The following is a 288,358-nucleotide window of genomic DNA, read 5'->3' on the forward strand; positions in this document are numbered from 1 at the left end:
ACAATCTGATCCTCATTTTACAATCTCAGAAAAATGGAAGACTAAGTCAACCTTGAGCCTGATGAGATTAGAAGTGCCAAGCTGAAAGCAGTCTGCAGTCAGCAGGAGTAGTCTACAGTAGTGCATTCTAACCACTGCTTCACCATAATTCATATCTGGCAAATATAGTGTTGTGTCCAGAGGACAATTAGGCCTTGTAACCGCCCCATATTCCTTGGCCGGGAAAATACTGCAAGGTGATTGGTTGGCTCAGCCTGGCAGCCCGGGATATATATAGCTGCCATGCACGGCCATGTTGTTGTTGTCTTGTTTCCATTCTGTGAACCGTTACCTTCTGCTCTAATAAAAAGAACCGTTACTTACTCAGAGAGTCTGCAGTTGATTCTTGTAAGGATCTAACATATAGCTTATAGAAAGAAATGGAAATTTGAAATAATATTTTCATCCTCAAAGTAAATGAGTAGCCCACCACCCACTTTTGCTCTCTCCCCTCCATTTCTCCTCCCCTGGTATAGGGGACAAGATGTCAATGTCTGGCACTCCAAAAGATAGCCAAGTCCAATTTAATGACAGTTTTAATCAGAAAGCAGAACACCGAACTACAGTATATCATTTAATAAAATAGTGTGAAAAAATGCAAATGACTGTAACCTTTATGGCTCTGTAAAGCTTTCATTTAAAAGCCAATTGAATCCCATATTCCACTGATTTTCTGAATTGCTTTAATGATTTAGAATGAATCATGCTAATTGATTCAGAAAATTCTGCCTACTCCATTTGCTCTATCTATTCAAAATGAATAATTGAACAACATAAATGATCTAATTGAATCCCTGATTTATATTGGATTGGATTGTGTTAGTGAACTTAAGACAATGAGAATGGAATTCAGTTCCTGGGCAAAATGGTTCTCATGAAGAGCTCTAGTTTGTTAAACTTGAGATCTACATGGCTCCTGCCTTGATCATATTCAGGAAACTGTCAAAGACCTTAATATCCCCAGGATTTATGGCATGCATAGTTATTTCTAATATGTCCAGAGGTACTAGGAATTCAGTGGTCTCTAAACTGTATAAATAAATTTATGCTGCATAATAATAATAATAATAATAATAATAATAATAATAATAATAATAATAGAGAGAGAGAGATTTTGTTCAAGGTCATATAGCTGGCTTTCATACCTAAAAGCACTAGAATTCATCATCTCCTGATATTTAGGCTACTGCCTAAAATTTTTAGGCTACTTAACCATTAGATTCAATACTCCCAGTATTATTACACAGAAACAAAATGGTATAAGCCATACTGTGAGCTTTATAGTTTGAATGTAGTATTATTCGGAACTGCCCTTACTATGGTTTGACCCAGGGCCTCTAAATTCTATACTGCTACCTCAGGGTTGTTTAGGCTCACTGTTATCTATCTCTTTCCCCTTTCAATGTTATCATCTTCAATTATTCTGTTAATATACATTCCAGAACCATAAATATAGAACAGAATATTACTTGCCCTGAACACCTGATCACAAAGAGCACCCTAATTTGCAACTTGCCAATCATTGTATCTATGACTCAGCTTAATTCCTGATTTATTTTATTGAGGAATGGATTTTTATAGTGTTTGTTTCATGTGTTCTTTGGTCGCAAATCCCACAGCACCATCATCTGTCTGAGAATGGAGCAATGGAGAAACAGAGAGAGAATGAAGTCTATTTCTGAACCAATAGCTAGAATTAAAATCACTTAGACATCCTGCCTCATTTTGGATAGATTTTTATCCTGAATAACAGTATTCTGTGTTCTGATCAATGCTAATATACTCTCAGTAATTGCTTAGTATCTATGATCAAGTGATACTCCAAAATTTGCAATAAAGTAAATATCTTTTTCTGATTGATGATGGAAAATTCTAAGATCACATAGTTACAGTGTTATGATGCAGGAGATAACCATAATCTTAACATTAATTTCATTCAACACCATGAACAAAATCTATCACTTTCAGCCACATTGTTACCCATTCAAATTGGTTCTATTTTTCTTAATTTCCTCCCATGGGGATATTAGGACCAAGAGTGCAAAACCCTTTTCAGTTTTCCTCTGGGTACAGATATGTTGCCCTTTTCAGTACCTTAAATCTTATTACTATTATTGCATCTTCAAAGCCCTTCCTTTGTAGAATTACAATCCTTTCAAAGAAGCTGAAGTTTGGTTTACTCTGTAAAATAATGATATAATCAAAACACTTCACCTGGCTTGTTTCTTGTCACTGCCAGATAAAAACATCAGACAGGATGGGATCTAATTGGATTTTGTTAGGTATCCTGTCTTCTGGTCTGAAATAACCAAACACAAATCAGCACACATGTCTTATTATTTCTTGCCTCCAGGTAAAACCTAGCCTATGTATTTTGTTTTTCTGCGTCTGATTAAGGCAGAAATTATATGATAAGTGTCAATTGGTCTTGATGAACATACTAGAGATCATTGCTCTTAATAGTTCACTCATTTTCATAGAAGAAAATAATACATGATTGTTATCCTTTATATTAAAACTAGGATTTATTTGGATGGGAGTGACATTTTTCCCCAAGTTTCTTCTGGATAAAGATATATATGCTTTAGGATCTTCTGCCAATAATAGCAACAGAACTACAGTTTTACAGAATCAGCCTATTGCCTGCAACAAACTGGGTCCTCATTTTATGGCCTTGGTAGGATGAATGGCTGAGTCAACCTAATAATAATAACAGAGAAATCACATAGGAAGGACCTGTATGTTCTAAAACATCTTTTATAGGCTGTTTTTTTAATAGCACAATATTTTAGACATAGAGAACTAGTGTTTTTATGGTATATCCAGGTTTTTCATTTCCTCAGAGAACAATAGATTGCTAACAATTCAAACTTTATTTGGCATAACACCAAATGAATAGGTAATTTAGTATGCTGCTTCTCTTTAAAGGTTTCAAATCCCTACTATGTACTTATTAAAATCCTATTTATTTCTCCAAATACATTCTTCTGGAGTCCCCATTTCTTATCCTAGATACTAGTTATTTTCTTTTCCTTTCCATGTTGTCCAAAAGGCTATGGCTTTTTTTCTCTTTTTCCTACTTTTTATATGTAACCTGGCTTCTTTCCTGATGAGAAAGTGGCTAGTTAATCTCTCCCCCCCCCCCCATTCTAATAGAACAATTACAGTTCTGTTATAGCCTAATTTTCAAAGTAATGTCCATCTGTGATATTAGACTAAAGTTTTATACAAACATGACTATTCTCTTCCTTCCTTCTCCTCCCCTCCTCCTCTTCCTGTCACGCTGAATATTGCCAGCCCCAGAGACATTTAGTAATTAAAGAGTTAACTTTGTGTGCCTTACTAAGTTCCTCCTATTATGATGTAATATCCTGCCAAATCTAACATCACTTCCTTCTTCTTCATCCTAAAATTTCTTCTTCTTTCTATCCACCATCATGTAAGACGTATTTGTTATGTTGTCCATCGAGACATGTTTTATTTTTATTTTTATAATAAAAGAAATCTTGTTTTGAACAAATGACTAAAAGCTTCTAACTATCGCCTCCGTGGTAATTAAGGTTCTAACGGACTTTAATCATTTACATACCGTGACACTTCCTACTCCTCCTTCTTGAATAGGAATACTGATAAGGGTATGGCTAGCTGATGAGAGCAAAATAGCTTGAAATAGATCTATACTAACTCCAGAACACCTTGAGCAATTTCAAACAAAACTGGCACACATTTGACTTATTATCTGGAGACAAATATTGTGGGAGTAAGAAACCATAGTACCCTAGGGGTGGCCTTTCAGTAGAACGGTTGTGTTCTGTACTCTAAGCCTAGCTTAGAGTTAGGCGGTAGTGTGCTCAAAGACCTCTGTATTGGCCTAATCAGGCTCCTTTTGCTTCATAGGCCTATTGTGTGAGGGAAGCCTAGGAGTGAGTTGGGGCGAAGGATGATCCTGGGATCATAGGCAGAAACTGTTCCCTGTGAGGGATTCTTTATTGGCCAGGTATGATTGGACACACAAGGAATTTGTCTTTGATGCATATGCTCTCGGTGTACATAAAAGAAAACATACATTTGTCAAGAATCATGAGGTACAACACTTAATGATTGTCATAGAGATCAAATAAGCAATGAGGAAACAATCAATTTTATTTATTTATTTGTTTGTTTATTTGTTTATTTATTTATTTATTCATTTATTTGACTTATATGTTGCCCCACTCCGTGGACTCGAGCTGGCTCACAACATTCCGATAAAAAGATACAATATAAAACATTCCTAAGCCAATTAATAGAATAATTACTTTTAAAAATTGTCTTAAAAACTAGTCATTTAAAAATGAACAATCACATCCATACTGTCACATTTAATACATTTAGTGGGCAGAGGCTGGGGTCTAGTGTCCCTAGGCCTGCCACATAGGTGCGTTTTCGAGTTCTTATGGAAGGCAAGGAGGGTGGGGGCAGTGCGAACCTCTGGGGAGAGTTGATTCCAGAGGGCCAAGACCCCCATAGAGAAGGCTCTATCCCTAGGACCTGCCAAACAACATTGTTTAGTTGACGGGACCTGGAGAAGGCCAACTCTGTGGGACTTGACCGGGCACTGAGATTCGTGTGGCAGAAGGTGGTCCCGCAGGTAATCTGGCCCTATGCCATGTAGGGCTTTATAGGCCATAACCAACACTTTGAATTGGGTCTGGAAACCAATTGGCATCCAATGTAGTCCGCAGAGTGCTGAAGAGACATGGGTATATCTTGGTAGGCCCATGATAGTTTGTGCGGCTGCATTTTGTACAATTTGTAGTTTCTGAACACTTTTCAAAGGTAGCCCCATGTAGAGAGCATTGCAGTAGTCAAACCTCGAGGTGATAAGGGCATGAGCGACTGTGAGCAAAGACTCCCTGTCCAGATAGGGCTGCAACTGGTGTACCAGGCGAACCTGGGCAAATGCCCCCCTTGCCACAGCCGAAAGATGGTGTTCTAAGGTCAGATTATTATTTATTAAAGATTAATAAAAATCTTTAGGATACAAGCAACAAGTTACCTTCATAGATGAGATCATCCAGGGGCATGGGATGAAGTATCATCAGTATGCTGATGATACCCAGTTATACATCTCCACCCCATGTCCAGTCAATGAAGTGATGGAAGTGATGTGCCAGTGCTTGGAGGCTGTTGGGATCTGGATGGGTGTCAACAAGCTCAAACTCAATCCCGACAAGCCGGAGTGGCTGTGGGTATTGACTCCCAAGAACAATTCCATCTGTCCGTCCATTACCCTAGGGGGGAAATTATTGCCCCCCTCGGAGAGGGTCCGCAACTTGGGCGACCTCCTCGATCGACAGCTAACATTGGAACAACATCTTTTGGGTATGGCAAGGAGGGCGTTTGCACAGGTTTGCCTGGTGCATCAGTTGCAGCCGTATTTGGACAGGGAGTCGTTGCTCACAGTCGCTCATGCCCTCATCACCTCGAGGTTCGACTACTACAACGCTCTCTACATGGGGCTACCTTTGAAAAGTGTTCGGAAACTTCAGTTCGTGCAGAATGAGGCCGCGAGAGCTATTGTGGGATTACCTAGGTTCGCTCACGTCTCTCCAACACTCCGTGGCCTGCACTGGCTGCCAATCAGTTTCTAGTCACAATTCAAAGTTTTGGTAATGACCTTTAAATCCCTACATGGCATCGGACCAGAATACCTCCGAGACCGTCATCTGCCCCACGAATCACAGCAGCCGATAAGATCCCACAGAGTTGGCCTTCTCCGGGTCTTGTTGACTAAACAATGTCATCTAGCGGGCCCCAGGGGAAGAGTCTTCTCTGTGGCGGCCCCGGCCCTCTGAAATCAACTCCCCTCAGAGATCAGAACTGCCCCCACCCTCCTTGTCTTTCGTAAATTGCTTAAGACCCACCTAATTGAGACGTCTCGCCCAGGATTATATAGTTTTATGTATGGTATGCTTGTGTTGTATTTTTTTTAAATAATGGGTTTTTAGATATTTTCTTTTAAATATTAGATTTGTTCATTGTACACTGTTTTATTATTGTTGTGAGCCGCCCCAATTCTGAGGAGAGGGGCGGCATACAAATCTAATAAATATAAGCTAATAAATATATAATATAAGTGGGCAAATGGGTGATAGCAATGATGAGAAAAAACTAGTAATAGTAGTGCAGACTTAATAATTTGTTTGACAGTGTTGAGGGAATTATTTGTTTAGCAGAGTGATGGCGTTCAGGAAAAAAATTGTTCTTGTATCTACTTGTCTTGGTGTGCAGTGCTCTGTAGTGATTTTTTTGAAGGTAGGAGTTGAAACAGTTTATGTCCAGGATGTGAGGGGTCAGTAAATCTTTTCACAGCCCTCTTCTTGACTCGTGCAGTATATAGGTCCTCAGTGGAAGGCAGGTTGTCTGCAATTGTTTTTTCTGCAGTTCTGATTATCCTCTGAAGTCTGTGTCAGTCTTGTTGGGTTGCAGAACCAAGCCAGACAATTATAGAGGTGCAGATGATTCCTCTCGATGACTCCTCATCGAGTGTATATACTTAAGAAGTACAGTGATACCTCTACTTAAGAACTTAATTCATTCCATGACCAGGTTCTTAAGTAGAAAAGTTTGTAAGTAGAAGCAATTTTCCCCATACAAATCAATGTAAAAGCAAACTGTATCAGCAGCTCCTTGGGCAGCTTTCTTATAATCAATCCAAGCTATATTCAAGTTGGTCATCTTTGTCTTTGCAGTTTTCCAAAAACATGCTGTTAACTAGGAGCTGATTTTTTTCTATTCCTCTACTGTTTGGACAGTTTCTTTTCTGTTTAGAGGGAAAGAACTTGATTTCAATGACTTGCTGTTGGACAATAACTCCAACAAGCATTAGTAAGCAGGTAATCTGCCTGTAGTTACCTTTTGTTGGAACTTTCATTATCATGTAGGTTTTATTATTATTTTATTCTCACTTTTATGTTTCATCACTGTTGTGGTTAGCTCTCGCCCAGCTCATGCCCTAAGGAATGTGCAGGTGGATGTGGGGGAAACATCCACATGCCTCAGGCCTGTTTTGCTCCCGATGGAATCTGCCGACGAAGCCTCCTCTGACCAAGGAAGCGTGAGTGACAGGGAAAAGGGGAGTTTTGCAGACAGCCCAGGAGGAGATCAATCATCTGTATCATCCCTGGATTCTGAACAAGAATTAATGACACATCCACGCATGCATAGAGTAATGCATAGGAGACAACAACTGAAGGATTATTACAAGAGAAAATGAGGCCACCTGTGGTTGGGTGGGGCTGTAATTAGTTCTACAGATAAAAAGTGCAGCTTGGTGTTTTAGCCTCATGGCAGTTTATCTGATTCATTGTTTTGTCAAGATCCTGGTTTTTGTGCTGTTCACGATTGTGTGGGGACTCTCTGGACTTTAGAATTGGACTCAATTTCCCAGTTATTGGGTGAGCAATTGGATTGCATTTAACCTGTGCCTTGTGTGTACCAGAAAATCCCTTTGACATTTAAAAAGGAAGTTGTTTCTGTTTTTCTGTTTATAAAAACCTTTGGGTTTTCCTTTTATTGTGTGGTGTATGTCTTCCTGGACTAATTACCCTGTAATTACGGGCGGTTGAAACACGCCAGCAGAACAATCACCCAGTACCTTAATTAATGAATATTATAACATACAGACATAGTGGTGCTAATATAACAGGACTAAAGAAATCTCATCATTACAAATGGTATACAACAGTGCATCCGTATTGTATTCCAAATCTTCTGCTTCCTAAAACATTTTTTTTAATTTGTATTTTTAGTTTTCTTGGCTGGATGACTGTCAAACCCATTTGTTTTAGAGGATTTGCAAATCTGATTTTCCTTGACAGTCTTGGATTTAATGTGTGTCTTACAGGAGTTGTTTTCTATTAAGTAATGGCAAGTGGGAGAAAAAAATGTATGAAATAAATGTTTTGTTCAGAGGCCTTCAGCTGTATGACATCAATCGACCTTTGTTTTCAAGAGAATTAACCCACTGGTAGAAATGTGCCTTCAGCTGGGGGAAAATAACAACCTTGTAATATGTAGACGTGCATAAAATAGACAGTTATCACGTCCCTTAATAATTGTAAAATCCTTCCCTCAGAAATTTGTAACTTGTAAATATAGTTAAGGTTGTGCCACCATATGAATAAAGACCATATGAAGAAAAAACATCTCAAAAAATAAAGAGATGTTACTGCTGGATCCTTACTGGATGAAGGACTACACGCTCATGGTTAGTAACGGTGTGCTTTATTAACAACAAGTAACAGGTTACAGAATCAGCAAAAGACAACATGGCCGTGCCCGGGCTGCCAACCAATCACATTATAGCATTTTCCCGCCCAAGGAATATGGGGCGGATACAATGCCTAACTGTCTTCTGGACACAACGGTTACAAAATGAAGATATTTCTGCCTCACCCATAACTGAAAGTGCATGTTTTAGATATTTACCTATAGAGAAAAAAATATGTTCCAAAACAATTACTTCTTTGCATTGGACAATCAGAAAGATACATCCTGTTCATTCCTTTCTCTGGTCTTCTTTCTGCAGTCAGAAAAGTGATACAGTGCTCACCCTAATGTTCTGCTTACTGCATCAGGGGAATCACCTTGATAACATTTCCTGAGGACTTAATCTCATGTAGACACCTCTGTCTCATTTCCATCCTACTGAAGACACAACACAGAATTTTATTTTGTTCTTTTGATGTGAAAGTGGTCCTTTCCTTCTTCATCTGAAACCAATTTACTCTAGTGAATTAAACTGTCAGGGGCAATGATCCACCCAGTGCCCAAGAGAAGAAAAAAACATCTCATATTGCCTAACCTCTATCCAAGAGTGTTGAATCAGAAATGATGCTATAGAGCACTGCACACCAGAACAACTAGACACAAGAACAGATTTTTTTTCTCGAAATTCCCTCAACATTGTCGAACTATTTACTAAGTCTGCACTGTTATTGGTCTCATCGTTCCCATCACTCATCTCCTCCCACAAATGACTGTATGACTGTAACTTTGTTGCTTGTATCTTTACAATTTATATTGACTGCTTCCTAATATGATTTGATTGTTATTTGTACCTGAATTATCATTAAGCATTGTATCTTATGATTCTTGATGAACCTATCTTTTATTTTATGTACACTAAGAGCACATGCACGAAGACAAATTCCTTGTGTGTCCAATCACACTTGGCCAATAAAAATCCATTCTGTTCTGTTCTGTTCTATTCTATTCTGCTCTGCTCTACTCTACTCTAATCTACTCAATTCTATTCTGCTCCTTAACACCTAACAGATACAAATGTTACTTTACCATGATATATGATATGGACCTTTGTGAAAAAGAGAATAAAAGAGGGAGAAAAGAGGGAAGAGCCACTTGTATAAATGTAACTTCACGAAGTATCAGTCCCCAGGCCTGGAGGTGATAAACATCCCCATTAAGAAGAAAATAAAAAATAGAAGCATACATCAGAAGTTATTCCTCTTATATATCAAGACAAAATGGCAGTCAGTGACTTTGATCTATCTTATAGGAAGAGTATACAGTCATACCTCGTCTTACGAACCTAATTGGTTCCAGGGGGAGGTTCGTAAGACGAAAGGTTTGTAAGACGAAACATTGTTTCCCATAGGAAACAATGTAAAGTCAATTAATCCGTGCAACCAAAAAAAAAACCTGCAAAAAAACCGCTGCCGCCTGGCTGTCACCTTTTAAAACAGCCTGGGGGCTTCTCAGCGACCTCCCAAATTTCGAACGCCAAACCCGAACTTCCGGGTTCGGCATTCGGGAGGCCGCCAAGAAGCCCCCAGGCTGTTTTAAAAGGTGACAGCCAGGCGGCGGGGCTTCCCAGCAGCCTCCGAACGCCGAACTTTTGCCGAACTTCCGGGTTCAGGGTTCAGGGGGTTGCTGGGAAGCCCCCCAGCCCGGCTGTCACCTTTTAAAACAGCCGCGCAGCTTCCCAGCAGCCTCCGAACGCCAAACGCAGAAGTTCGAGTTTGGCATTCGGCTTTCGGAGGCAGCTGGGAAGCCGCGTGGCTGTTTTAAAAGGTCACAGCCGGGCTGGGAGGCTTCCCAGCACCACTCCGAACCCCGAACCCGGAAGTTCGGCAAAAGTTTGGGGTTCGGGTGGCTGCTGGGAAGCCCCCCAGCCCAGCTGTGACCTTTTAAAACAGCCGCGCGGCTTCCCAGCTGTCTCCCGAAGCCGAACGCCAAACCCGAACTTCCGCATTTGGCGTTCAGAGACAGCTGGGAAGCCACACGGCTGTTTTAAAAGGTCACAGCCGGGCTGGGGGGCTTCCCAGCACACCCCGAACCCCGAACCCAGAAGTTCGGCAAAAGTTCAGGGTTCGGGGGGGTGCTGGGAAGCCCCGCCGCCCGGCTGTCACCTTTTAAAACAGCCGGGGGGCTTCCCAGCAGCCTTCCGAACGCCGGTTCATAACTCGAAAAAAGTTCTTAAGAAGAGGCAAAATTTTTCTGAATCCCGGGTTCATATCACGAGTTGTTCGTAAGTTGTTCGTATCTTGAGGTAGCACTGTATAGTTAAGAAGTACAGTGGTACCTCTACTTAAGAACTTAATTCATTCCATGACCAGGTTCTTAAGTAGAAAGGTTTGTAAGTAGAAGCAATTTTTCCCATAGAAATCAATGTAAAAGCAAATAATGCATGCAAACCCATTAGGAAAGAAATGAAAGCTCAGAATTTGGGTGAGAGGAGGAGGATAAAGAAGAGGAGGAGGACAGTCGCTGCCGAAGGAAGAAGGTGAGGTGAGGTGAATTAAAAAATCCAAAACTTTAAGGGACTCTGAGGTGGCGAGGAGGAGCACGCATACAACTGGTGCATACAACTGGTGCAAGGCTGCCTCCCATACACTGTGCCAGAGAGTGAAACCTAGGTGGGCAAAAGGGGAGAACTTCCCATTACTTTGACCAAAAGGCGGCTGCTGCTGCTGCTGCTACCTGCTTCCTCTTCCTTCCCATGCTGAAGGGCTCTCCTCTTGCTTGCTCACTTTGTATCCGGCGCCTTTCCTTCACTGTGGTGACTCCTTGGTTTGGTTGAAGTCGAGTTGATCTGGCCAGGGCAAAGCATGCCCTTTTGCTTTTCCATGCCCAGACACTTCAGGAGGCAACCTTATGCCGGGTGTATGGGAGGCAGTGCAAGGGAGTCACCAGAGCGAACTGATATATTCCCTCTCCAAGCACCCAGAGAAAGGAAATGCTCCATTTGCTCTGGGCTGCCCAGAGCAAAGGGAGTGTTTCTTTTTTCTGGGAGCTGGCAGAGGTTTATTCCATCTCCAAGCACCCAGAGAAAGGAAAATGCTTCATTCACTTCGGACTGTCAAAGCCTCCTTAAGCATCACCGAAAGGCTCCTCTGGCAGCCCAGAAAAGCCTGAGATGGCCAGGATTAAAGGGGGAATGGCAGGAAACTGGCCGGGCCTTTATGCCGCTCTCAAATTTCCTGGTAATTTTTCTGGGCTTGGGTTCTTAAGTAGAAAATGGTTCTTAAGGACCATTTTTTCTCAAAACTCTAAGGTAGTATATACAGTGATTCCTCCCTGTTCATGTTTATATTAGTAACAGTTAAATATAGGAGTAGCCATTGACAATGCCATGTAGATGTATTTGTCACCAAGCTGAAAGTCAAAGAATTTCCTTTAGCTTGATTTGGAAAGGCAAATCCACCCAACTGTAAGCACAGTATCAATTTCACCTCTCTGTTTAGTTTTTGTGTTGCCTTTATAGCTCATTCAATGAATTCTGTGCTGAGGAATCCTGTCAAACATCAGATGTTAATCAATGGTCAACAAGACAGTGGAATTCAAGAATTGCTTAGAGTACTCTGGGAATTTTTTCTCCTCAAGTCATCTGTGAGCATCTAAAGATTGCATAAATCTATGGTTATGTGTACATGTATTTTGATGAAACAGTTGCAGCACCAAATGTGAACTTAAAAATTCAATTTGAGATTATGCACTGAATCAAAACAATGAAATGGGTTATGTTTGCATAAACATGCACCTTCTTCTCCTAACTTTATCTAAGATAAATCTACTTCACAAATTGTTACGAGGAGAAAATGTGAAAGAAAGGGAAAATAATGTTTCCATGAGTCTTCAGCCAAGGGTTGTGATGCCTGCCAAGCTGCTTGATGCTTTTCATTTTTCCATTAAAAAATAAATAAAAGAGAGGGAAACTAAATGTGCTATACTAAAAAGTGAGCTTTTGCTGCCCAAGGAGCCTTCACTTTCAAGAATTATGTTTAGACCCAAATAGGACTTAAAATTGTAGCTGCCATATAATGTTAGGATAGGATTTGATATCTGGACTTCTGACATAAATGCCTCATACACTCCGACTTCGTTAGCCAGAATAGGACTGAACGTAACAACCACATAAGATAAGTCTGCATTTCTGGTGAACTCTGCTTGAGGAAGTGACTGGCCATAAAGCGGTTCATGGCAGCCCCCCTTAAATAACAAGAATGTGTCAGCAGGATGAGAACTGTGTGATAAAAGGGTGCATATTTATATTTCCTGGGATAAACAGGACGAAGGCAGCAATAAAAGACCTTGCTTTGAGGTAAACAGGAGATAGCCATTCTAACAACAAAGGTCCCAGGAAATTGGCCATGAGAGACATTTGTTCAGTAAAAACTAGTTACATGCCATATGTAGATAGGAAGGACTCGGAAGTTGTGTCATATCTTAGAGTTATGTTATTGGATGTTTGTATACCACTTGACATATACGTATAACCTTACCCAATTTGCATATTCCCCCCAATAAAAGGAAGTGCACGGTCCAAAACTGTGTCATTTCACCCAGAGAGAAATGTGTCCAAGTTTTCTTTCTAGGATTTGCTTTCGTGAGTGACCCCACATGTCTGGGTCGTCCTGAGTCCCTCTGAAGACCTCGATCCCCTCAGGGACTTTGCGGCGTCGCAGCAGAGTACTTTTGAAGAAAAAAAATATGTATCTTTCGGACTGTGAAAATCTGCTCCCAAAAAGAAAAGAACACCCCCCCCCCCCAACAAAATCCCAACCTTTATCTACTAGCTGCCTTGTTGTAGGGGTAGTGGAATGTCATCCATTATGCCATCAAATTTATTCATGATATATTGTATTTTGACATGCAGGAAGCATTTTTTAATTCTTTCTTTTAAATGGTTACGAAGAAGAGGGGGAGGAATTCAAACTGAAGCAGGAGGAAAAAGGATTAAACATTTCCAACAGTAATGCACCAGACTGAAACCCATGTAGAAGAAAAAGAGAAGAAAATCTACAGATTTATCAGCCTGACTTCAATACCAGGGAAGAATTTGGAAAAGATAATCAAGCAATGAGTCAGCAAACACCTAGAAGCAAACAAAGTAATAACCAAAAGCCAACATGGGTTTGTCAAAAACAGATAATACCAGATTAATCTTATAGCATTTTTGACAAAGTGACAAAATTAGTAGACCAGGCAATGCTGTTGATGTGGTTTACTTGGACTTCAGTAAGACTTTTGAAAAAGTAGGCCATAACCTACTACTAAATAAACTAGAAAAATATGGGATGGACAGCAACACCTCAAGATGGATTCAAAATTGGCTAACTAATGGCACTCAACGTGCAGTGCTCAATGTAACTACATCTACATGGAGAGATGTATGCAGTAGAATACCCCAAGGCTCTGTTTTAGCCCAGTACTCTTCAACATCTTCATCAATGACTTGGACGAGGGGATAGATGACACCAAACTGGCAGGAATAGCCAACACTCCAGAAGATAGGCGCAAAATATAGAAGGATCTTGACAAACTTGAACAATGGGCGCTATCTAATAAAAGGAAATTCAGTGGTGAAAAAAGTAAGGTTCTACATTTAGGCAAGAAAAACAAAATGCACAAATACAGTATATGTGGTACATTGTGAGAGGTATCTTGGAGCCCTAGTGAACAACCACTTAAATATGAGCCAGCAGTGTGCAGCAGCTGCCAAAAAACCCAACACAGTTGGGATAGAATCAAGACCACGTGAAACGTTAGTATCACTTCATAAGGCCTTGGTAAGGCCACACTTGGAATACTGCATTCAGTTTTGGTTGCCCTGCTGCAAACAGGATATTGAGACTAGAAAAAGTGCAGAGAAGAGTGACAAAGATGATTAGGAGATTGGAGGCTAAAACATATGAAGAACAGTTGCAGGAACTGGGCATGGCTAGTTTAATGAAAAGAAGGACTGGTGGAGACATGAAAACAGTCTTCCAGTATCTCGGGGTTGCCACAAAGAAGAAGGAGTCAACCTATTCTCCAAAACCTCTTAGGGTAGAACAAGAAGCAATGGGTGGAAGCTGAACAAGGAGAGAAACAACTTAGATCTAAGGAGAAATTTCCTGACAGTTAGAACAATTAATCAGTGCAACAGCTTGCCTCCAGAAGTTGTGAATGCACCAACACTGAAAATTTTTAAGCAGATGTTGGATAACCATCTGACTGAAGTAGTGTAGGGTTTCCTGCCTAAGGATTGGACTAGAAGACCTCCAAGGTCCCTTCCAACACTCTGTTAATTATTATTATTATTATTATTATTATTATTATTATTATTATTGTTGTTGTTGTTGTTGTTATTATTATTACAACATTTTTTACAACAATTAAAATGCATGCATAAAAATATTTTTTAAAAATGAATCAAAACTGTTGGACAGTCACAATCAGTTTCTTTAGACCTGTACGTCAGGTAGGAATTTCTGCAACATCCTTGATAAATCTAAAAATTGGTCACTTAAAAGAAAAACAGTGATCACATTGTGAGGGAAATTGAATTGATAATTGAATTATCAATTCTAGCCACCATTGTAAACATTGTGGACATCTTAATATGAAATGAAAGATAGATTCAAACCGGCATGGGGTTTTTTGGGTTTTTTTTAACAAATGATGTTTTCTAGTTGTCATTGTCCTGATAAGTAATGCACCTATTTGGAATTAGAGGAAAATTCTCCTGTGCATAGCAAAATATATCTGTTTTGAAGTTCATGGTGTTTTTACTGTAATAAGGATGGAAAGTTTTAGCCCTGAATATTTAAGTCTCATACCTCCTGATTAAATTTTAATCAGGTTTTATTGGGCCTAGGGTAATCTTGGAATATAAAATTAAAGTCACATAGAATCACATACTAGCTATTTAAGTCAAATCAGTAAAAAAATATCTAAAGAACCAGTCTATCAGGTTAAGGTTTTCAAGCATCTGTTTCCAATTTTGCATTCACTGGAATAACCAAGTGAACTGTCTATCAGACATTAGAAACTTTAGAAGCTGTTCACTCTAAGTTTCTGGAAGACATATTATGGGTCAACTCACACTTAACTTCAAATCCCCTTCTTGGCTGCCTTTCTTTATGACCTGAAGAAACCAGGTGACATTATTTTTTCAGGTTTGTTTTTTCCTTGTATTTTAACATTTATATTTATGTTATATTTGTGCCTCTGTATTTTAAATTTTGTATTTGTCTGGTCCTTACGTTTAAGACTAATTGAAAGCAATATAGAAATGACCTTGTAGGGTTTCACTTTCATCTTACCAGTTTAGAGTACATCCCTAGTATTATTTGGAAGAATCCCATCCAAGTACTATATAAAGCAATTACAACATAGTCTGAAATTGTTGCTGGTAATATCTTGTTAAACCCTTTTAAAGTTCCCTAGTTATAGTGTTTATAAATTTGTTATAATGAAGGCTTTGAATGAAAATTGCCCAAATTTATTTTTTTCTGGCCCAAGTTTTCTGGCAATGAACTGGGACCTAGCTAGAAGGAATTTACTATATTAATAATATTGGCTTAACAATTTTATCTTTTCTCGTACACTCAACATAGCAACTTCCTATCTTCTAATAGGAATCAACCTTCCCTGCTCCAATTTCTAGTTTCATGACTTACTTAAGACTATTTCAGCCTAACTAGATGGCCTCTGACCAATTTTTGCCCATCCGTCCATCCATCCATCCATCCAGTTTAGCAAATGATTTTTTTTAACAAGATACTATTTACATTTGGCAGAAATAAGGCTATGGTATACAACATTTTATAATTCATTGGAATTGTTTACAGTTGGTCTACAACAGATAATAGCGCCGGTGGTCTTCATCCACCGGCGCCTTTTGCTGGAGGCCTGGGAGATACGGAGACATGGCGAAGCCACCATCTTGGTTCTCGGCCGAGATCTCGCGAGGCTTCGCGAGATCTCGGCCGAAGATCAGACCAGAGTGGTCTGATCGATGACGTGTCCGGGCGGAGCCTGCCAGCCCTACATAAGGGCTGGCAGGCTCGGAATCGGCCTTTTCGCCCGGACATCGTCGCAGCAGACACCCGCCCACTCTCCCTATCTTGCAGTGTGCTTCTGGGGGTCGCCCTATGGGGCCGAATAAGAATTTTTTGCGGTCCCGGCGTTTAGACGGGACCGTTTTTTCGCCTATTCCACACTGTGGAGACGGATAAGCGGTTAGGGGGTGCTTGCACCTGTTTTAGGTTAATTGGCTTACCTTTGGTCATTTGGGTAGGCAGGTTAGGGGCGGAAAACTGGGTGGTGGTTTAGCAACTGCATGTTCTCCGTTGGGCATCTTTGGGGATGATTGACAGGTTCTCTCCAAAGGCTTGTGGTTTTGGCGACCTGAGCAGTTGGGGGAAACCTGTCTTTGGGTCCCGCCCATGTAATTCCCCTGTAGGGGTTAGCCGGCGGGACCTCCCACTTGCAAGTGCATGGCAAAGTCTCAGGTGAGGGAGTGGTCCCTCACCTGGATTAGCATGGAGCTACGCCCATAAGTTGCCCCGGAAGTTTATTATACGTCATTTTCTGCCCCGGAAGTAATTGTTTCACCCTGCGGGTCCTTGTTAGGGTTATAGTTAATTATGCTAATTATGCTAATTTGTTTAAAATAAATTATGCAAATTTATTTTAATAAAAATGACCCAGTTTTAAATCCAGCTCTTGTGTCCGTGTCGTTACTCCACCTCTCCTGCAATTGGCCATTCTAGGCCAATCTCAAAAATTTAAGAGTTTTGGAAATGATTAATACATGCAAGAAAGATAATCCAGAGAGAATTTCCAGGTTTGTAGACTACAAAGGATGTTTTTTTAAATAGCAATGATAAAAAGTTTCATACTGTTTCTAATAAGATTACAAACCCCAATCAATGTTGTCACTAGGAACTGATTTCAAGGGAGATTTTATTGGTTAAATCAATTTCTGCAGAGATGGTTGCTAACTAAATATTAGCATTAGCATGTTGGTGAGTCTGTTGGATATATCTTTTTATAGTCACCTCCGAGCAATTTTGGTAGTTAATAGTATATAAAACGTAATAATATGAACTATCAAAAGTTAAGCAAAAATCCATGAATAATAAGAAATATATGCTGTGCCACTTTTACACATGGCTCAGATATAAAGGAAATAGAGGTGTCCATTCATAATAGTAGCAATTCACAATAATAGGATCACTCTAATTTCACTATCATATTATAACACTTGTTATTGGAATAAAACACATTGATCCCAGCTGACTCTTAAATTGAAGGAAATTTACCCAGCTATTCTTGTTCAACATTTTTAACTTGGTTCATTATATTAGCAGAAAAATATTGTGAATGAGACTGGTTTCTCAAATTTGTAATTTATTTACATTTTATTCATTATAAATTTGAGTTGATTTAATAAATAAGAGGTAATGTTTTATTACCTTAATTTTTGGATCTATTCCTGTTTATCAGGGGAGTCCTCAACTTAAAACAGTTCATTTAGTGACTGTTCAAAGTTACGACATCACTGGAAAAAGTGACTTATGTTTTCACACTTACGACCATTGCAGAATTCTCACAATCAGATTATTCAAATTCTGATGCTTGGCAACTGACTTGTATTTATGACAGTTGCATTGTCCAGGAATCATGTTATCCTCTTTTGTGACCTTCTGGCAAGCAAAGTCAGTAGAGAAAATGGATTCACTTAACAACCATGTTACTAATTTACCAACTGCAGCAATTCACTTAACAACTGTGACAAGATGGTTATAAAATGGGGCAAAAGTCACTTAACAAATGTCACACTTAGCAAAATAAATTTTGGGCTCAGTTGTGGTCGTAAATTGAGAATTATCTGCATAGACCTCATAACTCTATGGAAACCTCTGGTTTTATATCTCATATTTTTTTTTGTGATTCATGGAGACTCTTTAAATATTACTTGTGCAGTATATTTTTCTTCTGTAAAAATATAATTATTAAATACTACAGTGAGTTCATCATAGTTAATACAGGTGTACAGTTTGGCCATGATCTAATTTGAACAATCAGTTCAACTTGGATTATCAATTCATCAAATTAATTCTAATCAAATTATCCAAGTAGATCAAATTGATTCAAACTGATTTAGAATATGAAAGTACATATTCACAGGCATGAAAAGTCCAATTCAATTTAATGGTAATAAAGTTAGCGATGTGATTGGAAACCTTGATTTGTTGTTCTAGCAAACTAATTTGAAATCTAATCTCTTGGTGCGTGTGTTTACACATCCCTAGTAAGTCCGTTCTCCTCATTTTTTAAAAACCTATTTCCATCTATGTTTTGATATGTCGGCCAGGTCACCATTCAAAAGTCAAATTTCAGTCTTGACTTACAGAGATTGTTCAGTCTTTCTATAGATAATGCCTTGCATGATATATTCTGGATCCAGAATATATCATGCAAACCATTATCTATAGAAAGACTGAACAGTCTCTGTAAGTCAAGACTGAAATTTGACTTTTGAATGGTGACCTGCCCGACATATCAAAACATAGATGGAAATAGGTTTAAAAGCATGTTGACATATAGAATATGTTATCAAGGCTTTTTGTGTTTCCCCCCAGAATATGGTTGATGACATCTCTATGTCACATGTTGGTGTCAGGAAGACACCAACCAAATTGTTTTAACTAATCCAGGATCAGATTGATTTTGAAAATTGAAAATTGATGAAATGTTAATTGAATTTTTCATCTTCCTAGTGATTGATATCCATTTATATTTATCTCTGAAAACAGCAGGAATAAAATTTCCATTTCCTGAACTGCATTAGCTCCTTAGGCAGTTAGAATTCAAACATTTCAACTCAGCATGTCTCCATTCTGAGTATTTATTCCTGTGGAATTTAAGGCAAACTGTGAATTATCAAATACGTGTCATGACATTACATTGCGGACTCTGCTCCTATTATACCTGCATTTCTCATGTCACCCATATAAGAGCAAAATTTGATGCGTAATAACTTGACACTGCTGCATCAAAGGGATAGCAACTTCTGGTTCAGCTAAGTTTGCTTTTAGCTGTAGAATTGTAAAATAATTTTAAAATGTGTCAGTGTAAGAAGGATACAGTTGGGTCAAAGATCCATTTAGGTTAATGTTTCATTTTCTGGGCTTGTCAACCAGATGCCTGGAAGAAATTTTAGCAAGTATGGCAAATATGTTAGATGTTGCCTTGCTGTATTTGTTATATTCAGCTAAGCTATCATGACCCCCCAAAAAATTTACCAAGGCTTACTAGGCTTTGTTATATGAGTAAAACAAACTAAACATGATGGCCCTGACTTCTACATTTTGACTTGTAACTTTAGTTTTATAATAGAACTGTTCATCAAATAGATAAAAAGGCTTGATTCAGAGATAAGCCCTGGTGGATTTGTTTATTATTCTAGATTTCTTTTCTTCTTTTTGGACTTTTCTTTTGCTCAAGTGCAATCACAATACAATGTTATGTTCTGTTTAAGACCTGGAGGCTGATTTAAAAGAGCAAATGTTAAATCCGTACAACTTATTTGGCATAGATATTTCTTCCTAAAAATCTAGGTTTCAATAGAACCACTGACCATGTATGCAGGAAAAAGTTACTGTTGGTAATTAAATTGCATTAATCAATAAAATCTGCCTTCCTTCAGTGAGATTTTTGCTCCTTGACCTGAATATTGGAAAACACGCCAATACCAAGATGAGTTAGCAGGGCAAAGATCTTATGTTGGCCAATCTATAGGAGCTTGATTTTTTTTTTTTGGATGCTTGAGGCAGTGACCTCTCCTATCAGTTATTCATGTGCTAGCAAAAATACAGAAAAAATATTGCTAAGACAGAACAGAAAATGTTCTAATCCAGTGCCTTTGGTCAACCACATTTACTTGATACCTAGGAGCAATAGACCTGTGCCACAAAGTCTTACATGCCCCTCTTGAACTCTTTTCCCTTATCTGTTAACCTTACTTGGATTGAACTTACATTTGAACTCAGAAATTATTTTTTGCTACTTTGGTCAAGCCAAATTGTCTATTTCCTAATACTTGGCTTGATGGCTTGGAACAAATCCCAGGAGAGAATATTCTAGCAGGATCAAAATTGTTGATGTATATCAACTAATCAGCATACCTCAGTTACATCAACAACCCCAGGTGTTACCCCACTGACTCACCAGGAAGTTTCAACACAGCATGCAGCTGCTGAGCCATTAAACCACACCCACCCACCAATATTTATAGAGGGAAGGCAGCTCAGGTCTCACTGTGTTTGCCCAAGAACAAGGACAGAAACACCAGCCTGAAGATGATGAAATGTCGCCAGAAATCTCTGAATCCCACATGGGAAGAAACCTGAATATGCCAAGACCGTCATATATATATATATTTCCCTTAATTTTAAATATTCAGCAAAAATATGTTTATATTATGTGTGTGTGTGTGTGTGTGTATGTGTGTGTATGTGTGTGTGCAAAAAGGAAATCCACAAATCTGCAATAATCGTAGACGAATATCACTGCTTTCCATCACAGGCAGGATTCTTGCACGAGTATTGCTGACTGACCACCTGGAACAGGGTTTATTACTTGAGATATAGTGACATTTTGGCAAACAGCATGGCACTTGCAACCCTCTTGGGCACTGAATCTTCTGGCCTGTCACATTTTTAGTGATGTGGGAACCTGGGAGAGAGGGATTGTATGCAGCTGAGGAGATATACTGTCATAATAACATTCCTTTTTCCAGGAGTCAAGGTCACTCTGCTCGACACCTGGAGGGTTGTGACTGGGAGGGATTTCCAGTTGGTATGGTGCACTGATTGGACTATGTGATGGACATGTGGGTGCAGGGGAAGAGTCTTGGACATTCTTTTGGGGGTTATTTAGTTAGTTAGTTAGTTAGTTAGTTAGTTAGTTAGTTAGTTAGTTAGTTAGTTAGTCCAATATACAACAATACACAATGAAGGTTATAGAGGTTATACTTGAGTAAAATATATTAGAGAAAGAATAGAAGTGAAAATTTAGGAACAGAATATATCAAATAGAGAATAGAAGGATAATTTGAGAGTAGTATAAGAAGATTAGAATAGAAGAATAGTAGATATGATATATGAGATATAGGAGAGACAATAGGACAGGGGACAGGAGGCACACTAGTGCACTTATGCACACTCCTTACTGACCTCTTAGGAATCTGGAGAGGTCAAATGTGGATAGTCTGAGGGTAATATGTTGTGGGTTAGGGGAAGATACTACAGAGTCCGGTAAAGAGTTCCATGCTTCGACAACTCGATTACTAAAGTCGTATTTTTTACAGTCTAATTTGGAGCGCTTGTATCTGTTATGTGCTCTTGTGTTGTTGTGGCTGAAGCTGAAGTAGTCTTTGACAGTCAGGACGTTGCAGCATATGATCTTGTGGGCAATACTTAGATCATGTTTAAAGTGTCGTAGTTGTAAGCTTTCTAGACCCAGGATAGTGAGTCTAGTTTCGTAGGGTATTCTGTTTCGAGCGGAGGAGTGAAGGGCTCTTCTGGTGAAGTATCTTTGGACATTTTCACATTCAGTATACAGTATTAAATAAAACAGATCAATGAGATCCTTGGCAAGCGCCGTGAAGCACTTGTGAAATGATAAATTCTCTCATCTACCCCCAATTTAGCTTCTCTCATCCTTTCCTGTCAAACAGTTGATCAGTAAAATTAAGATTTTCAAGACTGAATTTCCTCAGAAAATCTAGTTGTGGTGCATTGGAATGTGATATTGCAGAGTTAATATTTTTTATTGCCTTTCATTGAAATCCAAAGATCATAAACTCATCTAAACCAGTTTAAGATTCGCTACAAATACTCTGAGCATTCAGCAATAATAAAAAATGGGTACATCACACAGATGCATCGGAAATTAAAACTGCAATTTGTCAGTGTGTGTCTGTCAGTTTCCAAGTGTGTTGGTACTAAATAATTCATATTAATTCATTAATCTCTCACCCCCCTTCTTAAACAACAGTAAAATGATTTAATGACAGGGAGTGGGGAGGAATGAATAAAATACTATGCTTTGAAGCCTTTTATTGTAGGCTGACATCACAGCTCACCAAAGTTATTACTTTTCTTGACTCTGACATTTGGCTGGAAAAAAAACAAACACTTGATAATCTTGGAGTCTGTCAAATCAGAAAAAGAAAAGATTGGGTCGCAGCTTGTCATTCACACCTCAATAATCATCACGAGGTACATGTATAAAAGCCATAGAATAACTATAATTGTAACTTGTGAATAAACCTTAAGTCTAGCTGGAATGAGCATATTACCATATTTTTGGTGTATAAGATGCACCGATGTATAAGACACACCTAGATTTTAGAGGAGGAAAACAAGGAAAAAAGCATCCTGAACCAAATGGTGTAGTATTATATTGTTTAATAAAATACCAGTGTAGCAGAATACTTTTAATAACCATGTGTACTTTTTAAAACCATGTACACTTTTTACAAACTTTAAACTTGACAGCTTCAAGACTTGTGGACTTCAACTCCCAGAATTCCTCTCTCAGTCATGCCAGACTCAGCTCTCCTCCTGGTTCTCTCCCCACCACCACCCCACGGTTCAAATTTAAACCCCTTTAGGAGGGAGAAGAAGAGCTTGTTCTCTAAATATAACATAAGACTTCCTTCCTCCCTCCCTCCCTTCCTTCCTCAGATACTTCTAAAATTTTATGTCACCTTACGTAGCATAACCATCAAGAAGTATCAGCTAATACTCAATGAAAAAAGTAAAAATAGAAATATTTTGAACAAATGCACTGAATTCTGTCTATACAAAGTAACTTGTAGTGGAAATTCCTACTTTTTATTCAAAGTAATACTCATTTTTCAGGCCAGACATATGTCAAACCAACCTAAATTTACTAATACTATGAAAGGAACTTTAAAACATATGCATACCAAGTTCTCCTTTGATAATTAGGGGCAACTTACTTTAGCATATTTCATTATATTGTGCTACAATCTTCATACTACTTCAGGGGTATGTCTTCTTATTGTCAAAATGATTTAACAGTTTATATAAGTCCACAATCATGCTAGTATAGACCACACTTAGTAGAGCAGTCATGAAGCCGTTAGAAAAAAAACATTCAAATGTCAATATGTGTCTATATCTACAAAGATCAGGATTGTTTGGCCAATATTGCAGACAACCAAGAAAATAAACAAATTAATCATTTATCCAATCAATCTAGAATTCCATTCAAGTCACAAATGACCAGCTTTAAATTATCCCATTTAATTATGTAAAAAAACCTAATTATCTGTATAACGGGAAAGGTGGAAAGAAAATGAAGAAGACAACCAGCAGCAAGGTTGATAGACTCATTCACAGTGGCAATTATCATGGAGAAACTATGGTTGCTAAGAACTGACATTGACTTGATGGCACAAGATTCAAATGAAGGTTCATGTGTTTATAATTTTATGTATGAACTTTTTCATCCCCGACTTTCATGCTTGTGGAAAGAAGCCTGCCCAGTTTATTACAGTTTTGGTACAGTTTTCTCTTTTGTTCCCTCTGCATTATTGATTAAACCAATCAATTAATGGTTTTTAAAATATCTGTTTAAAAGAAAGTGACATTTTGAGAAACTCCAGGTTTGTTTCTCCAACTACCTTCTTGTCAACTACCTTTATGTTTTCTGAATGTTTAAGAGCCATTTCTGATCATTTCAATGATCAGAATTACACATTGCATCACTAGCTCTAACAATAGTTTGACTCCAAGCCTTATAAGAATTGGCCCTTAGGTCACATGATGTATACATGCAATGTTTCATCATGGATTATATTATTTTTTTACCCGACGTTTCTTTCTATTCACATTTGGTCACATGCAGATTAAATCACTCAAAATCCAAGTCATATAGCATTACATTCCTCATTCCTCCTGAATCTATAAGGAAAGGGATGGCCTATAAATTAAACAAACAAACAAACAAAGTATTATTCTATAATATAATATAATATAATATGATATGATATGATATGATATAATATGATATAATATGATATAATATAATAATATAATAATATAATAATATAATATAATAATATAATAATATAATAATAATATAATAATAATATAATATAATATAATATAATAATATCACATCACATCACAATATATATATTTTCTACAGCTAAGCTAATATAGACATTTTTGCAAGCAATCATCATGTAGAGGACTTAGAGCTTTAAAGGATAGAAGCTGCTACTCAGACATTGGTTATGTAAGCAGTTTTTATAAACTTGCACCTGGGCCAAGGAAATAACTTTAAAATGTTGGAAATAAGTTTCTCTGTAGTTCGTATAAGAATAAAGAAGAGGAGAGAAATACACTCAGAATTATAAGATTTTGTTACTATGTCTTGTAGTGCTGATAATGCAGAAATGTTATTTCTGAATCCATTCTTTCCCAATATGTTCCTCAACTGTATGAGAATAGGACAGAGATAATTAGACCTCATTACAACCCCTCCAGGATATTTCAAAGACTATTTTGAGAGTTCACACCAATGCTTTCTGCTGAATTCCACTTCTGTTTTGTTTTCATGTCTTGTTAATAAACACTTGCTTTTTTATGAGATAGTTACGGAGTTCAGTTCTAAAGGGCTAATTAAATATAGTATAGAGAATATTAGTCTCCACAGTAGCAGCATATAATTGGTCTTTGTTCGATCAAGGATGCTAAGCAAGTTGAGGATGGGTTACCATTTATATGGAATTTCCAGAAGTGTTCCTAGTTTCCTAATATTTCCAGAAAATATTAGTTGTAGACAAGGACATTGGGGAAAAATTCTTAGATGTTGATGATAAACCACTTCCATATTATTCCCAGAGAATTCATTCATTCATTCTCTATAAGGCTTCTGAGATTAGAAGAGGCAATGCTTTCTCATTATTAAGGCTTAAGCTCGCTGATTTAACAAAAGCAGTATTTCTTTGTTCCATACTCTATAACACCTGGGAAATCTTTGCTGTTGATTTTTGATTTAGCAGCAAAGTCAGCAGGTAAAAATATGACTGCTTGCAGTTCATATGTATAGTTCTTTGAAATCAAATATCTTTGCTATGTTGTTCTTACCTGAGTTACTAGCTTTATACAGTATATAGTATAGCCTTTATTGTCACTGTACATCAGTATACAACAAAATATGCTTATAGTATCCTTTTTTATACTTGTGGCAGTATGTAACATGAATTATGTTTCTCTAGTGAAATGTTATTGTAGTCCCATGCTTAAAAGCAAATAAATTAGTTAATATGTTAGTTCAGTGAAGTTGGGTTACGAAATGTTTTCTCCAAGCTCAATGGAGGCTGCAAATGTATTGCCTTAAAGACCATGGGATAGAAATAAAAAATAAAAGCAATGGAGTCAAAAGATCTGCCCTCATATCACAATTCTTGAAATAAGGGAAGATCTCCTTGACCCAAAATTCTTTAATCCACTCATTTTATCCTATGATGAAAAAAATCTAGGGCTTACAGGCTATGCACAATTTTATCATTTGCTCCATGTGATTCTGCCTTGCTGTTCACATTAGTTATTAGTTCATATTCTAATTAGTTCTGCAATGTTCTTTTGGAGCTCTAATTAGTTAGCCTAGCCTAGTCTGAAGACAGTAATTGCCTCACACTTTCATCCCTCAAATGTCTATTAGTTGGGTCCACTGTATTGTGGAAAGAAAGAATTGCTTTTAAAAAATACCACTTCCTTTTGCACACAACTTCAGAGAACATTTCCAAATGAAGATCTGCTGGTTCAAAATTAGATGCAGAACACTGGGATCTCAGGATATCAGTTGGACTTTGGCAGCTGAACTAATGTATTTCCTGTTCAGCTGTGATATAACCAAAATCACACATGCTCGCCTACAAATTACCTGTCTAGGAGTTGTCAGTTTTGCTTTTGGATGGATAGAATTCTTGACTTATTTCTTTTGTATTCTGAACTCTGGTCATTCTAGCAGTTCTTGAAAGAGAAATGTTGGGGTGTAGTGAAATTGACAGCGTGAAATTCTGCTTCTTCCTTCTCTTTGACAGGAAAAAATGCAAATCCGCAGTATGGCTAGGTACTTGAGTTATTTTATTTCTCTTTATTCTTTCATGGAGAGAAAGGGGGAAGGGTTTAGTTTACTCCCACTAATTTGAAACAGGGGCAATATGGAAGTATCTTTTTGGTGAATCCCAATGCTTGTACAATAAATAAACAAAAAAATGGATGGATGTCAGTCCATTAAGACACCTTACACCACTTTAAATATCAGTTAAATAAGTTGAGGAAAATGCTCAAACAAAATTATAACTTGACTCCATGCTATATTCACAACTTTCAAGTTGTTGTTTTTAATATAGAAGAACAAGTTTCTTGGTAGATCTGGAAAAGAGCTGATGTAGTTCCCCTTTTCAAGAAAGGGAAAAACATATCCAGGAAACTACAGACCTATCAGCCTAACCTCAATACCAGGGAAGATTTTGGAAAAGATAATCAAACAACGAATCAACGAACACCTAGAAACAAACAAAGTAATAACCAAAAGCCAACATGGGTTTGTCAAAAACAGATCATGCAAATTAATTTGACAAAGTAACAAAATTAGTGGACTGGGGGAATGCTGTCAATATGGTTTACCTGAACTTCAGTAAGGCTTTTGACAAAGTAGACCATAACCTACTACTAAATAAACTAGAAAAATGTGGGATGGACAGCAACACCTCAAGATGGATTCAAAACTGGCTAACCAACCGCACTCAATGCATAGTGCTCAATGGAACTGCATCTACATGGAGGGATGTATGCAGTGGAGTGCTCCAAGGTTCTGTTTTAGGCCCAGTACTCTTCAACATCTTCATCAATGACTTGGACGAGAGGATAGATGGGGAACTTATCAAGTTTGCAGATGACACCAAACTGGCAGTAATAGCCAACACTGCAGAAGATAAGCACAAAGTACAAAAGGATGTTGACAAACTTGAACAATGGGTGCTATCTAATAAAATAAAATTCAATGGGGAAAAAAGTAAGGTTCTACACTTAGGCAAGAAAAACAAAATGCACAGGTACAGTATATGTGGTACATTGCTCAACAGTAGTAACTGTGAAAGGTATCTTGGAGTCCTAGTGGACAACCATTTAAATATGAGCCAGCAGTGTGAAGTAGCTGCCAAAAAAGTCAACACAGTTCTAGGCTACATTAACAGAGGGATAGAATCAAGATCATGTGAAGTGTTAATACTACTTTATAAGGCCTTGGTAAGGCCACACTTGGAATACTGCATTCAGTTTTGGTTGCCACGATACAAAAAGGATGTTGATGTAAAATAAATAGGTTGGTCAAGAATATATAAAAGGCTTTTTTTTTCTTTGTAAAATTGTAGTGCAAGAGAGGGTCAAAAGCAGTTTTCTTATGTTTGAAATTCAATTCTGACTCTGATAAATGTCATTAGATATCAACAATAGGGAAATAAAAACCATACATTGTGCACTTAGTCTTTTTTTTTTGAAAATCTCTTTATTAATTTTTCTTATATCCTTCCCATCACATATTATTTTGAATTACAGATTATACATGTTCTCAGTTAACATTCTGACAGTAAGTTTTGACCGGTTTCATTAATGCCATGTATTCAATGTACCATATATAAGATATATATAGTATAAGATTCAATGGAGTATAAGACGCACCTTAGTTTTTGGAGAGGAAAATAAGGAAAAGAATCTGCTTACCTGGTATTTATCTGGCCAGCGTCCTTAGTCTGGTCAACTTCAGCACATTATTTTATCCCCTGGTTAAGGGCTTTAAAAACTTTTGTTCTGAGAGAGTAACAATGAAAGAGCTTGCAAGCTGGGAAAGCAAGTAAGAGCTGGGAACATCATTAGCCCCAGGAAAGAAAGAGTTGGAGCAAGTAGAGTGATGGAAAAGACCCTGCAAAGACTTAGGGCTTGGAAAACATTCTTTTTTTGCAAAAAGTTAACAATGAAAGAGCTTGCAAGCCGGTAAGAGTTGGGAATATTCTTAGTGCCTGGTTGGGGCTGGAAAGAAACATTTGGAGCAAGTAAAGCAACGGAAAAAAAACCCCTACAAAGACAGGGTTTTGAAAACATTCCTCGCAGAGAGTAACAGTGAAAGAGCTTGCAAGCCAGTAAAAGCTGGGTACATTGTTAGCACCTGGTTAGAGCTAGAAAGAAACATTTGGAGCAAATAGAGAATGGGAAGGGGGGAAAAAAAGACAGAGTTTGAAAAACATTCTTGGCAGAGAGTAACAATGAAAGAGCTTGCAAGATAAGAACTGGAAGATTGTTAGCAGCTAGTTAGGGCTGGGGGAAAAAGCTACATTCAGAGTACGACTCATCCTAATTATCAGCCTCTTTTAGGGAGGAAAAAGGTGCATCTTATAAACTGAAAAATATGATAGTCATTATATAGTATAAGACAGAAGTGGGTTCCTCCCACTTTGGACTGATTTGATAGCAACCCACTGGTGGTGTCATAATGACATCATGGAACTCGTCCAGTTGGTGCCAGTCCCTGAGTGCCACCATCTTTTTAAAAAATAAATTCAAAATTTAACAAACTTTTTTTTTCTTCTGAACAGACACAGAAGCTGAGTTTCCAGCATGCAGTTACTGTCTTGTTTTTGGCTTTTAATTTTATTCTATTTCTTTTTTGCCACTACGCCTGTGCGTGTGTGCACAGCCACACGGTGCAGAGGGAAGCGAACCAGCAGTGAGGTACTGTAAGTTAGAACCTACTCCTGGCGTAAGAATGTATAATGTATAGTGTAATAGTAATATTATTCATAAAATGTCATGTATTTTAAGGTAAATAAAAGAAAGGTTTTATGATTATCAAATGAAAAGATGACATTTGGCTACAGAGGTTTTTTATTCATTTCTCAGGTTCTTAGTTATTGCATTAAGTCATTTTTTGATTCAGTGTTGATACGTGCCTTATCTTAATTATTGACAGGATGTATGACCCGGGATGGCACAGCAGGTAGAGTGCTGTACTGCAGGCCACTGAAGCTGTAGATCTGCAGGTCAGCAGTTCAAATCTCATCACCAGCTCAAGGTTGACTCAGCCTTCCATCCTTCCCAGGTGGGTAAAATGAGGAGCCGGATTGTGGGGGCAATAGATAGATAGATAGATAGATAGATAGATAGATAGATAGATAGATAGATAGATAGATAGATAGATAGATAAATGTAAACTGTCCTAATCATTTAAAACACATGTGTCAAATTTGATCGCATTATGGGCCAGATCATGACATATTACGACATTTTTTGCCTTTTGGAGCTGGGGTTGCGCACAGCCTGTGCATGACATATCCGGTCAGTGGGCCACTGGTTTGACAGGCTTGAGTCTTAAAATAATGTGAAACAGCATGTTTTGAATGATAGAAACCAATCCACTGCCCAGGAGTAAATTGTATCCAGGCTAATGTGTTCATGAAGACCTCCAAGATCAATTCAAACAAACCAAATGGCAATCTCCACTAGACCTATTTTGCTATCCCTCTCTCATTTTTAACAAAATGGGTTAGAAAAGAAGTATCTAGGATTTTGTTAAGCTGAATACTTTAACTTTCAATAACTGTCAAAGCCCAGGTTTCTCTAAAGATTATTAAATATTTTATTTTCCTTCCCTTTGATGATTTGTTTAACCAATCCCTGTTAACAGGAGATGTTACTGAGGATTGGAGAATGGCCAGTGTTGTGCCTATCCACAAGAAGGGCAGTAGAGAAGAAGCTGGTAACTACAGGCCAGTTAGCTTGACATCAGTTATAATTAAAATGATGGAGACTCTACTCAAAGAGAGGATAAATCAGTACCTAAAAAACAATAACTTATTGGACCCAAATCAGCATGGCTTTACTGAAGGCAAATCATGTCAGACTAATCTCATTGATTTCTTTGACTATGTCACAAAGGTGTTGGATCAAGGTGGTGCCGTGGATATTGCCTATCTGGACTTCAGCAAAGCCTTTGATACGGTTCCACATAAAGAGCTGATAGATAAATTAGTGAAGATTGGACTTAATCCCTGGATAGTTCAGTGGATTTCAAGCTGGCTGAAGCATAGACATCAGAGAGTTATTGTTAATGGCGAGTATTCTGAGCAGAGACAGGTTACAAGCGGTGTGCCACAAGGGTCTGTTCTGGGTCCTATTCTTTTTAATATGTTTGTGAGTGACATAGGGGAAGGTTTGCCTATTTGCCGATGACTCTAAAGTGTGCAATAGGGTTGATATTCCTGGAGGGGTCTGTAATATGGTAAATGATTTAGCTTTACTAGATAAATGGTCAAAGCAATGGAAACTGCAGTTTAATGTTTCCAAATGTAAAATAATGCACTTGGGGAAAAGGAATCCTCAATCTGAGTATTGCATTGGCAGTTCTGTGTTAGCAAAAACTTCAGAAGAGAAGGATTTAGGGGTAGTGATTTCTGACAGCCTCAAAATGGGTGAGCAGTGTGGTCGGGCAGTAGGAAAAGCAAGTAGGATGCTTGGCTGCATAGCTAGAGGTATAACAAGCAGGAAGAGGGAGATTGTGATCCCCTTATATAGAGTGCTGGTGACAGGGCCGCCATCAGGAATTTTGGGGCCCCATACAGCCTAAGTGTCTGGGGGCCCCCTCCCTTCTTCCTTCCTTCCTTCCTTCCTTCCTTCCTTCCTTCCTTCCCTTTTTCTTTCTTTTTTCTCTTTTGGTTTTTTTCCCCTTCCTTCCTTCCTTCCTTCCTCTTTCTTTCTTTCTTTCTTTCTTTCTTTCTTTCTTCTTTTTCTTTCTTTCCTTTTTTCTCTTCTTTTTCTTTTTCCTCCCTCCTCCCTCCCTCCCTCCTTCCTTCTTTCCTTCCCTTTTAAATTTTCAAACTGTCTTCTTCATATTCCTGGCTGAGGAATTCTGAAAGCTGCAGTCAACTGTCTTCAGCCATTGTCCAGCCCTGTGCTATGGACCCCTCCCTCCACCCCCTGAAGAGGCCGGGGGCTTCTTTCCAAAGCCAGTGGCAGTGATGCCAGAACCTTCCCTGGGGATGGGAGCGGGGGGGGGGCCTCCACTGGTCTCCCTCGACAAGACCTTCCGCAACACATCAGCCCTGCTGGGCAGGCCTCTTAGCCCCACCAAAGAAATGGGGGTTAAGGAAGACCCACACCCCCCACCTTGCCCCAAACACTGGCACTCTGCATAACCCATGCGGGGGCTTTGGCTTCCCCTCTGCAGAACAGAAGCTGGGGACCTCTCCCTCCACATACACCGGGATCCCTATGGCCCATCCGAGGGCTGGCAAAATAGGTGTGCCCCCCCCACCTGCTTTTCTATCTCTCTCTCTCTCTTTCTCTCTTTCTCTCCCTCTCTTTTTGTCTCTCTTTCTCTCTCTACTTTTCTTTCTTTTTCTCTTTTTCTCTCCCTTTCTCTCTCTTTTTCTCTTTTTCTCTCCCTTTCTCTTTATATCTCTTTCTCTCTTTTTTCTCTCTCCCAACCTCTCTCTTTCCCTTTCTATCTCTTTCTCTCCCTCCCTCTCTCTTTCACTTTCTCTCCCTCTTTCTCTCCCTCTCTCCCCTTCTCTCTTTCTTTCTCTTTCACTCCCTCCCCCTGTCTCTTTCTCTTCCTCTTTTTATCTCTCTTTCTCTCTTTTTTCTCTTTTATCTCCCTTTCTCTCTTTCTCTCTCTCTTTCTCTCCCCCTCTCTTTGTCTCTTTCTATCTCTTTCTCTCCCTCCCTCTATCTTTCTCTTTTTATCTCTCTCTTTCTCTCTCTCTCTCTCTCTCCCCCTTCTCTCTGAAGTGGGGAGGGCCGGGTTGGCACCAAGGGAGCTCGAGACGGGGTGCAAAAGCAAACTACTCTGCCGGCCCGGGCCCACATCGGAAGGAAGGAAGGAATGGTAAAAGGGGCGATCAAGAGAGGAATGGGTGAATGAATGGACGGAGGGTGGGAAGGAAGGAAGGAAAGAGGGAAGGGACAGGAACAGAGGAAGGGTGCAAAGAAAGCAAGGAAAGGTGTGAAAGGGGAGAGTAAGAGAAGAAGGAGTGAAAGAAGGGAATGAGGGAGGAAACAAGGGAGGAAGGAGAAGGAAAGCAAGAAATGGAGGGAGGGAAGGAAGGAAAGAAAGAAAGAAAGAAAGAAAGAAAGAAAGGGGGAAGGGACAGGAACAGAGGAAGGAAGCAAGGAAACTTATGAAAGGGGAGAGTAAGAGAGGAAGGACTGAAGGAAGGGAGGGAGGGAAGAAGGTAGGAAGGAGAAAGAAAAGAAGAAATAGAGGAAGGGAAGGTAAAAGAGAGAAAGAAAAAGAGCAAGAAAGAAAGCAAGAAAGAGAGAAAGAAAGAATGAAAGAGAAATAAAAATAGAGAGGGGGAATGAAAGAAATGGAAGGAGGGAAGGAAGGAGAGAAAGCAAGAGAAAGAAAGAAAGCAAGAGAAAGAAAAAAGAATGAAAGAGCAAGAGAGCAAGAGAGAAAGAGAGAAAGAAAGAAAGAAAGAAAGAAAGAAAGGCAACTTCAAAGAAAGGCTCACTGAGCATCTCTCACTCTCTCTCTCTTTCTATCCCTCTTTCTTTCTCTCTCTTCCTTTCTATCTCTCCTCTTCCTTTCTCTCTCCTCTCTCTCTCCCTCTCTTTCTACCCTCCTTTCTCTTCCTTCCTTTTCTCCCTCCCTCCCCTCCCTCCCTCCCTCCTTCCTCTCCATTTCTCTTTCCCTCCCTCTCTTTCCCTTTTCTTTCTTTTGGTCCACTTCTCTCTCTCTCCGCTTCTCCACTTGCCTCCCCCTCGTGCCTCGCCCTTCCCACCCGGCCACCCGCGCGCGCTTACCAGCAGCAGGAATTCAAGTAAGCCCAAAAGAAGCCATTGGCTCCGGGCGGCGTTCATGGCCCCCCCGAACCCCCGGCCCAGCACTTCCGGAAGCCGAAAGGCACGGCTGTCTTGCCCTTGCAATCCTCGGGGGGACACAAGGCCGGCGGAGAAGCCGGCCGGGCTCAGCCCTCTCCCGGCTTCCCCAATTCCGCTTCCCCAGCAGCGCGGCTTGGCTTCCAGAGGGCTGAGCCAACCCCGCAGTTTTTCCTCCTTCCGCGGCTGCCATCGGGGCTCCCTGCCTGTCTGCCGGCCTCCCTGCCTTCTTTCCTCGTGGGGGTGGGAAGAAGGTGCGGGCCTTCTCAATCGGAGTTGCGGAGTTTTTGGCAGGCACCGGGCCCGGGCCCCCCCCCATTTTCCAATTTGGCCGGGGCCCGGGACGCCGCTACCAGTAATACCCGTCTATCGGCGGCCCTAGCTGGTGAGACCACATTTGGAATACTGTGTTCAGTTCTGGAGACCTCACCTACAAAAAGATATTGACAAAATTGAACGGGTCCAAAGACGGGCTACAAGAATGGTGGAAGGTCTTAAGCATAAAATGTATCAGGAAAGACTTAACTCAATCTGTATAGTCTGGAGAACAGAAGGAAAAGGGGGGACATGATCGAAACATTTAAATATGTTAAAGGGTTAAATAAAGTTCAGGAGGGAAGTGTTTTTAATAGGAAAATGAACACAAGAACAAGGGGACACAATCTAAAGTTAGTTGGGGGAAAGATCAAAAGCAACGTGAGAAAATATTATTTCACTGAAAGAGTAGTAGATCCTTGGAACAAACTTCCAGCAGACGTGGTTGGTAAATCCACAGTAACTGAATTTAAACATGCCTGGGATAAACATATATCCATCCTAAGATAAAACACAGGAAATAGTATAAGGGCAGACTAGATGGACCATGAGGTCTTTTTCTGCCATCAGTCTTCTATGTTTCTATGTTTCTATGATGTTGATGCACCACTACCTATATATGTGATTATTTAAAAATGAAAGGGAAAGGAAGGAAATAGGAGGGAAGGGAAAGGGAGCTTAAAGTTTATATTTAAAGAGTGATATGGCTTTCTCCTCATATAATGAAACCCAATTTTTATAATTTGGGATACGTACATTGATCTTTGAGCCTATGTATGCTTCTTTTCTCACATGTAAAGTCAATATGAGGTTCTTCAGGTTTGCACAAGTCAATGTTCTAGGCCAATTTGCCACAGCCAACTCACCATGGCCAATCTGCCACAATAATCTCAATGCAGTAATCTTGCCATAGCAACCTCATTGCAGGACACCTCATTTTGGCCAACTCATTTTAGGAGACAGCTTTCCAGAGAACAATTCCATGCAGGATAACTCAATGTAATAAATGTCATTCACCACTGTTTATTTTATATTATTTCCACTGACAAAAATTGGCTATGGTGAGATGGCTGTGGTGACTTGTCCCATTCTGGCCCTGGGGTATCAAAGGTGAGCATACCAGATATACTACAGTTCTCCCCTTCTAGATATTACCCAATTGTGTTTATAATAAATAGCTGCTGCTCTATTCAGAGGCATACTGGGAATTACACTAGAATAACAAAAGCACTATGCCATGGTTTGGCTTTCAGGAACCAAGAGCAATGTTTTTCTTAAAATGCTGAGATCAGAATTGTGGGGATTTAATGGGTGTCAGGGGGAAGGTTTGCTATTACTTTCTTCTAAACTAGAGCAGTTATTGTTCCTCTGCAAAGCTAATAAATTCCAAGGGGAAGGATTACAAATACCTTCATCTAGAATTCAGTAACTGCAGATGGTTGCTTCCACACTATTTTACAATGATTACTGATTCAGTCTAAACTGTGTTTCTTCTGTGAAGATTCTTTTTAACTAATACAAATGTACACAACAAGAAGCCGATTTTTAGCTTGATTCAAATTGGCTGTTTGGAAACTGAAAGTACTCCTTATTGAAGTGACCGAAGTGAAGTTACTTCATTTGGATTACTACTGGCAGGAGTGGGCCCCAACAGGAACAGCCAGGAATGCTGTTTTGTCAGTGGAAATAGAGCACGTAGTCTAGCTCCATTTCTGCTGGGTGTGCACGCGCCGTGCATGTGCAACCGGCACGATTCTGGTAAAAAATACCTCTTTTTTTGCTTCTGTGCATGCAATTTTTGCCCAAATCTTGCTGCCACTAGGATGACCACGCAAGATTTCAGCTGATGCACATGCGCATCAGCTGAATCTTCCTGCGGCACCTAGAGCGGCAGCTGGGGCTAAGAACAACAGCAGCCTGTCCGAGTTCAAGCCGTGTGGCTTGCTTTCTGCTCTCCCGCACTGCAGGTAGATGCCTGCAGCATGGAGAGGACAGAACAAGCCGTGTGGCTGGAGCTTGGGGTCGCACGGCCTTCTCACCATGCCACATGCCATCTTCCTCCCCATGCCGGATTCAAGCACCAGACAGAAAAATAAGGCTTATGGCAGGAGAGATACTGAGTGGGGAAGCCGGGTGCAGGGAGGGGAAGCGAAGTCAGGGTGTCAACAGCAGTACAGGTGAGGGGAGGGGAAGCGAAGCTAGGGTGCGAGTGGCAGGACGGACGTGGGGAGGGGAAGCGAAGTCAGGGTGTGAATGACAGTACAGGTGTTGGGAGGTGAAGCGAAGCTGGGGTATGAGTGGCAGGACGGGCACGAGGAGGGAAAGCAAAGATGGACCACAAGCAGCAAGACGGGCATGGGGAGGGGGCTGAAAGTGGCAGGATGGGTGCAAGGAAGGGAAGCACGGCCGTGAGTGGGGGATTACTTACCTGCTTTTTGCAGTTTTTAGCTTTTTTGCTTCTGCGCGTTTGCAGCAGCAAAAAGCCAGAAATCGCGTGTCCTCGCGTGAGATTTTGCTTCTGCACATGCGCAGAAGCTGAATCACCTAACGTGCACACTCCCGTGCACGTGCACACTCCCGGCCCCATTCTGGTGGCATCGGGAATGGTAGCCATCACTGACAACTGGTAATAGGTAGACAACTGAATTCAGTTCTCATCCTTTGATTTCATCTCTGTTTAAATTCTGCTAAAGCTTATAATAAGTTAGGAGAGTCAGATTGATGGAAATGAAGTCCATGTGTTTGCCCGGATGCATTCATATGGCATTACGTTTAGCTTGTTTATCCAAAACAAACAACAAAACTCTAACAAAGTTGAGCTTTGTTATATAGATTTTGCATGCATTTTTTAAAATATATGGAACTGCTGTTTTCTTTCCAATGCTTTTCTTCCTGCTACATACTCTTTATACAGATTCAATTATAATGCTATATGTAGCACTTATATACACTGTTATGCATTTTTTTCTCTAGATATATTGATTTTGAGCTCTTTTTTAAAAAAAATGTACACCATTTTATAGCTAAGAACAATGAACAGTAAACAGCTTCTTTATTTGTATTGTTAGTGCCATGGAAGATTGTTTTTATTAGATTTATTTTTAAAAAAAACTTTATTACTTTATTAGTAACTCAAGGCAGCAAAAATATCAAAAGTTTCCTCTACCTTTTCTCTTCATAACAATAAACCTATGTGGTGATTTGAATTCTGAAAGATAGTGACTGACCTAAAGTCAGCATATACTTTGCTGGACAATGCCAGTTTGATTTGAAACACAATTCATTCATTCATTCATTCATTCATTCATTCATTCATTCATTCATTCATTCATTCATCCACCCACCCACCCACCCACTCACCCACTCACTCACTTACTTACTTACTAGATTTGTATGCCGCCCCTCTCCGTAGACTCATTGAGTAGCAAGCCAAAATTCAAAGTCTACATTAAAATATAAAATAGTTGGAATAACTCTGCCTAGCTGCTAGATTAGCTATGGGCAATAATTAATTTGTTTTATCAATATAGTTGGAAAAAAATAACCCAGGATGTCAATCCAGTTAAGAGTTTCGGTTTTTTACAAAGCTCTTAATTCTTTTCCTAGTCAAGGGAAAGGCATAGCAAGTTATGCACTTTATATACATTAGATTGACTTCATTCAGTTCTTAAGCTTGTTGTGTCCTGCTTAGAGGATTCTTTTTAAAGATTATTCTATTGAACAAGTTTTATTTCAGAACTGAGCAAAACTACTTGCTCTTTATATTCTGGATATAGCTAAGATAAAGATAAGCTTTGCTTATCCAGACTTTGTGTAAACAGCACCTGTTATACTGGTAAAAGATACACTTCTATTATCTATATCACACCAGTAATTCACACTAGTTTACTTCCTCGCAGGCCAGGGATGATTGTGAGTTGACAACTAGCACACATTTCATGCCAATTTCTTGTCCCATATTATGTCTGCACAGTGGAATGTTTTACCATTGCATCACTTCTAGCTTCTGATCCACCTAATTTTTTAAATCTAGGGTTGAACCCCTAGTGATTTGGCAAATGAAATCAAGATTGCTATCATATGCCTTTATCATTTTAGTGGCATTACCAAATTACTCATCAAGATGTTAATCAGCTATCATTTCTTCAAAACTGCAGAAAGGATATTTATTCTTCACGAGTGTCTACTTCTGATTCTTGGAGGGGGAAGTGGGGGTTGTTAAATAGACTTCTGAATAATAACACCAGCTGTCTCTTGCTAACATCATGGCGAGGCAGTCCTTATATTTAGAAACATAGGAGAATTAATGAGGACAAAAGACAGAAAGTGATTAGACAGATCCTGATGGGATTTCAAAGCAATTAATTATTCTGAAAAACAAGAAATAATTAAAATATGCTGCTTGTAAATCTCCAATGAAATACTGCATCTGTTGTGACACTTTAGCCTCTCCTCACTTATTCTTTTTGCTTGATATTAAAATTCAGGAATGCACATATTTTGTGCGCAATGTGCATACTACTAATCTATCAATTGGAGAGAAAGAAATTACATATAATGCATTAAATTTAAATATGATAAAGAAGCACAGTAGAAAGTATTCATTAACGGAAGGTGAAGTCTTTAGGCAAAGTAGATTCCCATGTAGCTTATCTTTCAGATTCGTTAACATCCCAGCACCTGATACAAATAAAATTAAGCTCTTTAAAATTGGAAGGATTTGGGTAAGCATGTTAATCAGTTAGATAGATAGATAGATAGATAGATAGATAGATAGATAGATAGATAGATAGATGGATGGATGGATGGATGGATGGATGGATGGATGGATGGATGGATGGATGGATGGATGGATAGATATGCAGACACAGACACATATCCACAATCCCAGTAATGTGCAGCCAAAAATTTTACTGCTGTGGGTGAGGCTTACTTTGTGGGTGTGGCTTGATGGTCAAGTGACTGGATAGGAGTGGCTTGCGGGCCATACGATCAGGTGGGAGTGGCTTGAATGATCATCATCGTTCAAGTGAACTGTTAAGTCCTCAGCTTACAACCTCGCCAGTGTTGCTTACTGGAGTAACAATTTGCTTTGCATTTCCCGTGCTCTCCTTCCTGGATCGCCCCCCACCTCAGGCTGGGCAGCTAGGTGAACAGGTGCCAATCAGCTGTTCAGAAAAGTGGTGGGAGGAAAAGGGCCCCCCTCAACTCATGATGGTGCTGGTCTCTCTGCCACTTTCCGAGGAGGAGGAGGAGGACCAGATGGGGAAATTTAAAAATATCGGAAAGCTGAGGGAGAGTTACAAGGTTATTATTGTCGTAACATGCCTTTTCATCTCAGCTGTCAGCAGAGTGAGAGCTTCACAAGGGGAAAAAGTCCACAGCCCAGATCACTTTGGCATGACTAGGCATGGCTGGGCTCTCCTTTTTTTCTTGCTGCTGCTGCTGCGTGCTCCTTGCTTTTTTCCTCTTCCTTCCTTCCTGGAAGGAAGGTGGTGGCTGCATGAAGCTGGACAGGAGCCAGGCAGGAGAGAGGGAAGCTCATCCGAGGCCAGGAAGGAGGAAAGAAGAAAAAAGAGAGGAGTGCAGATGCAGCAGCAGGGGAAAAAAAGGAGAGTTGAGCTGAGACCGGGAATCCAGGAAGTGACTGCCGCCAGTCAGCTGGGGCTGCGCATGCAGCTTCATTTCCGCCGGTGGAACTGTGTTCCACCCCATCCTGCCTGCTGCCCACCCCTACCTAATCCTGGAGGTACAATTGTTTGTAAGAAATGATTACCATATTTTTCAGAGTATAAAATGCACATTTTTCCTCCCTAAAAGAGGTTGAAAATTCAGGTGTGTCTTATACTCTGAATTTAGCTTTTTTATTTTGGAAGCTCCCCCCCCCCCCAGTCCTAATTAGGTGCTAATGATCATCCCAGTTCTTATCTTGCAGGTTCTATCATTGTTACTATCTGTGAAGAATGTTTTCCAAGCTCTAAGTCTTTGCAGAGTTTTTTTCATTGCTCTAACTTGCTCCAAGTAAGTTTCTTTCCAGCCCTAACCAGGTATTAACGATGTCCTCAGCTCTTACAGCTTGCAAGCTCTTTCATTGTTACTCTGTGCTATGAATGATTTCAGAGTCCTGTATTTGCAGGGTTTTTTTTTTCATTGCTCTAACTTGCTCCAAGTAAGTTTCTTTCCAGCCCTAACCAGGTATTAACGATGTCCTCAGCTCTTACAGCTTGCAAGCTCTTTCACTGTTACTCTATGCTATGAATGATTTCCGAGTCCTGTATTTGCAGGGGGGGGGGGTTCATTGCTCTAACATGCTTCAAATGTTTATTTCCAGCCCTAACCATGTGCTAACAATGCTCTTAGCAGCTTGCAATGTTTTTCAGTGTTAATCTCTGTGAAGAATGTTTCCAAGTCCTAAGTCTTTGCAGTTATTTTTTTCATTGCTCTACTTTCTCAGAATTTTTCTTTCCAGCTTTAAAAAGAGTTCCCAACTCTTACTGGCTTGCAAGGTCTTTCATTGTTGCTCTCTCCAAATAAGTTTTTTTTAAAGCCCTAACTAGGGGATAAAATAATGTGCTGAAACTGACCAGACTAAGGATGCTAGCCAGATGAATATCTGGTAAGTAGATCCTTTTCCCTATTTTCTTCCCCCAAAACTAAGGTGCATCTTATACTCCGAAAAATATGGTGTATGGAACTATTTTTCTCCAAGGGAGAAAAACAAAATCTCTTTAAAATTGAAAGTTTATTTTTGAATTTCAAAGCTGGACTTTTTTGTATTAAATAAAATTCAACTTTTAGTATTTGTAGATTGTAAAGCAGATTTTACAGGTTCAGTAGAAATATACCTCAAAATGTTTTTAAAAACATATTTAGTTAGCTGAAAAAGCCAGAAGTAGGGTCTGTCAGCCCTGGGGGCCATCTTTTTCTATGGATCTTCAGGGATTCCACACTTAGTGCTGTGGGAAACTGGGAGGGGGTGTTGCAAAGATATCTAGCTATAATAATATTCCTTTCTCTGACAGCCAAGAACATTCAACCTACACATGGAGTGGTGTGACTGGTTGGCACCTCCAGTTGGGATGGAGCATTGCTTAGACCATGTGATGGACATGTGGGTGCAGGGGAAGAATCTTGGACTTTCTCTACTAAACAAATAATTCCCTCAACACTGTCAGACTTTCTACTAAATCTGCACTTCTATTCTACTAGTTTTTCTCATCATTCCTATCACCCATTTCCTCCCATGTTGACTGTATGACTGTAACTTGTTGCTTATATCCTAAGATTTTTATTAATATTGCTTCTTCATTGCTTATTTGACTCCTATGACAATCATTAAGTGTTGTACCACATGATTCTTGACAAATGTATATCTTATTTTATGGACGCTGAGAGCATATGCACCAAGACAAATTCCTTGTGTGTCCAATCACACTTGGCCAATAAAAATTCTATTCTATTCCATTCTATTCCATTCTATTCCATTCTATTCCATTCTATTCCATTCTATTCTTTTCAGTGGGGAAAACCTGGCCGCTTTCAGATTTGGGTTTTTCCAGATGTGCCAATATGACATCTCTAATAAAATGGAACTTTGAGGAACTTCTAGCTCTGGAGTCTTCTTATGTTGGGGGTGTTACCTGAACCCTGAGAGGTTCCTTGTACTAATTTCAATAATCACTTAAAATAAAGGCTTTCAGAGTAGTTCTATGGGTCAAGACTAAGCTTAGTTTCAATCTCATATAGTTGTCTAACAGGTGGGCTAGGAACTCCACATATTGGAAATCAGGACAGCCTACATTTCACATTGTACTCAGTAGTGGGTTCGTGCTTGCATGACATTTCTATGCATATGCAGAAGCATCCCAGGGGATGGGCAGAGCCTCCCATTGCTGGCACTCCCAGTTCTTAGAACTGGGCTGAACTGGGAGCAACCCACTGCTGCATATACCTAGCATACAAAGAGGAGAAAGAGCCTGAGCTATCAGCCAAGCAACCTATCATGCTGAGACACTGGCTGGATGCCTGGAGGGATGCTCATTCTTTTTTACTTTCTGTAATTTTATAGACATCAAACTAGTCATCTTGAGAGAATTTTTTTTCTCTATGCTAAACAATTTTGCCTGCAGCTATTCTATCTTGTATCCATATGGAAGGTGGTCAAGTCCCACGGTTATCCTGTTTGTCCTCTTTCATGTCTTCATTGTGAGATGCAGTGATCGTGTAGTACATTATTATAAATTTGGTTTGTATGGTACCCTTATTATATTAACTGCTTTATAACTACCTGTTTCCTTTATAGATGCTGTACTTTGTATAGATGATTTCACTGAACTGTCTACAAAGATCCCAATATTTATGCAGCTGGCTATTGACAGTTTAGTTCCCATCTTATGATAAGTGAAGCAGAGATTCTGAGCTTCAAGCTTCACATATTATTATTATTATTATTATTATTATTATTATTATTATTATTATTATTATTATTTATTAGACTTGTATGCTGCCCCTCTCCAAGGACCCAGGGTGGCTCACAACATACAATACAAAACAACGTGTATACAAATCTAATAGTTAAAACAGTAAGCTAAAATCCCATTATGTTTTAAAAACAGTCAGTCTACTCAATCACACCTACACATAACATTTAATGGTCAGAGAAGAAGGGAGCATGATCTAGCTGCCCCATGCCTGGCAACATAGATGGGTCTTAAGGGTCTTGCGAAAGGCGAGAAGGGAAGGGGCAGTGCGAATCTCCGAAGGGAACTGATTCCAGAGGGCCAGGGCCGGCAGAGAGAAGGCTCTTTCCCTAGGCCCCGCCAGATGACATTGTCTGGTCAACAGGTCCTGGAGAAGGCCAACACTGTGGGACCTTATCAGCTGCTGGGATTTGTGTGGCAGAAGGCAGTTGCATAAGAAATCTGGTCCGATGCCATGTAGGGCTTTATAGGTCATCACCAACAGTTTGAATATTGAATTGCATTTTTCATTTTGTAGCCCAACCACAAAAGTGGAAATACTTATGTAACTTTTTGCATTCTATTTGTATTATCACCATACTAAAAAAGATTAACACAGTTGGAAGGTACCTTATGGATCATCTAGTTCAACCCCCTGCCCAAGCAGGAGACCCTACACCAGGAGTGTCAGCCTTGAATTTGACAGCCCAGGGAAAGGGGCTCCTGCTTGAGCAGGGGTTTAGGCTAGAGGATCTACAAGCTCTTGTTTCATTGGCAGAGGGTTGCAGGAGGCTGTCCCAGCCAAAAATAGAGCTTGTGAACCCATTTTCACTGGTAGAGTGCTAGGTCAACATAGGCACCCATGACATGAGAGATGTCAAACTGGCCACATCTCCTTGGCCATGCCCCTTCCAAACTGGCCACATCTCCTTGGCCATGCCCCTTCCAGCCTCCACCCCCAGGTCAACAGAACCCTGATGTGACCCTCAATAAAATTGAGTTTTACATCCCTGCCCTACACCATTTCTGACAGATGGCAGTCCAGTATCTTCTTGAAAACTTCAAGTGATGATGCTCCCACAGCTTCTGAAGGCAAACTATTCCATTGGTTGATTGGCTTCATTTCTGGATTGCCAGAAAGTTTTGCCACTTTATATAACTGCTGATTTATAGCCTCCTTGATTGAGTCCTCCAATCACAAGGGCCTTCTTATATGGCTATGAGTATGTCTGCGTTTATGTTTCTTTTTCTGCATCATGGTATACATTCTATCCAAGCTTCCACTGTAGTTTAAAATATTTTCCAGATATCAAAATAATACTGATAATAGTTTTTATATCCCCTCTTATTTTAAGAGTAAATATTGTTTTGGCTACGTTCGAGTAGATTTCAATCCTGAACTCAAGCATAAATACTTCAAATACCAAATGCCCAGATGAGTCTCCTGAGATACCTAAGTAGGCATCTTCATTTAACAGTACAAGCTCAGCCTTAGTGTAATCTGAGAAATGTTGATATTGGCTCCCAAGTCTTTTAATGCATATAATATGAAATCAATGTTTATGATTGCTGAATGTGACTTTGCTATTTTTCCCCTTCATCCGTTCATGCAATTTTAAACATTTTTTGCCTCTAATATAAATCTGCACATAGTCAGACAAGAACCTGCTCATTCTTCTTTCTAACGACATCCAAAGCAATGTGTTAATGACTTGAGGTTTAATTGCATTGCAGTAATGTGACTTTAGGGATCGTCTGCGGGGATTGTGTTACATTTCTAAATCAGTTTTGCAAAACATTAAACCTTGTCTGTAATTGTAAAAGAACTGCACAATTTTGGAATTAAACAAAGAATCATAGCACTACAGGATCATAGAAATGTAGTTATTTCATTTGCCACGAATAAATAAAATGGAATCCTAACATGCTTGCAGAAGGTTGTTCCAACCTTCTTTATCAGAAAAAAATTATAGCCCATCAAGGTTGATGAATGACAATTCCCTTTTCAGTGACAAGAAGTTGCTGAAAAGGAAATTTCCACAGTAGATGGAAGAGCACAGATTCCCTAAGATGATTGATATATTAAATTCCTCATATTTACAAGCTTCCCATTCAGTCCTATGAAGTAAACTCACAAATGTGTGTGTGGCTTTTCTATAATCGTAACAAAGTACAGTGGAACCCCGACATAAGAGCTGCTCTACTTAAGAGCAACTCGAGATAAGAGCTGGGAGGGGAGAGATATTTTTGTTCTACTTACAAGCCCAAATTCGAGATACAAGCGCCAAGGAGCTGTCTCCTGAAGCCAAACGCTAACTTCCGCGTTCAGCTTCAGGAGACAGCTGCGAAGCGGCGCGCGTGTTTTAAAAGGTTGCAGCCGGCCTGGGGGGCTCGGGGGGGTGCTTGCAGCTTTCTTTCTTGCTCTTTTTCTTTCTCTCTTTTACCTTCCCTTCCTCTATTTCTTCTTTTCTTTCTCCTTCCCACCTTCTTCCCTCCCTCCCTCCCTTCACTCATTCCTCTCTTACTCTCCCCTTTCATAAGTTTCCTTGCTTCCTTCCTCTGTTCCTGTCCCTTCCCTCTTTCCTTCCTTCCTTCCCACCCTCCGTCCATTCATTCACCCATTCATCTCTTGATCGCTTAAAGCCGGTCCCTGGTGCAAAAAGGGTTGGGGACCTCTGTCCTACAGGATTGGGTGGCAGAGAAGTTGAACATATGTAAATTTAAAAGTTTAAGAAAGTTTACAAGTTAAGTGAAAGAAACTTCATTATTTATTTATATGTACATGTACATTTCTTCATTAAAAACATGTCTTTCTGCATTATTTAGACTAACTTTGTGAGTTTTTTGAGGGCTGGAACCAATTAAAATTATTTACATTAATTCCTATGGGGAAAAGTCGTTCGAGATAAGAGCTGCTCGACTTAAGAGCCCAGGTCCGGAACGAATTAAACTCGTATCTCGAGGTACCACTGTATGTTTTTGTTCTTTATTTTTCATGCCCGTCAAGTTTCATTCTGAGAGAAATAGCACATTATTCCTATAATAAATGAGTAGGGGTGCAACCCTATTGCATGACACATTATACTGCATAACCAATAAAAACATCTGAAAATTAGCTTAAATATCTCAGGAATGATCTCAGAAAATTCTATTTTAAAACCTATTTGTCTGAAATCCTTAAATTTTAATTTTTTTAACAATCTTTCCTAGATTTTAGGGGACGCTAATCATCAAAATGTGTCTTCACCTCTTTCCGAAAGGACATGGATAGCAACACAATGACATCTACAAGTATCTATATATTTCTGTTTTTTTTAAATTGCATGTACACACTGAAAAAAAAGTTTTTTACTGCAAATTTTATATGAAAAGTGAAAAGTTTAGATATGGAGGGGTTACAGCTTGAAAGCCTGCAGTAGAGAAAATTGCTTGTCAAGGATATTTGTAATAAAATGTTTCTTGGAAATGTACACAATAAGAGAAAGTATGCTATTAAAAACCTCATGTTTTCTGGAAAATACGTTTTTGTTTTGTTTCTATATAACCTTAGACCATGCTCCAAGGGAGAAAGCAGCAGTGAAGATGACCCATCTGCATTCACCTTTACCATCAAAGCCAAATTTATAGTGGCTGAGTTGGGAGAGGAAGGAGAGATAGATGTGATTGTGGATATGGGATGCACACAATGCTTTATTACCAAGGCTGTGATAGAACAGTTGGAGATATGCACTAGGGCAGTGATGGTGAACCTATGGCAAGGGTACCACAGGTGGCACATGGAGCCATATCTGCTGGCACGTGAGCCATTGCCCTAGCTCAGCTCCAACGTGCATGTGTGTGCCGGCCAGCTGATTTTTGGTTCACACAGAGGCTTTGGGAGGGCATTTTTTGCTTCCAGAGAGCCTCCAGGGGAAGGTGAGGGTGTTTTTACCCTTCCTTGGCATCAGGCAAGCCTTTCGAGCCTGGGGAGAATGAAACACGAGCCCAGTGGACCCACCAGAAGTTGGGAAACAGGCCATTTCTGACCTCCAGAGAGCCTCCAGGGTGGTGGTGTTAAGCAAGCTGTTTTTGCCCTCCCCAGGCATTGAACTATAGTTGTGGGCACTTGCACATGTGCAATAGTGCACGCACATGCTCTTTTGGCACTCGAGGGAAAAAAGTTTTGCCATCACTGCACTAGGGCCTTGGCCAACCTCATCTGGTTTCAACAAGTGGATGGGATGTTAATCGGGGTGGGTGGGGACTGTCACACAATTGATAGAGTTGCAGATAGGGTGCCACCATGAGTTACTTCATAAGATTCATTGTAGCCCCTAAAATGCCTGAAACAATCATACTTGGACTTGTGTGGCCAGATAAGTGGGCCCCAACATAAAGTAGGGAAGTTGGATACTGAAAGTTAACTACTACCGCCCAAAATCGCTTAAGGACTGCCTGAAGGAAAGCCAATTCCCTCTGGATGGACCAACCTGAGGCAGCCACCCAGGGCCGCCGATAGACGGGTATTACTGGGAGTGGCGTCACGGGCCCGGGCCAAGGGGGGCCCGGCACCCGCCAAAAACTCCCCAACCCCGATTGAGACAAACTCTGCCACTGCGGAGCTTCTCCGACCGCGGCCCGCACCAAGACAACAAAAGAGCCAGGGCTTGCACGACCGGTGAGGGGGGGGACTCCCTTCCGAAGCTCCCAGGGGATCCCCTTCCTCCCACGGCCGGGAGGGGAACGAAGAAGGGGGAAGCGAAGAGAGAAGGCTGGCAGGCGCCAGTTTTTGTATGGCCCGAATGAGTCGCCTCTCTCTCTCTCTCTCCGTCTCTCCCCACCCGGCCGCAGACAAAGGAGCCACTCGGCGCCATCCTGCAAGGCGCAGGGAAGGTGGAAAGGGTGGGAGGTGGTCAGATCTCTCCCCCCAGGGCAGGGGAGGGAAAGTGAGGGCGAGGCAAGAGAGAGGGGGGAGGCTGGAAGGAGGGGAGAAAGCGGGGAGGCTTGGCCGCCGGGTAGCTGAAAAGGAAGAAGCCGGTTTTGGAGCTGCCCCCTTAAAACGCAAAGCGCGGAGCCGGTGCGGGCACCATGGCTCCATCTTGCTGGAGGTGGCTCGCCAACGAAGGAAGCAAGCATCTGCTCGCGACGGCCAGCAATGCTGCTGATAGCAACCACCCGATTGCTGGGAAGGCGTCTCAAAAGCCTCCTCAGGGGGTTTAAAGCAGGGGCTGGAAGATTGCCCCCCCCCCCCCCGCATTTTGAAAGGGAGAATCCAGCAGTCAAAAGAGATGAGAGCTGATCATTGTGAGTGCTGAGACAGAGTTGTAAAACTTCGGAGAGATGGGTGGGGGTTTGGTAGAGGGAAGATGAAGCTTTGGAGAGGGAGGATGAAAAGGCAGGAGGGGCTGGAGTCGAGTGCCTGGCAGCACGTCTCTTCCCCACCCCGTTTCCCTCCAACACGACCGACCGGGTCCCGCCCCCCCCCCCCCGGTTTTGGAGCCATTGGGATCTGTTCCACGATCCTTCCTTTATTTCTTTATTGGCCAAGTATGATTGGATACACAAGGGAGGAGAGATAAACATATGAGAGAGTGAAGGGGAGACAGAGGGAGAGGATGCAGGAATGAAGAGAACTGGAAGGAGAGAATGAGAGAGAAAGAAAAGAGAGAAATGGAGGGAGGAAGAAGGAAGAATGAAATGAATGGAGGGAAAGAGGGTGGAAGGACCTTTGGGGGGTAATTTCTTTCTCTCTCAACATTCAAATAATACAATGCACCATCTAATTTTCCACGAATAAAATGCTGTATTTTCTTAGTAACTAATATCAATCATCCCAAAAGTTGCAAAAGGTTTTTTTCTAATTTTGTCATCCAGTTACATACATTTTCTTTTAGTTAAATTCCCTCCTTAATGTTCCTTCAAAAAATATTTCTAACTTATTAACCAGTATGCCAAAGTGCTAAATTCAATTCCATTTATGCATTAATCCAAATCAGTATCACCTACTGCATATCGTATTATAATCAATACTTCTAACTTTATTAAAACAGATCAGCAATTCTTAAATTCATATATCTAAATAGAAAAATAGAAGTTAAAAAAGAGCAAACAAAACAATACTCTAAACTTAATCAACCCTTCTCAAACTCCAATTTCTTCAATCTGAGCAGAACTTTGAACCAAACCCTTTTTTTTATTTTTTGTATCCCCTTTTAATCCCCTTTTCCATTTTATTCTTTCTATTCTTCCTTCTAGTAAGAAAGGATTTTGTTAGAAAAATAAAGGGGTTATTGGATCAAACTTTGGACACTTGACAAGTTAGTTATGATGGAGGCAATGTCCCAGGGTTATGTGAACATCTTTTGGGATGTTCAAGCAGCTGCAAGGATTAACCTAATGACTGTGGCAAGAAAGGTGGTAAAGTGAGGCAGAACTCACTTAATAACCGTCTTACTCAGGAGATAGAAACATTGGCCTCATTGGTTCATTTACTGATGGTTCAAAGTCGCAACGGCCCTGAGTAAAGTGACATGGCCCTTTTTAACACTTAGCACCTTCGCAGCAGCCCGATGATCGGAGGATCAAAACTTTGCTGCCGTTTCATTTTTATGACCGTTGCTGTGTGTCCTGAGGTCACGTGACCCCCTTTTGTTTCTAACCGATCCACACCCAGGCATGGAAATGTGCCGCTCAGACATTATACTTTTCTGCTCACACCGAAAAAAAATTAGAGGGAACACTGCTTGAAGATATCTGGCTGGGGAATTCTGGGAGTTGAAGTCCAGATATCTTCAGGTTGCCAAGGTTGGGAAACACTGGCCTATGGGACCGCCTCGCTTGGTGTAAAGCGGGAAATGATCCCCGGGGGATGGAGTGGCTCGGTGACTTAAAGTAGTTTTAAAATGGCGGGGGGCCCAGACACTTAGGCTGTATGGGGCCCCAAAATTCCTGATGGCGGCCCTGCAGCCACCCCTGCAGTCACCAAGCCACTAGGCATCTAGCAACTGCCAATAGAGTATTGGGACTTAAAGGGGGTCTTCAGTGAGGAAGACTACAGCTACCTCCCCATCACTGACCCACTGACTGCACAACAGAATTTGTGCTGGGGGCCAAATCCCCCTAACCAAGGATGTACTCCATGACCCCCTAAAGAAATAGAGGAACTAGGGAGATACATCTATGCCAATCTGGAATGGGGATTCATCCAGCTGGCAAAGTTGCAAGTGGCTGCCCTGGTGCTCTTCAAAGAGAAGAAAGATGTGGTGGGTGGGTGTCAGACTACATACAAAACACATACCCCCCCCCCCCCGCCAATGAAATATTTATTGAACCATTTAGCCAAAGACAAGGTGTTCACCAAACTGGATGTAAGAAAAGTGTATTGCCGAATACAGATTAGGGATGGGGATGAGTGGAAAAACACATTCAACTGCTCTCTGGGGAGCTTCCAATTCAGAGTTATGCAATTTGGACTCCAAGGGTTCCTGCAGTCTTTATGAAATACATAAATGAGTGACTCCACCCCATTTGTATAAGAGGGTACTTGTTTATTTAGATGGGATTCTCATCTTCAATGAGATGACTCATCATCTCATCTTCAATGAGAGACAATAAAATGTTTTACTTTATTATTAATCTTAAATGCTGCTCATCTCTAAAAGATTCAGGGAAGATCATAACACTTGGAAAACATGCTAAAGAACTGCCCATATGTTCAGGAGTGAATCAAACATTTCTTTATTTTTTTTTCAAAGAAGGAGGCACTAAATCTGTCCCTACCAGGTTCTTGAACCTAAATAAATTTGTTAATAGTTTGTTAATTGCTATTGATAATGTATTAGTTTTCTTCCTCCATTTTCACATTTTTGAATACCTTTAAATGCCTCTCTCATTTCTTACTTTTAATATTTCAAATTACTCAAATAAATAAATGCAGTTTTAGGGGGCTTTTGGAGGTTTTCTTTCTTTCTTTTTTGAGATACTTCCTACAATTCTAAATTTAAAGTGTTGAAGTTACTCATTTCATCACTAAGTAACACTTATTTGTATTTATATCCTAAATATTCTAAGTTGTTGCATTAAAAAAACCCCTCTAACCATGATATGCTGAGTCCCAGCTCTCTCTTTTCATTATCTTACAAACTGAACTGCATTATCTTCCATCTTTTAGTTAATGCAGTTCATTTCCATCTTTTAGTTTTTCTGTTTCCTTCCGATTAGTTTCTTCTTGACATGGTAGCCCCAATGGATTCATAGAATTAGTAGTTTTTTAAACCAAAGAGTTAATATTTCTAAATTGTGAAGCCTCAACAGTAAATTATTTCCTAAGTGGTTTTGTTTAAAAGATTGGGAGCAAGAAAGAAAAAGAAAATAATGCCTTAAGAAAATAATTCTTAAGAATTGCAAGAAAGACATAAGACCAAAATACATCTTTTAAAATTACTGATGGGTGGTCTTTCAATTAAAATGAAATATGCAGTTTGTGCGGTTTATTGAAAATGCCAAATTTGCTGTAAATGCTGTTGGAAGAAATGTCCCTCTGGGTTCAGTTCCCAAGTAGGAAGAAAGGCACTGGAAATAAGGATGTGTCTTGGAAAGATGGTGGACAGGACCACATGGTTCTGAGGTCCTGGGTGGGGGGGGAAGCACATGGGAAAGAGGGAGGAGGGAGGGAGGGAGAGAACCTCTTTTGGGCTTTGAATTTGAGCTTGTATTCTGATTAGTTGTCAGACTCCCCTGGGGCCATGCAGAGCTAACTTTGTAGGTTGTCTTTTGAATCCCAAGCTTGGCTGAATCTTGCTGGGTGATGTAATCTCCCCAGGTGCCAAGTGGTGAGTTCTATTGTTAGATGGGTAGAGCAGTGTTTTTCAACCAGTGTGCCGTGGCACACTAGTGTGCCATGAGACGTGGTCAGGTGTGCCGTGGAGAAATTAAACACGGGTCCCCAAACTATGCCCCATGTGTTGGATATGGCCTGTGGAGGCCATTTATCCAGCCCGGTGCCAGCCGCCTCCATCCAAACATAAACATTTCCCTCAAAATCCCTCCAGCTATCAGCGACAGGAAGAGTGGAGGCACAGGGAACGCTCACTGACCAATCATCTTCTAAGATTCATCCCGACCACTAGCAATGAACCAATAGCAGGCCACCTCTCATCCACACCCAGGAAGGTTCCCGCTTGGGCTGCTGCACACTTGTCATTGTGTCATTGGGTGGCCGCGGTATGTAGTTGAAACTGCTACTCCTCCCCATGGTCCTGATTTCTAATCCTGGTCAGGACTGGAGGTAAATGTTGCCACCATTAGATGAAGCCTCAGCCTCAGCTGGTTATGTCTATCCTGATGGTGTATATACTGTCGATATTTGACCTTTTTCTTTTTATAAGAAGTCCCTGCAGAGGGTAATATACAATGTATCACAATAACTATATGTATGTGTTAGAGTGTCATTTTGTGTCATTTTGGTTGGTGGTGTGCCCCAGGATTTTGTAAATTTAAAAAATGTGCCACGGCTCAAAAATGTTGAAAATCACTGGGGTAGAGGGCTCATCCTACCTTTGTTGGATCTTGGGTGAGGGTATTTGCTTATGACTAGACCTATTATCTCTTTATCTCCTAAATGCTGACATCTGCTATGGACTATTGAGGAGGGTGGGGGCTATTAAGAGTGTGTCTGCTTCCTGCCTAAAAAAAGAACATGTTTCTCCATCATCCTGAGAAATATAATATTCTGCCTTTTTAATATTTCCTAGAATATTTCATTTTCCTAGGAGTGGGGTGAATGCTAACTTCCTACAATGCTGGACAGTGGTCTACCTGTATTCCCTCTTCATGTGCATGCACAGCAGCCATTCAATGTAATGAGACTGAATTCCTAGGATGAAAGAAATGTTGCATCTATTGTGCTTATAAACCCACAGTGATTCTTTCGGCAGGATAATGTTTGCACAGTGCCTGAAACTTCTAAATTGGAGAGTTGCTTTTTCATCATTTAATCATGTCAAAACAGTTGGGGAGGAAAGGGGGGAAAGGATGTGATATAAAGTATTTACAAATTGGTAAATGATGAAGTGACAATGTTCTTCTCCCTTCTGCTCCCATTTCCAACAAGGCAATACACATTTATTCTGGTTTTCGGGACTCATCGGATCACATGCTGAGTAGCAGAAAAAGGATGATAAATGAATAACTTTTAAAGTAGCCTTCTACTTTACACTATTCACACTGTTGCATTCTTGCTAATTATATTGATATAACAAAAAGAGAATAAGGAGTAAATAAAAACAAGACCCTCCCCCCACATAGCATAGATGAAGTGAGAGAAGGATGTATCAGACCTGAAATGTTATCAGAATTTAAAATGTTTAACAATGTTATATATTCAAATTTTTAACACATTTTCCCTGAAGGCTGTGGATGAAAAGCCAAGCAGAGTGTGATACATTTCATTGCCACTTCTTAATGGATCAGAGTGTTAGAAGTTAAGAAATTTGATCCCAAGCTGGGCTACAAAGGACAGCAGGCAACACTTGTAGGGTTTAAGAAAAAAATGTTTTATTTGCAGTAGAGTTGAAATCAGCCAGTGGACAAGGAAGAATATATGATGGCCACATTGGGTCATTCCTTATCACCTCTCAGAGAATTCTAATTGAAAAATTTAGGCCAATCATTACTAATGAGAGTGTAAAACACTGGACAATCATATGTTCTGATCACTTTTTTATGCTTTGTTAACATGGACAGTCCACATATAATTCTCTCTCTTATTTATGATTAGCCGCAATGGCTACATAGATAGTGTCTGCAATAAACCACAATGTCTAAGTCTTCCTATCCCACAATTGCTGTGATATACATATTTAAACATGAGAGTAAACTCTTTGGGATCCTTTGTGCTTTTTGAGCTTGTTTACATATAAACATTTACTACCCATCTAGGTAACTTCATCAGCTGGCCCTCTTTTGCAAAATAGCCTCACCGCTGTTCATTACAATCATTTAGATATTATGGTAAATAAATAAATAAAATATTCCAACAGGAAGAATAGCTATTTATCCACTGAATCTATGTAAAGAATGGAAGGATGGGATTGGCAGTATAGGTAATCCTCTATTAATGACCACCAATGAGCTCAAAACTTCCATTGTTAAGCAAGTCAGTTATTTAGTGAGTTTTACCCCATTTTATGAGCTTTCTTGCCACAATTGTTAAGTGAATCACTGCAGTTGTTAAGTTACTAACCCGGTTGTTAAGTGAATCTGGATTTCCTATTGACTTTGTATGTCAGAGGGTCAGAAAAGATGATAACATGATCCAATGTCATTGCAACCATCATAAATACTTGCCAGTTGCTAAGCATCTGAATTTTGATCACATGATCATGGGGATGCTGCAGTGGTTTGAGGGAAGCCCCCCTACCTCTAGAGCAGTGGTGGTGAAACCTTTTTGGCTTGGGTGCCAAAATGATGTGCACATGGGCAATGGCACACACACATGTGCCTACACCCATAATGCAATGCCCTCTTCCCTTGCATGTGCACAATCACAGCACTGCCTTCATGCATACACACAGCCCTCCTGTGTTGCCCCCCCCCCCCACATGTACACAGGCCTCACTGAAGCCTTGGACTTCCAGTAGGCCCGCTGGGCTATTTTTTGCTCTTCCTGGGATGGGATAGTGAAAAATGGCTCAATAGGCCAAGCACCAGTTCATTTCCAAACTTTCAGCTGGGCTGTTGGGTCCTTTTTCACCGTCCCTGGGCTTCAGGAGCCTGGAGAGAAAAAAAATGGCTGAAAAGAAGCCCAAAAATCAGCTGGTCAGTGCCCTGGGGCTGACATAGGGCAATGCCTCATGTGCCTTCAGATACATCTCCACACGCCACCTGTGGCACATGTATCATAGGTTCATCATCCCTGTCCTAGAAGAATGAAATATTTTGAGGAATATTTTAAAAAGGTGGAATATTATATTTTCCTAATTGAGAAACATGTTTTATTTAATGGACAGAAAATATGGATGATTGGGATAGATATACCTGTGTGCATGAGTTGAATGGCTGGTATGATTGGGATGGCTGGGGTGGGCAGGGTTACGGTATGGATGAGATGAATGGTAACAGTATGAATGATAGATTTGGCCCACCTGACGCTCGAGAGGTGGGAGGGGAAGGGGCACCGATCTCTGGGGTGGCAGAGGGTCGGAATATTCCAGTGTTGCTGGGGAGAGACAGATATGGCGGGGGCTACGGAGTTAGCCATTCCAGGGGAACGAGGGATTGTTGCTTCATAACGATCCCTTGTTCTGGCTCCGTGAGCCCAATCTTGGGTACTGGTGATGAGTGTAACTCTGGCCATGGGCTCAGGTTGCTGCTGCTCAATGCGAGGTCGGTGGTAAATAAAGCTCTCCTCATCCGGGATCTGATCCTGGATGAGGAGGCCGACCTGGCATGTATTACTGAAACCTGGCTGGGCCCAAAGGGAGGTGTTCCTCTCTCTGAAATTTGCCCAGCCGGGTTTCAGATATGGCATCAACCTTGACCCCAGGGAAGGGGGGGAGGAGTGGCTATTATAGCCAGGGAGAGCTTTTGCCTACATAGACTCATTGCTCCGGAAATTGCGGGTTGCGAATCTCTTGATGAAGTTGGACTTAGGGGTTCAGGTGGGCTTATTTCTCACGTACCTGCCTCCCAGCTGCGTGTCAAAAGCCCTGCCTGTGCTACTCGAGAAGGTAGCTGGGTTGACGGTGGAGTTCCCCGGACTTATTGTCCTGGGGGACTTCAACCTGCCGTCACTCGGCGAAACCTCTGGGTTGGCACAGGAGTTCATGGCCACCATGACAGCCATGGACCTGACTCAAGTAGTACAGGGTCCGACTCACGAGGGAGGGCACGCACCTGACATGGTATTCCTTTCTGAGCAATTGAGTAATGGTCTGAGACTAAGGGGCTTAGAAGCATTGCCTTTGTCATGGTCAGACCATTTTCTACTATGGCTTGACTTCCTGGCTCCAATCCTTCCCCACAGGGAGGCGGAACCAATTAAGATGTTCTGCCCCAGACGCCTGATGGACCCAGAGGGCTTTCAGACGGCGCTTGGGGTTATTCCAGAGGCACTCGTCCACAGTTCGGCGGAGTCTCTTGGGGAGGCCTGGAACAAGGCTGCAATGGAGGCTCTTGACCGGATTGCGCCTTTGCGACCTCTCCATGGCGCTAGACCCCATAGAGCTCCATGGTTCAACGAGGAGCTCCGGGAGTTGAAATGCCAGAAGAGACGTCTAGAGAAGCGATGGAGGAAGAGTAGGTCTGAATCTGATTGAACACTTGTAAGAGCTTTTATTAAGACTTACAAAGTGGCGCTCAAGGCGGCAAGATGCGCGTACCATGCCGCCTTGATTGCATCAGCGGAATCCCACCCGGCCGCTCTGTTTAGGGTGACCCGCTCCCTTCTTAATCAGGGGGGAGTTGGGGAGCCCTTGCAGAGCAGTGCCGAGGATTTTAATACGTTTTTCGCTGATAAAATCGCTCAGATCCGGGCCGACCTTGACTCCAATTGGGAAACAGAGTCGACTGACAACTTTCCTTACCTATGTAATCAATATAAACAGAAGAGCCAAATTATTTTGTAAATCTGTCCTTCCTAGGTTACATGATCTTCAGTATATTCTCTAAAATTTGGTTTACATAGCACATGAAATCCTAAACCCCAAACACAATTGCTGTGTTCCAATAGTGCATTCCTACTGGAACGGGTAAGGACACCCCACCAGTAGCAAAAGTTGAGCTGTTCGTGCAGCTTCAAGTATCTTGTGCATATGCTTGCGTCCATGCATGCATGCATGTACATCCCAGCATGCTTTTGTTTCTGCGCATATGCAGGAAGCAAAATCTCACGAGGGGATGCCTGTGTGTGAGAGATTTTGGTGATTTTTTTGCCTCTGTGTATGCACAAGGGAGGAATATCCATTAGAATTATCTAGAAAGGTTCCACAGCTTAAAGGTGACTCCACTCCTTAAAAGGAATTATACTCCAAATCAAAATTGAATAAAAACAGGGAAAGAACTTGCTTTAGGACAATCAAACACAAAGGGAAGCTATGCCTGAGGTAGTGATTATGAAGTCAATAATGTTAGGTTTCATTCAGATTGAAACATGCAAGCAAATTTAATTTGATATTTATGAATAATTCACCTATCTTTCAAATATGCTCTCCTCATTCAAAGTTTGTGGGATGCATCCCACGTTTAATCAAATTGTCACATTTTATTTCAGGCAATTCAGCATGGAACATGGTTGCAAGATAACCAAAAATGCCTTTCACTGAAAAAGACATATGCCCTAGATATATTTTCTAGGGCTTCCTTTGGGATCATAGGTTCTAAGAAACTGTACAGAAGAAACATTTCCCAACTGGGAAATCCACAACCTAATAGTGAATAAGCACTGATTACAAATGAGAAATTTCTTTGCGGCTCCAACAATGTTATCATTATGTAAGTTGAATGGAACGCTGTTTTCTTTTTTCCTGGAGGACGTGTGCATGAAATAATCAGATGTTTCCTAAAAAAAATATGCCAAAGTTACAATGGCTCAAAATTATATTTTCTGTATACAAAGTAATTGTGATGGGATATATAGTAGTCATTACTGATTCGCTAAGTATTGTTTACATCATTAGGGAATCAAAAAGAGTGGAGGAAAAGAAAATGAGAGAATCCTTTATTCAATTTAAATGAATATTGTCAGAAAACAATGAATATAGATCTTGGTTGTTGAATAGATTACATGGCTTTAAACTCCAGCTAACTCTGGGTGATTTGTACATTAAAATAAAAACAACAACAAAATAATAATATGCATCCAGAAAAGTCAATGAAGTGGTGGAAGTGATGTGCCGGTGCCTGGAGGCTGTTGGGGCCTGGATGGGTGTCAACAGACTCAAGCTCAACCCGGATAAGACGGAGTGGCTGTGGGTTTTGCCTACCAAGGACAATCCCATCTGTCCGTCCATTACCCTGGGGGGGGGGAATTACTGACCCCCTCAGAGAGGGTCCGCAACTTGGGCGTCCTCCTCGATCCACAGCTCACATTAGAACAACATCTCTCAGCTGTGGCGAGGGGGGCGTTTGCCCAGGTTCGCCTGGTGCACCAGTTGCGGCCCTATCTGGACCCGGACTCATTGCTCACAGTCACTCATGCCCTCATCACCTCGAGGTTCGACTACTGTAATGCTCTCTACATGGGGCTACCTTTGAAAAGTGTTCGGAAACTTCAGATCGTGCAGAATGCAGCTGCGAGAGCAGTCATGGGCTTACCTAGGTATGCCCATATTTCACCATCACTCCGCAGTCTGCATTGGCTGCCGATCGGTTTCCGGTCACAATTCAAAGTGTTGGTTATGACCTTTAAAGCCCTTCATGGCATTGGACCAGAATATCTCTGAGACCGCCTCCTGCCGCACGAATCCCAGCGACCGATTAGGTCCCACAGAGTGGGCCTTCTCCGGGTCCCGTCAACTAAACAATGTCGGTTGGCGGGCCCCAGGGGAAGAGCCTTCTCTGTGGCGGCACCGGCCCTCTGGAACCAACTCCCCCTGGAGATTAGGACTGCCCCTACTCTTCCTGCCTTCCGTAAACTCCTTAAAACCCACCTTTGCTGTCAGGCATGGGGGAACTGAAACATCTCCCCCCGGGCATGTTCAATTTATGCATGGTACGCCTGTGTGTGCGTCTGTTAGTATATGGGGTTTTTTAAATACTTAATATTTTTAAATTTGTCTGTTTACTTATGATTTGTTTCTACATGTTGTGAGCCGCCCCGAGTCTTCGGAGAGGGGCGGCATACAAATCTAAGTAATAAATAAATAAATAAATAAAATAAACCCATAAAGCATCAAGAGTCTGGGGAGGGCAAAAACACCCTCTCACCTTTGTGCAGGAGGCTGACTAGGCCATACCCACCATAATTACACCCATCCAGCAACTGGGCAGAGAACCCCTTCTTCATACCTTTTGAAGCCCACCCCTAATAATCATCTATCTTAATGGTATCATAGGTTTATTGTGCATTTCTATTATTGCACGTGTTAGGACATATTGGATCTTCTGAGTGATGTTCAGGGCCAGGCATATGCAGTAGTCAATTCATGAGGTGACTAGGGCATGAGTGACTGTCTGATGGGTTTCCAAATTTAAGAATAGGCAAAAATGTTCAAGGCAAACCAATACAAATGCTTTCTTTGCTACCTACTCTTCAAATGTGAGTCTAAGACAACACCAAACTTGTGCACCTTTTTGAATAGAGAAGTTCCATTAACCAAACACTAAGAATGTAAGCTCCCCAAGGATCAAGTCTCCACAAAATTCCACCTATTTGATGTCATCAATATTGAGACAATTTCTATTTTTAATCATTTAGATCCACACAAATATTGTGACAGAACGTGAACAAGAAACATTTAGAAAATTCTGAGGTCAAGCTCAGATCAAGAATTAACTCCACAGCAAGTTGTAACTAATAGTAGTAGTAGTAGTAGTAGTAGTAGTAGTAATAATAATAATAACAACAACAACAACAGCAACAACAACAATAACAAATTTGGAGGTCTTCTAGTCCAAACCCCTGCTTAGGCAGGAAACCCTACACTACTTCAGACGATGGTTATCCAACAACATCTTCTTAAAAAAACAGTGTTGGAGCATCCACAACTTCTGGAGGTGAGGTTTTCCACTGATTAATTGTTCTAACTGTCCAGTTTGTTCAGCTTCCACCCATTGCTTCTTTTTCTACCCTCAGGTGGTTTGGAGAATAGGTTGACTCCTTCTCTGTGGCAGCCCCTGAAATATTGGAACACTGCTATCATGGAACGAACTCCCTCCAGATGTACTGCTCCCTCCTGGTCTTTCATAAAGCTTTAAAAAAGTACTTTTGCCGGCGGGCGTGGAGGCCGTGAGTGATGATACTGTTTCTGGCCAATATGAGATATGGTTGGATTGGATGAACGTGTGTGAGTGTACACGGAGTCTTTTAAAATGTTATAGTATTTTTTTATTTTTTATATAGTTATTAGATTTATTTAATAAAAGTTATTAGCACTTTTTCTAGAGTCTCAACATCCTTTTTGCATTGTGGTAACCAAAATCGAATGCAGTATTCCAAGTGTGGCCTTACCAAAGCCTTATAAATTGGTATTAATTCCTCATGTGATCTTGATTCTATCCCTCATTTATACAGCCTAGAACTGTGTTGGGTTTTTTGGAAACTAATGCACACTGCTGGCTCATATTTAAATGGTTGTCCACTAGGACTCCAAGATACCTCTCACAGTTACTGCTGTTGAGCAATGTACCACATATACTGTACCTGTGCATTTTGTTGAGCAATGTACTAGTTGTAGACTATAAGAAACTCATTCATTCATTCATTCATTCATTCATTCATTCATTCATTCATTCATTCATTCATGCAGTCATCCCTTTTATTGTTCTGCTATCATGCTGTTGATGAATGATGATAACAATGTTGATGTTAACAATTTCTTGATATTCTATTATTCAGATAACGTAGAGTTTTAGAAATAAATATATGAGAAAAAGTAGATATTTAGGATAGTGTTATGATCATTTAGCTTATTCATTCAAAGTTAATACTAAAAAGGAAAAAAGAAAAGAAAACCACACACTGCCACTTACATTAAAGTATTTGTTATATAATAAACGGTTTGGTCTTAAAATAGATTACTTAATACAAAAATTCTCTTCAAACTGTTACTTAGTATGTGTGTGTATTTATGCAAAAAATACCAGAAAGAAAAAAAGGAAGATGAAAAGAGAAGTGTTACATTTCTTATTTTCTTTTACGTATCTTCCAATTTGCAATATTTGTATACATTTATACTCCCTTATGAGCTAAACTATAGAAAATTATATTTGTTGTAAAGTATATGAGGACCATTTTTGTTTAAATTAAATTAATGTCTGTCATTGCTGCATATTCTCCAAGTTTAAGTTCCTTATCAGATAGTTTTAGGAAAAAGAGTACCTGTATTTTTCAGAGTATAAGATACACTTCCTCCACCCTAAAAGTCGGTGAAAATTTGGGTGTGTCTTATACATTGAATGTAGCCCACCCACCCAAAATGGGGTGTACAGAGATGACAATTGGTTATGTCATTCCTTGCAGTCTGAAACAAATTATCATTGATCCAACCAACAATTAGCTGCTTCTGCTATTCAGGCTGTGCTGAAGCTGAAACGGGCTGTTTTCCATTTGCAAGGAGGCAAACTGCTGGGAGGCAGAGGCAGATTTATTTTCTTGTTTTCCTCCCCCTAAAAAAGTAGGTGCGTCTTATAATCTAGAGCTTCTTATACCGGAAAATATGGTACTTTTACTGAGGGTAACTATAATACTAGAATCTTACAAGTCTGATTGAATTGTGTCTCCTCTCCTTCTTATAAGCACCTAAATTAGGGAGGTGTCTGAGCTGCTCATCTGTACTTCATATTTGTTCTAAATTTAAATCATATTTTTCCCTTTTTTTCGTATTAGATATGACCTATCTCTGCCAAGGTAATCTTTCATATTACCATGCTGGCAATATCAGCATCTAACCCAATAACCTCACTGAGCAGTTTCAAATACAGTAGTCCCTCACCTATCGCTGGTGTTACGTTCCAGTCCTGGGTGCGATAGGTGAAATCCGCGATGGGGAATTTATTGATTGATAGTAATTATTTAAGTATTTATATTGTAATTGTTTGGTAAGTTTTCATTGTTTTAAGTGTTTATAAACCCTTTCCACACAGTATTTATTTTAGATACAGTATTTAAATACAGTATTTACAATTTTAGATATTTTATTTTTTTTGAAAAACCTGCCGATCGAGTTTGGCGGGCTGTTTAAATCTGCCGATCGACTTCCTCAGAAACCCGCGATGAAGTGAAGCCGCAGTAGGTGAAGTGCGGTATAGCGAGGGACTACTGTAGATACCAAAAAGAAGCACTGAACTATAAAAGGAAAGTGAGAAGTTGCTTTCAGCCTCTCCTTCCATCACCACAGTTTGAAATTAGCACAGAGAAAGGAAGAAAACCATGATAGACTTTATCAAAAGCCTCTGAAGGATCATGGATCATAACGTTTCATGGATCATTCCTATTCCAGTTCCATCAAAGATCAACAAGTGAAATCAACACTGTCTCACTATTATACACCAGTCTGAAACTCATCATCTAGGTGATCTGCTTCCTCTAGGGTCCTCTGGAACAGTTAGCCAAACACCTCCTCAGAGATTTGATTAAAATTGATCTGAATTGTTGAACCCATCAATGGCTAATTGAGTGAAGGTCTTACCACTGTTCCTTTCAGAGCTGAAGGAGAATCTATCTCTCAAATAAGCTATACTTCTAAATGGACACTATTACCAGTCAGATCCCAACAGTTTTAACCACTTAGGACAGGGATGTCAAAATCATGGCTCATGGGTTGGATGTGTCATGCGGTAGACTTACCCCCTACCCTGGTCCTTTCTTGTTCTTTCTTGTTTCCAACATAAATTTAAAATATCTTTATATTTTCTAGACAATTTCTCCGGTGACATAAATGGTACATTATTTTGTAAAAATTATCTTTAAGATTATAACATACAGAAAAATTCAATCATTTAAGCCATATATTTTCCCACTGTAAATTCTTACCAATTTTTCATCTTTTTCATGTATTCCTTCACTTGTAATTCTTATTTTTCAAATGTTGATAAAACTTTATAGATTATAGCAAAATTAATGTTTATCATTTGTACACAATTCTATTTCAGCTCAGCCTTACAATGTTCAAAGCCATAAATAGTTTTGTCTAACTAATTTTTTCTAATAATTTAAACCAGAGGGATATTGATAAATATATCCCCCTGACACCAGGCTCTTCCCTGATTTATTTTATATTCCCCTTCTAACGTCTAAATTCTTCTTTCTCAGAAACACCCACTCTTTCATTTAACCCAAATTTCAGGTCAGATGAGCCCAATCTTTCTCTTTCCTTTGCATCTCAAAACACCTTGTATTTAACTTGCATTACCCCCACCATAAATTTAGATATACTGTATCTTTCTGCTATTGTTTTAAATGATATGTCAGTTGTCAAAATGGTCATTGTCTGAAACAAAAACATCATTTTAGGCAAAACATTCATTTTTAATCCAAAAATTCTCCCAAGCAGTGATTCTTGCAATTTCTTTCATCTGAACATATTGTTTTTAATCTCATTCCATGTCTTAATTTAGTTATTTTGAAATAACATACAATTCATATTTATCATATGGATATCCAGATACCTCCTTCTCAATTGTATTCATCAATTCAGTTTAATCTCCTATTTTGACTGATACCTTCAACCTCTGTTCATTAATCTTGAAACTTGCTAAACTTACCAAATTGTTTTATTTTGCACATTAATATTTCAAATCCCTTTAAAGGATCTTCGAAAACAAACATCAAGTTATCTGCAAAAACCCTTCACTTTCCAAATTTCTTTTTTAATCTTTACTCTCATATTCCATATATATAATCTTATTTTATCTCTATTCAATATTTAAATAACCAAAATAAACAAGAGAGTGGGGAGTGGGCATCTCTGTCATGTTCCTTTTCGTCTCTCATGCATCTTTTTAAGTACTTTCTGTGAAGTGTAAATTGATCTAACCCATTTGTAGTTTCATAAAATGCTACAAGAAGCAGGAACATGATTTATAGCTAATTTCACAAATATATTTAGATGCCTTTCTCTGTAGACACCTCTCCTAGGTTTCTTTCTCTGTAAATTAACACTTCTGTTTCCAACAGAGTCCAAACGGTTATGTGTGCACTTATTTATACAGAACACTTCCTCTCTTAGAGTTAAATAAGGGATATTAACTATCTTCAATCTCTCAGGCTGTCAGAATGCTATTCTTTTCTATCTTCCTCTGGAGAATAATCCTATAATGGATGTTCTTGCTCCTTCTAGGCAGATTCTTATGAGGTTCTCATCCTCCTTTTTCTTTCATCAATGGATTTCAGACCACTCTGGAACACTTCATCAGCCTTCTCTCTGTCCACAAGTCTTCAGCAACCGAAGCTATGTTAATTATTCATGGTTTCCTAATCATCATAGTTTCCCTTCAAAACCCAATTTAGTCTGCTCTTTTCTCCCTGCCATTATAGCACATCCTTTTTACTTCATATAATTATTACAAAAAGCTTTTTCATTTGAGTATTCTCTGATGTTGTAGTTTTTTTCTAAAGAGATGACATCATAGAATCTGCAGCTTCTGCATTCTGTCATAGTTATCTATTGCAATTAGGCTGGAAATCAGCCCAAATTGAAATAGAGAAAGACATAGACCTTCAGTGATCAAGTAAAGGAATAGAATATTGCCACATTATCAGTCAAACTTTACTGTTACTACAGCCCTGCTATGGGAAATTTCCACTCCACTGATTTGAGCACCAGTGAAAGCATTAAGGAAGAAGTATCTAATCTTGACAGCTGTGTTTTTATGTCATTGTAACAGATCACAAAAATCATATCCCATAATATGCCCCTAGCCAATCATCTCAATGAGGAAAAAAACTAAGTTAAGAGAGCACATGATATGGTTTATACCATTTGGGATTCAAGTTCCCATACCTTAGACTTTGCAGGGAGGATTAAAAAAATGGAGTAAACACTCTATATCTCAAAGAACAAGCAATCTACAAATAGCCCTTAGTTCTTAAAATAAGAGACAGAAACACATATAAAATGTATTGCTATGGAGAGTCACAAAGGGAAATCTTCTATATACAGATGAATGATTTATTATTAATTATTATTAAATTTAGACTGATTTGTGATGCAATGAAAAGGAAATAGCTGCAATGAAGGGATAACTCAAGCAAATGTTCTACCTTAAGCTCTTTCAATATTAAAAAAACCCCTAAAACAATTAACACTTTTAAACAAATGTTTGTAGATATAAAATCATGAGCACTTATTATGGTGGTGGTTACTCTCAAGACAAGAATCCCAAAGCCAAGATTGGACAGATGTATGAGGTTCATCACACTGGATAGAGATATTAGATTCATCTTTGGATAATGTATCAATTGCTTTTCCATATTAAGGTTCAGCAAACTGCAATACTGTTCTTGAACTTGTATTATTGATATCTATCAGATTCTAATCCCTCCCCAGGTAATGTAGTTTAGAGGAAAACAACAACAAAGAAGGGGGGAGAGGGAGAGAGGGAGGGAGGGAGAACATGCATAAATAGCAAAAATAAACTTTGGAGGACTTTGTAATACAACAATAAATAGTTATTTATGATGAATTAAAGTGGGTTTTCTTTCTCTCTGTTCTTTTTCAATTCCTGAAAGATTGGAACAGAATTATGCAATCTTGGTAAAGTGTACATTGCAGTGGCATGCTTATTTTAAATAGATTCCTTGAGCTATAATAAAGGATTATCATGGGAAACACTGAAATAACCAATAATTATTTACCTCTCAGTGGAAACAGGCTGACAAAATAATTAGCATCCAATACATGCCATAGAATATATGCACAGAGCAGATAATATATGTACAGGGCAGCATGCAAGTTCCTGATAATTATATTTCATAAACTAGATCTTAATATAGAAATTAGATCCACGTATAGCACAAAACAGGACATTTTTCATATATAAGTCACCCCTTAGTGAGACGTTAAAGGTAGAACAAAGAACCAGTGGCATGAAAAACAGAGAAGGGTACCAAAATTTAAAATTAGAACAGCATATTAAATGTTTTTTAGTGCCAAGTTCATTCACTAAAATCACTATAGGAATGGACAATACTGTGGGCAGAACCATTCTACTGAATTTTAAAAATATACCATTCCATCAATTTTATGAAAGACAATTTGAATTGAGAATGACTGTTGAAGGAATGGGGACTCTAGGTTTCTTTTTGTTTTTGTTTTTTTAGGAATTAGGGTTTTTAAGGTATTCAGCTATGAGTTGGCCAAGGGGTATCTATGAATATCCTGCTTTTTAACTTACACACACATGGGAGGGAGAAGGAGATACTGTTTTCCCCAAAATAAGACATCCTGTGATAATAAGCCCGATTGGGCTTTTGACTGCACAGCAATAAGGCCAAGTGCTTATTTCAGGGTTAAAAAAAAAAATAAGACAGAGTCTTATATAAAGAATCGTGTAGACTCTTGAAAAGTCCTTACAGTTTTCTTGGAAAAAATTTTCAGAAATGGCACAGTATTGCCTCTTTCCTAAAAGTGGGGGGGAGCTTGAATTTGAGCTTGTATTCTGATTAGTTGTCAGTTAGAGAGAGAAGTAGTCAGGATCACTTGGATGGCTTTGTGTCTCAGTCAGGATTCATGGTCTCCCAGTTTCTATTCCTTGTTTGTTTGTTTGTTTGTTTGTTTGTTTGTTTGTTTGTTTGTTTGTTTGTTTGTTTGTTTACTTACTTACTTACTTACTTACTTACTTACTTACTTACTTACTTACTTACTTACTTACTTACTTACATACTTACTTATTTATCAGATTTGTATGCCGCCCCTCCCACAGACTCGGGGCAGCTAACAACAATAGTAAGACAATATAAACAAATCTAATATTTAAGTTAATTTAAAAACCCCAATTTAAGAAACCAATCATACATGCAGACATACCATGCATAAATTATGCCGTAACCAGGGGTGGGCTACGAGCCAGGACGCTAAATTGTGCAGGACCAGTGTGATTTTGCTGCTGCACCTATGAAGGTAGCAAAATTGTGCATGGAGCCACAGGTAAAACCTCGCTGAAACATGGGCGCAATTTCGCTACCTCCAGAGGTGCAGCAGCAAAATTGTTCTGGTCCCGCAAGAATTTACGAGCCATGGCGGCGAGTGCAATTTAGTGTTCCGGCTCGTAGCCCATCGCTGGCCATAACCACTATATCAAATTGATATTTTTTTCATTGTATAAGCATCCCTATTTCCAGGATCTTATTTTGTTGCTTTTGCAAAAGAAGAAAAACTTTCAGAAATTGCTAGGTAGATTACCTCACAGCATTGCAAGGCTGACTTTTCAATGGGAAAGAAATGAGGGAGATGGAACATCCTTAATGTTTATCCTTCTATTTCCCCTCTCATTGACAGTTCCCTTCTGTTGTGAGAAAGAACTACTCTATGTTAAGGAAAAATGATTGATTCTCTTTCAAAGGAAATTCTGGAGTAGGGAAAAAAGAGTTTTGCTAATATAATGAAATTTCTCAGCTGGCTTTTGTGTATCATTATCTATTTGCTTAATGACCCTTCATGTCTGAAAGAGAAAAATTTATTCAGAGTGCATTACTGTTCATTGTTTCAATTGTTTATCTGAGGAATGGTGTTCTCCCAACATCATTAGACTAAAATAGAAGTGAAAAGGGCCAGATATGAAGTAGCTGAACATAACTGGTATGCTATGGAGAACCATTTAATTCAGTGAACATTGTGTGGTTTTAATGATGTTACAGAACAACTTGCAAAACTCAAATTGGAGAGCTTCATTTTTATGACACTTGAAGCAAAATATCCAGTGGTGGATTGCTCCCGGTTTGGCCCAGTTCTCTGAACCAACAGCATTAGTGGCAGGAGGCTTCGCCCACCTGCCCAGAACACTTCTGCGCATGTGCAGAAGCATTGTGTGTGAGCATGAACTGGTAGCAAATAGGTTTTATAACCCACTATTGAAAACATCCCTTCGGTGCACTTTCATGAAAGAATGTGCCCTCTTGTATTGCTGCTACAGAACAAAGTTAAGTTGCTGTACAGCTGGGCTGCACCTCTGGCATGTTTGAAAGCCAGAAGTACAGCTTCAGTGCCTCTTCTGGTACTTCTAGTTGGAAGTGCTAGAAGGAACAGGGAACACTGTGCAAAATGCTTTGATGAGATGACCCCATTCCTTGACATAACAAATATCATTTTTCCATGGTAAGAAACATTTCATGGTGATAAATTACATTTTTATTTGTTATGTTTATTTGCAGGTAGTCCTTCATTTACAACAGTTCATTTAGTGAGTGTTTGAAACAACAGCACTGAAAAAAAAATCTTATGCCAGTTTTTCACACTGATCATCATTGCAGCATCCCCATAGGCACAAGATCAATATTCAGACATTTGGCAATTGATTCATATGTATGACGGTTGCAGTGCCTTGGAGTCATGCGATCAGCTTCTATGAACTTCTGACAACAAAGTCAATGAGGAAACCAGATTCATTTAACAACCGTGTTATTAACTTAACTGCAGTGATTCACTTAATGACTGTGACAAGAAAAGCCGTATCTTGAGGCAAAACTCACTTAATAAATGTTTCATTTAGCGCAGACATTTTGGGCTCAGTTGTGGTCATAGGTTGATATCTGCCTATATTAAATTATTATGCTACCCATCTTCCCTACAAGGTGACTCTGGGTGGCTTACAAGTTATAAAACAAGTAAAAAGGAACTAAAATATTAAAGCATTAAAACTACACAGATTAAACTATTGTTCAAATTGAACTGAAACCAAAACTAAAATGGGGCCACAGGCGAAAAGGCTTTACTCCTTGGTCACACCTGCTTCAATTCCTTAGCAGATGGGATCCATAACAGGCTTTTTCTGCTGGTGAAAGTAAGATGGGCGTGTCCAATTGGGCAGAGATGGCTCCTCAGATAATATGGACTTATGCGATGTAGCATTAAAGGCAACAACCAACAACTTCAATTGGATCTGGAAGCAAATTTGTATCTGCTCAGGACTGTGTGAACTCCTAGGACTGTGCACACATTCTGCATAGCTTCCAGCTACCTTTCGGAGGTAACCCCACATCTTCCCCAGACACAGTGCAAAATTTTACTGTAAACTTTCTTAGGTTGCATCTGAAGTTCATTTCAAATCTACTCTTTATAGCTCCATCATACTCCATCATAGCTCCATTCCTATTGCTCTGAGTGGCTGACTGAATGGCAGGAGTTTTGTGGGGCACTCTGAGTGACAGAAATATTTTGATTAAAATGTATCCTTACTTTCAGACCCATAATTTTGGGTTTTTAAAGTATTTTTATGGTGAAAGTATACCTTAAAGGCTTTAGAATTTTTTTTAAAAAAAACCATGCTTGTTTTTTGCTGTTATTTATGGTAGGCAAATCAATCCCCAATTAGTTAGATCAGCAAAAAACTAAATAGTAGGATGTTTCATATATCCAAATGTTGACTGTGTGCTTATTTACATGGAAAATGATGCTTTAAATATATGAGTATCTGTGTGCTTACTAATTGTAGGATTACTTGTAACATTTGACTCATGTATGTGGGCTTTCTATTGCTAATCTTATATTTTAACATGTTTGCAAGGAATCCTGGTTTGGCTATTGTGAGTGGGAACCTATGCTGCTAATGTAAAAATCAAAAGATGAAATATCAGTCTGAATTTACAAGATAAGCCCCTGTGTACAAGAAAATGGCATATGTTAATTCATCCTACTTCTTTGAGATTATGACTTGCCCAGGGCACATCAATGAGCTTAATGTCTGGGTAAAGATTTAAGCCTCTATGTTTGAGAGAGTTCCCATTCATATTGGCTGTCATGGTGGCATATGGCTAGATTAAACTATATCATTACATTGAATCAAGCATTCGGAAGTGTTCGGAAACTTCAGATCATGCAGAATGCAGCTGCAAGAGCAGTCATGGGCCTACCTAGGTATGCCCATGTTTCACCAACACTCCGCAGTCTGCATTGGTTGCCGATCAACTTCCAGTCACAATTCAAAGTGTTGGTTATGACCTTTAAAGCCCTTCATGGCACTGGACCAGAATATCTCTGAGACCGCCTGCTGCCGCACGAATCCCAGCGACCGATTAGGTCCCACAGAGTGGGCCTTCTCCGGGTCCCGTCAACTAAACAATGTCGGTTGGCGGGCCCCAGGGGAAGAGCCTTCTCTGTGGTGGCCCCGGCCCTCTGGAACCAACTCCCCCCGGAGATTAGAACTGCCCCTACTCTCCTTGCCTTTCGTAAGCTCCTTAAGACCCACCTGTGTCGTCAGGCATGGGGGAACTAAGACATCTCCCCCGGGCATATACAATTTATAAATGGTATGTGTGTATGTATGTGTGTTTAGAAAATGGGGTTTTTTAAATGTTTTTAGTAGAAATTTAGATTTGTTGTAAATTGTTTTTCACTTTGTTGTGAGCCGCCCCGAGTCTGCGGAGAGGGGCAGCATACAAATCTAAATAAACATAAACATAAACATTATCAAAAACGTAGTATTCCTCACTTAAAATTTGGAAAACTCCTCCTTAGCTGCATTCATGGGTTGACTTTTTCTATCATTTCCTTCTTTTCTTCCCTCCGTCCCTCCCTCCTTCCTTCCTTCCTCCATTCCTTGAATCAAATCATTAAAAAAAGTTTGGAAAGATCCTTTCCAAGTTCTGATTGTTTTGGAAAGAACTTTACTTCACTTTGAAGCATTTCTTTGAAGCAGCTCAGTTTGATTTGGCTGAATCTAATGCAAATCTCTAGTTATCCAAAATTGAGTGTATAAATAAACTTCTCAATAAAAAGCGTGGGAAGAAAGCAAAAGTATCAAAGTAAAGCATAAGATAGATGATAAAAAGAATTGAAAACACAAACATCTTTAAACTAAGCATACAGACATTCAGGTATCAAACAGAAAAAGAGAGGAGACAAAATGCTCCGAAAAAGATATAATTAATTCCTGCTATCACATTCTTTCTTTGAGTAACAAAGATCATCTTGAAAGCTATCCACACCAACCTGGAAAGGTGATGAAAGCTATCTCCTTGCTTTGGGGTTTAATTGTACAGCAACATCGTTATAACAAAACGACACATTACTGTGATGAGGTTGGACTGTGAACATGAGTGACCTATATATTTCAATTTCCCCACCAGTGAATGTGTACAAAGGTACTTAGTACACAACGAACTGCTACAAAATTCTTTATAGATAGTGTGTGTATGTGTGTGTGTGTGTGTACCTTCAAGTCAGCTTTTGATTCCAAGTAACTACTTGGACCTGCAGTTTTCATGGCAAGGTTTTTTGAAAGTAGTTCACTGTTGCTTCTTTCTTAGGGCTGAGAGGGACTGACAGGTTGAAGATCACCAAGCTGGCTTTGTGCCAAAGCTGGGACTAGAATTCATGGTTTCTCAGTTTTTAGCTTGCTGCTAGAAACAGTACAAGAGGGGCGGCATACAAATCTAAATAATAAATAAATAAATAAAATAAATAAATCAGCACATAGCAACAGGTAAACCAACCCTCCCCAAGCCGCCCCCCCCCAAAAAAAACCCCCCTCTACGCACTCACAGTAAGGAAATGAGGAAAAGTAAATCAATCACAAGTTTCAGACCTGTAAAAGTCAATTAATCACAAATTTCAGACCTGTAAAACTCTTCGGGTCAAATAGACCCGAAACAGTACATCTATATAGTAACTGCGCCCAGCAAAAACTAAAAATAACCCAAAACACTCATAGTAAGAACCCTTCAACTGAGGCAAAGTCACTTAATCACAAGTTTCATATCTACAGGGGGGAAAGATTATACAGGATCTTAAATTAAATTTCGGGTCAAATAGACCTGAACAGAACATTTAACCTTTGCACCCAATTGATTCTGCTGCAAAGATAGCTTTATATTGTATTAGTGGCAGAGACAACTCCACACTCTGGGCTGGCCAAAGTTCCCCCACACACACACCCATCCCCACCCCACACAAATGCTTCTCTTTGTACATATCCCTACTCCAGGATGCTGCCTAAAGTAAGCTACTTCACCCTGCTGCATGGAATGGTTTATTGGTGAGAAAGCCCAACAGCATATTTAAGGATTGTGTCAAAAGCAGATTTTACCCTCTCCCTGAATAAAGTTTGCTTTATTTCCCAATTTATTTAAGTGGGGCCAATTCAGATTATTTATACCACGGGCTGAACTCTCTCAAGATAAATTTAGCTCCTAAATAAATAAGGTCCTGGAGTGCAAACCTTTCACTTTTGTCTCCAATTACGTTAAAAGAACATTTTTGAGGGATATTTACTTTTTGATGAATTGTAAGCATGGGAATTTTGCTTTTTACAGAAACAGAGTTTATAAGACTGCAGTACCGGGCAAGATTTGAGAGGAAAGTTGTATCAGAGCTTTGAAGACATGCCCTTAGCAGATGCACAATCCCCTCAATAATTTTCATGTTTTACTGGGATTGTGCTGCAAATAGGGAGCACAATAGAATGAGTTGGGAAAATATTCAGCAGATTCATTAATGAGCTGGAGACAGGAACAATGTTAGCACCTCTGCACATTACAAAGAATATTTTTGACCCAGAACAGTGATGGTGAACCTTTTTTGGTTTGTGTGGCAGAAGGAAGGGAGCATGGGAGGGAGTCACATGCTTTCTAGGAGCCTGGGGAGAGCAAAACCAGCCTTTCTCTCTGGAGGACTCCCAAAAGCCAAAAATGGCCCATTTGCTGACTTGAAACAGACAATTTCTGGCCTCCAGGGGGGTGGGGAAGGCTGCTTTTGCCCTCCACAGGCTCCTAAAAAGGAGTGGGAAAGGCAAAAAAATGTGCTTTCCGCACCCAATCCTGAGGCTGAAAACAGGCTGTTTACCGACTTGCAGTGGGCCCAGGAGGCCCCAAAATCAACTGGCTGTTGCACGCCTGCACACTGGACCTGAGCTCGTGTGCCCACCAATATGGCTCAGTGTGGCACTTGTGCCACTCGTGCCATAGGTTCGCCATCACTGACCTAGAATCTGAAATGCTTCACAGCCCTAATAATTAATCTCTCCTTAATCATACAAATAAATATTTATGACTGCCATGCACAGACTTTTTTCCATTCATGTATAACTGGGGAGACAAGTAGAGAACAGCTACACGTTAATCACATATACAGTGGTACCTCGAGATACGAGTTTAATTCGTTCCGGACCTGGGCTCTTAAGTCGAGCAGCTCTTATCTCGAACGACTTTTCCCCATAGGAATTAATGTAAATAATTTTAATTGGTTCCAGCCCTCAAAAAACTCACAAAGTTAGTCTAAATTATGCAGAAAGACATGTTTTTAATGAAGAAATGTACATTTACATATAAATGAATAATGAAGTTTCTTTCACTTAACTTGCAAACTTTCTTAAACTTTTAAATTTACATATGTTCAACTTCTCTGCCACCCAATCCTGTAGGACAGAGGTCCCCAACCCTTTTTGCACCAGGGACCGGCTTTAACCCTGCTGTTCTGTTCGGGTCGTATGTGACCCGAAGCCAAGTTTGAGTCCCTGTAAAAAATTTTCCCTGCATATCTGAAACTTGAAATTCCATGAGTTTTCATCCTTTCAGGGGTTCTCTCTATGATAATTTTTTTTGGGGGGTGGGGGGTTTCTTTCTTGCTGAAAAAAAAAACTCCCTCATGTTATGTTCCCGGGTCTATTTGACCCGGACTGCAAATTGATCATTTTAGGTACTTATATTTGGTCTTTTTGAAAGCTTTTTTCACCTGGAAACATGTTTGAACATTTCTGCACACAATGGAATGAAAATTGAATGGAAAAAATTAATCCTTATTGGTTTATTTTGCACATAAATGTGCCCCCCCCGTTTTTGTGAATTTTTTTTAGGTTTATTGATAATTTTGCCTGCAAAATGCATTCTATTTTACTAAAGTTGGTGTGGGATTGGTAGCTTGAACATTTCTGCACATAATGATATGAAAATTGAACTGAAAAAATTGACCCTTATTTGTTTATTTTGTCACAAAAGCACCCCCCCCCGGCTGTGTGCAATTCTGTTCATTTATATCTTTATTATGCTGCCATTGCCAACATTTCTGAAAACTTTATGCATTATATTACAAGTCTGAACATTGCTAATCACAACAAAATCAAATTTGAAATGAAAAAATTATGTTTACTTGTTTATTTTGTTCACAAAAGCTCCTCCCCCCGGCTGTGTGAAATTATGATTGATTTATTGCATTCTGCACATAAACAACAAACATGCCAGTTTTAATTTACTATAAATTTATTGATAACAAATGGAACATATAAGACCACAAATGAAAAATAACAGAAACAGTTTCTTTTATATATACAAAACGTTTGAAAATATTTAATGCTTGCTGCAATGAATACAATAGTAACAGGTATGTGCTTTGCAAATGTATTTTTTACAATTAATACAAGTAAGATTAGTTTTATTGTCATTAGAAGATGGACATAAGCCACATCTCCTCCTTTTTGTGCTGGGAGTGCTGCTGGTGGAGGGTGTGGGGTTTGTTTCCTCCTGAGCATGCTGCTGGGTAGCCTGCATTATGGCTAATGCTTCTTCACATCTGGGCTGATATTTTCTGGCTTCTAAATATGGCTGTATTAGAGACATACCTAATTCTTCCAGGAATAGTCTTCTCTTATGAAGCCTTTTTTTATTCCAATTTGAGTCTATGTCTGACCATAATACAAACGAATTATATGCTGAAACATCTATAATATTATAAAACATTATCATGGGCCACCAGTTTGTTTTTCGTTTGCATGTGTATGTGGATAATGCTTGGTCCAATGTATCCACTGCGCCTTTTGTGGCATTGTAAGATAATATCATTTCCGGCTTTTTGTCTGGCCTTCCGCTAATATTATCATCGTGATGCATGGTGCTCATCAAAATCACTTGTTTGGTTTTTTTTGGAACGTAAGACACAATAGATGTTTCATTACTGAAATAAAAAGTGGAACTAAATACCTCTCTTTTGGCAAGGATGCCTACTGGTAACTCTGGCTTGTTCTTCCTAACAGTGCCCAGCATGGTGAGTTTTCTTTTCAATAACAGTTGTGCCAAATTATATGATGTAAAAAAATTGTCACAGGTTACCTTTTGCCCTTGCAGGCCATAAGTCAAGTCTAAAACAATTTTCAAAGCCAAATTTTTTGTAGGACCTTCTCCAGGGATCCTACCAGTGTAAACCTGCGCATTATAAACATATGAGCTTTTACTATCACACAATGTCCATATTTTAATTCCGTATCTTGCTGGTTTACTTGGCAAATATTGCCGAAATGGGCACCTCCCTTTGAATCCCACCAGTTGCTCATCAACTGTTACATACTCACCTACATTGAATAGTGTTGGAAGAATTTCAACCCATTTGTTCCATAAATCTCTAATTGGCGCCAGTTTATCCACAGCCCTTCTTTGACTTCGGTCTTTTTTATCATCAAACCGCAACACTCTGGAAATATTGTAGAATCTTTCTACAGACATTGTAGCTCTGAATATGTGGCGGCCTGAATGTGCAGCCCATAAACTTCTGCACGATTCGCCGTATGATTTATACACCCCGGCTAAAAGAAGCAAGCCAATGTATGCATGTAGGGTGGCTGTATCTATTGGATCCCAATTAGCACCATAAATATTTTTTCCCTCAATGTTGGACATTTTGATTATCATATCTGTAATTGTAACATTTAGGAATAATAGAAAGGTTGATAATATATCAGATGCTCTAGAAATGGCAAATCTGGTGGGACCAGGAGTAGATGTAATTACATTTGCAGCAGACAGTTTTCTGGTGTGGTTATATTTTGAAAACCAAGTGACATCCCTGTTTTTGGAAGGGATTCCTTGCACATCTGGAACAGGTGTTTCTGGTTCTTCTGGTTCTTCTGCTTCAGAATCAGAGTTTTCAAATCTGCTGTCCCCATCACTGATGTGATCCTCCTCTTCAGAAAGGTTTTCCTGTGTGAAGTCATCCTCAGAAGAGGCGTTGGCAACCTCTTCAAGTTCTGCTTCTGTTAGTGGTCTTTTGTAAGGCATACTTTCTGTAATTTGTAAAAACATTAATTATAAGATCTGCCCCCACAAAAAGAGAACATGAATGATGCAAAAAAATCCACAGAAAGCAGGAAAAAATAGGTTTGTCACATACCAGATAAAGATGCAGTTTATTTCCAAGGTCAACTCTGTGAAACAGATGCAAAGTACTGAATCTAGGCCAAAAAAAAACATTTATGTCACATGCAGCAGAAGGTAACATCCCAAAGAAAAACATAGCTGTTTTACTTACCAGAGAAATAGACTTGGATGAATGACTGAAAACTGGTCACTCTGTTATATAGCTGCCCCTCTAATGGTTTGAAAGATTGACAAAGGATGTAGGATATTGCTTTCAGAAATATTTTAGCAGCCAAGGGGGGGGGGGGAGGCCTTATTTCTGATTTTAAAAAACCAGTAAGAATCATTTTTTTCAGTTCCTTTATATTTTTCTTATATTCAGAAATGTTCAAGCTACCAATCCCACACCAACTCCAGTAAAATAGAATGCATTTTGCAAGCAAAACTATCCATAAATTGAAAAAACTTTCACAAAAACGGGGGGAGGCACATTTATGTGCAAAATAAACCAATAAGGATTAATTTTTTCAGTTCAATTTTCATTCCATTGTGTGCAGCAATGTTCAAACCTGTTTCCAGGTGAAAAAAGCTTTCAAAAAGACCAAATATAAGTACCTAAAATGATCAATTTGCAGTCCGGGTCAAATAGACCCGGGAACATAACATTAGGGAGGTTTTTTTTTCAGCAAGAAAGAAACCCCCCACCCCCCCAAAAAAAATTATCATAGAGAGAACCCCTGAAATGATGAAAACTCATGGAATTTCAAGTTTCAGATATGCAGGGAAAAATTTTTACAGGGACTCAAACTTGGCTTCAGGTCACATACGACCCGAACAGAACAGCAGGGTTAAGCGATCAAGAGAGGAATGGGTGAATGAATGGACGGAGGGTGGGAAGGAAGGAAGGAAAGAGGGAAGGGACAGGAACAGAGGAAGGAAGCAAGGAAACTTATGAAAGGGGAGAGTAAGAGAGGAATGAGTGAAGGGAGGGAGGGAGGGAAGAAGGTGGGAAGGAGAAAGAAAAGAAGAAATAGAGGAAGGGAAGGTAAAAGAGAGAAAGAAAAAGAGCAAGAAAGAAAGAAAGAAAGAGAGAAAGAAAGAGAGAAAGAAAGAGAGAAAGGGGGAAGGGACAGGAACAGAGGAAGGAAGCAAAGAAACTTATGAAAGGGGAGAGTAAGAGAGGAATGAGTGAAGGGAGGGAGGGAGGGAAGAAGGTGGGAAGGAGAAAGAAAAGAAGAAATAGAGGAAGGGAAGGTAAAAGAGAGAAAGAAAAACAGCAAGAAAGCAAGAAAGAAAGAAAGAAAGAAAGGGGGAAGGGACAGGAACAGAGGAAGGAAGCAAGGAAACTTATGAAAGGGGAGAGTAAGAGAGGAATGAGTGAAGGGAGGGAGGGAGGGAAGAAGGTGGGAAGGAGAAAGAAAAGAAGAAATAGAGGAAGGGAAGGTAAAAGAGAGAAAGAAAAAGAGCAAGAAAGAAAGAAAGAAAGAAAGAAAGAAAGAAAGAAAGGGGGAAGGGACAGGAACAGGGGAAGGAAGCAAGGAAACTTATGAAAGGGGAGAGTAAGAGAGGAATGAGTGAAGGGAGGGAGGGAGGGAAGAAGGTGGGAAGGAGAAAGAAAAGAAGAAATAGAGGAAGGGAAGGTAAAAGAGAGAAAGAAAAAGAGCAAGAAAGAAAGAAAGAAAGGGGGAAGGGACAGGAACAGAGGAAGGAAGCAAGGAAACTTATGAAAGGGGAGAGTAAGAGAGGAATGAGTGAAGGAAGGGAGGGAAGAAGGTGGGAAGGAGAAAGAAAAGAAGAAATAGAGGAAGGGAAGGTAAAAGAGAGAAAGAAAAAGAGCAAGAAAGAAAGAAAGGCAACTTCAAAGAAAGGCTCACTGAGCATCTCTCACTCTCTCTCTCTTTCTATCCCTCTCTTTCTCTCTCTCCCCCCTCTCTCTTTCTCTTTCTCTCCCCCTCCTGGACTCCCGGATCGCTCGCTTCTCCGGCTAGCAAGCCGGCTGCCCGGAAAAGCATCGCGCCTTTTCAATGCCCTTCCCTGTGCTTCGGAAGCCGCCGAACGCCGTCAGAGGGGCGCGTCAGCGGCTTCCGAAGCACAGGGTAGGGCTTAAGCCGCCGCCTTTTCCCTTCCCCATGGGAGCAAACATGCTTTGCACCTTCCTAACTCCGTCCCCCCCAGCCAAACCCCCAAAGCATGTTTGCTGCCACACGATTTAGCCAGGACAGGAGCGAAGTAACGTGGAGGATTGTGGAGCTGAAACCAGGTGGTTTCAGCTTTCCAATCCTTCACGTTACTTCGCCGCTAAATAGTGTGGCAGCGAACATGCTTTGGGGGTTTGGCTGGGGGGGAGAAGTAGCACCTTCCTAACTCCCTCCCCCCCAGCCAAACCCCCAAAGCATGTTTGCTGCCACACGATTTAGCCAGGACAGGAGCGAAGTAACGTGGAGGATTGGAGAGCTGAAACCGGGCGGTTTCAGCTTTCCAATCCTTCACGTTACTTCGCCGCTAACTCCTGAGGCGCGGAAGTTCGCCTTTGGCGTTTGGGTTCAGAAGCGGCGCGGCTGTTTTAAAAGGACGCTGCCGGCCTGGGGGGCTTTCCAGAACCCCCCTAACCCCCAACCTGGGTTCGGTGGGGGGCTAGGAACCCCCCCAGTCTGGCAGCGTCCTTTTAAAACAACCGCACCGATTCCGAGCTAACTCCTGAGGCGCGGAAGTTCGCCTTTGGCGTTTGGGTTCAGAAGCGACGCGGCTGTTTTAAAAGGACGCTGCCGGCCTGGGGGGCTTTCCAGAACCCCCCCAACCCCCAACCCGGGTTCAGTGGGGGGCTAGGAACCCCCCAGCCCAGCAGCGTCCTTTTAAAACAGCCGCGCCGCTTCCGAGCTAACTCCTGAGGCGCGGAAGTTTGCCTTTGGCGTTTGGCTTCAGAAGCGGCGCGGCTGTTTTAAAAGGACGCTGCCGGCCTGGGGGACTTTCCAGAACCCCCCCAACCCCAAACCCGGGTTCGGTGGGGGGCTAGGAAGCCCCCCAGCCCGGCAGCGTCCTTTTAAAACAGCCGCGCCACTTCCAAGCTAACTCCTGAGGCGCGGAAGTTCGCCTTTGGCGTTTGGCTTCAGAAGCGGCGCGGCTGTTTTAAAAGGACGCTGCTGGCCTGGGGGGCTTCCTAGCCCCCCCACCGAACCCGGGCTGGGGGCTGGGGGGGTTCTGGAAAGCCCCCCAGCCCGGCAGCGCCCTTTTAAAACAGCCGCACCGCTTCCGAGCTAACTCCTGAGGCGCGGAAGTTCGCCGTTGGTGTTTGGCTTCAGAAGCGGCGCAGCTGTTTTAAAAGGACGCTGCTGTCCTGGGGGGCTTCCTAGCCCCCCACCGAACCCAGGTTGGGGGTTGGGGGGGTTCTGGAAAGCCCCCCAGGCCGGCAGCGTCCTTTTAAAACAGCTGCGCCGCTTCTGAAGCCAAACGCCAAAGGCGAACTTCCGCGCCTCAGGAGTTAGCTCGGAAGCGGCGTGACTGTTTTAAAAGGTCGCTGCTGGGCTGGGGGGCTTCCTATCTCCCTGCTAGCCCACTCGGAATGTGAAATTCAAAACAGCGTTCGGATCCCCCCACCCCCAGCAGAAGCCAAGGACCCCCAGAGTGGGGCGGCAGGGGAGGCGACCGCCTCTCCACTCACCAAGTGCCGGGATACGAGCCGAGAAGAGCCGGGCTGGCTTACTTTCCTTCCTTTCCGCGCTGATGCAGAGCCACTCGAACAAAGCGTCACACCCCCCTGACGCTTTTGGCGGCAAAAGAGCCCAGCGTTGCTTCGGAAGCCGCCGAAAGCGTCAGAGGGGCACGACGCTTTGTTCGAGTGGCTCTGCATCAGCGCGGGAAGGAAGGAAAGTAAGCCAGACCGGCTCTTCTCGGCTCGTATCGCGGATTTGAGCTCGGGAGACGAACAAAAATGTCTCTCCCCTCCCAGCTCTTATCTCGAGTAGCTCATAAGTAGAGCAGCTCGTATGTCGGGGTTCCACTGTATAGTTTTATATCTTCTGGTGTTGCTTTTCAATCTAGAAAAACTTTTAATATGGTATTCTCTTTAAAATCTTCTGAAATTTTCCCATGATTTATACAACTGCTGATGAGGAGTGCAAATTCAAGAGATTTTGACAATGGGGGCTTTGAAAAACACAGTCCACAGTTGGTTAAAAGCCTGTTTTAGATAATGGAAGAGAATGTAGTATTGCCCTGGAAGCGGAGTAAAGATGCTGAGACATATTATTTAAATAACGTAACTTTAAATATGTAAATTTAAATATTTAAATTCAACATAACTAAGGACCTGCAGAGGCCAAACCTAACGGGGTGGAAATTCCTACCAGAAACTTCCTTGGCAACATTGGGCCAAAACTCCTTGCTGAACCAGGTGAAAGTAGCCACCTTCACCTGGATCCAAGCCACGCCCCTTAGTCATGTGGGAGGAGCTCACCCTCCAATCCCCATGGGAAATTGGATCCGGTGATTCCCATGGACATCCTCTCTCCAATCCCCGACATTGTTCCAACCTCTAGTTCCTGGAGAGAGGCGGTCCATCGCCCGAAGGAGCATGCGCAGTCGCTTCTAATTGCCCATTTCCGCCCCTAACCTGCCAAACCCCAGTGACCAAAGGGAGGCCTAAGCTGACATCTATGTGCGCCACACCCCCTAACCAATCCAATCTGTACCATCAGTGTGGAATAGGCGAAAAAACGGCCGCCTCTAAAGGGGAGGCTGCAAAAAATTCCTATTCGGCTCCGAAGCAACCTCCTAAGGACACACTGTTAATAGCGGAGGGTGGGCGGGTGTTCGCTTCCGGGGCAGCCAAAGCAAGGACTCCTCCTGTTCGGATCACCCTTAAATAGGGCGATCTAGGACCTCCCCTTGCACCCAACATGCAGCATGCCTTCCTGGCGCGCTGCCAAAAGCCGAACTTCTGGTTTCACCGGAAACTGGAAATTCGGGGCTCTGTGGAGCCGCCAGCAGCATCCCCCTGCTCTGGGGGCAATTTCGGCCGCCGGTCGGGCATTAGCGGGCTAATTTTGCTTACTGCCGATGCCAGCAGTTCAGCAGTTTGGTTCCCATCATCTTAAGGTTGACTCAGTCTCCCATCCTTCTGAGGTCAGTAAAATGAGGACCCACATTGTTGTGGGAAATATGCTGAGTCTATAAACCACATAGAGAGGACTGTAAAGCACTGCAAAGTGATGTGCAAGTCTAAGTGCTATTGCTATAGTTATATCATTTCATAGTGCTTTTCAACACTGTCTAAATGTTTTACAGAGTCAGCCTGGGTCCTCATTTCACTGACCTTGCAATGATGAAAGACTGAATCAACCTTGATCCGGTCAGGATCAAACTCCTGACAGCAAGCAGAGTCAGCCTGTAATATTCAATTCTAATTATTGCACCACAGTGGCATAATAAAATAATTTTGGGAAGAGTAATTTGATGCATAGAAATATTTGCAGTGAAATAAAAGTTTTCTTTCATACAGCAGCCAGTTCTCTTCTTCAAATTCAGCATCATAACGATTGGTGGCAGCTTATGGAGATGAAAATTTATCAGATAATTTAATAAAAGCAAAGAACTATCAGGATTTCTATGTTTAAATTAGGTATTGTGTTGCTGTTTCCTCGGACAAACATGAGGCTAAGATAACTGGCACTGTTATGTTAGAACATAACAGTGGATTAGAAAGTTCTTAATCTCACAAAGGGGGGGGGGACTTTTCTTTTTAACGAAATCTGAGTGAAAGAAAATTCTATACTAGTTAATTATGTCTCTTTGTTACATTCTTATAAAAAGCCCACACTGAAAATAATTGAAAAAGAACACACTTAATTCACAAAGAATCATTATCAAGAATCATTAACTGTTCAATTTTCCCAAGTACACAAACAGTTGTAATAACAGAATCTGAAACATGATTTCTTCAAATAGTTTATACTGATGCAACCCAAAGCCTGTGCTCTAGCTCTGATTTACAGGTCTAAATATCCTTAATGCTGTATATCATAGTGGCCAATATGTTTTAGATGTTTTTCTCCCCAAAAGCAAATGATTTCTAAACTGTTTGAAAAACAACAGTAGTGGCATATGTTTAGATGAATGAACTACAATACTAAATGATTGCAATAGGCTGGCTAGTTAAAATTCACAACATGGTTGAAAGCAATCAGCACCCAAGTCTCTGCATTGCAGTTGAAATCATCATCTTCACTTTGCATAATCAGCTCATGTTGTTTGTCTGTCTGTTTCCATCAAAAGACTCAAATCAATTTCCACCAACTCAGAGCCATTCAAAAACTTGCTGTTTCTAGGTGATGTTTAAATGGTAGTTAATTTTTTACTTATTTTCACAATTCATATTTTAAATCTTTGTAGGACGAGCTAAGACTAACAGTCGGTGGAAGAGGAAAACATACTACTAGGTAGTAACAACCCTCACTATTTCCCTTAGTGTGAATTTTAGTATTGCCTATATCAGTGATGGCGAACCTATGGCATGCATGTTACAGATGGCATGCGGAGCCATATCTGAGAGCTCCAGCATATATGCATGCGCTGGCCAGCAGATTTTCAGCTTTCTTTTGGGCCATTTTTGCTCTTCCCAGGCTGTAGGAAAGCCTCCTGAAGCCTGGGGACTGCAAAAAATGGCCAACCAGACGTTCACGTGTGTGTTCACCTCCATCCTCCTTTTCGCTGTCGGAGGTCTTCTGTAACTTCTTCAGCTTTGGATAGTTGCAGCCAGGTCTTGCATATCTCAGTCCATTTCTTCTGCAGCTGGAAAGGCTTTTCTTAAGGCCTCTGCAGCTGTTAACAGAGCTCCAGATCAACCCAGAGTTCTGTTATTTGCTAGAGGCCTTCTAGAAAGCCATGCAGGCTGCAGAAGAAATGGGGCAAGGGTGCAACTATCTAAAGGCAGTGAAGGGCTACCAAAATTTTTACTACCACGCTATGGGCATGGCTTATGCAGGACACCCTGCATTTTCTTTCAATATCTTCCAGTGCAAATTGGGTTCTCTTGGGTGGAGCTCCACTTTCGCTACCCCACTGGGATCCCCCCATCTGGGCAGCTAAAGGTAAGTAGTAGGGCAGCTCCATAGATTCAGTGAGGCCTGTGTGCATGTGCAGGGGGGGCAGCTTGGAGTTTGTGTGCATATTTAGGGGGAGGGCATTGCATTAAGGGTGTGGGCACCCACATTTATTTATTTATTTATTTATTGGATTTGTATGCCGCCCCTCTCCGTAGATTCGGGGCTGCTAACAACAGTAATAAAAACAGCATATAAAAATCCAATATTAAAACAGTTAAAACCCTTATTATAAAACCAAACATACATACAGACATACCATGCATAAAATTGTAAAGGCCTAGGGGGAAAGAGTATCTCAGTTCCCCCATGCCTGGCGGCAGAGGTGGGTTTTAAGAAGCTTACGAAAGGCGAGGAGGGTGGGGGCAATTCTAATCTCTGGGGGGAGTTGGTTCCAGAGGGCCGGGGCTGCCACAGAGAAGGCTCTTCTCCTGGGTCCCGCCAAGCGACATTGTTTAGTTGATGGGACCCGGAGAAGACCCACGCTGTGGGACCTAACTGGTCGCTGGGATTCGTGCAGCAGAAGGCGGTCCCTGAGATAATCTGGTCCGGTGCCATGAAGGGCTTTATAGGTCATAACCAACACTTTGAATTGTGACCGGAAACTAATCGGCAACCAATGCAGACTGCGGAGTGTTGGTGTAACATGGGCATATTTGGGAAAGCCCATGATTGCTCTCGCAGCTGCATTCTGCATCACCTGAAGTTTCTGAACACTTTTCAAAGGTAGCCCCATGTAGAGAGCATTACAGTAGTCGAGCCTCGAGGTGATGAGGGCATGAGTGACTGTGAGCAGCGACTCCCGGTCCAAATAGGGACGCAACTGGTGGACCAGGCGAACCTGGGCAAACGCCCCCCTCGCCACAGCCAAAAAATGTTTCTCTAATGTGAGCTGTGGATCGAGGAGGATGCCCAAGTTGCGGACCCTCTCTGAGGGGGTCAATGATCCCCCCCATGTGATGGACGGACGGATGGAATTGTCCTTGGGAGGCATAACCCACAGCCACTCCGTCTTATCAGGGTTGAGTTTGAGTCTGTTGACACCCATCCAGGCCCCAACAGCCTCCAGACACCGGCACATCACTTCCACTGCTTCGTTGACTGGACATGGGGTGGAGATGTAAACCTGGGTATCATCAGCGTACTGATGATACCTCACCCCATGCAGCCAAAAAAGGTTCACCATCACTGGCCTATGTTTTGTTCAATTAAGGTATTAATAAAGTGTTTCAAGAAATATTTGAGTTCTTTTAATCTGGAGATTCAGTACAAAACCCCCACTTTGTGAATCATAATATTTCTTCTGTTTATAGACTGAGATCTAGTAAAGTTTCCTACTGAAGAGATGTACACATTCTGTCTGCTACCCAGTTCCAGGCATGGCCTTTCATGGTCCTTCATGAAAAAGACAACTTAGGGACCTCCACATAAATTGTCAGCATACTTAAGGAAGTATATATTCAGTGAACCCCATATATTTGGTGAACCCCCACCTTATTTTCTTTAAAAATATTATTAAGCTGAATATACCTCTTGAACCACCTTTTGAATATATGGTTCTATTTATTTCTTATTTATTTATTATAGCTGTCCTTGTTACTTGCATGTGACTTTGGGGGTGTACACAAAGCAAGAACAAAACAATCAGCATAATTTATCCATTAAAAGCAATTGAAAACTGATGCAATCCAATCATTTCAGACCTCCAAATTGCTAGAAATTGCAGTCCAAAATGTGCAGATACATAAGATCTGGTGAATAGATGAGATATACATCTTTGTATATTAATTCAAGATCATGCCACTTTATCTACAGATTGCTAAAACTTAAATTTCTAGCCATCTCAATGAAATCTAGTTATCTTGAGTTTCTTATGACACATATGTGCAAAGGGAAAATTTTCTCTTTCTTTCTTTCTTTCTTTCTTTCTTTCTTTCTTTCTTTCTTTTAATAATTAATTAATTAACCTTAATCTCATTATAAAATTGCAAGGTTTGGGAATAAGCACAGTTTTTAATATACCGTATACAGTGTTCCCTCTAATTTTTTTTTGGGGTGGGCGGAAAAGTATAGTGTCTGAGCGGCAGTCCCTTTGGGACTGGGCGGCACAGAAATAATAAATAAATAAACAAACAAACAAACAAACAAACAAAAAACCCACCCTGTTTTGCCTCAGAGAATTTCAAAATAAAATACTGTACTGTGTGTCTATAACAGTGAGCTCATAATAGGGCAACTCTATCAATATCAAAATGCCACTTAAATAGTTGAGCTAGTTTCAAACTAGATTTTGATTTTCTTTCTCTCTTCCTTACTCCCATTCTTTTTCTTTTTCTTTTCCTTCCTCTCTTTTTTCTATCTGTTTCTCTCTCTTCCTCTCTCTCTCCTTCCCTCTCACTCTTTCCATCTGGGCTTCTGGGCAGGTTTGGAAAACTCTGAGTTGATTATGATTTTTAAGTGAGCGATTGCTCACTGCTCAGCTTAGAGGGAACTATGACCGTATATGCCCGAGTATAAGCCGAGACACCTACTTTTGCCACAAAAACTGGGAAAACTTATTGACTTGAATATAAGCCCAGGGTGGAAAATACAGTGGCTACTGGTAACTTATAAAAATGGAATATTCTTCTATTGTAGCTTCTTAAAATTGTTTTTGTAGAAGAATAAAAAAAAAACATATGAAGAACGGTCGGAAGAACTGGGTATATCTAGTTTAATGAAAAAAAAGGACCAGGGGAGACATGATAGCATTCTTCCAATATCTCAGGATTTGCCACAAAGAGAGTCAACCTATTCTCCAAAGCACCTGAGGGCAGAACAAGAAGCAATGGGTGGCAACTAAACAAGAAGAGAAGCAACTTAGAACTAAGGAGAAAATTCCTGACAGTTGGAACAATGAATCTGTGGAACAGCCTGCCACCAGAAGTTGTGAATGCTCCAACACTGGACGTTTCTAAGATGTTGGATATCCATTTGTCTGAAGTAGTGTAGGGTTTCCTGCCTAGGCAAGGGGTTGGACTAGAAGACCTCCAAGGTCCCTGCCAACCCTGTTGTTATTATTATGTAACTTTTTTCCTTCCAAAATATTTTTTATTTCTTGCATCTTTCTTCCTTCCCTTCCAAAATCTTTCTTTTTCTAAATTCCAAAACCCTCTTAAAATATCTTTAGGAATGTTATCTTAATCATAAAACCTGCTATCTTAATCTTCATTACAATATCATTATAATTTTCTTAATAATTGGGATTTCATATATTCTTTCAAAACAATTGCTTAAATCAAACTTCCATATAATAAATATTCAGATTTTCCATTTAAAGCATCTTTCATAAGTTAAAATCATTACTATCTCAATAGATCAGTAAATAACAATTGGGGGTTACTCAATCATTAATTGTAAAATCTTTCTTCTACATGATATTTATCTTGCATAAGGAGAAACCATACTCTTTAAAAAAGGTAAATCTATTCATATTAATTATGTAGAACAAATGATTAATGACAAAATTCATACTATAAATAATATTATCCTAACCTTTGTATTGTTTTAAACAAGTCAGCATTAACAATCCTCTTGGGTGTAAGTATAGTTGGAAGAAAAAGTTTAATTACACAGAGTTATCCCCACTTTAAGCAACACTTTCTTACAAAATAACCTATCCTGTTAATCAAATTTAAATGGGTAACTTACATTTTACTTGTACATTTTATTTACTTGTAAAATATTGTTGTTGGCTTGATCAGAAGAGAAAGCCATGGTTCCTTCTTTCTGAAAGTCTCTTCAACCCTCCCGCCCCTTCCCCCAGTGCTTCCTGTAGAGGAGGAGCTGTGATTATTACAGCCTGCTGCCAATCAGATAGCTCTCTCAGTGCCCCCTTTCTGTATAGAGGAGGAGCTGTGATTGGTTCAGCCTGCTGCTAATCAGGCAGCTGAGGGGTATTGCCAAGAGCAGAAAAAAAAAAACCCTATGTGTTGCCAGCCATGAGGTTTCTTTCCTCCCTGCCTTTCACATCGGAACTGTGGAGCTTTGGAACAGTCTTCAGATCAGTGAAAGTCAGTGACTCTAGTATAAGTTGAGGTTGGATTTTTCGGCACATTTTTTGTGCAGAAAATCTCGACTTATACTCGAGTATATACGGTAGATTAAAATATAGATTGTTGGGGAAAATGATATCGTCTATTCACATTGTTCCCTGGGCACACCTCCACTCAAGGGGCCTCCAGTGGTTTCTTCTCCCCTTTTAGACAGCAGGATTCAGAGCATCATCGATCAGAGTGCAGTTGACCAAGGAAGCACAAATATCAGTGCACTGGTGGAGCTTCTTTCCTCAGTGGGGCATAGCCTGCATTAGATAAAAAAAAGGATTCGGCTGCGGGGTACTACAACATGTATTCTTGTCTGAAGGGTCTCAACCAGGCCCTAATATCCCACCCATAGAGGGTCCTTAAACTTTGGTATGTCCCAATTACTTGGAGCCTAGCTTCACCCTTCTTGGAGAAGGGGGGTTGGTATACACCGATATGCCCGTTTTCAAGGGGTGGAGCTAGCTTCCAAGGCCCGCCCTAAACTAGGGCCAGCCGTGGCACACGGTTGATTCAATTTAAGGTCAGGAGATTAGCATGGAGAATCATCACTTCCCTCATCAAAGAAGGGTAATTATGGAGGGTCTATTCCTTTTACATTCTTGATTCAGTCCTAATAGCGTCACTGGGTGGTCATAACCCAATCACTTGGAGGCTAGCTCCACTCCTTGAGAAAGAGTATCAGTGTATACCAATGCCCCTTCTCTGGCTTAGCTCTGTTTTTTTTAAGCAGACACACCAATTTTCTCTCTAGCAGAGGGAAGGTTGGGATATCTGTCTACACTTGCCTAACTAAGAATATCTCTCCTTTGTGAATGTGCGATAGCAATATGTGAGGGTCTCTCAAATGGGAAGTAGAATATGTTCACAATAGAGGTACAATGAAATATAAGCTAAGTAAAATGCAGAGTTTAATAACAGTGTCTACCAAATTAGGTGAATTTGAAAGTTTTGAAGACATTTTATCTTATGCATGTTAACTACAGTAGGTAAAGTAGCTTTCAGTGGTGCAAAAATTTAACATGAATGTACCTTCAAATTTTTGAAGATTAAATATCTGTATATATATTTTCAACCACTACTCCAAGGACATATATTAATTTACAATCCCCCTGATTGTCTTTTCATGAACCTGTGTCATGAATCCTACATGAAATATGGATGCCTAGAATTGAACACAGTACTTAAACTGAAACCGGACAGATTAATGCAAAATAGCTTTGATATTAATTTATGCTTTCTTTTCCTGAACTTCCATTCCAGTTCTTTCCTCAGTGGGGCATAGCTTGCATTAGATTAAAAAATATATATCTTACAGACTCTTGGCATTATTCAGCCAAAGTTAAGTAATTTTAAATCCCAGTGATTAAATGGAGACGTTTCAAGCATATGCTTGACTTTCCCCCCTAAAAATTGCTCAGTCTTGTATATTGTGTTGAACATGTAGACAGATTTAAAAATTCAAGTGGAACTATCCATGGTTTTACATTAAATCCTAATCAGGGATATAATTATCTTCTCCTTATGAAATTTCATACATTTACAGAAAAAGTTGGTTTTAGACAAATGTCGAGAGAGAGGGAAACTATAATGTGTGACAAAAATGAATACTAAATGAAAGTATAAGGATTATAAGAGTGAAGCCATCCTGGAAGGATTAATAAAAGTTGTTGAATTAAAATTATTGAAATTAAAGATATAGGCATCATTTATTTCAAATTCAAAAATTTTGTTCATTTTTAGTATCTTCACTGAAATAAACTAGATCATTAACTGCGGAGTCCATTAGCAAGTAGTGAAACATAGATTAATGAGTTGGGCCTTTCACTAGTGTAGACTTAATAAGACAGTAAATATTCATGTGTTTAAGGGCAAAGGTTTGGCATGTTACAAGATTTTAAATGATTTATTGTGAAATATTTCAATACCAATTGCCACAGGTCAGTATTACTATTTCCATCCATGAACTAAATTATAAAATACAAGATTGCTTTGGATAATCTTTTTAGGTGGTTGATGAATGTTGAGTGTAGTTGATGAAAGATAAATGAGATATCATATTAAAACTGCAATTCTACACCCACTTCTCTGAGCTCTCACTTCTAAATGGCCGTACATAGAATTGAACAGGATATTATGTCAAAGAAAATTAGGGGGAAACGTATATATATAAGAAGCCACAAACTAGATAGAACATAGCAAAGGAAACTGGCTTCAGATCAGCTTACATCTTCTTGTATTTATTCAAAATATGCTAAATATATATTGAGAAAATATGCATTGCCAGAAGATTAATATAATTTTACAACTGCAGGGGGAAAGTAACTTGTGTTATACTGATGTCAATTTGATTGTGTCATTTGCTGAAAATGCAAAACAGCTTCAAGCTGTAGTAATAAAAGTTAAGCAACACAATTAAAAGGGGAGGGGATTACAGATTGAATGATCTCATCCCTGTTAGTATTCTGAAAAGTTTTGGAGATACTGTATAGCTTTTTCCCACAGAACTGGAGCCAGGATGTTAATTGAGCCTAGCATGCACACCTTTTTAGGTGTTATATGTGAGTTATGTTTGGAAACATGGTTGCACTGCATTGAATTTCTTTTATTGTTCTCATTTTTTTATGCTTCTATGTGTTATTTATTTATTGTTTATTTATTTATTCAATTTTTATGCTGCCCTTCTCCTTAGACTCAGGGCAGCTTACAACATGTTAGCAATAGTACTTTTGTTATTAGTTTCTGTTATTAGTAACCCAGTATTAGTAACCCTGTTCAGCTAGATGGTCATTATAATATCATTCAATCGTTCAATAAATAAAAAACTAAACTGAAGAAAATAGGTAAAGCCATCATCCTTAAACCTGAGAGTGAAAATACCGAAGAGGCTCAATTTACAGATACAGAATGTGAAGTCCATAATACTGGGAAGTGTTAAAAGAATGAGAAAGGAAAGAATGACCTGCAGCAAAGTAGTTAGATTTGATTGGTGGATATACTATTGGAAAATCTTTCCAGTTTATAGAAAATTCATCTTTAACAATGTCTATCTATATGATTTCTTAAAGCTAATACTGACTTGATGGTATATAGTCAATCAATCAGTACAAAACACAATCCATTTGAAAAAAACCATAAAACTTAAGGTAGATAAATAAATTTTGAAGTAGTATTCATTTGAACTACATTTAAAATGAGGCCTCCCTACCACTGACTGAATTGTCAAAGGCTGTATTTGTTTCTATCAAGGAATTCAGGACAGTGACAAGATTCTTCCTATATTGTCCTCACCAAAAACTGTGAAGCATTTTAAGCTGAAGTAGAATGATTTGCCCAGTATCACTCAATAAGTTCTGAGGCTGAATGAGCATTGAATAATGGATTTTCCCACTTGCAATAAAGCAGAACTCTAGATCATTTTGTAGCAACAAATAAACAAAAATGTCTATTGAGTCAGTATGAAATTTGGATTTGTGAACACTCTTACCAACACTAGAAACACTAGAATATAGAAGGGATTGGATACTGTAGCCTAGAGGATAATTCTTTGCCTTACAAGGCAAAGGTTGCAGGTTCAAGTCCCAGTGGGTATGGCTAGCTGATGAGGCCAAAATAAGGCCGAAATAGATCTATCCTAGTCTCCCTTAATTTTCAAATTCAGCAAAAAAACATGTGGCATATATATATATGTTAATTGAGTTTATATATATATAAAGCCACTTATTTCTGAGAATGCCATCCTCCTTTGAAATGCTTGTAACAATATTTATGAAGGACTTTCTGTAACTTTCCTTTGTTCAAGAGAAGTGCAATTCATGTATCTTTAAGATTCTTGAGAAATTAACTATGCTAACCCCAGCTCCTATTAAAATAAAATAAACCATGAAAAACAGAGTTTTAGGTTTGGAAAAGCCAGCTTCTTTAACAACATACCATCAAGAAAACTGAACCCAATTAAGCTGATCCAATTAGACAGAATACCACTTGATCTCATGGTGTGATTACATAGTTCATTGCAGTCAATCAGAGTTTCTTCAAGACCAAAGGTTAACATTAACAAATGCATGCCCACAAGGCAAACTGATTAGTGTACAAGTTTAGTGGAAAAGTTCTAGGGGAAAATTACGTCCAATTCACAGCACAGCAGAGCATTATTGTTTGGACACATTTAAATCCTGAGCCAGTTACATTTCTTGGCAGCAATATCTCTGGGAGAAAAAAGTGCATTGGCATTAACTAAGTAGAGAAATAGGAATGTACAAAGCTGCAGAAGACATTCAGAGAGAAAAGAGAGCATGATTAAAGCACTACTCAACTTGTGTGTGAAAGTTATATAACAACAAGTATATATTAGTGATGTAAATAAGATGAGTACCAAAGTATTGCATGAGGATAATGTAACCATGTGTGAATGAATATGAGATGACAAGCGGTGCAGGGCAGAAATGTGTGAATAAGTACGCACAATATAAAATTGCTACTTTACCACAACTACTGCTGCATAAAACAGTGTCAGGGGAAACATTAACTTCATCTTGTTTTCTGTCTGCATAAGGGTTACATATGTTCTGAGATGTGAAACCAAGGGCCCCTTTGAAGTGCCTTAATAAAAGGAGTTTACTGCTTCTCAGCAGCGGACACCTATTGCTTTATTGTTCAGGGAAAGTAATTCTGTGCATGCACCAAGCCTTTTTCTGAATTTTGTGCTTCTGCAGCAAAACCTACCTAATTAAGACAGAGCTCTGTGTTTGTTGTTGTTGTTGTGTGTGTATGTTTTGGTGTATTCGGGTCTCTTCCCATGTAAGATCAAGAATACCATTGTGATATTTCAATGATGTCACAGGCTGGTGTTTTGGGCTTTGTACCACTGCAAATAAAATGTGGTTGCTGCTGCTGTTTTTCTATAAATAGTGGTGGGGAGTGTGGAATGTTGGCTCAACTGCTGCAAGTGGATTGGATGGGTGTCTTGTAACATTTTGATTAGTTGATGGAGTCATATGAAGCCAACAAAATCAGTCTCAAAGTCTACTCCAGTATTCCACTCAAAAGCAACTTACAAAAAGAACAATAAGCACTTAACAATCTGAGGAAAAACAACAACTTAATCATTCTCCCAGCAGGCAAAGGTAACTCCACAGTAGTCATTATCACATCTGACCACCAAGAAAAGCTATCCAACTTATTACAAAACCCCACTTACAAATCTCGAAACATAGACCCTACCCCCTACCTGGAACTCCCCCCCAAATCTAAAATCTAAAAGCCTCTCCCATCCCCAGAGAAAAATTTTCCAGATGTCCCAAGTTTTATGGCCTCCCAAAAATACACAAAGAAGGAATACCTCTCAGACCGATAGTCAGCTCCATAGGCTCTACAGATGGTCAGCACCATAGGCTCTACAGCATCTTGTCAAATTTCTGGCCAAACATCTTCAGCCCACACAAAATCCATCATCTCAGATGTACAAAACTCATTCCACTTCATAGAAACAATAAAAAAACAAAACCTAGAACTTAGTGACCTACTTGTGAGATTTGATGGCATATCCCTTTTCACCCAAGTACCTATTGAAGAAGCCTTAACAGTTATCCAAAACAAATATAACACCCCCCCCCCAAGCACATCTTAGATCTGACCAACCACTGCCTAACAAATACACACTTCATCTACAATGGACAAATACATAAACATATAGCAGGAGCTCCTATGGGGTCACCTCTCCCACCCATCATTTCAAAGCTTTACATGGAACATTTTGAAACCAATGCCTTAGATAAATCTGAACCCAAACCCAAACTCTGGCTTAGATATGTAGATGACACTTTTGTAATTTGGCCAGATGGAAAAGAAAAACTGGAGAACTTCCTCACACATCTCAATAGCCATCCCTAAATACAATTTACGATGGAAATAGAAGCCAACAATCAGCTCCTCTTTCTGGATGTCATAATCTACTAAAAACCCAATGGATAGGACACACCATCTACCAGAATGAAACACAAACCAACTGTTACTTAAACGCACATTCCTACTGTTGTGGTTGGCTCTGGGCCAGCTCCTGCTCTAAGGACTGTGGGGGTTGATGTGGAGAATCCTCACATAATCAGAGGCCGGTTTTACTGCCAACAGTGAAGCGTCTGTGTCAGGGGAAGAAGTGAAGTAGGATCAACGGAGGAGGTAATTACAGGCAGCCCATTAGATAGTTACCCCATTAGTGAACCATCATCATTATCATTATCATTGTTAGATTCAGAAGGGGAAGCATTCATAGATGTTTGCAGACGCAGGTTGATGTCAAGGAAGGAACAAATGCACAGTATTATAGGAAATAAGGGAGAACACTTGTGGCTGGGGTAATAAGGCTAATGGGGCTGCTGATAAATTGCCAGCATTGTTGTCTCTTGGTGTGGGAGTTTATCCATTTTATGAGAGAGAGAGACTTGTGGTTTGCTTTGGGATTTACAAAGACTTTTGTGAACGGCTTCAGGATTGTCAAGGACTTTGTGGAACAATTCACAGTTAAGTGTCAGCGTGAGGACTCTTGAAGGAGGGTGGCTGTGACGTCTTCACTGCAAAATGCTGTCAGTTCCCGCATCCACCTCACCACTGACACGTGGACCAGCAAACATGGCCAGGGCCGGTACATCTCTTTCACTGCCCACTGGGTGAATGTAGTGACAGCTGGGAATGAGGCGGGAAGCAGTTCAGCGCATATCCTTCCACCACCCAGGATTACTGGACATCAGTCAGTGCCTGCTGTTGCCTCCTACTCCTACACTTCCCTGTCTTCTTCCTCCACATCCAGTAAGTGCAGCCCGGCAACCTCCTACTTCAGAATGGCCATGGGTAAATGGCAGCATGCGGTGCTGAAACTCATCTGCTTGGGCAAGAGACCACACACCGCCCAGGAGCTATGGACCGGCATCCAGGGGCAGACAGATGAGTGGTTGTTGCCAATGAACCTGAAGCCGGGGAAGGTTGTGTGTGACAATGGGCAGAACCTTGTGGCAGTCTTGGGCCGAGCAGGGTCGACGCACATCCCTTGCATGGTGCATGTGGTCAATCTTGTGGTGCAGAAGTTCCTGGCCAATTATCCAGGTATGTCGGCACTGCTGGGTAAAGTGCATGCGGTGTGCATGCACTTTTGACATTCCCACCCTGCTGCTGCTTGCCTATCTTCCCTGCAGAGGAACTTTGGCCTTCCCACCCACCGCCTCATCTGCAATTTGCCAACCACATGGAATTCCACGCTGCATATGCTTAAAAGGGTGTGTGAGCAACAGAAGGCAATAGTGAATTACCAGTTTCATAACCCACGGTCAAGTAGAAGTGCAGACCCACAGCACTTTACCTCCATGAGGGACATTTGTTCCATCCTGAATGGCTTCCAGTATGTCACCAATATGGTCAGTGCTGACAATTCCGTCATCCCCATGGTTGCCTACTGGAAAAACACCTTCAGGCCATGCAGGTTGGGCAACAGAAGGAAACAGAGCGGCAGGCGGAACAGGACGAGCAGGCAGAGGAAGGCCCATTTTCCCAGCAAATCCATGTCTCACAGGGTGGAGGGCTGTGCCGACAGCAGCCAGGTACTCCACTGTCCAGCCAGCGTAGAGTTTTGGGGCAGGAGGAGGAGGAGGAGGAGGAGGAGGAGGAGGAGGAGGAGAACTTGCAGCACGGCGGCCCCCAGTGCAGCTCACGGGCACCAATGGAGCGTGGGTAGAGGGGGGAACAGGAGGAAGAGGAGGAGGAGGAGGAGTGTTGTGGTTAGCTCTGGCCCAGCTCCTGCCCCAAGGAATGTGGAGGTGGATGTGGGGGAGACATCCACATACCGCAGGCCTGTTTTGCTCCCAGTAGAATCTGCCGACGAAGTCTCCTCTGACCAAGGAAGTGTGAGTGACAAGGAAGAGGGAAGTTTGGCAGGTAGCCCAGGAGGGCTCATCCCTGGATTCTGTCTCATCCCTGGATTCTGAACAAGAATTAATGACACATCCACGCATGTGTAGAGTGATGCATAGGAGACAACAACTGAAGGATTATTACAAGAGAAAATGAGGCCACCTGTGGTTGGGTGGGGCTGCTGTAATTAGTGCTACAGATAAAAGTGCAGCCTGGTGTTTTAGCCTCATGGCAGTTTATCTGATTCATTGTTTTGTCAAGATCGTGGTTTTTGCTGTTCAGGATTGTGTGTGTGGACCCTCTGGATTTTAGAATTGGACTCAATTTCCCAGTTATTGGGTGAGCAATTGGCCAGTGGCCAGTGACCCAGTGCGCCACATAGCGCATGCCCTCCAATCACACAGGATTGCTGTGCAAAATCTGGTGGGTGGCTGCTGTTGCCTCCCCCCACCTACTCTGCCTTCCCGTTCACCCTCCTGCAAATTTAATTTGTGGGCCACCACAGGGCTGCCTTCCGCGGCTCTATTTTTAAAAAGTTCGGAATTCGGTTCGGGTTTGGTTTCAGGGTTCGGTGACGTCACCCGGATTTTTTGCAAAGTTCGCCCGAATTCGCCAAACCGAACTCCGTTGGGTTCGCCCATCACTAGTCATCTTTATTAATATGTAACTATTCATAGCTTGCACTATATCCTATTAAGAAGCATATAGAATAGCATATGGAGTCTACTTAAGATAAATCCTTAGAGATGGGACATGGTCTATATGCACCTAACTCTACTACATGGGTGTCAAACTTGCAGCATCATATTGCCCTCAAGTGATGTTTCATGATGTTTTTTCCTTTTACAGAACTGGGGAGGATGTGACCTTCACAGGTCACATCCAGCCTGCAGGAGGCCTATTTGACACCTCTACTCTAATCCATCTTGTTGACTTCCATGTCAGTGATGTTGCTTTCAATACAGCTGGTGGTTACGTAGATAAGCTCTTCGCTTAACCATCTTCCTTGACATCTCTTGCCTCCTTTGTCTTGAATGTTAGATTATCTAGATTTTTTATATCTGTCATGTTTATCAATAGCTGCCAATCTCCCAAGAAAGTGATTATGGGCACCATACAATGCTTAAATGGTTTGCTCTTCTAACTATGCTTTAATAACCAACATATTAACAGTACAAGACTAATAGTTAAGCTATATTTATTCCTTTCTCCAGACTTTCTTCCACATTAAAAAGCCATCCATTAACCAACATTTCTCAGCCTTTTTTTGCCATCATTTCCAGCCCCCATTCCCCAGCTAGAAAGCTTCAGTTCTTGATAACTAGAGGAGAAACAGAAATTAGTTAAGATATTCCTCCACCCCCAATATGGAAATTATAGAAGAATGGAATAGAAAGAAACTGAATTTCCCATCAATCACTCCCTCTAATAGCAAATTTGGAATGACTACCTGTCAATTTGAAAGTGAAATAGGTCATCCCAAAATAAAGTAACACTTTCTGCATAATTGGGGGGAAAATCCCTAGGTATACAACATATAGAGGTTTGTAAATTAAAAGTGAGTTACTCTGGTAACCATGAGCTGGTGTGGGTGGGAGAAGTGGAGGCTGCAGATTGAAACTGTTTAAAGATCAAGGGGAAAAACAATTTTGCTCAAGGCTCTAAAATTCATATATGTTAAAGCTCCATCCATAAATGCTACAGTTCATAACAATGGAAATATAGACTTTGGAACATGAAATCAGTTTTCCCTGAAGTATCATCATCATGAAAGAGCAAGGAGGGGACAGAATCAAAGTTCAATTTGCTTGAATTTGAATGTGAAGTCTATTTTTACATTTGTAATCCATTAGGCTGGATTGCAGTTGTCCTTCAAAATGTGTAATTTTCACAACCTTTGACAAATTCCTCTTTTTAAAAAAGAGGATGTAATAATGGAAATATTATTAGTTAATAGAAGGCAATTACAAGTGGACAAAAATCTATCTCTTATTAAAAATAATGAACAAAAATACATTAAAGTTGGAATGTGATGAATGACAATTTTATAAAAATGTGTCAAGGTTGTAACAGTCTAAGAAAACCCAATTTAGTTATTTTTTAATAAGGTACATTATCTCAAAATAAAATATTGAAAATTTCAGACCTCTCAATTTCAATCGCTGGAGGCCAAAAATGTTTTAAAATAGTATGCCCCATGGCTATATTAGAGCACAATTAATATGTTATAGAAAGGAGCTCTATAGATCTTCAGGTTTTCCTTCTGAGTCCTTAAAAAGCCATGGATCATCCATGAGAGAGGGGGAGGTAGAGGGTGGGAGGGAACAATGATGTCAAGGAATTTACTGAACAGCCACAGTATAGCTGGGAAAAAAAACCTGTTCCAACCCCTGGTCTTGCTTGGAAGAGCAAGCAAGGTGAGGTCTCCTTCAAAGGTAATTTGTAAGGAACAAACAAAGATTAAGAATCTCAGCAATGGGACAAATGTATTTGTATCACATTTCAACAGCCAGCTTTCCTGTGCAAATGTAATACAAGACTTGTTTTGCCCTCAGAAACTTCCTGCTAAACAGCCTTGTGGATTTTTCAGTCTTTTCTTCATCATTTCTTCCTTTCCTAAATTCAAGAACATGTCAACCCTGTGACAGATATCTTCTACAATACCTTGCTACACTTCTTATTTATTATGTTTTTACTAGCATTTCCTTTACCTTGGCATGGATTGCTTATTTTGTTCGGCACATGTTCCTGCTGACCTTTCCCCCTATTTAAGAACTTAACATTTCGAATACAATTTTCTCCATATTCCTGCTTAACCACACTAGCATTCTGAGACCTTTTTACCTGTTCATATTTAATAGGATTAATTTCTCTTGTAGTGCACACAATGGATTCTTAAGCATTAACAATTCTTTCCTGCAGTGGATGTGCAATGCATTAGAGAATTCCAATTAACTTTTCTGCAGGCTACTCATAGATTCTGAACATAAGCTTTATTAAAGGGGAGAAGGAGGGAGGAAAGTATAGATATGATAATAAGTATTATCCCTACTCAGTAACTACAAACAAACATGGATGTAGCCTTCAGCCACCATTATGCTTTCTAGTTGTAAGCCTCTGGGATTGTTGAATAAATGACCATACTGGGCACAGAAGGGATATAAAAACCACACAAAAGCACATAAATCCTGACCTGGAGAAATGTATTTATTTGAATATTTCAATTACATTACATTACAGCCTAAAATTTGCTAAGGCAATGCACCATTAAATGAAGTACCATCTAACATAAAAGCAATAACCAATATAAAACAGCACATGATGAAACTAATTTAGCAGTTAGTAGCAACAGGAATAGAAACAGAAACAGGGCAGATATCACCAGCCAGAACAGAATGTCTAAGAAGAACAAGTGCAGCCCAAGAAAACCCCCAGTTTGCATTCATAGTGTTGCAAACCATTGTTGTTTCTATTCCATAAATGATTCATCAAGAGGTCCATGGCTTATTTACAAAAGGGCAGCGCCGGACTTACCCGGCAGGCAGGCTTTGCTGGAGGGACCGGGAGACACGGTCCCTCATGGCGGCCGCCATTTTGGATCCCGGGCGAAGTCTCGTGATGCGAGACTTCGCTCGGGAGATCAGGGCCTGATTGGCCAGGCCCTGATTGGTCCGGGCGGGGCCTGCTTGCCCTATATAAGGGAGAGCAGGCCCGGGGCTCTCCCTTTTCGCCCGGACTGATCTCCTGAGCAGACGTTCGGTCGTTCTGCTCCGGCGGCCATTTTGTTTGGCGACCTCGTGCGAGGCGCCATTTTGTGGCCTGTGGTGTGGCGAAAAGCCTGTTACAGCTTCAGCGGAGCCAGCATCGGCTGGGCTCCGCTCCGGTTTGGAGCCTCATTGTTCCTTTTAGAGGGAGGGAGGTGCTGGCTTCTGGTGGCCTCGCGGGCCCGCGGGGGTCGCTGGGTGGCGTTAGGCCTGGGATAAAGGCCTGGTGTTGGGCCTTGTCGCCCATTGAGAGGGGGGATTAGCTTCCTGGGTGGGTTTGCACTACTGGGGCCTGCTGTTTCGGGCAGGCCTTGTTCAAGTGGTGCAGGGCCCGTTGGGGGAGGGCTTGGTCCCGCCCTATTCTTTATTGTGTAAAATCAGATTTTGTTGGTATGGCCCCTAAAAAGCGGCCAGCTAAGGCCCTCCCGGCCCAACCTGTGGTGCGGCCTAGGAGGGCTGCCAGGCCGTCTGCCCGGGCTCGGGCGGCGGCAGAGGGGCCCCCGGGGGGGATCCCGGTGGGGGTGGTGGTAGGGTTTATGCCCACAGTCCCTCAACCCGAGGTGTCCCCTTCTCTCTCCTGGGCCAGGGTACTGGAGCGGCTCGATGAGTTGGAGAGGTGGCGGTCGGGGGCAGGCCCGGAGGGGCTTTCCTCGGCTGCCACCGCAGCATGGGGCGCAGACCCCGAAGAGGAGTCGGCCCCAGCAGGGCAAGTGGCCCACGACGTGCAGATGGCGGGCACCGGACAGACGGGCAGCACCGGGCAGACGGGCCACGCTGGGCAGATGGCCCAGCCTGGGCAGTGGTCATCGTTCCAGGGCCCAACCAGGATGGGCCCACCGTGGATGGCTTCTACCCCTTACGGGGCAGGTGAGGTTGCACCACATGTCGGCACATCACCGCTCCTGCCCATCCAGGGTCCCGGGTTCATCCCGCCAGCTTTGGGGGGTGGCAACAGCTTCATGGGGTCTGCTGCAGGCACCTGTGGTCAGGTCTGGTCCCCGCCAGCTCCGCCAGTGGGGGCGCCGGGGGTACCTGTCCCACCTGGGGCGGGGGTGGGGGGTTGGATCCCTCCTCCACCGGCCATTATGCCACCGGTCCCATTCATGTATCCACCGGGGCTTGGGGTGCTGGGCTCGGGGGCCACCACGGTGTGGGACCCATTCGCCAGCATCAAGCCTGGGGCCATCCCTTGTGGGTTGCCCGCGACACCTTTAGGGTACCATCTTCACCCGTCAGTTAAGGAGGCAATCTGGCGGGGGGAGTACGTTGACCTTTTCTCCATTTTGAACAGGGAGGTCCCTAAACAGGACAAGGAGGTGGTCCCGGGGGAGAAGGTTAAAAAGACAAAGGTCACGAAATGCTTCAGCTCGTGGCTGTATGCCTTTCTGACCTTTGCGTCGGTGGTCATTCAGAGGCAGCCGGGTAGGGCCGCTGCCTTGCTGAAGTACATCGACCTTATAGCGAGGGCCCATTTTGAATATGGGGGCACCATATGGAGGCATTACGACAAGGGGTTCAGGATGCGTATTGCCCATGACCCCTACTTGCCTTGGGATATGGTGGTACCGGACCTGTGGTTCCAGGCCACGCATATGTCAGGGAAGGAGGGCTGTGATAGGACCGATAGCGGTCACTTTATGGAAGAGGAGCCTGCGACGCCCGCGCCGGCCAAGGCCGTGGCGGGTGCCGTTGGAAAAGGGGCCTCTTTAGTGTGTCATGAGTTCGCTGCAAAGGGGGCGTGTTTCCGCCCCATTTGCAGGTTTCGTCACGCCTGCGGAAGTTGTGGGGGAAACCATTCCGCAGCCGTGTGCCCCCGCCCCAAGAAGGGGATTGAAAAGAAAGGCTCGGGTCTCCCAAAGCCTCCCCCACCTGCTGGGGGAAAAGGGGCCCAGCCCAATTAATTTAGTGGTGCTTGAGGGTTGGTTGGGCGACTACCACCCTCGCTCGAGAGCGGCCGCTCTCTTGCTAGGTTTTTCAGAGGGATTTAGGATCCCTTACCAGGGTGTTAGGAAGGCCTTCATGTCTGACAACCTTAGGTCGGTTGTTGGTCATGAAGACATTGTTAGGGAGAAGATTGGGAAGGAGGTTGCCGAAGGCAGGGTCCTCGGGCCCTTCTCGGAGCCGCCCTTCCCGAATCTTCGGGTGTCTCCCTTAGGTGTGGTCCCCAAAAAGGCGAGTGGTGAATTTAGGTTGATTCACCATTTGTCTTTTCCAAAAGGGGAGTCAGTGAATGATTTCATTCCTGACGAGTTGTGTTCAGTCCGGTATGCATCCTTTGATGCAGCCGTGACTATGGTTAGGAAGTGTGGGGTGGGAGCCCTTATGGGTAAATGCGACATTAAGTCGGCATTCCGGCTCCTCCCCATACACCCAGACGACTTTGAGCTGTTGGGCTTCCATTTTGAGGGGGTTTATTACGTGGACAGAGCTTTGCCCATGGGGTGCTCTGTCTCGTGCTCGCTTTTCGAGAGTTTTAGCACCTTCTTGGAGTGGGCGCTCAGGAGGCAAAGTGGTCTGGGTACGGTCGTTCACTATCTTGATGATTTCCTGTTGGCGGGGCCTGCGCATTCAGAGCAATGTTTTGCTTTGATGCGGGACTTCGAAGCCCTTTGTGCTCAATTAGGGGTGCCTTTAGCCTCTGAGAAGACCAAAGGCCCCGCCACCAGGATTACCTTTCTGGGTATTGAATTGGACTCAGAGGAGCAATCTTCTAGATTGCCCCTGGAGAAGTTGGTTAAGATTAAGCGGAAGCTTGATGAGGTCCTGGGCTGCCGGAAGGTGACCCTACGGCAGCTTCAGGAATTGGCAGGCATTCTTAATTTTGCCTGTCGGGTAGTTGTTCCTGGAAGGGCTTTTTCCAGGAGGTTGTGTGATGCGATGAAGGGGCTCCGTTTGCCCCATCATCGTACCCGCCTTTGCGCTGGGGTCAGGGCTGACCTCGGCGTGTGGCGGGATTTTTTGGATAGATTTAATGGGTTGTCTTTCTGGAGGCACGAGCTTCTGTTGGAAGCTGAGTTGCAGCTCTGCTCTGACGCCGCGGGGACTTGTGGTTTCGGGGTAGTGTTAGGTGACCAGTGGTGCTGGTCGGCATGGCCTCCGGAATGGAGTGCCTCTTCGTTGGTTAAGGACCTGACGTTCTTGGAGCTCTTCCCCTTAATAGTGGCCTTAGAGCTTTGGGGGGAGCAGTTTAGGGACAAGACCGTGCACTTTTAGTGTGACAACCTAGCGGTTGTCCATGTGGTGAATGCCCTGTCCTCAAAGAGCGACAGGGTCATGCGGCTTGTCCGCCATTTTGTGCACAGGTCCTTGTCTCTAAACGCATTGTTTTTGGCTAAGCATGTCCCCGGGTTAGATAACGGGGTTGCTGATGCCTTGTCCCGTGGTCAGTTGTCCAGGTTTCGGACCCTGGCCCCGTGGGCCCGAGAATTGCCAGAAGCGTTCCCCAGCCACCTCTGGGGTCTGGGAGGGATCCAGAGTGGTGGAGAGGCGAGGCATCCCGGGCAATCTCCTTGTCTGTAGCGCCCGGCACCCTCAGGGCATACCAGCGTGCAGGTAAGGAGTTTGGGGAGTTTAGGCAGGGCAGGGGTTACCAGCTTAGTTGGCCTGTCCCTGTAGAACATTTGGCCGAGTTTTGCGTCCAACTTAGGCAGCGTGGCCTGTCAGTTAGGACAATACGGTCCCGGTTAGCCGGCCTCGCCTTTCTGTCCAAGGCGGGGGGGTTTGCAGATCTTTCGGGTGACTTTCGCATCCGGAAGATGCTGGAGGGCTGGCTTAGGGAGCAAGCGGGGGCCCCAGGTGACACTCGTCAGCCCCTGACGGTGGAGCAGCTGTCATCAATCAACGTGGTTTTTGGCAGTCTGTGTTCCTCATTGTACGAGGCCCGTCTTTTCAGGGCAGCGGCTTGTGTCATGTTCTTTGGGGCCCTTCGGGTCAGCGAGGCCATGGCTTCGTCTCAGGCTGACACTTCGCTCCGGGCCTTCCAGTTCGCTGATCTGGCCTTTAGACAAGGGGGGGTGTCCCTTGTAGTGAGAAGGTCTAAAACGGATCAGCTACGCAGAGGGGTTACCTTACAACTTAGTGCGGCCACCGACCAGTCGGTGTGTCCGGTGGCCGCCCTACGGCTTTATTGTGGTATGAGGGGGTCAGGTCAGGGGTACCTGTTTAGGCATTGTGACGGTACCCCTCTGACCCGTTTCCAATTTTGGGCTTTAGTATCTAGGGCGATGGCCCAGGTGGGCATGGATCCCGCCGGTTATGGAACGCATTCGTTCCGTATCGGCGCCACCACTAGCGCGGCACTTTCTGGTTTCCCGGCCCATCGGATTCGGGAGATCGGCCGCTGTCGGTCAGCGGCATATTTGGGTTATGTTAGGCCCGCTGAGGATCCCAGTCAGGGCTTAGGCTAGGTAACCTCTCTGTGTCTGTGTCCTCTTGCAGGTCCCCAGGCTAACACGAAACCGACGGCGCTGCTGTGTGGCCACAGCATGATTTTCTGGGCCGGCCGCGCGGCAGCCAGGAGCGCCATCGGGACCCACCTGTCCCTGGGGCGGTGGGTCAACGTTACCTGGATGGGCCGGAGAGGTATGCGGTGGGAGGGTCTCCTGCCGGCGTTGCTGGGCGGTCAGCATTCTGTGGCTGCGCCCGGCAATATGGGGGGCGGCTCCTGGAGTCGCGCCCAAAGGGGTCTGGGTGGGCAGCGTCCTGTGGCCGCACCCAGGTGGCTGGTATTGCACTTAGGTGGCAATGACCTGTGCATACTGGGAGGCCTGGCGCTGCTCATCCAGGCACGCGAAGACCTGCGAAGGCTTCGTGAGGTCTGGCCCACCACGCAAGTGGTGTGGTCAGAAATATTACCTAGGCTTGTGTGGAGGGACGCCTCTTCCCTTAGGGCCATTCACCGGGCTAGGCGACGGGTGAATAGGGCTATGGGTAAAACGGTTAGAGAATTGGGTGGAGTGGTAATACCTCATCCCCTTATATCAATAGATCAGCCATGGCTCTACCGTGATGATGGCGTTCACCTGTCTGAGCAGGGGAACGCCATCTTCTTACAGGACCTGCAGCGGTCTCTGCGTGAGCTGGCGCAGCTAGAGGGGGGAGTCGGGGGGCCAAGATAGAGATCTGACCCCCGCTCCTGTGGCAGGTTAGGGGCGGAAAATTGGGTGGTTTAGCAACCGCGCGTTCTCCCTTGGGCATCTTTGGGGATGATTGACAGGTTCTCCGCAAGCTCATGGAGGGAGTTTCTGCCTGAGCAGCTGGGGGGAACCTGTCTTTGGGTCCTACACCTTTAATTCCCCGATTCGGGTTAGCCGGTGGGACCCCCCTCATGCACAGCATGGCAGAAAAGGTCACAGGTGACGGCCTGGCCCTCACCTGGACCTTGCATCGAGATACGCCCATGAGTTGCCCAGGAATGTTTGCTGGCATAACGTCATTTCCGCCCCGGAAGTATTTGTTTGACCCTGCAGGTCCATTTCCGGGTCATAGTTGTTTATGCTAATTTATGCAGAATATTTGAATAAATTATGCAAATTTATGTTAATAAAAATGACCCAATTTTAAATCCAGCTCTGGTGTCCGTGTCGTTACTCCGTCTCTCCAGCAAGGGCAGCGCCGGACTTACCCGGCAGGCAGGCTTTGCTGGAGGGACCGGGAGACACGGTCCCTCATGGCGGCCGCCATTTTGGATCCCGGGCGAAGTCTCGCGATGCGAGACTTTGCTCGGGAGATCAGGGCCTGATTGGCCAGGCCCTGATTGGTCCGGGCGGGGCCTGCTTGCCCTATATAAGGGAGAGCAGGCCCGGGGCTCTCCCTTTTCGCCCGGACTGATCTCCTGAGCAGACACCCGCCCGCCCTCCACTATTTTGCAGTGTGCTTCGGGGTCGCCCTTAGGGGGCCGAATGGGAATTTTTTGCAGTTCTGCCTCTTAGCCGAGCTGTTTTTTCGCCCATTCCACACTGGGGTGATGGATGTGCGGTTAGGGGGTGCTTGCATTAATTAGGTTAATTGGCTTACCTTTGGTCATTTGGGTAGGCCGGTTAGGGGCGGAAAATTGGGTGGTTTAGCAACCGCGCGTTCTCCCTTGGGCATCTTTGGGGATGATTGACAGGTTCTCCGCAAGCTCATGGAGGGAGTTTCTGCCTGAGCAGCTGGGGGGAACCTGTCTTTGGGTCCTACACCTTTAATTCCCCGATTCGGGTTAGCCGGTGGGACCCCCCTCATGCACAGCATGGCAGAAAAGGTCACAGGTGACGGCCTGGCCCTCACCTGGACCTTGCATCGAGATACGCCCATGAGTTGCCCAGGAATGTTTGCTGGCATAACGTCATTTCCGCCCCGGAAGTATTTGTTTGACCCTGCAGGTCCATTTCCGGGTCATAGTTGTTTATGCTAATTTATGCAGAATATTTGAATAAATTATGCAAATTTATGTTAATAAAAATGACCCAATTTTAAATCCAGCTCTGGTGTCCGTGTCGTTACTCCGTCTCTCCAGCAATGCTCAAGCCAGAACTGCATTTATCTGGTTTTAAAAATAATTAAAAATAATCCTTGGTTGCATTGTATAAAGTAGTGTTTCTCAAATAGTGGGGCAGGTGACCCCGAGGAACATGAATTATTTGGTGCAGGGAATAGGGTTTTTTTTGCATCAAACAATAGTACACAGCACAGAGTAAGAGATAGGAAGTGCATATAACAAACCCTTAGAAGAGACCATGGAAAAATATTTAACAAGGATGAAAAGAAAGGAGTAAAGAGACCGAGATAATGTGACAAATGTAAGTCTCTTGAAAGCTAAGTTGAGGACATATAACGAAGCGTGTGTAGTGAAGCACTTGGCTTCACTGTGACTATGGTGGGAGGTGAGGAAAGACCAGTATGTTTACTGTGTCTGAAAATGTTGGCAGCGGAGAGCATGAAGCCAAATAAATTAAGGCATCACTTAAACACATTACACCCCAATCCTGCTGATAAGCCGCTTGAGTTTTTTCAGCGAAAACATGCTGAATATTGCAAATCATCCCTGCAGATAGTTGAGGTGCGCGAAATGTTTACTTTTTCCTAGGGGGTGCAACAGAAAATAACTGAGAAACACTGGCATAAAGCAATGTGATGCTCTTAAATCATATAGGTTGACGCAGCATGCAGAGTTAACAGTACCTCAAAGGCAGTAAAGCCCACAATATTTTCATCCTTATGACAGAAATACAAAAACAAATGCTGCAAAGAATTTAAGGCCTGGAATTAGGATTGATTGCAAATATGGAAGGTTTGTAGGATATTATTGTTTTTATTGTATTGATGATTTTTTTGCTATATTTTGTTGTATTTATGAGTATTGTTAGCCACTCTGAGTCCTTTTTGGAGTGAGTGGCATATAAATACAAATAACAAACAAACAAACAAACAAACAAACAAACATTTCTTCCTAAATTCTAATTATCCTCCAAAGCTAATGATGTTATATTCATTATTGGTGATCACTGTGCTATAGCTTTATCATATAAAAAGGGCAAATCATTCTGATAATTCCGATCTCACAGCCTGGCCAACAAATCTCAGGACCTTCCTTCTATATATATCTGCTGCAGATGTTAAACCCAGAGGGCATGAAGCAATAAATTTATGCTGATTGCCAAAGAGTTTTAGTAATGCTTTCCTGAGTCCCAAAGGGAGTGTTCTTTAAATGCAAGATAAGTTGTTATCCTTTATATTTATACATAAGGGCAGTACTTTTGTTTCCTGCAGCATAGCCTGAAGAAAAAAAAATTGGAAATTTCCATCAATACTGTAAATTATCTGTAAAACTTCGCAGTTCCAAAAATGAATATTGGTCTCTCATAATTTATTGTCATGTGTCAACTAAATTGCGATGTTTAATAACAGAAGTAAAATATGTAAAGGAATATATCCTTTTGAGAATCTTGTGTTTTCAGGTTTCAGGCCATTTTGTAGACATTGCACAAAATATATTGGAAATTAACCCTCTGGTGCAACTATAACTTGCACTCTCCAAACAATATGATCAGTTTTAAATAATGTGGACACAGAGGAAATCATTCCACAAATATACGTGATTGGTTTGGACCCTTTAAACATAAAAATCTGTTCAACATAAAGGCTAAAACTAGGTAGCCTCTTCAATCTCTACTGACTTTGGCAATATTAACTATGTTCAGATAAATATGAAAACTTAAATCTATAGTATCCATTATTGTTTAGATAAGGTTGAAAAGAAAGGGTTCAGTGAGGAAAAAAAACAAGATATAGGTCACTGCTTCCAGCATGAATGTATTATGCTTTTATGTCTAGCAGACAAAGTAATGAAATGTTGAAGAGTACGTCATCAAATCTGAATGAAGCTAGAATAACTTGTGTGTCCTTTAGAGGTAGGTTGATGTCAGATTGAAGTCATCGTTTTGTGTTGGAGACTTTGGCCTGCCACAAGCTAGAATGTACTGTGGGAAATTGGGAGGGGTGGTTGCATGAGAGTGAAGAATACTAACCACAACATTCCAGGATTTAAGGTAATTCTTTGTTCAGCACCAGCTGGAAGATAAAGGGAGGATCATGGACATTGAGGGAACCAGAGCTGTCCATGTGATGAACTTGTGAGTGTGGACACAGGGGATGAACTTTAAACTGTAGGGGAAGTTAGTTTTGGATTGCCTACAGTTCGTGCCAATATGACTCAGAACGTGGAAGAAGGCCAGGCCTTGGATGTTATTTGGAACGCTGACAGTTGATTGTTCATGAAATAGTTTGTTAAAAATTATTAATGTTGTAATTGTTTTAGTTGAGTTTTCAAAGCTTTATTTTTTCCAAGAGGAGCATCTGGAATTTTTTCTGTAACTGTAGGCAGAGAAAAGTCAACTTTGGAATAACTTTGGAAAGCTTAGATAGGATTGATATGAGAGAAGTGGCTGCACCTATAGCCAAAAGTGACCTCCTTCCTTTTGCAGGAGAGACGGAGTAACGACACAGACACAAGAGCTGGATTTAAAACTGGGTCATTTTTATTAAAATAAATTTGCATAATTTATACAATTAAATTAGCATAATTAACATAACTAACTATGACCCAAACAATGGACCTGCAGGGTCAAACAATTGCTTCCGGGGTGGAAAATGACGTCAGATAAACTTCCTGGGCAACTTATGGCCGTAGCTCCATGCTAGTCCAGGTGAGGGACCCCTCCCTCACCTGAGACCCTGCCATGCACTTGCATGTGGGAGGTCCCGCCGGCTAACCCCTAACAGGGGACTTAAAGGTGCGGGACCCAAAGATAGGTTCCCCCCAACTTCTCAGGTCGCTTCCACCACAAGCTTGGATAGAACCTGTCAATCATCCCCAAAGATGCCCAATAGAGAACACGCAGTTGCTAAACCACCACCCAATTTTCCGCCCCTAACCTGCCTACCCAAATGACCAAAGGTAAGCCAATTAGACTAAACAGCAAGCACCCCCTAACCACTTATCCTTCTCCACAGTGTGGAATAGGCGAAAAAACGGCTTGGCTAACAGGCCAGGCCGCAAAAAATTCCTATTCGGCCCCCTAGGGCGACCCACCAAAGCACACTGAGAATAGGGAGGGCGGGCGGGTGTCTGCTTCACCAGCTGTCTGGGCGAAAAGGCTGAGCCCGGGCCTGCATGCCCCTTTATAGGGCTTGCATGCCCCGCCCGGACAGCATCACGATCGGGCCATTCTGGCCCGATCCTCGGCCAAAATCTCGCGCAATCTCGTGAGACTTCGGTCGAAAAACATGGCGGCTATGCCGTGTGTCAGCGTCTTCCCGGCCCTGCCTGCAAAAGGCGCCTGCGGGTAAGTCCGCCGGCACTATTTTTATCTATATAACAGCTTCTTCTAAAGAAAGGAAAATTCAGTCTTGCCAAAAATCTAAATTGCATACTTTTAGAGAGTTTTGAAAATATGCCAAGGAGCAAAGGAAATTCACCCAAATATATACATGGTCTGCTAATGAAGTAGGCATCATATAATAGCTTGATCATATTTGTAACATTTATTTTATTTATTTATTTGTCAAACATGTATAGGATAGTAGTTTGTATAAACATAAGTAAAAAGTAATGATAACAAAAGACAATAGGACAGTAGGACAGGGACGGTAGGCACAATGGTGCACTTATGCACATCCCTCTTAGAAATGGGGAGAAGACAATTGTAGCCAATTTAAGGTTAAAGTTTTTGGGGTTTGGGGAACAAACCACAGAATCAGGTAGTACATTCCAGGCATTGATCACTCTGTTGTTGAAGTCGTATTTTCTGCAGTTGGGTTTAGAGCGGTTTACATTTAGTGTGAATCTATTGTGTACTTGTGTATTGTTGTGGTTGAAGGTGAAGTAGTCATTAACAAGAAGGACATTTTGGGATATAATTTTATGAATTATAGTTAGATCAGATCGGAGGCAACATAGTTGTGGATTGTCTAATTGTAGTATTTCAAGTCTGATAGAATAAGGTATTCTGTTGCAAGTGGAGGAATGAAGGACTCTTCTTGTGAAATATTTTTGGACTCCCTTGATTGTATTAATGTGTGATATGCAATGGTGTTCCAGACTGGTGAGCTGTATTCTAGAATTGGTCTAACAAATGCTCCCATCCACCAAAGTTCATAGCACCACTCAGCTCATGCATAGCATAGAACACAATCTTCATTTCTTCTGGAAGAAGTGTTTACTGATGGCTTACTTATTGGTTCCCAATGTTCTCCAATCAAAAGCCAGGAGATCTCTGTCTCCCTCTCTGCTTCATCAAATGGTAGAAATGAAGGCCAACATTTGATTTGATTTTGCTACCAGCAATACTCTCTCAAAGCCCTCTTTCCATGCAATTTACAAGGGAGGCAAGATCTTTTTACTGAATTTGATGCATCACAGTATGCATGCTCAGACAAAGGGAGATAAATGAGAATGAGTTTATGACACATATATATAATAGCACAAACCCATATATGGTTCATCACCTAAGTGTTGTTATTTTGACATCACTGTGGTTTGGTCTGGATTCTGCTAGCAGAGTCTATACAGACTCTCACAGATGCATAGATTGTTTAACAAATAGCAATTTGATATTGCAGAAGAGACGGAGTAACGACTCGGACACAAGAGCTGGATTTAAACTTGGGTCATTTTTATTATAATAAATTTGCATAATTTATTAATTAAATTAGCATAAATTAGCATAAATTTGCATAATCAACATACTTAACTATGACCCGGAACCAAATGGACCTGCAGGGTCAAACAAACACTTCCGGGGCGGAAATGACGTAAAAGGTCAACATTCCTGGGCAACTATGGGCGTAATCGATGCTGGTCCAGGTGAGGGACCTCTCCCTCACCTGAGACCCTGCCATACACTCGCATGAGGGGGGTCCCGCCGGCTCACCCCTACCCTGGGACTTCAATAGCGGGACCCAAAGACAGGTTCCCCCCAAGAGCGCAGATAGCACCCACCATGGTCTTGGAGAGAACCTGTCAATCATCCCCAAAGATGCCCAAGGGAGAACGCGCAGTTGCTGAAACCACCCAGATTTCCGCCCCTAACCTGCCTACCCAATGACCAGAGGTAAGCCAATTAACCTAATTAAATGCAAACACCCCCTAACCGCACATCCATCTCCCCAGTGTGGAATGGGCGAAAAAACAGCCTGGCCTAATGGGCGAAGCTGCAAAAAATTCCCATTCGGCCCCCGCAGGCGACCCCTAGGCACACTGCAAAATAGGGAAGGGCGGGTGGGTGTCTGCTCAGGCAACCAGGTCCGGGCGAAAAGGCTGTTTCCCGGCCTGCTGCCCCTTAAATAGGGCCAGCAGGCCCCGCCCAGACCTGGTGACATGCCCAGCCACGTGGGCAGGGCATTCCCGGCCGAAATCTCGTCTCGCGAGATTTCGGCCGAAAACAAGATGGCGGCCGCCATCTGAAGGGTCCGAGTCTGCCCGGCCCTTCAGCAACATCGCCGTGGGGCCGGTAAGTCAGCCGGCGTTATTGCAGAAGAGACGGAGTAACGACTCGGACACAAGAGCTGGATTTAAACTTGGGTCATTTTTATTATAATAAATTTGCATAATTTATTAATTAAATTAGCATAAATTAGCATAAATTTGCATAATCAACATACTTAACTATGACCCGGAACCAAATGGACCTGCAGGGTCAAACAAACACTTCCGGGGCGGAAATGACGTAAAAGGTCAACATTCCTGGGCAACTATGGGCGTAATCGATGCTGGTCCAGGTGAGGGACCTCTCCCTCACCTGAGACCCTGCCATACACTCGCATGAGGGGGGTCCCGCCGGCTCACCCCTACCCTGGGACTTCAATAGCGGGACCCAAAGACAGGTTCCCCCCAAGAGCGCAGGTAGCACCCACCATGGTCTTGGAGAGAACCTGTCAATCATCCCCAAAGATGCCCAAGGGAGAACGCGCAGTTGCTGAAACCACCCAGATTTCCGCCCCTAACCTGCCACGGAGCGGGGGTCAGATCTCTATCTTGGCCCCCCGACTCCCCCCTCTATCTGCGCCAGCTCACGCAGAGACCTCTGCAGGTCCTGTAAGAAAATGGCGTTCCCCTGTTCTGACAGGTGAACGCCATCGGCCCGGTAAAGCCACGGCCGATCTACAGTGATGAGGGGATGGGCAACTACAATCCCCCCTAATTCTTTGACAGTCTTTCCCACGGCCTTATTCACCCTACGTCTAACCCGGTGGATGGCCCTAAGGGAAATGGCGTCCCTCCAAACGATCCGTGGGAGGATCTCTGACCACACCACTTGCGTGGTGGGCCATGCCGTGCGAAGCCGCCGCAGGTCTTCGCGCGCCTGGACGATCAACGGTAGACCGCCAAGCAGGCATAGGTCATTGCCACCGAGGTGCAAGACCAGCCATCTGGGTGCGGCTATGGGCTGCCGACCACCCAGTCCCATCTGGGCGCGACCCTGGGTAGCCGCCCGCCCAGCAGCGCCGGGTACCGCCCTGAGATGCTGCGTACCCAGCAGCGTCGGTAGGAGGCCCTCCCACCGCATACCCCTCCGGCCCATCCAAACAACATTGACCCACCGTCCCAACGACAGCTGGGTCCCGATGGCACTTCTGGCTGCTGAGCGGCCGGCCCAGAAGACCATGCTGTGGCCACACAGCAGCGCCGTCGGTTTCTGCCTGGACTGGGAACCTGGAAGAGGACACACACAGAGAGGTTACCTAGCCTAAACCCTGCCCCGGATCCTCAGCGGGCCTGACATAACCCAAATATGCCGCTGACCGCCAGCGGCCGATCTCCTGAATCCGTTGGGCCGGGAGACCAGAAAGTGCCGCGCTAGTGGCGGCGCCGATACGGAACGAATGCGTTCCATAGCCGGCGGGATCCATGCCTACCTGAGACATAGCCTTAGACACTATCGCCCAGAATTGATACCGGGTCAGGGGGGAACCATCCTGGTGTATAAAAAGGTACCCACGCCCTGACCCACGCAAAACACAAAATTGCTGCAAAGCAGCCACCGGGCAAACAGACTTATCGGTGGCTGCACTAAGTTCAAGTCTAACCCCTCTGTGTAACTGATCTGTCTTGGAGTGTCTCACCAAAAGAGAGACACCCCCCTGTCTAAAGGACAGATCAGCGAGCTGGAAGGCGCGGAGCGACAAGTCAGACTGCGAGGAGGCCATTGCCTCGCTGACCCTGAGGGCCCCGAAAAACATAACGCAAGTCGCTGCCCTGAACAGCCGAGCCTCGTAAGGAGAGGCGCACAGACTGCCAAACATCTGATTAATCAGAGACAGCTGCTGAACCGTCAGGGCCCGACGAGTGTCAGCGGGAAACCCCTGTCGCTCCCTCACCCAACCCTCCAGCATCCTCCGGATGCGAAAATCACCCGTAAAATCACCAAACCCCCCCGCCTTGGACAGAAAGGCGAGGCCGGCTAACCTAGCCCTGATAGTCCTCACTGAAAGGCCACGCCCCTTCAGCAGGACACAGAATTCAGCTAGGTGCTCAACCGGGGCAGGCCAGCAATGGGGGTAACCCTTACCCAGCCTGAAATCCCCAAACTCCTTACCTGCACGCTGATAAGCTCGCAGGGTACTAGGAGCTACCGATAAGGCGATCGCCCTGGAGGCCTCGTCTCTCCAGCTCTCGAGAGCCCGCCCAGGCTCCACAGGTGGGCTGGAAACACCTCCGGCGACTCTCGGGCCCACGGGGCCAGGGTCCGAAACCTGGACAACTGACCACGGGACAAGGCGTCAGCCACCCCGTTATCTAAACCAGGGACGTGCCTAGCCAAAAACAAGGCGTTCAAAGACAAGGACCTGTGCACAAAATGGCGGACAAGCCGCATCACCCTGTCACTCTTAGAGGACAGGGCGTTCACAACATGGACAACCGCTAGATTGTCACACCAAAAATGCACAGTCTTATCCCTGAACTGCTCCCCCCAGAGCTCTAAGGCCACTATTAAGGGGAAAAGCTCCAAAAAGGTTAGGTCCTTAACCAACGAACAGGCACTCCATTCCGGAGGCCATGCCGACCAGCACCACTGGTCACCTAACACTACCCCAAAACCGCAAGTCCCTGCGGCGTCGGAACACAGCTGCAGCTCCGCTTCCAAAAGAAGCTCCTGCCGCCAAAACGACAACCCATTAAAACGTTCCAAAAACTCCCGCCACACGCAGAGGTCAGCCCTGACCCCTGCACATAAGCGGGTACGATGGTGGGGCAAACTCAGCCCCTTCATCGCATCATACAACCGGCGAGAAAAAGCCCTACCGGGCACCACTACCCGACAGGCAAAATTAAGAATCCCAGCCAACTCCTGGAGCTGCCGAAGAGTAACCTTCCTGCAGCCCAGGACCGCCTCAAGTTTGGACCTGATCTTAATCAACTTATCCAGGGGCAATCTGGAAGATTGCTCCACTGAATCCAATTCAATACCCAGGAAGGTAATCCTGGTGGCAGGGCCTTCGGTCTTCTCGGAGGCTAAAGGCACCCCCAATTGAGCACAAAGGGCTTCGAAGTCCCGCATCAAAGCAAAGCATTGCTCTGATTGCGCAGGCCCGGCCACCAAGAAATCATCAAGGTAATGAACGACAGACCCCAGGCCACTCCGCCTCCTGAGCACCCACTCGAGGAAGGTACTAAAGCTCTCAAAGAGGGAGCAGGAAATAGAGCAGCCCATCGGCAATGCCCTATCCACATAAAACCCACCTTCGAAATGGAAGCCCAGCAGCTCGAAGTCGCCTGGGTGAATGGGGAGGAGCCGAAATGCCGACTTAATGTCGCATTTACCCATAAGGGCTCCCACCCCACACTCCCTAACCATAGCCACGGCCGCATCAAAGGATGCGTACCGGACGGAACAAAGCTCGTCAGGAATGAAGTCATTCACTGACTCCCCTTTTGGAAAAGACAAATGGTGAATCAACCTAAATTCACCACTCGCCTTTTTGGGGACCACACCTAAGGGGGACACACGAAGATTCGGAAAGGGCGGCTCCGGGAAGGGCCCAAGGACCCTGCCCTCAGCCACCTCCTTTCGAATCTTAGCCCGTACAATGTCTTCATGTCCGACAACCGACCTGAGGTTGTCGGACATGAAGGCCCTCCGAATACCCACATAAGGGATCCTAAATCCCTCGGAGAAGCCCCTCAAGAGCAACTCGGCTCTCGGGCGAGGGTGGTAGTCGATCAACCAACCCTCAAGTACAGAAACATTAATTGGGCTGGGCCCCTTTTCCCCCAGCTGGTGGGGGAGGTTTTCCTGGACCCCCGCCCTTCTTCTCCGCCCCTTTTTTGGGGCGGGGACAGACTGAAGCTGCATGGGACCCCCCACAATTCCCGCAGGCATGCTTGTATTTACAAAAGGGACGAAAACACGCCCCTTTTGCAGCAAACTCATGACAAGCGGGCGAGGCCCCCTTGCCAGCCACTCCAGGAGTCGCCTTGGCCGGCGAAGCCGCGCCGGGCTCCTCCTCCATAAAGTGCCCACTATCCGTGCGCTCACACCCTTCCTTCCCGGACATATGCGTGGCCCGGAACCACAGGTCCGGGACCACCATATCCCACGGCAAGTTGGGCTCCACAGACATCCTCATGCGGAAACCCTTATCATAATGGCGCCAGATGGTGCCCTTATATTCAAAATGGGCCCTGGCAATTAAGTCTATATACTTAAACATGGCAGAGGCCATAGCCGGCTGCCGTTGGATCACTACCGACCCATAGGTAAGAAAGGCATACAGCCAGGAGCTGAAGCATTTCGTTACCTTGGTCTTTTTCGTTTTCTCCCCCGGGACAATCTCTTTCTCCTGCTTGGGAACCTCGCGGTTCAAAAGCGAAAAAAGATCGACGTATTCGCCCCGCCAAATAGCCTCCTTGACCGACGGGTGAAGGTGGCATCCTAGAGGGGTGGACGGCAGCCCGCACGGTATGGCCCCCGCTTTAATACAAGCGAAGGGGTCCCATACCGAGTTGGCCGCCACACCAAAAACACCCGCCCCGTGGGGGTAGGGGAAAACCGGGAGCGGGGGCATGACAGGAGGGGCCGGAGGAACCCACCCCCCTGCCCCTGGCACCGCTGGTGTCCCCGCAGGACCCGTCCCAGACAACGGAGCAGCGCTGGCCGCCGGCGGCCCCGGAGGAGGAACCGGCGGAGCCCACACCTGCCCGCAGGTGCCCGCGGGGGACCCCAAAAAGCTGGACCCACTCCCGACCCCCGCCGGGGGAAAACCCGGGGCGGGGGGAGGAAGAAAAGACAGAGATGTGGTGTGTGGTGCAGCCTCACCTGCCCCGTACGGGGTTGAAGACATCCACGGGGGGCCCAATGGTGTGGGGCCCGGGAAAGCCGCCATCGGCCCTGCAGGGGCCTGCCGTCCGAACGGACCCGGCTGCCCAGCCTGGGCCGCCGCCGGATCTCTCCCCAACGCCGCAGGCACTTGATCGCTGGACACTCCGGGGACCGCACCGCTCCTCCACTGCTCGAGCTCATCGAGCCTCTCCAACACCCTGGCCCAAGACATAGCAGGAGAAAAATCAGGTTGAGGGGCAGGAGGCACCGAGACCACCCCCCCCCTGTTCAGGGACCACCCCAGCAGTCCCCTCCCTGCTGGCCCGGGCCCGGGCAGAAGGCCTAAGGGCCCTCCTGGGGTGCGCTGCTGGCGGAGCCATAGGAGCAGTGGCAGGCCTCTTCTTAGGAGCCATCACACTCTCCCCTTAGGTAAGCAATAAGCCACTAAAAACCACCTAGGCCGAAACCCACAGCGCGAATGGCAGGCCCAACTCCCCCCACAGGGCCCTACCTAGGGCCTGGGAGCCCCTGCTACCCCTATTAACCCCTGTAGTGGGTATAACAGTACAATGATATCTCTATATATTGCACAGTATTTATTGATAATGTATTATTAAGATGGAAAACCTCCCTGCACAGGCAGGCCTTAGAGGCCTGCAATCCAGGAACACCCCCCCCCGCCCAAGACCGGGGGGCCAAACCCAACACCCCCACCGCGCCCTCCTCCCAGCTGGGAGGAGGTTACCAGTCCCCCTCGGGCCCGAGGGGGATCGCTGCAAACAGCTCCGGTGAAGTAGTAAAAGCAAGAAGTCTTCCAGGCACTTTTCGCCCCCTCGGTAGGCCACAAAATGGCGGCCGCAACACGAGGGAGACACAAAATGGCGGCCGAGCAGCTCCAAGGAGTGTCTGCTCAGGCAACCAGGTCCGGGCGAAAAGGCTGTTTCCCGGCCTGCTGCCCCTTAAATAGGGCCAGCAGGCCCCGCCCAGACCTGGTGACATGCCCAGCCGCGTGGGCAGGGCATTCCCGGCCGAAATCTCGTCTCGCGAGATTTCGGCCGAAAACAAGATGGCGGCCGCCATCTGAAGGGTCCGAGTCTGCCCGGCCCTTCAGCAACATCGCCGTGGGGCCGGTAAGTCAGCCGGCGTTAATATATGGGTATGTGGAAAGGTAACATTGCAAATAAAAAGAAAACAACAAGACAAAAAGAGGGAAGGCAATAGTATAGAATTGCACAAGTTGTCTCATTCTGTCTCTATTTCCCTCCCTCCCCTCCAAACACTCAGTGAAACAAGCAAATCCTATTAGACAGATTGAGAAAGAGCAAACAATATCAAAAGAACCAATTTTGTGAAGCATTTCAAAAGGTTGTTAGGCACACATAACCTCTTGATCCAATTTATTATTTTATAGCAGATTCATTAATGACTTTTTTTGTCAAATCAAACTTCCTATGAATTCATGTCCTATGAATTCAAAACTTTGCACATCCACATTTGTTAATAGAATTGTTATTAATTTAGGACTGTCATCCTAGCAAGTACTTATGATTCGTCTCTTTTCAGTTTTTCAATAATTCCAGTTCCATTATGTCATCAAAAATTTACTTTCCATCTCTGGCCCTTTCATGAAATTGAGGTTTGATTTCTTTTTCATTCCTATTAATTTCCATTTCTCATAATTTCTATATCAGTCTTAAACTATTCTGTGGCTCCTTCGACCATTTAATTTTCTTTATAGATTTAATCAAATAATTGCTAGATTCCAACCTCAGTTCCCTTCTTGTGCTGGAGAATATGTAAAGGTTTGTGTGTGTATATATACAAATATTTTCAGAAATATCTTTTAATCTTTAATCTAAACATCTGTTAATGTTTTTTAAATAGAATATTTGAAATTCATATATTAAAGTCTACAAAAAGGTGTGAGAAGTAGAAAGGATTTAAATATGCATCATATTCTTGATCCCTTATAAAACAAATTAACAGTTTTATTAGAACCGCGGAGACAACGGTGTAGATTATCATAACAACTGTTGCCAAGAAAGGCATTCAGTAATAAAATGGCCTGTCTTGATCATATGAGAAAAAAAACTATTGATGGTTATTAATGTAGTTCCTGAATTACATGAAAATATTTACGATAATATTCTGGGCTAACTAAATAAATAGATTTTTAAAAAGTTAAGGTGAATTGATTCAACCATGCTTTTCTGTTTCTATGAGATTGTATTGGTTGACTCTAGTAATGGTCTCTTGAGAGGGAGTGCACCACTTTTTTAAAACTAGAGAAACCACTATCCCCTTCAAAGAAGTCCCCACCACTACCTGCATCCATGTGCCAACTCCCAGAAGAGACAAAAAATTAACATGGTGACTGTGTTAACAGTTATAAGCATCCATTTCATTTCCTTAGTAGGCACACAATCAAATTACTCATAAGAAACCATGTATGTGTTTTTGTGTATTCACATACACAAACACATACACATGCACACACATGAATGATTTTTTTCTTATTGGAAGACATGGAAAATGTTGAGCACTTTTTTCCGGATAAACCTATCCTGATTGCTTGGAAACCAAATGCAAATAATATGCATTAAGAAACACAATACGGACCCCCTTACATCTTTCTCTATATTTATAATAGCTTAAAAGTTTGTGTAAATAGATGTGTATCGTTGCATAGCAGACTTTCAGTATTGATTGCATTTTATAGAATTGAATGTTGTTTTAATGATATTTATTTGCAAATATGTATCATTCCCTTCTTTTTATTACTCTATTCTTTATTGACAAGATGAGATTGAAAAAGATTAGGAAGACTAGTTGTTAAATCCTAGCTTCTAACCGCCATGGCTGCTACCTGATTGGTTGAATTTAAACAGCCAGTGCGAGAGAGACTTGGGTAGTTTTTATTGGTCCGCAGCTTCACTATAAATAGGAAAACTTGTCAGCCCCAGTTTCGTTGTTAACTGTTTGAGCTGAATCTTTGAATAAACAGGTTTTTTTAATGCAAAGCCGTCTCCTTCCTTTTTTTCTTCGAGCTAGCCGACTTACGGCTTTAACACTACTTGAATGAAAATCTAATGTACAAGAAAGTTGTTTTCTACACCAAAAAGAAATATCTGTGGATTTTTCTTCTGAGGAATATAACAATAGCCATTGCCCTAATTAATTATGACTCAGTAATAAAAATATTTTAAAGATATGTCATCCTGCAAACATCAAAGCTTGATCACTTATGCATTATTTTGCATATTGGTTTAATAGGAGAATGAGAAAAAAAGATACTAATCTAAACCTTTTGGCTCTTCCAGATGGTAATGCAGAAAAGAATGAAATATATTTGTATTTTAAGACAAAAAGACTTCACTGTCTTTGCTGATCTCAAGCATATTAATAGATTACAGCTCATTTAATATTTTGCTACTTGCTTATATGAAAAATACACAAGATTCATTGGGAAGCACTACTGAATTGACCAAATTACTCTTCTCTCAGTTTCGCTTGTTGCATACATTGCTCTGTATAGATATGAGCATTAAAATGGCTGCTTAATTACTTTGATTGAGGCTGACCATGTTATACTGGCATCTGCCAAAACCTATTGTCAGTCTTCAGCAGCTCCAGGTATGTTTTATTTTTTGTGAATTTTAAGGACATTTCAGAAGCACCTAAAGATTTTAGAGGTGCATAATAATATACCCTGTTACTCCCCCAATCCCCTGATAATAAGCCCAATTTGGATTTTGAGTGCATGGCAATAAGGCCAAGCATTTATTTCAGGGTTCAAAAAAATATAAGATAGGGTCTTATTTTGGGGAAAACATGGTATTAGCATAAGTCTTCCTCTCTTTTTTTGGTCCATCCACCTTCATGTATCCATACAAAACAGAAATGAGTCTGTCATGTATTTTCACTATTAACTTATGAACATCAATTGATTTTAAATAGCTGTCAGAAGTAGTATAAGAATTTTTTTGCATATGTAAACCTTAACACCACACATGCTTTCATATATTCTTTCTTCCCTGCTTATGTCACATCTCATCAGACAAAATGAGAACATTTCACATTTTGATGTTTCTTCTTTACTGTAGGCTACTTCAAGTTTTCAAATCCAGAATTGTCTCTGATAAAATAAAGAGTAAACAAACTGTCATAAAGGCATGTATTTGAAAGCAAAATAATATTTTTGTCATTAGAAAGCTCTTCAAAGTTAGTTGCCAGTTTCTAAATTAATCTGACATGATAATGAAGTATTAAAGACTTTATATAAGTGTCTGAGTTGTGCGTCCTTTGTGAAATGTATTCTTCTATGACAAACTAGGATTGTCTGTTCATGATTATTGTGATGACCTGGGGCATGGTACAAAGGTAACACAGCCAGAGAACTGGTATGAGTCCCTTTATTGGCACCAACTTTGCACCCAATGTCCCGTTTATTCTCCAGCCTGGAGAAAAGCTCTCCCACAAATCTGCAGCAGCTTCTGGCTGCAGATACTCCAGTCCAAATGCTGTAAGCAGAATGATTGCAATCAATCACTGCAGCAGAGCAAGATAATGAGTCCCAGAAGTGAAAAATCATGGCAATAATTCCAGCAAGACAATCTAAGCACTCAGAAGCACTGCACTAATTCAAACAATCAAGAGGAATGCCAGAAATGAGGCCACACCTCTCAACACTAGATGAATTCAGAATTTGTTCCCAACAAATGCCCCTCCCAACTTCCTCTCCTTTAAACTCCATTCCCAGGTATACCTTGTGAAGGGAATTGGGCTGTTTTCTTCCTCATAAGCCCAGCAACCCACGTTGCTCTCTTCTCCATTCTTCCCTGTGTACCCTAGGATGAGGAGGAGGTGTGTCTTGGTCTTCATCTGAACCCCCTCTCCCTTGTTCTACCTCTCCCCTGCTCTACCCAGCTTAACTTTGCCCTTGCACAGTTTCCTACACAGCCAACAAAGCCACTCTCCCTTTCTCTGTCAGCTGATCATCTTCGGTCTCAGATTCAGACTCAGACAGGGACCCGGCAATTATCCCTGATGCCCACAGCTGCAGCCATAAAGGGTTTAGCCTGCAGGAAAAACAAATTTAGCTTTTTTTCAAATTTGAATTATTTAGGATGTGATGGATTGCGATATGATTAATATATTACTATGCTATTCAGTTCTATGCTATGCTATACTGTGACATGATATATTATATAGGGTAGTAAAGTATTTCAGGAGGACAGAAAGATTATTGATACTGATCTCTCCTAAAATATCTCCAGTATTTTATACCTATATTTTATTGAAAACTCTTTTATCTCTTTTGAAGAAGTCTTCAAATCAACACAAATCCTTTGCTTCATAGGTGATTAGGCACAGATAGAGACCATTAGAAGCAATTGGCTCGATGCTAGGTTTCATTGTTATTTTCATGGAAAGGGACGCCGCAGCGGCGCTGCAAGCAAAGGGCGGTCCTTTCACGTAAAAATAAACATGTTTATTTTTATGTGAAAGGACCGCCCTTTGGTTGCAGCGGCGCTGTGGTGTCCTTTTTCATAAAAATAACAATGTTTATTTTTACGTGAAGACCTCCCTTTGAAGAAGCTGGGGAATCCCTCCCATGAAGAGATTCCGGAGGCCGAGGTTTGACGTCACCGGGAGGTTGCTAAGGAATCCAGGAAGTTATCACCTTGGCGTCCTTAGCACCCTGCCGGTGACGTCAAAGCTCTGAACGTCGAACACGACCCCGAACTTTGCCCGAAGTTTGAAAAAATTTCAGGTTCGTGTTCGGCATACCAAACATCGCAAAATTCGGGTTCGGTTCGCCCATCACTAATTCCAAACCCTGTCTTTGTAGGTTTTATTTTTTCATTGCTTTACTTGTGCAAGATATTTCTTTCCAACCCTAACCAGGTGCTATTAATGTACCCAAGCTCTTTTATTGTTACTCTCTGCCAAGAATGTATTCCAAACCCTGTCTTTGTAGGGGTTTCTTCATTGTTTTATTTGCTCCGAAAGTTTCTTCAAGTCTTCTAATAATTTGTATTATTAGATACAAATCTAATAAATTATTATTATTATTATTATTATTATTATTATTATTTCCAGCCCTAACCAGATGCTAACAATGTTCCCAACTCTTACCCGCTTGCAAGCTCTTTCACTGTTACTCTCTGCAAAGAAGAATATTTTCCAAGCCCTAAGTCTTTGCAAGGTTTTTTCCATTGCTCTACTTGCAATGTAAGGAAGATCTGAGGAAGGCTATGCACCTGTGATCAGCTGGGGTATGAGTTCATCTGGAGGCAGCTAGCTTTCCACCAGGTTCTTTTTTTTTAAAGAGAGAGAGAAAAAAAGGGGCGGGCAAATAACCAGCTCCTCTAGAGAAAGAAATATGTATCTCCCATCAATTGCAGTGTAAAGACAGAAAGACAGACAGACAGAATTACACTGCAATTGATGGGAGATACAAATTTCTTTCTCTAGAGAAGATGGTTATTCACCCGCCCCCTTTTATCTCTTTCTCTCTTTAAAAGAAAAGAACCTGGTGGAAAGCTAGTTGTCCCAAGCTGAACTCAAACTCCAGCCGATCCCAGGTTCTTAGCCTTCCTCAGACCTTCTTCAGCTGGACTTGGCTTCCCACTCATGGCTGCTATGTCTTCAGTACCTGGACCTGTCATGCAGTTGCAGAGCAATGCCAGCTAGAGCAGAATCTGAACCGTGAGGTGAGAGGGCATTGGGGGGGGGGGAGAACCAGGAGGAGAGCCGAGTCTGGCATGATTGGTGGAGGAATTCTGGGAGTTGAAGTCCACAAGTCTTAAAGTGTCAAGTTTGAATACACCTGATTTAGAGGTTAGCAGTGCAAGAGTCTTCAAACCTGGCAAGTTTAAGACTTGTGGACTTCAACTCCCATTTCTGAGCTAGCATGACTGGTGGAGGAATTCTGGGAATTGAAGTCCACAAGCCTTGAAGCTGTCAAGTTTGAAGTTTAAAAGTGAACATGGTTTTTAAAAGTATACATGGTTGTAAAAGGTATTCTGCTACACTGGTATTTTATTAAACCATATAATACTACACCATTTGGTTCAGAATACTTTTTTCCTTGTTTTCCTCCTCTAAAATCTAGGTGTGTCTTATACACCGGTGCATCTTATATACCGAAAATATGGTATTTCACGGTTTAAATAATGAAGTTGACACACATTAATGGTTAGAAGGGAAAGATTTGCAAAAATGAGAAAAAAACTGTTTCTGTTTAAGTTTTCTTTTCTTAAAAGCAACTATGGCTTTAATTTGTAAAAAAACCAAAACTATCTTTCACAGCTACATACTAACAACTTGAAGAGGTGACTGATGTGAATGAAGCCTGAGCCATATTTTGGAAAAGGAAATTCTCCCAGCATGTTCCACTCTCTTTGATGTCAGGATGTCTGTTTAAATGCCATTTAATTACAAAAAGAGATAATTTCCTACTAAATCAATGAGGTTTCTCCAGAGACTGCAGAAAAAATATAGGTACCCTGTTTCTCAGGAAAAAATATTGTTTTTTCCAAATGAGAAAATGAGTATTTTATAGGAGGAGTTTAAGGAATAGTCCCCGTGTTCCTCTACATCAGTAACATATATCTATTTATAAGTTATGAGTTTGAGAAAGGAACAAGAAGCAGCACAGGTTTTTTAATGGTTGTATCTTAAAAAAGAGAAACGAAAATGAACTGACATTATTCTACACTCATTAATTTCAGTGCTTAACAGGTTCATTTGCATTTCTGTTTGAAAACAACCTGGCATGTTTGCAGCCAGTGCAAATTGGTACAATTGCATGAAGGATTGGTATGAAGTAAGAGGACTGGGGCAAAGACACTAAGCTTTTATGTAAGAAGAGATAAAGACAGAAAGCATGAAAGAAGAGCTGACAAAGAAAGCAACTTACCTTAAGGAAAATATTTAAATAGAGGGACACGAGCAATGTGACAATCACTTGAAATGTACAGAGCACATGAATGAAAATAAATGGATAAATAAGTAAAAATAATATAGATGTCAGTATGTACCGCCATCCAGCCAACCAACCAAGGGGAAGACATGAATGCAAACTTCAGCTACTTCAGAAAACCATTAAAAACCCTGCTGTTCTGTTCGAAAAAACTTCCTAGTATTATGTTCCCGGGTCTATTTGACCCGGACTGCAAATTGATCATTTTAGGTACTTATATTTGGTCTTTTTGAAAGCTTTTTTCACCTGGAAACATGTTTGAACATTTCTGCACACAATAGAATGAAAATTGAACTGAAAAAATTAATCCGTATTGGTTTATTTTGCACATAAATGTGCCCCCCCCCGTTTTTGTGAAAGTTTTTTCAATTTATGGATAGTTTTGCTTGCAAAATCCATTCTATTTTACTAAAGTCGGTGTGGGATTGGTAGCTTGAACATTTCTGCACACAATGATATGAAAATTGAACTGAGAAAATTAATCCTTATTGGTTTATTTTGCACATAAATGTGCCTCCCCCCGTTTCTGTGACATAGTCTTCACTTTATGGATAGTTTTGCTAGCAGAATACATTCAATTTTGCTAAAGTTGATGTGGGATTTGTAGCTTGAACATTTCTGAACATAATGATATGAAAATTGAAGTGGAAAAATTGATGCATATTGGTTTATTTTGCATATAAAATTATTTCAATTTATATAAAAATTATGCTGTTAATTTCAAACTTACATACTTTTTTTTAGTAAAATGGATTTCTTTCATAAAATTAGTTATCTGGCTACAATGTGGTTGATTTTCAAAAGGATATTCCAAATATTTCTAGACAAATATGTATAAACAGTGACAATAATGGCACACAGCAAGGCCGGGGGGGGGGGGGGCGGTGGCCCTTTGGTGGCAAAAATAAACCAATAAGAACCATTTTTTTCAGTTCATTTATATTTTTCTTATGTTCAGAAATGTTCAATTTAGTATATCAAACCTTTTGGGGGAAAATTCCTTAGGGATTTGTAGCCTTAAAAAATAGAAATTGACACGAAATTCAGAAAGGATGGGGGGAGGGGCTTTTTGATCAAAATAAAAATATAAGTCTCAATTTTTCCAGTTCAATTTTCATATCATTATGCTCATAAATGTTCAAACTAGTTTTCCAGTTGAAAAAGTTTTCAAAAAGATCAAATTCAAGTACCTAAAAAAAATATTTTTGGTCCGGTCATATACGAACAGAAACAGATTCGAAGTTATGATTTTTTTTTGCCCAGAAAACAATTAGCCACCACCCCAAAAATATTTTTTGATGATCAGCATTGTTACATTGAGTAAATGAATGCCTAAGATTTTAAAGAATATTTCGGATTTGGAGCATAAAAAAATAAAAAGTGAAAATGATTGCAAGCAGCCGAGGGGGGGGGGGCTTATTTCTGATGTTAAAAAACCAGTAAGAATCATTTTTTTCAGTTCCTTTATATTTTTCTTATATTCAGAAATGTTCAAGCTACCAATCCCACACCAACTCCAGTAAAATAGAATGGATCCATAAATTGAAAAAAATTCACAAAAACGGGGGGGAGGCACATTTATGTGCAAAATAAATCAATAAGGATTAATTTTTTCATTTCAATTTTCATATCATTGTGTGCAGAAATGTTCAGACTACTTTCCAAGTGAAAAAAGGTTTCAAATTGACCAAACATAAGCACTTCAAATGAAGAGTTTTCGGTCCGGGTCGTATGTGACCCGAACATAACATTAGGAAGTTTTTTTGCCCAGCAAAAACTAATCCCCCCACCCCACCCCCCAAAAAAATTATCATAGAGAGAACCCCTGAAATGATGAAAAGTCATGAAATTTCAAGTTTCAGATATGCAGGGAAAATTTTTTACAGGGACTCAAACTTGGCTTCAGGTCACATACGACCCGAACAGAACAGCAGAGATTTATTAAGTAATAGTGACAGTGACAAAGTATGCAAAGCAAAAATTCTTTCAAAAAGCATTTGACTAGTCTAGCTGTCTAATTTCTGAAGCACAGCACAAATAGATTATTTATCCTTAACTTAATACAAACCAATGACTGCATCTCAAACGATCCATCTGTTAAACTACTGAAGTTTGCAGATGATACAACAGTGATCGGACTCATTTGAGACAATGATGAATCTGCATACAGATGGGAAGTTGAACAACTATCCTTGTGGTGTGACCAGAACACTCTAGAACTGAACACACTCAAAACTGTAGAAATGGTGGTAGACTTTAAGAGAAACCCTTCCACCCTTCCACCTCTCACAATACTAGACAACACAGTATCAACAGTAGAGACCTTCAAATTTCTAGGTTCTATCATATCTCAAGACCTAAAATGGTCACCTAACATCAAAAACATCATCAAAAAAGCACAACAAAGAATGTTCTTTCTGCGCCAGCTCAGGAAGCTCAAACTGCCCAAGGAGCTGCTGATACAGTTCTACAGAGGAATCATTGAGTCTGTCATCTGCACCTCTATAACTGTCTGGTTTGGTGCTGCAACCCAACAGGATCGACACAGACTTCAGAGGATAATCAGAACTGCAGAAAAAACAATTGCTGCCAACCTGCCTTCCATTGAGGACCTGTATATTGCACGAGTCAAAAAGAGGGCGGGGAAAATATTTACTGACCCCTAACATCCTGGACACAAATTGTTTCAACTCCTACCCTCAAAACGTCGCTACAGAGCACTGCACACCAAGACAACTAGACACAAGAACAGTTTTTTCCCTAATGCCATCACTCTACTAAACAAATAATTCCTTTAACACTGTCAGACTTTCTACTAAATCTGCACTTCTATTCTACTAGTTTTTCTCATCATTCCTTTTACCCATTTCCTCCCATGTTGACTGTATGACTGTAAGTTGTTGCTTATATCCTAAGATTTTTATTAATATTGGTTCTTCATTGCTTATTTGACCCCTATGACAATCATTAAGTGTTGTACCACATGTACGCTGAGAGCATATGCACCAAGACAAATTCCTTGTGTGTCCAATCACACTTGGCCAATAAAAAATTCTATTCTATTCTATTCTATTCTATATAGCAGATTTATTTTATGAAGTGGAAATAATGAGATTATTATTAAATGCTAGAGCTAATTTTATTTGAAATGAAATTAATGTTAAAACTAGTTTAGTTAATGCTAAAGCTTCATAATGCTAGATTTGCTTATTTTAAAAGAAATTAGTAATAAGAATAATCAGAGATGTATTTTAGAGATTGGGGAGAAGATGGCTAAGGGAGGGGACAAGAGGAATTTAAAAATTCAAAGGAATTATAGCAAGGATTTCAATGCAATGGGAAAAGAAGCTCCTGGTGTGTGGTGGCCTTGAAAGTCAATACAATTTCAATTAGTTCTAATGAGCAAAATGAATAAATGTGAACAGAAATGCAACATGACAGCATAAAAAATAGTAAGTGAAAATAGGAATCAGAGGACCCAAAAAAATATTTAACGTCAGTTTAAAATTATAGTGGTGAAGCCCAAAAAATTGAAGTTCAGAATGGACTAAGGTTGTTGAAGGATGATATGAATGTTCAGGGGAAAAAAGAAAGAAGGGGAAATTGAGGATGAGGTGCCACAGGAAGAAATAATGTAATAGAAGCACCAAAACTGGATAGAACTGAAGTTTGGGGAAATGTGACAACATGAAAAGGAACAGAAAACTTTACTATGTAGATGTCACAAAAGGAATGCAATCACCAGGAAGAGTCCTTCCAAGCAATAGATAATTCTTCCTGTTAATCTTCCAATGTGTCAACTTTGCACATCTGCAACAGTGAACTCTGCAGCACATTGCATCTCTTGCTCATTTCTTTGGGGTCAGCAGTCCCCAACTCCCAAATTCAGATATAGTTATTCAGAGAAGCAAAATAACCTGGATTGGTTTGAGAAATGGGGTTTTAAATATACAGAAATGAAAAAAATAAATATACAGAATGAAATTTCCCATGCAAAATGATATACTGTGGAAATGTAAAGCAAATGCTTAAACTGTTAGCAGATATGTGCCAAGAGATCTTTGTCACCTATTGCAACACAACCCCTATAGCCTCTTTTAGAGATTTTTTTAAAAAAATCATTTGATTCTATATCCTGAGCTAAATTGTTAGGAAAATTGGAGGCCTCATCGACTGATCATTTATTTTATTTAATAAGCATGCCTTATCAAGAACTGTGTAAAGTATAATCCAAAAGGAAACCCAACCAGTGCCATCAGAACTAAAATGTGTGGCAAGCAAATGTGCATATTGGCCCATTATTATTTAATTTTTATATCAACTCCATGATGCGCCATCTCCTTAACAAAATATTTAACCCCCCCTCCCTGAATTTGTTTTATAGTATACAGACAGTGCAGCAATACTTTCAAGAACACACCCTTAAAAAAACCATTGGGAGCACTATTCAATTCAATTCAATTTATTAGACTTGTATACCGCACCTCTCTGAGGACCCGGAGTGGCTCACAACATGCAATACAAACAATATATATACAAATCTAATAGTTTTAAAAAAAAGTAATTAAAATCCCATTATATAAAAAACAGTCAGTCTACTCAATCACATCCATACCTAACATTTAACGGTCAGAGAAGAAGGGGGTATGATCTAGCTGCCCCAGGCCTGGCCACATAGATAGGTCTTAACTGTCTTGTGGAAGGTGAGGAATGTGGGGGAAGTACGAATCTCCAGAGGGAGATGATTCCAGAGGGCTGGAGCCACCACAGAGAAGGCTCTTCCCCTAGGTCCCACCAGACAACATTGGTTGACGGGACCTGGAGAAGGCCAACCCTGTGGGACCTTATCAGCCACTGGGATTTGTGCGGCAGAAAGTGATACCATAAGTAATCTAGTCCGATGCCATGTAGGGCTTTATAGGTCATCACCAACACTTTGAATTGTGTCCGTAAACAGCACAGCATAGCAGGGAAAATTAGCTAATGTTCCATTATACCAGGAAACCCAAATTATAGCATTTGCCAAAAGGCCCAAGAATTATTTCTTTGATTGAGCTTGTCTTCTGTTTCAAATATCTGAAGGTATGTGAGGTCCCATAGATTTCTATAGGGACACTGTATGCCGTTTCCATTTCTATTTTTTGTTTTGCCTTGCTGTAACTTTCAGGATCTTGGAAAGGGGGGAAGGAATGCGACTTGAGCCGGTTGCCTTATTTTGTCTCCGGTCTCCAAGGCCGGAAACAAAATCACTTTCACAGCTAGAGTTTCCCATAACACCTTCACACATTGGATTGATGATGTATTGGACTTTGGGAGGAGCTTTGTCTCCAATGGTTTAATCTAACATTTTAAATGGGAAAACCTAGTTCCTGCCGCATCTCTTATTGTATCTCACAATCTCACAATCTTCCAATAAAAGTTTCCTTTAAAAATTGTTTTTGCTTTAAGAGTTCTGCTTTCTTGAGAAGACTGGCAAGGCAGGAACTTACAGGGTAGTAGGAAGGTAAATGCTATGCTTTATGAGCAAGAACTTATAATGTAACATTGCAGGTGAGAACAATGAGTCAATATTTAACTTGACTTACAGTAAAGGAACTTTTCCAGTCTTTGCCATTAAACTGGCTCTAGGACAATGATATGTCAAATTCAGTCATTTTACTTCTTTTCTCTTAGATAGAAATTGCTCATAATGTAAATGACTTCTATTTCGAGATGCTGTCTTTCAAATGTACTCATTTGTTGTCAGCCCAATGGAAGCTGAAAGGGATTTCAGTCACTTTGAGAAATTCTGAAAACAAATCACTCCCTTCAATATCTTGTATTTTTAATCATCATGATTGGCTTAATAAAACACAGACCCCTGGTACTTCAAACAGTAGACTAATTATCCTTATTTCATCCAAAACAAGCATTTTCTTATAGTCTGTATGCCTGTCCATCATCATCATCATCTCATCTCTCTCTCTCTACACACACACACACACACAATTTATGTATGTATGTATGTATGTATGCATGCATGCATGCATGCATGCAGTGAAGGGCTACCAAAACTTTTACTACCACACTGTGGCTTATGCAGGACACCCTGCATTTTCTTTCAACATTTTTCAGTGCAAATTGGGTGCTTTGGGGTGGAGCTCCATTTTCACTAACCCACTGCGTTCCCCCCCATCCAGACAGTAGCCCACCCATGTATGTATGTATGTATGTATGTATGTATGTATGTATGTATGTATGTGTGTGTGTGTATGTGTGTATGTATGCATGTATGCATGTGTGCATGTGTGCATGTGTGCATGTGTGCATGTATGTATGCATGTATGTAATCTATCCACCAGTAGTAACTCTCTGGTGAGCTATGTGCAAATAAATTTAACAAATAATTCAAATATATTGTCTATACCCTCTCCACAATTCAGTCTTGTATAACTGGGAGCTAATATATATAGTAAATGGGAAAAGGAAGGGGGCTTTTCTATTTCAGTGGTTATAATAGTCATATTTTTCAGGTTATGTAGGATTTTTCACATTTATATTTAAATAATCCACATTAAAACAACTCCCCTGTTTAAATGATCATATTACTATGCTAATGCCAGCTACCACTTGTCTGAGGAAAGGTCATAATTGGATCTGTCTTTTGCATGCAGTTAGTTCAGGTGATTGCCCCCAGCAACAAATGTTTATTGAGCATTGTTCTGATGCTTGTATATTTTCTGTTTTGCCCTTTGGCAATTACATTCCTGGAGACAATTCTACCCATAAACATCAATTCATACTTCAGTTTTAAATCGTGCCCATGATAAACACAGAAACACAGCTGCTAAAACATAGGCAGAGGAAGAGGTAGAATGACATTCAGACAATAAGATTGTTTAGTACTTCATTAAGTGTTTTTATCGCTCCATTTTTACCCAGAAAATAGTACTGTAATATCTTTAGTGTTATTTTAATAATATCTTTAATATTTTCCCCTATATTTTGTTTGTTTCCAACCAGCAGGTCATGTCTCTAGGACAATGATTATAAATTATAAAAAAATATAAAAATAATTTCAAGTGGGCAGTTTGATTTCACAGAAATTTGATTTGCTTGGAGTTATATTCTGTTGTTTAAGTGTTCTCTTTATTTTTTTGAGCAGCATATTTTATTTTTTATGTATAGTGGCAAAATATGCACCACACACAAATTTCTTGCATTCCCAATCACAATTGGCCAATAAAGAATTCTATTCCATTCTATTCCAAATCTAGCCACTGATGTCACTAAGCATAATGAAGTCTATTAAAAAGAGAAATAAAATTTTAGGTAGTAATCAAAGACTGATAGACTTCGAATGAATAGATATTAGAATGTCTAATTTCTAGACATTTCCACAACAATGCATCGCAAAAAAATTGTCTGAAGAAGTCTTCATTCTGTAAAAAGCTTTTGTGTTTCCCATTTTGGCTGAGCAGCAATCTATAAATACTTTAATGTATCTTTCTCTTTTTCAAAATTTATCTTTCTGCAATTATATTATCTTTTTTTTTAGCATGGGTTAAAATACATATACTGAAAGTTAAGATTTAAATATAATACAGTGATCCCTCGATTATCGCGAGGGTTCCGTTCCAAGATCCCTCGCGATAATCGATTTTTCGCGATGTAGGGTTGCGGAAGTAAAAACACCATCTGCACATGCGTGCCCTTTTTTTCATGGCTGCGCATGCGCAGATGGTGGAGTTTGCGTGGGCGGCAGGGAAGACCCAGGGAAGGTTCCTTCGGCCGCCCAGCAGCTGATCTGCTCGGTAGCGCAGCAGCAGCGAGCAGACGAAGATCGGGGTTTCCCCGTCGCCCACGCAAAGGGGAAACCCCGATTCGGCTCCTCGCTGCTACCACGCTGCCGAGCAGATCAGCTTCTGGGCGGCCGCAGCAGCAGCAAGCAGACGAAGATCGGGGTTTCCCCGCCACCCACGCAAAGGGGAAACCCCGATTCGGCTCCTCGCTGCTACCGCGCTGCCGAGCAGATCAGCTGCTGGGCGGCCGAAGGAACCTTCCCCGGGTCTTCCTCGCTGATGCCCCCGCTCGCCCGCCCGCCCGCCCGCCCACCCGCTGCCCACCAGCAAGAGGGGGAGAGATAGAGAAAGAGAGAGAAGGAAAGAAAGAGATGAGAGAGGGAGGAAGAGAGTGTGAGAGAGGAAGAAGCAAGATAGAGAAAGAGAGAGAGAAAGAAAGATGAGAAAGGAAGGAAGAGAGTGACGTCATCGGGTGGGAAAAATAGCGATATAGCGTTTCACGAAGAACGAGATCGCGAAAATTGAGGGATCACTGTATATAGGAGATTTAGAAATAAGAGTGATGATTATGAAAAAAGCAGGAAAAAAGATACAGTAAAAAAGAAAAAGCATTAGAGAAATATAATGCATATTTCAAAACCGCTCCACTTTGTATTATGCACTCTGTTCTTTGATGGCTTGTTTACTTTCTTTTTCTATGAAACAGATCTCTCGATCTCTCTCTCTCTCTGTGTGTGTGTGTGTGTACATGTTTGTATGTGTGTATTTGTATATGTATGTGTATATATGTTTTTTGTGTTGAATTCTCTGCCTTACAAGGCAAAGGCTGCAAGTTCAAATCCCAGTGAGGGTATGGTTAGCTGATGAGGCCAGAATAAGGCCAAAATAGATTTATCCCAGTCTCCCTTAATTTTCAAATTCAGCAAAAACATCACACACACACACACACACACACACTAGATATAGATACATACATGCTTTAGGAGTACCCATGTACATACATTTAAATTAGTTGAGATTGTATTTGTGATCTTGAATAAAGCTACATATTATTTGATCCACAGATAAAACAAAGGTAGTCAAATCTACTACTATATTTTAACTTTTCAATAATACAATCTTGGCAATTTTTCTTCTAGTCAAAAACAATAATACCTTATTAGAAGGATAAAAGTGAATTATTAAAAAAACACTTCTGATTTTACATTGCTAAATCTGTCTTCTCTTTACAAGATGTCTAAGATGATGAAGATAATATAAATGAAAAGAAAAAACCACTGTATATTTCAAGAAATAGAGAAATAGAGAAAAAATTATTAAACTTTGAAAATACTAGAAAGCGCAAATAAATATAACATAAATAGTTCCAAAAATATAAATGCATTAAATAATAATAAAATCAGCGCTCGACTTAAAACCACAATTGAGTCAAAAATTTCTGTCCCTAAGTGAGACAGTTGTTAAGCAAATTTTGCCTCACTTTGAACCTTTCTTATCACAGTTGATAAGTGAATCACTGCAGTTGTGAAGTTAGTAACACAGTTGTTAAGTGAAATTGACTGTCCCATTTACTTTGTTTGTCAGAAAGTCGCAAAATGTGATCTCATAATAGCGCCAGTGGACTTACCCGCTGGCAGCATTTGCGGGAGGGCCGGGAAGACACCGGACCCCTAGCGGCCGCCATCTTGGTGCTCGGGCGAAGTCTCGCGAGGCGAGACTTCGCCCGAGAGTCGGGCCAACAAGGCCTGACTGCTGAGGTGTCTGGGCGGGGCCTGCCTGCCCTATTTAAGGGCGCGCAGGCCCGGGCTCAGCCTTTTCGCCCGGACAGTCAGCAGAAAGCAGATACCCACCCGCCCTCCCTATTTTGCAGTGTGCTATTGTGAGTCGCCCTAGGGGGCTGAATGGGAATTTTTTGCGGCTTTGCCTCTTAGCCGGGCCGTTTTTTCACCCATTCCACACTGGGGAGATGGATGTACGGTTAGGTGGTGCTTGCACCTGTTAGGCTAATTGGCTTACCTTTGGTCATTTGGGTAGGCAGGTTAGGGGCGGAAAACTGGGTGGTGGTTTAGCAACTGCGCGTTCTCCCTTGGGTATCTTTGGGGATGATTGACAGGTTCTCTCCAAGCTTGTGGTGGAAGTGACCTGAGCAGTTGGGGGGAACCTGTCTTTGGGTCCCGCACCTTTAAGTCCCCTGTTAGGGGTTAGCCGGCTGGACCCCCCTCATGCAAGTGCATGGCATGGTCTCAGGTGAGGGAGGGGTCCCTCACCTGGACTAGCATCGAGCTACGCCCATTAGTTGCCCAGGAAGTTTATCTGATGTCATTTTTCCGCCCCGGAAGTATTTGTTTGACCCTGCAGGTCCATTGTTTGGGTCATAGTTTGGTATGTTAATTTATGCTAATTTAATTAATAAATTACGCTAATATTTATTATTAATAAAATGACCCCATTTAAATCCAGCTCTTGTGTCCGTGTCGTCACTCCGTCTCTCCTGCAATCCTGGGACACTGCGACCATCATAAATATGAGTCATTTGCCAAGCATCTGAATTTTGATCATGTGAGCATGGGGATGTTGCAATAGTCATCAGTGTGAAAAATGGTCATAAGTCATTTTTTTACTACTGTTGTAACTTTGGTCACTAAATGAATTGTTGTATGGAGAGGACTGCCTGCATGTGTGTATCCCCCAAAATGAAAACCAAAACTGAAGAGAAACTGAAAAAAAGTTACTATTACTTTATGACTTTTGGATCAAATATAGTAAAAATGGCCTATTTACTTTTGAAAAAATATGGGGAAAATATTGAAGACTGCTCTATTTGGTTCCTATTAATAAATCAGCTTCTAGATTAAAAAGCTAAACATTTTGTTTAGCTGCCAAATAAACTTTACTTAATAATTTCTGCTTATAAAGCATTTGATGACATAAATCTGGAAAAATGATTACCTTCTTTGCATTTTATTCTAGAGGACCTGCTTGGTGAGGTAAATACTGTTTAATATAGCTCTAAAAACTGTCACTGGATTTCTATGCTGATTGAAAATATAAATCCACCTGATAATGCCGCCGGCGACTTACCAGCCGGCGCGGGGTTGCGGCGTGGGCCGGAGAAGGAGGCCGCCATTGTGGAGGCGGAGCCTGCGGCCCCACGTCATCCCCGGGGGCCGCAGTGACGTGGATGGTGTGCGCTGGGCACCCATTGGCCGGGCGGGGGAGAGGCAGCCCTATAAAAGGGGCTGCCTCGTGGCGCAGTTTCTCTCGCCCGGCACAGTGAGACACCCGCCCACCCTCCCTCTGTTACAGGGTACATATGATGGGTCGCCCTCGGTGGGGCCGAGTAGGAATTTTTTGCAACCACAGTAAATTGGCCGAGCTGTGGTTGTTTTTTCGCCTGCTCTACTCTGTGCGTGGGAGTGTGGTTAAGGGGTGGACTCACCGACTAGTGCCCCCCCCAAGGTCACTGGGTGGGGAGGGCCGATAGGGGGCGGAAATGGGCGTAAGCAACTGTGTGATCTCCTTTAGGGGCACCTCTACTGAGGTGTGGGGGGGATCTCCTTCTCGGATTACAGGGCTCGACCGGCCTGGGTTCGGTGAGGGGGGTTCGCTCCCGTGGCTCGCTGCATGGAGATTATCAGAGACCAGTGGCGAGCCATCCCACACGCCGTGGGGGCGTGGCAAGGGGCAGGGGGCAGGTGTAATTTTACCATGACCCTGCACCCAGGCAAGGAGCTTTCGCCCTAGAAGTTGCTCAGTTGAGTTTGGTTGGAAAGTTAACTCCGCCCCCATTTGATTTATGCACCACTGCAGGTCACGTGGGCTTATTTGGTTAAATAGTTAATTCAAGTTGATTTAATAAAAGTGACCCTATTTATACCCACACCTTGTGTCCGACTGTTACTCCGCCTGCGCCGCAAACCTGTATTCCAAGCACAGTTGTATGTGTGTGTGTGGGGGGGAATCTTTGTATATACATTTCTTGTTTAAAAGGTGTGGTAAAGACAGCATCATACAAAATATTTAAAATAATAAATAAACTTTGTAAATGGCCTCTTCTTCCTGAACATCTCTGTCTATTCCCTTCTTTTTCTTTGGCATATTGTTTATTAGAATTCGCAAGCAGAATAAATTATCATAAGATCTGTCCTTAAGATTTTTAACTCAATTTTTTATGAGCCAAAGCACCAGTTCTGCTTCAACTCTGATTTATAACTTACTGAGATTTTTAAATGTGTACATGGTTACTCATTAAAAAAAAATTATAAGTGATAAACCACCTTACAGTGTTTATTTGTTACTTTCTATTATGTATTTGGGGGAAATCACCTTCACCTACATTTTTGACTATTCCTCAGCTCATTTGAAAAGCTACACTTATACCCAAATAATAAGGTGACAGCTCATTATTTATGTTAATTTGATGAGCAAATTGTCAACAAATAAATTTGAACTAAAATACAGCTCTTCAGGTAGTATTATCAATAATTTAACTGTATAGTTTTTGCCAGTTTATTGGAAATTCAAAATAATTAACAGTAAAATAATAGGTTTGCCTTCATCCATTGCTTCCTAAACAGAGCAACAAAAATGTGAAAATCACAATTTATAAATCATGTGACGGAATAAAAGTAAGGAATGGGAAGCATAAACAAAAGTGCTGGTTGTAAGTCTGCTCCTTTTATGACTCTAATCCTTTTTTAAAAATATATTTATTAAATTTCAAAAACAAACATTAAAATAGAAAGACAAAATGGGAAAAAGAAAGGAGCAAGAGGTCAAGTTGAAAATATGATTAAATATTTCATCAGACAAATATGTAACCAAGCTTTTTTTTAGTACAGAGATAATACTGTAAGATGACAATCTCTTACTATGTTTAAATGAAAAAACCTATTCAGTTTGGATTATGACAGAATGGTTAGCAGAACACAGGGACAACAAATAGACTAATGAAGATGCAGTATTACAACTGCATCTGTTGCAGAAGAGACGGAGTAACGACTCGGACACAAGAGCTGGATTTAAACTTGGGTCATTTTTATTATAATAAATTTGCATAATTTATTAATTAAATTAGCATGAATTAGCATAAATTTGCATAAATCAACATACTCAACTATGACCCGGAAACAGTGGACCTGCAGGGTCAAACAAATACTTCCGGGGCGGAAATGACGTAAAAGGTCAACATTCCTGGGCAACTATGGGCGTAATCGATGCTGGTCCAGGTGAGGGACCTCTCCCTCACCTGAGACCCTGCCATACACTCGCATGAGGGGGGTCCCGCCGGCTCACCCCTACCCTGGGACTTCAATAGCGGGACCCAAAGACAGGTTCCCCCCAAGTGCGCAGGTAGCACCCACCATGGGCTTGGAGAGAACCTGTCAATCATCCCCAAAGATGCCCAAGGGAGAACGCGCAGTTGCTGAAACCACCCAGATTTCCGCCCCTAACCTGCCACGGAGCGGGGGTCAGATCTCTATCTTGGCCCCCCGACTCCCCCCTCTATCTGCGCCAGCTCACGCAGAGACCGCTGCAGGTCCTGTAAGAAAATGGCGTTCCCCTGTTCTGACAGGTGAACGCCATCGGCCCGGTAAAGCCACGGCCGATCTACAGTGATGAGGGGATGGGCCACTACAACCCCACCTAATTCTTTGACAGTTTTTCCCACGGCCTTATTCACCCTGCGTCTAACCCGGTGGATGGCCCTAAGGGAAATGGCGTCCCTCCAAACGATCCTAGGAAGGATCTCTGACCACACCACTTGCGTGGTGGGCCATACCGTGCGAAGCCGCCGCAGGTCTTCGCGCGCCTGGACGATCAACGGTAGACCGCCAAGCAGGCATAGGTCATTGCCACCGAGGTGCAAGACCAGCCATCTGGGTGCGGCTATGGGCTGCCGACCACCCAGTCCCATCTGGGCGCGACCCTGGGTAGCCGCCCGCCCAGCAGCGCCGGGTACCGCCCTGAGATGCTGAGTACCCAGCAACGTCGGTAGAAGGCCCTCCCACCGCATACCCCTCCGGCCCATCCAAACAACATTGACCCACCGTCCCAATGACAGCTGGGTCCCGATGGCGCTTCTGGCTGCGGAGCGGCCGGCCCAGAAGACCATGCTGTGGCCACACAGCAGTGCCGTCGGTTTCTGCCTGGACTGGGAACCTGGAAGAGGACACACACAGAGAGGTTACCTAGCCTAAACCCTGCCCAGAATCCTCAGCGGGCCTAACATAACCCAAATATGCCGCTGACCGCCAGCGGCCGATCTCCTGAATCCGTTGGGCCGGGAAACCAGAAAGTGCCGCGCTAGTGGCGGCGCCGATACGGAACGAATGCGTTCCATAGCCGGCGGGATCCATGCCTACCTGAGACATTGCCTTAGACACTATCGCCCAGAATTGATACCGGGTCAGGGGGGTGCCATCCTGGTGTAGAAAAAGGTACCCAGGCCCTGACCCGCGCAAAACACAAAAATGCTGCAAAGCTGCCACCGGGCAAACAGACTTATCGGTGGCTGCACTAAGTTCAAGTCTAACCCCTCTGTGTAACTGATCTGTCTTGGAGTGTCTCACCAAAAGAGAGACACCCCCCTGTCTAAAGGTCAGATCAGCGAGCTGGAAAGCGCGGAGCGACAAGTCAGACTGCGAGGAGGCCATTGCCTCGCTGACCCTGAGGGCCCCAAAAAACATAACACAAGTCGCTGCCCTGAACAGCCGAGCCTCGTAAAGAGAGGCACACAGACTGCCAAACGTCTGATTAATCAGAGACAGCTGCTGAACCGTCAGGGCCTGACGAGTGTCGGAGGGGAACCCCTGTCGCTCCCTCACCCAGCCTTCCAGCATCCTCCGGATGCGAAAATCACCCGAAAAATCACCAAACCCCCCCACCTTGGACAGAAAGGCGAGGCCGGCTAACCTAGACCTGATGGTCCTGACTGAAAGGCCACGCCCCTTCAGCAGGACACAAAATTCCGCTAGGTGCTCAACCGGGGCAGGCCAGCAATGGGGGTAACCCTTGCCCAGCCTGAAATCCCCAAACTCCTTACCTGCACGCTGATAAGCTCGCAGGGTGCTAGGAGCTACCGATAAGGCGATCGCCCTGGAGGCCTCGTCTCTCCAGCTCTCAAGAGCCCGCCCAGGCTCCACAGGTGGGCTGGAAACACCTCTGGCGACTCTCGGGCCCACGGGGCCAGGGTCCGAAACCTGGACAACTGACCACGGGACAAGGCGTCAGCCACCCCGTTATCCAAACCAGGGACGTGCCTAGCCAAAAACAAGGCGTTCAAAGACAAGGACCTGTGCACAAAATGGCGGACAAGCCGCATCACCCTGTCACTCTTAGAGGACAGGGCGTTCACAACATGGACAACCGCTAGATTGTCACACCAAAAATGCACAGTCTTATCCCTGAACTGCTCTCCCCAGAGCTCTAAGGCCACTATTAAGGGGAAAAGCTCCAAAAAGGTCAAGTCCTTAACCAATGAACAGGCACTCCATTCCGGAGGCCATGCCGACCAGCACCACTGGTCACCTAAAACTACCCCAAAACCTCAAGTCCCTGCGGCGTCGGAACACAGCTGCAGCTCCGCTTCCAAAAGAAGCTCCTGCCGCCAGAAAGACAACCCGTTAAAACGTTCCAAAAACTCCCGCCACACGCAGAGGTCAGCCCTGACCCCTGCACATAAGCGGGTACGATGGTGGGGCAAACTCAGCCCCTTCATCGCATCATACAACCGTCGAGAGAAGGCCCTACCGGGCACCACTACCCGACAGGCAAAATTAAGAATCCCGGCCAACTCCTGGAGCTGCCGAAGAGTAACCTTCCTGCAGCCCAAGACCGCCTCAAGCTTGGACCTGATTTTAATCAGCTTATCCAGGGGCAATCTGGAAGATTGCTCCACTGAATCCAATTCAATACCAAGGAAGGTAATCCTGGTGGCAGGGCCTTCGGTCTTCTCGGGGGCTAAAGGCACCCCCAATTGAGCACAAAGGGCTTCGAAGTCCCGCATCAAAGCAAAGCATTGCTCCGATTGCGCAGGCCCGGCCATCAAGAAATCATCAAGGTAATGAACGACGGAACCCAGGCCACTCCAGGAAGGTACTAAAGCTCTCAAAAGGGAGCAGGAAACAGAGCAGCCCATAGGCAATGCCCTATCCACGTAAAACCCACCTTCGAAATGGAAGCCCAGCAGCTCGAAGTCGCCTGGGTGAATGGGGAGGAGCCGAAATGCCGACTTAATGTCGCATTTTCCCATAAGGGCTCCCACCCCACACTCCCTAACCATGGCCACGGCCGCATCAAAGGATGCGTACCGGACAGAACAAAGCTCGTCAGGAATGAAGTCATTCACTGACTCCCCTTTTGGAAAAGACAAATGGTGAATCAACCTAAATTCACCACTCGCCTTTTTGGGGACCACCCCCAGGGGGGACACTCTAAGATTCGAAAAGGGCGGCTCCGGGAAAGGCCCGAGGACCCTGCCCTCAGCCACCTCCTTTTGAATCTTAGCTCGTACAATGTCCTCATGTCCGACAACCGACCTGAGGTTGTCGGACATGAAAGCCCTCCTAACGCCCACATAAGGGATCCTAAATCCCTCGGAGAAGCCCCTCAAGAGCAACTCGGCTCTCGGGCGAGGGTGGTAGTCGAACAACCAACCCTCGAGCACAGATACATTAATTGGGCTGGGCCCCTTTTCCCCCAGCTGGTGGGGGAGGTTTTCCTGGACCCCCGCCCTTCTTCTCCGCCCCTTTCTTGGGGCAGGACAGACTGAAGCTGCATGGGACCCCCCACAATTGCCGCAGGCATGCTTGTACTTACAAAAGGGACGAAAACACGCCCCTTTTGCAGCAAACTCATGACAAGCGGGCGAGGCCCCCTTGCCAGCCACACCCGGAGTCGCCTTGGCCGGTGAAGCCGTGCCAGGCTCCTCCTCCATGAAGTGCCCACTATCCGTACGCTCACACCCTTCCTTTCCAGACATATGCGTGGCCCGGAACCACAGGTCCGGGACCACCATATCCCATGGCAAGTTAGGCTCAACCGCCATCCTCATACGGAAACCCTTATCATAATGGAGCCATATGGTGCCCTTATAATCGAAGTGGGCCCTAGCAATCAAGTCTATATACTTAAACATGGCAGAGGCCATAGCCGGCTGCCGTTGGATCACCACAGACCCATAAGTAAGAAACGCATACAGCCAGGAGCTGAAGCATTTCGTTACCTTGGTCTTCTTCGTTTTCTCCCCCGGGACAATCTCTTTCTCCTGCTTGGGAACCTCTCGGTTCAAAAGCGAAAAAAGATCCACGTATTCACCCCGCCAAATAGCCTCCTTGACCGACGGGTGAAGGTGGCATCCTAGAGGGGTGGACGGCAGCCCGCACGGTATAGCCCCCGCTTTAATACAAGCGAACGGGTCCCATACCGAGTTGGCCGCTACGCCAAAAACTCCCGCACCGTGGGGATAGGGCAAAACGGGGAGCGGGGGCATGACAGCAGGGGCTGGGGGAACCCACCCCCCTGCACCTGGCACCGCAGGTATCCCCGCAGGGCCCGTCCCGGGCAGCGCAGCTGTGCCGGCTGCCGGCGGCACCGGAGGAGGAACCGGCTGTGCCCATACCTGCCCGCAGGTGCCCGCGGAGGACCCCAAAAAACTAGACCCACTCCCTACCCCCGCCGGGGGAAAACCCGGGGCGGGGGGAGGAAGAAAGGACAGTGGTGTAGTGTGTGGTGCAGCCTCACCTGCCCCGTACGGGGTCGATGACATCCACGGGGGGCCCAATGTTGCAGGGCCCGGGAAAGCCGCCATCGGCCCTGCCGGGGCCTGTCGTCCAAACGGAGTCATCTGCCCAGCCTGGGCCGCCGCCGGATCTCTCCCCAACGCCGCGGGAACTTGATCGATGGCCGCTCCGGGGACCGCACCGCTCCTCCACTGCTCGAGCTCGTCGAGCCTCTCCAACACCCTGGCCCAAGACATGGCAGGAGAAAGATCAGGTTGAGGGGCGGGAGGCAACGAGACCACCCCCCCTTGCTCAGGGACCACCCCCGCAGTCCCCTCCCTACTGGCCCGAGCCCGGGCAGAAGGCCTCAGGGCCCTCCTTGGCCGCGCAGCCGGCGGAGCCGCGGGGGCAGTGGCAGGCCTCTTTTTTGGGGCCATCCCAACTTCCTTATTCGCCTATGCCAGGAGCCGAACTACCGAGGATCCAAATCCCACCGTCTGCTTGGTAAGCAAAGGTCCCCCACCACCGGGCCCTACCCAGGGCCAAGCACTATACAGGGGATAAGCCCTTGCCGCCCCCCAGGCCCCTTCCCTCCGAGCTAAGGGAAAGCCTCCCCACGGGTAGGCCAAAAAAAGGCCCAAAAGTATTACCAGTGGCTCCCAAGGATATGAACCTCGATTGACAAATTCTAAGGCAAGAGGGCAAACAATTGTGTCACCCAGACCCAAACGCCCCCCCACCGCGCCCTCCTCCCGGCCGGGAGGAGGTTACCAGTCCCCCTCGGGCCCGAGGGGGATCCTCCGAAGAAAGCTCAGCAGAATCCCGAGGCTTGCAGCCACAACCGATCCGGAGAACTGCAGCCTTGATCTCAGAAGAAAAAGGAATTTTCGCTCCCTCGGGCGGCCACAAAATGGCGGCCGCAACACGAGGGCGACCTAAAATGGCGTCCGAGCAGCACTCAGCCGAGTGTCTGCTCGTGGCACCAGGTCCGGGCGAAAAGGCTCTCTTCCCGGCCTGCTGTCCCTTAAATAGGGCCAGCAGGCCCCGCCCGGGCCCGACGTCATGCCCGGCCACGTGGCAAGGCATTCTCGGCCGAAATCTCGCCTCGCGAGATTTCGGCCGAAAACAAGATGGCGGCCGCCATCGGAAGGGTCCGAGTCTGCCCGGCCCTTCCGCAACAGCGCCGTGGGGCCGGTGAGTCAGCCGGCGATATTCCATTGCTTCAGCACAATTGTTGGATTCCTGATGATAGGAGGAAAAGAGACAAGAGGAAAGCTGGAGGTATCAATCAATCACTTTGCTTATGTTACGCTGCACATGTATAGTGCACCAGAGTTAAATAACAGAGAGATAGAACAGATTTGGAAGAAGCAAACAGGGTTGTTGTGGTTAGCTCTGGCCCAGCTCCTGCCCCAAGGACTGTGGATGTGGGGGAGACATCCACAAACTGCAGGCCTGTTTTGCCCCCGTTGAATCTGATGATGAAGGCTCCTCTGACCAAGAAGACATGAGTGACAGGGAGGAGGAAAGTGTGTCAGACAGCTCAGAAGGAGATCAATTATGTAGTTCCTCCTTGGATTCAGAACAAGAGTTAATGATACAGCCACGCATGCAGAGAGCGATGCATAGGCAACAACAACTGAGAGATTATTATCAAAGAAAATGAGGCCACCTGTGGTTGGGTGGGGCTGTGGTGATTAGTGAGGCTGCTATAAATAGCAGCCTGTGGGTTTGGCCATTGTGGAGGATTATCTGATCGTTGTGTTTCGTGACTACTTTACTGATTTTGACCTTTTGTGTGCTGATTTTTCCCCGCTTTGAAACTACCGTAAACTAGGGCAAAGTGTGTTTCACTTTGTGAAAGAAGAAGGACTGTGAATTACCTCACAGCTGCAAGCTAAGTATCACAGAACTGATAAGGGACTTGTACAAATAATCAGTTTGTTTGGAGACAAGTGCTCTTTGCTATACCAAAAGAGGGCTTGGTTTAAGTGAATGTTCATTATAAAGAACATTGTTTTGAATTTTCAAATGTGTGTGTATCTGAAATTTGTACCTGTGAATTTTTGGGAGGATTCTACCAGAGAGCCCGACAGAACAAGGGTGAGAGAATGGTGAGAAATAAAATAGTGAGAAATAAAAATCTCAGGGAATTGTTTTTGTTTTTGCCCATTCAAGGGTGGCATATATCATTGTACCTCAGCAATGGGTAAAGGAGATTTCTTAAAAATAGATGACTTGAAATAATTAGGATTTAAAACTAGTGCCACTGATGTTAGGGGGAGGAGTCTATCTTTTTGCAAATAGCAGCCTATCCAAATATCAATGAGAATGAGTATAAGTACAAATGTAGGCTTCCTCCGGTTTAATAATTTTTTTTAGGGGGGGGGGGGGACAGGAAAAGTTTAAAACCAGAAACGCCAACAAAGCCCATTTTAACTTCCTTACCAATATGATATTACACTTTAATTTGCTGTCTTTATTGGCATTTAGGGCTTGTAAAGATGAATATGCTGAAGAGAAGATAAGTTTGCTCTCACTTCACTTTCAAGTATTTGGAGTTCTATTTTATGAAGTAGAAATTTTGAATCTTTGTTCTGATGTAAGGTAAGGGGGAGAGGAGAGTCTTAGGGTGATGCTTTTGAAGTAAGAGAAATGAATATGACAAAACTTTGGTACAAATCTAGTTTAGACCTGTACCAGGGACGCATAGAATCTACATTTCTACATTTCTATATTTAATAGCTTTGTTTTAGGGAGTCTTGTAAAATTAAAATGTCTTGTTATTCAATGATTTTCATATTTTGGTCCATTATTTATGAAGCTATGGCCTTGCATATTGTTATGCTGCAGAATTTCATTCTGATTAGAAGCTCTAGGTGGAAATGCCCCATAAATAAATAAAAACAACATAATAAATCTAAGGCTGCCTGTCCTAGAGGAGTTGTTAACTATTAATTAATACTGTTTATAAAACACTTTACTTTCATAGGTGCACTTTTTGAATCTTGTGTGAATATTTTTATATCTCAATCAAATACTAATATATGTAGATTACTGTAAACTCAATAATTATTCATAACTGCAGTAAATGGAACTTAATTCAAGGCTGTATTTGTGTGTGTATATGCACGTGCACTTTGTCACACATACAAAGGAACATACAGTGGTACCTCTACTTTAGAACTTAATTCATTCCATGACCAGGCTCTTAAGTAGAAACATTTGTAAGTAGAAGCAATTTTTCCCATAGGAATAAATGTAAAAGCAAATAATGCATGCAAACCCATTATGAAATAAATAAAACCTCGGAATTTGGGTGGAAGGAGGAGGAGGAAGAAGAGGAGGAGGCACCTTTCCTTCACTGTGGTGACTCCTTGGTTTGGTTGAAGCCAAATTGATCTGGCTGCAGCGAAGCGCCCTCTTTTGCCTTTCGGCAAGACAACAAAGTGATTTATTCCTTCTCCAAGTGCCCAGAGAAAGGAAAACACTCTGTTCACTCTGGACTGCCAAAGCCTCCTTAAGCACCACCAAAAGGCTCCCCTGGCAGCCCAGAAAAGCCTGAGATGGCCGAGACTAAAGGGGAAATGGCAGGAAACTAACTGGGCCTTCATGCCACTCTCAAATTTCCTGGGAAATTTTCCCGGGCTCAGGTTCTTAAGTAGAAAATAGTTCTTGAGAAGAGGCAAAAAAAATCTTCAACACCCAGTTCTTATCTAGAAAAGTTCTTAAGTAGAGGCATTCTTAGATAGAAGTACCACTGTATATGTATTTGTCCTATTTTTACTTTTTTATTAGTTAATGGTCAATTTTACTGTCAACGTAGGAAACATAATGAGATATAGAGCTCTCTGTACACAGTATATCCTGTTGTCGGAAAGAGATCTTTTAAATAAAACTAGTTTTATGTGTGAAAGAATATGTTACCCAATCCTTCAAGATTTTAAAATGATAAATTCTTAAAGAAACGTTTCATTCACAACTTTCTCTAAGAAATATAACTTCTGAACAATCAGAAGTAGGAAAGAAAATAACACCCAACCGACATTTAATGGAGCCTTTTAGCTTAGTTTTTTTAAAAAAAGCTAGGTAAGAAGGTAAATTATAGTTGTTAAATATAATTCTTTTGCTGCAGAGAAAATAAGTAAGGAGAAATGTTTATCTTCTTATCATGGTAGGAGCTTTGGCAGGGTAGGGGTCATTAATGGGAGCCAAATAAGATTCAGGAGAAGGAAAAAAGTGCATTTTATTTTAAATATATGTTATTGGCCACCAACATGAGTTACCTATTAATGCACTCTTGCATTATGAATTTGCATCCATAAGATTTAATTAGAACTTCTACTAATAGCTTCGAGAGGATTTTATACATGATAGGATTATTACTACTGGTAGTTATATAATATCTGGTAACTTCTGTGGGTTCTGTTACAGCAGAGCATCACTTGAAAAATAACTTCAGAATATTTATGGGTTTCTAATTAATTTATGGGTTTCTAATTAATATCCTTTTGGACATTTGCAGAATTAAAAATACTAAACGAGATGTACGTTTGAGTCAATGCAATAGATTTCATGTTGTATTGTCATTTTGAGTATTTTGCACTGCCACTACAATTGTACCATTTGAACTAAATCATGTATACCCATCCTCGAATACAGCTCCTCTGTTTGGAACCCATATTGCATCTCAGACATTAACACCCTTGAAAATGTTCAAAGATACTTCACCAGAAGAGCCCTTCATTCTACTACAGAATACCCTACGAATCTAGACTTACAATCCTGGGTCTTGAACTACGACACTTTAAGCATGATCTAAGTATTGCCCACAAGATCACATGCTGCAATGCCGCCGGCGACTCACCAGCCGGCGCGGGGTTGCGGCGTGGGACCGGGGAAGGAGGCCGCCATGTTGGGGCGGAGCCTGCGGCCCCTCGTCATCCCTAGGGGCCGCAGTGACGAAGTTTGGTGGCGCGGGCCACCCATTGGCCGGGCGAGGGTGAGGCAGCCCTATAAAAGGGGCTGCCTCGTGGCGCAGTTACCCTCGCCCGGCAGTTTGGAGAGAGCCCTGCTGCTCCCAGACGACGGAGGAAGGCCCGAAAGCGGCGAAGCGCGTGGGCGGCGAGCGGAGGCTCGGGCCGACAGCCAGCTGGCGAAGGGAGCCCGACAAGCCTCTGCGGCAGAAGAGATCGCCGGAGCGCAGTTCGGAGGCGTAGGCCGGCGGCGCCCGGCGGAGCGAGCGCGGCAAGGCCCGGAGGCCTCAGCAGTCGCGTGGGCGGCATTAGGAGGCCCGGGCCGACAGCGCCGGAGGCATCGGCTGTTTGTCGGGCCTCCTCTGGTTTGGAGGGGGGTGGAATAATGGCGAGGGGCAGCAGGGCAAGAGCTGGGACCCGGCGGCGGGCAGCGGGGGGACAGGCCGGCGCTCAGGGCAACCCCCCCATTGAGCCCCGCCGTACGGGAAGGAGAAGGGCCCCCAAGAGGACTTGGGGGGAGGCCCCTGGGGCTGAGCAGGACAGCAGGCCAAGCAGGGAGGGCAGCTCCAGGGGGGAGGAGACCACCAGGGGGCGGGCCCCAAGGCGCCAGGAGGTGACCCCTAGGGCAGCAGGCCGCCGCCAGGGGAGGGCCCCAGCCAGGGGGCCACGTGGCAGCAGGAGGGAGGTTACTGATCCCGGGGAGGGTGACCCCAGCCCATTTGAAACGAGTGGGTCTGATGAGGGGTCCCCCCCAGCACGGGCAGTTGGGAATGAGGGTACAGGGGAGGAGTCAGTCTCTGTATCTTCACACCTTCTTTCTGCCTTACTCGAGAAGTTGGATGAGGTGCCAAGGAAGAGGGGCCGGTCTCGGCATGAGGACGCCAGGGGTGCCCTGAGCGCAGAGGGGACCCGAAGCTCCTCGGAATCTGAAGAAAGGTCTCAGAGGGTGCGATCCGACCGGCGCGCCAAAAAACGGCGCAAGAGGAGACGTGGAAGCAGGGCCGCTTCTGCCTCAGAGGAGGCTGATGACGACTCTTCACATTGGGGTGAGTGCCCGGTACCCAGGCATCGTTGGTCCCGGCCACGGGGACCACGAGGCAGGGTACGGGCGGTTAAACGCAAGTCACATAAATCACATAGCACATGGCGTTCGCGCACGGCAGCCCAGGTATGGGGGAGGGGCCGTAAACGTGGGATGACAAAGAGGGGCAGGAAAAGGAGGGACCCCTCAAGGGATAGCTCAGAGTCCACGACCACAGAGTCCACTGATACCTCCTCTGTCGACAGCGACAACCCTTTTGCTCCTGGCCTCCCTGACACTCCGCTTAGCATGCACATGTCACAGGCCCTTAAACGAAAGATTTGGCGCGGGGCTTATGTCGATATATTTAAGATTCTGTTGCCGGAAAAATCCAAGAAGGACAAGGACAAGGAAGGTAAGAAGGGGGCTGTGGAGTCAAAGGACGTCAAGATGGATAAAGGAATTTTATCATGGGCATACGCCTTTCTGGCATATCACTCAGTGGTTGTCGAAGATGATGTACACAAGACCCATGAGCTTATCCTATATATGAATATGATATTACGGGCTTACCAGGAGTTTGGTGGGGAGGCGTGGAAGCAATACGATGAGGATTTTAGGAGGTTTGCCGCACACAATAGGCACTGGCCGTGGGACATGCGGCACAACGATTTGTGGCTTCAAGCCACGCAGCAACCCGCCACCCCGGCTAGCGGGGCGGACGCCTACAGGCCACCTGCTGCTGACCCAGGGAAAAGAGGCTACCCTCCCCCGCCCGGGGGCGGTCTCGGGGACCCAGGGCTCGGCACAGCGGGGTGCGATGAGTTCGCCCTTTCGGACCCCGCCGTACTGTTACGAGTACGGCGCCAGAGGAGCCTGTGCCAGGCCAGCTTGTCGCTTTCGCCATGCCTGCGCGTTGTGTAATGGCAGACACCCGATATCAGCCTGCTATAGGGGCAGAGGGGGAGGCGGCAACAAGCCAGCAGTTGGACAGGCTAAGGCCCAGGTGCCTGGAGCTCAGGGCAAGGGGGCCAACCCCCATTAAATTGGATAGGTTGAGAAACAGGCTTGGGGGTTTTCGCCCTAAGAAAGAGGCTGAGTTCTTGGTTACCGGTTTTTCGGAAGGTTTTAGAATTCCGTATAGGGGGCCCAGGATTGCTTGCCTGGCTAAGAACCTTAGGTCAGTTTCCGGAATGGAACACGTGGTTCGGGAGAAAATTATGAAGGAGGTGCGGGAGGGCCGGGTGCTGGGCCCCTTTAAGGAGCCGCCCCTGCCTTCTCTGCAAGTATCCCCCCTGGGAGTGGTGCCCAAGTGGGCAGCGGGGGAGTTCCGGCTTATTCACCACCTGTCTTTTCCTCCGGGTAACTCAGTTAACGATCATATTCCTGATGACCTGTGCTCGGTACGCTATACTTCCTTTGATACAGCGGTCTCGGTGGTTCGAGAGTGCGGTCCGGGGGCCCTGATGGGTAAGTGCGATATCAAGTCGGCCTTCCGGCTCTTGCCGATTCACCCCGAGGATTTCGACCTCTTAGGTTTTCAGTTTGAGGGGGGTTTTTTTGTTGATCGGGCCCTCCCGATGGGTTGTTCAGTTTCATGTTCATTGTTCGAGAAGTTTAGTTCCTTCCTAGAATGGGCCCACGTGAGGAGTTCTGGGATTCGGTCAGTGGTCCATTACTTAGACGATTTTCTTTTCGCGGGGCCGGCGGGCTCTGACGAATGCCAGCGGGGAATGGCAGGTTTTCAGGCGTTGTGCGGGGACCTAGGCGTGCCTCTGGCGCAGGAGAAGACCGAGGGGCCCACCACTAGGCTTACATTCCTGGGCATTGAGGTGGACTCGGTTGCCCAGACCTGTCGGCTTCCGGATGACAAACTAGCGAAGCTGCGGGACACAGTTAGGGTCGTTAGGGCTGCCAGAAGGGTGACCCTGAGGCAGGTACAGGAGCTGGCGGGTATGCTGAACTTTGCTTGTAGGGTAATAGCGCCAGGTAGGGCGTTCATGTTTAGGCTTTACCAGGCAACGGCCGGCCTCTCCAAGCCTCACCACAGAATCCGCTTGACGGCTAGCGTGAGGAGGGACCTGGGGGTGTGGCAGGAATTTTTGCAGACGTATAACGGGGTCTCCTTTTGGAGACAGGACATGCTGTTGAAAGGCGACTTCCAGGTGAAATCCGACGCAGCCGGAGCAGTTGGTTTTGGGGTGGTCTGGAAGGATAGGTGGTTTAGGGCAGACTGGCCTCAAGAGTGGCAGGGCACCGCAGTGTGCAGGGACTTGACGTTCTTGGAGCTGTTCCCAATCGTCGTGGCCATCGAGCTATGGTCCCCTAGCTTCAGCGGTAAGACGATACATTTTTGGTGCGACAACATGGCGGTTGTACATGTTGTCAACACACTTTCTTCCAAGAACGAGAGAGTGATGGGTTTGGTGCGGCACATGGTGGTTAGGTGCTTGGCCCAGAACATGCTTTTCCGGGCCCACCATGTCCCGGGGATCAGGAATGGGGTAGCAGACACTTTGTCAAGGGGGCAGTTGGCTAGGTTCCGGCTGCTTGCCCCACAGGCCGCGGAACAACCGGAGGCACCCCCCCCCCCGCTCCTGTGGCAGATTGGAGGGCCGACGTGAACAGGGCAATCGACCTGTCCATAGCAACAAGCACCAGGAGGTCCTACCAGCGGGCAGGTAGGGAATTTGGGGTTTTTCGTCATGATAAGCGGTACGACCAGCTTTGGCCGGCCCCGGTGGAGCACCTGCTGGAGTTCTGTTCTCTTAGTAAATGCCGGGGGTTGTCAGCCCGCACAATTCGAGGCAAACTGGCCGGCCTGGCTTTCATAGCCAAGTCCAGGGGTTTCTTGGATAACACAGGTGACTTCAGGATTAAAAAGGCACTGGAGGGGTGGGTCAGGGAGAAGGGCCCGCCCCGGGGTGATAGGAGACGCCCCCTCAAGTTGGCCCACTTACGGGCTTTGGGTGATTTGTGGGACAAGCTGTGTCGCTCCCAGTACGAGGCAGCCCTTTACCGCGCGGTTGCGGTTACGTTGTTTTTTGGTGCGTTCCGTATAAGCGAGGTTTTGGCGGCATCCAAGTTCGATCACTCTGGCTGCGCCTTTACAGCTAGGGACATTCGATTTCGTCGGGGCTCAGTTTTCCTTCGTCTGCGCTGCTCCAAAACAGATCAGAGGGGCCGGGGCGTGACGGTCCAGCTTTCCAAGACCAGCCAGAGGAAGGTGTGCCCCGTGGGGGCAATCTCATCGTATTGGGGCATCCGGGGAAGTTACCCCGGCCCGCTTTTCTGCCATGCATCCGGGGACCCCCTCACTAGGTACCAGTTCTGGGCTGTGGCAACCAAGGCCCTGGCCCGGATGGGCCTGGACCCCATGCGTTACAGGACACACTCTTTCAGGATTGGCGCAGCTTCCTTTGCAGCCGAAGTTGGTTTCAGCACGCCAGACATACGCGCGGTGGGCCGTTGGCGTTCTACGGCTTTCCGGGCCTACATCCGCCCTTAGGTGAGTGGGGGCGGGACAGGGCGCGGCCCTGGTGGCCGATTCTAATGCTACTTTGTTTTTGTCTTCCCCCCCCCCCTTTTTAGATGACGTGCAAGGGGCCTGTAGAGTCCTGATCTGTGGCCACAGCATGGTATACTGGGCCGAGCGGCGGGCCCAGGAGACAACGCCAGGCACGCAGTTGCAGCTGGACCGGCATGTTAGGGTGCAATGGCTGGGCCGTAGAGGCCTACGTTGGTTGGAGCTACTTCCCTTGCTGTTCAACAGCGGGAAGGTGCAGGGGGTGCCGGGATGGTTGGTCTTGCATGTGGGAGGCAATGACCTGGGAGCTATTACGGGCATTGACTTGCTGTGGCACATTTGGGATGGATTGCAGGTTATTTGGAAGCGGTGGCCGGACACCCGCATCCTCTGGTCCAACATTCTGCCCCGTAGGGTTTGGAGACATGCTAGAAATCCCAGGGCCGTCGATGGGGCTAGGAAGAGGGTCAATCGAGCAGTCCGGAAATGGTTACTCCATGAAGGGGGTGGGGTGATAGACCACCCCGACATTAGGGCATCCCTCAGGGACTTATATAGGCAGGACGGTGTTCATTTGTCAGACAGGGGTAATGACAAATTTCTAGCGGACCTGCAGAGGTGCCTGCACATTCATGTGCAGGGGGGGGAGCAGGGGGAATAAATTAAAATTTCACCCCCTGCTGTGGCCGATAGGGGGCGGAAATGGGCGTAAGCAGCAACGGTGATCTCCTTTAGGGTCACCTCTACTGAGGTGAAGGGGGGATCTTCCTCGCGGATTACAGGGCTCGACCGGCCTGGGTTCGTTGAGGGGGGTTTCTCCTGTGGCTCGCTGCATGGATATTATCAGTGACCAGTGGCGAGCCATCCCACACGCCAAGGGGGCGTAGCCAGGGGCAGGGCGCAGGTGTAATTTTACCATGACCCTGCACCCAGGCATGGAGCTTTCGCCCAGAAGTTGCTCAGTTGAGTTTGTGTTGAAGTTAACTCCGCCCCCATTTGAGTTTATGCACCACTGCAGGTCACGTGGGCTTATTTGGTTAATTAGTTAATTAAGTTGAGTTAATAAAAGTGACCCTATTTATACCCATTACTGTTGTCCGACTGTTACTCCGCCTGCGCCGCAATGTCCTGCCTGTCAAAGATTACTTCAGCTTCAACCACTACAACACAAGAGCACACAACAGATTCAAGCTTAATATTAACCGTTCCAAACTTGACTGTAAAAAATATGACTTTAGTAATCGGATTGTCGAAGCGTGGAACTCATTAACGAACTTTGTAGTGTCATCCCCAAACCTCCAACACTTTTCCCTTAGATTATTTACGGTTGACCTATCCAGATTCCTAAGAGGTCAGTAAGGGGCGAGTACAAGTGCACTAGAGTGCCTTCCGTCCCCTGTCCTATTGCTCTCCTATATCGCCTATACTTTTCTTCTATCCCTATATCTCTTCTTCTATTCTTTCATTGATATGTTCTACTACTATACCTTCTTTTCTATTATTTCTTAGATATATTTTACTATATCTATAGAGGAGTATCTCCTCTATAACCTTCATCATGTATTTTACTATGTGCATATAGATATATACCCACTGAAACCCTCATTGTGTATTGGACTAACTAACTAACTAACTAGCTAGCTAGCTAGCTAAATAAATAAATAAATAAATAAATAAATAAATAAATAAATAAATAAATAAATAAATAAATAAATAAATAAATAAATAAATAAATAAATAAATAAATAAATAAATAAATAAATAAATAAATAAATAAATAAATAAATAAATAAATAAATAAATAAATAAATAACAGCTGATGTAGAAGTGTCATTAATTTGAATTATTGTCTAATTATATTTATAATAATACTCAATAATAATATACATTGATTGTCTTTTTAAAGAATGCTAAGTAGAATTCTTTTTTTCCCCAGACATGCTTAGCTATAGAAATCAGAACTTTGTGCCTGTTAATGTGTATGTTTTACAGAATGTCATCTCTTTGTTAGCCTGACAGTTTATAATTAGTCAACTGGTGCAGAAAATGATTCTTCACACATTTATATGGTGTGAAGCATACTTGGTATTCAGCTAGAAAAGAAAACAATGGAGATTTGTGTGTAGGTAAAAGCATCATTTTGATATGAAAATAACTGACTAGCCTAATGAATAATACCATGAAAAAATAATTAATTGCCGCAGTTGAATATGTCAGCTATTGTGTCTTCTTTGCCATCGCATGTGTTTGATGGCATGTGAGATTTCCTTATTCAAGGACCTCTGTCAAATATTTTGCGCTTGAAAGTTATCTATGAATTGCCATGGAAAAGACTTTCAATAGGGGATAGATAAATAAAATTAATCAATTAAAAGCAACGTAGGAAATAAAAATCTCTTGATATATTTAAAAATAAACTTGTTCACCAATGGGCTTTTTATGTAAAGTGATGACTTAACTTGCCAATATATTTATTTTTATTTTTATTTATTTATTTATTTGTCCAATACACAAAACACATCAAGGGGAATGGGCATGAAGTATTACATACAAGGAAAAGATATGAAAATGGAGGAGAAGATATATGAAAGGGAGGAAAGATAAGGGGAGACAAATTGGACAGGGGACGAAAGGCACACTGGTGCACTTATGTACGCCCCTTACTGACCTCTTAGGAACCTGGCGAGGTCAATCATGGATAGTCTAAGGGTGAAATGTTGGGGGTTAGGGATTGACACTACTGAGTCAGGTAATGAGTTCCACGCTTCGACAACTCGAAGAAACTGAAGTCATCTATATAAAAAATCTTTAAACTTTTAATTCTTCTTTTAAAAATATTGAAGACAGCAGTTCATAAACTATCGCAACCAGCTATAGTTAGAAGAAAAACCATATTGTGATGTCCTTCTGATAGGGAAGTTTAAAATACAGTACTGTATTTGAGCTGCTATAGAAACAAAGCAGTTAAAACTTTTATACTGAGCAATGGTTAATGTATGGGAAAACTATTAAATTTGAAGTTCAAGTTTTTAATCCTGTGATTAAAAATAAGACTTAGAACATAGAATAATAAAGTTGGAAGGGACTTTGGAGGTTTTTCAGTCCAATTCCCTGCTAAAATAGGAGACACTATTCCATTTCAGACAAATGGTTGTCCAGTTCTTTTTTGAACCTGTCCAGTGATGAAACATCCATACCTTCTAAAGGCATGCTATGCCGTTGGTTGATTGTTGCAGAAGAGACGGAGTAACGACTCGGACACAAGAGCTGGATTTAAACTTGGGTCATTTTTTATTATAATAAATTTGCATAATTTATTAATTAAATTAGCATGAATTAGCATAAATTTGCATAAATCAACATACTCAACTATGACCCGGAAACAGTGGACCTGCAGGGTCAAACAAATACTTCCGGGGCGGAAATGACGTAAAAGGTCAACATTCCTGGGCAACTATGGGCGTAGTCGATGCTGGTCCAGGTGAGGGACCTCTCCCTCACCTGAGACCCTGCCATGCCCTCGCATGAGGGGGGTCCCGCCGGCTCACCCCTACCCTGGGACTTCAATAGCGGGACCCAAAGACAGGTTCCCCCCAAGTGCGCAGGTAGCACCCACCATGGGCTTGGAGAGAACCTGTCAATCATCCCCAAAGATGCCCAAGGGAGAACGCGCAGTTGCTGAAACCACCCAGATTTCCGCCCCTAACCTGCCTACCCAATGACCAGAGGTAAGCCAATTAACCTAATTAAACACAAACACCCCCTAACCGCACATCCATCTCCCCAGTGTGGAATGGGCGAAAAAACAGCCTGGCCTAATGGGCGAGGCTGCAAAAAATTCCCATTCGGCCCCCGAAGGCGACCCACTAGGCACACTGCAAAATAGGGAAGGGCGGGTGGGTGTCTGCTCTTAGCATCAGGTCCGGGCGAACAGGCTTTCTTCCCAGCCTGCTGTCCCTTAAATAGGGCCAGCAGGCCCCGCCCGGACCCGACGTCATGCCCGGCCACGTGGGAAGGGCATTCTCGGCCGAAATCTCGCCTCGCGAGATTTCGGCCGAAAACAAGATGGCGGCCGCCATCGGAAGGGTCCGAGTTTGCCCGGCCCTTCCGCAACAGCGCCGTGGGGCCGGTAAGTCAGCCGGCGATATTGCAGAAGAGACGGAGTAACGACTCGGACACAAGAGCTGGATTTAAACTTGGGTCATTTTTTATTATAATAAATTTGCATAATTTATTAATTAAATTAGCATGAATTAGCATAAATTTGCATAAATCAACATACTCAACTATGACCCGGAAACAGTGGACCTGCAGGGTCAAACAAATACTTCCGGGGCGGAAATGACGTAAAAGGTCAACATTCCTGGGCAACTATGGGCGTAGTCGATGCTGGTCCAGGTGAGGGACCTCTCCCTCACCTGAGACCCTGCCATGCCCTCGCATGAGGGGGGTCCCTCCGGCTCACCCCTACCCTGGAACTTCAATAGCGGGACCCAAAGACAGGTTCCCCCCAAGTGCGCAGGTAGCACCCACCATGGGCTTGGAGAGAACCTGTCAATCATCCCCAAAGATGCCCAAGGGAGAACGCGCAGTTGCTGAAACCACCCAGATTTCTGCCCCTAACCTGCCACGGAGCGGGGGTCAGATCTCTATCTTGGCCCCCCGACTCCCCCCTCTATCCGCGCCAGCTCACGCAGAGACACTGCAGGTCCAAAAGGGAAAATGGCGTTCCTCAGTTCTGACAGAGGAAGACCAGCAGCCAGGTAAAGCCACAGCTGATCTATGGTGATGCGGGGATGGGCCACACCACCCCGCTTAACTTTCTGACTACCGTACCCTGGCCTTAACTCCCCGTCTAACCCGGTGAAGGGCCCTAAGGGAAAATGGCGACCCACCAGCGATCCCCCAAGAGGATCTCGACCACACCACCTGCGTGGAGGGCCGCACAGTGCAAAGCCACCGCAGGCTTCGCGAACCTGGCAGATCGAAAACGACCCCCAGGCCCACACCGGTCCTTGCCACCACGGTGCAAGGCCCACTACCTGGGCGCCGCAATGGGATGCAGCCCTCCCAGTACCATCTGGGCGCAGCAATGGGATGCCGCCCTCCCAGCACCAACTGGGCGCAGCAATGGGATGCCGCCCTCCCAGCACACATCCAGGCACAGCAATGGGACGCCGCCCCCGGCACTAACTGGGCGCAGCAATGAGATGCCGCCCTCCCAGCACTAACTGGGCGCAGCAATGGAATGCCGCCCTCCCAGCACATATCCAGGCGCAATGGGATGCCGACCCCCGGCACCGGCTGGGCGCAGCAATGGGATGCCGCCCTCCCAGTCCCAACTGGGCGCAGCAATGGGATGCCGCCCTCCCAGCACCAACTGGGCGCAGCAATGGGATGCCGCCCTCCCAGCACACCTCTGAGCGCAACGATGGGATGCCGCCCCTGGCCACCGACTGGGCGCAGCAATGGGATGCCGCCCTCCCAGCCCCACTGGGCGCAGCAATGGGATGCCGCCCCCCCCGACACCACCTGGGCGCAGCAATGGGATGCTGTCCTCCCAGGACAAACTGGGCGCAGCAACGTGATGTCACCCTCCCAGCACCTCCTGGGCGCAGCAATGGGATGCCGCCCTCCCAGGACCACCTGGGCGCAGCAATGGGATGCCGCCCTCCCAGCAATAGCGGTGGAAACGCCCGTCCCACCGCACACCCCGTCTCCCCAGCCAGACAGCCAGGACCCAGCCGCCACGACGGCAGGGTCCCCACCCCGATGGTAACTTGTTGCTGAGTGGTCTCGGAGCGCTCTGACCCCAAGCAACACCGTCGGTCGCGTCCTGGCGGGGTTGAAGAGAAGGGGACCAAAGGAGGAACCTGGCCTAAGATCTTACCCGGACCCTCAACAGGCCGTTCGTACCCTAAAACAGGCCGTTGACCGCCGGCGGGCGACTTCCCGAATCCTCCGTATCGAGAGGCCGTTACCGCACTAGTGGCAGCGCCTCTCGAGAACGAGCGTTCCCGAATGGCGGGATCCATACGTGGCCTGGCCAAACCCTACATACTAGCACCCACCTACTGAAATAATGAGATGGAAGGCACCAAATTGACCCGGCGGCCCGCGATGCGGCCCCGGCCCAACTTTCCCGCACAGTCACACTGCGGAAGACGCCATAAAACCAATAACCCCGCCCCCGCCTTAAACAAGGCGAAGCCGGTCAACCTGGACCTAATAGTCCCAACCGAAAGGCCACGCTGCCTAAGCTGGACACCAATATGGCCAGGTACACAACTGGGGCAGGCCAGCTATAGGGGTAGCCCGTATACTGCCTGCCATCCCAAACAGTTCACCTGCCCGCTGCGAAGCCCCCCCCTGGGTGTCAGACACTCCCAAGAGTGCCGCAGCCCAGGAAGCCTCGCCCCTTTACTGCACAGTAGCCCCCCGGCCCCTAGGTGGACAGGAAAAGCCGCTGGCGACATCCGTGCCCGCAGGGCCAGGGTCTGAAACCAGGACAACTGACCATGGGCCGAGGCGTCACAACCCCGTTATCTAACCCGGGGACATGCCTAGCTAAAAACAGTGTGGTCAGGGACAAGGACCTGTGCCCAAAAAATAATTGGCGGACAAGCCGCATGACCCTGTCCCTTTTGGAGGACAGGGCGTTCACAACACGGACAACCACTAGGCTGTCACACCAAAATGCACAGTCCTGCCCCCCAAACCGCTCACTCCAAAGCTCTAGAGCCACTATCAAGGGGGAGAGCTACCAAAAGGGTCAAATCCCTAACCGAAGGAGAGGCCCCCATTAGGAGGCCACGCAGACCAGCCCACTGGTCACCCAACACAACCCAAAGCGCGAGTACCTGCCGTACCAGAGCACAACTGCAAATCAGCTTCCAAAATAAGCTCTTGCTTCCCAAAAAGACAACCCATTAAAACGTTTTAAGAACTCCGCCACACGCAGAGGTCAGCCCTGACCCCTGCACATAAGCGGGTACGATAATGGGGCAAACAGAGCCCCTTCATCGCAGTACATAACCACCTAGAAAAAACCCTGCCCGGCACCATGACCCGGCGGGCAAAATGAAGTATCCCAGCTAGGTCCCGGAGCTGCCGAAGAGTGACCTTCCCGCAGCCCCAGAACCATACCAAGGTGATCCCTGATTTGTGCCAACTTGACCAGGGGCAAACTAGAAGATTGCACCTCTGAGTCCAATTCAATACCGAGGAAGGTAATCCCGGTGGCGGGGCCCTCGGTCCCCGTAGAGGCTAAAGGCACCCCCAACAGAGCGCAAAGGGCTTCGAAGACCCGCATTGGAGCAAAGCAGTGCTCTGCACGCGGAGTCCCCGCCATCAAGAAACCCTCAAGGTAGTGAACGCCGAGCCCGGGCCGCTGCGCCCCTTGAGCGCCCACTCCAAGAAGGTGCTCGAGCTCTCCCAAAAGAGAGCATGAGAGGGAGCCACCCGTGGGTAAAAACCCCCGATCACTTAAAAACACCCATGAAATGGAAGCCCAACAGCGCGAAGCCGTCCGGGTGCATAGGGAAGAGCCGGGATGCTGACTTAATGTCGCATTTATCCATAAGGGCTCCATCCCCACACTGCATTACCATGGCCACGACCGCCTCCAAGGATGCGAAGCCGGCCAAACAAAGTTCGTCAGGAACGAAAACCTTCACTGACTCCCTTTTAAGAAAAAACGTGTGGTGAATCAACCTAGATTCATCACCCACCTATCAGGGGACCCCCCTGAATGGGGAGACCCCAAGATTCGTGAAGGGCGGCTCCGGGAAGGGCCCAAGGCCCCTCCCCATGGCCACCTCTTATGCTGTCCCGGACCGAACAAGCCGTTATGTCCCACAACCAACCGGAGGTTGTTGAACCGAAAGGCCTGCTCGAACCCCCCATGTAAGGGATCCCGAATCCCTTAGAGAAACCTAGCAAGAGAGCGGCCGCTCTCGAGCAGGGGTGGTCGTCCATCAACCAACCCCATTGTTGTTGTTGTAGTTGTTGTTATAATTAAATGGGCTGGGCCCAGTTTCCCCCCCCCGTAGGTGGGGCTTGCCCTTTCAGGGCAGGGGTACATTGCAACGGCATGGGGGCCCCGCCTTCCCGCACGCATGGCTATACATACAAAAAGGGGGAAAACAAGTCCCTCTGCCGCAAGCCCAGGACAATGCAGCGAAAGGGTCCCACCCTGTGGTGGCCCCCTTGCCCAATCTCCCTGGCCCCGACGGGTAAGCCGTCAAAAGGGGCGGAGGCCCTCTGGCCAGGGTTGGCGGTCAAACCCCCAGCCCCCAAAGCACCAGGCCCCGGCAAAAGCTGCCCCAGGGGCCTGTGCTCTCGCACTAGGAGCCAGGGGGGGGGGGAAGGGGGCAAACCTGGTTAGGAGTCCCCCACCCCCCCGAAAAACGCCATAGAATAGAATTTTCTTGGCCAAGTGTGATTGGACACACAAGGAATTTGTCTTGGTGCATATGCTCTCAAGGTACATAAATGAAATATACATTTGTCAAGAATCATGTGGTACAACACTTAATGATTGTCATAGGGGCCAAATAAGCAATGAAGAAGCAATATTAATAAAAATCTTAGGATATATTCAGAGTAGTTCCTGTTTGCTGCTCTGATCTCCCTTGTTAATATTTTTCTGGCCTGATTAAGTTAAATAATAGCTATAATGAAGTTTGTCCATGATTTACTGAAATAGTAAAGGCCTGGAACAAACTTCCCGCAGACCCAGTAGCTGAATCCACAGCAACAGCGTTCAAACATGCCTGGGACAAACATACAGCCATCCCAAGACAAAATACAGAAACAGAACAAGGGCAGACTAGAGGGACCAATAGGTCTTTTCCTGCCTATGTCCATGCTTGCCTACAAATATATGACATCGTTCCAACCATCATCAGTCTCATTAGGAGTATGATTAATATGTGCCATGGTTCTTAATTTACACCTGAGGGAACTGGGGCCCCCAGGCCCCAAGAGGGCAGCAAAAGGCCTCTGCCCAAACAGGCAGCGCAGCAGCATGAAGCTGCCACCGAGGGCCCAACCGTCCTCCTTTTTTATTTTATGTTGTGTTTTATTTTTATTGTTTTTTGGGGGCCACGAACCGGGAGGGGCCGCACACGCAAGCCCCCACCCTAGCCCCCCACCAGAAGGATCCCCCCCCAAAATAGGGGGGGCAACAGCCAAACGGCCTTCCCGCCGGACCCGAAGCCCCCAAACCGTTCCCCGAGCCTCCGATGAGGCTCTCAAAATGGCGACCGCAACACGCGGCCGCCTGTTACGTGGGGTGGGGGTGGGGGCCTCACGCGGGACTCCTGCCGCAAGCCCGTTGCTGCCCAAGACTCCTTGAAAATGTGCAGACCGGCAGCCTCGGATGGGCGAAGCGAGCGACGAGCAGTGCCCCAAGCCTCTAACGAGGCCCGAAATGACGGCCGCCTCACGCGGCCGCCGAAAGGCTCCAAGAGCAGACAGCCGAGTGTCTGCTCTTAGCATCAGGTCCGGGCGAACAGGCTTTCTTCCCGGCCTGCTGTCCCTTAAATAGGGCCAGCAGGCCCCGCCCGGACCCGACGTCATGCCCGGCCACGTGGGAAGGGCATTCTCGGCCGAAATCTCGCCTCGCGAGATTTCGGCCGAAAACAAGATGGCGGCCGCCATCGGAAGGGTCCGAGTCTGCCCGGCTCTTCCGCAACAGCGCCGTGGGGCCGGTAAGTCAGCCGGCGATATTCTCACTGTTAAGATTTTTCTCCTTAGTTCTAGGTTGCTTTTCTCCTTGTTTCTATCCATTGTTTCTTGTGTTGCCTTTTGTTGCTTTGGAAAATAGTTTGTCCCTCTTGTATTTGTGGGAGTTCCTCAAATATTGGAACACTACTACCATGTCCCCCCAGACCTTCTTTTTGTTTGATTAAACATACTCAATTCCTGTAATTGTTCTTCATATATTTTAGCTTTCAGCCCCTAATAATTTTTGTTGCTCTTCTCTGCACTCTTTTCAGCATCGTTGTAATATTGTGGTAACCAAAACTGAATGCAGTATTCCAAGTATAGAATTCCAAGTGTTATAGATTAGATGGTGATGAATCAGAAAAGATTGTGTGTGTGTGTGTGTGTGTGTGTGCGCGCGTGTGTGTGTCTATGTTTATATCTATATATCTATATTCTCTATCTCTATCTCTATAGATAATCTAATTCTGCATCTATATCTCTATCATCTCTATCTCTATCATCTCTATCGCTATCTATATCTATGTTTATATCTAGAGAGATGTAGTTGTTACAACAGTTTGTCAAAGTTACAACAGCCCTGAAAAAAGTGACCTATGATCAGGAATGTGTTATCATATGTGGTGGACTTGTATATATGCAAAGAAATATTGGCAAATAATTAGAAAATATATAGAACAAATAATCTCTCAAACAATTCATCTAAAACCAGAATTATTTTTACTTGGTATTATGAGACAACTTCTTAAAAAAGAAGATAAATACTTAATTCTTCATTTAATAATGGCAACAAGAATGATAAATCCCAAATGTGGAATAAAGAAACAATTCCTACAACTTTAAATTTTATAGTTAAAGTTTTGAATATGCAGAAATGACAAAATTGATTATATAATATAATGATAAAGATGAGTCGGATTTCTATTGAGCCTGGGAAAGATGGTATAAATGGCTCAAAGAGAGGAAATATTTAAGTAACATAAAATAAAATTAGCATTAAATTCATCACTCACAAATACAAACAGAAATTGAATTAAATTAAATAATTAATTATATACATTACTAAAATGACAAACCTGATTTAGAGAGATAAAACATAACCATTATAGTATAGTAATACTAAGTCACATAGTAACAAAAGTCAATGGATAGATGACAAATGTTCTTATTGAAGAAAAGCAGTAACTCATAATCATAAAGGATTACTTGGGAAAATATATACAACAATAAAATATGTGATAAAATAAAGAAAGGTATAGGTAGTTTAGTTTTGCTTTACAGTTGTTTTAATAATATCAGTTTGCTTACTATTTTTACTTTCTTAAATATTTTGAAGTATGTAATAAATAAAATCTAGACTTTACAATTTGGGAGCGGGGAGGGGATACATGAGAAATCACTGAAGTATATATGAAATTGTTTTGTTAATGGAAAAAAACATGTACTAATTTATATACTGTACTTGAGACAAAATATAATCTAGTGCATAATTAATATAATATAAATATAGTGACTTTAATGCTAATATAATGCTAATATCTGTATATACTATTATTAATTTAATTTTCTTTGATTTTCTGTACTTACTATTGTGTTTTCTTTTTAAAACTGGAAAATTAATAAAAAAATATTTAAAAAGGAAAAGAAACTTAGAGTCTTTGTAGATCAATTCAATTTAAATGAAAGGCAGCATAGTTCCCTCTAAGCTGAGCAGTGAGCAATCGCTCACTTAAAAATCATCATCAACTCAGAGTTTTCCAAACCTGCCCAGAAGCCGAGAGGGAAAGAGTGAGAGGGAAGGAGAGAGAGAGGAAGAGAGAGAAACAGATAGAAAAAAGAGAAGAAGGAAAAGAGAAAGAAAAAGAATGGGAGTAAGGAAGAGAGAAAGAAAATCAAAATCTAGTTTGAAACTAGCTCAACTATTTACGTGGCATTTTGATATGGATAGAGTTGCCCTATTATGAGCTCACTGTTATAGACACACAGTACAGTATTTTATTTTGAAATTCTCTGAGGCAAAACAGGGTGGGTTTTTTGTTTGTTTGTTTGTTTGTTTATTTGTTTATTTATTTGTTTATTTGTTTGTTTGTTTGTTTATTTATTTATTTATTTATTTATTTATTTATTTATTTATTTATTTATTTATTTATTTATTTATTTATTTATTATTTCTGTGCCGCCCAGTCCCGAAGGGACTGCCGCTCAGACACTATACTTTTCCGCCCACCCCCCAAAAAAATTAGAGGGAACACTGAAAGGCAGTGTTTCTTTTTCTTTACTCTTTTTCCTTCTGACTTTTATGCTGTTCAATCTCCAGATGCCAGTTAAAAGAATAAATTTGGCTTTCACAGCTCTGCCCTCAAAAGGCCATTGTCAAAGTTGAATAATATAAAACTAGGATGTTAATACTCGTGTACTATTTGACCCACAGCACACACCCTGTGTGGGAAATGAATACCTGAAAGAAAATTGTATTTTCCTTGTTTGTTTGTTTTTTATTTGTCTTGGCCAAGTTACCTCCACAAAGTGTCGAGATTTCCTGTTTATTCAAGGCCAAAAGGAGAACTTCTTAACAGACCACTGAATAACTTTCAAATCTGTATTTCTAGCCTTGCTTCATAATTTGTATGGTAAGACAATGCTACACATCTCATAAGGACAAGGTATAGTAATTACTGTTTTCTTATTTATAACAGGAAAGTAAGCCACGGGAAATTGAACCTATTAAATGTAGCTTAATTGCACAAAATGTTATACTTATAAAAAGGAAGCTCCAAGCATGCTACTTTCTCCAGATGCTATCAACAACGGATGTTCTCAATGATTTTTTTTCTAATAGATGCTGCCATTAGAATTTCCAAGGGAAACATTAAATATGGATATAAAGGGGATTTAAAAAAAAAAAAAAAATCTCCCGGAAAGGCGAAAAATCTAATTAACTGTTTAATGTTACTCACTGAATGCCTTTTGTTGTTTCCTTCATCGTCTTCATAATTGCTTTGCTGATTTTTAATTAAGCATGCATTATATGAAACAGGCTACATAAATAATGGCACCACCAAGATGCACTTTAATATCTATTCAACATTCATTTAGTAAGTACAAAGGGCAGGAAAAATCATTACTGAAGCACGCTCAAAGAGCATAAAGCAAGAGAGATCCCTTGGCCATGCTCATTATCTGATTAACTTTAGTGACAAATTTACAATATAAACTCATTGAAAAGATTAGAAAGATTTATGGAGTGTTTAGTTTACCGTTTGTTATGCTGAACCTGTGTTCCATGGATCATGCCCTTGATGAGCCTCACTTTATTTCTTTCTGGCAGGTAAGTATTTTGCTTTGGGTTTTTTCCTTCTTTTAAATCATTAGCTCAAAATTTTATGGTGTTTTTCTCTTCTGAATGTATCCTGTGAAATACAGAAAATAGTATAAGGGTAGACTAGATGGACCAGGAGGTCTTTTTCTGCCATCAGACTTCTATGTTTCTATGTTTCTATCTCCTTTTAAAAGTTCATTTATTTATTCCTCATTTTTAAATCAACATGTTTATGTAATTTATGAATATTAGAGACAAAACAAAATGTCCAATAAATAGATTTCTAATACCAATCCAGAAATTAAACTTTAAAAACTCACTAGTATCTGTTATATGTGAACTTTTACAGCTCTTACAGAACTTTAGTCTCTTACCAAACATTTCTAAAGGAACAAAATGTTAATTTATATTGGTCTTACCTCTATGTAATTGTTTGCAGATTTTTGATACAGATCTTTAAAATGGGTGTGTAGTTCGGCAATAAAAATGTTTACTCTATTCATGTTTTGGCAAGAAGAATACAATTTAAAATACAACCAAGGTTTGAGACCTGAAATCGCTAACCACTTAAAAATGAAATTTCACTTGTTGCTATGGCAACAATTACCCAGATATTTCTTTACAAAACACCTCATGACATTTCTAAATATGAGTGTTGTGTCTTTCAGATCTTATAATGTCTCTGCTGGCCAGTGTAGAAGATTAAGTTCCTTCACAGTATATCTTTGAAAGAAAATGGATATTTAATATATTTAATAACTTTTCCTATATTTACTTCATCTACTTCATAGATACAATGTCTATGGCTCTCTCATGAAACTTGAAGAGAGTCCTATTTTCCACAGACAGTAATGAAATCATTTAAGGTATCCATTTAAAATGTAGTGATTAGTGCCATCTCTGGGGTCTACCATCTGTTATTTTAATACAATTTGAGGTAAAGGAGGAAGAGGTGGAAAAAACAATGCAAGTGCTTTGATCCTTATTGCCTATGCCTGGATTTCTCTTTTGAAATAAAATATAAAGTATCTTACAGCAAATTGGTTTGACTCTGAATCTCTGCACAATTTGAACTAAATAATGCTTTCTATGAATTTCTAATTCAAATTCATTAGTATTGATTCACAGAGGTCTAGAGAGCATGTTCACATTGCAAAGACATAGCATTTGTTATTGCTACCACTTTTTCCCTTGGTCAGATAGGGACACTCATAATAACACATCTTTTAGAAATTTTCTTTGGGCAAATTGAATATACATAAAGAGACACACACCATATATGATTAATATAAAATGAACTAGATGTCTTGACACAAAGTCCCCAATAGTGATGAATTGCAGCTACTGCCATGTCAGCACACATAACCAATAATGCTTTTATGGTGTGGCTCATTACATCTCTTAATGGGAATTGCATGTCTCTGAAACCTTTACAGCTCACTGGTGACTGATGGAAAAATTACAGGTTAACCTCAGTACTGATGGAGATGCAGCTGAGAAACTTCGAAATCTCTTTCAAGTAAATATTTGTCTCTCCCTGTCTCTTTGTCTCTATCATCTAGTTCACCTCTTGTGCTCTCTCCCTCCCCATCTCTATCTCTATCATCTATCTCCACTTCTTAATCTCAGTATGCAGGCATTCTTTAGCATTCTGTTAGTGTTATGAACACTGTCACTTGTGTCTTGTTTAGGAACTTTAGAAAGAATTAATTTGGGGAGAAACCGCTAATATCTAAATTTAATGGATTAATTTCAACAATAAAGACTGTTGTAACAGATTCTTTCCTGCAGTTTTAATTAATTGCAGGTTCCCTACACTTATAGACATGAACTGGTTAAGATGGTGGAAGAAGATGTTAATATAAGCACAGAATTAGTGATAGTGGTAAATTATGTCAGAGAAGATATTCTGCAAAATATGTAGTTAGCATATAAGGAATAGTAAGAGATTATAGTAAAACTAAAAATGATAAACAGGAGCTGCTGAGAAAGATGATAGCCTTAGCTATCACATTCTAAAATGTGGAATAATGCTGCAAATAGTGAAATAAATATTTTAGATCTCTAAGATGTAATTTCTTGCTACCAGTTTTCTTTAGGCTACTTAGAGCCTTGTGCTAGGTTTTTTTTCCCCCTGATCCCATTGAAAATATATGTACTAAACAATAGATGTAACATCTGGAAATCTTTGGCATAGTGTTTAAAGTACTTTAAACGTTATTTTGCATATAGCTATCCTGGAGATCATTCAGAACTTCAGAAGTCATCAGGGACGAAGCTGACATCTGTTTTAAATGCTAATGAAGTATCTGACATTTTGGAGGAACTGTATTCCAAAAGTGTGGTGGTGGGGCGACGCACAGTTTATAGTACAAGTGCTAACCTTTTGTTCTGAAGAAAACCAAAGCTCAGATATGCTTTAAATTCTAAAACAATGACATGTCACATTTACCTCAAATGGCCACTCTTGGATCACAGTGGTTATTCTCCCCTAAGATGTTCTTCTCTTCCAATTTGAAAGGTTTACCATAATTTACATATCTTTCTTTCCTTTTTGGGAGAGAGATAATTGTGTCCCTGACTTGCACTCCTTTGACACAGAAATGAAAAATGGATAGTGGTTGATATGAGATATAGAAAGAAAGAATAATTGTATTATGAGAATTTGGAGGGAATAACCCACAGATAGTGATGGGCGAACCCAACGGTGTTCAGGTTCGGCAAGTTTGGCTGAACCCGAACTGAACCTGAACTCAGACCCGAATGGGGAATCCCTCCCACGAAGAGATTCCAGGGGCAGAGCTTTGACGTCACCTTTGATGTCACCTTTGATGTCCTTAGCAACCTGACATCACCGGCAGGTTGCTAAGGACGCCAAGGTGATCACTTCCTGGATTCCATGGAATCCAGGAAGTGATCACCTTGGCGTCCTTAGCAACCTGCCGGTGATGTCAAAGCTCTGAACACCGAACACAACCCCGAACTTTGCCCGAAGTTTGAAAAAATTTCGGGTTCGGATTCAGGATACCGAACACAGCAAAATTCAGTACGGATCCGAATTGTGCGGGTTCGGTTCGCCCATCACTACCCACAGACTCTTGTGAAAAGGATTTCAGTGGATAGTCCTTACATCAAAGATTTTCATATTTTACAGTAATTCAACTCCCTACAATGATTTGTGTGAATGTGAATCTACTCCATTCTATGTGGTGAAGGGGATGGCAAATTTAACAAATAAAAAGAAAAGAAAACAAATTAAAGTAATGATTTTATTGGATTTAGAGTTGGACAATAAATAAAGATGCATCATATATGCAGTGAAAAGCTAGAATGCTGTCAATATACCTGCTCCAGATTTACATTACCTGTTCAAGGCACATCAGTTATTTAATAAATTGCAATGAACCAGGCTGTTCATGATCCCTAGGGATTGATGTGACCAAAATTTGTCTTACACTTTGAATTACTTTGAAAAAGAACAAGTACATCAGATTCTTCTAACTTGCAAGCAAACAATGGATTTAAATTTATGTATTAAAAGCACGGATAATTCTGTAAGGACTATGTTTTGCATAATATAAAAATAATCTTATGTAGCATCATTCTGGAATAGAATATATAAAATACATATTTTATGCACTTAGTCAAATAACTTTCCCTGTGGAAGATTCATAGTACTAATGTAAATATTTTAAATGTACATAACCTGAATAAGCTACAACATAAATCTGTTGTAAATTTCTATTGAGATAGTTTTACAAATACTGCCAATAGATTTTATCACACAATACGCAGATCCATCTGCCTTTCTCTTTTTAAAAATTAAAAATCCCTTCCAAATTTTGTTTATTTTCAGATGCATCTGAAAATAAAAGTATGTATTAAAAGCTGCATAAGCTAAGCAGTTGTAAGGGAAGAGAAAAAGAAAAAATTTAAAGTATATACTTAAAATATCTAATATTTAATAAGTTTAAAGAAGAATTATACACACACACACACACACACACACACACACACACACACATGTATACATGCCAAGATGGTGCAGTGGTTAAAATGAAGTACTACAAGCTATTTCAGGTTCGGCAAACTCACCCGAACTTTGCCGTAAAGTTCAGGTGAGTTCGCCGAACCCGAACCTGAACTTTACCCGAACTTTTTTAAAAGTTCGGGTTCAGGTTCGGCATGCCGAACACTGCAAAGTTCAGCATGAACCCGAACTTTGCAGGTTCGGTTCGCCCAACACTGCTGCCAACTGCTTGCAATTTGACAATTCGAATCTCACCAGGCTCAAGGTTGACTCAGCCTTCCATCTTTCCAAGGTGAGTAAAATGAGGACTGAGATTGTTGGGGGCAATATGCTGACACTGTAAACCACTTAGAGAGGGCCATAAAAAGCACCGTACAGTGGTATATAAATCTAAGTGCTATTGCTGTGTACAATTTGACAGCCACTGGGAATTTAGAGATTTATAATTCCAATAATTTTGGAGACCACTATAAAAAGGGAAGCCATCTTTAGCCTGTCCAATGGAATATTAGAATCAATGGAACAAACCAGCCAATAGATAGAATGTGTCTTACTCAACATTACTACAAGCTCAATTATAGACTTTTTCTCCCCTTCTCTTTTACACAGACATACTAAAACCACCACTAGTTCACAAAAATGAACAAGCAGGTCCCAAATTTTGCTATGCCATTTGCACCAGTAATTAAAATGAATGTCACCAATTATTTTTATGCTGATTAAATTGATTAGCGCTTGCAGCACTAATGAGAAGACTTTACGAGATCTGACTAATACATTCAATACATAGTATGTTTCTCTTGTGTGTGTTTTTATCAGTTTGGAATACAAATGGACCCTGAAAGTTTATACTCAACTTTATTTTGATAGATAGCCTATATATAAAATTGTAGTATAATATGGAGGTATTGTCTTATGGGAGATATGAGGAAGATAGGAGATATACAATATGTATACACATACATATAATAGTTTAGTTTCTCACACTATTATATTTTGATATTGACCAACACTCTAGTCTATTAAAAAAACCTGATGCAGCAGGATTATAAATTATAGTAATAAAAATGACACATGTTAATATCTGATTCACAAAAATAACTGATTTCTATATTATTTTTGCTTAAAAGAGACAAAGAGATACACTGCACATATGAATGCACCTCCATATCTCTGAAATCTAGTGATTCAAGGGGGGGTTTTTTGGCACTGAGAAGACCCTGGATCAAATTCTCATTCTTTCACAGCATATCACAGCATATACAAGATAACGTTACACCTGTCGTTGATCTCAGCCTAACCTGTTTTCAAGATTTTGGAAGTAAACAAAATAAATATTGAACTCAGGTTGCTTTTAGCTGAAAATCAAGCTAACCCAGTTGTATATCTCTACCCTATGTCCAGTCAACGAAGCAGTGGAAGTGATGTGCCAGTGCCTGGAGGCTGTTAGGGTCTGGATAGGTGTCAACAGACTCAAACTCAACCCTGATAAGATGGAGCAGCTGTGGGTTTTACCTCCCAAGGACAATTCCATCTGTCCGCCCATCATCCTTGGGGGGGATCATTGACCCCCTCAGAGAGGGTCCGCAACTTGGGCGTCCTCCTTGAATCACAGCTCACGTTAGAGAAACATCTTTCAGCTGTGGCGAGGGGGGCATTTGCCCAGGTTCGCCTGGTGCACCAGTTGCGGCCTTATCTGGACCGGGAGTCACTGCTCACAGTCACTCATGCCCTCATCACCTCGAGGCTCGACTACTGTAACGCTCTCTACATGGGGCTACCTTTGAAAAGTGTTCGGAAACTTTAGATCGTGCAGAATGCAGCTGCAAGAATCATGGGCTTCCCTAGGTATCCCCATGTTACACCAACACTCCGCAGTCTGCATTGGTTGCCGATCAGTTTCTGGTCACAATTCAAAGTGTTGGTTATGACCTATAAAGCCCTTCATGGCATCGGACCAGAATATCTCCGGGACCGCCTTCTGCCGCATGAATCCCAGCGACCAGTTACTAGGTCCCACAGAGTGGGCCTTCTCTGAGTCCCGTCAACTAAACAATGTTGTTATTTAGTTGACAGGACCCAGGGGAAGAGATATTCCTTCCCCCTAGGCCTATACAATTTATGCAGGGTATGTTTGTGTGTATGTTTGGTTTTTAATAAGGATTTTTTAGTGGTTTTAAATATTAGATTTGTTACATGTTGTTTTTATTATTGTTGTTAGCCACCCCGAGTCTATGGACAGGGGCAGCATACAAATCTAATAAACAAACAAACAAACAAACAAGTAAATAAATAACTAAATAAATAAATAACAAAGACAACTTGTTTGTTGTAGTCAGTCGGCTTTCACAATACTGTATATGTCAGGCAAAGTGCACACATTCTTAATTCATAGTCACTCATCTGGGTATGAATCCAAATCATTTTTTTAAACTTATTATGCTTTATTTTATAAGTGTGTATAAGTGTGTGTGTGTATGCATATGCATATTTATATATACATACATATATATACACAGACATGTATATATATTTGTGTCTGTCTGTCTTCTCTCTCTCTCTCTCTCTCCCTCTCTATCTACACACACACACACACACACACACACACATATGCATATGTGTATGAATATACATGCATACATCTCCCCCCCCCCCAACCAACGAATGTGTTCAGAGTGACCTACTGGGTGAATGATAAATTAAATGTTCTAAGTTTTAGGATCATTTTAAGTCTTTTAACTGTAATTAATTGGATCAAATTGTTTTATTATGTATTCTATGTTTGTTGTGAGCCACCCTGAGTCCACGGAAAGGGGCGGCATACAAATTGAATAAACAAACAAACAAACAAACAAACAAACAAACAAACAAATAAAATACATGCATATATGGTTACATATTTTTGCTGATAAGTGAAAAGGAAGGGAGCCTACTATTGCGACCTTGTTATGGTCTCATCAGCCAGATATACCCTTACTGGGATTTGAACCTGTAGCGTTCTGCATGCAAGGCAGGATATTAATCTCTGAGCTACGGGCTCATCTCTGAACCAACTTTTACCAGGGAAGAGCCACGTGGTTGATTTTCTGTTGAAATCACCGTGGTATTTCCAAATATGGGAGGAAGCAACTTTTCTTTTCTTTTGTCTCTCAGCCCCATGCAGGGGCCATTCCAAGGCAGATAAATTTTTATAGTCGGCAACTATAATTTTATATAATTACATATTTTTGCTGATAAGTGATAACTGAAAAAGAAGGGAGCCTAGTATAGATCTCTTTTGACCTTGTTATGGTCTCATCAGCTATTTTTCTTATATTTCTTAGAAAGTACATAGATTCTGATGGGCCCATGCTCGAGTTAGAAGGAAAGATAAGTGAAAATATATTCCACAGAAAGGTTCCAGTGAGGTACACTAGGCTACCCAATGACCTCTTGAAAGAGCTTTATTTGTGATGGGAGAAACAAAGAAGATACAGGCCACAAGGAAAAGCATTCCCCATCGTGGCATGTTCTTAGGGAAGGAAGAGGGGTCATTGGTGACTTTCCCACCTAATCCTACCTCTTTGGTAGGCAGCCCAATTTCTGCCCAATCCTTCCCTCACTGCCCATTACCATTTCAAATTTAAGTCTTAGTTCCAAAGCAGTTGCACCAGCGGATTAGGAGGCAGGCAAGAAGGTGGGATATGCTCATTCCACATTTTACAATCTATAGGTTTCTGGGAAGTGCAGTTGAGAATCATGATCATGTAACTGCAATTAACTGTAGTGATACAGTGGTAGCCATAAATAAAACTAAGTGCGGATCCTTGAAATTTTAATTATATGAGAGTAATTAGTCTCATGTTTTGGGTGCATTCCTTAAGTTATTCTTTTAGAAGAAGATAACAGAGACCACAGGTTAAAAGTTTGAAAATTTTGATTGTCATCTTCAAAAAGTTTTGTAAATTTTACATCTTAGCCCCATTTTCCTACTTCTACACAAAATAAGAAATATAAACTATTCATGGGGGGGGGGGGGGACTGAAAAAATGAAACGTAAGATGGAAAATTCTTGGAAATTAGGGATGTAGTGAAACTACCAAATTATTTTGGACCTTGTCTATTTTGTTCTTGCCAGTACTGAATGGCTTACATTTATCTGAAAAAAGTAGAGATGCAATTATAGGAAGGCATATCTGAATCTCTGCTGCACACTGTCAGCATTTCATTATCAAAGGCTCTGCAATGTAATAGTAAAGCAGAAAATAGTTCTTCCAAAATAATAGTTGCCCATTGTTGTTCAGCAATTAGCTCAAAGGAAGTTTGTATTCCTGTTTTAAAGCTCACAAAGAACTGAATGATCATTACACAATTGACTGGATGCCTTTTGTTTTTATGTAGCCAGTCATATTGCCTGCAGTTCTATAGCCTGTTAGGGATCTGTAAAGTACCGTATTTTTCGCTCCATAAGACGCAGGTTTTTTCCTCCCAAAGTAGGATGAAAAATCAGCTGCGTCTTATGGAGCGAAGAGGCAGGCAGGAAGGGGGGGGAGGCGCAAGCCCAAAAAGCGCCTTCGCCCCGGAGAGCAGCCGCCGCCGACCTCTTCCTCGCCCGCGGAGTGGCAGGAGCAGGCCGAGCAGAAGCGCCCCCGCCCCGCGTCGGAGAAGTCGCCCCTCCGAGCCCGACGTTCCGGGCAGATGCGGCAGGAGCGAAGGTCGCCCACCCGCGGCCCGTTGCAGTGCTGAGCGAGTGGGGTCGCTGGCGCAACGGTTCACTCCTGCCCACCCGCCCCCACCCACCGGTCCCTCTTTTTTCCCGCCAGCACTCCAGGCGGCGGCGGGCGGAGGATGGCCCGTGCCAGCTGCCCTCCTCGCCGGCGGGGCTCCGGAGTGCATCGGGAGCGGCGGTTGCTGCCTGCTCGCCCCGCTGGCTCTCTCCTGCGCGGCGGGCAGCTGCCGTGTGGCTCGGGCGGAGCGGCTCGCCCGGGATGATGCTCTGCCCCGCGAGCGCCTCTGGGACTGGAGGACAACCCCCCCTGCCCGTCCGCCCGCCCGCCCGCCTGCTTGCTCGCTCGCTCCCGCTGCTGCACGGTGCGTGGGCCCGCGCTGCGTCCGACTGGGCGCCCTCCTGGACAGCCGGGGCTGCAGGGGAGACATTCCATTCCGGGGCCGGTGGTGGGTTTTGAGCGCCGCCTCCGTGGAAGAGCGTGCCGCGACTTGGAGCAGGAGATTGAAACTCATTAAATTCTCTTTTAACAGTGATAGCTGCTAGCTACTTTATGTAAGATGCTGCCTGGCATTGTCATACAAGTTATTATTTACCCTTGTATCTGAGCTTTAGTAAAAAGTCAATTATATTTAACATCAAAATGATCCAAGTGAGATGTTGCTTGTTTGTATATTTTCCCAATTCCCCTAGGGCAGTGTTATTGTAATAAATATTTTAGCCTACTTTTTGGCTCAAAATATTTTTTTTCTATTTTCCTCCTCTAAAATCTAGGTGCGTCTTATCAGCAGGTGCGTCTTATAGAGCGAAAAATACGGTAACTGTAAAGGGTTTCCTTAGTGAATGGAAAAACCATAGAGATACTCAGCATCCATAACACTTATGGTTAACATTTTATAGCATACTGTATTTTGATCTGAGAAATTTGACCAGCAAATCATAAACTAAATATTTATTGTATTTACATAGCAGACAAAATAATTTAATGGATCATCTAATCCAATTTGATGGTTTGAAGAGAGTGCTTATGCGAGTATTTTGTATTCATTGTAGAGTTTTATTCATTTTAACTTTCATTAGCTGTAAGTGTAAGTGCTGGAAAAAATGTTCTCATAATAAATGCAGTCCTTAAAAGCTTCCTTTGGCTGCCCAGCATCTAAAGAGACCTAGTAATTTACCTATATTTGCATTAGTCAAATAATATATGGTTCTGAATACTAGGATAAAGGAAACATATGTTCAACAGGGTAATTTTCTTAAACAATTTGTTGAGGAGTTTACAGTGTGTGTGTGTGCGTGCGAGAGAGAGAGAGAGAGACAGAGAGAGAGAGAGAGAGAGAGAGAGAGAGAGAGAGAGAGAGAGAGAGAGAGAGAGAGAGAGAGAGAGAGAGAGTATGTATATATACCCACTCTTCATCTTCAGGTTGGTGCTTCTGGCCTTGTGCTAGGGTGAACATAGCATGACCTGAACTGCCCTCCCTCTATAAATACTGGTGGGTGGGTTGTGTTGAAACTTCCTAGTTAGTTAGTGGGACAACACCTGGGGTCATTAATGTAATTGATGTATGCTGATTTGTTGGTGTTTGTGGTTTGGGGGGGAGGTGATATCCTGAGTAGTTGGAGCCTGCAGACTACTCAGCTGTTTTGTAATGTGTGTCATGTGTTTTTGCTGAATTTGAAAATTAAGGGAGACTAGGATAGATCTAGGCTAGCCTTGTTCTGGCCTCATCAGGTAGCCATACCCTCACTGGGATTTGACAAGGCAAATTCATTAATCCCTTCATTTTCAAATTCAGGAAAAACCTGTGACACAAACAGAATATAGTTTGTCGGCTATGAATAAATTAACTGCCTTGGAAATGGCCCTGGGTTGGGCCAAGAGGCAAAAAGGAAGCTGTGATGCTCCTTCAATATACCAGGGTGATTCGACAGGGGAAAAAAAAGAGCCTTCTGGGACAAAAATAAATGGGCATGGGAGCCACCACACACACATGTGCCCTGTTTTGGGCCTAGCAGTCCTCCCTGAAGGCTCTTGGGACAAACAAAGGGGCATGGGAGGCTGCCACTCCCCCCCATGCCCCCCCATTCAGGCCTACTCTGTTACAGGTATTATGTTGGCCTTGTATGCAGCTTTATTCTTCTCTAGCATTCATCTCCATTTATTCTTCTCTAGCATTCATCTCCATTGTTCAGTGATACATTTCCTGCCTCTCTAGGATTTACCTTTATCTGCTCCTGTGAGACACTTTCTGTTCCTGTTATAGTTATAGTTACAGTTAGGTATAGATAGTTGGATATAGTTATAACTGCATTTTGGTTAAACAACAGGGCTGAGAGACCTGAAAACCCTGCAGGAAGCAGGAATGGACATGTGCAGTGGAGATTAGCTGGGCAATCGGCTGGTGTGCTGGCAGAGAGGGCTCCATGTGCCACCTGCGGAACATATGCCATAGGTTCGGCATCATGGTTTTATCATCTACACTTGTAAAGTTGTAAAGTCTAACAAAATCTGGCTTCTTCGAAAGCCATTGGGAACTAATTTTTTTTATTTCCTTTTGATTTCAGAGAAAGAACCATCTCACAATGAATGTTCATTCAGTATTTAACATTGGAGGATGTTATGGTAGATTCTTTCATGTGTCATAAAGTCTTTCCAATGATAAAGGCCTCTTGAGAAAATTATACTGTTTTCATACTTGCATAAGTAGACATCACCCCACTTACTGTTTAAAATCTTTTCTTTGTTGTATGACATAAGACACTGAATTTTAAACCCCAGTGGATTGGAAGTAAAAATTATCTTTTTTTAAAAAAAGTTGAATGTTACTGTAATCTCTCCAGTAAGATTTGCCCTGAATAAGGTTCAGTAAGAAATCACTGGGTATTCCTAGAGAAAAAGTGAAAAATAAAATAAGTACAACTCAGTAAACATAATTATCTGCTTATTCAGTTATTAAAAACCTGAGTATGCAATCCTTCTAAACCAGATATTTTGAAGCTGTATGGGAAGTAAAGTAAAAACATGGTTTAGGAATGGTGGATTAGAAAACAAGCTGTTATTTCTTTATTAATTTTATTCAGATGAGAAGGCATTTGGTTTTTAGCACTTGAACCTGTACAAAAAATGGGTAGTACTAGGCAATTTTATGAAAACCAGGAAGAGTTGTCATTTTAAACAAGGCACAAAAGATATATTCTCTCGCTAAACCACTCAGTGCCCACATGGTGATTTTTCAAATATGTTCTATCAAAGGAATTTCAAACAATTTTAATTAATTGTTTGAAGCTTTGTTAATTAATTGTTTAATTAATTTTCTTGAATCAGCACTTTGTATCAAATTGCCAAAGCTATCCATAAAGGACTGAATGTGGGAACTGCTGATCACTGGCAGATCTTTTCCCAGATTCACAAAATCAGGTTTGCCAAAGCTTTGGCAATCCTGATTTTATGAATATGTGAAAAGACCTGCCAGATATCCAGCAGTTCCCCCAACTCGTTCCTTTTATCCAGCTGTTATCCAGCAGTTTCCCCAATTCAGTGGCTAAATTCTGAAAGCTTCTTTGGTTATCAATCTCCTTCTGCTGCCTCTATTGCGAAAACCATCTCTTTATCTGTCTGCTATATTATAATAATCTTGCTTGACTTTGGATAAAAATATTGGATAAATTGATGTATTTGTTACTGCTTAACTTTTGTTTCCCAAACCTTGCTACACTAATCAAATGTGCCCTCCTGTCTATTTCTGCCTGTCATATCAAAACATTACTTTAAAAAAATGTTTAAAACTTTGCAAGCTCCATTGCCAATGTTTGCCTTTCCTGCCTGATGTAGTTACTCAAATCTGGCAACTTCTGAAAAAAATTCAACCCTGTCACTCAGACCTCCATTGTGTAAACACTCAACTCAGATAGCTTGAATATCAACACAGCTATGTCAAGGATGTTCTCATCTATTTCCAATAAAGTTAGGTAAACTTTCTGATTATCAAAGATATCAAGGATGTTCTGATCTATTTCTAATAAAGGTAGGTACACTTTAGGGACCAAAGTTTCTGGAGAGATTTACACTCTTTGATCTTGAAAAGAGTATTTCCAACAAATTTGTTATAAAAATTACTCTGCATGGCTGACCCATGCACGAACCTTAGCCTCTTCTAGCCTCTTCAAACTAGCCTCTTCTTGTCACTACCCTGTTTCTCCTCAACAAATCTGCACTCTCTTTATGCATGGTGAAGCTCCAATAACAAGCTTTCAGCTTCTCTCTTTTAACTTTTCCATTTAATATCTATGTTCTAACAAATTTTCACAATCAGCATGTGGAGCACAAATTGTCTCCTCTTATACAGGTTTGTTTCAGTGATATGACTAAGCAAATGACAACTTTATGACCTGACACCAGTTCCCAGCACTGGATCTTGAATGAGATGGGTAACCCTCTCCTTGTTCTTTCTCACTGGGTTTCAATCATTGGTCTACCTAATTGTGGGGAACCTAGGAATGCCAACTGATAATAACCCATTTATTTTAAAATAGTTAAAATTTGCTATTTATAGAAATGAATGTGTGTAGAATTCATTGGTTTCCCCATTACTGAAATAGTCAAGCTCGAGTCTACAAAGAGGGGCGGCATACAAATCTATTATTATTATTATTATTATTATTATTATTATTATTATTATTATTATTATTATTATTATGTCAATACAACACAACAAACGAGATCACTATGCTGGATTTCGTATTTCATCACCAGTCAGGCACTTCCCAAGCATCTAGGACTGCATGATGTAACGGTGAATTATGTTTGCCGATCCCAGTAAAGCGGCCTTTTGCAATTGACAGATGGAGATTTTGTCAAGTCCGATAGTTTTCAAATGTCCACTGAGATCCTTTGGCACTGCGCCCAGTGTGCCAAGGACCACTGGGACCACTTTCACTGGCTTATGCCAGTGTCATTGCAGCTTTTATATCTTCGTATTTCACTAATTTCTCTAGCTGCTTCTCCTCAATTCTGCTGTCTCCTGGGATTGTGATGTTGATGATCCATACTTTCTTTTTCTCCACTATCAGGATGTCTGGTGTGTTATGCTTCAGAATTCGGTCAGTCTGAAGTTGGAAGTCCCACAGTAGTTTTGCTTGATCATTTTTGACCACTTTTTCTGGCTTATTATCCCACCAGTTCTTTGCCACTGGTAAATAGTAGTTCTGGCACAAGTTCCAGTGGATCTCATGTGCCACAGCATCATGTCAGTCTGTGCGATCTTTTTGCAGGAGCTGAGTATGTGATCGATTGTTTCATCTGTTTCTTTATAGAGTCTGCACTTTGGATCGTCTGTTGATTTTTCAATTCTGGCTTTGACAGCATTTGTTCTAATGGCCTGTTCTTGTGCCACCGGTATTAGTCCTTCTGTCTCCTTTTTGAGTGTTCCACTTGTAAGCCATGACCAGGTCTTTTCATTATTATTATTATTATTATTATTATTATTATTATTATTATTATTTTGACATACCCCCTCCCCTACATTGCTCCTATTAGCACTATTGTGAACATTTTACTCCTACTTCTTTTGATTGTCAGTTCTTACACTAGCTGGGAATGTGAGAATATTAACAGTACAAATTAATGGCATTGACAATTATATGCTCTGCATATTCAATTATTTGGAAGGCCTGCTGATGGCTCATATATTTATACAATTGACTCAGTTATTGAGCCACAGCTAATTGATTCTGTCCTTTACTAGAATTTAACCACATCACAGTTAAGAGCCTCTTTTGCATTGGTCTCTGTTTCTTTACAATGCAGTAGATTCCATCAAGATTATACCTGGAACTTGATTGTTTGAACTTTTAAAAAGCTTGATAATCACTTATTTTTACTGGCCCATGAAGCTGCTATAAAATAAGTAGATTTTTATTTGCATTTTTAAGTGTATGGAAAGTATCAATATGTTGCAGACCTTTTAGTTTAAGTGAAGGTTTAAAAAAGACAAATACTTAATAAGGAAAATTGGTTTCGAACAGTACTGGGCAGAGTATTTGTGTTTTCTTATGAAATCTGGTTAAATAAAATGTGCTTTAATGAAGAGAATTTCAAGAAATTCATAGAATCATTGAGATGGAAGGGACCTCAACAATAATTCAATCCAATCTCCTTCTCAGAACAAAGTTCTGCTAAACTATTTCGGATAGAAATGTATCTAGTTTATGAATGAACTTTGAAGGAGAAATATCACTTCATTAGGCTGCCTATTCCACTAACTGAGCACTCTTACTCAGGAAATTCTTCCTAATTTTAACCTAAATCTTTCCTCCAGTTTCAGTCCACTGGTTCTAGTCCTGATCTCTGGAGCAATGGAGAACAAGTCTAATCCCTCATCTATAAGACAACTCTTCAGATATTTAAAGACTATTATAATGTTTTCTCTCAATCCTTTTTTCTGCAGATTAAATATAACCAGTTCCTTTATCAATTCCTCACAGAACTGGTTTCTGGTCTTTTTCCAGTCTTTCTTTATAACCCTCTTGTGTTCTTATTCCAACTTGTTGAAGGCCTTACAATTGTGGTGCCTAGGCTATTGTTCTTATGAATGAAATTCTTGTATTTATATAATTAGGAAATGGTTACAGAACCTGCATCAATCTCTTTCCTTTCACTGCAGGATAATCTCTACTCTTGTCTACAATGCTTCTGCCCTGTGGAGAATAATTCTGTCCTTGAAAATTTGTTGCAGAACTTCTTCTTCCACAGAGAAATTAGCTAGCAAAAGAAATCAACCACCCAATTTCTTGGCCCATAAATCAGGTCTACAATATGAAGCAAACATTTGTGCTTAATTGAGATTCCAAACAGTAATTTTAAACTCTGCCAATATTCTCCAGATATGTTGTACTTGTCTCAAGAGCCATGCTGGTTTCAGTATGACACATCTACAGAACACTAACTATGATGTCGAAAGCTTTACTGCATATTTCATGTTCTGTTATAGAATGAACATTTTCTTTTAATTTTTTATTAGACTGATTTTTTTTCTTTGAAACTTTATTTAATTTACTTATTACATTCTTTTTTTGTGAATTCATATATAGTTTACCAATATTATCAATTCATCTCAGCAATAAGCATTGGCAATAAGCAATAATAAGCAGTAAACATAAGCAATAAGCATCTCAGCAATAAGCAATTTCCTTAATAATTAAAAAAATCCCTAAACTTGTATTTCAAAGCAAAATATGTGAATCCTTTATCATTTTAAAGTTCACAGCTGTGGCTCCACCTTCCAGAGCTCTAATCCAAGTCTGTCCAACTCACAGCCCATGAGCCAGATATCTCATGCATTGGCCATGCCCACACCCAGTTTAGCAAAGTGGGTAAAAGTCCTGATATGATACGTGTCAATGCAAGTTTGACACCCCTGCTGTACTCCATCAAAGACTGCTAGCTCCTCAAGAGGAGCAGCTGTCTGAAACACTTGTGGGTGATTGCAACACTTCTCTTGTCCTGAAAGGAATTACAAAAAGATAGTCTAATTGCAAGCACTTCATCCCACCATAGTTTCAGTCTCTGTTTTTAATGAATCCATCTTCAGTTCATCATTTCTTCTCTGAAAGTTCTTTATTATTTCTTTTAAAGGGTTTTCCTCAGTAGTAAAACCCTTTACCACCGGTAATAATAAAGGTAGAACTATAGTGGGTGGGTTTGTGAAAATTTTGACCCATAGCAGAGGAGAGATTCCTTTTCAAGGACAGTTGTTAGGAGTAAGCTTAAAAAAAAACATTTATAGAGTTTATTAAATTAAGATGAATTAACTTGTATTTTATGCCATGTAGTCACACTAAGGCAGTGGTTCTCAACCTGGGGGTCAGGACCCCTTTGGGGGTCGAATGACCATTTCACAGGGGTCACCCAAGACCATGGGAAAAGACAAATTTCCCATGGTGTTAGAAACTAAAGCTTTTTATTCTGGCACCTTGGAAATTGTACAATCCAATCAATCAGGCGTTTACAGTGTGGGGGTTCCTCTGACCTTCCTACCAATAAGTTTAAAGCTCTGTTGGGAGAATTGGTGCTAGACTTATCGTTGTGGATCACCACAACAAGAGGAATTGTATTAAGGGGTCACAGCATTATTAAGGTTGAGAATCACTGCACTAAGGGCTTTAAAATGACATTTTAATTTTAAATACATTTTTCCATATATTAGTGAGTCCTTTGGGATTGGGCGGCATAGAAGTTGAATAAATAAATAAGTAAGTAAATAAATAAATAAATAAATAAATAAATAAATAAATAAATAAATAAATAAATAAATAAATAAATAAATAAATTTAGCACACATCAATTTTAATGGGCTATGGAATGCAATGATGTCATACCCAGTGTATAATTGGCAGGAAGCTTTTAAGACACAATAGGGCAGTGGAGAAAATGGTGCATAATACAGAAGAAAGCAATGTGTGACTATAAACAGTTATGGGAGAACATGAAAAGGTATGATTAAAGGATTTTTCAAAATCAGTCTCTACTTTCATGTTTCTGTTTTTCAAATCAAAATGTAAATCAGGAATTCGTTCACCTCAGCTTCAATGCCATTTAAGTTTCTCAATTTAGTCAGCTGCACAAAGTGTAGATGATGATGATAATAGAGATAGAGATGATAGAAAGAGATAATAATAGTGCCTAATGAAATGTGTGAAAAATGTGTGTGTGTGTGACAGAGAGAGAGAGAGAAAAGGATATCAACAATCTCACTTATTAAGCCCTGACATGAATCAATTGTTACTAGATTAGAACAAAATTCTGCAGATCCCGATTTATTCCTTAGCCAAGAATATTTCAGTTTTTTAGCTTTCAGTTCTTTAGCCTATATTTCAAGTCTTATTCTTTATCCAATTATATTTCATCTATCAAATGATAGCATAAATGAAATAAATGTTTTAAATAAATATAATAAACTAATAGAGCAAATGGAGTTTATCACTTTTTCAATAAGATGAGATAACCTTTATTGTATTTTTTTTACTGTGGGCACATTGGCCCACATTAAAAATGAAATTCTATTGCCTTCTGTCAAAAGAAAGTATATATCTATCCATACACTTACACAACACACATATACAAATGCAATATAAACACATACACATACATACACACAGAGGTGGGCTGCTTCCGGAACATCTAATTGCGCTTGACCCCACAGCTCTGGAATGCGAGTGATGGATCTAGAGCAATTACACTTCCTGCACCTGTGCAGGTAGCAAAATCATTCAATTCAATTCAATTCAATTTATTAGATTTGTATGCCGCCCCTCTCCGAAGACTCGGGGCGGCTCACAACAACAATAAAAACAGTATAACAATGGAACAAATCTAATAATAAAATTACATTAAAAAACCTCAACACTTTAAAAACTATACAACACATACATACCAAACATAAAACATAAGAAAGCCTTTGGGAGATGTCTTAATTCCCCCATGCCTGGCGATATAGGTGGGTCTTGAGTAACTTGCGAAAGACAAGGAGGGTGGGGGCCATTCTAATCTCTGGGGGGAGTTGATTCCAGAGGGCCGGGGCTGCCACAGAGAAAGCTCTTCCCCTGGGGCCCACCAAATGACATTGTTTGGTCGACGGGACCCGGAGAAGGCCAACTCTGTGGGACCTTATCGGCTGCTGGGATTCGTGCGGTAGAAGGCAGTTCCGGAGGTATTCTGGTTCAATGCCATGAAGGGCTTTAAAGGTCATTACCAACACTTTGAATTGTGACCGGAAACCGATCGGCAGCCAGTGCAAGCCACGGAGTGTTGTAGAAACGTGGGCGAATCTAGGAAGCCCCATGATAGCTCTCGCGGCCGCATTCTGCACGATCTGAAGTTTCCAAACACTTTTCAAAGGTAGCCCCATGTAGAGAGCGTTGCAGTAGTCGAACCTCGAGGTGATAAGGGCATGAGCAACTGTGAGCAATGACTCCCTGTCCAAATAGGGCTGCAACTGGTGCACCAAGCGAACCTGGGCAAATGCCCTCCTCGCCACAGCCAAAAGATGGTGTTCCAATGTTAGCTGTGGAACGAGGAGGATGCCCAAGTTGCGAACCCTCTCTGAAGGGGTCAATAATTCCCTCCCCCCAGGGTAATGGATGGACAGATGGAATTATCCTTGGGAGGCAGAACCCACAGCCACTCCGTCTTGTCTGGATTGAGTTTGAGCTTGTTGACACCCATCCAGACCCCAATAGCCTCCAGGCACCGACACATCACTTCCACTGCTTCATTGACTGGACAAAATCATGCACAGGGAACTGTGTGCGGCTGTGTTTTGGTGAGTTTTTTGCTTCCGCGCATACGCTTCAGCACATTATTTTGTCCCCTGCTTAGAGTATAATTAAAAATATTATCTTATTTGGAGAGAATAGCAATGAAAGAGTTTGAAAGCTGGTAAGAGATGGGAACATTGCTAGAACCTGGTTAGTCTGGAGAGAAACATATTTGGAGCAAGTAGAGCAATGAAAAAAAATGCCTGCAAAAACTTAGGGTTGGAAAAACATTCTTTGCAGAGAGTAACAGTGAAAACGCTTGCAAACTGCTAAGAGCTGGGAACATTGTTAGCACCTAGTTAAAGCTAAAAAAAAGCTTCAAAAAAAGCTACATTGAGAGTATAATACGCACCCAAATTTTCACCCTCTTTTTAGAGCGGAAAAAGATGCATCTTTTACTCTGAAAAGTACGGTAATAGAATTTTACCTTTTTATATTACCTATTGTATTGATGAGTACAAATGATTTGTTAAAAGTTCCTCTAATGAAATTCATAAAAGAGTAAGATCTTAGCTAGGTCTTCTTCTTCCTGTGGGAAAACCTCCATAGTTAATACAGAACACTTCCATGGTTATCTATGTTGTAATAATAAATGTACAATTTTTTGTGGGCCTTCAATCGAACAATACTATCTATCAGGACTGAAGAAATGCACCTTTGCTGTCGCGGTGTCTATTCTCCGGAATGATCTCTCTCAGAGCTCTGTGCGGTTCTGCCCTTAGATTCTTTAAAATTAAATGTTGAAGTAGAATGGATTGGAGTCTTGTTGGTGATGTATTATGTCTCAGGGAGTATATTTGTCTTCATGCATGTAATTTTGTTATTTATTTATTTATTTATTTGCTTTTAAAATAAGCTGCTGAGAGTAATGTAGAATTTGGCAGTCTCTATATCTCATGAATAACATGTGCTTGTAAGTAAGAACATATATAGAATAACAATAATAATAAACACAAAGGAAGCACAAACACATTTCAATGAATCATAACATAAAAACATAAAAAGGAGCTTTTAAATCATTATCCCTTTCTGCTCCTTGTACTTCTCTATTATATATTTGGCAAGTTTACATGAAATCCATATCTGTCCTTCATACAATTTTGATATGGAGCCTTTAGATCCTGACCTCTGGTTTGACCCATTGGAAATGGTTACTTTGAAGGTAATTATATGACACTAAAAGAACCCTATTTGTTTGCAAGGGAAATAAGTAGCAGAAGCCCCAAAGCTTTTTTTAAAAAAATGTAAAATCTGTATTTCATCACCTCCCACCTCAACCCATGTAGAGAGGGAGAACTGAAAATGAAATAGGTTCAGAGAAGCTAAGGAAGGATTAATCTGTCACTTTCCCTTTTTCTTACACTGCATTTTTGAACTCTCAAAGTCTCTTGCATTCTGCTTAAGAAGGAATTTATGAGACATATATATTCTTAAAAGAAAAAAAAAATGAAACAAGAAATATTTGCATTCATTTGCATCAGCAAAACTCAGTTGGTTTTGCTATTGCAATGGAAAGGATCATACATCTAGCATTCCTATATGCCATGGTTAAAGATGAGAAACTTGCAGGAAAAAAGACTGGGATATTCTGATTCAGCAACACATAGATTATGTCACAGATAGACATTTTACCATGAAAAAAAATCATTTTTTTCTTTCACTGATACAGTTTTGAATTTTAACTTTTAACTTTTCTTTGTAGTGATTATGAATACAAGAATTTGATAATTCTTTAAATCAATTAAACAATGTTACATTCTAATATCCTATATCTAGCACGAAACTTGCTTTCTACAGCTATTTAATTTATTAATCTGTTAAATTTCACATGTTGGGCAAAGGGCCTGTTAAGTGGCTATTTCCACATAGGCATTTGCCCCCAGAAGCGGAATAAAGACGCTGAGACATATCATGGATTTAATAAGGGTCATTTATTAAATTAACATAAATTTAAATAAATTTGAATTCACAAATTTCAATATTTAAATTCAAAACGAACTAAGGACCTGCAGAGGCCAAAACTAACGGGGCGGAAATTCCTACCAGAAAATTCCTTGGCAACATTGGGCAAAAACTCCTTGTTGAACCAGGTGAAGGTAGCCACCTTCACCTGGATCCAAGCCATGCCCCTTCCTCATATAGGAGGAGTTCACCCTCCAATCCCCATGGGAAATTGGATCTGGTGATTCCCATGGACATCCTCTCTCCAATCCCCGAAGTTGTTCCAACCTCTAGTTCCTGGAGATAGGCGGTCCATCACCCTTTAAAGGATGCCCAAAGGAGCATGCACAGTCACTTCTAATTGCCCATTTCCACCCCTAACCTGCCAAATCCCAGTGACCAAAGGGAGGCCTATACTGATATCTAAGTGCGCCGCACCCCCTAACCAATCCAGTCTGCACCGTCAGTGTGGAATAGGCGAAAAATGGCTGCCTCTAAAGGGGAGGCCGCAAAAAATTTCTATTCAGCTCCGACGCGACCTCCTTAGGACACACTGTTAATAGCGGAGGGTGGGCGGGTGTTCGCTTCTAAGACCAGGGAAAGCAAGGAGGAGGTCCTATCCAGATCACCCTTAAATAGGGCGATCTAGGACCTCCCCTGGACCAGCAGGTAGCGCGCTACCCTGGCGTGCTGCCAAAAGCTGAACTTCCGGTTTCCAAAGGAACCCGGAAGTTCAGAGCTCCAAAGAGCTGCCAACAGCGTCCCCCGGCTCCTGTGGCAATTTCGGCCGGTGGTTTAAGCTGCTGGTCGTTCATTTTTGTACAGTTCTTAAAAAGTCCACAATGACTTAAGCCAGTATGTCACCAAAATAATTCAAATGATTAATATTCCCATTAATGTTCTGATTTGTATGAGTGGAATGCTCTTGAGTGCAAAATTAATATTCTATTAAAATGACATTGTGTTCATTATTATTTTGGGGGTTCAAGTTACAACATTATAGTTAATCAGAACCAAAATATTTTTTAAATGATGTTTTTTACATGACTTAAACATTTCTCATTTATTATTTGCAGTGAGTATTTTTAAAAATCATTTGCATTATTTGTATTTTTAAAATATATAATTTATAATATTATTTATAGCCAAAAGCAGACTAAAAGTCATGCATCTTAATTTAACAATACAAAAAACAAAAAGAAAACCTTTACAGGGATGGAAAATAAAATTATCTTAACATTTGTTCTGCTCTGTGGTATAAGAGAAGATGGGGGGGGAGTACCACTATCTTCTTGAGATAAATCCTTCCCTATTTAAAATGTTCACATGCATATGTAACTTGTTCTCTCATGCTGTAAGCATCTCAGGGCAGATTGGGTTTTTCATATTATATGCTGACTTTACCACAATTTTGTTTGTTAACTTGCTTGTGAGCAGCCTTTTGTTGGGGTTGTGTTAAATAAGCATTTCTGTTTGGCTATTTCTCTGACCTGAAGAGCCAATTTATATTTTACAAATTTATTGCTGTGTAATTCCTGTAGTTTACAGTCTCCTAGTCTTTTAAGTGTAACAGCAAGAAGGGAAATATATTATGTTCCTCTTCCTAAAGATTACTTTCAAGAGGCTGTTAATGGATGCTTCTACTCAAGGCCAGGTCAAAGAAAAAGATCAAAGATGTTGCCATTAACAGATAGAAAACCATTCTTCATTTTGCTTATGTATCGTATTCTCTTATTCTTGTGAAACACTGATTCTGTCACAAGTTTATAATTTATTGACATAATACTTTAGTTTAGTGATCAAGTGTGTGTTTGTGTGTCTATGTCTCTCTCTTTCTTTCTCTCTCTATGTATGCATGTATGTGCTGATGAGGCCAGAACAAGGCTGAAAAAGCGCTATCCTAGTCTCCCTTAATTTTAAAAATTCAGCAAAAACATGTGATACATAAAGAACATAGTTTGTTGGCTATGAATAAATTAACTGCCTTGAAATGGCCCTGGGTTGGGCCTAGAGGCAAAAAGGAGCTGTGATGTTCCTTCAATATACTAGGATGATCCAACAGAAAAAACATATAGCCCCTCCCTGGTACAAAGCTGAAGGGATCAGATCTGGTGGCCTAGAGGTTAATTCTCTGCCTTACAAGGCAGAAGCCCTGGGATCAAATCCCAGAAAGGGTATGACTAGCTGATGAGGCCAGAACAAAGCTGAAATAGCACTATCCTAGTCTCCCTTAATTTAAAAAAATCAGCAAAAACATGTGATTGATATGTATATATCAAACAAATATATATATATATATATATATATATATATATGTAGATTGTTCTGAGTTCGGGTTTTGCCCTGTGTAATGTTTTGCATGTCTATGCGACGTTTCGGTAAAATCACATTTACCATCATCAGGCTGGAGTTCCAATCTCTGTGTTTTTGCAAATGAATATTAGCAACTGACATTCCTTCTTAGCATGTAGTGTGGGGGTGGAGATTTGCTTTGAATGTAGCAAATAGATTGGGTGACTAATATATATATATAGATAGATAGATAGATAGATAGATAGATAGATAGATAGATAGATAGATAGATATAGATATATAGATATAGATATAGATATGACGGTCTTGATATATTCGGGTTTCTTCCCGTGTAGGATTTGGAAATTTCTGGCGATCTCCCTCCCCATCCATGTCCAGCCCCCTCACCTCTTCCCCCTGTAGTCTTTTCTCGCTCTCTCTGGCTGGGGGCTTCTAAAGCCGGGAGAGAGTTCATGCCGGTTGACCACCCTTTAGCTGCCTGCCTGCCTGCCTGCCTGGCTAGCTGGATCTCCCTCCCACTCCTGATCCTCCCTCCTCCTCCGTCTCCCTTTATTGCCCCATGTGTTGTGCGGGGAAGCAGATTTGCTAAAGAGATCCACTTGGAATGGCAGCAGGGAAAGGAGGAGGAGGAGGAGAGCCAGAGTAGCCCACAGCTGTGGAGGAAAAGGAGGAAGAGGAAAGAAAGAAGAACCCTCGCCTCTTCCTTTCCTCCTCCTCCTTTTCCTCCATGATCACAACTGACAAGAGAAAAGAAAAGAGGGGAAGGGGAAGCAGACGATAGCAAAATAGGAGAGATCAGTCTCCTCTTTCCTTTCCTCTTCCTCCTCTTCGTCTGTGGTTGCGGGCTATTCTGGCTCTCCTCCTCCTCCTCCTTTCCCTGCTGCCGTCCCAAGCTGCTATCTTTAGCAAATCTGCTTCTCTCTCCGGCTGGGGGCTTCTAAAGCCTGGAGAGAGTTCATGCTGGTTGCCCCCCCTTTAACCATACAGGTACCACTGTGTGTGTGTGTGTGTGTGTGTGTGTGTGTGTCTAGGCAAGCCTGATTACTTTGACACATGAAAATTTATAATGTCCTTTTCTTGAAAAAAATCCAATAATGATATATAACTAGCAATTTTCTATCTTTTAAAAACACTCCAAATCAGTAATGTGAAGCCTTCTCATTTTCCGACTGATTCTACTCAGGTACAGGCAGATATACCTTTTGAAAGTATTTTTGTCTCTGTGAACAGCATAATTCCATTCAGTTACATGATTATTTGAATTTTGGAATAAAGTGTTCTTAACATGCAAAAGCACTTTTGTTGGAGGAAAAATGGAGACATACCTTTTAAAGAAAATCATTTCTGTGTGTATGCCTTTCAGTCAGGTTTTTTAAATTTCTGCTGACTATCTGTCCACGTTTTTGCAATTTTTTGTAAGGTGGTTTTGTAAATTGTTTTTTCTTGTTTGCTAATTAAAGGTGACACAGAGTGGCTGGTCCTGTCAGGCCCATCCTGGCTCAATCATCTAATAACAAAAAACTCCATTCGTAATGAATGGTATACTGATTTACTGATGACAAGTGATTACAACATAGCAAAGCTAAATTTGAGGATTTCCGTATACCTATGTTATTTTTCACTCTGCCCCAGTTCTCCCCCTTGGTCAGTTTCCCAGTGTCCAATAAAATTTAAAAGAGATGTTCTGGTAATAGTTCTGAGGTTTCTGGCAATAGTTCTGAGGTTTGGTGACTCTTTGATAGGAGGCTGCATCCCGTTCCCAGTCCAGGTGCTGGTTGGCTCAATGAGAACCCTCCCTACACACCCTTGTGTGTCCCCATCTTGCAATCCTCAATTGTTTTGTAATTCTTTAACATTCTTCACATTTTTAAACAAATGTTTTAATTCTAAATTCTAAATTATTCAGTTTTAATGTTTCATTATATTGGTTCACTTGTACATTGCCCCGAGCCCCTCTATAAAGGAGATAGGCAGTTAAGAAATTTGATGTATTATTATTATTATTATTTATTAGATTTGTATGCCGCCCCTCTCTGTAGACTCGGGGCGACTCACAGCACAATAAAACAATTCATAACAAATCTAATAATTTACAATTTAAAATATTTTTTAAAAAACCCATTATTAAGCAAACATACATACAGTCATACCATACATAAATTGTATAGGCCCGGGGGAGATGTTTCAATTCCCCCATGCCTGATGACAAAGGTGGGTTTTGAGGAGTTTATGGAAGGCAAGGAGGGTAGGCGCAGTTCTAATCTCTGGGGGGAGCTGGTTCCAGAGAGTCGGGGCTGCCACAGAGAAGGCTCTTCCCCTGGGGTCAGCCAACCGGCATTGTTTAGTTGACGGGACCCGGAGAAGGCCCACTCTGTGGGACCTAATTGGTCGCTGGGATTCGTGCAGCAGAAGGCGGTCTCGGAGATATTCCGAATAATGAATAATGTGGAGATTGGAACACAGCTATCCTTCAAATGATATGTTTTCACTTTTGAAGTATAGATTTTGAATGAACACCTTCATATAAAACATACATGAAAATATTTCACTATACAAAAATACTTAGTTCAAGAGAATATTACATAAATTATCTTAAATACTTTTTAGAAAACAGTGTAGGCCAGTGATGGCGAACCTATGGCATGCGTGCCACAGATGGCACGCAAAGCCATATCTGAGAGCATGTGAGCCATTGCCCTATGTCAGCTCCAGCGCACATACATTATTATTATTATTATTATTATTATTATTATTATTATTATTATTATTTATTAGATTAGTATGCTGCCCCTCTCCGTAGACTCGGGTTCGATACATGCACCAGCCAGCTGACTTTTGGCCTCCTTTTTGCCCATTTACACTTTCCCAGGCTTCAGGAAAGCCTCCTGAACCATCAGGAGAGCGAAAAATAGCCCAACGTGTCTACAGGAAGTTCAGAGACTTCAGTGAGGCATGTGCACATGCATGGGGGGCAGTGTGGTGTATGTGTGTGTGTATGCATGGGGAGGCAGCTCAGGAGTTGTGTGCATACATGGGGGAGGGCACTGTATTATGTGTTTGGACATGCACCCGCATACTATCACACATGCACACACCCTTTTGGCACCCTAGCCAAAAAAAAAAAAAAAAGGTTTGCCATCACTGATATAGGCCAATCTAGATATTGACTGAAATATACTTGAAGCAATCTGACCACCCTTATTTATCAGAGTTGCCACAAGTTTGCATCTGTCATCTTGTTTTGCAGGATTATCTTGGGATTCAGTCCAGTCCATTTCAAGGACTTTTTCCAGACAGAGGAATTCTATTACATAGAACTGTTAGCTGACTCCAATAACCTTTCCAAACCCACTTGGAGTTTCTGATTCTTTTCATTCATTACTTTGGAAACCATAGATAATCAAGAATCTGAGACGATAATTGGAGTCACTCTCAGGGCCCTGTTATTTGCTAGAAAATCTCATTGTAAATTGCTGAATAAATACAATACATCAAATCAAATTGGGTGCCTTTGAATTGATCTGGCAATTCAATGGACTTCTGTGCATTTGTACACATCCTTTGACTTGAACTGAACCAATGATTTTAATCAACTCTTTCAAACAAATGTATTTATTTACTTAAGTAGGATTATATGCCTCCCTAACTCTTGAAAACTGTGTGCAGATTACATATCCATTCTTCTAAAGTGGTGTTAAAACAAGCATAATAAACAATTAATAGAATAATAGCATACAAATGTTCTCTTCATGCACCATGGAATTCATTTCAGGAGACATTCTCATTGTAGAAGAGATATAACTGATAACTGATAAGCCCTCACATCAGGTTGAAATAGCCAGAGTCTAATCAGCATTCTAACTTCTTTCAGGTTTGGACCTAATCAAATCTCAAGAGGAATGCTATACAGAAACAAGAGAGGCAGTAGTAAGAAGGATTTGTGAGATGACAAATGGAAAAAAATCTATCCATCCTGGAATTATTGGAGGGACCAAAATTACTGGGAATTAGTGATCCTAAAGATGAATAGGTTCTGAACCACATATGATGGGTTTTTTAAAGTTTTTTTTTTATTTTCTTTTAATACATAAAAAAAATACATCTTTTATTAAACAATGTGTCACCCGGGTACAAATATTTTGTACAATAACAATTAAAATTTACAACCATGTTCATTATTTATATCTATTCTTAAATTAATACTAATACATATCATACTTAATATTATAAGTTATTTGACTTTGTAATACATTTTTCATCTTTCACTCCTCTGTTTCAATTTTTCAATTTTCATAATTTATTCTCTAATCATTGATAAAATAACTCATATAATAATCACTTGGAAAAGTGAAGAGATCCCTACGGATGAGAATGTGGTTAAGAAAATATTAGAATATGCAGAGATGAATAGATTAACACTTGCAATTAAAGGAAAGGATGAAACACATATGATGTTGAAGGTGACAGTCAGTATCTTAAATTGCTCCCACAAGACAATTTATGACCATTACATATGTTACAAATTGTCTAGTGGTATAATTATGGGTAAACTAAGAAGCCTTGGCCATTTTCACCTTGGACAGCTCTTACCTTCCGAGGACTTTCATTGGCAAACCCACATACAACACTTTTCAATAATTCAAACAAGAAATTATCAAATCATGAGTTATTATAATTAGGATCTTCCATTCTAAGAAAAAGTTATAATTGGTATGTCAAATTAAACTGTTCAAAGGCTCTCCTGGTACTACCACCTTTGGGGTTTTTGTGTATGTTTTGTTTTTTTTAAACAGGAGCTGCAACTTTTGAAGACTTCATAAATTATTTCCAAGATCAAAATAGAGGACTGTGACTTTATCCCCAAGATGGAATATTTATGTATCATATGGTTTCTGATGTATCTTGCTGGGACTTTGCTCATCAGGATCCCCCAGTGTCCTATCACTGCAGCAGTACATCACCTGTTTGTCCAGAGGAAGATTTATAACTGTTAACAACAATGTCCTGATGATAGGTGATTCCATACTGGCAGATGATCCTCTTAAGTAGATTTATGTAAATATTGAATAACAGTTGTGGGAAGGCTGAGTTCTGTAGCACCTCACAACAGAAGATTCAAGAATTTGACAAGAGTTCTAATAATTTCCCTTTATCATCCAAGTGAAAGATAGATGATAACAAGATCTTCCTCTCCTCTTCTCTCTTCTCCTCTCTCCTCTCCTCTCCCCTCCCCTTGCCCAGTGTACACAACAGATACAAAGATAACAAATCCAAAGGGAGTTCCTGTAGAGAGGTTTGTACAAAAGGTCTAACATTGGAAACTATATGTCTTCAAACATCTGTTTATGTACAGGAGGGTAGGATGGGATGGGATGGAATAGAATAGAATAGAATAGAATAAAGATAGATAGACAGAATTGTCTATAGGAGATTTTCTAAAGTAGAATTAGAAATTGCTGGCAATTCAGAAACTTTTAAAGATGTATATGTCAGATATCTATATCTATATCTATAATCCATATCTATATATCTCTATCTCTATTTATATCTATATCTATATCTGAGTTTTACTTTCTAGTTAATATTTCATTGGATAACTAGAAAAGTGGTAGTCTCACTTACTATCTTTTCATTTATTTTTATGCCACGACACCATAAAGTAAAGGAAAGCATTATTATTTTTATAATTGTTCCATTTTTGTGTCAGTAGCCTAATGATGGCTGTGAAAATGTCACTGTGTATAATTCAGTATTAGCCTCCCCATTATAATTTTGGTCCGCCTGGAAAGAAATTTCAGCTATTTAGTAGACTTTGCAAAATAACTTAAGACAAAACTATTTAAAGCTCTTTTTTTTAAATCAAAATCAAAATCTGCATTTACAGGCATACCAGCCAAAATTCTTATGTTTCATTAAAATGCTAGTTCCGAACCAAATGTGGAGTCAGGAAAAATAATGTTCTATTGGGTGAAGGATTAAAATGCATCATGGAAATTTATGAAATCACCCTGTAACAAGTCAATATTTGATCTTTCTAAATAAACAGTGCCTGCATTGTCAAAGTGGAGTTTTCCAGAATTGCAACGTGGGAGTGTTTTATGTGCTATTAATTAAACCTGTATTCTACCTTTATTATTTTCATAAATAACTTAATGCTTAATTAAATCTAAATACTTAATTTTTTTCCACAACTCTGTGACTCACTGTGAAAGTGAGTGACTGGCCCAAGGTACCCAGTCTTTTTTCATTCCTAACTTGTGATTAGAATTCACAGTCTCTTAGTTTCTAGTATGGCTGTCTTAAACACTAGACCAGTGGTCCCCAAACTATGACCCGTGGGCCGCATGCAGTCTGCTGAGGCCATTTATCCGGCCCGTTGGTGAGTGACAGGCTTGGTGGGAGGCGCCAGTGGTAGACACAGATGGTGGGAGAACAAGAAAAATCTTCACCAGCCTTCGCACTATCCTTGTCGCTCCCCGACACAGGCGGTGGGAGGAGATGCATGGCAGGCTCATGGCGGGCTGACGATGGGAGCGTTCGCCCCGGTGCCACCAATGGAGTGACTTAGCGTGCTCTTCTTCCTCTAGGTCGGCGTCACCTTGGAAGCAGGTGAGAGAGGCAGCGCAGGAGAGAGAGAGAGAAGAAAGGAAGAGAGAGAAAGAGAGAACAAGAGAGAGAGAGAGAAAGCAAGAGAGAGAGAGCACAACAGACAGAGAGTGAGAGAAAGAAAGAGAGGGAGAAAGTGAGATAAAGTGAGAGAGAGAGCAAGGGAGAGAAAGAGAGCAAGAGAAAGAAAGAGAGAGAGAGAGAGAGAATTTTTTTGCTAATTTTATTTTGGCTAAACTTTTTTTTAAAAATTCTCTCAATATACATTCAAACAATACAGTCTACCATCTAATTTTCCATGAACAAAATGTGGTATTTTGTTAGTAATTAATATCAATCATCAAAAAAATGCAAACTTTTTTTTCTAATGTTGTCATCCAGGGACATAGTTTTCTTTTAATTAAATTCCCTCCTTAATGTTCCTTCAAAAAATACAACACCAATTATATTTCTAACTTATTAATCATTATGCCAAAGTGCTTCCTTCTTTCTTTATACATTTTTCTATAAATCAAGAAAACCTTGTATAGCCAATCAGATGTTAACAAAATAAAATTAAAAACAAAACATAAACATATATGAATTTCAGACTTCTTCCCCCCCCCTCTAAATAGTACGTTCCCATTTTGCTTTTTATTTTAAAATAAGGTATATGCAGTGTGCATAGGGATTTGTTCATAGTTTTTTTTAATAGCCCGGCCCTCCAACAGTCCGAGGGACAGTTAACTGGCCCCCTGTGTAAAAAATTTGGGGTTCCCTGCACTAGACCAACCTGGCCGTGGTCCCACTTTCTTCCAGTGCAAAACAAGACATGGAATTAGAACGGTTTTCCCAACCATGATGTGCTTTTTGGCCAACATTGATCAGGAACCTTTGTTGTGATTGGTTGAAGCACTTTTCAACTCCAAACATTAGGGTTGCTCAAATGTTGTGACATGCCTTGGGGATTGTAAAGATATTTTAGTTACTTTTATTTAGATGTGGTTGGTAAATAACTATGTAACTTTTTAGCATTTTGTGTTTTTCATTGTAGCAAGCTGCCACAGCAAATGGTAATACTGAATACAAATTTCTAATATAAAAGATAATCAGATTTGGAAGGCTCTGCCTTTTCTTCCTACTTATCCAATGTAATATCTCACAGTATACATGATGTTACAATGTGATATCTTCCAGTGTGATGGATCTCTAAACTAGTGTTTCCCAACCTTGGCAACTTGAAGATATTTGGACTTCAACTCCCAGCATTCGCTGGCTGGGGAATTCTGGGAGTTGAAGTCCAAATATCTTCAAGTTGCTTAGGTTGGGAAACACTGCTCTAAACTGACAATCAGGATGGATAATAATGAAAGATGCTTGAGATGCTGTTCTGAAATTTTTGGACAGGGTCACTTACTACATTCTGATTCAGACCAAAACCCATATACGTACTGCTTATGAACTTCTTAGCAAGTTTTTAAAAAGTGAGATTTACAATCAGAAGTACATATTGCCCATCTTGATTTTGAGGCTTGGGGTAGTTAAAGAGAACATGGAATTAAAAGGACAAAAGCCATGTATATATAGCCCTGAAATCATTAAGTGGCATCATATACAGTCTAGAAGCAGAGCTCTTCCCTACCTCCCCAACCATGTCTTTTCTTCCCCTTCCAATTATGGAAGGAAAACATTTCTAAAGCACTGTACAAACAACAGTGCTTTTATTATAGCTTTGCAGTGTGACCAGTAAAATTTGCTGCCTACACAAAAAATAAGGCATGCTATTTTCTTGTGCAGTAATTAGTTTCTTGCGGGTTGAGAAATGTTCAGCACTCTTCATGCAAGTGCTGAATTTTAAAGGCTGGGAAAGGGAAGACAGGGGTCTTTTCCCCTTTCTTTCAACATTTGCACTGGAGTTCTGATTTAATGGAGTGGAGAAGGGTCGAGAACTTTCCTTCCTCTGTCATCTGAGTGATTGACGCACAAGACCTAAAGAGTGGTGAAATGTTTGCTCATGATTTTTGCTATCCCAGGCCCAGCAAAAATACCTTTTGGAAAAGTCCTCTGTCAGGTTGGGAACTGTAGTAGGAACTATGAATGGTAGCCATTATTCTCAGAGTAAAAGAAGAAAAGGAACAACTGTTTGCCTGACTCCTTTCTGGCAGCCATCACAGTAATGATCAGGAAGACAAGCACAGTTTAGCGGCTGAATAGAAAGCTCTAAATGGAGCCCTGGAAATTGCTGGTCTCTATCTGTCCCCTATTTCTTGTTCTGCCGGGCTCTCTGGTAGGAGCCTCCTGAAAATTCAAGGGTACAAATTTCAGACACACACACATTTGAAAATTCAAAACAATGTTCTTTATCACAAAATTCAAAATAAACTAAGCACTCTTTTTGTATTGCAAAGAGCAATCATCCCAAAACAACTGGGTAGTCTGTACAATTTCCCTTAAGCAGTCAGTAAGTACTTAGCTAGCAGCTGTGAAGAAACTTCACACCCCTTCTTCTTCCAAAGAAGTGAGACACACACGTTGCTCAGCTTTGGTTTCAAAGGCGTGAAAAATCAACAAACAAAGTCCAGGAAACAGCAACACAAGATTCCTGAAGAATTGCAATCAGATACTCTTCCACAACGGCCAAACCCACACACTGCTATTTATAGCAGCAGCCCTAATTACTGGAGCCCCACCCAAACACAGGTGGCCTCTCTTATCTCCTGTAATATGTCATTACTTGGTCTCATCTACGCATAATTCTGCGCTTGCGTGGGTCCAAGACTTCTTCATCCGAATCAATGGAAGATAATGGAGATTGATTGCCTGGGCTGTGTGCCAAGCCCCCCTCTTCCAAGTCACTCCCCCCTTCTTCTTTGTCTGAGGAAACTAAACTCTGAACTGACTCTGTCAGCAATAACACAGGCCTATGACATGTTGAAGTTTCCCCTGCAACCACCTCCACATTCCCTGGGGCAGGAGCTGGGCCAGAGCCAACCACAACATTTCTAATGTAAATTAGAATATTTGAATATGGGATTCTATTGCATTTTTCAACGGAAAACACCAGTTTCTTGCTGGATCACTTCAATATGAATTTACTCTGGTTCGGCAGCAGATTGACAGTGAAATGGATGTTCTTATGTGACAATACTAATGGTAAGCAGGCCATGTTGATCCTGGGGGAACAATAGGGTAAGCCCATAGTGTACTTTATAGGATTGTTATAAGAATGATCAGGAAATTTAGAAGGATCTTAAAAGTATCTAGAGCTGACCAATGTTTTAGACTTCCATTGAACAGACAGGTGAAAATTCTTCTGACCACCTTAGCAATTATGCAAATTAGATGTCATTTTGAATAATAACATCTAAATGATGCACTGCACTTCCAATTTTACAGATAACATTTAGTAGGGAGAATAATAAAAACAATAGGCAATATATAGCCTGAATCATGGTTTCAATGTTAGTATAAACTATAAGTGGAAGGATTTTTGATTTGCAGATTACAATAATGTTCCAGGCCAGTGCTTTATTGGTTAAAGTTTTACTGTGCTTAATTTTTTTTTTTAAAAAAAGCAAGTCATTTTATTTTGTAACGAAAATAATAAAGCCAAAATATAGTTATTTTGATATTGTGTGATATTTTGCTTTGAACACCTTGAGAAAAATTGATGCCCATTGATTTAATTTTCCTAGCTTTTACCTAAGAATGAAGCTTTAAAAGAAGGTGAAAATGTGTAAATAGAAATAGCGCCGGCGGACTTACCCGCCGGCAGCGTTTGCGGGAGGGCCGGGAAGACACCGGACCCCTGGCGGCCACCATCTTGGTGCTCGGGTGAAGTCTCGCGAGGCGAGACTTCGCCCGAGAGTCAGGCCAACAGGCCTGACTGCTGATTGGTCCGGGCGGGGCTTGCCGGCCCTATTTAAGGGCGTGTAGGCCCGGGCTCAGCCTTTTCGCCCGGACCATTTGCCCTGAGCAGACACTCGGCTGAGTTCTGCTCGCGGCAGCCATTTTGGAGCGGCCTCGTGCAGTGGCCGCCATTTTGTGGCGTGTTCTCCGGCGAAAAGGCTTTGGCGATCCTTGCAAGCTTCGGCGGCAGCGGAGAGCGGTGGAGCGCGGCGGCGCTGGTGGTCGTTTGGTCCCCCTCGGGTTCAAGGGGGAGGGGTGAACTCGGGCATTCCCTGCTGGGAGGGGGCTTTGTGGGGCTCTGCCCAGGGGGGGGGCGTCCGGCTGCTGGTGCCACCTGCAGCTGTTTGAGGGGCCCATAGTTGGGGGTTCTTCAGCTTTGGGGGCGTTGCTGGGCCTCTCCCTGGTAGGGCCTGTGGCCTTAGTGCTGGGGATTGGGGGTTTGAGTGCCAACTTAGCCTTCTTGCATTAGCAGCAGAGGGGATGGCCCCAAAGAAGAAGCAAGCCAGGGCCCCTCCGGCCCAACCAGCAGTGCGGCCTAGGAGGACCCTTAGGCCTTCGGCCCGGGCTCGGGCCAGTATGGAGGTGCCCCCTGGGGTGGTCCCATCAGAGGGGGTGGTGGGATTTATGCCCACAGCCCCTCACCCCGATGTTTCTCCCTCTCTCTCTTGGGCCAGGGTCCTGGAGAGGCTGGACGAATTGGAGCGTTGGCGGTCCGGATCGGGCCCGGGCGGGCTCTCCCCAGCTGCATCGGCGGCCTGGGGAAGGGATCCAGAAGAGGAGGTAGCCCAGTCCGGGCAGATGGCCCAGTCCGGGCAGATGGCCCAGTCGGGGCAGATGGCGGCATTGCAGGGCCCCGCTCGGATGGGCCCCCCATGGATGTCTTCAACCCCGTATGGGGCAGGTGAGGCTGCACCACACTTGTCCACCACATCGCTCCTCCCCGTACAGGGTCCGGGGTTTAACCCGCCTGGTTTGGGGAGTGGCACTAGTTTTCTGGGGTCCACTTCAGGCACATGCGGTCAGGTTTGGTCCCCGCCAGCTCTGCTGGCAGTAGCGCCGGGGGTAGTTTTCCCATCGGGGCCTGGGGCGGGGGGTTGGATCCCTCCAGCGCCCGCTATTATGCCCCCGCCCCCTTTGGTGTATCCGCCGGGGATAGGGGTGCTGGGAACGGGGGCCTCCACCGTGTGGGACCCGTTCACCAGCATCAAGGCTGGGGCCATCCCATGTGGGCTACCTGCCACTCCCTTAGGGTACCACCTCCACCCGTCGGTGAAGGAGGCGATTTGGAGGGGGATTATGTGGACCTTGAAGAATACTCGAGACAGGCAGGTTCAAAGATGGTTCCTTTATTTAGCTCTTTTTGGAAAGTGACATTCAGCAGGGAACGCGTCTGCTGTCAATGAGAAAAGCCGCTCTATTTATACTTTTGCGGCTCAAGCCAAAAGGAACTGTCATGCGTCTGAACCAATCATACGCGACCTCTTGTTATTTACATTTTCTGCCCGGAGACAGCTTTGTACAAGGATTCAACTATTTACATAGGATTCAACACCCCTCCCTCCTTAGTTCAGAATATGTCAATCAGTTAACCATGTGATATAGTCCTCTAATCTGCTTGGTCTACGTGAGGCTCTCTCCGACCTGCGCAGATCAGTTGAGTCCTCGCTTTCAACGGTGGAGGTCGGTTCGCCTGTACCTCCACAGTGCGGCTGGGGCCGAGTTTGAGCTCCGGCCTGCTGAGTTGAGTGGGCAGGCACAACACCGACCTCCGAGGACGAAGATGGCTCGGCGTCGCTGGAGGACCTTTCCTGGCTTGGTAAGTCCATTTGTAATTCCAGTAAATCGGGTTGTGAGTAAAAGTCTGATAGGGGGGAAGAGTTTTCATTAGCGGTTTGTCCCTGGGAGGATTCAATGCGTCCTCTCAAGTGATCAATGTGCCGCTTCCACATGCGGCCATCCTCTAATTGTACATAATATGTTTTGGGAGCAGTTTGCTGCACAATCTTTCCCTTAACCCAATTTAACCCCCCATCAAAATTTTTAGCAAAAACATTTTGTCCCAGCTACAAATTTCTTTCAGGAGTTACAGACATATAATCAAGACATTTATTATTACAATATCGTGGGTGTAACCTGTCCAGAGGTGATCTGAGTTTTCTACCCATTAGGATTTCTGCAGGACTCTTGTGTGTAAGGGAATTGGGTGTAATATGCTGTACTAATAAGAATTGGTCCAAATGTTGCTGAATTTCTCCAGGGCCTGCTCTGCGCAATGCTTCTTTGGCCACCCTTACATACCGTTCCGCCAGACCATTAACCCATGGCGAGTAAGGTGATGTGAGTGCATGTCTGACCCCCAAGTTACTGAGGAATATTTCAAATTGCCTGGCTGTCAATTGGGGCCCATTGTCTGACACCAAGATGTCAGGACAGCCATGAGTGGCAAACAAATGGTGCAAAACCCTTATGGTAGCACAAGTGGTTATATTACTCATTGCTATTATCTCAACCCATTTGGAGAAAGCATCTACCACAATCAGAAAATACCTAGACCCTATTGGGCCTGCGAAATCAATGTGTATCCTGGACCAAGGCCCAGCAGGCTTTTCCCACTCTACTGGAGCTGTTTTGGGGGGATTAGGCCGTGACTCCTGGCATGGGTCACACTTGGCTATCCACTGTTCAATGTCTGTATCCAGACCTGGCCACTACAAGTGCCCCCGGGCTAAACTCTTCATTCTGACAATACCAGGATGGCCTACATGTAACATAGTGAGTACTTTGGTCTTCAGGCTTTCAGGGATGATTACTCTATCACCCCACAATAGACAACCCTTAATAAATGACAATTCTAACCTTTTGGTTTTAAACTCACTTAATTTCGCCTCCTCGGGGTCTCCGTGCCATCCCTTTAGTACACAATTTATAACTTTTTGTAGAGTTGGGTCTTGCTGGGTATGCGCAGCCACCTCCTTTTCTGTTGTTATTGAATTTTCCTCAAAATCTATTATTAACACATCCTCAGATGGGGCTGGGTCTTCAACTAAGTCTGACATAGGGCACCTACTTAGGCCATCAGCGTGGTTGATGGTTTTGCCCCCTTTGTGAATGAGCTCATACTGGTATCCCAAAAGAAATAAGGCCCACCTAATTAGTCTGGGGGACATAAATGGAGGTGTTGGCTTGTTAGAGGCCAGAAGGCCCAATAAAGGCTTGTGGTCAGTGATCAATTCAAACTTCCTTCCAAACAGATAGTTATGGAACTTTTTAACACCAGCCACTAAGGCTAAAGCCTTCTTATCTAGTTGGCTATAATTTCTTTCAGTGCTGGTCATTGTTCTGGAAAAGAAAGCGATTGGTGCTTCAGTATTATTAGGCAGAACATGTGCCAATACCGCACCTACCCCATAAGGTGATGCGTCGCACGTAAGCCTGACGGGTAGTAATGTACTATATTGAACCACCACGCTTTTGGAGGTTAATAATTGTTTAATTTGAAAAAAGGCTTCATGCTCAGTTTTGCCCCAGGTCCAGGGAATTCCCTTCTGAAGCAGCCGGTGTAGGGGTTCTGCTGCCGTTGCCTTCTGTTTCAAAAAGAGAGTAAAAATTAAGAAGGCCTAGAAAAGCCTGTAACTCTGTTTTATTTTTTGGTTCTGGCGCTTCTCTAATAGCTTTTAACTTTTCGGCAGTGGGGTGGATACCATTCCCATCTATTCTATATCCTAAGAATTCTACACTTTCAGTTCCCCACACGCATTTGTCAGGTTTGATCCTCAAGCCCTTAGATTGCAGTCTATGCAAAACCTCTCTTATTCTTTGGTTTAGTTGTGCTTGGTTTTCCCCACAAATTAGTATATCATCAAAGTAGGGGATAGTCCCCTTAATCCCGGTCAATAAACGTTCCATTATGCTTTGAAAAATCCCAGGGGCTATGCTGACCCCAAATTGTAGTCTGGTGCATTTAAAGGCACCCCTGTGGGTAACGATAGTCTGTGCTAGAGATGTTGGTTCATCAACTGGGAGTTGTTGGTATGCCTGTGCGAGGTCGATCTTTGCGAATACCCTCCCTTCCCCCAGGGAGTGAAGGATTTGTTGCACCACTGGAATGGGGTATGGGTGATGTTGGAGGGCTTTGTTGAGTGTGGATTTATAGTCCGCACAAACTCTTAAGGAGCCATCTGGTTTTAGAGGTGTGACTATTGGCGTTTCCCAAGGCCCTTGTTCTAAGGGGACCAGGATGTCCTGGGCTATGAGTTTATCGAGCTATAGGTCAAGCTTGGGGAGAAGAGGTAAAGGCACCCTTCGGGGCTTGAGTCTGACCAGGGGGACCTTAGGGTCAATAGAAAACGATATAGGGGCCCTTTATAAGTTCCCAAGGTGGGGCTAAAAACATCTGGAAATTCCTGTAAAAAAATTGGGAATGTTATCAGAGTTAACAGTACAGATACCCGAAATTTCAATACCCAATGGGTCCATCCAAGTTAATCCTAGAAGAGAGTGTTTAGCCCCTGCAACCACAACCATAGGAAGGAGACATTTAACATTTTTAAAAGCAACAGGTACATGTACTTTTCCTAACACAGGTATGATATTCCCTTGAAAATCCCTAATTACCAATGTAGTTTGTAATAGATCAGATTTTAAGAGGTTAGGCATGTACATCTTAAGCTTTTCCCATGGCATAATAGTATATTTAGACCCCGTGTCCAGTTCCAGATTGCATGGTCTGTTGTTTAGGAGCAGCGAGATTACGATTTTGCTCCCATTTTTCGTTGTTGTGCTATTTACAGAAAATTGTTCGTTACCTCTTGTGTAGTCGCGGTTAGCGGTTGGGTAGTTTCTGCGGCTGGAACCTCGGGGAAATCTGTTGTCTCGCGGTTGGGTTGTCTGGTTGGAAAATCGAGGAGGACGAGGAGTGGAGAAGGATTCCTCGGGCAGAGGGGCTCTGCAGGCCTCAGCGATGTGGCCACGTCGGTTGCAGCGGCGGCAGATGGCGTCCCGTTGGCGCGGGTGGTTTCCTCGGCAGCCGGAGCAAGGAGCAGTGGGGCGAGGGTATCTGGGTTGTCTCAATTGGTCACTCTGCAGTAGGAGACAGTTGTCCTTGGCAATGGCAGGTGGGCTGAGGTCGTCTGGGGCCTCGGCGCGGGAAGGCGAAGAGACGATTTTGGAAACGGTTTCTCTTTTGTCATGTTCTTTTAGCTCTTTGGCGGCAGCGTCGGCGACCTCGGCGGTTTGTGCCAACTTGATTACCGCCTGGAGAGTAGGCTCGTCTTCGGTGAGGAGCTTGTTGCGGACTGTGGCATTTCTCATGCCGAAAATAAGGGCATCGGTGAGGCGAGCTTCCGGGCTGTCAAACTTGCATTTTGACAGCAACGTTCGAAGTCGCGTGGCGAATTGGTTAATGGACTCGGAGTCGAGTTGTGTCATTCTAGAGAACTGGTGCCTGAACACGATGGCTGGTTTCGTGGGTTTGAAGTGGCTAGCGAGCCTTGCTTGTAGGTCGTCCCATGGAACGGATTTTGCTGGCAGCGGGTCGGTTAGAGTTTGTGCGAGGTCGAAGATTTCTGGGCCGCAGTAATTTAAGAAAATTGCCCGCTTTCGGTCGGCGTTGGCATCCCTCATCCCGGCGGCTTTGAGGAAGATTTCGAATTTTGCCATGTAGGCGTCCCAGGATGACTTCTCCGGATCGAAGTATTCAGGAGCCCGGCCGATTTGAAGGTTGTTCATCTTGCACGCGTGGTTTCTCTGTCCGTCGTCGCCAGTGAAGAATACTCGAGACAGGCAGGTTCAAAGACGGTTCCTTTATTTAGCTCTTTTTGGAAAGTGACATTCAGCAGGGAACGCGTCTGCTGTCAATGAGAAAAGCCGCTCTATTTATAGTTTTGCGGCTCGCGCCAAAAGGAACTGTCATGTGTCTGAACCAATCAGACGCGACCTCTTGTTATTTACATTTTCTGCCTGGAGACAGCTTTGTACAAGGATTCAACTATTTACATAGGATTCAACAGACCTCTTCTCCCTATTGAACAGGGAGGTCCCTAAGCAAGAAAAAGACGTAGTACCCGGGGAGAAGCCTAAAAAGACTAAAGTCACCAAGTGTTTCAGCTCATGGCTGTACGCTTTTCTGACTTACGCATCAGTGGTAATTCAACGACAGCCGGCTAGGGCCGCTTCTATGCTCAAGTACATTGACCTAATTGCTAGGGCTCATTTTGAGTATAAAGGGACTATCTGGCGTCATTACAACAAAGGCTTTAGGATGCATATTGCTCACGACCCCTCCCTCCCCTGGGATATGGTGGTGCCGGACCTATGGTTCCAGGCCATGTATATGTCCGGCAAGGAAGGGTGCGACAGGACCGATAGCGGTCATTTTATGGAAGAGGAGCCTGCGGCTTCCACACCAGCCAAGACGGCTACGGGGGGAGCGGGGAAGGGAGCCTCCCCTGCGTGTCATGAGTTTGCTGCAAAGGGGGCGTGTTTTTGTCCCTTTTGCAAGTATAAACATGCCTGCGGGAATTGTGGGGGGACCCATGCCTCGTCAGTGTGCCCCCGCCCCAAGAAGGGGGCAGAAAAGAAGGGAGGGGGTCCAGGGAAACCTCCCCCACCTGCTGGGGGAAAAGGGGCCCAGCCCAATTAATTTAAAAGCATTTGAGGTTGATTGACTACCACCCTCGCTCGAGAGCGGCTGCTCTCTTGCTAGGTTTCTCCAAGGGATTCAGGATCCCTTATGTGGGGGTTAGGCAAGCCTTCATGTCCGACAACCTTAGATCGGTTGTGGGACATGAAGACATTGTTAGGGAAAAGATTCGGAAGGAGGTGGCCGAGGGCAGGGTCCTTGGGCCTTTCCCGGAGCTGCCCTTCCCGAATCTTAGAGTATCCCCATTGGGGGTTGTCCCCAAAAAGGCGAGTGGTGAATTTAGGTTGATTCATCACTTGTCTTTTCCTAAAGGGGAGTCAGTGAATGATTGCATTCCTGATGAACTTTGTTCAGTCCGGTACACATCCTTTGATGCGGCCGTGGCCATGGTTAGGAAGTGTGGGGTTGGAGCCCTTATGGGTAAATGCGACATTAAGTCGGCATTCCGGCTCCTCCCCATACACCCAGACGACTTCGAGCTGTTGGGCTTCCATTTCGAAGGTGGTTTTTATGTGGACAGAGCTTTACCTATGGGTTGCTCTGTCTCATGCTCTCTTTTCAAGAGCTTTAGCACCTTTTTGGAGTGGGCGCTCAGGAGGTGCAGTGGTCTGGGTTCGGTCGTTCACTACCTTGATGATTTCTTGGTGGCGTGGCCTGCGTGTTCGGAGCAATGCATTGCTCTAATGCGGGACTTCGAAGCCCTTTGCGCTCAGTTGGGGGTGCCTTTAGCCTCTGAGAAGACCGAAGGCCCCGCCACCAAGATTACCTTCCTCGGTATTGAATTGGACTCGGAGGAGCAATCTCCTAGATTGCCCCTGGATAAATTGACTAAAATCAGGGATAAGCTTGATACGGTTCTGTGCTGCAGGAAGGTCACTCTTCGGCAGCTCCAGGAACTAGCTGGGATACTTAATTTTGCCTGCCGGGTTGTGATGCTGGGCAGGGCCTTTTCTAGGAGGTTATATACTGCGATGAAGGGGCTTCGTTTGCCCCATCATCGTACCCGCTTATGTGCAGGGGTCAGGGCTGACCTCTGTGTGTGACAGGAGTTTTTAGACCAATTTAATGGGCTGTCTTTTTGGAGGCACGAGCTTCTTTTGGAAGCTGAGTTGCAGCTCTGCTCCGATGCTGCGGGGACTTGTGGTTTTGGGGTAGTGTTAGGTGACCAGTGGTGCTGGTCGGTGTGGCCTCCGGAATGGAGTGCCTTTTCATTGGTTAAGGATTTGACTTTTTTGGAGCTCTTCCCCTTGATAGTGGCCCTAGAGCTTTGGGGTGAGCAGTTTAGAGACAAGACTGTGCATTTTTGGTGTGACAACTTAGCGGTTGTCCATGTTGTGAACGCCCTGTCCTCTAAGAATGACAGGATCATGCAGCTTGTCTGCCATTTTGTGCACAGGTCCTTGTCCCTAAACGCCTTGTTTTTGGCTAGGCATGTTCCCGGGTTAGATAACGGGGTTGCTGACGCCTTGTCCCGTGGTCAGTTGTCCAGGTTTCGGACCCTGGCCCCGTGGGCCCGAGAGTCACTAGAGGCATTCCCAGACCACCTTTGGAGCCTGGGCGGGCTCCCGAGCGGTGGAGAGACGAGGCCTCCAGGGCTATCACCCTCTCGGTAGCACCGGGCACCCTGCGGGCTTACCAGCGGGCAGATAAGGAGTTTGGGGGTTTCAGGCAGGATAGGGGTTACCCCTGTAGTTGGCCTGCCCCAGTTGAGCACCTGGCAGAATTTTGTGTCCAGCTTAGGCAGCGTGGCCTTTCAGTTAGGACTATTAGGTCCAGGTTAGCAGGGCCTCGCCTTTCTGTCCAAGGCGGGGGGGGGTTAGAGATTTTTCTGGTGACTTCCACATTCGGAAGATGCTGGAAGGCTGGGTGAGGGAGTGATTGGGAGCCCCTTGTGACACTCGTCAGGCCCTGACGGTTCAGCAGCTGTCCCTGATAAATCAGGCTTTAAACAGTCTGTGTGCCTCCTTGTACGAGGCCCGTCTTTTTAGGGCAGCGACTTGTGTCATGTTTTTTGGGGCCCTCAGGGTCAGCGAGGCCATGGCCTCCTCTCAAGCTGACACATCGCTCCGTGCCTTCCAGTATGCTGATTTGGCCTTCAGGCAGGGGGGGGGGGTATCCCTTGTAGTAAGGCATTCTAAGACAGATCAGCTGCACAGAGGGGTTTGTATTGAGCTTAGTGTGGCCGCCGACCAGTCTGTGTGTCCGGTGGCCGCCTTGCAGCATTATTGTAGTTTACGTGGGTCAGGGCAAGGGTACCTTTTTAAGCATCTGGACGGTACCCCTCTGACCCGTTATCAATTTTGGGTGTTAGTGTCCAGGGCAATGGCTCAGGTTGGCATGGAACGCATTCGTTCCATATCGGCGCCGCCACTAGCGCGGCACTTTCTGGTTTCCCGGCACAGCGGATTCGGGAGATCGGCCGCTGGCGGTCACTGGCATATTTGGGTTATGTTAGGCCCACTGAGGATTCTAGGTAGGGCTTAGGCTAGATAACCTCTCTGTGTGTCCTCTTCCAGGTCCCCATGCCAATACGAAACCGACGGCGCTGCTGTGCGGCCACAGCATGATATTTTGGGCTGGCCGCTCAGCAGCCAGAAGCGCCATCGGGACCCAGTTGTCATTGGGATGGTGGGTCAAGGTCGTTTGGATGGGCCGAAGAGGTATGCGGTGGGAGGGACTCCTGCCGGCGTTGCTGGGGGGCGGCATCCCACGGCTGCACCCAGCGGTACTGGGCAGGCGGCTTCCCAGGGTCGTGCCCAGGTTGGACTGGGAGGGCGGCATCCCATTGCTGCGCCCAGATGGCTGGTCTTGCACCTCGGTGGCAATGACCTGTGCCTGCTTGGGGGTCTACCATTGATCATCCAGGCGAGCGAAGACCTACGGCGGCTTCGCTCTGTGTGGCCCAACACGCAAGTGGTGTGGTCAGAGATCTTCCCAAGGATCATGTGGAGGGACGCCATTTCCCTTAGGGCCATTCACCGGGTCAGGCGTAGAGTAAATAAGGCCCTGGGCAGAATAGTCAGGGAATTAGGTGGGGTTGTAGTGGCCCATCCCCTCATCACTGTAGATCGGCCGTGGCTTTACCGGGCCAACGGCATTCACCTGTCAGAACAGGGGAACGCCATTTTCTTACAGGACCTGCAGCGGTCTCTGCGTGAGCTGGCGCAGCTAGAGGGGGGAGTCGGGGGGCCAAGATAGAGATCTGACCCCCGCTCCGTGGCAGGTTAGGGGCGGAAAACTGGGTGGTGGTTTAGCAACTGCACGTTCTCCCTTGGGCATCTTTGAGGATGATTGACAGGTTCTCTCCAAGCTTGTGGTGGAAGCGACCTGAGCAGTTGGGGGGAACCTGTCTTTGGGTCCCGCACCTTTAAGTCCCCTGTTAGGGGTTAGCCAGCTGGACCCCCCTCATGCAAGTGCATGGCATGGTCTCAGGTGAGGGAGGGGTCCCTCACCTGGACTAGCATCGAGCTACGCCCATAAGTTGCCCAGGAAGTTTATCTGATGTCATTTTCCGCCCCGGAAGTATTTGTTTGACCCTGCAGGTCCATTGTTGGGTCATAGTTAAGCATGTTAATTTATGCTAATTTATGCTAATTTAATTAAATAAATTATGCTAATTTGTTGTTAATAAAAATGACCCAGTTTTAAATCCAGCTCTTGTGTCCGTGTCGTTACTCCGTCTCTCCTGCAATAGCGCCGGCGGACTTACCCGCCGGCAGCGTTTGCGGGAGGGCCGGGAAGACACCGGACCCCTGGCGGCCACCATCTTGGTGCTCGGGCGAAGTCTCGCGAGACGAGACTTCGCCAGAGAGTCAGGCCAATAGGCCTGACTGCTGATTGGTCCGGGCGGGGCTTGCCGGCCCTATTTAAGGGCGTGTAGGCCTGGGCTCAGTCTTTTCGCCCGGACCATTTGCCCTGAGCAGACACCCACCCGCCCTCCCTATTTTGCAGTGTGCTATTGTGGGTCGCCCCTAGGGGGGCCGAATGGGAATTTTTTGCGGCTTTGCCTTTTGCAGGGCCGTTTCTTCGCCCATTCCACACTGAGGAGATGGATGTGCGGTTATGGGGTGCTTGTACCTGTTAGGCTAATTGGCTTACCTTTGGTCATTTGGGTAGGCAGGTTAGGGGCGGAAAACTGGGTGGTGGTTTAGCAACTGCGCGTTCTCCCTTGGCATCTTTGGGGATGATTGACAGGTTCTCTCCAAGCTTGTGGTGGAAGCAACCTGAGCAGTTGGGGGGAACCTGTCTTTGGGTCCCGCACCTTTAAGTCCCCTGTTAGGGGTTAGCCGGCTGGACCCCCCTCATGCAAGTGCATGGCATGGTCTCAGGTGAGGGAGGGGTCCCTCACCTGGACTAGCATCGAGCTACGCCCATAAGTTGCCCAGGAAGTTTATCTGACGTCATTTTCCGCCCCGGAAGTATTTGTTTGACCCTGCAGGTCCATTGTTGGGTCATAGTTAAGCATGTTAATTTATGCTAATTTATGCTAATTTAATTAAATAAATTATGCTAATTTATTATTAATAAAAATGACCCAGTTTTAAATCCAGCTCTTGTGTCCGTGTCGTTACTCCGTCTCTCCTGCAAAAGGTCTTTAAGGATTGGGGATTTAGGAAATATCAGTTAGTATCTGATGCAAGGAAATAAATGGCAAAATGCAGGATCAAAATGACCAGCGACAAGAATGCATTTCCAAAGCCTCAAATACATTTCAATATGCTTTGCAGGTAGGACATTTTACATGTACTTCAGCCTGAAAAAGTAATTTCATATCTCCACAAACCACTAATTTGCTGTTGTTGAGTCAGCCTTAAAAATCTAAGTTATATATGAAAAGAAGCATACAGTACATATCTATGCACCACTCTTTGGGATATGCCCTCATACCTTAGCCTACATCTCATCCCCCAACTCATAAATTAGACTGTCTAACTTTGTATTCATCTGATCTTATATTAAAAGGACGTTTTCTAAATTCTTTTAATATGAGGCTTGCCATAATCATGGAACAACTATAGTGAGGGTACAGCTGGATCCCTCCTCTCAACTACTGGAAGCTTTTTCCCCATGGCCACCTTAGCTTGGGAAGCAGGATGGATCAAGCACAGGGCATCTACATGGATAGATGGAAGCCCTGACTGACAAACAAGCTTGCATGCATGGTGGAGGGTTGGCTGAAGTGGAAGAAACAACTTATCAGTGTCCGTCAGCAGAGAAAGAAAGGACACACAAGAAATAAGGAAAGACTGTGAAAGAGCATAGGAGTGACAGAAAGACAAGCTCTCTTTTTATGACCTTTTAGTCTCTATTTGGGGTAGAGTCAGGGCAACTGGATGGAGCTAAGTGTTTACTGGCCACATGCCTTTCCTGCCACCACACAGAGTTCACAGCAGATTTTTTTCCTCTAGGAGAGAAACATCTGCTGCTATCTAGGATTGAATACCCTTAACCTTTCAAAGGGAAGGTGAGTGTCTTCACCACTAGATCACCAAGTCATAAAAGGAGGACAAATCTAGGAGAAAAATGAAAGAGTGAAAAGGTGAGGAGAAAAACGAGAGGTGATATCCAGGGGTCAGAGAGCAGAGCAGAGGCAGCTTTTCTTTCTTTTCTTTCTTTCTTTTTAAAAGTAATTCTATTGAATATAAATATTTTAAAAACATTTTCAATCAACATTTCTGGGAGAGCAGAGTAGAACAGAGCAGAGTAGAGAAGAGAAGAGAAGAGAAAGTTCCACGAGGAAACAAGGCAAGACAAAGGCAAGACATCCACGAGGAAACAAGGCAAGTCAAAGGCAAGACATCAAACCGTAAGTGATTGATCCCTACTGCCCATTGAACACCACAAAGCCTCAATCTGCCCAACACCCCAGGACCTCCAGCACCCTAGCATCATCAAACATCTTGCCATTGCCCGAACCCCCTGCAGAACCAAGCTTACCCTGCCATCAGCCGAGCTATCAACCAAGGCTTGGAGCCATCTGATGCTTGTAAGCCAAGTGAATAACCAAGAGAGAAACCCTTAGTTTGAACAAGCGCTAGGAGTCCTTTTAACAACTAAAGGACCTGTAAACGCTCCATTCAAAGGGAGACTGAAAAATCTTCTAAATCACCTTCTCAAACATCATTTGGGCTAATAAGGCAAGCTTAAACTACTAGGTGCTGGCTGCAAAGGAAGAGGGGGCTTACTGGGCATTTGAAAGCCATTGTTCTTGCCTGTTTCAACTATTTGCCTCTCTCTTAAAGTTACAAACTCCTAATTGCCGCTATAAAGTCATAAAGAGGCCCACTGAGCAGGAAGCCAGAAACTCAAGCAGGGCAACCAAAAGACTTTCCTGAAGCACTAACACCCCCCCCCCCCACCCCTGGTAAACAGACGCTGGAACAGAACAGCTCAAATCAAAGCAAAAATGCCAATCAAAAAGAATATACAACAACACGACCAAAAAGAACAACAAGCAACAATTGATAATCACAGCTATCAATGCTTTAAATGCAAAGACATTATCAATGATCATGATGGTTTCATAAAATGTGAGACTTGCAATCAGTCTGCTCACAAAAGCTGCTTCAATATTTCTAAACATATTGACACATTCCTAAAAGCAAACTCTTCATTTTTTTATATGTGCTCATCCTGCGCCCCCAAGCTAAATATACTTAGCAGCTTGTCTGATGAGATTAATACCTTAAAAGAAGCCATGAAAACCCAAAAAACATTAATAGAAAGTATTGAACCTAGACTTCTCAAAACACAACAAGAATTGAAAGAAAGTATTGAATCAAGACTCTCATCCATGGAGAAAAATATCCAAACACTGAATCCACCCGACAAAATACCACTCACCACTTCACCACCCCAACCTCAACCACTTCCAATACTCCAAAAACCCACTAATTCTACCACTGATATCTCTACCCTAGTCAAGGATGCCATGGAACGTGAACAAAAACGGCAGAATGCTATCCTCTTTGGTCTTGATGAAAGTCATGAATCAGATATAACAAGAATAAGAAATATCATCCACCAACATCACTCACATGCACAAACATTCGCCCAAGAAGACATTTTGGAAGTTACCAGAATTGGACCTGAGCACAAGTATAACGATGGCTCAATAGCTCCCCGCTTCTGTAAAGTAGTATGCAAAACTGAACAAATAAAACAGCAATTCATCAAGACCATTAACCACATTGCCAGAAATAACAAGTCCTTCAACAAACTCAGATCCAGGCCAGATCTTTCTCTCCTCCAACGTATTCGCTCTCGCGAACTACGGGCAGAACTCAGGAGACGCTATGAACTTGGTGAAACAAACCTTTACGTAGATTACCACACAGAAAGCATCAAACCCAAAACCCATAATTCTCCCCATATCTTCCGGTCTAACTTTCAACCTACCATCTCACAACATCAAACTGACACCTGCCAGACCACCATCCCACAACAACAAATGGACAACCCTACCACCTCAAACCAAGAATAGGAAAGCGTGCCCCTTACTTCCTCTGACCACCCCAAAACCAATCCCCAACATAAGACCAATCTCAAATGTAAACTATTAAATGCTAGAAGTTTAGTCAACAAGATATCAGAATTCCTCCTTCTACTTGATACCTCCAATTTTGATATAGTTTTTATATGTGAAACATGGCTAAATGCTTCCTACCCAGACTCCATTATCACATCAAAAAACTACCATGTTTTCCGCTCAGACCGTGAATCCCGCAGAGGAGGCGGAGTAGCTATATTTTACAAAAAATCGCTGAACCTAAAAATCCTCAAAGTTGCACAGGATTTACTGGTACCTGAAACTACTGTCTGTGATTTATCCCTAAATACCACAATTCGCTTCTTACTCTGCTACAGAGCCCCGGACTATGACATCGAACATGCTAACAAATTATCCACATTACTAACGTGGGCAACCAACTGCCCATACCCCATTATCTTCCTCGGAGACCTCAACCTACCACACATCAACTGGTCCTTAAATGAATGCAGCACGGAAACCATCCATTCTACTATATATAATACCGTCACCCATCTGGGACTCGATCAACTAGTAACTAAAAATACCAGACTTGATAACTGTCTGGATCTCATCTTCTGTAACAGCAAAAGTACAATATATGGCTTACAAATAACAGAACCTTTTTCCAACAGCGACCACAGCATGATAAACTTCAGTCTCAACTTAAGCCACACTATGAACCACCAAAATAATACAACACCAAAATTCAATTTCAAAAAAGCGAATTACGAACTCATTGAAGCCCACCTCTCAACATTAAACTGGAAAACTCTATTCTCTGAATGCTACACTACTGATGACCTCTACAACACATTCCTACTCGAAATGAAAATTATTATCAGACTTCATGTACCTCTAACATGTACCATAAACAAAAAAAATAACCTCCCCATCTCAATAAGAAAATTACAAACAAGAAAAAAATCTCTCTGGAGGAAAAACAAAAAAGGACAAGTTTCCAACTTCAAAAGCCGATATAAAAGCATTTGCAATCAAATAAAAGCAGAATGCCTTAACTACTACAGCAAACAAGAGGAAAACCTCCTACGCACCAAATCTAATAGAGCTTTCTACAACTTTGTCAACAATAAACTCAAAGACTCTAGACCAATCCCACCTCTCAAAGGACCCAACAACAAAGAATACCATGATGATTCATCCAAAGCCAACCTCTTCAACTCTTTCTTTGGCTCTGTCTTTTTAACAGCAATGGCTCATCCCCCAATTTCATCAATCGCACCTCAAACTCCCTCAACGACTTAACCCAAGTAGACTTCACTGAAGACCAAATTGAAAAAGCATTACGTGACCTTAAACCTTCTCTGTCAGTCGGACCAGATGGTCTATGTGCATACTTCCTAAAAAAGCTCTCTTCTGCCATAGCTGAACCACTAAGCATAATTTTTGAAAAATCCTTCAGAACCAGCACACTTCCTAAGCTATGGTCGAAAGCAATGGTCATCCCCATCTTCAAAACAGGAGACCCCTCTCTTGTAGATAACTACAGACCAATTTCACTATGCTGCGTCCCATGCAAAGTTATGGAATCAATTATAAACAATTCAATTACTCTCCATTTAGAAACTAATAATTTGCTCTCTAACAAACAATTTGGTTTCAGAAAAAAACTATCCTGCAACCTGCAGCTCCTCCACTGCAAAAATATATGGACATCTCATCTAGATCAAGGGAAATCTACAGATGCAATTTATACTGACTTCTGCAAAGCCTTTGATTCAGTGGTCCAAACTACTCCTAAAACTCAAATCCTATGGCATCTCAGGATCCCTCCACAGATGGATTACAGCATTCCTGTCAAACAGACAACAAATGGTCAAAATAGGAAGCACCATATCCACCCCTGTCCCAGTTAAAAGCGGTGTTCCCCAAGGTAGTGTACTGGGACCAACGCTCTTCATTCTCTACATCAATGACCTTTGCGATTACATCACAAGCAACTGTGTCCTCTTCGCCGATGATGTAAAACTCTTCAACACCACCGATAACACAACTACTCTCCAAAAAGACCTTGACGCTGTTTCTGAGTGGTCTAACACATGGCAACTCCAAATCTCAACTAGCAAATGCTCTGTCCTACACATTGGGAAGAAGAATCTAAACTCCAAATACGAACTTAATAATCAAACTATCACAGATAATCCCCACTTGGTTAAAGACCTTGGAATACTAATAACAAAAGATTTAAGTGCCAAAGCCCACTGCAACAATATAGCCAAGAAGGCTTCAAGAGTTGTAAACCTAATCCTACGTAGCTTCTGCTCTGGCAACCTCACACTACTTACTAGAGCTTACAAAACTTTTGCCAGACCCATCCTCGAATACAGCTCATCTGTTTGGAACCCATATCGCATCTCAGACATTAACACCCTTGAAAATGTTCAAAGATACTTCACCAGAAGAGCCCTTCACTCCTCCACTCGAAATAGAATACCCTATGAGACTAGACTTTCAATCCTGGGCCTAGAAAGTTTAGAACTAAGACGCCTTAAACAAGATCTAAGTATTGCCCACAAGATCATATGCTGCAATGTCCTGCCTGTCGGTGACTTCTTCAGCTTCAACCACAACAACACAAGAGCACACAACAGATTTAAACTTAATATTAACCGCTCCAAACTTGACTGTAAAAAATATGACTTCAGTAACCGAGTTGTCGAAGCGTGGAACTCATTACCGGACTCCATAGTGTCATCCCCAAACCCCCAACACTTTACCCTTAGATTATCTACGGTTGACCTATCCAGATTCCTAAGAGGTCAGTAAGGGGCGAGTACAAGTGCACTAGAGTGCCTTCTGTCCCCTGTCCTATTACTCTCCTATATCTCCTATATCTCTTCTTCTATTCTTTCATTGATATATTCTATTCCTATATATATATGTATGTGTATGTGTGTGTATGTATGTATGTGTATATATATATATGTGTGTGTGTGTGTGTGTGTGTGTGTATATATATATGTATGTGTATGTATGTGTATGTATGTGTATGTATATATATATATATATATATATATATATATATATATATATATATATATATATATATCTATTCCTATATTCTATATATTCTATATATTCTATTCCTATATATTCTATTCCTGTATCTTCTTTTCTATTATTTCTTAGATATATTTTACTATGAGTATCTCCTCTATAACCTTCATCATGTATTTTACTATGTGTATATTGATATATACTCACTAAAACCCTCATTGTGTATTGGACAAAATAAATAAATAAATAAAATAAATAAATGAATGATAGATCAGTGATGTAGATCAGGGATGTAGATCAGGGATGTAGATCAGTGGAAGAGCAGGTAGGTGAGGACATGTTAAAACATACCAGTCAGTTCCGCCCAGATATAATGGAGTCAGTAGTTAAGCAGACTGCAGTACAAAAAACAGGGTAACCTTTATGGGAATGGTGTCCTGTAGTCTACGACTCTACTACCCTGAAAAACACCACATTTCATTACCAAGGGGGATAAGCATACAGGACATAGCTCAGTGGTTAAGCCACTAGTACATCCTTAGGTACCTACTACCAGTCAAGGTAACGTTAATAAGGGAGTTCCGCTCAGAAGGAAGTGCATGTGGCAATGAGGAAACGGAACATTTCAGTGTAACTTCTACGAGGATGGGTACGGTAGTCTACTGCCATATTTTGTTACCCAGGGAGAATAAGCACAAAACACAAAAGGCCTGGTCTTATGCGCTCTTCCTCCCCCCTTCCCTCTTTCTTCCTGAGATGGGCAAGGAGGTTACCCTATGCCCCCCTCACATTTCCCCTCACTGCTGGTTGCTTCTGTATGGCTTCTTAACTTGGTACACGCCAGTGTAGCCACTGATGGGGAGATATCCATTCCCCCCTTCCCCCTCCCTACTGGGGAAATTGCTGTCACTTCCATCATTTAAAGGCCTTTGGGTAATCATGGCAATTGATTGGTTGAGATGCAAGGGGGCGCACCCTGGGAATAAAAGACCTAAAGGGTGTGGTCAGCAATTATGGGCAAAATAGGGGAGAAATGAGTCCAGTGAAGGGCTACAAAAATTTCTATTACCACACTGTGGGTGTGGCTTATGCAGGACATCCTGCATTTTCTTTCAACACCTTTCAGTGCAAATTTTCGCCACCCCACTGCATTCCCCCCATCCAGGCAGTAGGTCTTTTATTCCCAATCATTCAAGGAGGGACTCCACGGCATAGAGTCTAGCCGGCATTCAGGCAAAAGGTTAAAGAACAGTGCAGGAAGGGAGTCAGGTCGCCGGTAGTCTCTGTTCCCAGCAAAGACCGGGGTGTGAGCAAGGCTTCCTTGGTGGTCCCTAAGTAATGATACAGATGGGTGTTTTTTTAATCATAGGTCTCCTGGGCAGGTCAGAGCCTCGATCCATCATTTGATAAGGAACAGGGGGTCAGACCTCGAGGGCTGAATTGGGAATTCATCCCAGTCTGGCAATGCGGGAGCGAAGCAAGAGTGATGGACGTGAGTGCCAATCTGGCCGTGGAGGACCATCGTGTCCAGGAGGAAGACATTGGCTGTTATTCCCCCTCCTCCAAGCACAAAGGAAGACCCATCGGTCTGTTGCATGGTGATATTCAAGTCCATTGGCCCACTTGGCAAGAGAAGAGCTTGACCTCAATGGAGGCAAGTAGCAGTGGACCGGCAGGTCATGGTGCCAGATTGGCTGGCAAGGGACTTGGCCCCCAAGGTTTGTGGCATGGCTTGGTTCATTGGAGCAAGCTGTGGTCAAGTGAGGCCTTTGGCCCAGTACTCGAGGCCATTGGCCTGCTTGGTAGGAGAAAGGCTTGCCCTCAGTGGGGATAAGCAGTAGCGGATCTGCAAGTAGTGGCGCCAGGTTATTTGATGAGGGGCCTGGCCCTCCATGCTTAACTGGACCTGCAGAGATGCCTGCATGAGCTGGTGCAGGCGTGGGGAGGAGCAGGGGGCCTAAATAGAGATTTGACCCTCTGCTTTGGCGGTATTGGGTGGAAAATGGGGCTAACAGCAATTGCATGATCTTCTTTTATTAATTAATTAATTAATTAATTTTATTTTATTTAACTTCTATGCTGCCCAATCCTGAAGGACTCAAGGCAGCTTACAGCAGTATAAAAAAATACAATTGATTACAATAATAAAAAGAAGTCAAGTGGGAAAAAAACTAATTTCTAAAATCATCATTAAAGCTAAGACAATTTAATAGCATACATACTATGGGCACCTTTTGGAAGGTGATGGGCTGCCCCTCTCTAGAAGCCCAAGGCCTACCCATGCTCAGGTGTTGGGGAGGGGGTGCCTTTGGGGCTCACCTACTACAGGTCTACAGGTGACAAGCTGGGGGTGAACCTTCTCACATGCCTTGGGCATGGCAGAGTGCAAGGGAAGGTAAAGTTCAAGTTCAAGGCCAAGGCCAAGGGCAACCCTTCGCTTGCTCAGCAGGGAGCTTCAGCCATAGTTGTCCAAGAATGTTTGAAACTGAAGTTCCACCTCTTTTTGGTTTTCCTCTGCAGGTCCAGGTTCGAATTAATAAAATGACCCATAAATCCCAGCTCTGTGGTCCGTGTGCTTATTTCTGCATCTGACTCATGGTAAGGTGTTCTTTCCAGTTTCAAGATTTGACTGGTAATAACATCTAGGAAATTATTGTTTGCTTTTGTTAGTAGTGGTAGGCAATTGTAAAGGGAGATGAAAAGAGAAATGTTAACAATATCCTTTCCTTCTGTTGGTGGATAATACATCTTATTTATTAAATTATTGTGCTATCTTATACTTCTATTAACACTTCAGAAATGATTCAGAGCTGCAGCTTTGAAGATATATAAATAGTTATATTTTATGGCTCAGTAATTATAGGTTTCATTCCTTAACAATAAGTCACATTGAACATAATTGCAGTTGCTTCCACTGAAAGCATTTAATTTTTAACTATTAACCAATCAAGCAACCTCTGGTACCCACATTAGTCAGAGATATATTTAAATACTTAATTTCCAACATGTCTCCTCTCAATAGGTCCCTCACATTAGGAAAATGCGAAAGCTGTCATATAACTTGGTTCAGAGTTTTATCTTAGTTCAAAAGTTTCAAACCAGGTCAGTTTGTATCAGATTTTGGAAATATCATAGCCTTACAAATAACCTTGCCTGGGGCTAGATTTAAAACATTTGATAATAGTGAAAAGTCACTGATCATTTTACGCATCTCTTGCCTATCTTAAACGGTTAGTTCAGGATGTTTCTGACTTCACATGTAGCTTTAAATCTCCAAGGCTACTAGGCATTAATCAGAAATGTGAATATTTGGCATTTCAGCAATGCTTTCTCCCATTTTTTATTCCCACTTGGAAGAGCAAGTAAGGGTCTAATTCAGTTTCCTAGTAGATAAACCAGAAAGACAGGTAAACTAACTTAGAAAAGGTTAGCTATTCTCCTGCCCTAAATGAAAATCTGCCATTCACACTAAAATACACAACACACAAACACACACACACGCACACAGAGAGAGAGAGAGAGAGAGAGAAGGGGGAGGGGAAGGGGAGGGGGGGAGGGAGACAGAATGAGAATGAACTAAGGGAGGAAGAGAAAAGATTTGTTTTCAAGTACAATTGCTTTTCTCTGCTAGACATGAAAAATGACATGTAGAATTCTACATTTACAGACTTCCTGACTTCATTGATATATGTGGAATATATTAACATCTTATCAAGCTCTTACTGACTTCTTTATTTCAAGAAGTCAGCTCAACTCATTCTGAAAAATACTATAGTAAGTGTTAATTCATTGTATGAAAACAAAGTAGAACATCAGAACCAGACTTAAACTTTTTTTTAAGTTATAGGGCAAAAATAAGGTTGCTGTAGAATAGAAAATAGAAAGAAATGGCGATCAAGTAAGACATCAAAGACATTCATGCAGAACCCTTGAAAATGTGGACAACTCGATCATTGTCAATGCTGGTTGGGAAGGATAGGAGTTGAAGATTAATAAATAGGCTGGGGAACTGTTAATTCTCTAAAAGGAATAAGTAGACTGGATTTGTACTAGTGAACTTGGCTAATATAAAATTGGGTGTCTATTGGATCAGTTTGTTGGTTAAACCTAACCATTGTCTTACAGCATTCTTTAAATAAAGTCATAGCATACAGTTATTTATTTAGGTATATCATGTTCTTGTAATACAATAATTATAGAACAATAGCTCAGGTTAATTGAAAATTTTAAGATGTGTGACTTCATAGTGCAAATTCCCCAGCCAGCAGAATTTGGGGAATTCGTCGCCCGGCTCCGGGGGCAATTTCGGCCAGCGTTAAAGTGCCAGCCGTGCATTAGTGTGCAAATCAGCAATTGCATTTCCTGAATAGGATGAGAAGATACCTTTCTTCTCCCACCCTGGCTACATTTTACAGAAGCATGACTGAGAGCATTTTAACAAGCTGCATCAATGTTTGGCTTGGTAGTAGCAGTGCCCGAGGCTCAGACAGAAGGTCCATACAGAGTGGTAAGGACAGACAAAAAAATTATAGGAAGCTGATTTACAGTTATTTTGGATAGTGCTTATAAGCACTCTGCACTTAGAGCTCAAAATATTGTTAGAAACCCATCACACCCACTCTATGGTCTATTTCTATTGCTTCCCTCTGGAGAAGGTTTTGAAGTATCTATAGCAGGACTACTAGATTCTATAACAGCTTTGTTCCTTATGCCATATGCCATCTGTTGTAAATTTAGAAGATTCCCCACTACCATGTATATGCATATATTTGAAATAGACTGATGTTTCTCTGTTGTGGTGTGTGTGTGTGTGTGTGTGTGCGCCTAATAGTTATCCTAACAAAATTTTATTTTAATGTATTCTGAATAGTGTACATTTAAAATGACAATAAAGTTTCTATTCTATTCTATTCTATTCTATTCCATTCCATTCTATTCTTGAATAATCTTAGTGAAGAATCTGTTTCAGTGTGAAGATACTAAAGTAGTGAAGAGAATGGATCAGAAGTGTTGATCAATAGGATTAGATTCACCATAGATCCATTGGTGAATCTAATCCTATTGATCAACACTTCTGGTGTGGTCTGTAATACTCTTTTTCATCAGTCCTTTCCAAGTGCGAATTGATGGCTGCTCTGCTCAAAAGCTCTTTGCTAGCTTCAGATTGCCTGCCTGCTGCTAAGGGAATCACTTTCATGGTGATATCTATGTCAAATTGCTTAAAAGCTGGGGCCTACTGCCTGAAGACTGTATAGGAAGGGAGAGAAATAGATAAGAAAGAAGTGACTGTCTTTGACACAGTTTTGGTAGTTGCATTGGCCTTTGAAAGAGGCCCACAGGCTGCCAATTACAAGCATGGAATTCAGCAGAAGGAATCATAGGTATTGATTTCTGCAAGGCAAAAATACCCGATATGTTTTATGTTTTCACACTTTTTCTAGGTGATCATAGCCCCCATAAAAACTTTTTCAAGGCTGTTCCTCTAAACACTATCATTTTTATAAGAATTGTATTTATTTGTTTAATATTATTTGTATGATGTTGTAGTTTCCCATAATTTATTAACTCAGCAGAGCATAAAAGCAACCCATCCTTCCATTATTCCCTGCTGCCACCTTGTAATTGCTAAAACCATAAGCAATTAGTTTGGTGTAGTTGTCAAAATGCTGGACTAGAAGCCTGGAGACTATGGATTCTAGTTTTCCTTTTTAGAAGCTAGATTTCCTTTAGGCACAGAAGCCAGTTAGATGACTTTGTACCAGTGAGTCTCTTTCAGCCCTATCCACCTCGCAGAATATTTTTGAAAAAATATGAAGTAGTAACATTAGGTATGTACATTGTCCTGAATTGAATAAAACTAATAAATGAATAAATAAGCAAGCAACAATCCTATTTACCAGAAAGAAAGTAAATTTTGGGCTTTTTCTAGTTTTCTGAATTTTGGCTACTGTCGTATCACAAATCTTTGTTCAGATTATTTCTATAGTATGTGTGCATTGCAATGGGTACTCTGTGCTCATTGTCCTGCAGTATGGTATAAGTCTGGTTTTCTACCAAAATTTGCAGGTACAGTGGTACCTCATCTTACGAACGCCTCTTCTAACGAACTTTTCAAGATACGAACCCGGTGTTTAAGATTTTTTTGCCTCTTTTTCCGAACTATTTTCACCTTACGAACCCAAGCAGCTGCTGCTGGGATGAAGGGGTTTCTTTTTTTCCCCTTTTTTGAAGAAAGAAAAGGGAGGAGCAGCTTGGAGGAGTAAAGATTTTGCATGCTTGCAAAGGCACTGAAATGGTGTCTTTTTAAGAAAGAAAAGGGAGGGGCAGCTTGGAGGAGTAAAGATTTTGCATGCTTGCAAAGGCACTGAAATGGTATCTTTTTAAGAAAGAAAAGGGAGGGGCACCCCCCTTGCCTTTCTTCCTTCCCACTCACCCTTTAGCCTAGCCTTGCTTCTTCCACCCGCCCCCTTTAGCTGCTCCTCCCTGCCCTCTGTTCGCCTCCCTTCTAAAGTTTGGGATTTTCCTGAAGGATTTGCACGCATTATTTACTTTTACATTGATTCCTATGGGAAACATTGTTTCATCTTACGAACTTTTCACCTGACGAACCTCCTCCTGGAACCAATTAAGTTCGTATGATGAGGTACCACTGTATGTTTAAAGAGATCCAACTTTAGTAAGTTAAAATGAAATTTTGAATACAATTATTCACTATCTCCTCCCATGTTAAAAAGGTTTTGGTTAGTACCTTTGTTGAGAGAACAAGCTAATTCTTCTTATTGGTAAATTCTAGGAAGTTGCTTTCATCCTCCACCATGCACCATGCCTAGGCCACATACCGAATTCACCATTCTTGGTGGTGCCCAGTGATTTTAATTCAAGTGTTTAGAAGCAAGGGCTGATTGTAATAACATAAAACAATGAAAAATAGGCAAGAAACAAAACGAACAATTTCTTACATAATAGCAATTTCATACCAAACTTATCCTATCTGCTCCTAAGTCTTTTCTTTCTCCAACAATTGAGGCTGAAATGTCTCTAATGATACATTTTGCCTCAGCCTCACTTTGAAGCAGAACTTTAATTTGGGTTTTAGAAAAGTTGGAGAAGTTATTATAGAACTATTACAGACTGTTCTACTAGGAAGGGAAATCTATTTCTCTTGTAGCAATGGATTGAAGGATAAGAAAAGAAAACTGATATAAAAATAAAATGCACTCCCTCCTGTAATAAACATGGGATTTTTAATCTTCAAATATAAGTGAGTTGTTCAATGTGCCATCAAATACATGATTGTTTTTCGTCAATGGCTTACTGTGAAACCAATGCAATTATACTCATCCCTAATGGCAAGAAACATTTAAGAATTTTTCTTAATTATTAGCACAGCAATTTTGTACATCCCACAATGCTTAATGATCCTTCACATATTTTATGGAAATGTTTATTCTTTTAAATGTCCCGATAAAGCAAACAACAGAAGGAAGTGGGGAGATCACTTGTAATCAACTCAGATAATCCAGACCACTATATTGCATTGGTTATTAAATAAGATGCATATCTTGTAAGAGAAAGATTTCCTTTTGTTTAGTAAAAGGAGACTAGCAGCAGAGGCCATTTTCCCAGACTCAGTAATATGATGCTAAGATTTATTTAGAGAAGTTTAAGACGATTTTGAGTATCTTTTATTATTTTCTCCCAATAATAAATTGAAAATATTATATGTGGTAATTTGCTTTGCAGGCATTTCTATGACATCTCTTAATTGAATTGACTTTACAAAATTAATTACAAATTTAGACTTAATTATTAAACAATGTTTTTTATAAGTTGCATAGTAGTGTTAAAGTTATTTGTAATTTAGATTTAGTCTTGAGACATGTGAAATGAATATCTCATTGAAGTGGCCCAGTGTATGATGTTAACTTTTTATTAATTATTATTACTTTTATTTTGATGCCTTGAATTCAGTCTGGACTCCTGGTGACTGTCTGAACTAATCTCTGCAGCTTCCTTGGCAAAGTTTTTCAGATGTGGTTTCTGTTTTCTGCTTTCTTGGGCTGAGAGTGATCATCTAACTGGCTTTGTGACTAAGATGGGGCTAAAATTCATGACCTCCTGATTACTAGGCTAATGCCTTAATCACTTCACCGATTTAGTACACATACTGTTAATAATTATGAGAAAATGGACAAGCACTTATAACACATTCAGAGCCTCATAATCTTCTCGGTTTGACATAATTTGTGATTAAATTAAAGGCAAATAGTGTTATAACCATATATTTATGACTGGCATTCTTTCTTAGTTTTTTCTTTTCTCAGGCAAAAAAAGAAAAAAGCTAAAATCAGATAATATTCCTGCAGTCCCAAATTTATGCTGTTCAAGATGAACTCCTGATGCCACTGCCTTCTTCAAAATTTATTTTGTAATTCCAACTGCATGGAACTGAGATTATTTGATGATCAATCTAAATACTAACATTGGATCACCCTTTTTAGATTTTTAAGATCAGCCATATTTATCTGAGTAATGAAACTTGCTATAGCATCTATCAATTTCAGGGTTTGAATCAGCAGGCTAGCTAGACATTTAGAAATTAGAATATACATCTGAATGCATAAATTGATAGATGCTCCATTGATATAAATTGATAGCCTCATTTGCCCTTTGTTCTGCTGTGAGTATGCAAAAGGAAATAAGTATAGATTTACTGTAGATATTTTCTATTGATAGTGACTGAGTGGGTGTTGCCAACTTAACATCAGTGATGCACACTCAGTCACATGACCTCCCCCCCCCCCATTTTCAGCAGTGGTGAAACATTTTGAACTCTGATGGAGGTGAGGGGGGAAAAAACTCCCAAAAATAGATCGCCTGAAGATTTAGGCTGTGGAAAAGCCATAAATTTTCCAGAAGGAATTGAATCATTCAACTTCCGAGGTTGCTTTGGGAGGAGAGAAATCGGGCAGCATCCTCCCCCCCACTCCTTGGATGACTGGAGCCTCTGAGCCACTTCTGGTCCTTACAAAGTAAATGAAAACTCATCAGTGTGAGGCAATTAAATTCTTGCACTGGTGTGCAGTTTTTGGAGAGTTGCTCCAAGGCTGCAATCACCCAGGGAGGCTGCATTTGTATGCACACACTGGGCAAACCAACACTTTTCCTAGTGGCAACTCCACACCTGATCCCTCTTCCCCTTACCAGATCTGACTGGCAGCGCCACTCCACGGGGTGCACAATCCACCCCACCCCACCTTCCTATCCCTTCTTGTTCTTCTTTTACCAGAAGTTTGCACTAAAAACATTCTGTATTAAGCAAAACCACTGCAATTGAGGGAAATCACAAGAGTAAGGCTCCCAGCAGCTCTTGTACGAAAAGGCAGAAAGAAAAGGCAAAAGGGAGGAGAAGAAGGGAGACACCATGACTGTGCAAAAGTTTCAAGTTGCTGATGCCCCAACCTCAATGCATCTCTCTGGCACTGCAAGGACTGTGTAAACAGCAGCCTCCCATTTGCCCCACAGTTTCAAGAATGCATAGATTCGGGGATTGAGACTTGAGAGGAGTGGGAGGGAAGGGTTGTTTAATTTCAAAACCTTATATTAGCTGGTGTGACAGAGAACTTTAGGAGCTATAAAAAAGGGAGGAATAAAGAGAGAGAGAGAGAGAGAGAGAGAGAGAGAGAGAGAGAGAAATGGGATGGGGGCTGATGATGCAAGAGAAGGCAACTTGTATCCTCCACACGTAGCTGCTCCCAATCCAGGGAGAGAGCACTTAATTACCTCCAAATATGGATTTGACTTTAGAATTCTGACATGGCAAATGGCAATGGACAATTGGACTAAAACTGTTTGCAATGCTAAGATGTATTTGTAATTTATCACTGTACTAATTAATAGAACTTAAATACTAACCCCCCCCCCAACTTCCGAGGTTGCTTTGGGAGGAGAGAAATCAGGCAGCATCCCCCCCCCCTCCTTGGGCGACTGGAGCCTTGGAGCTAATTTTGGCCCTTACAAAGTAAAGAAAAACTCGTGAGTGCGAGGCAATTAAGTTCTTGCACTGGTGTGAAGTTTTTGGAGAGTTGATTGTTCCAAGGCTCCGAGTTTGCACCCTACCCCCAGGAGGAGGAGTGGCACTGCAAGGACTCTGTAAACAGCAGCCTCCCATTTGCCCCACCACGGGAAGAATGCATAGATTCAGGGGTTGAGAGGGGGGTGGGAGCAACTCACATCCCCCTATGCACAGCTGCTCCCAGTCCAGGGAGAGAACACAATTGATAAGCACACTGGATCCTAAGCTCTGGGTTACGCCCAAAGTAAAAAAAACCTCCTTAGCTGCTGGCTCGCCTTTTGCTTTATGCAGGTCAGGAAAGTGGTGCTGATTGGCCACCGCAGCCTGACTATTTGATTCTCTCCAAGCTACACCGCCTTCTCCCCACCCTCCTTTTTCCTCATCCCAGTCTACTGGCTATTACAACAATGCATGCACAAATGATTTTTAAAAATAAATTAAAATCTTATTTTTTTTTAAAAAAAGATGTGGTCCTGCCAGTCAGCTAAAATTTTCATTACCTCCATAACAAACCCCCCCCCCCCATAGGCAGCAGCCCATGACTGGGTCTCAGGAGTTGCAGGTGGAAGCGGAGATGGAGGGTCACAGAAGGGGAAAGGAGGGGAAGGGGGTAGATGGGCAACAGCAGCCAGGCGCATACGCCTCCTGCTCTGGCTGGGCTGGCCATGCCTTCATTCGCTTGCCTGCCTGCCCTGCCTGTAACAGTAGATGTGAAGCCCCGCATGCCGCTGTGAACTCTCTGGGCGAAAGAAGCAGGGCTCCCTCCCTTCTCTTAAAGGTGCAGCCGCTGGTACCATGTGCTTGACAGGGGCAAAAAAGGGGGGAGAAAAAAATTCCTGTCATGTTGTTTGGGCGGGTGGGGGTCAGATGGTCACAGCTGGGAAACAGCCCTTGCAAAGGAGAGAGAGCCCCCAAAAGAGGGGGCTGCAATGACAAAAAAAACCAAACCTCTGGGAGGGGTGCTGCTGCTTGCCATATCTCTGCCGTTGGCTGTACTCGGTGCCAAGGATGTGCGCACCCACACAAACACATGCACACACATGTGTGCATGCACACACACATGCAAACACAGAGATACACACAGCCTGGCTATAGGGCTTCTCTACTTCTTTTTTGGCCCCCGTCCTGCCTCCCCTCCCCTGTGATTGTCAGAGACCCTTCACTTCCCCTCCCACCCACCCACCTGGAGGTGAGATGGGGCAGAGAGAAGACTCGCCGGGTTATCTCAAGCCTGACAGACTGTGCAGGCTGTGCCCAAAAGAGAGAGAGAGAGAAGAGCCAGCCGCTTCTTCCTTTTTGCACACCTAGCCGTGGGCTTATTGCGCAATAGACATACGCGCGAGAGGGGATTGGGAAGTGTGGTTTTCGGGATACAGATGGAAGAGAGGGTGACACTGACACCTCTTCCATACACACACACACAACATTAACACACAAACATAGGTTATAGTATTTAAAAATTTTTAAAAAGTATTTTTTAAAAAGATGGCAGTCCCACAACCTGGAAGTGACTGCCACCAGTCAGCTGGAGCTGTGCGTGCAGCTCCATTTCTGCCGGTGGAGCGGCATCCCACCCCATCCCCCCAGCTTCCCACCCTTGCCTGTGACTACGTGTTGTATCTCATGATTCTTGACAAATGTATCTTGTTTATATACACTGAGAGCATATGCACCAATGGCAAATTCCTTGTCTGGCCAATCACACATAGCCAATAAAGAATTCTATTCTATTCTATTACATTCTCTGCATATCACCCCCCCCCCCCCCAGGTTCAAAGTTTGTTACTTTACTTTGCCCAATGTTTTATTTCTTGTAATAACCCAGTGTCTCTCAATCAATTGATATTCCCAGGGAATCCTTCTAATAGGTCTTGAATGAGAAATGAAACAGATGAATTGGCTGCCAATTTCCCCCCAAAATAACCCAAGAGTGAGTAATGCTTTTTTCCCCCTTTTCAGTAGACTCACCATCTCATTGTTACCACCAAGGAGCAACATACCAGAACTGAACTTCACTTGCAACACTGTGTTTCATGTTCTCAGAGAGGCATAATAATCAATACTGAAAACAGACTTCCAGGTCTAGTGGAAATAGTATTCCCAATGCACTCCAGTTTTATTTAACCTTTGGAGCTTTGCACTGAAGTCTGTCAAGGCAATATTATTTCAGGTAAGAACATTTTGCAGCAGAACAACTATCTTGTGTGCAGTTGCTTGATCTCAAATATTTCAAATGTACCATAAAATAGCCTTCTGAATCATCTACCATTTGTGAATGAATACTATCATTTCCAGTAAATAAAACAATTGACATTTTACAGACATTAATCCATTGCCTCCTGAGGAAGTGCTCCTGATAAATTGTCACACATCAGATGTTCAAGTGATCTAGCCAAAGACTAAGCTCTGGAATCACACAGATGTGTGTTTATATTTGGACTGATCCTTATTCAAAAATGTAATCATGTGTAAAGAACTGGGACCAGGCATATGGACTCTTCCCCTTCAAGTTTTGACAATAATAGGTTGATGACAAGATCTGAAGATCTTATGACCATTTGAGGAACAAAGTAATTTTCCACCTGATTTTAGATCATGATAAAGCATCAACCAAAGTTCTACTTATGCTCAAATAAGTGCCAGAATTCCCATGCAGATTTTACTACTTAATAGAAGCTAGCATAGCTAACACTTGTTAAATACTGTACACCTGTGGTTTCAGACTTTTTTTGATATAGGATTTTAAAAATCAAATGAGGACTTTTAATTGGGCCAGTTTGTATTTCAAACTGTATCTTTTAGAAGTAAGCTGCACAATGTTTTTTTTTTGAGCCAAGACAATTTGAGTTTTAAAGGGCATGCTGAAGAACACTTCAAAAAGAAACCCTGGTGGTCAAAGTATATTTTTCTTTATTTCATTTATATATAAAGTGTCAAAATCTTCTCCTTTTGGTATGTAACTAATAGATTTTCATTCTCTCACATTACAAAATTACATTTAGTCAAGACTTTTGGAACAGTTTGGACAGTCCTGGTGCTTTGATCTCTGCTTTAGAATAGAGACAATATTCTAATGAGGCCTATTTTTCTCAATTTATATTTCACTAATAGATGCTAGACATCCTTCAAGAAACATATTCTAAGTCTTGTAGACAACAGGAGCTGTGAAGGTCATTAATTTTTGTAGTAATCTCTTATTATCATTCTTTATAACAAGATAATCTATCAAGAAAATAGCTCTTTGAAACACAAAGGGGCTAAGATGCATTTTCTTCCTATTGTCCTATAAGATACCACAATATCGCTGACTCATCAAGCAAGGACTTTTGTTGATTTGTTTGTCTACTCTTCTGGAATAACAGTAATGTGTTCAGAATTAAAATGGTAGACAACCATGCGAATGAACACCTACTCACCTGACACTAAGGTAATTTGAATTTTGGGCATAGGGCATTTATTTTGTTTTCAATATAATTGGTAAACTGTCAACATATTTATAATGGGACCGTCTTCTGCCGCACGAATCCCAGTGGCCGATAAGGTCCAACAGAGTTGGCCTTCTCCGGGTCCACTCATCTGGCGGGCCCCAGGGAAAGAGTCTTCTCTGTGGTGGCCCCGGCCTTCTGGAATCAACTCCCCCAGAGATTAGAAATGCCCCCACCCTCCTTGTCTTTCGTAAATTGTTTAATACCCACCTATATTGCCAGGCATGGGGGAATTAAGACATCTCCCCAGGCTTATATAGTTTTATGTATGGTAAGCTTGTGTTGCATGGTTTTTAAATGTTGGATTTTTAATGTGTTTTCTTTTAAACATTAGATTTGACACATTCTACATTGTTTTATTATTGTTGTGAGCTGCCCTGAGTCTGCGGAGAGGGGCGGCATACAAATCTAATAAATTATTATTATTATTATTATTATTATTATTATTATTATTATTCTGGTGAGGAAGAGAAAGTGATCTCTGATTCCCAGACTCCTATCACCCCCCCAATATTTTAATGGAGTAATAGTAATAGATGCATTTTTCTCCACCTAGCAGCTAGACTGGGGATATTATGCTTTTCTGTGACTCTAATGAAGATTTTATTTTATTTTATTTTATTTGATTGAGGGAAAACATTGCCACCAATACTACCTTTAACTTGTCCTACATCGGAATTACAAGGACACTTGCCTTGTTGCAGAGTTTGGATAGACATTGGTAATCAAGTCAGAACAAATTACTGGTAGTCCTCAAGTTATAATCACAATTGAGCCCAAAATTTAAATCGCTAAATAAAACATTTGTTAAGTTTTCTTGCCATCGTTGTTAAGTGAATCACTGCAGTTTCTAAATTAGTAGCGTGGTTGTTAAGTGAGTCTGGATTCCCCCTTGACTTGTCAGAAGGTTGGAGGGGTCTGTAATATGGTAAATGATTTAGCTTTACTAGATAAATGGTCAAAGCAATGGAAACTGCAGTTTAATGTTTCCAAATGTAAAATAATGCACTTGGGGAAAAGGAATCCTCAATCTGAGTATTGCACTGGCAGTTCTGGGTTAGCAAAAGCTTCAGAAGAGAAGGATTTAGGAGTAGTGATTTCTGACAGTCTCAAAATGGGTGAGCAGTGTGGTCGGGCAGTAGGAAAAGCAAGTAGGATGCTTGGCTGCATAGCTAGAGGTATAACAAGCAGGAAGAGGGAGATTGTGATCCCCTTATATAGAGCGCTGATGAGACCACATTTGGAATACCGTGTTCAGTTCTGGAGATCTCACCTACAAAAAGATATTGACAAAATTGAATGGGTCCAAAGACGGGCTACAAGAATGGTGGAAGGTCTTAAGCATAAAACGTATCAGGAAGGTCTTAAGCATAAAACGTATCAGGCTGCCTATAGGAGGTATAAAGAGTCTGGAAGTATAGCTGATAGGGAGGTGTATAAAATGAGACAGAAGGAGGCGAAACAGATAATATATGCCGCTAAAGCCTCAAAAGAGGAAGAAATTGCCAAATCTCTAAAGAAGGGAGATAAAACCTTCTTCAGATATATTAGTGATAAGAAGAAGAAAAACTGCGGCATCACGAAGCTTAGTACCGGGAAAAATACATGCATTAATGGGAATAAGGAGCTCGCTGACCATTTCAATAGCTACTTCTGTTCAGTTTTCTCAAAAGACACCTTACAAAATAATACTATAGAGGGATATAGCATTGCTTCCAACTGTACGGATTCAGCTCCAGTGATCTTAGAAGCCGATGTCTTAGAAGAACTTGAACAATTAAAGATAAATAAGGCAATGGGTCCAGATGGCATCCACCCCAGAGTTCTTAAAGAACTCAGATCTGTCATTGCTACCCCCCTGACTGATTTGTTTAACCAATCCTTGTTAACAGGAGATGTTCCTGAGGATTGGAGAATGGCAAGTGTTGTGCCTATCCACAAGAAGGGCAGTAGAGAAGAAGCTGGTAACTACAGGCCAGTTAGCTTGACATCAGTTGTCGTTAAAATGATGGAGACTCTACTGAAAAAGAGGATAAATCAGCACCTAAAAAACAATAACTTATTGGACCCAAATCAGCATGGCTTTACTGAAGGCAAATCATGTCAGACTAATCTCATTGATTTCTTTGACTATGTCACAAAGGTGTTGGATGAAGGTGGTGCCGTGGATATTGCCTACCTGGACTTCAGCAAAGCCTTTGATACGGTTCCACATAAAGAGCTGATAGATAAATTAGTGAAGATTGGACTTAATCCCTGGATAGTTCAATGGATTTGCAGCTGGCTGAAGCATAGACACCAGAGGGTTGTTGTGAATGGCGAGTATTCTGAGCAGAGTCAGGTTACAAGCGGTGTGCCACAAGGGTCTGTTCTGGGTCCTATTCTTTTTAATATGTTTGCGAGTGACATAGGGGAAGGTCTGGTAGGGAAGGTTTGCCTATTTGCCGATGACTCTAAAGTGTGCAATAGGGTTGATATTCCTGGAGGCGTCGGCAATATGGTAAATGATTTAGCTTTACTAGATAAATGGTCAAAGCAATGGAAACTGCAGTTTAATGTTTCCAAATGTAAAATAATGCACTTGGGGAAAAGGAATCCTCAATCTGACTATTGTATTGGCAGTTCTGTGTTAGCAAATACTTCAAAAGAAAAGGATTTAGGCGTAGTGATTTCTGACAGTCTCAAAATGGGTGAACAGTGCAGTCAGGCAGTAGGGAAAGCAAGTAGGATGCTTGGCTGCATAGCTAGAGGTATAACAAGCAGGAAGAGGGAGATTATGATCCCGCTATATAGAATGCTGGTGAGACCACATTTGGAATACTGTGTTCAGTTCTGGAGACCTCACCTACAAAAAGATATTGACAAAATTGAACGGGTCCAAAGACGGGCTACAAGAATGGTGGAAGGTCTTAAGTATAAAACGTATCAGGAAAGACTTAATGAACTCAATCTGTATAGTCTGGAGGACAGAAGGAAAAGGGGGGACATGATTGAAACATTTAAATATATTAAAGGGTTAAATAAGGTCCAGGAGGGAAGTGTTTTTAATAGGAAAGTGAACACAAGAACAAGGGGACACAATCTGAAGTTAGTTGGGGAAAAGATCAAAAGCAACATGAGAAAATATTATTTTACTGAAAGAGTAGTAGATCCTTGGAACAAACTTCCAGCAGATGTGGTTGGTAAATCCACAGTAACTGAATTTAAATGTGCCTGGGATAACCATATATCCATCCTAAGATAAAAATACAGGGAATAGTATAAGGGCAGACTAGATGGACCATGAGGTCTTTTTCTGCTGTCAGTCTTCTATGTTTCTATGTTTCTGAAAAATGATCACATGAACTGAGGATACAGCAACATCCTCACTATGAACCGATGGCCAAGCATCTGAATTTTGACAGGTGTTCCTGGGGATAACTTTGCAAAACAGTCATAACTCACTTTTTTCAGTGGCCATTGTAACTTTCAACAATGGTCACTAAAGAAGCTGTTCTCTATATTCTCGACTCACCTATTCTGAATATTCTTGAGCCACTTGGGGATCATATTAAAGCAGTTCTTTCAATAAGCCCATATACAATTAAAAATAGATTTTTAATGATTTGCACAATTTTGAAGATAGATTGAGTAGCATTCTCCAAAGGAGTTGGTATTTCCCACCCTGATCGTTTCAAGGCAGCAATCTACCATTTCTCATAACTTCAAGCAATATAATTCTGCATGTAAGAGGATATAAATGAGTTTGTTATTAAACAATCTTTGAAAATTAGGTAATGATGATTAATTAAGTCTGATTTAAATATGAATACATTTCTTTCATAGCTCCACTCACTCTTTGCATTAATTGATCATGAAAGTTTAGCTGTTGGCTGAGAATTTGACATCCACACATAGCATAAGACAAGAAAATGTGTTAGTGTCTAGACCAGGCACTTGCTCAGCTAGCAAGGACTTCTTTGATCATTACAATTGTTTTTTAATGGGAAGTGCTTAACTTCATTGACTCCTATTTACCTATTCCAAATTCTTGTTTAAACCACTAGTGTCACATCGGGATCTGATGGAAAAAAGAAATAACACTCAGTATAAAACCATCTTACAATTTTTAAATATAGTGTTACAGAGGACAACAAGAAAATTAAACTTTTTAGCACCACAGCCTCTGGCAAACATTTAAACTATCACAGCCAGAGAGACAGTTTAGAAAAACATTATGGGTGATGATACTAAAGAGAGCTACAAGAAAATTAACAGGGTTTCAGTCTTTCTGTTTCTCCCCTAACCTGCTGAAATTGGTCCTCTGATTTTAGTTGGAATTTTTTGTTCTTTCTTTTGGATTCTACTTGAAATGCAGGAATGTAGGAGTCTTGAAGATCAGCTGAGAAAATAATTGTACAATGAAAATTAATGCACATCTATACCCTTTGGCCATCCCATAAATGAATTTATTGCAAGAACTTCATACAGCTCACTCATGATATTTCACTAAATTGTTCTTCTCCCTGTGGGTGGAGATAAATTGTTCTTCTCCCTGTGGGTCAAGGCATTAGAAAGGAGCTTCTTCAATAAAATGAGTAAGAATAGTTAAAAGAAATACATTTTCAGCACAGCTTTAATGGTAAAAAAGTAGCTCAAGTGGAAGGGAAAGGAAAATGCTGAGAAATCTGAAATAATTTGGATAGGATGACAAATATCTCCCATAATCTGCCAATAAAACTACTTTGACATGTTTATACACTCAGTAGTCAAAATCAACTTAAAGGACACAGGTAGTCCTGAACTTTTAACCACAATTAAGCTCAACATCTCTATTGCTCCCCCCCAAGAGCCAAGTACGGGCAGTTGACATAGTCTTTGGAAAGCAATATCCACAGCCACTTGGTCTTCTCTGGTTTGAGTCTGAGCCTGGTATATCACATCCACTGCTTCACTGAATTGATGCAGGGTGGAGATATATAACTGGGTATCATCTGATTTATTTTTATTTTTATTTTTATTTTTATTTTTATTTTTATTTTTATTTTTATTTTTATTTTTATTTTTATTTTTATTTTTATTTTTATTTTTATTTTTATTTTTATTTTTATTTTTATTTTTATTTTTATTTTTATTTTTATTTTTATTTTTATTTTTATTTTTATTTTTATTTTTATTTTTATTTTTATTTTTATTTTTATTTTTATTTTTATTTTTATTTTTATTTTTATTTTTATTTTTATTTTTATTTTTATTTTTATTTTTATTTTTATTTTTATTTTTATTTTTATTTTTATTTTTATTTTTATTTTTATTTTTATTATTTTTATTTTTATTTTTATTTTTATTTTTATTTTTATTTTTATTTTTTATTTTTTTATTTTTTTCTTAATTTATTTTATTTATTTTATTTTTTATTATTTTTATTATTTTTATTATTTTTTTATTATTTTTATTATTTTTATTATTTTTATTATTTTTATTATTTTTATTATTTTTATTATTTTTATTATTTTTATTATTTTTATTATTTTTATTATTTTTATTATTTTTATTATTTTTATTATTTTTATTATTTTTATTATTTTTATTTTTATCATTATTAATTAGATTTGTATGCCGCCACCCAGTGGTTTCATGTAGATATTAAATAGGAGAGGGAAGAGGACTGAGCCCTGAGGCATCCCACAGATGAGGAGTCTAGGGGTCTATATCCTCCTACTAACACCAACTGAGAGTGATCAGAGAGATAGGAGGAGAACCACTGTAACACAGTGCTTCCTAACCTCAAGTCTCTTAGCCATCCCAGAAGGATACTATGGTCAGTGTATTGAAAGAAGCTGAGAGGTTAAATAGCACCAAGATTGAGGAATGACACCCATCTTGTGCTCACCAGAGATCATCTGTCAGCAAGACCAAAGCTGTTTCCATGCTGTAGCCAGGCCTGCAGCCAGATTGATAATCAACTTCATCCAATAATCGTAGGAGCTGGAGTATCACCACTTTTTCAACAACCTTCCCTATAAAGGGTAGGTTGGAGACTGGATGAAAGTTCCTTAATTGAGCTGGGTCCAGGGAAGGCTTCTTGAGAAGGGTTCACACAACCACTTCCTTTAATGGCTGGGGAAAAGAACTCTCACTCAAGAATGTGTTAACTAAAGCCTGGAGACCGTCTCGTGTCACCCCCCTGCTGGCCAAAACCAGACAGGAGGGGCACAGGTCCAACAAACAAGTGGAGGAACTCATCACTCCTATTGCCTTGTCCACTTCCTCAGGTGTCACAGATTCAAACTCATCCTAGACAATAGGACTAAGACCCGACCCTGTCATCTCAGTCGAAATTGCCCAATCAGAGTCCAGGTCCATCCGAATCTGAGTGATTTTATCTGACAGAAACTGCACAAATTCCTCAGCTCTACCCTGCAAAGGCTCTTCCATTCTGAGGAGGGAACCAGTCACCCCAAAAAGTGCATGAATCAGCATGAATCAATAAGTGTGAAAAAATGGGAGCATTTTGCCACCCGTATCACCACTAAATAAGTCCTAATAAAGGCTCTCAGACGTTTTTGGTCAGATTTGGTGTTACTGGTCCTCCAGGGTTGCTCTAGACATTTCTTTTGGTGCTTCATCTCTTGGAGATCCTTGGTAAACCAGGGAGCTTTCCTGGTTCCACCGCCATGGAGAGGTTGCAAAGGCACAATCTGGTCCAGTGCCCAGATGCCACCCTATTCCAGGCAGCCACTAGGGACTCAGCCGAGTTGTGGACAAGGAAGTCAGGTATCTTCCCATGCTCTTTCTGGAACTCTTCAGAGTCCATTATGCGACTGGGGCAGAACCACTTAATCACCTCCCTGCCGTGGGGGAGTGGTGTCTTAAAGTCCAACATCAGTAGGAAATGATATTGATAACCAAACAAATACTTATTAGTCCAAGGCATTGATCTCATTTGTGACTGATTAAAGTAGGGATTATCAGATGTATACTTTTTTACAGCCTGTCTACTGATTTGGGGATGAGTTTGAATATATCTGTGTATAGCTTTCCTTGTGGTTTCCTAATCACATTGGTAAATCTTTTCCTGTGTTTTTTGCCTCTTTTCCCTTTAACTGATGTTACAGTAGAAGGAACAGATTCATCTGAATTGAGGAGGAAAATAAGGAAAAAAAATTCTGCCTCTGCCTACCAGCATCCATCGGTATTCATGAGGCTAGTGTTCTGTCAGTGTGTGAGAAAGTTGAGGGAAAATTTGGAAACTCAAACAGTATTTGCTAGGTGAATAAGAAGACAGGAAGGAGCCTGAGTGTAGTTTAGCTCAACTCTTCTGCAGTAAAGCTGCTTGCTGCTGTAAAAGCAAAAGCTAAATGAAATCCCTCTGCTTGTGCTTTGCATTTGGATCAGATTTCTTTTTAGGTGGAGAGGGGGAGTAGAACTTCTTAGCATGAGAGTGTATTGACAATAATATAGGAAATACTAATGGTTCAATAGTCATTTTGAAAAATCCTTTCTTAGTGAGCACCTAGAAAGCAAGGGGAACACATGTGGCAAATTTCAAGTTTGTAGGCTTTATGGTTCTGGAAATTCTGTGATTAATGCATGAGTTTTCACTTTTGTATATATAGATTTTTAAACAACAGTTTAATCCAGTTTGTAACTGGAGGAGCATATCTCTAATGTGAATAATTTAGTGTTTTAGTCTCTCTCTCCCTCTCTTTATGAAAGGTAGAGCGACAGAGACAGAGAGACTAAAACACTAAATTATTCCCATCAGTACAACAGGCCAATATTCTCAAAATGTATCTAACTGCTTATATACGAAAAGAGGATATCTATGTAATCAGCTTCAATCACAATGAATACATCTGCTTTCAAAGTAGTTCTTGGAAAATGACTTTCATTTTTATCAGACCAAATGACAATTTTGTAAGCATTGGTCTGACAATTGTTGGCTATGTACTTCTGAAATATTGAAAAATCAAGACGCAGTTTAAACTAGTGTTATTTTCTGCCCTTGCTCATTGCGCAGTTAGTTAAAGTTCTTGGAGAATCTCATTATCAGATAACCAGAGAGTAGAGATATCTTTTTCCTTATATAAACTTTCCCTTAAGCCCACAAATCAACTTAAATAAATCTTGCTTTAGAATCTTTAGAAAATTAAAATTAAAGAAAAGCCATACCAATAAAGGGGGCAGTTGCATATATTTGGTGTGGGGAAAAATAAAAAGTTAGAGGTTTTTCCATTATGCTGTATCTTACATAATGATCTCATTTGTTTCTCTGAAATAGAGCCTAGCAAAAAAATGAGATGAAACCTCTTTTTTTGCAATTTGTTAATGAAATGTACAGTGTTCCCTCAATTTTCGCGGGTTCAAACTTCGCGAATAGCCCATACAACGGTTTTTCAAAAAAATATTAATTAAAAAAAACTTCACGGGTTTTTTTTCTATACCGGGGTTTTACCCACCTGATGACATCATACGTCATCGCCAAACTAATAATTTTTGCAAAAAAATAACAAACAAAATAATTATTGTTAATAAATAATTATGTTTTTAAATATCAGTATCACTAAGTGTCTTATTCAATGGTGAGTACCAGTAATAATGGTGAGTAAATGGTTGTTAAGGGAGTGGTAAAAAGAGAAGGCTTGTGATACTGTTCATAGCCAAAAATCGTGTATTTACTTCCGCATCTCTACTTCACGGAAATTCAACTTTCGCAGGCGGTCTCGGAATGCATCCCCTGGGAAAATTGAGGGAACACTGTATCTCTTAAATATTATAGAGATGAAAACTAGGTTAATGACATTAGGTACAAAATTTCTGAAATTCAGCATTCTTAGTGATCCTAAAATTCCTTTGAAATCTCTTTTGGACTTCTTAATAAAAATATAAAAAGTTTATCTCTTTGGATAGTTCTGGAGTTTTCTACATTGCTATATAGACTGTTAAGGAAGTAGAATGGAGAGGCTTGTCCTTGGCCACCTAGTAGCTTCTCATAAGCAGTCACCATTTTCAATGCATTCACAATTCATTGTGATAATGCCAAAATGATGGCCATTTGCAGGAGGAGGCTGTGGGCCCCAGATATGAACCACTTCATTTTGCTTCCCTGATAGGTCTGCACAGCCCTAAGAAAAACTCTGGAGATCTTCAAAGTGTAAATCCACAGTGATTGGAGATGGAAGACAGGCCCAAGCCTTGAGTGAACTCATTAGAAGATGCTTGTCTTCAAGGAAAAGCAAAGGAAGTCCAGTTGCCTTTTGAAAAAGCACCTTTGGGACAACTGTGACCTGGATATATACACACACACTTATTAGAAGAGAAAACCTGGCAGGCTCAAGTGTGGAGGAAAACAGCAGAAGGGCTGTAAGGACCCCAACGGAAGGATTATCTCATGGCATCAGGGAGGCCTTGGAAGGCTCAGGGTTGGCCTTCCAGGGCCTCCCCACTCCTGAGGCACATCATATCTCATTCAATGATCAGGAAATTTCTTTAATGACTGCATCAGAAGAGTAATGGATGGAGCTCATTAAACAAGGTCATTTTGCTTAAAAGACATGTCAACTTGAAACCATAATAAGCAGACTTCTTTATGGTCATAGGGTAATGAGTGCCTATATATATATACAGTAATGTTCCCTACAATATTCCAGGAATAGTTTAGAAATATGTAAGCACTATACTGTAGATAGAGAATCTAACATGGAAAATAAATCTCATTATCTGTATGGCTCTTGTTTCAACCCACAGGTTAGCCATTGACTGACTCTATGAGTCCTCTGATTCTTTAATTTAAATAATACAATTAAATTTGAATCTGGCTCTGATTCTTCCTTCCAATTTATTAATAATAGCTTCCTGCAATTATTATATACTAGCAATTATTTGCTAATATATAAAATTGCTGCATCTCTATTCATAATAATCACAATGTTTCTTTCACCAATATGTTTATGAAAAAAGGTTTGACCTCTTATTATTCATCTTTTCTGTGATTTCCTTTCTAAGCAGTGCACTTTATATATTCTCCTATGTACAACTTTAAAAGATTTGAATATACATTCTTATTTTTTATCCCAAGCAAATGGAAAATCATGGCTATTTTCAGCTTCATCTGATAATTACCTGTCTTCTGGCTTTAAAAAGGAAAAAGAAAGAAAGAAAACCCCACCAACCACACTTTGCTGCTGACCTTAATGATGATATTTAGAGATAAGATTTCTGTTCTAGCAAATTACAATAAAATAAAATTGGTCTATGGGAACACTGCAATGCAATTAAAGTGATGTCAACATTTCAATGAGGTAAGGCAATATTCAGGAAAGTCACAGAAAATTTCCTGTATATTTATTACTAGATGTCATGAGATACCCAAAGGTAATACAAAGGTCCTTGGCATTTTAGAAGGTTAGGCAGAATAGCAAAGATGGTGGAAGAGATAGATATAAGTAAATTGCAGCTTAGTTTTCATTTTGGCAACAGACTTTTTATTTTGCTCTCAGATGTTAAACTTAAATAAACAAAAAGAACCAACAACAGTTCAGCAGCCTAGTGGGAACCCTGTTGTTTAATTGGAAGTGATAACATTAAGGGTTGATCTGCCTGCTGTAATTTCCATTGTACAAAGACAGTTACTTTACATAATACAATGTCTTGACATCATCCTCAGTTTTCTTCTAGTTCACTTGAACTGTAACGTTTACCCATCCCTTCTTGTTCTGCATCAATAGCCATGTTTCCCAAACTTTGACAAATGAGTAGAACTGCAGGATCCACTGTTTTAACTCCTTTACTGGCACTCTTTCATTACCATCCCACCCTCTCTAATAATTTTCTTTGGACTTCCTGGACTATGAATTGGTAAGCCTTTTTATGTTTTTTAATTCAGTCCATGGAATCCACTGGAACTCAACAAGTTTCCCAATGGACCAGTGTAAAGCTCGTTGGGAGGAAGCATTGAGCAACGGAAGGACCCATACAACCTCTAAGGTCGCTTTCAACTCTATGAATCTATATCCATTGGTGATTGATGAGCTCAAGCAAATTGAAAACATATATTTTCAAATGTTCACCATGGAAAGGTAAGAAATCACTACTTGATACTCCTCCTCACTACTCCTGAAACTGGCAAATAAAGTTATAAATCTACCAATTATGATAGCCATCAGCATTTTTCCAAAGCTTGAAATCTGGACAATGATCTTTAAGTTAAAGATGTATTAGCATGGGAAACAAACAGCTTATGGTTGCTATGCCAAATTGCTGTAAAACACCAATCTCATTCAGTCTACCAAAAAGATTCTAGGAATGTCAGTTCTTCCCAACCCTTCCTATGACTACTACTCTATATATTTTAGTAGCTGATGATGATTCACAAAACCAGGAATAAAAGGCAAATCATCCATTTGTCACAACAAAGAAGAAAGGAATATGTTGCTGAGGAGATAGTAAAGGGATAAAGGCTTTATAAGACCTCTTAAATATTAATAATGATTAAATATCAAAAGTGGATTTATGACAATTACAATGTCCCAGGGCGAGTGTGTGAGGCAAAACTCAATTAACAAGAGACTCAGTGTAAATCTCTCCTCTTGAAGTTGGACTTAGGAGTTCCATTGGGCTTATTGCTGGTGTACCTGCCTCCCAGCTGCATTACAACGGCTGTGCCTGTGCTGCTAGAGGCGGTAGCTGGATTGATGGTAGAGTTCCCCAGGTTTATGGTACTGGGGAACATTAACCTGCCATCATTTGGCAAATCCTCAGATGTGACTCAGGAGTTCATGGCTTCCATGACCACCGTGGACCTGATCCAAGTAGTTCTGGGTTAAACTCATGGAGGGGACACACACTTGACTTGGTATTCCTCTCAGGACAGTGAAGATATGAGTTGGAATTAAAGGGTACAGTTGTTTCTCCTTTGTTGTGGCCAGATCAATCTCAGATTGATTACTCCAGGGGCAAGGTTGTTGATCTCAGACCCCAGTTACCCTGGGCCTGGTGACATGCAATAAAGTTCACCTTCCTCCCCCTTAGCCCTCCACGAACCCTTACACAACCTTCTCACCCACCAGTATCCAATGGCAAAGCATTTTCTTTCTGCTATTCAGAAGTACAATGGATGCTTCCAAACGATGTATTTTGGAGCCAGAGAGGTGAAGGAGGGAAATTTTATGCCAACATTCAAAGTGCAGGGGCAGGTCTACCACAGGATAGGTAGTATTATGGCAGGGCCTCAGCAGAAGCCATCATTTTTCCAGATATATTTTGTTGGTGATGATGATAAATGAGAGGGCCATCAGTTGTGGAATCTACCTAGGTGTTAATCAACTGCTTAGCCAACTGCAGAAGTTGTTGTGTGAACATAAGAAGTATATTCTGGAACTTAAGACTGCCACAAGGATTTCCAAGTAGTGATTAATGCTGATAGGAAGCCTTCTGGAAAGCACCGAGGTCATTTCAATGCCCTCATAACTACAGAAGTGGTTGTTCTCATTGATGGCCAGGATTTTGAGAAGAGAGATATCATTCTTCACAGCAGAGACAACAATCCTAAATATTGGGTCTTCTTTCTGTCATTCATAAGAGCTCAGATGCCTAAATACATGAAGTTGCTGATAGCACGAGAAACCAATTCTACTCCCCTAACTTTTTAAAATAGTATATCACAACTATCTTCTTTCAGAGAGGAAAACAAGGTGAAGCAATTCTTAGACATGTGTCTGGAAAACTTTTGAAGATGTTTCCAAAAATATTAATTAATAAAGACAATATATACCATATTTTTCAGTATATAAGACACACCTTTTTCCTTCCTAAAAGAGGCTGATAATTAGGGTGTACATTATACTCTGAATGTATCTTTTTTTTTTAGCCATAATTAGCTGCTAACTATCTTCCCAGCTCTTATCTTGCAGGCTCTTTCATTGTTTCTCTCTGCGAATAATGTTTTCCAAATCCTAAGTCTTTGCAATATTTGTTTCATTACTCTAACTTGCTCTGAGTAAATTTCTTTCCAGCCCTAACCAGGTGCTAACGATGTTCCCAGCTCTTGCCAGCTTGTAAGCTCTTTCATTGTTACTCTCTGACAAAAATGTATTCCAAACCCTGTCTTTGATTTTTTTTCATTCTCTATTTGCTCCAAATTTTTCTTTCCAGCCCTAACCAGGTGCTCACAATGTTCCCAGCTTTTACCAGCTTGCAAGCTGTTTCATTGTTACTCTCTGCCAAGAAGGTATTCCAAACCCTGTCTTTGTAGAGGGTTTTTTTCATTGCTTTACTTGCTCCAGATATTTCTTTCCAGCCTTTACCAGATGCTATTAATGTACCCAAGCTCTTTCATTGTTACTCTCTGCAAAGAATGTTTTCCAAGCCCTAGGTTTTTGCAGATTTTTCCCCATTGGTCTAATTTGCTCCAAATGTTTCTTTCTACCCCCAACCAGGTGCTAACAATGTTCCCAGCTCTTACCCACTTGCAAGCTCTTTCCTTGTTACTCTCTGCAAAGAATAATGTTTTCCAAGCCTTAAGTCTTTTCAGGGTTTTTCCATTGCTCAACTTGCTCAGACTGTTTCTTTCCAGGTGCTAATGATGTTCCCAGTTCTTACTGGGTTGCAAGCTCTTTTGTTGTTACTCTCCCAGAATATACTCTCTCAGAATAAAGCCCTTAACCGTAAGGGATAAAAAAAATGTGCTGAAGCTGACCAGACTAAGGATGCTAGATGAATACCTGGTAAGCAGGTTCTTTTCCTTATTTTCCTCCCCCAAAACTAAGGTGTGTCTTATATTTCAGTGTGTCTTATACTCTGAAAAATACGGTGTCTGTCTGTCTGTCTGTCTGTCTGTGTGTACATACATACATACATACATACATACATACATACATACATACATACATACATAATTTAGTTTTACACACAAACACACACTTAATTATAAAGCAGTGCCAAAAAGTGAACATTTAATCCAAGAGGAAGAATTGTATTACCCATTAAAGCTTTAAAGCACTTTCTCTGCAAAAATATGACGATACTAAATATTCATTGCAGCTCTACAACTGTTTAGACTTGTGACTTTATTTTTTGCTACTTTGTTCAGAAAGCAAATCTGGCTTCAGTAAGCAGCACAACAAATAAAGCTATTCATTTATTCTAAAAATCCAACAGAAGCTGGTAAGCTTTTATAATAAACAAAGCAAAAAGAGAAGGGAGGGCAGAGGAGGAAGAAAGAGAGAGGAAAAAAAACAACACCAGAAACAAGGTACAAATTATGAGACAAGGGGAAAGAAGCAGATGAAATATTAACAGCCTTATATATGAAGGAAGAGTGATATACCCTAGTGAGAAAAATCCTATCCTGAGAAATAGATTTTATTTCTCTATACTCTGGAGTGCATATTTTGCTTTTTACAATTAATTCCAAACAAATGGTGCCTTCTGCCAGCAGGAGAAGGCCAAAAAGAATTATTAAGAACTCCCCAGAAACTTAACAATTACTTAAGGGACAACCAACTTGAAAGCAATTACAAACACTTTTCATGAAGGCACTTCATTATTCAAAGTCAGACAAATGAAACTATCAGTTAGCATGAGAAAAATATCAACTGCCTTCTACTTGCTATAATTTGGATCCATGTGACCAAAGGAAGAACTTTTATGTGAATAGTTGTGAAATGTCATGCTTGTTTACCCCACATATCTTTTACCAATTTTTATTTATTTGTTTATTTGCTGCCCATCTCTTTAATTTTTGTGTCTTGCTAGCAAAAAGGAACCTATTGAATGTAGTACTAATCAGCACAATTAAAACTTATAAAACAATATTATTAATGACATCTGTTTTCTATGAACTTGGTTTTTAAAAAAATAAATAAATGAACATGAATTTAAATATTTCAAAGAAAGACTTTGGATCATAGAGTTTACAAATATTAGGTAGCTGAGGGATAATGGAGATAAACAAGGGCTCCCATTCTCAATTCTCAATGCTAATACATCCTATTTACTAACAGAGATTTGAAGAAGTAAGACAGGTAACATATCTTACAAAATCAGTGCTTTCATTCTGGTTAAAAGAGGGCAGGGAATATGGAGAATTCAAGGCTGTGCTTTTGAGGACAATTATGAAGCCTTATCAAGTAATGCTCTGTGGAGTAGTGATCCAGCTATATTTATTCTCACTTGTGCACCTAAGTGAGCAGGATGAGCTGATTAAGTGACCTGCATTTCTAAATTAGCTTCTCACTCATCTATTCGGAATTTGGGTTCTGTGGCACCATCAACATCAGGATAAGTGCTAAATAATTATTATTAATAAAAACTGGACCTAATGAAAATCTGCCATTCAATGGGATAATTCAGTTGAGTTGTTCTAATGTTCTTGTGGATTTAAATGGCAAGGCCCCTCAGGCGAAGAATGAGGGGATGTTCCAAGGGAAAGTTGTTGTAGGTGAGGTGCATAGTGTCACCAAACCATCAAGTGCAGTTAGTAGAAATAAAGAGTGGGTGACTCAACTGTTATAGGTGTTGATTTTGGACAGAGTAAGGATGTGGTGAAGCTGATGAGGTGTCTCCTAGGGGCCACAGCCAGCAGGGACAGGAGGCGGATTACAAATATTGTCAAGGCTGTGAGTAAAGGTAATAACGTTGATGTGGTGGTGCATCTTGGCACAAATGATTTGTCCCTGAGAAATGTTAATTAAGCCACCAGTATTTATAGAAGGAAGGCAGCTCAGGTTTCGCTGTGTTCGCCCTAGAACAAGGACAGAAGCACCAGCCTGAAGATGACGAGTGGGACCTCGTCGAAACGTCACCAGAAATTTCTAAATCTTACACGGGAAGAAACCCGAATATACCAAGACCGTCATATATATATATATATGTAAGAAAAAGTATTTTCAGTTAATGGTAATAGATAGCTTGAAACCTACATCCTACAAAGTCCTGGAAAATGTAAAATATCTCCAAATTTGAAATGTCTTGAAGATTTTTAAATGATTTTATGCTTTTTGTTAGTTACTACAGTTATTATTTGCATTCCTTGTTTATTTACTATGTACTTTATTATTTTCATGCTATCTCAGACTTACAACAATTTGCTCACTACATAAAAAGACAAAACCCTGACTTTTTTCTGATACTCACAATCAATGATGTGAACACTGTTTTCCATGATTTTATTACTCGATTGCTAGTTAAGCCCCCTCCAGAGTTGTGTTGAAGCAACATAGGTGGTAAATGAATCTGAATAAATAAAAAGCAATAGCATTTAGATTTATATACCACTTCACCTGTCTAAGTGGTTTACAGAGTCAGCATATTGCCCCCAACAATCTGGACTTTCATTTTACCAACCTTGGAAGGATGGAAGGTTGAGTCAACCTTGAGCCATTCAGAATCCAACTGCGGAAGTAGCCAGCAATAATGCAATTACCACTGTGACACCACAGCTTTTACATAAAATATATATAGAGATAAATCATATAGTATCATACATAGTTCCCTCTAAGCTGAGCAGTGAGCAATCGCTCACTTAAAAATCATCATCAACTCAGAGTTTTCCAAACCTGCCCAGAAGCCGAGAGGGAAAGAGTGAGAAGGAAGGAGAGAGAGAGGAAGAGAGGAAGAGAGAGAAACAGATAGAAAAAAGAGAGGAATGAAAAGAGAGAAAAAAGAATGGGAGTAAGGAAGAGAGAAAGAAAATCAAAATCTAGTTTGAAACTAGCTCAACTATTTAAGTGGCATTTTGATATTGATAGAGTTGCCCTATTATGAGCTCACTGTTATAGACACACAGTACAGTATTTTATTTTAAAATTCTCTGAGGCAAAACAGGGTGGGTTTTTTATTTGTTTGTTGGTTTGTTGGTTTGTTTACTTGTTTGTTTGTTTGTTTGTTTGTTTATTTATTTATTTATTTATTATTTCTGTGCCGCCCAGTCCCAAAGGGACTGCTGCTCAGACACTATACTTTTCCGCCCACCCCCCAAAAAAAATTAGAGGGAACACTGGTATCATATAGTATGCTGAGGTAGGTTTGAAAAAGATAAGAGAGTAAACTGAAGTAAACTGGAACATATAATATATAATTTCCAGATTCAAATCACAGCATAACATTTCATAATGAAGGCTATGATATAGGTAGCTGGCATCTCATTATGTAGGAAGTCCCAACAGTGTTGTTATTTATTGTTAGTCCGTCACAATTTTTCCAAAGGTATGCAGTCCAAAATCTTGCTAATTCTTCATGGTATTCCACTTAGTGATCCCTAAACACTGTCCACTTGTTGTGGTTGGTTCTATTTCTAGAATTATCTGTATATACAACATAGCTTATAACTTATAACTTCAAGCTGAACTTCTATAGCTCAGTGCTGTATAATAATTGATTCTGAAATCTATTCTGAGATACTTTATGAACCACACTAGCATAACCTGGTTAGCTTGTGAAAATCACTAGCCAGACTGCTTCTTTTAATCTTCTCAAAAGTATGTTCAAACTATAACTTTGCTAGGTACATCTTCTGAAGAAATGCAGGGGCTTTTTTCTATGACCTATTCAACTATCCATGACTTTCCCAAGAGCTTGTTCAGAACAAGAGTTAAAAAACAAGACCTTTGAGAATACACCAATCATAAACGAGAGCAAAGTCCTGGATCACTTTTTAGTCTGTGATGTATAGATTCATATTCTACATTCTTCTTCTCCACTGAGACAGTGAAACCTTCTCCTTAGGGAAGATAGTAGACTCTAACTGCACAATGTTTTAATACATTATTAATTTCCAAGGCAGACTTAAACTCAGATACCATTCCCTTGACTTTTTTATTCTCATCCTTGAATTTTACAAGCTCAGTGACCTTTGGAGAATTTCCCATAAGTCATAAAGAATCACAAACTAGTAAAAGAACTATCACACTGAATGGAGAATGAAAGGACAAAGTCAACTGCCATTGAAGAGCAAATATCTTTTTATTTTTGTGACAAATTGAACCTTGCCCCTGTCCCTCAAATTTAGGACAAGCTAAGATGTTGCCAAGCAAGGTATTAGGTTTTTGCATTGCTGGAAATGTAACCAAATACCTGGTTCCTTTTATCATATGTGGTGGACTTGTATGGAAGCAACAAAAATTACATTGAGATTCAGAAATGGATTGAGAAGATATTAAAATTAAATATTGACTTAAAACTGGAAATATTCTTGTAAGGTATTTTGTCAGAAAAAATTAATAAATAAGAAACATATTTAATTATACATATATTGACTGCTGCAAGAATTGTATATGCACCAAATTGGAAGTTGAATAGAATACCAACAGAAAGAGAAATATTAAGGAAGATCATGGACTGTGCAGAAATGAATAGACTTATGATTAAAATTAATGACAAAAAAGACTCGTTCTGTAAAATTTTGGGGAAATTTTATGAATGGATTAAAAATAAAAATAGATAAAATAATTAATATAAATATTAATGTAAAAATAATTTTAAAAATGAGAAATATGATTGTAGGAACCCGGTTCACAAAAAGAGAAAGGGAGGTAGCATTAGATAACTATGTGATAACTATGTGATACATATTTAAATGGAACTTAAGACTTAAGAACAGGATTAATAGATTGGGGAAGAAGAATAAGAAAAATGAAGAAAAATGTGTAGCCTGTTGCTTTTTAGATTAACAGTAGCTGTTGAAGTTATATATTAACTTTTATACATATAATTTTTATTGTTTTTCTTCTTAGACAGATTAAGTAATTATTGATGAATTAAAATAGGATGATTTAGGATGTTTTATTAATTTTTCATATAAGAGATTCTATAACTGTTTATAATATTGTTAAGCATCGATGAGATATGTGTTGTTATGTATGTATGTTTTTGAGTTGGATAATTTTTTAAAAAAAAAAACCTGAAGAACACAAACCACCACCTGCCCTCGCTAATGTCCTGGCCCTGCTCAACCACACTTCTTTGCTGATTTCAAAGCTGAAGCCAGAAAGTTGAGAGGGGCAGGACATCACAGCCCTTCCAATTCCAGAACATGTTCTTTCTTCTCCCACTCCCACAAGAAAAGCAAAGGGAAGGAAAGGAAAGGAGGAAAAAAGGAAAGGAAAAAAGGAAAGGAAAAGAAAGAAGCAGGTAGAAAAGAAAAGAGGAGGAAGGGAAAGGAAAAGGAAGTAGGAAGGGAGAAAGGAAAGGAAAGTAGGAGAGGAGAGGAAAGAAGGAAAGCAAAGGAGGAGGAAAGCAAAATTAAGGGAAGGGAAGGGGAGGAGAGGGAATCAAATGGAAGGAAAAGAAAGGAAAGTAAAGAAGGAAAGGGGAAGGGAAAAGAGGAGAGGGGAAGAAATGGAAGGAAAGGAAAGGAGGAAAGGAAAGGATTGTAACAGTGGTCCATGAAAGTACAGTGGTACCTCGTGATATGAACCCCTCGTGATACGAACCCCTCGTGATACGAACCCCTCGTGATACGAACCCCTCGTGATACAAACCCGGGGTTCGGAAATTTTTTGCCTCTTCTTACGAACTTTTTTTGGCTTACGAACCCACCGCAGATCGCAAAATGGCGCTCCACTGGGCGCCGCCGCCTGGCTGTCACCTTTTAAAATAGCTGGGGGGCTTCTCGGCATTCTCCCGAACCCGAACTTTTTTGAGTTCGGATTGAGGAGGCTGCCGAGAAGCGCCGCCGCCCGGCTGTCACCTTTTGAAACAGCCGGGGGGCTTCTCAGCATTCTCCCAAACGCCAAACCCGGAAATTCGGGTTCGGGTTCCGGAGGCCGCCGAGAAGCACACGGCTGTTTTAGAAGGTGACAGCTGGGCAGCACCGCCCGGCGGAGCGCCATTTTTTCAATCGGTGGTGGCATTTTCGGCCGATCTGGAGGCTAGAAAGGAGGTGGGGAATCCCAATAGGGAATTCCATGTGCGGAGCTTTGACATCACAAAGACGTCCTTCCTGGAGGCCGAAACGTGGCCTCCAGGAAGGACATCTTCGTGACGTCAAAGTGTTTGGGAGAACACCGAGAAGCCCCCTGGCTGTTTCAGAAGGTGACAGCCGGGTGGTGGCACTTCTCAGCAGCCTCCCGAACCCAGACTCGAAAAGTTCAGGTTCGGGTTCAGGAGAACGCCGAGAAGCCCCCCGGCTGTTTTAAAAGGCGACAGCTGGGCAGCGGCGCCCAGCGGAGTGCCATTTTGCGGGTTTTTTCCCCTTTGCACGCATTAATCGCTTTTACATTGTTTCCTATGGGAAACAATGTTTCGTCTTACGAACCTTTCGCCTTATGAACCTACTTCCGAAACCAATTAAGTTCGTAAGATGAGATATTACTGTACATCTATAATATGTAGATAATAAAGTTGAAAAAAAGGTGAACAACATCTTTACAGATCTATAGATACCTTGAGGCTGGATGTGACAAGGAATGGCTGAGAGAGGGGAGGCCAGGTGAGGCACCTCTTGATGTGAGTGACATTGAGTTGGCCACACCCACCCAGTCACCTGACCATGAAGCCATTCCCACCTAGTCACATAACCATCAAGCCACTCCCACAAAATTAAGCCATGCTCACAAATTAAGCCCCACCCACAGAGTAGTAGTAAAAAATTGGAACCCACCCAGGACAAAATTGATAGAGAGCAATTTGTTCATTTCTAACTAGTAAACAGAGGAATTTTGTGAACAATCATGTCCATTACCGCAGCAATTTTTGGAGCTTATCTAGTTGAATTTTCCCAAAACTTTTCTAGAATTCATTTCCTCATTTTCTATGTAAATGAATGCACAGGGTTCAGTGAAATATCCACTATTCCCAACTGTAATGTGGATTTTGAATCCCAAATCACATTTTATGAGTAAAGAAAAAAATATTATTGAGAAGAGTACGATAAAAAAGAAAGAGTAAGTTTTTGACAAAGTGAAAAAATGCAATTCATTTTTCTTCTCATTGAGCTCATCAAAGTTAAATTGAACTCAATTTACATATATCAATATAAACAGTTTGGGAATTCCTGTTTTATTTTCCTAAAGCTCCCTGTACACATTTTTTACTGCAGAATGGAACTTTAAACTCCATCTCTAGGTAAAACTTTGTTTTCTTCCAATATCAACTGTTGTCCCTTGAGCCTGACAAGAGCCCTAACTTCCCGGAGCTTTTAATATCACTTGTCACTTAACAAAATTCTGTTTTACCAGAAAGGCTGAATGTCATATTGAATTTTTCCAAACTCCTTTACTCATAATCTGTTTTTGAGCCCCCCTTCTCTCTCTGCCTCTCTCTCTCACACACACACACATACACACACACACATAGAGAGAGAGAGAGAGAGACAGAGGCTGAGGCAGGCGAACACATAGACAGAGATAGACCCAGAGAAAGACAGAGACAGACAGAGAGACAGAGACAGAGACACACAGGCACATAGAGAGAGAAACAGAGACAGAAAATGACTAGAAGTTTTACAGTCATTGCACCTGGTAATCATTTACGGAATGAAAGCAACATGTTATTTCAGGTTGTTGAAATTAAACTGGATTTGTGTGAAGCTTAGAAAAATGGAAATGCAGAATTTAACAAATGTTTCTCAGTTTGAGAATCATTTACAGAAAAAAAAGAATCATTATAACTTCACTGAGAAAGTGAGAAGTAGAGAGACCTAAGTTGGACAAGCCATGTCATAACTTTTTGAATTTTCAAAAAGACTCTGCACAACTGATTAGAAATAAACTATATTCCTAATCTTCGTCAACATGTGATATTTTGGGTTAACTGAGGCATTCACAACATTGACTTGCTTTTCACGTGAGCTTCAGAAAATTAGTGACATTGCAGCCATCAATTGCAGCCAATTGATTTCCTTCATTCATAAAAAATAAAATTCCCTTAAATTAATTGCATTAGAGGCATGATGGCTCATTGGTTTAATGATGCTGGAAATGGTCACTTCTCCAGTGGTTCAGGTTATAGCATTGCGTGTCAGAGTGAGCTCCCTTCATGTGCCTCAGCTTCTGTCCATCTAACAGTTCAAAACCATGTTGTATATGAGTAGATAAATAGATACTTCAGTGGTGAGGCACATTGGTACTCCATGTGGGCAGTCAGATTCCTGCTGGCTCTCAACCTTTCCCATTGCTGCGCCCAGGAAGCAAGGTGGCTTAGAAAGAAACTGCAGGAAGAGCTCTTTGTCTCTCTTTCTGCTGCAAAGCTAGGTCACTCTCTTATGGTGCACGCTGGGAAGCATGTGAACATATCCTACAACAGAGCTGGTAAATTAGGAGCCAAACTACTAGCCTGCAACATAATTGTGATCTCTTAGCTAATTAACAATGCCATAAGATGATGATGATGAAGATGATAATGATGGTATGATGATGATGGTGGTGATGATGGTGGTGATGATGGTGATGGTGATTATTATTATTATTATTATTGTTGTTGTTGTTGTTATTATTATTATTATTATTATTATTATTATTTGTCACCAACAGGCAGCTAGGCTGCTTTCGTCCTGCCCACGCCTCCCATTTCTGATCCTGCCTTCTGCCCACAGACAGGCAGGTACCTACCATTTTTTGACCCTGCCTTCTGCCACCAAATGGGCAAGCAGAATGCCATGGCTGGGCCTGGACAGCTATCCTGTGTAGTTTCTACAGTTATGGATTACCATTTTTGGATTAGTAGCGATTTAACCACCGTGAACCAACCCAGGCATCTACCATCAGTAATGATGAGGAAAAAAATCAACAAAATTCCATATTGGGTCGGTTGTCACCCAGGTCAACAGGACCATGTCAGATGCTATGGCTCCTGGATATTTGTTGAAAAGGGGGCTACATAGCTCAGAAATTACTGCCAGGCAACCAGGGCACACAATTGCAAAGCAACTGGAACCAAAGACAACCAAAGAAAATCAACAAACCATCAAATATTACCAGGCAGAAACAACAGCCAGGGGATTTCAAAAAAGAATGATGTAACTGTAGAAAGAAAAACACCTGGAAAGTGATGTAACTGAACAAAGATTAATAAATCAAAGATGCTTCATCATCCATAATAAAGTTTTCACAGATGTGGAAATGCAACATCTAGAAATATTGGTTAAAAAGAAAACAAATAATGATGAACAAGCTGAAGAAATTGCTCCAATGCAGGAAGAAACTGACCAGCCAGTGGAAGAAGAAACCAACATACATAATGAAGTAACAACTCAAAAATATGAAGCTAAGTGATCTAGCAAAAATGCTGAAAGAAAAGATTGAAAACTACATCAAAGAAAACATAGAAAGAAAAAGACTACCTACAATTTGCAAAGTACATAGAAAACGAGTGAAAGATCTGTTAACTGCCATGAACAACATTTTAACTTCTGTCTCATCCAGCACACAATATGAAAGCAAGCAACTAATGTATAGCACAGGCACCATTATAACTGCAGAACTGGGTTATAAAATGCCAAAAAAGAAACCCAACAAAGTGGAAATAAAATAAAACGCTATGAGAGGTTGTCAGCAATTTAAAGTTCTTGAAAGAAGGAAGACTAAGCAACAGAAAGCTGAAGAATAATTTGCATAAAAACTACAACCTGGGAAAAAAGACAATAACAGAAATCATGGAAGAAATAAAATGTTTAATAGCAATAGCAAAATAAATTGAAAGATATGAAGGATAAATAAAAAATATTGTGTAAGTGTCCAGTTCAGAAGTAAAAAATACCTCTTCTACTGATTCCTTCATGAAAATCAAGTCCAAACTGATGTTTATCCATATAAAGAAAAATCTTTTTGGAAAGAATTGTGGGGAAATCAGTAGAATACAACAAAACTGCCTTCTGGATCAAATATATTTAAAAACAAACAACACAGACCAAAATGGAAAATGATATGGAAAATGGAAAATTAATAACTGATATTGTTGCAAAACAAGCAAAGAAGGTTAAGAACTGGGGTGCACCTGTTTGGACAAATTGCATGGATACTGGCTAAAAGATCTCCATCATCACATGGGCAGTCAATTTGATAAAGTCCTTCAAAATGCAACAAGCAAAGAATTGTTAACAGCTGGTTGAACATACTTGATAAAGAAAGATCCAGAAAAGGACACAGAACCAAGCACCTAATGCCCAATGACATGTCTGCCAATGATGTTCAAACTTTTTACAAGAATACTGGCAAATTCAGTATTCAGTCATCTGATGGAAAACCATTTGTGTTCAATAGAACAAAAAGGAAATTATAAAAAATCAAGAATACCTAGGCATATTGGAAGCAGATAATATCTTGAATGGAAAAGTCAGAGTCAACACAAAAGGAATACATCAGGAAGGTCTACAAAATATTAAAATCAAAGCTGAATGCTGGAAACACAATTAAAGCCTTTAATACACGGACAGTTCCAGTGATACGCCACTCAGATGGAATCTTTAACTGAACTTTGCTGTACTGGAAAACATGCAAACTTTTGAATATGTATCACACTTTACATCCACAAAGTGACATTGACAGATTGTACCTGCCAATAAAGAAGGAGACAGAGGGCTATTACAAATTCATCAAATCATAGAAGAAGAAAAATGAAGTTTAAATGATTATGTGAATCAATGTACAGAAAAATTGCTGCAGGCTGTGAAAATGGAGAACAATAAAAAAATAAAACAATAAAAAACAACAGAAACAATGGCAGAATAGTCCTCGGAGAAGGGCGGCATACAAATCTAATAAATAATAAATAAATAAATAAATAAATAAGGAAAAACAGTTGGATGACAGATTAAATAGCTGGAAAATCAATGCTTTACATGGAAAACACTTGAAAAACACTGAAGGAAAATGTGATGGGCATGGCTTAAAATGGGAACTAATGCCATGAAATCAAATGTATAAAAATCCACTGACAATCCAAACTACAGACATTGCAATGACAAAGTTGAAACTGTTTCACACTTAATATGTGAGGGCGGCAAAATTGTGCAAGCTGATTACAAAGCTAGACATGATTGAGTTGCTAAATTAGTCCACGCGTCATGGGTGAACCGAACCCACACAATTCGGGTCCGTACCGAATTTTGTGATGTTTGGTATGCTGAACACGAACCTGAAATTTTTTGAAACTTCAGGCAAAGTTCGGGGTCGCGTTTGGCATTCGGAGCTTTGATGTCACCGGCAGGTTGCTAAGAACACCAAGGTGATCACTTCCTGGATTCCATGGAATCCAGGAAGTGATCACCTTGGCATCCTTAGCAACCTGCCGGTATACATGACGTCAAAGCTCTGCCCCCTGAATCTCTTGGTGGGATTCCCCATTTGGGTTCGGCCTAATTTTGCGTAAAGTTTGTCCGAACTTGATGAACCCGAACACTGTTGGGTTCGCCCATCACTATATGTAAGTAATATGTCATACCTATATCTGAAAAATCATGGGAGCAAAAAGTGGAAAAAGTTACTGAAAATGAAATGATGAAGATCTTGTGGGACTTTCAAATGCAGACAGATTATCATTTGTTTACACAAAACACCAGATATCATGGTTGTCGCGAGCCGAAGAGTATAGTTGATTGATATCACTGTACCAGGAGATACCAGAGTTGAAGAAAAAGAAAAGAAATAAATTATGAAATATTGCAACCTGGCCATTGAAACTACCCAGCTATGGATGAAACATGTAACAGTGATACCCATTGTCATCAGGGCACTTGGTCCAATGTCCAAGAATTTCAAAAAACACATCAAGAAATTGCAACTTCCTGCAATAACACCAGCAGACCTGCAAAAAACCCTATGCTAGTCGGAACATCATATATTTTAAGAAGATATTTAGCTGATACCAGGGATGCTGGCAGCAACCTGTATCAACCATTAGTGATCTTTGTGACACCTTTTTAAAAGTTCAGTTGACTGAGTTTCATGTTTAATGAATAAAAGAGATGATAATAGTAATAATAGTAATAAGAATAGTAATAAGAATAGCAATAAGAATAGCAATAATAGTAATAATAGTAATAATGTTTTCCTTTTCTATTCTTTACTGCCCTTCTTTCATACTGTCTCTAAACAACTTAGTATTTAGGGAAAGTTGGAAATGAAACAAATACTGATTATTTCATAGAATTTTTAAAAATCTATAAAAAAACAATGAAAAGGAATATTGCCTAACTAATGAGGGTAAAAAGAAAATCAATGCAAGCACATCCTTAGTTGATTACATATTGCATCATTAAGTTTTTCAATTTTTGCAGATGCTTTTAATAAATAATATACATCTCTCTGGCTTACCCAACACCCTAGAGATTGACTGTTTTATTCTCAGTAAAGTTGCAAATAACTTCCATGTTCTGCTTGGCTTGAGGAGAAGCCGAGAAAAGTAAAGTTTTGTATGTAGTATAAATTTTGTTCAATAGATGTCAGAAGCAATGGCAACAACAGAAGTAGCTGAGCATACTTTCTCATTCTGTTCTTTAATGTGGGTCAGCAGAGTTAGCCTTCCCTAAGATACAATGAACTCAAATTTAAGAAATAACACAATGAATGAAAATAGGACTTCATTGTGTTGTCTGTTTTCAATTTAAAAGCTTTTATTAGCTATACATGGAAATTATGCATAGTGACATTACTAATAGTTTTATTAGCTAAGTTAGATAATATGATAAATGTGAAACCCAAACTAGTTGCTGTTCTGGGCATGGGCCCCCAGAGCGAACCCCAACTCAGAAATCACTTATTTTATGATAAAATCCCACTCTTTATTCAAAATCAAGCATACATGAGGAAACACAGGTTTTAAAACAGCACAGAAGCAGTTATTTTTCTCTTTAGAGCTAGCTGTAATCTAAGTCCGGGAAGAGTGCCAGAAACCCATTCTTATCTGCATTCCTGAGAGAAAGCCCATTCGTTTACTTAAACATATGTGTCTGCTCACCAAAGCTTTTCCTAGCACAGCATCCAACAAGAATTGTCTTTTTGAAGCAGAAATCATGGTTTTAAAGCTTCATTCAAGCACCCCCCCCCCCCCCGTTTCACATCTCTTCCATAGAACGGCGTTGATTCTCCATGCCCCATTTCCCACAATCCTTTTCCTCTATACTGCCTGGAAGTGACATCATACCTCAAAGAGGCTAAGACTGTAAGCTAATATCTTCTACTCTGTAACTCCTCTTGCCTTCAAAGCATTCATATATAGCAAGGGTTGATCCAATTGCTTTTCACTCTCATGTCTTCCTCACTCCCTGTCTGGGACCACTCCCCCACTGTCACATCAACCCCCTCTAGTGGTTCCTCAGGCTCACTCAAGTCACTTTGTGCCTCACTCTCGCTCTCTGCTTCATCTGGTATCCTCCTAGCCCAGGGTATCCAGAGAGTCCTGGCTCATTCTCCTCAGAATCTGACATAACCTGAGGTAGACAAGGAATACTCACAACATTTGCCACATAATTTCCCCTGCATTTGTCTTAAAACATTTAATTGAAGCATGATTGGAGAAGAATGAATCTATGAATTTCTGATATCCATAATGTGTGTGTGTGTGTGTGTGTGTTTGTGGTGTGTGTGTGCGAGAGTGCATGCATGTGTGCACATACACATGGGTAAGAAAGACAGTGTTCCTGAAAACAGGACAATAATCTAAACAAGAATTAAACCGATTATAATTTAAACTGGAAAAAAATAGTTATTTAAGTTAAGAAATTATGGAGATAGGCAAAGCCTAGTAGTTATCTAGCTACTGTTCCAGAAGAAAGGTTATGGCATAGACCTATATGGCAAGGAAAGAATTTATGTATTAAATATAGAACAAGTATTACAATGCCCTAATGCAAATTCTGCTTTCTACAAGAGTCACAAAGTCACATGTAAGTACATAAGAGTCAAATCAGACAGAATTGCATGGTCGGCAGACTTACCGCTGGCTGAAAGTTGCTCCAGGGATGGGAAATGTGGCTGCTGTGCATGCGCAGCCAGTCCCGACAATGGCCTCGCTATCTGAGCGAGGCCATCAGCTTTTGGCAGCACGCTAATATGCATGGCCTTCTGGGGAAGTGAGGACAGTCCCGGGCACACCCTATAAAAGGGGCTGTATCATGGGACCTCCTCCTTTTCACCCCCGACCATTTATTTATTTATTTATTTATTCATTCATTCATTCATTCATTCATTCATTCATTTATTTATTTATTAGATTTGTATGCCGCCCCTCTCCGCAGACTCGGGGCGGCTCACAGCAAACAAAACAGTTCATGACAAATCTAATGATTATAATTTAAAATATTTTAAAAAACCCATTTACTAAGCAAACATACATACAAACATACCATGCATAAATTGTATATGCCCGGGGGAGATGTCTCAGTTCTCCCATGCCTGACGACAAATGTGGGTTTTAAGGAGCTTGCGAAAGGCAAGGAGAGTAGGGGCAGTTCTAATCTCTGGGGGGAGCTGGTTCCAGAGACTCAGGGCAGCCACAGAGAAGGCTCTTCCCCTGGGGCCCGCCAACTGACATTGTTTAGTTGACGGGACCTGGAGAAGGCCCACTCTGTGGGACCTAATCGGTTGCTGGGATTCGTGCGGCAGAAGGCGGTCTTAGAGATATTCTGGTCCGATGCCATGAAGCGAACACTCGCCCGCCCTTCTCTATCTTACAGTGCACCTAAATAGGGTTGCCTTTGGGGCCGAATATGAATTTTTTGCAGTCTCACCCATTGGGTAGCGGCTGTTTTTTCACCTATTCCACACTGGTGCTAAGGATAGACTGGTTAGGGGGTGCGGCACTATTTTAGCCACAATTTGGCTTCCTTCTGGTCACTGCGGTTGGCGGGTTAGGGGCAGAAATGGGCAATGGTAGCAACTGCGCGTTCTCATTTTGGGCATCTTTTCAAAGATGATGGGCCACCTCTCATCAAGAACTATAGGTCTGCATGATCTTGGGGATTAGAGAGGGGATGCCCATGGGACTCACCTAATCCAATTTCCAAAGGGGATTGGATGGTGAGCTCCTCTCCCATGCTTTAAGGGTGTGGCTCAGATCCAGGTGAAGGTGGTTACCGTCACCTGGTTCAGCAAGGAGTTATGCACCATAGTTGCCAAGCAAGGTTTTATATGTAATATCCTCCCCATTAGTTTGATTGGCCTCTGCAGGTCCTTGCACCGGACAGGGAATGAAACTCGAACACAAGAGCTGGATGGAAAATGGGTCACTTTATTGATTACAGTAATAGACCTGTAGAGGGTGCTAAATGGGGTGAAAAACCCTGAACAAAACATACTTGGGCAACCAATGGGCGAACTCCTAGCTTGGTAAGGGTGAAGCGAGCCCCGCCTTCACCCAAATTGAAAGCCACGCCCAGCGAGTGGGAGGGCTCACCTCCATGACCCGGAACCGGAAGTGACGCAGATGAGCCCCAAGTGCTCCTCCCTCCCACCACTCCGTCCGTGGAGGAGGCGTGAGTTGTGAGAAGAAGGAGCCCATCACCTTTTAACAGATGCCCAAGGGAGAACACACGGTTGCAACTGACACCCTTTCCACCCCGTTTTTGCCAATAGTGACCAGATAAAGAAAATTCAATCAACCTATTTACAGCGATACACCCCCTAACCCAATAAAAAACCTCACACCTGACCAGCATGGAGAAGGCGAAAAAAACAATCCGAAATAAAGCTTCCAGACTGCCAAAAATTCCTTCTCGGCCCCAAAGGGCGACCTCTGCCAGACACCCTGGATAGAGCGGAGGGTGGGTGGGTGACCGATCTGGAGGGCGAGCCGGGAGCAAAGGGGCGAGGGCGAGGGGTGCAGCCCCTGAAATACCCCTCCCCTCGCTCCCGGCGGCCCCTGCGAGCCAACCACAGCTCGTGGTGGCTCAGATGCTTGGCGCCCCGCCAATCAGCTGGGAGGCGGCGTCCTGCCCCTCCCAGCTGCGGCGGACTTCCAGCCGGGGGGATTCTTCCCCCTGCTGGCCGGGCAAGCTGTTTTGCTGCCTAAAGCAGTGCATGGGCGCGCCTGCGCTCTGCGCAGGCACGCCCAGCTGGGAGGCGGTGTTCTCGCCCCTCCCCGCCGGCGCAACTATCGACCGGGCGAAATCGCCCGGTCTCTTAATTTTGTTTACTGTTTTATAACAGTTAAAGTTATGTTAATTTAAAGTTACGTTCATTTAAATAAAGTGACCCAATTTAAACTCCAGCTCTTGTCTCCGCGTTGTTACACTGCATCCAGTGCAATGTAACATTCTGTGTCTGAATGTGCATTTCATCATTCTGTCAAAATTGTTGTTGAACAGCAAGGGTTCCTTGTATATGTACCTGAAAAAAAAATCAGGGAAAAAAACCCCCTGAGACCAACAGACTCCATAACAAACATTAAAGATAGTGACATGTGGGAATGATCTTGGGAGAGAGGGGGAAACCTGAACACTACAAAGATCAGGCTAAGATCAGGCAAGTGGCATCTCAATCTGAAAAGTACTGAAGGGAAAGGAAATGCCTCAGAAATATCCCACCCTAGTTTCTTGGCCTGCAAGGGTGAGGGAGTAGATATGTACTTCCAAACTCATAAAATTCTATTATTGTAACCTTACAATAAAATGTACTTCTATGTGGGATGATATCAACCTTGCAGGACTGAAAATGCATTTTTATCCCCCCCTCCCCTTTGCAGTATAAGAAACTGTTGTGGTTAGCTCTGCCCCAGCTCCTGCCCCAAGGACTGTAGATGTGGGGGAGACATCCACATGCTGCAGGCCTGTTTTGCCCCCGGTGGAATCTGATGATGAAGGCTCCTCTGACCAAGAAGACATGAGTGACAGGGGGGAGGAGAGTGTGGCAGACAGCTCAGAAGGAGATCAATTATCTAGCTCCTCCTTGGATTCAGAACAAGAGTTAATGATACAGCCATGCATGCGGAGAGTGATGCGTAGGCAACAACAACTGAGAGATTATTATCAATGAAAATGAGGCCACCTGTGGTTGGGTGGGGCTGTGGTAATTAGTGAGGCTGCTATAAATAGCAGCCTGTGGGTTTGGCCATTGTGGAGGATTATCTGATCGTTGTGTCTCATGACTGCTTTACTGACTTTGACTTTTTGTGTGCTGATTTTTCCCTGCTTTGAAACTAAACTAGAGCAAAGTGTGTTTCACTTTGTGAAAGAAGGACTTTGAATTGCCTCACAGCTGCAAGCTAAGTATCACAGGACTGATAAGGGACTTGTATAAATTACCAGTTTATTTGGAGACGAGTGCTCTTTACTATAACAAAAGAGGGCTTAGTTTAAATGAATTTTCATTATAAAGAACATTGTTTTGAATTTTCAAACTTGTGTCTGTGTCTGAAATTTGTACCTGTGAATTTTTGGGAGGATTCTACCAGAGAGCCCGACAGAACAGGAACTAGGCAGGTTCTTTCTGCCATGCCCCATTCCTTCTGTGGATTCAGCTGCTGATTCTCTTGTGACTCTTCTTTCCCCAAATCATTCTCAAGTAGTATTACAAAACAAAAAAATGATACACATCCCCACTGTTCATTATCTTAAGTATGTTGTGAGGTTAAGTAGATTGTGAAGAGTTAGCATCTCTACAGTCACATTTCCAATAATTTTTGAATTCTTTCTGTTGTTGCCCTATGGTTTTCTGCTCAAAGGCAAATGCCCTTCTTCCAACATTATGTGAGGAGTCCTGAGGACAAGGTGACATAGAAAACTAACCAGTTATCTCTAGTGCCAAATAGCCAGAAAAATAGAATATCATTTTAGCTTTCATTATTTTTGTTAATTATTAAATTTATTTGGTATCCATCTCACGGTTTGAGGTAACTGAGTAGAAAGTCAGAGGAAAGGAAAAGCAGTTATGAAAGCAATTATGAAAGAAAAATCCTACCTGAAGTAATGAATGGTGATAATAGTAATATAATAATAATAATAATTTATTAGATTTGTATGCCTCCCCTCTCCGGAGACTGGGAGCGACAAACAGATATAAGACATTATTGTTATTGTTATTGTTGTTGTTATTGTTATTTCACAAAAATAGTAATACACAGCAAACGAGATTTATATGCTGGATTTCGTATCACAATATCACAAGTCAAACACTTCTCAAGCATTTAGGACTGTGTGATGTATTTTTGCGCAGATCCAAGTACAGTAGTACCTCTAGATACGAGCTGCTCCACATGCGAGCATTCCAAGTTACGAGCTGAGACGCGAGAAAAAATTCTGTTCGACACCCATATGACATGCCAGAGCCGAGCGTTCACTAGGTGGCGCAAGAATTCCATTTTTTCCACTTATCTCTGCGCGAAAAGCCAAATCTAAATGCATTCGTTCAAGATACGAATTGATCGACATACGACCTCGGCTCTGGCATGTCATATGTCGAGGTACCACTGTATGATGGCCTTTTGCAATAGATTCAGCTCTTTAGCCTAACTACTGGAATCATTGTCCAATTCACACTAGACCCTCTGCATCAAGGTTCATGGCTGTTTTAGGCCATAAAACAATTTCTCTTTTTTGCTGTGTACAATAATTCAACTTTGATTTCCACTGTCCTGCTGGAGTGCTTTTTTTGTGCTTATTTCTTTTTCAAGGGATCAGCATTGTGACAGGAACTTTATTAGCAAGTTTGGTAAAATCTCATCATTTCATGCTTCAGCTGAGCTATGGCATTAAAGTATAAGCAAATAGCTTAGCAACCTGTAGTCAAAACTTAACAGTTGTGTTACGCTGAAGAAATTTGATTTAAAGGGCACAGTGCTAAACTAATAAAGGTTGTGACTTACAGATAATCTTTTAGACTCTGAATTAGCCCAGAGAATCATTGTACTACATAAATTTGTTTCAGTTAATGTTTGTTTGTATATTTGTATGTTTGTGTGTTTGTGTGTTTGTGTGTTTGTATGTTTGTATGTTTGTATGTTTGTATGTTTGTATGTTTGTATGTTTGTATGTTTGTATGTTTGTATGTTTGTATGTTTGTATGTTTGTATGTTTGTATGTTTGTATGTTTGTATGTTTGTATGTTTGTATGTTTGTATGTTTGTATGTTTGTATGTTTGTATGTTTGTATGTTTGTATGTTTGTATGTTTGTATGTTTGTATGTTTGTATGTTTGTATGTTTGTATGTTTGTATGTTTGTATGTTTGTATGTTTGTATGTTTGTATGTTTGTATGTTTGTATGTTTGTATGTTTGTATGTTTGTATGTTTGTATGTTTGTATGTTTGTATGTTTGTATGTTTGTATGTTTGTATGTTTGTTTATTTATTTATTCGATTGATCGATTGATCGATTGATTGATCGATTGATCGATTGATCGATTGATCGATTGATATAGATGCCCATCTAAGAAAATTATTCTGATTGGTTTATACTTCAAAACATAATATAACCTAATATAATGAACAGATAAATAATGATGAAAAAAGAAAAGAAGCAAAACAGTCTTACTTAGGGTCAATGCATTGAATAGTAAAGAGTGTATTTATACACACATCTATTCAGGACTTCCAGTGAGTTCAGTGTCTCTTAGTGATACATTTATATTTAAAACTGAAGACTCTGCTTGGATGAGAAGCAAAACATCTTCTTGAAGGAAAAACAAAGTCCAGTTACCTTTGAAAAATCACATTTGAGAGAACTTTACTGAAAGGCTAGATAACATGTCCACACACACCATTTTTTGTTTTGCTTTTCTTAGAGATTTAATGCTGTCCCAGCCTTTATCACCCTAAGACCACAATTATAAGAAATGTCATCCGATATGGTCAATAAGCTTATCTATTCACTGCCCCACAAAAAAGGTTTATATTTAATGTTCTTGTTGATTGCCTATTCCAACAGCCACCCAAGCTGAATGATATAGTGATTTAAAATTGTTTCCTTGCTAATTAGCTGATGCTTTCTTTGATGAACCTGGCAATTAAATAGATTAAAGATGTGGATATTTACTAGTTCTGCCCTAGTTCTCCTTCAAATGTTTTTGTATGTATATACAGGAGAATGTGAGCCAACAAATATTTGTAGATTATAAAATGTATCTTCCAAACTATTCCAGACAAATGTGATAGATTATCAGGGCTGCTAAGAGAATGATTAAGTGTGCGAACAAGACTAATACCTCCGAGACCGCCTCCTGCCGCACGAATCCCAGCGACCGATTAGGTTCCACAGAGTGGGCCTTCTCCGGGTCCCGTCAACTAAACAATGTTGGTTGGCGGGCTCCAGGGGAAGAGCCTTCTCTGTGGTGGCCCCGACTCTCTGGAACCAACTCCCCCCGGAGATTAGAACTGCCCCTACTCTCCCTGCCTTCCATAAAGTTCTTAAAACCCACCTTTGCCGTCAGGCATGGGGGAACTGAAACATCTCCCCCGGGCATGTATAATTTATGTATGGTATGCTTGTGTGTGTGTTTGTTAGTATATTGGGGTTCTCTTTTAAACTTTTTAAATATTTAAATTTATTTGGATTTGTTACGATTTGTTTATGCCTTGTTGTGAGCCGCCCCGAGTCCGCGGAGAGGGGCGGCATACAAATCTAAATAATAAATAAATAAATAAATAATAATATGGTCCCCTGCTTTTCCCCCCTCCTCCTCCTCCTCTTCGTCCTCCTCCTCCTCAGCTTCGTCGGCAATGACTTTTACGTCCAGTTGGGCCTCTGACTGGGCCTCCTGTTCCTCAGTTGACTTCACCAGCAGCCACTTGGAGTCTCTGTTGCTGATGCTACTTCCTCCTCCTCCACCTCCCTACCCTTCTGCATCAGTGTAAAGGGTGTTGGAAGTGAAGGCCACGGCCACTAACAGGCTCTGCTTAGTCTCCTGCATGGGAAACCCAGGGGGAGGCGGCATGGTCTTGAAGTAAAAATCCATTGTGTATAAAATAATTTAAGTTTTATTTTAAGAAGATCAGTTGTTCTTAAAAACTATCTGCTGTTTTTAGCTTTAACAAGATAAGAATTTCCTGTTTTTCCTTGAAGGGTATCAGTGACTGCCATTTTGGGTTCTGTTTTTAACAAGATAAATGTTTGCTGTTTACCCAATTCATATCTGTTTAGGGCATATTATAAACCATATAAAGTACTATCCATCTCTAGGAGAAAGAAAACAGGATGTAGACCATATTTAGGTAAGGAATTCTGTGTACCTCTGTGATAGATTGAGGAATTCTGTGTACCTCTGTGATAAGCTGAAACCCACCATGTTAGATCAGCTAGCAAGGATTGGGAGGACTTGTAATAACATATAACCTGCTCTTTAGCTTCTTTACAAGTGTCTCTTCCCTTATGAAGAGTACCTGCTTTGCAAAACATTTTTGGTATACCCAGAGAGAATAAACATTTCTGTTCTCTTTGTCGAAACGTCTTGTGTGAACTTTTTCATCAAATTTCAGCGCACAGCCTCATACACACCACTAAGAGAGGGAAAAGGAAGAGAGGATGCATTCATGCTTGCATGCTCAGGAAAAGCACAACCACCCATGTCAACTGGGCCATGTGCATGAGAGCACCACTGCTGCATTTATAGCCAAACTGAAAAAAAGTTTGTTGCCCCTTTTTATTAATCTCATCATGTTTCTGTTTTTCCTCTTTTTTTTTTTGAGCTCCAGATTTTGGAAATATTTCATAACTATTCTTAAACTGAAATGAAATATATTCATAAATGAAAAAAACTGTTTTTCTTTTTAAAAATTGGTTTTGTAATTATTATTATTTTTTTTAAAAAAAACCCGTTGAGCTCCATGGGACCCAGAATAATGGCTGCATCCCCTTCTTCTCAGGCCTGTAGATTTTGATCTATGGTCTCAAAATGGGAGGTCTTCAAATGGTAATATATTGAGTCAAGATAATAATTTACTAATAATAATTTATTGGATTTGTATGCCACCCCGCTCCGCAGACTCGGGGCGGCTAACAACAATAATAAACACAACGTGTACAATCCAATAATAAAAAACAACTAAAAATCCCTATTATTAAACCAAACATACACACAAACATACCATGCATAACTTGTAATGGCCTAGGGGGAAGAGCTATCTCAACTCCCCCATGTCTGGCAGTATAAATGAGTCTTGAGCAGTTTACGAAAGACAGGGAGGGTGGGGGCAGTTCTAATCTCTGGGGGGAGTTGGTTCCAGAGGGCTGGGGCCGCCACAGAGAAGGCTCTTCCCCTAGGGCCCGCCAAACGACATTGTTTAATCGACGGGACCCGGAGAAGGCCAACTCTGTGGGACCTTATCGGTCGCTGGGATTCGTGCGGTAGCAGGTGTTTCCGGAGGTAATCTGGTCCAATGCCATGTGGGGCTTTAAAGGTCATGACCAACACTTTAAATTGTGACCGGAAACTGATCGGCAGCCAATGCATCATAATCATAATCAGGAGGTGGGTGAACTTCAGAACTTCAAATGAGGACTTGTCCTTTGGTATTCATAGAGATCATATTCCCTACAGTAGCTGAATAATCACACTCTTTTTCATGATGTGGAAGTGAAGATTGTGTATAATTACAACTTGGGGGAAAAAACCAAAATAACACTTTGTTTGTTTTTCTTTTGTTTATTATTTGGATTTATATGCTGCCCCACTCCTGAAGGACTCTGGGCGGCAATTAGGATTCTTTTATATTTTTTCATTTCATAAGATATTTTAATCATATAGAAGAAACTCAAGAACCTACTGTTTCAAGCATGTTATGGTTACTCACTCAAAGACTCACAACCCTGGAAATTTGCCATTCTCAAATCACCTTCAACCAAACACTGAGACACCATCAAAGACCCAGTGAACTTAAAATAACAGCAACAATTTACTGTCTACAATGTATATTTATTTGTTCTTGCATGCACATGTGCACACTCACCCACACACATCCACATCCTCAACCAGGCAACAGACACTAGTCAGAGGGATGGAATCTGCTAAGTCTAGGTCAAGGACTCCTTTTATGCTCCAAAGTCCTTGATTTGTTGGTGGTAATTGAACAGGGCTTCCCATGTGCTTAAGCCCAACCTCTTTTGTCCTTTGTTTCTTTAATAACTTGATTCCTTCTTAGCTCTATCCACCACACTTACATGCTTGCTTCATCTTTCGGTTTGGCACCTTAGGCCTAGACTCACACTATAAAAATGCGCTTCTTTTGGAAATACAAGGAGAAAGGGAGGTCTGAGGAAAAAGGAAAATGAATAGTTGTAGGCCTTTCTTAGTTTGATCAAACTCCTTTTTCTGGTATAATAAGTTACCTGTCACAATGAAATTCCAATGTATTCATTGACTCAACTTACTGGTGAGTGACAACCCTAAAAAAAAAAACCTTTATGGCATCGGACCAGAATATCTCCGGGACCGCCTTCTGCTGCACGAATCCCAGTGACCAGTTAGGTCCCACAGAGTTGGCCTTTTCTGGGTCCCATCGACTAAACAATGTCGTTTGGCAGGACCCAGGGGAAGAGCCTTCTCTGTGGTGCCCCCGACCCTATGGAACCAACTCCCCCCAGATATCAGAGTTGCCCCTACCCTCCTTGCTTTTTGTAAGCTCTTAAAAACACACCTCTGTCGTCAGGCATGGGGGAATTGAAATATCCCCTTCCCCTAGGCTTATAAAATTTATGTATGGTATGACTGTATGTATGACTGATCTCTTAAATTGGGGTTTTTAGGTTTTTTAATATTAGATTTGTTTACGTTGTCTTTTTATTGTTGTTAGCCGCCCCGAGTCTGCAGAGAGGGGCAGCATTAAAATCAAATCAAATCAAATCAAATCAAATCATAAATAGGTTTACAGTAACTGTTCCAGAGAAGCAAGATAACATACTGAAATGGCATCTTACGATGCTATAATAATTTTTCCTTTAACATTACTGAAAATCAGTTACAGCTGATGCTTGATTATTTAAATAATAAAGTTAGCCTTAGAGTCTCCCTTACTCAAGACTTCCACCAATGTTTTGGCCTCCAATTTTCACCCATCCCAGCCAGCATGATTTTGATAGTTATGGCAGAGAAGAATCGAATGGAAAAATAACCAGAGAAACCCAGAATGAGAAGACTAATCTTAAGTTATTGTTCATTTTGCTATGTTGATTATTGCTATTCTAATAAATTAAATTGTCATTAGCATTTTTCTGATCACAAATTATTGACATAGCTGGAGATGGGGCGTGTCCCTATTTTGAACAGGAAGCATGTGTGCCATCTAATTAATGGACCTCATCTAGGATGGAGTATGTGTGGAATTTAGCTATTCATTCAGAGTTTGATGTACCACTTTAGGCAATGCCTATTTCTTCTCGATTATTCATAATGTTCATTTAGTTTTGAAAACCACAACTGTGTGTCTCGTATGATCAAAGAAGGCAAGCACAAAACGTTTCCCCCCCGATTAATTACAAATGACTTGCTGAGAAAAACAAATAAATCAATATATAAATTGCCTTTGGACTGTTAAATGGAACAAATATTTAATAAGGTTTCAAATATCATTGTTCTCTTACAATAAACAGCCTAGCAGAAATCTGATGTTGTAATGTTTTTGTGACAGCAGGTTTAATGACCAGAGCAGCAGGTTTTTGCTGTCTCTTCATTTGCTTCTCCCCTTCCCTAGATTCATCAAACAAAAAGTTATCATCACAAGAAAGATTTGATTTAAACAATTTTGTTTACACTTCAAAAACTATTGTTTGTCTAGGATTACTACATCTAGGCAGACAATATCCAGATGACCACTTGATAAAAGAGAAATTAATGCTTTTCCTGGGGGTAGTTGCTCTCATATAACAATCTTCTGCATTTTGACAGCTCAGATATGGGAACCCTCCTTAAATCTCCTCACTCCTATGACAGATTTTTAAATGGGAAGAGCAAATATTACCAGAATGATATCCATCTCTTCCAGAATTGATCAGGAGAAAAATATATGTTGTATACAAATATACAGCAGATTTTTAAATGGGAAGGGCAAATATTACCAGAATGATATCCATCTTTTTCAGAATTGATTGGGAGCAAAATATTTGATTTTTTGCGCACATTATTTCCATTATTAATACAAAAGGTCTGATAATGTTATCATTTTTTGGGTGTGGAAGTCCAGATAATTCATTTAAATCAGCCAGAAAATCTGAATCTATGCTCAGGGGATTGTTTATTTAGATTGTTAAAATGTTAGATTCTGGTATGACCACCACATTGATGAGTCAGATGTGCCAGTTAAGCAGTGTACTTTTATTTTTTGAGTGGGAGTACTTTTTAAATGTGTTCTGCCGGGCTCTCTGATAGGAGCCTCCCGAAAATTCAAGGGTACAAATTTCAGACACACACACATTTGAAAATTCAAAACAATGTTCTTTATCACAAAATTCAAAATAAACAAAGCACTCTTTTTGTATTGCAAAGAGCACACATCCCAAAACAACTAGGTAGTCTGTACAATTTCCCTTAAACAGTCATTAAATACTTAGCTAGCAGCTGTGAAGAAACTTCACACCCCTTCTTCTTCCAACGAAGTGAGACACACACACATGTTGCTCAGCTTTGGTTTCAAAGGCATGAAAAAGCAACGAAGTCCAGCAACACAAGATTCCTGACGAACTCCGATCAGATATTCTTCCACAATGGCCAAACCCCCATGCTGCTATTTATAGCGGCAGCCATAATTACTGGAGCCCCACCCAAACACAGGTGGCCTCCCTTATTTCCTGTAATATGTTCTTACTTGGTCTCTTCTACGCATAATTCTGCGCTTGCGTGGGTCCAAAACGTAATCATCTAAATCAAAGGAAGATAAGGGAGATTGACTGCCTGGGCTGTGTGCCAAGCCCTCCTCTGCTGAGTCACTCCCACCTTCTTCTTCGTCCGAGGAAACTTAGTTCTGAACTGATTCTGTTGGCAATAAAACAGGCCTGTGACATGTTGAATTTTCCCCTGCATTCACCTCCCCATTCCCTGGGGCAGGAGCTGGGCCAGAGCCAACCACAACAAAATGAAGTTTCAAAGAACCCCTCAGACTATTTTATGAAACAATTCTTACTTCACTTGGTTCTCTGTTTCTTTGTTTTCTCCAAAATTTCCTCTGGGGTTTGTCATATTTGGAAAATGTTTCTAGTAGCTGCCTGTGCACAAGCTTGTTTGTTTGTTTGCTTGCTGCAAGTGGCACTAAACTAGGTAGAGGTAAGAGACACTGAAGAGGCTATGATGTTAAGTGGGGGGTTTTTTGTTTGTTTTTTTGGCAAATCCAGTTGCTTCTTTACTTTTACAGAGTAAATTGCACAGCTGAATCTAAGCAGTCTCATCTAGACCTGCTCTATTTCAGAAAAGAATATCAGACTTGTCTTAAACCAAGGGTCTCCAAACTTGGAAGCTTTAAGATTTGTGTACTTTAACTCCAGAATTCTACAAATAGCTGGCAGGCAAATCCTAGGAATTGAAGTCCAGAAGTTTTAAAGTTGGCAAATTTGGAGACCCCTGATTTAAACTATCCTATTCATCTGGCTTGTCTACTATATAGATTGTTCAACATCACTATTTTCCCAGTCCAGAGCTTTGTCCTTTCCCAATGTAATCTCCATGCAAAAATGATTTTATCTTTACTTTTTTTACTCCTTGCCAAATGATGGTGGTTTTATTTTTTGTTTGTTTGTTTGGATGTCTATGTCACTCTTCTCTGAAGATTCTGGGCTGCTTACAAAAAATTATCTAACAATCTTGATAAGATGACCACTCTGTTACATGACTGCTGAGCTTGTTAACATGCAGACTTGCTGGTTGGAGAGATATGTTTTTGAAAATTTTCATAGTTTTGAAGTGATTCTTTCCATAGCAGAATAACTCCACTTAGAGATGACTTACATTACATTCATATTATCATTTGGCTTTGCCAAGAGAAAAAAGAACTGGTCTTTGGATCCAGATATATCCTTCCCATTGCTTTAGAAGAAAGATTAAACTTTAAATTGTAGTCTGTGATGTACCAGAAATTTCATTTTATCCTGTATGAAAGGAATAATCGTTCACTTCTAGTGTTATCACATTCAGTAAAAATCAGCCTTAGAATACTGAGAGAATGAATGAAGCAGTCCACCTATTTAAGCTGCATGCTTTTCTTTTAGCACTTTATCTTTCCACAATGAACCTCATGAGTTATGGGTCCCTCACTTGCAGAAAAACATTACCCTCATCCTTCATAGGTGAGAGATTCTGCACTCATTGTGAATTTTTCCTGCTCTTGTTCATCATAAAAGTGAGAACTTGTCTTTCTAAGAGGGAAACCTGTGAGCAAAGTGATGAATGCCACCAATATATCCCAAGTGGACTTATAAAATGCAATCAAATAAAGAATTTCAAAGTAAAAATGCTATTCAGTGGATAATGTAATACCAAGTTCTTCAGACAAGTGAATGGGTAAATAAAATTAAGCTGTATTACCCCCAATTACATTGCACATTGTGAGAATAAAGAGCAGAAATCCAATAGGTAGTACTTACCTACTGTGTACTTATTCGTAATTCATTTCCAATGAATTCAGTTTAGCATCTGGTCTTCATCACAATTTGGAAATGTAGAAAGCTGTTTTATTGATTTAGACCATTGATCCACTCAGCCCAACAGTACCAATATTATGAAGGGCTCTCTAGGTTTTCATTCAGAATTTTCTAGACCTATTTTGAAATTCTAACTGTTGAACCTGGGGTCTCCAGCAAGTAAATATAGTTTTCCCCCTCTAATTTATTTCCATTTATATATCAGCAAGGCTCAATGAATTTCCTGCTTCATTCTGAAGCATTTTTATATCATTTTTCTCACTCCGTTGCCCTTTCCTTTGGCCTGAATCATGGGATTCTCTATATGGATAATTGGTAAATTTATCAGAATCCCTTCTGTATATTGTTCTTGTAAATATTCTGATATAGATGTTGACTGGGTTTCATACATTTTTGTAGAATGTCCTCTATATAATAGATGGAGAACAGAAATCATAACATCAATTCTTAATTGCTCCACTGAGCAGAAGTTTTTCATAGCCCCCCCTTCCCCAAATGATCCAGCTTTAACTATCAATAACAAATTTGTGTAATTTTGGAACAACAGGCATGGCTTTCAAAATTCATCTGGTGCATCCCTTACACTATTAATTATTTCAGGCATATTTGAAATGAATGCTACTTTTTTATATTTAATGTGTTATAATAACATCTTTTATACTGTACATCCTGTACATGTTTGTGAGTAAGCTCATCTGTGAATAAGCCAACCCTCAATGTTTTAACCAACATAACAAGAAAAATATGCTACTGCAAATAAGCTGACCATCAAAATTTTCCTATCCTTTAATTTTCACAATTGGAAATCCCTGGATTATTCATGAAATTTTGGTTAAATATTTGAGGGATAGCTTATTCATGGTTGGGCCTATTCTCAAGTATATGCATGGTTTCAAAATATATCTGAACATAAACCTTCATTTGCCGCAGCAATGATAATGGAACTGAAACAACACAAAATAGATATAAAAATAGTTTTGCTGATGAGGAGCAGAGCAGGTAAATTGAAGCAGAAGGAAATGATGGATAACAAGAAAACTCTGATATTAGATAGTGCCAAAACAATGTGTGTTTCATGGAGTGAATGGTAATGAATGTTTTAATTATATTAGAACTTTTATGTTTTTTCATTACATAGAAACATAGAAGACTGACGGCAGAAAAAGACCTCATGGTCCATCTAGTCTGCCCTTATACTATTTCCTGTATTTTATCTTACAATGGATATATGTTTATCCCAGGCATGTTTAAATTCGGTTACTGTGGATTTACCGACCACGTCTGCTGGAAGTTTGTTCCAAGGATCTACTACTCTTTCAGTAAAATAATATTTTCTCATGTTGCCCTTGATCTTTCCCCCAACTAACCTCAGATTGTGTCTCCTTGTTCTTGTGTTCACTTTCCTCTTAAAAACACTTCCCTCCTGAACCCTATTTAACCCTTTGACATATTTAAATGTTTCGATCATGTCCCCCCTTTTCCTTCTGTCTTCCAGACTATACAGATTGAATTCATTTAGTCTTGCCTGATACGTTTTATACTTAAGACCTTCCACCATTCTTGTAGCCCGTCTTTGGACCCGTTCAATTTTGTCAATATCTTTTTGTAGGTGAGGTCTCCAGAACTGAACACAGTACTCCAAATGTGGTCTCACCAGTGCTCTGTATAAGGGGATCACAATCTCCCTCTTCCTGCTTGTTATACCTCTAGCTATGCAGCCAAGCATCCTACTTGCCTTTCCTACCGCCTGACCACACTGCTCACCCATTTTGAGACTGTCAGAAATCACTACCCCTAAATCCTTCTCTTCTGAAGTTTTTGCTAACACAGAATTGCCAATGCAATACTCAGATTGAGGATTCCTTTTCCCCAAGTGCATTATTTTACATTTGGAAACATTAAACTGCAGTTTCCATTGCTTTGACCATTTATCTAGTAAAGCTAAATCATTTACCATATTACAGACCCCTCCAGGAATATCAACCCTATTGCACACTTTAGAGTCATCGGCAAATAGGCAAACCTTCCCTACCAGACCTTCCCCTATGTCACTCACAAACATATTAAAAAGAATAGGACCCAGAACAGACCCTTGTGGCACACCGCTTGTAACCTGTCTCTGCTCAGAATACTCGCCATTGACAATAACTCTCTGATGTCTATGCTTCAGCCAGCTTGAAATCCACTGAACTATCCAGGGATTAAGTCCAATCTTCACTAATTTATCCATCAGCTCTTTATGTGGAACCGTATCAAAGGCTTTGCTGAAGTCCAGATAGGCAATATCCACGGCACCACCTTAATCCAACACCTTTGTGACATAGTCAAAGAAATCAATGAGATTAGTCTGACATGATTTGCCTTCAGTAAAGCCATGCTGATTTGGGTCCAATAAGTTATTGTTTTTTAGGTGCTGATTTATCCTCTTTTTGAGTAGAGTCTCCATCATTTTAACTACAACTGATGTCAAGCTAACTGGCCTGTAGTTACCAGCTTCTTCTCTACTGCCCTTCTTGTGGATAGGCACAACACTGGCCATTCTCCAATCCTCAGGAACATCTCCTGTTAACAGGGATTGGTTAAACAAATCAGTAAGGGGGGTAGCAATGACAGATCTGAGTTCTTTAAGAACTCTGGGGTGGATGCCATCTGGACCCATTGCCTTATTTATCTTTAATCGTTCAAGTTCTTCTAAGACATCGACTTCTAAGATCACTGGAGCTGAATCAGTACAGCTGGAAGCAATGCTATATCCCCCTATAGTATTATTTTGTAAGGTGTCTTTTGAGAAAACTGAACCGAAGTAGCTATTGAAATGGTTAGCGATCTCCTTATTCCCATTAATGCATGTATTATTCCCGGTACTAAGCTTCATGATGCTGCAGTTTTTCTTCTTCCTATCACTAATATATCTGAAGAAGGTTTTATCCCCCTTCTTTACAGATTTTGCAATTTCTTCCTCTTTTGAGGCTTTAGCAGCATATATTATCTGTTTCGCCTCCTTCTGTCTCATTTTATACACCTCTCTATCAGCTATACTTCCAGACTCTTTATACCTCCTATAGGCAGCCTTTTTTTCATTGACTATAGCCCTTACATCATTGCTAAACCATAGCGGTTTCTTCTTCCTTTTACCTTTAGTTATTTGCTTTACATAAAGTCTTGTGGCTTTTAAGATGGCCTTTTTTAATACAGTCCACTGGGTGCTCGCTCCTGCCATTTTATCCCTCCCCTTTAATTCATTATTTAAATATTCCCCCATTGTATTAAAATTTGTTTTTCTGAAATCTAATATTTTGGTTGCAGTGTAGGATTGCTCACAATCAGTTTTTACATCAAACCACAAACATAGATGGTCACTGCAACCTAAATTTTCTCCCACCTTGACCTCTGAAACCCAATTCCCATTTGTAAAACTAAATCTAGAATATTCTCCCCTCTAGTTGGTGTCTTAACTAGCTGTGCCAGAGCTGCTCCTGTAACGGCCTCTACTATATTCTTACTTTTGCATGTAAGGGCACTGGGGATATTCCAGTCAACATCAGGCATGTTGAAATCACCCATAACCACAACATCTCCCTTTACTGCCATTTGGGTAATTTCATCCACCATCATGTTGTCATGTTACATTAATTGGATCTAGATGTATTGTTATGTTTTCTTTGATATGTTGTGAGCTGCCTTGAATCCTCGGAGAGGGGCAACATAGTAATCCAATAAGTAAATAAATAAATAAATAAATAAATAAATAAATAAATAAATAAATAGCCATCAATTTAGTTCTGTACTGAATTCAGTTCTGTTTTCAAGAGCAGCATCCTTAGAAATGGCCTATGAACAAATAAAGGGTCAAAAAGGAGTAAGCAAATGAGGTCCCACCACTGAAGGGCTACCACATTTTTTACTACCACACTGTGGGTGTGGCTTATACAGGACTGCATTTTCTTTCAACATCTTTCAGTGCAAATTGGGTGCTCCATTTTTGCTACCCCACTGCATTGTCCCCCATCCAGGCAGCAGACCACCTCTAGGTCCCATTTTCCCAAAGTAATAACAGTAAACAGGTATGATCATGTACAGTAAAACCTGTGGCTGCTAGAAACAAAATAAAATATGCAACACACCCATCACTCTCCCTCTTCCTCTCCCTCCCTCCCTCTCTTTCTTTCCCTCTCCACCCCACCCCTTTTTCACACACACCAGGGATGGGTTCTGGTTTTCGGTGCTGCCAGTTCACTCAGGGACATGCTGCAGGGATGTGGGGGTGCTTTGCCATGCATGCACAGTACTTTTTAAAAAAGCTTATGTGCAGGCACAGAAGCTAAAACCAAGATGGAGCTACCTATGGCGCCACTGGGAGAACTTACACCTGGGTGTGGTAGGCCTGGGTGGCTGCTGATTCTAGTGACTCAGACCGCCAAGTTACTACCTGTTCTATAGAACCAGTCAAAACCAAGAGTAATCCACCTTTGCCACACACATGTGTATATCTGCTCATAAATCATAGTCTCAAAAAGAAGTAGCTGCTTTAAAGAGCTGAAGATAGTTACTGCATTTGACCGTCTATATGGTCCAAAATACACCCCCCCTATTGAATAATATTTAAACTCACTGTACATATATTAGCCAGGATCCATCCATTATAGTAAACTATAATACAGGGTGTATTCCAAAAGTAATGCAATTATTATTTTTTAAGTAATTTATTGAACAGATTTGCACAAACACTTAAAATTCTTCAAAGTACTGTCCTTGGGCCTCTACACATTTTTTCAAGCGACTCTGCCATGACCAGTATGCATCCTGGAAGGTGTCTTCGGGGACCTCTCGCAAGGTCTTCATCACAGCTGATTGGATCTCTTCTATGGATGAAAAACTGGTTCCTTTCAGGGCCGGGAACAAAAAGAAGTTTCCTGGGGCAACTTCAGGGCTATGGGGGGCAGTGTTGGCACCTGGTGTTTGGCCAGGAACTTGCAGACTCGTAGCGCATTGTGGAAAGGCACGTTTTTCGTCCATAGAAGAGATCCAATCAGCCATGACGAAGACCTTGCGAGAGGTCCCCGAAGACACCTTCCAGGGCACATACCGGTCATGGCAGAGTCGCTGGAAAAATGTGTAGAGGCCCAAGGACAGTACTTTGAAGAATTTTAAGTGTTTGTGCAAATCTGTTCAATAAATTACTTTAAAAAATAATAATTGCATTACTTTTGGAATGCACCCTGCATAATCTGCCTGTTTTTCATTGTTTGTGTTTGCAAAAACCAGCTAGTTGTTCTTTAGTCAAGAAAACATTGGAACAAACCAAGGACTCCCATTGTTTGATCAATGTGACTGCAGCTATCTTACTTGAAACTCTCAGCTTCACCATAAGCATTTGTGATTGGAAAGCTGCAAAGCATTCCTGAATCATCAGTTTCTTAAACTATATTTATTTCCAAGGATGCTCTTAGAGGCACTTAGTCCTCACAGGCTTTCTTAGGAAATAAATAGATTGAGTGGAATTTATTTGTGAAATGTGTCAACTGACCACCAACAACAACAATCAAGAGGATTAGTAGTGTTAGTGCATTGTTAGTTAATTACATATATAAGCTTAAATGCTACAACAGAGAATACCACTGCCAAATCAAAGCAAATAAGAATAGACAGTGGTAAAAGCATGCTAGCCTTGCTTCGAACTTCAGATTGCAATAAAACGGCAGCGCCGGACTTACCCGGCGGCAGGCTTTGCTGGAGGGACCGGGAGACACGGTCCCTCATGGCGGCCGCCATTTTGGATCCCGGGCGAAGTCTCGCGATGCGAGACTTCGCTCGAGAGATCGGGCCTAATTGGCCAGGCTCCTGATTGGTCCGGGCGGGGCCTGCTTGCCCTATATAAGGGCGAGCAGGCCCGGGGCTCTCCCTTTTCGCCCGGACTGCAGAGCCTCGAGCAGACACTCGTGTTTGCTCGCGGCAGCCATTTTGAGTGCGGCCTCGTGTGCGGCCGCCATTTTGAGTGGCTGAGTCGGGCGAGAAGACTTTGTGGAAGCTGCTGAGAAGCTCAGGGGTCAGCGGAGCCAGCATCGGCTGGTCTCCGCTCTGGTTTGGAGCCTTAGTCGCCCCGGTGGTTGGGGGTCTTGGGGGGCTTTTCTTTTAGCGGCAGGGGTACCTGGGAGGGTGCGGCCCTGCCTATAAAGGGCCTCGGTGCCAAGCGGTGGGCGGTGAGGCCTTGCTGCCACCGCTGGTTGTGGGGGGGGAGGTCGTCCCCTTGTGGTTGCATTGGTGAGGCCTGCTGTATTGGGCAGGCCTTGCTTCGTGGGTGTAGGCCTTGGGGTTGTTCCCTCTTCCTTTTTTATATTTCTTGTAAAAAATAGAATACACTGTTAGGCCCATGGCCCCAAAAAAGCGGCAAGCTCAGGCCCCTCCGGCCCCACCGGTGGTGCGGCCTAGGAGGGCTGCCAGGCCGTCTGCCCGGCCTCGGGCTGCGGCAGAGGGGCCCCCCGGGGGTGGTCCCGGTGGTGGTGGGGGGTTTATGCCCACGGTCCCTCAACCTGAGGTCTCCCCTTCTCTTTCTTGGGCCAGGGTCCTGGAGCGGCTTGATGAATTGGAGCGGTGGCGGTCAGGTGCTGGCCCGGAGGGGCTTCCCATGACTGCCGCCGCAGCCTGGGGCGCCGACCCCGAAGAGGAGCCGTCCCAGGAGGGGCAGGTTGCCCACACCTCGCAGCTGGCACACACCGTGCAGACGGCCCCGGCGGGGCAGATGGCCCAGTCGGGGCAGTGGTCATCGTTGCAGGGACCAACAAGGATGGGTCCCCCGTGGATGGCTTCTACCCCTTACGGGGCAGGTGAGGTTGCATCACACGTAGGCACTTCACCGCTTCTTCCCGTGCAGGGTCCCGGGTTCATCCCGCCCGCATTGGGGAGTGGCACCAGCTTCATGGGGGCTGCTGCGGGCACCTGTGGACAGGTCTGGTCCCCGCCGGCCCAGCCAGTAGGGGCCCCGGGGGTATCTTTCCCACCTGGGGCGGGGGTGGGGGGTTGGATCCCTCCTCAGTCGGCCATTATGCCACCGCCCCCTTTTGCGTATCCACCGGGGCTTGGTGTGCTGGGATCGGGGGCCACCACGGTGTGGGACCCGTTCACCAGCATCAAGCCTGGGGCCATCCCTTGTGGGTTGCCCGCAACGCCTTTAGGCTACCATCTTCACCCGTCAGTGAAGGAGGCAATATGGCGGGGGGAGTATGTCGATCTTTTCTCCATTTTAAACAGGGAGGTCCCTAAACAGGACAAGGAGGTGGTCCCTGGGGAGAAGGTTAAGAAAACAAAGGTCACAAAGTGCTTCAGCTCTTGGCTGTACGCCTTTCTGACCTTTGCGTCGGTGGTAATTCAGAGGCAGCCGGGTAGGGCCGCTGCCTTGCTGAAATATATCGACCTTATTGCGAGGGCCCACTTTGAATATGGGGGTACAATATGGAGGCATTACGATAAGGGGTTCAGGATGCGTATTGCCCATGACCCCTACTTGCCCTGGGATATGGTGGTTCCGGACCTGTGGTTCCAGGCCACGCATATGTCAGGGAAGGAGGGCTGTGATAGGACCGATAGCGGTCACTTTATGGAAGAGGAGCCCGTGACGCCCGCGCCGGCCAAAGCCGTGGCGAGTGCCGTCGGGAAAGGGGCCTCTTTGGTGTGTCACGAGTTCGCTGCAAAGGGGGCGTGTTTTCGTCCCATTTGCAGGTTTCGTCACGGCTGCGGGAGTTGTGGGGGGAACCATTCCGCAGCCGTGTGCCCCCGCCCCAAAAAGGGGGCTGAAAAGAAGGGCGGGGGTCCCCCAAAGCCTCCCCCACCTGTTGGGGGAAAAGGGGCCCAGCCCAATTAAGTTGCGAGTGCTTGAGGGTTGGTTGGGTGACTACCACCCTCGCCAGAGAGCGGACGCTCTCTGGCTAGGCTTCTCAGAGGGGTTTCGGATCCCTTACATGGGTGTTAGGAGGGCCTTCATGTCTGACAACCTTAGGTCGGTTGTTGGTCATGAAGACATTGTTAGGGAGAAGATTCGGAAGGAGGTGGCCGAGGGCAGGGTCCTCGGGCCCTTCCCGGAACCGCCCTTCCCGAATCTTCGTGTGTCTCCCTTAGGTGTGGTCCCCAAAAAGGCGAGTGGTGAATTTAGGTTGATTCACCATTTGTCTTTTCCAAAAGGGGAGTCAGTGAATGATTTCATTCCTGACGAGCTGTGTTCAGTCCGGTATGCATCCTTTGATGCAGCCGTGACTATGGTTAGGAAGTGTGGGGTGGGAGCCCTTATGGGTAAATGCGACATTAAGTCGGCATTCCGGCTCCTCCCCATACACCCAGACGACTTTGAGCTGTTGGGCTTCCATTTCGAGGGGGGTTATTACGTGGACAGAGCCTTGCCCATGGGTTGCTCTGTCTCGTGCTCTCTTTTCGAGAGTTTTTAGCACCTTTTTGGAGTGGGCGCTCAGGAGGCAAAGTGGTCTGGGTACTGTTGTTCACTACCTTGATGATTTCCTGTTGGCGGGGCCTGCGCATTCGGAGCAATGTTTTGCTCTGATGCGGGACTTCGAAGCCCTTTGTGCTCAATTGGGGGTGCCTTTAGCCTCTGAGAAGACCGAAGGCCCCGCTACCAGGATTACCTTTCTGGGTATTGAATTGGACTCAGAGGAGCAATCTTCCAGATTGCCCCTAGAGAAGTTGGTCAAGATTAAAAGGAAGCTTGAGGAGGTGCTGGGCTGCCGGAAGGTGACCCTACGGCAGCTTCAGGAATTGGCAGGCATTCTTAATTTTGCCTGTCGGGTAGTTGTTCCTGGTAGGGCTTTTTCCAGGAGGTTGTATGACGCGATGAAGGGGCTCCGTTTGCCCCATCATCATACCCGCCTCTGCGCTGGGGTCAGGGCTGACCTCGGCGTGTGGCAGGATTTCTTGGTCAGGTTTAATGGTTTGTCTTTCTGGAGGCACGAGCTTCTTTTGGAAGCTGAGTTGCAGCTCTGCTCTGATGCCGCGGGGACTTGTGGTTTCGGGGTGGTGTTAGGTGACCAGTGGTGCTGGTCGGCATGGCCTCCGGAATGGAGTGCCTCTTCGTTGGTTAAGGACCTGACGTTCTTGGAGCTCTTCCCCTTAATAGTGGCCTTAGAGCTTTGGGGGGAGCAGTTTAGGGACAAGACCGTGCACTTTTGGTGTGACAACCTAACGGTTGTCCATGTGGTGAATGCCCTGTCCTCGAAGAGCGACAGGGTCATGCGGCTTGTCAGCCATTTTGTGCACAGGTCCTTGTCTCTAAATGCATTGTTTTTGGCTAAGCATGTCCCCGGGTTGGATAACGGGGTCGCTGATGCCTTGTCCCGTGGTCAGTTGTCCAGGTTTCGGACCCTGGCCCCGTGGGCCCGAGAGGTGCCAGAGGAGTTCCCCGGCCACCTCTGGAGTCTGGGAGGGATCCAGAGTGGGGGAGAGACGAGGCATCCCGGGCAATCCCTTTGTCTGTAGCGCCCGGCACCCTTAGGGCATACCAGCGTGCGGGTAAGGAGTTTGGGGATTTCAGGCAGGGCAGGGGTTACCAGCTTAGCTGGCCTGTCCCTGTAGAGCACCTGGCCGGGTTCGGCGTCCAGCTTGGGCAACGTGGCCTGTCAGTTAGGACGATCCGGTCCAGGTTAGCCGGCCTCGCCTTTCTGTCCAAGGCGGGGGGGTTTGCAGATTTTTCGGGTGACTTTCGCATCCGGAAGGTGCTGGAAGGCTCGATGTGGGAGCAAGCGGGGGCCCCTGGTGACACTCGTCGGGCTCTGACGGTGGAGCAGCTGTCGTTAATCAATGTGGTTTTTGGCAGTCTGTGTTCCTCATTGCATGAGGCCCGTCTTTTTTGGGCAGCGACTTGTGTCATGTTTTTGGGGGCCCTTAGGGTCAGCGAGGCCTGGCCTCATCTCAGGCTGACAATTTGCTCCGTGCCTTCCAGTACGCTGATCTGGCCTTTAGACACGGGGGGGTGTCCCTTGTGGTAAGGCGGTCTGAGACAGATCAGCTACGCAGAGGGGTTACCATCTAACTTAGTGCGGCCGCCGACCAAGTGCTGTGTACGGTGGCCGCCCTACAGCTTTATTGTGGTCTGCGGGGGTCTGGTCCGGGGTACCTGTCTAGGCATTGGGACGGTACCCCTTTGACCCGTTTGCAATTTTGGGCGTTAGTATCCAGGGCAATGGCCCAGGTGGGCATGGATCCCGCCGGTTATGGAACGCATTCGTTCCGTATCGGCGCCGCCACTAACACGGCACTTTCTGGTTTCCCGGCCCAGTGGATTCGGGAGATCGGCCGCTGGCGGTCAGCGGCATATTTGGGTTATGTTAGGCCCGCTGAGGATCCTAGGCAGGGCTTAGGCTAGGTAACCTCTCTCTGTGTGTGTCCTCTTGCGGGTCCCCAGGCTGACATGATACCGACGGCGCTGCTGTGTGGCCACAGCATGATTTTCTGGGCCGGCCGCTTGGCGGCCAGGAGCGCCGTCAGGACCCAGCTGTCCCTGGGGCAGTGGGTCAGGGTTGCCTGGATGGGCCGGAGAGGTATGCGGTGGGAGGGTCTCCTACCGGCGTTGCTGGGCGGTCAGCATTCTGTGGCTGCGCCCGGCAGTATGGGGGGGGGGCGGCTCCTGGAGTCGTGCCCAAGTGGGTCTGGGTGGGCAGCGTCCTGTGGCTGCACCCAGGTGGCTGGTATTGCACTTAGGTGGCAATGACCTGTGCATACTGGGAGGCCTGGCGCTGATCATCCAGGCACGCGAAGACCTGCGAAGGCTTCGTGAGGTATGGCCCACCACGCAAGTGGTGTGGTCAGCAATATTACCTAGGCTTGTGTGGAGGGACGCCTCTTCCCTTAGGGCCATTCACCGGGCTAGATGACGGGTGAATAGGGCTATGGGTAAAACAGTTAGGGAACTAGGTGGGGTTGTAGTGCCCCATTCCCTTATCACAATAGACCGGCCATGTCTTTACCGGGCCGATGGCGTTCACCTGTCTGAGCGGGGGAACGCCATTTTCTTACAGGACCTGCAGTGGTCTCTGCGTGAGCTGGCGCAGCTAGAGGGGGGAGTCGGGGGGCCAAGATAGAGATCTGACCCCCACTCCTGTGGCAGGTTAGGGGCGGAAAACTGGGGTGGTTTAGCAACCGCGCGTTCTCCCTTGGGCATCTTTGGGGATGATTGACAGGTTCTCCGCAAGCTCATGGAGGGAGTTTCTGCCTGAGCAGCTGGGGGGAACCTGTCTTTGGGTCCTGCACCTTTAATTCCCGGATTCGGGTTAGCCGGTGGGACCCCCCTCATGCACAGCATGGCAGGGTCGCAGGTGACGGCCTGGCCCTCACCTGGACTTGCATCGAGATACGCCCATGAGTTGCCCAGGAATGTTTTTTGGCATAACGTCATTTCCGCCCCGGAAGTATTTGTTTGACCCTGCAGGTCCATTTCCGGGTCATAGTTGATTATGCTAATTTATGCAAAGTATTGAATAAATTATGCAAATTTATGTTAATAAAAAATGACCCAATTTAAATCCAGCTCTGGTGTCCGTGTCGTTACTCCGTCTCTCCAGCAACATCAATGGCATATCTCTAAAACATTTAGAGGAAGGAAAAGGTTGAGGTTTTTATTCCTATAGTTCTTTTTTGTTGTTTTTGTAAACCTAGTCTCTGAAAATTGCTGGCAGATTCACTGCAATTTCTCTAGGAAAGCTGACCAATATTAAATTAAACATGTGACCAACAGTAACATGACCTAATGTGACTTGGAAAATAACTAAAAGTAAAAAAGAGAAAAATGTCTGACAGAAAATGTGGCCCTACAGTATTTGTCCATTAAAATAAGTATTCTTACCATTCTTACTCATTCTTACTGTACACATTATATTTTATCAGAAAATTTTTGGGTTGTGTTGTAAGTCTAACTTCATATGCTAATTTCATAACCCCAGAGATTTTTTTTCTTTAGAAAAGTTCAAGGTCCTGGTTTCTTCCATGGCAGTTCTCCCATAATCAAAGGAAATCTCCTGAATTGATAGATATTGAGAGGTTATTTAGGCACAATTTTTCCCAAGCCTGCAAACCACCCCAACTTTCCATCTGGCAACTAGAACTTTGACAATGTTGCACCCCATGAACTCAATAATCATGGAAACTATTATGTCCAATGGTGGACTCATTTGGACAGATCCATCCATCTGGTGGTTCAGATCTATATCCATAACAAAAGGCTCAAAGGCATTTCCCATCTGTACATTTCAGAAGTAGGAAACCTTCCAGACACCCCGTTCCCACAGTCAAGTTTTAATAACACAAACCAGATATATTTCTCATCAAGGAATAATTCATTGATGAGGAAGAACTGAGACATGTGGCTCAGTGGCTTAATGACACTAGAGTTCCAGCCGTTTGAGTCCTAGCACTGTGTGGCAGGATAAGCTCCCATCATTCACTTTGGCTTCCATCCACCAAGTTGTTCAAAAGCATGCTCCACACGAGTAGATAAATAGGTACTACTTTGGTGGGAGACAAGTTGATGCTCCTTGAAGGCAGTCAAATTCCTGCCACATCTCAGTTGTGATGTCATTTGGGAGGAGGCATGGAGGAAATGAGAATAGAAACATAGAAACATAGAAGACTGATGGCAGAAAAAGACCTCATGGTCCATCTAGTCTGCCCTTATACTATTTCCTGTATTTTATCTTACAATGGATATATGTTTATCCCAGGCATGTTTAAATTCAGTTACTGTGGATTTACCAACCACGTCTACTGGAAGTTTGTTCTTTCAGTGAAATAATATTTTCTCACGTTGCTTTTGATCTTTCCCCCAACTAACTTCAGATTATGTCCCCTTGTTCTTGTGTTCACTTTCCTATTAAAAACACTTCCCTCCTGAACCTTATTTAACCCTTTAACATATTTAAACGTTTCGATCATGTCCCCCCTTTTCCTTCTGTCCTCCAGACTATACAGATTGAGTTCATGAAGTCTTCCCTGATACGTTTTATGCTTAAGACCTTCCACCATTCTTGTAGTCCGTCTTTGGACCCGTTCAATTTTGTCAATATCTTTTTGTAGGTGAGGTCTCCAGAACTGAACACAGTATTCCAAATGTGGTCTCACCAGCGCTCTATATAAGGGGATCACAATCTCCCTCTTCCTGCTTGTTATACCTCTAACTATGCAGCCAAACATCCTACTTGCTTTTCCTACTGCCAGACCACTTAAGATGCTTAAGAATGCTTAAGATGACACTGCAGGAAGAACCACTCATCTTTGTTTCTGATGCGACCCTCCTGTGGCATGCCTTGGGAAGCACGTGAGTGTGTCCCACTATAGGGCTGTAAATTGGCAGCCAAACTGTACTACTCTGCAATAGCATTTCAGTCTCCTGCCTAAGCTGACTATGCTATATATTAATAACAATAACAACAACAATAGAAATAACTTGTTAAACCTGGCCTTAAGCAATCTGTTGCTAGAAAGAAATGTGTCCAATGGCCATGAAAAAAGAGCATTGGAGTATATTTTATTATTTAGTTAGCAGATATCCTGGCTTATAGAATTAGTTCACTATTACTAAAGTAGAGATCTCCCCCATGATCTCATACTCCTACTGTGCTGATAATATATTCAACATGACACAATTTGTGAGGACAGAGAATAATATGACTCCTTCCATGAGATCAAGAGGAAATATATATATATATGAATAACTATAGAACAAACCTATTGAATTTCCTTGCAGTTTATTGTTGACTGAAAAGATAATTCCTTACATTATCATAATCAGGCAACACCAATTAATTCTGAGTTCTTAGTGAGTTTGCTAATAAACTAATCTTCCTCACAGTCAATATAAATGTGTCATGCTGAGAAAAAATACTTTAAAAAAGCAATGTGCTATTTCATTAAATGGTGAAACTATACTTGATTGCCTAAAATAAAATGTTGTTCACTCAGTACTTAGTTCACTCAGTTAGCATCCATTTTATTAAGAGAATATTAGGAAAGGCAAAGTCTATGCATGTGAATCAATAGAATTTATAGCTACACATATAAAAATGTTTCCCCTGGACTGTCTTGGCTATACAAATTCAGTTTTTAATATCAAGAGTATTATTTGAATATTGATTCCAAATTTTAAGGATGGCAAATAGGAATGAAATAGCACATAGTGTCTAATAGCTGACACTAGTCTGAAAATCCTGAAAAAAATAATTTTATTTAAATACTTGCAATCTTTGATTTTACACATGCCTTACTATATTTGAAAATCAAAGGTGACTAAATCAATTCTAATAAAGAAAGAGTAACACTGAAGGCTTATTTCATGAAAAAGTAGGCCTGACGACAGAGTTCCAAGTCTCCTTAGATTTATTCAAAATTGTCAATCACCTCTTTTACATTTTGAAAATAACTGCAGTTTGGGGTTATTGGTTAAGTGAACCCACAATCTTTAGCACAATTATTTAAATGGTTTTCTTGGTTTTATGTATCCATTCACATTTATTGAGAGAAACTGCCCAGAGTTTGGGGGAAAAGAGTAATGCACATGTTATAACCGCCCCGAGTCGATGGAGAAGGGAGGCATACAAATAAGTAAGTAAGTAAGTAAGTAAGTAAGTAAGTAAGTAAGTAAGTAAGTAAGTAAGTAAGTATGTAAGTAAGTAAGTATGTAAGTAAGTAAGTAAGTATGTATGTATGTAAGTAAGTAAGTAAGTAAGTAAGTAAGTATGTATGTAAGTAAGTAAGTAAGTATGTAAGTAAGTATGTAAGTAAGTAAGTAAGTAAGTAAGTAAGTAAGTATGTAAGTAAGTAAGTAAGTATGTAAGTAAGTATGTAAGTAAGTAAGTAAGTAAGTATGTAAGTAAGTAAGTAAGTAAGTATGTAAGTAAGTAAGTAAGTAAGTAAGTAAGTAAGTAAGTAAGTATGTAAGTAAGTAAGTATGTAAGTAAGTAAGTAAGTATGTAAGTAAGTAAGTAAGTATGTAAGTAAGTAAGTAAGTAAGTATGTAAGTAAGTAAGTAAGTAAGTAAGTATGTAAGTAAGTAAGTAAGTAAGTAAGTATGTAAGTAAGTAAGTATGTAAGTAAGTAAGTAAGTAAGTAAGTATGTAAGTAAGTAAGTAAGTAAGTATGTAAGTAAGTAAGTAAGTAAGTATGTAAGTAAGTAAGTAAGTAAGTAAGTAAGTATGTAAGTAAGTAAGTAAGTAAGTAAGTAAGTATGTAAGTAAGTAAGTAAGTATGTAAGTAAGTAAGTAAGTAAGTAAGTAAGTAAGTAAGTAACTAAGTAAATAAACAAATAAACAAATAAACAAATAATTAAACAAACAAATAATTAAACAAACAAACAAATAAACAAACAAACAAACAAACAAATAAACCTATAAAAACAACTGCAAGGTACTTTTCTCTCCTGCATTAAATGAATACGAAGTCAGAAGAAGCACCACCCACTTTCTGCAGCTTTATTTCCATGTTATTAAATGGGGCAATGTTTGAGAAAAACCAATTGATCAAAGTCTGAGAGAGATGGGTGGTTAAAAATTTATGAAAAAAGTATGAAAAATAACAATCAAATCAACAAAGAAATATGTGGCAGTCTTCCTCAACCACTCTTTTGCCCTACTGTACTTTTGTTTCAGCTCAAACTAAAACAAAATACTGAGTCTGTTTTCTTGGAGACTTGCCACATCCAGCTGACCTAGGAACCCTATCACTCCTGCTGAACTGTCATCTGTCCCTTGCCAGCAGCATCCCAACCCAGGAGAAAATCCCATCCGGTCTTCACATCTTCAGCTTTCTAATCCACAATGTCTGACATGATACTGTTCATTTGTCCCTAAATTAATACACTGGTTCCTGGACTTTGTACCATGTGTACTCTACTTCTACCTTTGCCAGTTCTGATCACAGATGGTTCCAAGACTTACCAGAACTAGAGCCTCAGCCACCAATATCAGTTGATTATCTCCTTCCCCTTCTTGCTGCCACCTGTTGCTTCTTTCAACAATTGCTCCATGAAGTTGCAAGGAGTTCCTTCACATACCAGTATTTCAAACTACCAATTTAGAGAGGGCTGTAAAGCACTATGAAGTGTATATAAGTCTAAGTGCTAATGCTATACCCAGACACCAGAACACAACCAATTTGCAATCTACAAAAACAATGAAACATAATGATCCCTCAAAGTGTACATACATATCTGGATTTCATGTTGTTGTAGATGAAAATAACATATATGCATATACGTATACACAAACACACACACACATATAAATGACAGTGTGTCATTTATATATATAAATTTTAAAATTTCAGCTAAAAACATTATATATATATATAATGTTTTTAGCTTAAATTTTAAAATTAAGGGAGACTAGGATGGTACCATTTCGGCCTTGATCTGGCCTCATCAGCTAGCCACACCGGGATTCGGTCTGGCAGCTTCTGCCTTCCTTACTGGGATTCGATCTGGCAGCTTCTGCCTTGTAAGGCAGAGAATTAACAGTTGAGCTACCAGACCTGATCCCTCCAGCTCTGTACCAGGGAGGGGCTATATGTTTTTTATGTCGGATCACCCTGGTATATTGAAGGAACGTCACAGCTCCTTTTTGCCTCTAGGCCCAACCCAGGACCATTTCAAGGCAGTTAATTTATTCACAGCCGACAACTATATTCTGTATGTATCAAATGTTTTTAGCTAAAATTTTAAAATTAAGGGAGACTAGGATGGTACCATTTCGGCCTTGTTCTGGCCTCATCAGCTAGCCACACCGGGATTCGGTCTGGCAGCTTCTGCCTTCCTTACTGGGATTCGATCTGGCAGCTTCTGCCTTGTAAGGCAGAGAATTAACAGTTGAGCTACCAGACCTGATCCCTCCAGCTCTGTACCAGGGAGGGGCTATATGTTTTTTATGTCGGATCACCCTGGTATATTGAAGGAACGTCACAGCTCCTTTTTGCCTCTAGGCCCAACCCAGGACCATTTCAAGGCAGTTAATTTATTCACAGCCGACAACTATATTCTGTATGTATCAAATGTTTTTAGCTAAAATTTTAAAATTAAGGGAGACTAGGATGGTACCATTTCGGCCTTGTTCTGGCCTCATCAGCTAGCCACACCCTTACTGGGATTCGATCTGGGCCACCAGACCTGATCCCTCATGTTAATTCTCTGCCTTACAAGGCAGAAGCTGCCAGATCGAATCCCAGTAAGGGTGTGGCTAGCTGATGAGGCCAGGACAAGGCCGAAATGGTACCATCCTAGTCTCCCTTAATTTTAAAATTTCAGCTAAAAACATTTGATACATACAGAATATAGTTGTCGGCTGTGAATAAATTAACTGCCTTGAAATGGTCCTGGGTTGGGCCTAGAGGCAAAAATGTATTCGAAAGGAAAAACATGTATTCGAAAGGAAAACAATCACAAACCTAATCAAAAAAGAGACACCCCCCAAAAATCAAGATCAAGAACTGGACAATGGTACCACCCTTCTCCCTTACATCAATGGCACCACTGACAAAATTAGTAAAATCCTGCACAAACATAATATTAAAACTTCATTTGTCACTAACCAAAAAATATCAAACATCCTAAGGAACCCAAAAGATAAAATCCGACTAGAACACCAAGGAATCTATGAAATCCCTTGCAAAACATGTGCAGCCACATACACTGGACAAACCAATCGAAGAGTGAGCCAACGCATTGCAGAACATGAGAATGCAGTTAAAAAAGAAGAAAAGACTTCCTCCCTTGTCCAGCACATTAAAAAAACAGGGCACGAAATTGACTTTGAAAAAACTAAATTACTTTCCAAAACAGAAAATTTATACAGAAGAATTACTAGAGAAGCTATAGAGATTGAGAAACGCCCCCTATGCATGAATAAAAGAGATGATACGTCCCGCCTACCAGAGATTTGGAAACCAGCCTTAAACAAAAAAACATATCAGAATAATCACCATATCAATCTTTCAAGTAAGTGTGATTCCACCAACCAATCAAATCACTAAAACATAGTCACCCAATCTATTTGCTACATTGAAACCAAATCTCCACCCCCAACACTATATATAAGGAAGAAATGGCAGTTACAAACATTCCATATTTACAGCAACACGAAGCTTAAAACTTCAGCCTGATGATGGTGAATGTGATTTCACCGAAACGTCGCATAGACATGCAAAATATTACACAGGGCAAAACCCGAACTCAGAACAATCTACATACATATACCCGTGAAAATCTACGAATATATATATATATATATATATATATATATATATATGTGTGTGTGTGTGTGTGTGTGTGTGTGTGTGTGTGTGTGTGTAGATTGTTCTGAGTTCGGGTTTTGCCCTGTGTAATATTTTGAGTGTTTTGTGTGTTTTGCCCCGTGTAATATTTTGGTTTGGTCAATGTATGTGGCTGCACATGTTTTGCAAAGGATTTCATAGATTCCTTGGTGTTCTTTTGGGTTCCTTAGGATGTTTGATATTTTTTGGTTAGTGACAAATGAAGTTTTAATATTATGTTTGTGCAGGATTTTAATATATATAACACTATATATAAGGAACACTATATATAAGGAAGAAATGGCAGTTACAAACATTTCATATTTACAGCAACACGAAGCTTAAAACTTCGCATAGACACTCAAAATATTACACGGGGCAAAACCCGAACTCAGAACAATCTACATACATATACCCGTGAAAATCTACGAAAATCTTCTATAATGTCAAAAACTCCAAATATTATATAATGACTGTTTTTTCCATTTAAATCAAATCCAATACAAAAATGACAATACTGTCATATATATATATATATATATATATGAAAATCTACGAAAACATATATATATATATATATATATATATATATATATATATATATATATATATATTTGTTTTCGTAGATTTTCATATATATATGACAGTATTGTCATTTTTGTATTGGATTTGATTTAAATGGAAAAAACAGTCATTATATAATATTTGGAGTTTTTGACATTATAGAAGAGCTTTTGACACTGCCTTGAGTTAAAGGTCAATGTCATTCTCAACAAATACAGCTTAACTGCTTAGCTTGTAGATTTGTAATAATCTGAGGTTTCACAAACTGCATTTTATTAGTCCAGAAACTTCATTTCCCCAAACCTCAGATTGTTACAAATCTTCAACAAATATTAGGATTCAGATGCAGATTGCTTGGTTTGATTGCTTTTCCTGGCACTTTTTCCTTAACAGCCATGGTGTTCCAAAGATGTTCAACCTTAGTAAACAGTTGATATCACACCTCATATAATGAATTTATTTTAGCATGAATAAACATGAAAACACTTTGGTGGTATTAATATTTTCTTTTTAAAAAAATCTAGAAATAATGTGCACTAAAGACATTCCCCAAACAAAATAGTAGGGAAAAAAATAAAAAAACATTATTTTTGCTAAAATATATTGAAAATTTATTGTGAAGATCCTTGGAAATATTTATCCTCTTCAAAGTTTTCAAGTGCAAAACTTTAAAACCATTCCTTTTCCAACAAGACTCTGTGTCTGTGTTATAAAACATTGTAAAGTCTCTAACTAATGGAGCACACCAATTTCTGTATCTAAGGCAGGTGCAAATAAAACTGGATTAGATTCAACTTGAAAATTCAAAGAGAT

The sequence above is a fragment of the Erythrolamprus reginae genome, chromosome 3 (assembly GCF_031021105.1).
Source record: "Erythrolamprus reginae isolate rEryReg1 chromosome 3, rEryReg1.hap1, whole genome shotgun sequence".
Lineage (NCBI taxonomy): Eukaryota > Metazoa > Chordata > Lepidosauria > Squamata > Dipsadidae > Erythrolamprus > Erythrolamprus reginae.